Below are 288,358 nucleotides of genomic sequence, written 5' to 3'. Positions count from 1 at the left end.
GGAAGAAAGCTTATATCAAACCCTTACATAAAGGCGGTAGTAATTCAGACATCTCAAATTTCCACCCTATAGCCATCCTATCTCCTAGTTCTAAAATAATGGAAAATGTATTCAAATTAATCTCATGGATTACCTATCCCAAAACCAACTACTTTCCACAACTCAGCATGGATTCTGCCCTGGCCATAGTACTACAACTGATCTCCTATCCTTCCTAGACACTGTTAACCACAGCTGCAATGATGGTAAACTTGTCTCCGCACTCTTTCTTCATCTCTTTAAAGCTTTAGACACCATCTCCCATCCTCTCCTCCTTTCTAAGCTCTCACGCCTTGGCTTGTCCACACCTATCCTTAACTGGTTCACCAGTTACCTCACAATAAGACTACAATCCATCAAATGGTTGCACTCTTTCTCTCCTTTTCTCATTACTTCTACTGGAATTCCCCAAGGATCCATCTTAGGCCCCCTCCTGTTCAGTATTTTTATTAATGACTTTCGCTCCACTCTGACTCATGCATCTGTAGTTCAATACGCGAATGATTCTACTATTATCTGCTCTGGTAACTCTGAAACTGAACTTCTGACCATCACTCAGAATGCTTTCTCTATTACCGAAACCTGGATGACAAATAATCACCTCGCCCTCAACCCAAATAAAACAAAACTCTTGCACTTTACACTCAAAAAAAGTACCACAATTAATAAATCTGATTTCATCATTTTCTCCTCCAACAAGACTGCCTTAGAGGTAGTTTCTCATACTAAGTTACTTGGCATAACCTTAGATGACAACTTAACCTTTGACCAGCACATCCACAACACCATCAAAAAACACACCAAAAACTTGGTACCCTCTACCGACATATACACTTTTTAAACTTCTCAACTAGAAAAACACTTGCCCAAACTTTTCTCCTACCTTCTCTTCTCTATGGTGCCCCCATTCTGGCAAACATCCAATCGTCATTAAAAAATAAATGGAGAGCTGCTATAACAAAATTGCTGAATTCATTACTGGAGCAAAATATTCCTCCCACCACTGTCACTCATTGCAATCCCCAAACTGGCTAGAACTCCCACAACAACTAACTTACAACTAGCCACAGCACACAAATTCATCTATAATTCCTACAAATGCCCAGCCCTGGCTTCACTTCTGATTCTTTATCAACCAACCCATTTGCTAAGATCAGAAAATCAATCACTTATCCAAGTTAAGAGACCTAAACTCCCTGTAGGCCAATACCTTTACTCTTTCACTGTAGCTAAACTCTGGAATGCCCTTCCACCTTCTCTATGGACTATAAATAATGCCCTGTCATTCAAAAAAAATCATTTTACCAACATCTCTCCTCTCATTGGCTGTGCCTTTGCACCATCCCCAATTCCTCAGCCACCTGATTACTAACCTGACTCATCTCTCAGATACCCACACTCTTCTTCACTCTCCCTGTTGTACACTCACCCTTAATCACAGCACAGTGTGCCTCACCCTGCCTCACATGGTGTGTAAAAATTGTGTAAGTGCAGATTATCATTATCTGTCTGATCTGCTGAATACCTGCCAAGCACCCGAGTCTTCCACAAAATGTCGCTATACATTGTCTATGTTACGGTGTCACTTCTGACTGCTATATTATTCTATTGCATATTGTTAAATGCTGTTATTAACTCTCTAAATTATCTCTTAATTATGTACATTTTTTGGAGCTTTTCTCCCCGGGCCTCCACTGAAAATAGGCTCATTTCAGCCCAGTGGACTTTCCTGGTTAACAAAAGCAAATAAATAATAATAAATAAATAGTTTTAGTTGCATTGGTGGAAAAGTTTTTGGCTCTGTAAAGCATCCTGAGTTTTTGATGAGTTTTATTACACAGTTTTGTTATGAGAAGTAACTTCAATGGTTGTATAATCAAGGCGAGGACTTTAAATTTTGTCTTTTCATGACAGAGGGATCTGGGGAAAAAAAATTAGTTTTTTTTTTTTTTTTTTAGGGTTGAGTTTGAGTTGTGATTTACAAAACTGGTAAAACTGTCTGAGTAATTTTTTGGAGGTGTGCCATTTTGTCAGATGTACAAATGAGTGTGGAGTCCTCTGCATACTGTATTAGGGAGGCCCATTGTGTGGATATATAGAGGTTGTTGGTGAGAATGCTAAAGAGGAGGAGGCCAAGGATACAGCCCTGTGGTACACAGGTAGTGACTGGGAGGTATGGAGAGAGGGTGGAGTGCCACTTTACTGACTGATACCTATTGGACATTTAGCTTTTGAACCATAGAGGTGTGGGCTGAGAGAGATCAAAAGAGGAAAGTTGAAGTAAATGTTTGCTGTGACAAACTGTGTTGAAGACTTAGACAAATCTAGAAAAAGGAGACTAGCTTGCCATTATCTCTAGCTTTATTGACAATGTCTATATAGGTTAGAAGTACAGTATTCATACTATTGGAAGGATGGAAACCATGTTGTGTGAGGGGTAGGAGTTCTTCCTGCAGGAGATAGTTCAGCAATTGTTTGTGAATACACTTTTCAAGTATTTTGGAGTGGGAGGATAAAATTGCTATAGATCTACAGTCATGTTTGTTGACTTTCTTTTGTTTGTGCTGATGGATAATGTACAGCAGTTCAAGGAATTACTCAGGGCTCTAGCACTTCAAGAAGAGGAGGAAATAGATGGAGTTGAAGAGGAGTGGCAGTGCCTAAAAACAACATCTGTTAGGACTATAGAAAAGAGATGTGGCCGAGCCAGGTATGGGAATAAGGTACATAAGGAAAGCTGGTGGTGAAATGCAGAAGTCCAGGAAGTCATCAAAACAAAGAAAGAGTCCAGGAAGAAATGGGAGATAGAAAAGACTGACCAGGCTAGGAAGGACTACTGGTTGGCTAACAAAGAAGCTAAGAAAGAAGTTGCAATAGCAAATAATAGGGCATCAGAGGCACTCTACCAAGTTCTGGAAAGTGACTCAGTAAGGGGCACAAAGAAACTACATCAGGTTGCAAGGTGAAGACAGAAAGATAAAGAAGATAGTCAGACACCCTTCATAAGGGATGCCAGCAACAACCTGCTTACCAGTCCACAGCACATGAAAGGCAGATGTCAGGAGTATTTCCAGCAGCTTCTGAATGAAGAAAACCCCACAGAAGCTGTACTGCCCCAGAAACAGCCTACAATTAGAGAGGAAGAGGAGCCCACCCTAGAAGAAGTAAGAACAGCACTAAGAAAGGTGAAGTCAGGGAAAACAGCAGGCTCAGATGAGGTGACAGCAGATATGATAAAAATGCTGGGTGAGATAGAGGAGAAATTGCTCCTAAGGGTACTAATAGCAGTGTGGAGAGAAAGGCATATCCCAGAGGACTGGAGAATAAGCATACTTGTGCCAGTGTACAAGAACAATGGGGACATCCACAACTGTGGGCAGTACAGAGGGATCAAACTCCTACCACACTGCATGAAAGTTCTGGAGAGAGTGATTGATAAACGGATACACAGAGTAGTATAATGTAAGATGGGGGATAAACAGTTCAGATTCAGATCAGGATGCAGCACAATTGACCCAATGTTTGCATTGAGACAGATACCTGAGAAGAAGCTAGAAATGAGGACAGAGTCCAACTGGGTATTCCTAGACTTGGAGAAAGCATATGACAAGGTCCCAAGAAAGCTAATCTTGGCAGTCGTGTGGTGGTTTGAAGTCCGGGAAACATTGGTAGAGTTAGTGCTGGCTATGTACAAGGACCCAGTGACTCAAGTATGAACAGTGTTCGGCCTCACAGAGGGGTTCCCAGTGGGAGTGGGTGTACATCAGGGTTCAGCTCTGAGTCCACTGCTGTTCATACTGGTGATATACTACATTAGCAAACAGGTTGGAGGGGGCAGATCAGCAAAGCTGCTGTATACAGACAATGTGGCAGTACAGGTAGACTCTGAGCTAGAACTTCAGCAAAGGATAGGAGAATGGAATGCAAATATGAAGGCACATGGCATGAAACTAAGCACAGATAAGACGGTGGTAATGGCAGCAAATTGGAGAAATCAGAAGAAGCTGCAAATAGAGATAGAAGGGAAGATAGTGGAACAGGTAAGCAGCTTCAAGTATCTTGGAGGGTTGGTTGAGGAGAAGAGTAGCCTGAATGAACAGGTCAAAGCTAGAATCAGAGGTGCTGCAGCCAACTGGCATAGAGTATCAGGTGTAGTCTATGACAGAAGAGTGCCAAAGAAGCTGAAAAGCAAGGTGCACAAGACAGTGGTTTGACCAGTACTACTGTATGGTACAGATACCTGGGCAGTAAAAACAGAACAGTTGAAGAAGCTAGAGGTGATGGAAATGAAGTGCCTGAGAAAGGTGCTAGGATGCACACTGTGGGACAGATGAAGAAATGAGGACATAAGAGCAGAAGCCAAAGTAGCTCCAATTGCAGAAAAGATCAAAGAAAACAGCTCACGGTGGTTTGGGCACATGTGTAGAAAAGCAGAAGACAATCTGGTAAGGAAGAATTGAGACAGACAGGAAAAATGTAAGAGGAAGCGAAGACATCCATCAAAAAGGTGGATGGGTTGTGTGAAAGAACATCTGCAACAATTAGGCATGAGTGTTGAAGAAGGCAGGAGTGTGGCACTGAATCGAGAAAGTCGGCGACAGTTAACACGATACCCCAACCCCATGTAGAAAAAAATGGGAAAAAGGCGACTGATGATGATGATGGGATAATGTATAACTTTTTTCCAAAGAGAAGGAATGTGAGATTCCTGGTTTGACCAATTTGTTAGGACTGAGACAGGATGGACAATGTAATTGGCTACTTGAAGTACTTACTTGGAATGTCATCAGCTGAAGTATATCAAGGTTTGAGTTTGTTTAAGAGTAATTTAATATAGGACATGAGCACATGTTTGAAGGTGAAAGTGGATGTGGTGATACATGGCTGATGGGAAGGGTTAGGATTAAATGTTGTGAAATCCTTGGTTGGAGATACTATACTATTTATGAGATAAGAGTATAACTATGTTGCAGTTTTGACTGGTGAGTTATTGGGAGAGGGGTTAGGACTGAATTTTTGACTGGGATGTAAGATGTAAGATTTCTTTAAAGGCTGTCCAGAATTTTTAGGGTTTTTTCTATTACTCTTAAAGCATTATTATAATAGTTTTTCTCTTAATTTATTTGCTTTTTAGTACAACTGTGAAGCATTCTGAAATTTTCAAAATATTGTGGTTCTTTATATTTTTGCCATTCTTTCCATGTCTTCTCTGTGTACTCTTTGTGGATATCCAAATTGGATTATTTGTTTTTAGTCTCTTCATTCTAGGAAGTGCAAGGCTATTTAAGTTCATAGGTTCATAGGTGTTTACTAGGCTAATGACCACAGGGGCCTTTTTAAGCCTATAAGTAACTGAAAAAATGCCAGCACAAAACTCAGTATATATCAGCAACAAAACTACAGCAACACTAAGGTAAAACTTAAGTGTTTTAATACATATCGAACAATTCAATAATCCAGACTGGTTTCAGCCTAACATGGCTTTCCTCAGTGGAACAAGAAAAGTACAAACAGGAAATGATGCACAAATGCAGGTTACCCATTGTGTCTGGTATGGGGTCATTGATGGAACCACTGTCTGAGTTTTTGACTTCATACTTGAAACCACTAGTAAATTTGATTTGAGCAAGGATACAAGACACCATCCAATTCTTATCCATTATAGATGATAATCAATTAGAACCTGAGTGGTTACTTTGTACATTAGATGTCAAGGCTTTATACACCAATATACCACATTGGGCTGGACTTGAGGCCCTCAAGTTTTGGTTAGATAGAGCCAAATTATATCCAGTTGGTTTCAATACACTTTTGATTGGTATGGCAGAACATGTTTTGAATAAAAATGTTTTCTATTTTCAAGGTGAATGCTATTGTCAGTTGAAGGGTACTGCTATGGGAGCCTCTTTTGCTCCTATATATGCAAACTTATTCATGGGCTACATTGAGGAGCAACTCATTTATGATCAAACACATAGCATTCATCTTGAGGAGCTGGATATTTGGCAACGTTATCTTGATGATTGTTGGTTAGTTTGGCATTCCGATAAAGAATATTTGGCTGAATTTATGTCATACCTCAACCATAACAAATGGGGTATTGAATTTACTTCAACTTATCACCAAAATCAAATCAACTTTTTGGATGTAACAGTCATCAGGAACCCAGATGGTACTTTATGAAGCAAAACATTTCGTAAATACCCGCAATACAATACTTTATTACATGCAACTAGTATGCACCCTAGCCACATCATCCGGAATATACCCAAATCCCAGTTCCTCAGGATACGCAGGATTTGTTCAGCAGAAAATAACTTTGAAGAATCACAACAACATCTAACCAACAGATTTAGAACCAGGGGATACAAGGAGCCTGACATTCAGTTGTCACGTTACTTTGCAACCAATTCCACCAGAACTTCCCTTCTCAAATATTGTGACAGAAATAGGGATGCACAGGATGGAGGATTATGGTTTATTACTACCTATGGGCGTAACATCAATTTGATTAGAAATACCATGATGAAACATTGGAACATCCTCACTGCCAATGAGGATATTGCCTCCTTAGTCGGTAACACTTGTCAATTTGGTTACCGTAGAGGGAGAACACTAAGTTCATTTTTTTCTCATTATAAGAGGATAGGTTCAGGTGGCATTATACATCAACAACTTACGATGACTGGTGGCAAACTTTGGGGCACTTATCAATGCGGCCATTGTTCATCATGTCCATTTATATTCATATCCAAACAATTTTCCAGTAAAAACACTGACAGTATTTTTAACATGAAATTTTTTGGCAACTGTAATAGTGATTGGGTGGTATATCTTGCGACTTGCACATGTGGTGCATTGTATGTGGGTAAGACATCACGGGCATTAAGATTACGCATGTCGGAACATCGTAGTGACATTCGAACCAAAAGAGAAACCAACGCTCTGTTTAGGCACCACACACAACATCATACTGCTAGATTTCAATTTTGTATTGTAGATAGAATTTTGGGTGACAGATCCAACAAACATGGATGGCATTCCATTCTCAACCAAAAAGAGAAATACTGGATTATCAAGCTAGGGGCACTATTTTCTCCTGGTTTACATGATCATTTATAACCAATTAATATATCCAAAATTGAACGTATTATCATACTTATGTTTTATTACCATATTTGCTATTTGGATCATCTATTTTTTACTTGTTATTTCTTATTTTCTAGTTTGTATTTTTCTTTCCAGTTTTTCTTTCAGGCAGTATTATGGGCATGCCTAAAATCCTTTGGAAGCACATCATTGGTCTATGGACCTTATTTAAACCTGCATTTGTGCATCATTTCCTGTTTGTACTTTTCTTGTTCCACTGAGGAAAGCCATGTTAGGCTGAAACCGGTCTGGATTATTGAATTGTTCGATATGTATTAAAACACTTAAGTTTTACCTTAGTGTTGCTGTAGTTTTGTTGCTGATATATGCCGAGTTTTGTGCTGGCATTTTTTCAGTTACTTATAGTTTGTTTTGCCTTGCACTTGGATCCTACTTGCAGGGCTTTTCTTTTTTTGCCTTTTTAAGCCTAGCCATGCATCCCAAATCTCTGACGAACTCTGATACCCTTGATAAGTGTAAGCATGGACCTGGGAGATGAACCATTTGCAAGTTACCTGTGTCCATTAGAGACCTAGGTGCCAAACCAGGGATGAATTTCCGGTTTCTCATCCAATTTTCCAAGTTGCACTTGAATTGGATTAGAGAGGAACTCTGCTTCACATGGATGGGATAGTCTCTGTGATACATAGCCATCTCTCCAGAAGGTCCTATTTATATCACAGGCAAGGTTTAAGTCTTTAGAATGGGTAATTCTGGTATGGTTTGTTTTGTGGATATGAAGAAAGTCCATCAGAGTTTGGTCTGACAATGCCCTGTATGTCAGGCATAGATCTCCCCTCAAAAGCCTGTAGAAGACAGAATACAGGAATAGGGCCTTGAGGCAGTTTGCATAGGACATATTACTTATGCCCTCTATTCTTTTAGTGAGGAACCTCTATGGACATTCCAGTTGTTAGATATGCCTGGATAGGTGCATACCAAAGGGGGCATTGTCCTCAATGATAGGTCTGATGAATGCCGAATACAGTGGAACAATGACTTCCTTGGACTTAGATGACATACCTTTGTTTATAAGTTGCACAACACAAAATGATTTCCTCACCACTGTAGACACATGATGATCAAAGACTAGATTACTATATGCGTGTCCATAAGTCCCTGACTACTGGGTCAACTCTAAGGGTGTGTTGTCAATATGATAGTTACCAGGGATGGATGACTTCCCAAAGGATACAATTATGCATTTGTTCGCATTTAGTTTTAGTCCATGACTCTGACACAAGTTGTTTGTCTGTGTCAGCCCCTCCTGGAGAACATTTGTGTCAGTGTGAGATTCAGTGACAGCTTCTAATTTGCAATCATCTGCAAATTTAGTCAGCCAGAGACCACTGACATTGGCCTTCACTTCTGAGAAGTAAATGACAAAAAGAGCGGTCCAAAGACTGATCCCTGAGGGGCTCCACTTGTGAATGGCCTCTTTGTAGAGGTGGACACCCCAATTCTAATTTCCTGTTTCCTGTCTGTGAGCCAGTTGGCTATCCCCTGGGTGACATACGGGTTTGTACCTAACCTCTCTTACTCTATTTAGGATACCTCTATTTAGGATATTCAGGAAAGTTATATTGAATTCATTCATAGCATCATCATATTAGCATAATATGCACAACCCAGGTGAAATGCTGTTACTAGTAAGGGTGATTAATGATCCAAGATGGTCCTAGTAGACACACAAGCCTATTTTAAATATTACCATCTGTTTTTATGTAATAAAGTGACCTGAAGTTCCACTTTCCTGTTAGTTTTAAAGCACATCATCATCTGCATTTTTGTCTGAGTTGAGATATTCTCTGCTTTAGTATTATCATGGTTGCTTTGTTATCACAATAAACAAATTTCTCTGGTGTCATTTGAAAGGAAAAAACATTCAAGCAGACTGATTTTTAACAGGACAGCACAATGGCATAGCAGTTTGATTGGTATCTGACAGCTTTCCCAGTTGGGATGCCTTTTATGTAGCATCTTTATATTCTTCCTTTATGACAGTGTGTGTGTGTGTGTGTGTGTGTGTGTGTGTGTGTGTGTGTGTGTGTGTGTGTGTGTGTGTGTGTGTGTGTGTGTGTGTGTGTGTGTGTGTGTGTGTGTGTGTGTACCATGCCAAGTGGATGAGTGACTGGTTGTGTCTGAGATAAACCGACATCCTAGCTAGAATTTATTTTTTTGCCTTGCACTCACTGAGAGCTGAAATAGGTGGTGGCTCCTAGTAACCTTGGATTCAATAAAATGGGTATCATAGGAAGAATCCTGCTATTTAAAGGCCTGGCACTTTGACATGGCCGCATCAGCAGTGCCTAAGTCTCAGAACTCCTGGGCATGTATGCCTCACTGAGAAAAGCATGATGTGTACACACTAAGTGTATCACTATGTACTGCACAGCAGGATAAGATCAGCATGATACCTCCAAGCAGAGTGGCTTATGATGCATAGCCACATGCTCGCTGGCTTTGCACCTTGGCAGACATAGGTGTGTACATGATGCATTTGTGTTGATATGGATAGTGTGTATCTACCTGAGATTTCAATGACAGGAATATGGCCAATGCATCCACGTATTAAGGGTTAGCACTTAACAAGAAACCAACAGAGAAGGAACTAACAATGAAAACATTTTTTAAGGAACTCTGTATTTTCCAAATGGAAATGCAATAATGTGTCTTGTGCAAAATGTAGTGGTTAGCACTTTCTATACTCATGAAAGCCAACTGACAAGTCAAGAGCAAACTCTGGTGATTTCACTGAAGCATCTACCTTCAGTCATGCCACATAACTGCATTCAGAACACTAAAATGATTTACAGCCACAGGAAACACAGAAATGGAGATGAGTGACAGCTGAAAGGCTGAAGATAAAAGAAGAGTTCTAGTGCGTTATGAATGGATAGGGTGGCACACTACTAGAGAAATGGGGGGGGGTTGTATTTGAGAGAACGAATGATTAGATAGAAATTGTACAGATGGCTAAAAAGTGGGCCCCAGCAAGACTGGACATTTATTATTTTCTTCATTGAAGACAGATACTGATAAAACAGAAATAAAAAAAATTAAAACTTCTTTACTAAGTGAGGCTCTGACATGGGCATGTGAAGGTTTGATATGGCATATGACGTATCAGATGTACAGACAGCATACTTTGGAGGAAATTAAGGAAGTAGCTCAGGGAGAAAGTTTATCTGAACCATAGAGCTAGATATTTACATTCTACAGTAGAGGATTTAAGTGGGAGTATGTGTATCTGTTTAGAACAGTCAAAGACATGTTTCTCAGTGAGCTGGAGAGCCACAATATACTGCTCAGATAAATGCAGTACATGTGAATAGCCCCAGGAATGGGATGATAAGGTACCAAATGTAAGGCCTTGGATAAGTTATGGCACAGAGACTCCATGATATAACTTTCTTTCTTTCATATTCCTGTAGCTGTAAGAATTAAACAAAAGTGAACCTGTGTTTCCCTAATAAATCTGAATACTTTTTAAGTTCTTTTTCAGTTGCGTGTTTTTTGATGGATTCTTGCAGTGGGGATAAAGAAGAAGAAACTAAAATGGGGCAATAGTTGTCAAAACACAGGAGATTGCCTAATGAGGGTGTTATGGAGCAAAAGTAATGGATCATCCTTCTACAGTTCAAGAAATGTGAATCTGAAACAGTTTTAAAGAAAACTCCAACAAAATATATATTTGTATATGTATATGTGTACAGCATTGTTAAGCTGGATAAAGACAAACCTCTGAGCTCATTGTCAGAGTATTGCTGAATACAACTTTAGGGATGTACGCACTGCACATGTCAGTAGCCAAAATATTTGTAAGAATGATAGGAGCAGTCTTGTCTTCTTAGTCCTTTGTAATTTAGCGATTGCTTTGTGGAGAACATGTGCTCATTAAAACAATAGCCCTGACCTTACTTAAAGATGGTGGGACCGTATATATTACTATCAGCATCTAAACCAGCCTGATATATGGACAAAGGGGATACTGCAAGCATTAGGGTTTGTAAGGGCCATACGGGAACAAGGCTGTTAATGCTGCTGTTTAAATAACAACCAATTTAATGGTGAAAAACAGGCAAAAGCGCAGTAATATATTTGCTAGAACATCTTTAACACAGGAGGCCATGTTCTTTAATTCTGAGATGGAGATGCTTCTCCAGGCCTCCCACCTCCATGGCCAGTGGCTCATTGGCTTGCATGCAGCTGACCATCCCTACTGTGACTCTACTTGTAACAAATGTTAATGTAGTTCATGGGCAGGACTGCAGTTATGATATGCTGTGCAGCAGGGCCACTAATATGATGAGAAGTACCCAACAAAGGGAGGAACTCTTACCCATGAATGTAAGGCAACAGGTGAAGGGCATTAAGTGTACCATCTCTTAAAGAGACAGGAGAGTTCTTAGCCTCTTTGAAGGACATTGACAGCTACTCAGAGTCATACAGTACAGTGCTGGATTTTGGTGCAGAGCTGGACAGGCTCCAAGGACAATCCACTACAAATGCCCCAAGTACGTAGGCCAATTTCAGTGTATTAATACCTGCAAGCCCTCTCTACCCCTTAGTCATTATAGAATATATTAAACCTGTCTGACTTATGGTATACAGACACATCAGGGTTTCTACAGACACAGCCATTTGTCCAAGGCATACACATAAAGTATTACTTTTTATTGTGGTTTTATTTGTAAAACTCTCAGCTGCAAATACAGTTCTTGTGTTGCATCATACTTACACTGGATATTTTATGCTTTGCTATATTCATAGGTGATTCATCATCTGGCACCAACAATGTTGAACTGCCCCAACCTGATGTCAGAGGATCTGCAGCCTCTTATAATGATTGCAAGGATGAACTGGCATGGTCAGGGAATACAGAGTGTGTGTTGAAAACAGGCAATATAACCACTGCATCCCTACCCAGACCATGGACATAGTCTCTGTGCCTGCAGATACCTAGCGTACCTAGATATTACAGGAAGAACATGTTGATGGGGACACTCTCAGTTAGTGAAGTGTGCTAGCTTCCAGTAGATAGATGCCTGAATTTGCCCCTAGCACTCATGGGCAGAGATTTCCACATAGAAGGCTGCTTGTGTTGTGTCAGTGAATACTACCTAGCATTTGTGCAGGGCCATTGTGAAGCTATTGATGGTGATCTGGGATGTGTATGATGACATACGAGAGTAGAAGTCTAGTATGTGTGATCCTTTGGATAGACTGAATCACGCACTTGAAATGTACAATGTATTCTCTAGCTCACCTAACATGAGTGAGGGGCTGACTACAGAGCCAATCATCTGCTATATCTACAGATATCAGCCAACATGGCCATGGATGACAGCAACATCTGTTTTGGAGTGGTCACTTCCCAGGAAAGACCATCCCTGTGATTGTAGCCACTTTCATGGTGACACATCTCCTAGCAGATGTCTCTTAAGGACACGCAGCATGCCAGCATCTAGCCAGGGACATGGTATACCTAGTGCAACTCCTTGTAAAGCCAGTTCTCATGATCAGGAACATGCATAGGATACTGAACTCACTACCATGCATGCCCTGGAGCTGTCCAGTAGAGCAAGCCACAGTGCTGCAAGTACCTCTGTGGCTGTGTCCCTGTAGACCCACACTCACACTAACACAGCTCCCAGCATATCACACACCTCCACTGAGCCCAGCCATTCTCATCATTAAAGGCTCTCTCATACACCACTACTACTTCTCATTAAACCACGTTTACTTTCATACTCCTCAGCACTCATGTTGGCACGCTTCCCCATGAAAGATAGGCAATCCTGTACTCCCTTGCAAATTACCATAACTATGCCTTATCTTTTGTACATTGTTACTTGGGTTGCCTCTGTCTAATGCACAGTGTGGCAAATGTATGCATAAGTGAGCACAACCTGGTTTTGGTTTTACATGCATCATTTGTACTGTAATGTATCTGCTTAGGTCTTCTACAGTTATGTTTTAAAGCTATATGCAATTCACTGCCTCCATGCTAGCCTCACAGCATACTGTGCTTGCCTCCATCTGGCATGGTCATTCCCTGCTTCTGGCTTTTTCTCTGACTCATCATTTGACTCAACCTCCACTGCCTATTGTGCTGACAACTGCTGGCCCTGCAAGCGCCCACCCTGCTGTAGCTGCTTCTTAAGTATAATATTGTGTAACTTTGCATGCATGGACACTAAGTTTGCACATATTGCAAAGTCAGAATGCAGGCAACCAGTTAATGAATCCAGACAGCAAAAGGGTGCAATCAGCAGCCAAAACACATGGTTAGTAACATTTATTGTTCATGATTGTGAAAGGTTGCATCCATTGTTTGTTGGAGTTTGTGGATTTCTTATGTGTGTCATCAATCACTGATAAGATGCCCCTGTAGAAAGTCACTCCTCACAAGTCATTGGTATAGGTCATGGGTATGCCATATGTGGGGGTCATAATAACTGCATGAGTAGCCTGTACACATACACATTGTAGATGATACTCTGTGCATTACAGACCACCTGGCAGTTGGTAAAGTGATACTGTTTGTGATTCATTTTCCTCCATTCCAGTTTACCACTTGGGGTCTTTATTTCTATGTGGGTACAGTCTATAGCCCCAGTCCTTTAGAGAAATTGGGTATATCATATAAATCCTGCATGGTGTTGGCTCTGTCTCCCCCTGGGGTATGTATGTGCCACCAAATGCTGAAGCATGGCATACAGAAACTAATGAAGTATTCTCAAGGGAGATGCCTAAGATACCCTAATGTGTTCCCAGTAGGTCAATGAAAGGTTGCTGTAACTAATAAACGTAAAGCCACCCACACCTTGGTAGCCACTGGGATAGATACTCCATTACTCACATGAGCCTGCAGATGAAGCAATCCCATGTCCACAATTTCTTGAATGTTGTCCCTATCAACACTAAACTAGTCCACAATTTTAATGTCATGGAGTTCATGAAATAAAAAAGTGTGGTTGAATGATCCTGTGTCTCCAAGGGTGAAATTGCACACTGTTTTGCATGGCAGCAACAATAAGAGCCTCTTGTCGATACACATTTTCTAAAGCTGTGGCAACCCCTAACATTACTTCACAAGTTATTCAGTCTGGACATGAGCATTTGTCTGAATTTAAATAGACAGCATGTGCAGCTCTATTGCATGGCATTTATACTTTACTGAATCACTTATCCATTTTGCTTAGCCTCAGTATTTTACACTGTATCTCATTATAAGGTCTTTAGCATACATTGTGACCGAATGAGCTACTTGGGCTATCCACATCAGTCAACTAGTTCTTTTGAATTGCACACACACACACACACACACACACACACACACACACACACACACACATGCACGCGTGTGCACACACACACACACACACACACACACACACACACACACACACACACACACACACACACACACACACACACACACTCTGCGTTGTCTCTTGTTGCATGAATTCACTTAGGACAATGTGACAAAATATTCTGAATCCAATCCTATATCTTTTTCTACAAGTTAGTTCAAGTTTTTCAGTTTTGTTCTTATGTTGTACATCTGTCTGAGCTATGATTTGATAAGGACTTCAACCCAAATCATCTGTGTCACATCCTTTTCTTATAATAAATTAGGAAACAATGGTGATCCTTTATTTACAATAAATTAGGAAGAGAGGGTGATCTTTTATTTATAATAAATTAGGATGTGGTTATGATCCTTTATTTACAATAAATTAAGATATGGGGGTGATATTTTATTTATTACTAAGCTAGGATGTGGTAGTGATACTTTATTTACAGTAAATTAGGATGTGGTGGTGATCCTTTATTTTCAATAAATTAGAATGTAGCAGTGATACTTTTTTATGGTGCACATATTTTTTTTTAATCACTAGCACACTCCAAATTTACAGAATTTAAAAAACAAAAATCATGGCTGGTAAATATGTGAAACAATCTCTGGTAAAGTTGTACCATTAACTATTCACTTTCTATAACCATTCTGACTGTGCCATCTTTCTTCCAATCACATTTCTTTTACTTCATATAATCTCAGAAATGCAGACACGCACTCCAAAATCACTGAAGTTTGTGAAAATTAGTATTTGAGCAGTGTCTGTAAATATAATTTCAAAAGTGCCACTGAACAAATGATTTTCAAAACATACTTCTCGGCTTCCGAGCATTAAAAATTATATTACTGGCCTTCAAAACTCACAGTATAAGGTCAAAAAGAAGAGCACATCTTTATATTTTGCAGTAAAACTTGCTATTAAACTAGACTCCCTGTTGCCAGTGCTAAGGAATATTCATACTTTCTTTGTTCTTTTATTTACCCAAGTATGAACTCTTAAACAGGTCAGACTTTATCTAGATGTTTGGTAGGTCTATAAATCAAAGGGCAAAAACAGTAATGCTATGATCAGATCATAGCAATTGAAAAATATGGTCTACAGATTTTCTACATGTAGATGTGTTACTTTGGTGGCATTTGCAAAACTTTTGTCTTGAGGCTACACTATGCTAATGAAATCAGGCAGAAACTAGAGTGTGAAGAGATTTTAAAATGCGTATTGAACTGATTATTTGCCTTACATCTCTTTTAACTAAGTTATTTAAAAGCCATACAGAAAACCTGCTAACATCATTTCAAATCACCCACCCATTGCTGGTTGTCAGGCCAAGACATCTTGTGATTCTGATTTAAGACATATTTCAGCTTGAATTTCTTTTTGAATGCTTCAGTTACTTGATAAGATTATTTCTGTCTATGTGATCTTGTCACTCTAACTGGGATGTGTTTCAGTTCTACATCTGTCCCCAACCAATTTTCTCACTGACTGCTTCTTTCTTTATGTTGTCACTTTTACTGGTGGACACTGGCAGTGAGGCACCCTGACTAAATAACTTATGCAGATGTAACTGACAATATATACAGGTTGAACTGCACTCGGATTTGTAAGGGACATTATTTTTGAAGAAGCATTAAGTTTTAATTTGTGGGTCTCTGTACTGTAGCAATGCTTTTTTCTTTCATTTTTGCTTTATGGCTAGATACTGCTTAGCTTTGATTAATAACAGAAAAAGACAAATTATTCTGTAATTAAGATTTCATTAAAATCAATTGTTTAAATCAAATAAAACAACGTGCAGTAAAATGTTAGCGAGCCCCAATTATTTGATTGCAATTAAATCTAATTAATAAATGATTTTGTCCTTACAGGCGGAAGGACATACTGCTCAGTTTATTTGGTATTGTTGTTCACTAAGTCATCTGAAGAATTAGTGCTTATTAGTGTCTGGCAGCTGTTGCAACACAGATGTTGCAACGGTTTAGCAGTGGGTGCAGGTTCTAAGTGCAGAGACTATAGGCAGAGGATGACATAAGTGAAAGTGGGAACATTCTAGGAATTGGTCCTCACAGCCCAAAACTGCTAAACGTAGAAGTCTGAAATTATCAGGTTGTTGAAAAATGGACTAATTTTTAGTGACAGCAGATCTAAACTTGGGCAGCAAAGGTTGCTTTCTACATTAAGTTCATGCAAGACTGGCATATAATTATTATGAATTTGTCCTGCCAGTCTTCATGGAGATCGTTATAGGACACATTTGACACCAGTAATCCTTCAAACTTGACAGGTAATAACAAGGCTAATAGCAAAATGGTTGCAGAGTAATTAATCACAGCAGTAGAAACACAATAAATGATTAAAATGATCAAAACAACAGCCAAGTGTTTTAGCAAGTGTCAAAAATAAGAAGAAATGTGCTCAAAGAGTTAATGTAACTTAGCAATATTAAACATTAAGTCTTAACCCCAGCCCAATGTACAAACTCAGACTAGCTTAATTCAGCATTTTAGCCATTTGTATTACTGGATGGTGCTGTTTAACAGAGGAATTCAATTTAGTTTGAAGCATTAGCCTCTATACATACTGCATCATGCCTGCAGAGTCAAAAATATACATGTGCATTTAAATTTGGATTACAATAAGCAAAAGTAGCAATATTCCATTATCTATAGTATATTGGGAAATCAGTCAACATTTCTTAGTAGGCTTCAATGTGAAAAACACAACACGGTTTTGAACCATTCATTCATAAATAGTTTATTTTATGTTGTTCAGAAAATGGCCACATTTGTTTATACTTAGCAACATCCATTTTATAGAATTCTGTCATTTTGAAATAATTTCCCAGTGCTCTGCAACTACTTGTATACCAGTCTAGAACTAAGTATACAACTTTGCAGAATTTAACTCGTAGCAAACATATCACTCAGATGACCTGAAATTCGAGAAATATCACAAAGTATATGATATATTACATCTTCAAAACATAAGTATAATTTACACCTTTTTCTTGCACTTGTGTACTGTTTTTCACTGTACTGTTGCTTCATTTTATACTGTTTTTGCTGCTGTGACAGTTTTATTCTGCACTTGTTTCTTTTATTTTGTTTTTTGATTCATCTGCCTTAAATGGCACAGACTTGCTGAATCTAGACTGATATCACTTGAGCACTAAAATCAGCTATCTTACATTAAAAGAGCCCCCTATACCCTTGTGGCAGAAGTGTGTAGCTCAGGACCCATCTGAGTTGGAGATTGCTAGAATAAGGGTTCCATGAAGGGCTTTTCTATTGGGAGACTGTGTTAGAGTTGTTTAAATGCGCTTGTATTTAAGCACCACATTTATGCAGGACTGGGCTCATTTTTTTTCACTGAACTGTTGCTTTATTTTATACTGTTTTTGCTGCAGTGACTGTTTTATTCTGCACTTGTTTTTTTTATTCATCTGGATTAAATAGCATAGGAACACTGTTTGATAAGACTTGAGCACTAAAACCAGCCAGCTTACATTAAGAGGGTCCCCTGAACCCTCATGACAGAAGTGTGTAGCTCAGAACCCATCTGAGTTGGAGATTGCTAGAATAAAAGCTCTATGAGGGGCTTTTATATTGGTGGACTGTGTTAGAACTGTTTAAATTTGCTTGTATTTAAGCACTGCGTTTATGCGGGTTTGTGCTCAGTTTGGTGACGCTGCTCAGTATTTGAAGATTAAGCAAGAAATTTGAAGTGCATCTAAGAGCATTCAAAGCATCCACTGAAATCTTCAAAACATAAGTAGAATTTAAGCCTTTTTCTTGCACTTATGTACTATTTTTCAATGCACTGTTGCTTTGTTTTATACTGCTTTTGCTGCTGTGACTGTTTTATTCTGCACTTGTTTTTATTTATTCATTTGCCTAAAATAGCATAGGCTAGATTCAGACTTGCTGAATCTAGACTGTTTGATATCATATCTTATATTAAGAGGGCCTCCTACACCTTGTGGCAGAAGTGTGTAGCTCAGAACTCATCTAAATTGAAGGTTGCCAGAATAAAGGCTCTGTGAGCGTTTTTTCTATTGATTATGCTAGAGCTGTTTAAATTCACTTGCACCATAGAATCTTTATGTGATAAAAGCATTTAACAGGGAAAGAAAAAAGACAAATCATATACAATTTCAAACAGAGATAGAAAGAGAGACTTTGAAAGGACATTTGAAAACTTTATTTAAAGAAGTAAAGGACATTACAAAAGTTTTTGGCAAAAGGGGTTTATGGACTGGTGGCTTGGATTGTATTATAATATTGTGTGAAAAATAGAATGAGAAAAAGTTATATGTCTAACCACAGAGTATTTGGGAACACAGCACACCAACAATTGAACAAATAACAAAACAGCAGTGTGCAAGGCAGTCATGACCAAATATAACCACTGCAAGATAATAAGTAAATCATCACTATTTATTAAAACTAGTCAAGCACTTTCATCCTAAATGCAATGGACTTCATCAGTCTATTATATTTAGGACAAAGCGCTTAACTAGTTTTAATAAATTGTGATGTTTTACTTATTATAGGTTCATAGGTAGGTACTAGGCTATTGGCCCAAGGGCATAAGTAAGCCTAGCTAACAACTTACGCTACTCAAGAAAGTTAATTTCCTGTGCCCCTGTCGAGCAAAGCCACAGAAGTTATCCCTGGGGTGTATTTCCTATTTCCCATCCACTCATCAAGATTTTTCTTGAAGAGTGCTAATGAGGAACTTTGCTTGACATAGATGAGTAGCTTGTTCCAGAGTATAGGAAGTCTCTGGGACAGGAATCTATCCCTCCAGCATGTCCTGTTTATTGTGGTGACAAGGTTTAGGTCCTTAGAGCGTGTAGCTCGGAGGGATTCATAGGTTCATAGGTTGGTCTATACAAGCCTAGCCATAACAATTCCCTGGCTATTTCTTCCCACACTATTTACTTCCCTGGACCCCTGTCTAGCAGGGCGACTGACATGATCCCCGGGGGGAATTTCCTTTCTCCCATTCAATCGTCACGGTTCCTTTTGAAGAGGGCCAAAGAGGCACTCTGCTTGACATGTATGGGCAGTCTATCCCAAAGTCTGGGGAGTCTCTGGGTCAGAAACCTATCCCTCCAGCATGTTTTGTTTATTGTGATGACAAGGTTTAGATCCCTGGAGCATGTGGCTCAGAGGGATTGGGATTTCTTTAAGTGTAGCATGTCCAACAGCTCTGGGTTTGACATGGCCTTGTATGTTAAGCAAAGATCGCCTCTGAGTAGACGATATGAGACAGAGTATAGCTGGAGTTTTTAAGGCGGTCAGCGTAGGGCATCTGCTTTAGGCCTGTGATACTTTTAGTGAGGTATTTCTGCGGCCTTTCCAGTTGTTGCAGATGTCTTGAGAGGTACGTACCAAATGGGGCGTTGTATTCTATAATGGGTCTAATGAGGGATGAGTACAGTGGGACAATGACCTCCTTTTTCTGGATGAAAAGCCCTTAGTGATGAGGTGTGCCACATAAAAGGATTTCCTGACTGTTGTGGCGATGTGGTTATTGAAGGTGAGACCACTGTCCTCCTGTGTCCCTAAGTCTCTTATCACACTTTCAGTGTTTATTGTACTGCCACCTATGTGGTAATTCACGGGTACATGTTTTTTTCCCAAAGGGGATAACTATACATTTCTTGACATTGAGCTTGAGCCCATGGCTCTGGCACAAAGCATCTGTTTTTGTAAAGCCCTTTTGTAGAATATCCACATAATTTGGGGATTTAATAATGGCTCCCAGTTTGCAGTCATCTGCGAACTTTGTTAGCCAGAGTCCCTTAGTGTTGGCCTGTACTTCAGAGAAGTAGATTGGGATTTCTTTAGGTGTAGCATGTCCAACAGCTCTGGGTTTAACATAGCTTTAGATGTTAGGCAGAGATCTTCTCAGAGTAGGCAATATGCTACAGAGTAAAGCTGGAGTTTTTTGAGACGGTCAGTGTAGGGTATCTGTCTGAGGCCAGTAATCCTCTTTGTGAGGTACTTCTGTGGCCTTTCCAGCTGCTGCAGATGTCTTATGGGGTACATTTCAAAAGGGGCTTTGTACTCTATAATGGGTCTAATGAGTGCCGAGTAGAGGGGGAACAATGACCTTTTTTTTCCTGGATGAGAACACTTTCTTGATGAGGTGTGCCACATAGAAGGATTTCCTGACTACTGTGGCGATGTGATTATTAAAGGAGAGACTACTGTCCACCTGGGTCCCAAGGTCTCTTATCACACATTCAGCATTAAGTAGACTGCCATTTATGTGGTAGTTCATGGCTACAGAGTTTTTACCAAAGGGAATGACAGTGCACTTTTTGGCATTGAGCTTGAAGCCATGCCTCTGACACCAGGCATCTGTCTCAGTGAGGTCCTTCTGTAGGATGTCATCATCATTTGAGGACTCAACTATGGCTCCTAGTTTGCAGTCATCTGCAAACTTCATTAGCTAGAGGCCTTCTGTGTTAGCCTGTACTTCAGAGAAGTAGATACCAAACAGGAGTGGTCCCAGGACTGAACCCTGTGGTATTCCACTTGTCACTGGTTTGAAGTCAGATTTGGAGTCTGAAACTTTTACAGTGTGGGTTCTGTCAGTGAGCCAGTTAGCAAATTATCTTGTGATGTAGATATTTATAACTAGCTTAGTGAGTTTAGCTATAATTCCAGAATGGGGGATGGTGTTGAAAGCCTTGACGAGGTCAAGATGGGCTGTGTGAACCACCTTACCCTCGTCTACGGCTTTGGTGACTACCTCAAAGAAGTCGATCAGGTTCAGAAGGCATGATCTGCCTTTCACAACCCGTAGTAGGTGTGGTCCAGAGTTTGGAGTTTGCCAATGTCTTTGTTTATGAGTTCCATGATGATACATTCCATGGGCTTACAGACCAGGCTCGTCAGGCTAAAAGGGCAATAGTTCCTAGGATCAGTGGTGGCTCCCCCTTTGTGGAGTGGGATAACTGTTGCTGTGCGCCATTCAGTGGGCACAAAGCCTGACATGAGACTATGATTGAACATGGTACTTAGGTGGGGAGCCAGTTCGTTCTGAAGTTCATGTAAAATGCAGCCTGGGATGTTGTCCGGTCCCATGGATACTGTGTTTTTGGTTGCAGCTTTTACCTGCATTGATGTGATTACAGGGACTCTGCATTCTTCCTGTATAGATATGGGCCCTTTAGGGCGTGAGAGGGGGATAAAGTTAGCACTGAACCTGTCTGCCAGGATGTTGGCAATATCAATTGGTTGTGTAATTTTTGTGTCTTTGTACTGTAACTCAGAGGTGATCTGGGTGTCGCCATAGAGATTATTGACATGGCTATAGAATGCTTTGTGGTTGCCCATAGAATCAGTGGCGATTTTGTTTTCGTAGCTAGCTTTGGAGGATCTTTAAAAGGGATCTCAGCTTCTTACAGAGGCTGACCAAGGAGCTCCTCCACTTATGTGATTTTACTCTCTTTTGCAACAGTTTCTTTCAGGGGCAGCTCGTGCTACCAGACTGCCGGTCTGCAGCCCTCCCACCTACATAAAAAACAAAAAAAAATCTGTGAAGCACAAAATCCATTCAGACTGCCTTTATCAGCAGTCCGAATGCAGAGACATAGGTACCCAGCAACCCCTGTGCCACAGGTCATGCGGTTGATGACCGCACAGAACAGAAGGGCTCTGGACTGCTTCCCTTGCAGTAAGGGCCAATGAGGAGTGAGCTGAAAGCTATCTGTCAGCTCTCACACCAATGAGGAGTGAGCTATCTCTCGCGGGCATCATGTAAATCAATCAGTTCAGCTGGGCTTCCCTGGCTTTGGAAATGTGTTTGCAGGTCGGCTGGATTATGGCTTTTACAGGTAGGTGCTCGCTAATGTGTTTGCAGGTCAGATTATATGGCTTCCCTGGCTTTTACAGGTAGGTGCTCGCAGGTCGCTGGCTGGAAATGCAGGTTGGTTGGGTCGCTGGCTGGAAATGCAGGTCGGTCGGGTCGCTGGCTGGAAATGCAGGTCAGTCGGGTCACTGGCTAGAAATGCAGGTCGGTCGGGTCGCTGGCTGGAAATGCAGGTCGGTCGGGTCACTGGCTGGAAATGCAGGTCAGTCGGGTCGCTCTGTGTGTGTGTGTGTGTGTGTGTGTGTGTGTGTGTGTGTGTGTGTATGTGTGTGTGTGTGTTTCAAATTCATGTCTGGATTTGCAGATATAAAGTTTGAAAGATAATGTTGGATCAATTCAGCAGACTAGATATATTTATTTGGAATATATATTCTAATGGGATGTCCCTACTGTGTTAGTAGACTGTGTCAAAGGCTTTGGCAAGTTTACGGAAAGTATAACTTGCACTTTCCAGCATGTCTGATGTTCTAGTATGAGAAACGGAATAGAACTGTAGTAGTATTATATCCTTTTTGTTAAGACTGGTCAGTTTGTCTGCTGTAGTTGTTTCAGTGTAGGTGTGGTTTTTCTGCATTGGTACAGCTTTTTCTAGGATTAATGACAGGCTAGGTTTAGCAATATGGGTCAAGACAGGTCACGTTATATTGGGTTGGGGATGGGGACTTTAATAGGTATAAAGAATGCTTTTTTTATAATTCAGAAAAAATAATGCTTTGTGCTGTTTATGATTTGTTGAAGGCCTATTGCCATGAAAGTACTGCAAGCATGTAGAAATTTAGGACAGATCCCAAAAGGGCACAGAAGGCTGTGAGGCTTGATGCATTTCATCCATCTGTTAATATTTCTTAGTATTAGCTGGAATTAGAAATGGGTATTAGTTGAATGAATGTGTTTAGAGGAAAGTTGGTGCTCCAAGGTCTATAGGTTTGTTGAGGAAGCTGAAGGCCTATTGAGCATTGAAAAGTTTAATACCCTGCATCACATGTTGGAACTTGTGGTTATCCATGTGATCCTTTTAACTTATTTTACTTATTACTTACCAAAACCATACGTGATTAGGTCACAGAGAAAATGTTTTTCCATGATGATCCTTTCCACCACCTTCCCCAAGGAGTCTGCAGGCCTTGCCAGACTGTATTTATTAGTGTCGGTAGAAGGGATTCCTTCATGGGCTGGGACCAGAATGGACTGCATTCAAATGTCACAAAAGTAGTCCATTTTTAATGATCTTATTACAATATGTATAAGTGGGTACAGTGGGTTATTTTTATCGCACAAATCTCACTTTCGGCTATCTTATCTGGTCCTATGGGCTAGTGCTTCTGGCATTAATGACAACATTGCTAACCATTGCAGATGTAATTCCAGGTGGGATCACATTACAAGGAGAAATGGAGGATGGAGCTGCTCTCTATGACCAGACATTTGGGACAAATCTACATGTTAGTGTGGTAGCTATATCTGCTGGTTTTGTAATGCTAATACTATTTTGTTCTATCACAGTACAGTCTTTCTACTTCCTTTTCATATTTTGAATGTATTTTTACAGGTTTTAGAATTGTCACCCAACTTAATGGAAAGTTTTACCTTGAGGTTTTTCTTATTTTGAATGTTTTGGTATGTCCCTTTTGGATCAGATTTACGTTAACCTTGCTACATAGCACTGAGAAAAATTTGAAGGCTTTGCATGTTGTTTCTTTTGTCTGAATAAACTGATTTTCTGATTTCACCATTTAGGTTTACTATAGAATATTCCAGTAAATGTATGCTTAATACAGATTGCTCAAATCTGTAGGTCTCAGGGATATTGATCTCTCTATATAACAAATATGTTTGTTTGTTGTTTAGTGTGCATTTTTGTTTCTTGTTTGCATTGCTGTTGAGTGAATGATTTCTCTCACTGGTGCTGAGTCTAAAAATGGTCAAAACTGATCAGTGTACTACACCTGTTAACAAAAGGAGAACACACGAAAAAAATGCCTCACAAGAATGATTTATCAATGCACTTATTTAAAGAGTTGTGGGGGGTTGTTAATGATTCACCAATAGGTTTCTGGAGGGAGCTAATATATAGTTTTAGCTGATTGATGTAAGGTGATTTTTTTCAGGAAACCATACTGAGTGCTTGAAAAAATCCTCAGAGATAGTGTCACAGTTTAGTAGGTTTGGTTTAGTATACATAAGGAATGTTGCAACATTGTATTCCAAGCTGAAAGGGGAAGGAGCAATGTTTAACTTAGTATAGCTGGCAAGGATGTTTGTCAAAATAAAATTCAGTACATTGTCCCTTTGATGATACTTTTCAGTTATTTCAAGATTGTTAAAGTTAGTAAAGTCTAATGTTTTTTGTGTCATTATTAGTTGAAGGCATAGTTATCTCTCTCAACGGAGGGCTAATTTAGGCCCCTGAATGGAAACATATTTTTTTGAATATAGCTAAACTATACCTCCCAACTGTCCAGATTTTCAAAGAATGAATAGATTTTTGCTTCTTATTTTTGGTTTGTTCCTCATAAAATTTGTGGTTTTCTGGCAAATCATTTAGGAATTAAGTCACTAAACAATGACACACTGAGTTTCAGACTTCATAACCTTCAGAAAAATGCATGCTAAAGTAAGACCTGTTCTATCAACTGTCTCAGTTTATACAAGAGCAATTTTTAGTACTGTTTATATGTTCCCCCAATATATTTGGCCTTGTCCAAATGTATTGCATTAACAGGTTGAGAGGTACATGCAAATAAATTGCTTTATAGAATTAGGCATAGCCAAACCTCTCAACTGTCCCTGATTTTGGCTCAAAATGTTGCTCTTCCCCTAATAATCCCTCCGCAAAATAGCAATTTTGGAAGAAAACATGGAGGGTTTACAATTAAGAAATAACTGTAATAATTAGAGTTATAGATTACTTTTATTTCAGAAATGCATGTAGATTCTTTTATTTTGTCAGCTGCTCAAGTTAGCAGTACTAATATTAAAGTGTCCCTTCTTTTATAGGGGTCCCAGCTGTATTGTGTGGCTATTTTATATTTTTACATCACATTTTTGGTCCATTTTTCATAAAATTGTGTTTTTTTTGGCAAATTAGTGACAAATCATTAAAGACTGAAGTTAGAAAATAATGACAGACATTTGAGTTTCAGATTTCATACCATTCAGAAAATTCATACTAACGCAAGACCTATTATCTTTCTAAGTTTATAAGAGCAATATTTTAAAAACTGTCCTTATTTTTGGGCCTTTGTCCCACTTCTTTGTATGGCTTTGTCCAGATTTCTTGCTCTGAGGTTGAGAGGTATGACAAATGTCAGGGTCATCACAGTCAGCCAGAGACATTTCAAATTGTGACATACTTGTTGCACCCCACTCCCCCATGTAGTGACACTGGATGTGTCGAAGCAAGGCAAGGAGTAGTTATGCAGTGTAAATGTTTAGAGTACCCCCCCCCCCATCCAAGGTAGACACAAGTACTACAGTGGCTTTTCATCTGTCCTTGATTTTTGCAGAATGGTCTGGTTTCTGTCATTTTTTGTACTGTTGATTTATGCTTATTACTCAAAGTGCCTGTTGCTCTTTGTTTAAGTAGCAATACTTTAATGGCCATCAGGTAAGCTTGGCTGAGATTAAGATGCAAGTAAGCTTTAATAAGCATACTGTTAAAGAATTGTCAACATTGAAAGCCTTTCTTTTGTTGCCATGTAGAGAATACTTAACTAGATAATGTATAAGCCTTGGGTATTGAAATGCATATGACAGTATTTGTAATAAGGGACAGGATTACATTATTTTAAGAAGCTCATTACACTTAGAGACTTCAGTCATCTCTGCAGGCTTTACCCGTAAACTAAACAAAATGCCAATCGTGTGGTCCATAACCTGTACAGTAATCCTTTTAAGCAATGTATCTTGAGCTTATTCCTTGTTTGCTTTTCATTTTTTACTTTGATCATGTTTTCCCTATGAAACAAGTAGATAGTTGTCAGGCAGCAGGTCTTTTTTTGGATAAGGAACATTTTTACAAGTGGGGGAATCAGAGATTTCTACTTTCAGCATGTTACTTGGTACTTTAATAAAGCTGAATATAAATTAGAACTGCAGTGCAAGAAGTGGTTTGAGTTTGAGTGCTGCTTGTTTTTCTTATACTTGATTTTGACTGGCATTCCAATGATTAATGTATTTAAAAAAGTAATTTATTTTTTCATGCCTCACAACCTTTTTGTTTCCATCTAGATATTAAGTAAGCTGTCATGCAGCCAATGCATTGAAATATTTTTATTCTTCTACACTTCATTTTGTCTTGATTGGACTCCTCATAATGATGGTTTGGCACCCACGGCAGTGTATTTAGTTAGTTTTTGTGGTTTTGAGCATAGCTCCTCCCCTTTCTAGTTGGCCACACCCCTTCCCATTGACCACACCCATTCAGCTGTCTCCTGCAGCCCCCCTTTGATTTGAAGTCACCAGCCGCCACTGCTTCTGTTGTAGAGTTTGTTTATGGCAGGGGACTTTGGACGATAGCATCTTGGTTCTGTTTGGGATAGAATGATCCTTGCCCTCGTGCAAGTGCTTATAGAGTGCATTTGTGTAGGATTCAGCAGTTGTAACTGTATTCTCCATCTGCATGGGTGTCATGAAGTTGGCTTTGGAGAAATTTTTTACCATGGTTTCCTTAATGGAGTGTGGGGTGAGATGCGGATATCTAGGGTGATTAGCTTATGGTCGGATCAGACCAACGAGGAGTTGATTTCGGGTGTGGAACACCAGTCACTTATGTTGGTAATGACTAGGTCTAGGATATTGTTGCCCCTGGTGGGGGTGTGGATACGTTGATCCAGGGCATTGGAATTTATGAATTCCAGAAAGCATTGAGCGAAGGAGGTGGTACATGAGTAGTTTTCTCAGTTAATGGTGGAGTAGTTGAAATCGCCCATTATTAGGGTGTTTGGTTGAACCCTAATATTTTCCAGTATATTGGCTTGCAGTGGTTATAAATCTGGTCTTGTTGACTGCCTTGGACACTGCTCTTTTGTTAAAAAGTTATACATACACCAATCGTGATAAATGTGGAAGGGAAAAGGGGTGTTGTAAAATACTGGGGACAACACACTAAATAAAAAAAAATGTGTATATATATATATATATATATATATATATATATATATATGTGTGTGTGTGTGTGTGTGTATGTATATATATATATATATATATATATATATATATATGTGTGTGTGTGTGTGTATATATATATATGTATATATATATATATATATATATATATATATATATACACACATATATATATATTTACACACACACACACACACACACACACACACACACACACACACATTTTTTTGGAAAAGAAGGGCATTTGTTAAGCTACTGTGACAAAAGAAAATATATTTGTGGGGAAATGGGACATGATGACAAAACATGTGAATTGATATGTTATAAATGTAACATAATTGGACATTTTTGAATGGACTGCAAAAATGAAAATAAGAATGAAGAAAAAGAAAAAAGCAAGAGAAGAAAATGAACAAAGAAAGAAATTTTAGAAGCAGTAGAAATAGAAAAAAATAGATGAGAAAAAAGAATAAACAGGACATAGGAGAATGATCTGAAATAAGTGATGAAGAAGACATAAATTTAGAGGTAGTAAAAGAAAAAAAAAGAATTCTATTCATAAAAGGATAAACCACGAAAAAATGAAATTTAGAGGGATAAGTACAAAAGAAAGAAAGAAAATGGATAAATAAAAACTGATATGGCTAATGATTGGGGGTTGGTATAAAGGTTTACTTGACTCACAAACACAAGGTGCAGTATTTGATTTTCTCCTTTAGGAATACAACTGGCTGTACTTAGAATGGCCTATTAAGAAATCTGGCCTAGTAATTAGCTATAAAAAACATGAATCTAAGGGAAATGTAAATTGTAAGTGTTTTCTGTAAATGTGAATAGTATTAAGAATATAGTAAGAAGAATGGGGAATTTGGAGTGGCATAATATATGTGATGTAGATGTAATTATATTAAAAGACACAAGATATTTAACAAATGAAGAAAGATTACAATTAGAGAAACTATAGGGAGGAAAGATCATCTGGAATTTGGGAAATGAGAGATGCTCAGGAATAGCTGTATTCTGTAGAAATATTGTAAAGATATAAGATGTAAGTTTAACAAAAATGGGAAGATTAACCATTGTAGATGTAAAATGGAAAGAACAAGTATATAGAATTAAAACATTATATACATACATTTTAATTCTGTACATCATGGAAATATTGAGAATATAAAAGTGTCTGTTTTGGAACATGTTCCATTATATTATAATGATGTTGATAGGCAAAAAAATATGTTAAGACAAAAGGAATGCATTCTGATTATGAAATTTGGGACTTTACAACCATATGGAATGAACAGAGAATGTAACTGGCAATGTCTTGTTTAAGACTATGACTTTAAATATATTTAGTGTATGTGATTTGATTGTTTAATTATATAATTGATTAATTACTTGTTTTTTGTATATATTGCAAGTGTTTTATGAGTTTTACTGTTTTACTCTGTAAAGGCTGTTGGCCGAGGCGCTAGAGAAAGGACTTGTTCAAGAAATAAATTTTATTGGAAGGTAGAGCTGCGACTCACTGTTGGTCTTTGTTGTTTATATATATACATCCTGTCTGTTGTTGTTTGATTATGACAAGTGAGTCCATGTGCTCCTTTCCCAGAATATTTAGAGAGACTGGTATGGAGATGTTTAATCGGAATGGAGAAAATAGTAACCGTTCCAGTAATTTGCCTAATGACACTGGTACATCAATTGTAAAGAATGTAGCACCAGAAGCCACAGGAGATTCAGGCTTTGGTATCATAAAGAAATGGGAAAATTCAAGAAAAAGAACGACTACAAATCCTTTTGCTATGGTAGGCAAAAAGAATATTATTTCTGATAATCCAGATGTACAGGACTTGTGTTCTAAACTTGAAAGATTGATTTTTAAAGAAACATCTACTTTCTACAATATTGGTAGCCTTGAAAGATATATTGAATTGGATATAACACCTAGAGGGTTAAGGTCTATTAAGAATCCATCTACACCATTTGACCTTACCAATGAAGTAGAAGTTAAATTTCATGAACGATGGATAGCAGCTGCACATCGGTGTAGTTTAGAATGGGTGTCAATTTTGATTGAAAGAGACAATATGAAAAAAGACAAACTTGTAGTGGAAACTAAACAAGTTTGTGAACAGCTGGTAAATATTACATCGAATTCTACATTGGAAAATTTTCTTTCAGGTATCAATACTAAATTAAGCAGCTATGAAAAAGATCTAGTAGAAAGAAAAAAATCTAAATTAACCAGAGACATTCGAGACTATGAACACAAGAGGGCGTTCGTGTTTCCTAGTTTTCAGAGAAATAGGAGAAAGAGTGTCTCTTTTCAAAAAGGAAATCCGGCCTCAGAAAAACATGCCAGTAAGAACTTCCTGTCTGGCGAGAGTGGGGCGTCTTCGTGGGAAGAAGATGATAGAGAAATCTTTCCTAGACTACCAGTTGCAGCAAACCCAGAAGCACTCCACAAAACTTATTCATAATCGAATGGATATCATGCCAATACCAGGAAAAGGGGTTGGAACAACACAGAACGCCAGAGAGACTCGGGCGATGGACAACATAAGAAAGGTAGATGGACATAATTTACATAGTAATTATGTTGTTAACTTGTCGAGTTACAAACTAGACAAGATAGAACTATCTGTTTTAGAGAAGGGTTTAAAATTTGTACCCACATGTATACCTAAAAAATATGAGGTTAAAACTGAATTATTTCAACTATGCCGAAAAATGCATTTAAAGGAACATTTCTTTAGATTAAATAAAACGACTGAGTCAGATGTTAACTATGATACTTTATTTTCCTTAGATAGTGAAATGGAAAGTGAAGAAAGCTTTTATTCATGTGCATCGGGTAGTGAAGAGGAAAATAATGCTTATGATTTATTAAGTACACATATGCTTAAAGATAACAACTATTTTTTACCTCCATGTAAAAATTCTAACATATTACGATTTGAATCATTGCTGAATGTAATGCTGGAAAAGGAAATAGAGGATTTTGTGAATAAAAAGCATATTTATAATCTGACAAAATTGGAATGGGAAAAATTGCAACAATTGAGTAGAAATCATATATATCAAATAATATAGTTTTTAAACAAGCAGATAAGGGGGGAAAACTTGTGATACTAAATTCTTGTGACTATTATGGTATGTGCATGCAACATTTAGATAATAACACTGTATATTGCAAAACTAATATTAGTCAGTTACACAAGGCAGAAAAGGATTTTGAGATATTATTACAGAAAGGTGTGAGATTACACTATCTGAGTCAAATGGATATAAATAGAAAAATAAATATTAAGAACAGAAAAATTGCAAAATTCTTTTGCCTACCCAAAATTCATAAAGATCTAAACCGACCACCTGGTCGGCCTATTGTGTCAGCTTTTGGCTACTTCACTTATAATCTTTGTATCATGTTACATGAAATACTGATAAAGAAAGTTCTGTTATTACCTTCCTATATACAGGACTCATATGATTTTTTAGGGAAGATAAAAGATATACACTGGGGCGAAAACATGTATTTTATTACGGTGGATGTAGTGAGTCTCTACACCAATATTTCACATACTTTGGGCTTAGAAGCTATAAAATTCTTTTTGAATGATAGCCCTAAAACATATTATATTTTGGAATTGGTGGAATTTTGCTTAAAAAATAATTTTTTTGAATTTAATGGCACCGTTTATAGACAAGTTACAGGTACTGCTATGGGGGCGGCGTTTGCGCCAGCCTATGCTAACCTGTTTATGGGGTTATTTGAAAATGAACATCTTTATAGGTTGCCTTTTTTTCAAAAGAATGTTCTAAAGTATTTTAGATTTATTGATGACTTAATTTTCATCTGTCATGGTGACTGGGATACATCAGATAATTTCATTGATGAATTAAATAACAACAGATTTGGTATAAAATTCAGTGATATACAGCAGGGAAATCAGGTTAATTTTTTAGATATCTCGCTTAAGGGTAATAATGGCTTTCCCATATATATACCAGCATTCATAGAAAATTTGATGAAATAAGCTGGAAAATGTGGGGAGATAGCTGCCACCCCCCCCCCCCATACATTGTCAGCTATACCTTATGGGGAATTTTTGAGAATAAAAAGACTTAATTCTGATATCAATATGGCTTATAGTGAGGCTTATAAAGTGGCCAAGACATTTAAAGCTAGAGGGTATAACTCAGATAACGTAGAAAATAGTTTATATAGAGCCTTTAAACATAGTAAAGGCACTATTAGACAAAATAACTATAAAGGTAATAATAAATATAAGACTGACCAGGAGAGAATGTTTTTTGTTACAAAGTACACTAACTTCTCTACAATTGGTAATAAAATGATTATGGAATATTGGAACTTTATTAAGAAAGATGTAGCATCATTAAAAAATATAAAATTAATGACATCATATAAAAAAGGGAAAAGTATACAGGATTTTTTGATACACAGCATTTATAAAAAGCCCTGTATTAATGGATTAAATGTTGTGCAGAATTTGGGAACATTCCCTTGTGGAAAGTGTTCTATATGCAAATATGTTGTAAATGAGGTGAATAAAATAAATGGTAAAATCTTCACTACAAAAGCTAAATATACATGTATGAGTAAAGGTGTTGTTTATGTTATATTTTGTGATTGTAATAAATATTACATTGGAGAAACAAAAAGAATGTTAGCAGATAGGATTAAAGAACATATCAGAGATGTTAAAAATAATAAAATTACTAGTCCTATTGCTGAACATTTTAATTCTGTACATCATGGAAATATTGAGAATATAAAAGTGTCTGTTTTGGAACATGTTCCATTATATTATAATGATGTTGATAGGCAAAAAAATATGTTAAGACAAAAGGAATGCATTCTGATTATGAAATTTGGGACTTTACAACCATATGGAATGAACAGAGAATGTAACTGGCAATGTCTTGTTTAAGACTATGACTTTAAATATATTTAGTGTATGTGATTTGATTGTTTAATTATATAATTGATTAATTACTTGTTTTTTGTATATATTGCAAGTGTTTTATGAGTTTTACTGTTTTACTCTGTAAAGGCTGTTGGCCGAGGCGCTAGAGAAAGGACTTGTTCAACGAAATAAATTTTTATTGGAAGGTAGAGCTGGGACTCACTGTTGGTCTTTGTTGTTTATATATATACATCCTGTCTGTTGTTGTTTGATTAAAACATTATATGTTTATACTAATTTTAAAGAAAAAAGTTTATTTCATCAGATTTTAGACTACGTAGTGATAAATATGAATATTATACTAATGTGAGACTTTGTGATTTAAGAGACAAGTATAAAAAGAAAGGAAATGATATAAGAAAATTTTACAAGTTATAAGATGTGGTAAGTTAAACCTTTGGGAGAAAAATTCATGGACTTACAAAAGGGGTATGTATGGAACCAATGACAGATCCAGAAAATTACAGAAGGGGGGGGGGTGCAGTCTGAAAGGTGGGCCAGATAGAAAGGGTTGGAAAGTAAAACACTGCAGATCAGGGGGCTCTTGAAAGACCACTTTGAAATGCTCTGACAGTATGAAAAGGGCATCTGTGTATTTTTTACTCTTTGGGTCAGGTTGCATTGACAAAGACTTGTGTGCACTTTCTTGCTATTACTTCACCCCTGGTTGACAGTGCCAGGATTCAAACCACATTGGTACCAGCCATTTTAGCATCATAGCTGGTGGCATCCTTCCATATATATGTCACGCTGGAGGCAGTGGTGTCATCCTAGTGGCAGTTATGACATTCCTTTTCCACACCAAACGTGCACTAAAACTGTTCACTAAAGCATGTCCCTGGAGAAGTTGCCTAGATTATTGGCCTTTTGGTGCAGTTGCATATGTCAGAATTATTGTGAGAGACACCATCCAGGTATATAAAACATCAACTGCTGTTCATTTTTTTTTCTGCCACACTGCTGGTGTCCAGAGAGTTAAATGAACCTGGATCATGGTACTGCAGGTAATACTGTAGAAACTCTACTGCTGCTCCATCTGTCTGCAAGCTCCCCACCCCACACATACCTACATAGACACAAGTTTGGAACTCCTGATGTCCTGGAATTAGCCCCCAAATGTGTAATAATCAGAAATGTTGAAATGGCAAAAATAAAAAAATGTTTCTGAGCTTGACTTGTGTGTTAACTAAAGAAGTTTTTTTTTCCATTTTTTCAAGCATTTCCGTTTGACCAAGGACTCTGCTTCCCACTGGTGTATGTTTGGTGATGACTGTTGAATTTTACACCATTTATTTCCTCCTTTTTGCTGCTTGGTTTTGGAAAAAGAAATTTAACCAGAGAATTTTGCTTCATAATGTTGGAACAATTTATGGCTAACAATTAGTCCAAGGTACACATCACTGATTTGGCAGAATCTATTGCAGACTAAGCCTTTTGATTAATATTACATATCTATATTACTACATTTTACTGACCTGGAGAGAATGCATTAAACAATATTTACAGAATATACTGATTTTTTTTGGAATGGGATACCAGTCACATTTACATCACTGAGTATACTGAAGCAAGCCTGACATGTGTTTCTATAAATAAATTAAAGTATATCTCTTGTTCTGGAGGATTCTCACAGGGAAAGCAGGGAAACAATTGCAGGAATTGCATTTTGCTCAGTTACAGATGTGCTGCGATGCTGTTTGGTGAGAAACATCTGCTCTTTTCATTCTGTGCATGCATGCATGTGTGCATGTTACTTGCACAAACACTTGTGTTTGCACAGGTTTTAAATGCCTTTGAAAAGTAGATGGAATATATTGATACTGTCTCTTAGTTTTGCTCTTCAAGAAATTCACTTCCATAAGAGTTGTATTTCACAGGACCTCAGAAAATGCAGTTCTATTATTTCTGCGATATTGTGGAGATTTCTTGAAAAAAAAATCAGGATTTTCTTTAGGCTTGTCTCCCTCTGTCTGAATTTCCTCACCACTGCTGGTGACTTGTGAATGTAATGCATACTAGTAAAACCCCATTTTGTTTTGCTCTGGCTGCAACACCACTAGTGAAATTTAAACAACTCACAACAGGGACCGAAGTGTGAGCAGAGAATGAAATGTCATTAAATGAAAACTCAAATGTTATAGTGCATGTATCTTCCTTGTCATTTTATAAATATGTTTGGCTCCTAATACAAATTTTGTTAATTAAATGTTGTTGCTCATTCATTGTTATTTTATTAGGATTCTTATAAATAAATGTTTCATGTGAACCATAGGTGACTTCACCAAACAAAAGGCATGACCACACTTGCTGCAAATAACTGCAAGATGAAAATGGCTAGCGCTACCAAAAGAGCCACTCAGGATCTTTAGGATGATCAGATCACCTGACTTCCTCCTCCAATTGGGTCTTCCACTGGGACTTGTGACACAAACGGCAAACATAAGTGAATGACATACAATAAAATAAAATATCTGTCAGTTGAAATGGGAAAACAAACTGCAAAAAGTGGTATGCTCTCAACTGTGCACTGCTTTGGCAGTACGTTTTCCAATTTTAATCGAGGCACTTACAAACCTTTTTTTTTTTTTTACTCAAGGTTGTGCAACAGGTTCTCAAAAATAAAAAAAAGGGAGGGTGTGTGTCCCTGTGCCTAGGCCGAAATCTAACACTGAGAACTGAAATAGATTATTTTATGATATCAGAAGGTTTAGTTATAGTAGTAGGGGAGGTAGTTGAAACAGGATTTTCTGTCCATCTTGCAATATGGCTAGAAATAAAGAAAAACAAGGATTATATAAAAATAGGCAAAGGACTAAAATGTATTAATGAGAAACCATGGAATGAAGAAGGAAAGAGATTAGCAAATGCAATTACAGAATGATCATGTTACTATGAGAACATTTTTATAAAAAATTGTCTAAATAGTGGATGATATTTAAGGAAATATAAAAAAAACTTGTTTATAGTGGCAGTATGATGTGAGAAAAGTAGAGAAAGAAAATATAAAAGAACATATATTGATGCATTTGGAAGATTTAGAACATAATGACAGAAAGTATTTTGACAAAGAAAATACCTTAATCTACTTCCTGTCCTTAACTCACTCTTCTCAATAGCTCTCTCTAATCTTCATTGACTACTCTTTCTACTGTCTTCTAAAATCTGTTAAGCAAATTGCCTCAGAGAAACATTATATTGTAATTGTCTTGCCTTCATGCAACTACATCATGATAAAACTGGATTTTTTTAACCACTTGCCCCAAAAACTATACTCATCTTAATGACATATTTCTTTTTATACATCTTGAAATAGTTATGCTATACCCCTGATTATTGACACTGTATAACATTGTATTGCTACTTAATGCCTTGTAATAATCCTGTAACATTGCTGCTTAATGCTAATTTATAATGAAAATTGTATAATGTGTTGAAGCTTTTCTCCCCAGGTCTCCACTGAAAAAGGCCTCTTCAGCTGATTCAGACAATCCCAATCAACAAATGTAAAATAAATAAATAAATAAAAATAATTATATGGAAGAAATCAGGAAAAATACAAGAATTGTTATATAAGAAAATATATTTTTACAAGGAAAAAGAGAAGTAGTATCTCATTACCTGAGCAGATTATGGTAGAGTAATGTGAGAAATAAAAAAATGGAAAGAACTCAGGAAAATATTATGAACAATATAGTAAACTATTTACAAGAACTGTTAAAAAAGGTAGTGAAAAAACACAGGAAGTGAAAAAGTTAACAGAAAAACAGAATAAAGATTTGGAAAAGAAGATTTCTTTAAATGAGCTAGATAAAGTATTAGGACAGTAAATATAAATTTGGTTGCAGGATCAGATGGAATAGGGTATGAAATGTATAAAAAATTTAAGGGATTGGCAAAAATTATTTTTTAAAGATTTTGACTGGTTAAATGTAGGTTTTCTGTATAAAGAATTATGTAGTAGAATACTTAAATGCATATGAAAGAAGGAAGATAGAAGACAATTAAAAAACTGAAGAATGACATTATAGAATAATAATGATTATAAGATTGTTATGAAAATAATACAAAGATTTGAAAGTAAAATAAAAATCGTATGGAAGATAGTATATATAGTATGAAGAGGATGGGTTGTCAAGAATTACTAATGATATTTTGAGAAATTGTGGATGATATTATGAACCAAAAAGAAGTGAAAATCATGATAGAAGACCTTTAATAAGGCATTTAACACAACTGGACATGAAATCCTATGGGTAGTAATGAATGAACATAAGTGAGAAAATTAGGACATTACATGTGTCAGTGTATAGTAATAATAAAGTAAAGATACTTGCAAGTGGCTGGTTAAGCCAAGAGGTACATATGAAGAGAGTGGTGTAAGACGGGGGACTCCAATATGTTATATACTCTTTGCATTAGTTATGAATGTAATAGTATGTGAAATAAATTGCAAACTTCTCTTAACATATCCAGGTGACACAATAATAATTGCAAAAAACCTCAAAATTTGGATAAAACAAGTAATGATTTACACAAATAAGTGTCTAGAGGTGATAGTAATGGCTTTAAATAAAGGCGAAAGCAAAGGTTAGGTGAGATAGTAAAGACGGGGTTTATACTTTCCAATAAATGAAATGTCTGTGGTAGGTATAAAATTTGGGAATAAAGATGTAAGTAGAATTCAACTGAAAAAAAATAACAACAATAGAAGAAATAAAACAAGCTTACCTTTTCTGGAGAACATATAAATTATCATACAGAAAAAAAGGCTTATTTGATAAATTCAGTACTGATTAGTAAAATAACATACTTAGCAAGTGTATTTATTTTGCCAACTGTATTCGAAAAGGAATTATTAGAGATATTTTTTCTTGTATATGGGGTTCTAGATTAAACCCAGTAAAAAGAGGAGTTTTGTATGTAAATGAAGAAGGAGGAGGTTTAGGGTTAATTAATCTAGTGGGGGTCTATATTAAAATAGCAAAACCTCACTTATGAGAATACCTAAACGCCGACACATAAATAGCGAACCGCAAAAACACTGAACATCCTGAGGAGCAAAATTTGAAATATCGAATTGTCATAGTTGGCCCTTATCGGATATAGCTCCCTAACGTAAATGTGCAATAGTTATGGACCTTAGGGTTAGGGTGTGGGTTAAGGTAAGTGCATACATAGTAATACATGCCACCTTTACTTTAGGGTTAGAAGTAGGGTTATGTTAAGTGTATGTATAGTAATATAGTTGTGTAGCTGAATGTATACATAAATTATACTTTTCCCATAGTTGGGTGTTCTTTGTTTATAGTTAGATACATTTGTGTGTAATGAATGTTTGATTAGGATATGGGATATATGGGTGAAGTGTAGATATGGGAAAGTGTGTATTATGTATTTTGTTTGGGTAGGTAGTACGTAGTGGGCGGTGGGATTGGCCAACTATGGCAATTCGATATTTCGAATTCCACGCTTCAGGACGTTCGGTGTTTTCACGGTTCGCTATTTATGTGTCAGCGTTTAGGTATTCGTGTAAGTGAGGTTTCTGTATTTTAATATAGACCCATCTAGTGGTATATGCTGCTTCATTAAGCTTATTTATTTATTTTATTTTACATTTGTTTACTGGGGATGTCCGACTGGGCCAGTGGCCCTTTTCAGTGGAGACCTGGGGAGAAAAGCTCCATTGCCAAAACATATTAAAAATAATACAAGAAATTGATAATAATCAAGAATACATAACTCTGGTAAATATAGGTGGTAAATTGTTTATAAATAAACAATCAAAATTGAGAGAGTAATATAAAGTGGAAAAGAAAAAGAAACAAGTAAACTAGCATGAAATAGCTTGTACCATCATAGAGACATGACTGATCAGTAGATCAATATCATTGCTTTTGTGTAAATATTCATGAGATATGTGTATGGTATATAAACAATGATATGGCTAATTGTTGTTATGCTAGTGTTACCTGTTCTAAACAGTGATAGCTAAGGCAATATTGAGGTGTAGTACAAGAAGGGGGGAATATGATGAAACTGTAGGAAGCTCGAGATAGGTAGATAAAAATAGGAGCAGTAGTGAGCCTGAGATAGGTAGAGAGAAGTTGGAATTCTGTGACAGAAGGGATAGTTTAGATGCTATAATTTAGTAAAAGAAGAGATATTTTGGTTGTAAGATCAAGGAAGGACAGAATGGTCAGTTTGGATTAGTGCAGGAGTAGAGCTAGTTTTTGGTTAGGTGCTCCTTAAACAGTAGTTTAAATTTGGATGTGTAGCTAGACATTAGTATTGTCTGAGGCATGGAATTCCAGGACTTAAATATTTGGTGGGAGAATACAGAGTTGCCTTAACAATTATTAGATTTAGTTACTTTGAGTAGTAGTTTGTTGGTGGATGTTAGTGGCCTACCATTTGAGTAGGCCTGCACTAAGCTCTTGAGTGCTGGACAGTTGTCTTAATGGTGGAAGATGTAATGAATGAAAGTTGGTTGAGGGATAGGAGATTGGGTAGTTCAATCCAATTTAGTTTATAAAGTGCTTTGCAGTATTGTTATCTGTAAGGGAGGTTAGTAGAGAATCTTGTGATTTTGTTATAGCAGGACTCCAGGTTATTTAAATCTGATTTTCTGAGATTAGTGAATATTGTTGAGGCATACAGAATGGTACAGAGTAGATGAGTCCTAGCTATGGAATGTCTACTAGCCTTGGTTAGGTATAGCTTGACTCTGTATAGTGAGCCTAGCTTAATGTGGACCTTTTTGATAGTCAGAGTGAGGTATTTCTCAAATTTTAGGTTGTTGTCAATTATGACTCCAAGGAGTTTGGTGTGGTGGACATGTTCAGTTTTAGTATTACTGGCTAAGTAAATGGTGAAGGGGGGAGAATTATAAGGAACTTTTACTATTAGTGAAGAGCATAAACTTTGGTTTATTTGGAATGAGTAGGAGTCCAGAGTCCGAGAGATATTTTTCAATGTCTTGGAAAGATTGTTGGGTTGTTTGTAGGAGTTCTGGTATGGAGGGGAGCTGAACATATGAGGGAGGAGTCATCTGTGTATTGAATGATGGTTACATGCTGCGTGGCTGTGCTGAGCCTGTTGGTGACTATAGTGAAGAGAAATGGACTGAAATTGAGTCTTGGGGTACTCCTACTAATAACGGTAATAGGGTGGAGAGTTCATTTTACCACTTAAATGTCTGTTGGCAGTCAGTTAAGTAGCTGAGAAACCAGAAGAGGGCTGGGTGGGTTAGGTTTAAGGAAGCTAGCTCATTTAGAAACTTTTGGTGGAATACTGTATTAAAGGTCTTAGACATATCAAGAAAGATAGGCAAGATGAGCTGGTTGTCATTTCTAAACTGGTTGACTGAGTTTGTAAAACTAACAAGGACAGTGGTTGTACTGTGTTTAGGTCTGAAGCCATGTTGAGATGCAGATAAAAGATTATTGCTTAGTAGATAGTCAAGGAGTTGTCTGTCTATGCATTTTTCAAGAATCTTGGGTACAGGAGGGAGGAGGGCAATTGGCCTGTAGTTTGAGAACTCTTGAGGAGCCATGTTTGTGAAGAGGGATGATATAAGAGACTTTCCCGAGTTTGGGGATGTATTCCACAGCAATGGAATGGTTCATTAGGAGAGATATAGGGTAGGAGATGGCATCTGCTGCTAGCTTTAGAAATTCATTGGGGAGATGGTCAGCTGCGAGGGAGGAGAGCTTAAGATTGGAAAGATGTATTTGATGGTATAGGTTCATAGGTGTTTACTAGGCTAATGACCACAATGGCATTTTTAAGCCTAGCCATGCATCCCAGATCTCTGACAAGTTCTGATAGCCTTGATAAGTATAAGCATGGGCCTGGGAGATGAACCATTTACAGGCTACCCATGTCTATTTGAGATATAGGGGCCAAACCAGGGATGAATTTCCAGTTTCTCATCCAATTGTCTAAGTTGTACTTGAACTGAGTTAGGGAGGAACTCTGCTTCGCATGGATGGGGAGCCTGTTCCATAGACATGGTAGTCTCTGGGACACATACCTATCTCTCCAGCAGGACCTATTTATTCACAGGCAAGGTTTAAGTCTTTAGAAGAGGTAATTCTGGTGCGGTTTATTTTGTGGATATGCAGGAGGTCCATCAGAGTTGGGTCTAACAATGCTCTGTATGCCAGGCATAGATCTTCCCTCAAAAACCTGTAGGAGACAGAATACAGAGACAGAGCCTTTAGGTGGTCTACTCTGCACAGGACAATTTACTTTTGCCCTGTATTCTTTTAGTGAGGAACCTCTGTGGATGTCCCAGTTGCTGGATAGGCTTGGTTAAGTACATACCAAAGGGAGCACTGTACTCAATGATAGGTGTGATAAATGCCAAATACAGTGGAACAAGGACTTCCTTGAACTTAGACGGAATACTTTTGTTTATAAGTTGTGCAACATAGAATGATTTCCTCACCACTGTAGGCATGTGATTGTCAAAGGCTAGATTACTATATATGTGTATCCCTAAGTCCCTGACTACTGGGTCAGCTCTAAGGGGTGTGTTGTCAATATGATAGTTACCAAGGGTGGATGACCTCCCAAAGCATAGTATTTTGCATTTCTTGGCATTTAGTTTTAATCTATGGCTCTGACACCAGCTGTTTGTCTGTGTCAGCCCCTCTGAAATATAATTTCTGTATAGTCCAGCCCAGCTATTGTACATTGGGGAATAATATGTAAATTCTCTCCGAGTTCCTACTATTAAATTTATGTCTTCCATATCAAATATTTTTATAAATTTCTTCAGAAATTTTCTCTCTTTTGTTATATTTTCCCTTCTAGGCACCCCAGATACACCATCACTGTTGCAAATTAAATTCCAGTCTCCACCTATTAGAAATATTCCCTACTGAAAGCTGATTATGTCTCCCAAAATTTTCTTAAGCTCCATAATAGCAGTTTTAGGTGGAATATAAATGCATGCCAACACAGTCCTCTTCCTTTGGCAGTAGTCCCTTACTATCACAAATCTACCATTACCATCTTTTTTCCCTCTTCCAGATGGCATCTCCTCTAGTAATTAATATAAGTACTCCTGTTTTCCTTTGTTCCTGATATTCTGTTGAATATCCACACTGAAATTCTTTCTTTATCAAATGTGCATGCTCATTTCTTTCAAAATGTGTGTCCTGCAGCATTATTTGTACTATGCATTTCTTCAGTGCTCTTTCCTTTTGTCTATATATGATAATATGGAAAGTGCTGCCATTATGATAAAGTGCTATCATTCCCACCTATTACATATGACAGCTTCTATAAATGCCTTTTCCCAGTTTTTGTGATGCACGCACCCACTCGTGTTGGGCAGATTGAACTTTTATACAGTCTGAATTTTGTAGTTGTATCAGTTCATCTGAGTAGCTCTTTAAAGTTTCTTCTATTTTCCCAGCCTTTTGTTTTCTGAGTTGATATATTCCTTCAACATTTCATTTATTTTAGTCATATCTGAGCACATTTAACTTATTCTTTCCTCTAAATTACTGTAAGCCATGTCTTGCACCAAAGCTGAAGCTTGAGCTGCTTTTTGCTGAACAGCCACTGGATTCCTCTCAGTCACTGTTTCCATTTTGCCTTTCTAGTTGATTTTCTTTCAGGCTCTCTTCTTTGCTGGTATCCAGGCAGTGTAGTTACTAACAAGATTTATATATAAAAAGAACTGTTATTTACAAAATATTTACATATTTACAAATATTTACAAATGTACAAATATATAGCTGTACAAATCTACCACTGCTGAGTGTGTCATTCTTTGGATAAGATGTTAAACCAAGACTATCTGCCTGAGTTAATGATAGCTCCCATGGCACCTATCAAAAAGATTTATATATAAAAAGAACTGTTATTTACAAAATATTTACATATTTACAAATATTTACAAATGTACAAATATATAGCTGTACAAATCTATTTACACATATTCAGAATTTCCTTTACAATCACTGTAAATAGACCCCCACATTTTTTCCATACCCACCCTCTGATTTTCCTTAATATTGTTGTAAATATCCATTTACCATTAAACATAATTTTGTTTAACCAAAAGCAAAAGCCAATAAACTAGTAAAACAAATGAAGGCAAAGCAGTAGACCCGCTGAACGAAGTTTATTGATAAAACAAAACAAGCCACTGTTGTACAAAACTAAAAACAAGCAGCTGGAGCTGAAAACCAAAAATCCAAAACTACTAAGCGCTTTCGCCCATGTGGTTGATGGGCATCTTCAGAGTACTTGAAACTTCATACAGGTGTAATATATATATATGCATCCATTTAATTACACAACGCCCCTGATTGATTAATTAAAATAATTAATGAATGATACATTCATTTATAAAAAAGAATGCTTCCATTGTAATGTTCTGCAATGAACATAGAATATCAATATCATGTAGAATAAGTTGATAAAAAAATATGTATATTGTATATTGTATGTATTGTCTCAACCTAAAATGACTTAAAAACATGTTTAAAAGTCCAAATATGTGAATATATAACTATATAAATATAATTTATAAATGTGTGTAAAAACACATAGATAATCAAAATGAAATAAATTACAGTAAAAATAACCTTAGAGATTGATGTAGAAACCAGATAACAAAGCAAACTAAGAAAATATATAAAAGCGATATAAAATCAATATACGTGTATGCCCTTCATAGACAGATATGGTACATGGTCCAAAAATATTAAATATTAAATAAAATAAGATTTCTGTTTCAGAATACTTGTGATAGAAATGTGTTCATTTGTTTTACTAGTTTATTGGCTTTCGCTTTTGGTCACACTCGTTTCCGAAGGCTTTTCGGTAGCTTGTTTGGACTTTGTATACCTAGCAGCTTACATGGAGCGACTATTACAGCAACACTTGAAAATTACACAATGCCTCATTTCCCTTTTACAGGAACAAGGATCTAAATCATCTAGTGGTACCAATGTTTCGCTTACTGAAACACAAGAACAACTATTTACCTTACACTCTACACCAGGCACTAGCCCTAATCCTCCGTCAGCTAGGAATAGTTCGGCGGGTATCCTAGGAGGAAGAGTGAATTCTGCAAATACAGGAAGTACAGGAAGCACCAGGCTTGTTTCCCTGCCTCCGAACACCGCTACGGACACTAGGGATGGTAACAAGGTAGATTCTATGAAGCAAAACAATTTCAACATCAAGGACATTTTGTTGGCACCTAGTTTTTCTACTGTAGTTAAGACAAACAATACTGACATGGGGAATTTAAACAAGCAATTTTCGGATTTTGAAAAAGCCCTTAAGTCCTTCAAATTGTTACAGATGGACGTGTTTTTGGAAAGATCCTTGGAATTGGGGCAAGTGCCAAAGGGGTTGCGAGTATTCAAACTTTCTTTTGGTTTTGAACAAGGTACTGAACTGTTTGATGATTTATTGCAACTGTTCGACAGAACAGGTATGGACCTTATGAGACTGATTATACGAAATAATAATATTAAATTAAACCATTTGAACACAACACTTACTAACTTAGATAAAAGTATACGCAACGATTTATTGTTTGAACTGAATAAACACCATTTAGAGAATATTATTAAAGATATGGACAGGTTTATTAATAAAGGTTTAGAAATCAAAAATAAAAAACTGTCTAGGGATAGTAATGACTATTCCAACAAAAGGGTATATACACATTTCAAGGAGTTTATATACAATAAGCATGTTGCTGAGTCTCACAAGGAAATCTTTGGTGAGGGTCAGAACATCTCAGATGGATATAATAGACACAATCTTTATAGGGGAAACGTTCAAACAACTAGACATGACAATGATGATAGAGTTTTTTTAGAGGAACCAGGGTTGAGGAGGTCAGAACGGTTACGCGACTGTTACCAGGGTCAGCAACACCAGCAAACCCATCACAAGAATGTTCCAACATACAGGACAAATTCACATTATTAAGAGATAACATTTTTAATTGTGAGCATTTATGTGAAGGTTTTTGCACTGTATTGTCCTTTTCATCAATAGATAGCTGTGTTACCAAACAAACTGAGCAAATATGTGATTTTGATTTTTTTAAATGACATTGTAATAAGCAATGATGCATATTTTAGTACTAGTACAATACATGAAGGTGAAAGCCTATATATTCATATTGAACAGAGTAACAGTTGTTCTATCATAACGGATGGTGGATTTACTCTATACAATTTCACTGATATGAATTTTGGGTCTAATTATGTGATGTTTTTCAGAAAAGGTTTTACATATGTTCCAAATTTCAAGTATGATATTGGAAAGATTTTGATTAACTTAAAGCTATATACAAGGCAATTGAATTTAAATATATTTTTTGCCAACAATACCAAGAAAGTTAATAGAGACTCTAATAGTTTAACATTAAAAAGATCTAGTACTTTCATACCCCCCCAAAATCCTATGGTTCATTTATTTGAAACATTATGTGAGGTTCAAATTCATAGAGCCCTTAAGAAATCAATTTTATTAGAAGACAACCTCACCACAGCTGAAAGATTCTGTTTGAAAGAGTTAACAACTAATGATAATTACAGAGTCATGAAACCAGATAAAGGAGGCAGTGTAGTTGTGATGACCAAAACAGATTATGTAACTAAGATGACTATCATGTTGAGTGATGGTGACACATATGAAAAGGTGTCTAAATATGAGATGTGTAGGGCTTACACAAAGGTAGATTGGCATTTATATGAACTTTTGGTTGATGATATGATCGACAAGGAAGAATATGATTATTTTATGGTGGAGTTCCCCATTACTCCATCCATTTTTGGCATTCGTAAAATTCACAAAAATATTAACAACCCACCGTTTAGACCGATTGTTTCAGCTAGAGGTTAAAAAATGGAAGCAGTAGCACATTACATAGATTTTAATTGTAAGGACATTTTTAAAAAGTCACTGCATATACTTAGAGATTCTTGGCACTGTCTGGAGGTTGTTCGAGAACATACAGCAGATATATGTCAAAACACCACCATGGTGACTATAGACATTGTCAATTTATTCTCAGTTATACCACACCAATTGGGATTGGAAATGTTTGAGGCCAGTTTGTCTAACTTTGGTCACATGCGCACAGTGAAACGAAAGTTAATGTTTGATTTAATTGAAATGGTTTTAGAGAATAATTATATGTTTATGGATGGTGAATATTTTAGACAGAGTATAGGAGTAGCTATGGGTGCCAGGTGTGCACCCATATATGCTAATTTAGTACTGGCTCAATGGGAGACCCAGAGTATTTTTACTTCTAGATTTTGGCCAAACATAGTGCTTTATTGCAGATACCTGGATGATATACTTATTTTCTGGAAAGGTAGCAAAGAGGAAATATCAGAGTTCATTTTATTCCTTGACACAACAACTTCTTTCCTGACCTTTACAAGTAAAATACACAATAATGATTGTGAATATTTAGATATTATATTTCATTTAAACGAAGATGGCATAGAATCTAACATCTTTAGGAAAAAAACCTATTCTAATTCCTTCTTACATTTTGATAGTTGCCATCCTCATTTTCAAAAGAAAAATTTGTTCAAGGGGCAGATGGTCAGGTTACCTAGGATTATAAGTGATGATAAAAAAATTTCTATTGAGATGGACAAGCTTGCCACTGTGTTTAAAGACAGAGGTTATCCACTACAATTACTCAACAAAGTAATGAATGAGGTACAGGCTAAAAGAAATACACTCTATAAACCTATTATTAAGTTCGGGTTAAATAGTACTTTAACAACTACTACAAGTACTAAAAACAAGACTAGAAAGGATGCATTTATATTGCCTTACAACCCTAGTTCTTGCTTAATAGTTAACATACTACATGAGAAGTGGAGTAGTGTGTTCACCAACAAGATAGAACTTATTGATATTTTAGGCAGCTTTCCAATGATTACATACAGTAGGGGGGTTAATCTAAAGGAATTAATGGAGAGTAACAACAATAATCAATCATATAAAATGTCCAAAATGAGCAAATGTGGTTGCTGTAGGACATGTAAATACATAAATGATGGCCCCTATGTAATGGTTCAAAATTTTGGTAGGTCCATCAAGTGTCCAGGATTCTGCAATTGTAACACCAAAATGGTGGTATATTTGGCTACTTGCATATCATGTTCGGCTTATTATGTGGGCAAAACTACCAGGAAGCTCAGGGAACATATAATGGAACATAACAGAGATATAAAAAACAAAAAAATGGTAAACTCTTTATATGTACATAGTTATAAATGCAAGGATTTCAAAAGATTTATATTTTTTGTTATCGACAGGATACCTCACAATGTTGCTAAAGGAGGGGATGACAAGAACTTACTTGAAGTTAAGGAATGCCTGTGGCAGTTGAGGCTCAATGCCAACATTGCACCAGGCATTAATGAACACATTTCTATCACAAGTATTCTGAAACAGAAATCTTATTTTATTTAATATTTTTGGACCATGTACCATATCTGTCTATGAAGGGCATACACATATATTGCTTTTATATTGCTTTTATATATTTTCTTAGTTTGCTTTGTTATCTGGTTTCTACATCAATCTCTAAGGTTATTTTTACTGTAATTTATTTCATTTTGATTATCTATGTGTTTTTACACACATTTATAAATTATATTTATATATTTATATATTTACATATTTGAACTTTTAAACATGTTTTTAAGTCATTTTAGGTTGAGACAATACATACAATATACAATATACATATTTTTTATAAACTTATTCTACATGATATTGCTATTCTATGTTCATTGCAGAACATTACAATGGAAGCATTCTTTTTTATAAATTAATGTATAATTCATTAATTATTTTAATTAATCAATCAATCAGGGGCATTGTGTAATTAAATGGATGCATATATATATATATATATATATATATATATTACACCTGTATGAAGTTTCAAGTACTCTGAAGATGCCCATCAACCACATGGGCGAAAGCGCTTAGTAGTTTTGGATTTTTGGTTTTCAGCTCCAGCTGCTTGTTTTTAGTTTTGTACAACAGTGGCTTGTTTTGTTTTATCAATAAACTTCGTTCAGCGGGTCTACTGCTTTGCCTTCGTTTGTTTTACTAGTTTATTGGCTTTTGCTTTTGGTTAAACAAAATTATGTTTAATGGTAAATGGATATTTACAACAATATTAAGGAAAATCAGAGGGTGGGTATGGAAAAAATGTGGGGGTCTATTTACAGTGATTGTAAAGGAAATTCTGAATATGTGTAAATAGATTTGTACAGCTATATATTTGTACATTTGTAAATATTTGTAAATATGTAAATATTTTGTAAATAACAGTTCTTTTTATATATAAATCTTTTTGATAGGTGCCATGGGAGCTATCATTAACTCAGGCAGATAGTCTTGGTTTAACATCTTATCCAAAGAATGACACACTCAGCAGTGGTAGATTTGTACAGCTATATATTTGTACATTTGTAAATATTTGTAAATATGTAAATATTTTGTAAATAACAGTTCTTTTTATATATAAATCTTTTTGATAGGTGCCATGAGAGCTATCATTAACTCAGGCAGATAGTCTTGGTTTAACATCTTATCCAAAGAATGATACACTCAGCAGTGGTGTTATTTCGACTTTCTCTTCCATGAAGTATATAACTATGGATAGAAGGAACTTAACATTAAAATTAAAGAACAACTAGAAACACTACTTGGGATTCTTTTATGTAGAGAGGCAGTGTGTGTGTGTCTGTGTGTGTGTGTGTGTGTGTGTGTGTGTGTGTGTGTGTGTGTGTGTGTGTGTGTGTGTGTGTGTGTGTGTGTGTGTGCGCGCGCATATGTGTGAGTATGAGTGAGAGAAAGAGAATGTTAATTTTAGTTTATGTCTTCCTTCTAAAATATTTGCAAAATGGACCACCTTGCTGGCAGAGTTTATGCTTGAAATCGCGTTACCTTTGAAAATGTGCAACTTCTGTTTGGAGTTACACATTAGAAGTAGATAGAAAATAAAGAATATCATTAGCCACTCAGTCTCTTAGTGATAGGTCCAGATAAACTGTTATTTAGCATTCTTTAATGTGCCATCTCTCTGCTTGAACACATTTATTTTGGATTTTCTTTGTGCACATTTATATTTGTTTGTGTACTTGACCTTATAAAATGCATTGCTTAATTTTATTTATTTTAGGTATAAGCTTTTATTGCTTAGTTTTAAATGTTTGTGGTTAATGGATTATGTAATAGCTGAAGTATACTGTACATTACTGAACTGGTGTAAAATCAACTTTTGACTTCTACCTTTTGCACAGTTACTACTAAACCTTACTGCAAGCATACCATATATAACAGCTCTTATTTTCAGAGTAAACAGTCAATGTGCTAGAGTGGACCGATTGTTGAGAACATGACAGAAAAAAAGAACAGGAGGGTGGTAGAGTTATTGGAAACTCATTAACCCCTCATAAAAGAAATTGTCTATATGTATACTTATGTGTAGGAATAATCATGGGCAAGTTTTCATTTACTATTAGCAAGACAGCACTGGAAGGTATTGGGTTTGTAGCAAGGTGGATGATATTTTAGGGATTCTACTGTTATTATACTGCTCTGCAGCTTCTTGGAAAATGGCAGGAATTTGGTATTAGTACCTTTGGTAGCAGTATACATTTACTGTACACTTTTAATAACAATAGGCCTTCACTTATTAAATTGGTACCTTCACTTATTAAATTGGTAGCTAACACTGCAGATGATGACACTGTAACCCATTAAACTGGTGGCAGTGAAGCAGTTTGTGAGACTATAGCTCTGCCCATGACAATGAATATTATATGTGGCAGGAATTACAATAAGAAATTTTGCTTTGATGAACTGAACTTGGTTAAACTCCAGTTAAGACCATAGTTAATGTATATTATAGACAAGCTAAACTTAACACTTGTTAAAAAAGAACATAACCAAAAAAGATGGAAAACTGGAAAAAGAATAAACTAGTAATCCAAAACGATCTCCAGCCACAGCAGGTGCCCAATAAAGGCAGTCTCACGGTATAGTTTCCCTTGGCTTATTAGGATTGAGCACTTTCATTTCCCTCAAGGAAACTTCATCAGAATCATAATACCAATGGTAATTGCAGTTTAAATAACAATCAAGGTCCTCCCATTGGTCAACCTTTAATATGTTTATGTTTCAGTGCAACAGAAACACGGCTAATTTGGGTGCAACTATGATTGATATTCCAGGTACTTGTGTTGGGAAGCTAAATACAAATTTGGCGGTCACAGAAGTAACTGGTCTTTTCAGTCCTGTTATTGTAATAATCAGTTTTTATATCAATAAGATGCCAAATCTGTGCTTAATAATGGAAGAAAAAATTAACTGCTGGTGTTATTCGATGAAAGGATGTAGTGTACAGTGTGAAAATAAATTGTAATTTCCAAAATTACTATAAACTTCTACATCTGGATGTGAAGATGTCTATTTTTATAACTTCTTTACTGAATCATCACCTGTGACAGAGGCAAACATACATTTATGTAAAAGAAAACAAACAATATTTACTTGTTCATAGCCATAGACATTATACATCACATATATTCTTTTATACAATATAATCCACCCAACATTACATACATTTGTCAATTCCTGGCTTTCCTTAAAACTCATTCCTCCTCAAAAACATTTCTGCATGTATTGCTCCTACCCTTTTCTAAAGTCTCCACTTCCAGTCCTTTCATCTCTGTTACAATATTTACTACTTAGACTTTGATTTCCATTTTGTAGTAATTGCTTTTTTTTTGGCAGCCACCAGAATTTAATGTAACAAAGACTTCGAATTTTGAGGCAATTCAGATCCTGTATCCCAACACCAAAAATATTTTCCTTAGCTACACCCATTTGCTCACCCAGTAATTCTGCCAGAGTACTCTACATGGGATTTTTAAAGTCTTGCAACTCATTACACTTCCAGAACATATGTTCCCAGTTACCTCTTTCTTCCCCATAACTTTTCCAACAATTGCCATCTACCTGAGGAAAAACTCTTTGGAGTCTGCTTGGGGTATAAAAATACCTATGCAACCACTTCCAAGCAAACATTCTAAATCTTCTAGACTTTGTTGCATATTTGGAAGCCACGCAAATGTCCTTTCATTGTTTCTTTGTGAATTGCTTAGCTATCCAATTCCTCTTCCTAATCATTTGTAATCTCCTCTGATTGATTCCTGTAGTTATCGTGCAATGTTTTATATAGCCTACAAATTATCCCTTTTTAACAGCAACTTCTTGATTCAACTAAAAATTGTGTTTGTAAAGGCCTTTCACCTAGGATTCTCCTGTCCCTTTTTCTTTACCTATACTTGGATATCAATCCCTGATAGGGAAGACAGTCTCTATGCAGCAGTCCAAATATGTTCTTGGTCTCTTCTCATTCATTTATCTTACCCTCTCTATTTGTTCCCAATATCTTGGTTTCTTTGTCAGTTTCCTCCATTAAATTCCAGCACCCTCTCATCTATTCTCTGTACCCCTACTTGCAGTCATCCCTATTGGCTAAATCTTCTTTCTCTATTCCATGTTGGCTTAGTTCTTAGAATACTTTCTACAATTTTATGAATATAATATTCTGTATGGCTGCTATTATTATCCTTAAGGAACTGCATCCAAAATACCACTATCCCTTTATTTCTTGAATTTTCCCCCTGCTTCATCATTGTATATCTCTTCTTTGAATTGCAGCTTTCTGCTTGAGTTATATATGACAGCCTTAACTGTGTAGCTGTAAAATATTTCTTCAAATCAAGTAGTCCTAAACCACTGGGTACTTTGTTCTACTGAAAGTGTCAACTTATTCTATTTGACTCTTGCCTTCTTCCCCTCCCAGATAAAATAATTCAACTCTTTAATAATTACTATCCACAACTTCTGCTTATGGTTGATAAAAATATGCCTGATCTGTGTATAAAACTAAAGAGACTAAAAACATTTTACTGCATGTATCTTCAATATCCTTAGACAAAAGCTTCCAGTTTATTATTTTGTGTATTACCTTTCATTTAGACTCCTCTTACATATCCTTAGCTGCTGTAACAGCATCCATTTTAACCCATACTCCTAAATACTTCATTTTATCATATCCCCATAAATATGGGCATTGCTGAACCAATTCATGCATGGGTACACAAACTACAGCTATAGCCTTTATTTTATCTTCATTAATTTTATTTCCATAAAAAAAAAAAACTTGAAACTGTCTCAGAATGTTCCACTACACTGAAATGTCCTTCCCTGGTTTATCAGGTACAAAATAATATCATCTGCAAATAAAGCCAGCTTTTTTTATTACCATACCAATTATATCCTAGAATCTCTGAGTCTTTTTTTTTTGCCACTGATTCTAAATATATCACAAATAACAGAGTGGAAAGAGGACACCCCTGCCTGGTCTCTCTGTTCAGGCACAACTTATCAAACAGGAACCCTCCCACATTAATTTTTGCCTCTGCTTCCTCATATATCCTACTAATTAACCTTATTGTGTCAGGAAATGCAAATGCTTGCATCACCCTATTCATAAAAGTATCAATACCCACCAACAACAGTGGTGTTTTTTTTTATATTCTGCTTCCTTCTTGATCATCATTGTTCTGATAATGTTATCAAATGTTTGCCTCCCCTCCACAAAGGCACAGTGGCACACTGATCCATATCTATACATTTTGGCAACCCTTTACAATTCTTTTAGCCATTATAGACATAATTTATAATCATGGTTTAAAATTGAAATGGGCCTTTATAAAGGTAGAGCTGATGGGTATTACCATCTTAAGGCATTACAGCCACCGCAGTTTTTTTCCCTGGATGCTGGCGCTTCCCCTCCTTTTAAAATACTGTTAAACAAAACCTTCCATATTGTTATCACTTCTTCTCTTGTGGCTTCCAAACTTCCACTGGAATACTATCTATTCCTGGAGAATTTCCTGCAGATTGATCATAAGTCACCATTTTTCCCTCCTCTTACCTTAACTGTTAATTGTTTACCCTCATCTAGCAGTAACCTTGGTATATTTAAGTCTTCCACAAATACTTTAATTGTTTTTTTTTTCCTGATTTCTACGTTGCTCTGCTTTATACAAATTTTCCTAAAACTTCCAAAATATTTCTAACACCTATGCAAGATCCCTGGTTATTTTTTTTTTGTTATAGACTCCCTAAGTTTGGCAACAAACCATTGTACTTTTTGTTGCCTAAGTTATTGTGCTAAAAGTGTTTGTGCTCTGGAGTTATTGCCAAAAACAGTTGCGTAACGGAAATCTTTTCTGAATTCATGCACATTATCTACGTTCTCCCATACTTTCTCTTTAGCACTCTACAGTTGTGCCTCTTCTTGTTCTGTGAAATTCCCCTTATTCTGCAGTACTTTAATCTTTGTTGGCACCTCTAAATATTTCTTGTTACTTCTTAACCATACCAACTTTTCTTTTATTTCTACCCTGTTTTTAAACACTTTCACTTTATCCCACTCACTAGCTATAACTTCTGAAGTACTTTGTATCCTTAATAACTCCTAAATAATTTCCATTACCCATGCCTTAAAATTACTCTCTTTTTAACAAGTAGATGGGGACATGCCAGTTTCTCATTTTTACTTCATTACCCTGCATTTTTATTTTAGTTATTATTGGTGCATGGTCTGAAATAGTTATTTGATGTTTGTCAAAGCTTTCAATTAAATGCATGTGTTCCTCTGAAATATAATTTCTGTATAGTCCAGCCCAGCTATTGTACATTGGGGAATAATATGTAAATTCTCTCCGAGTTCCTACTATTAAATTTATGTCTTCCATATCAAATATTTTTATAAATTTCTTCAGAAATTTTCTCTCTTTTGTTATATTTTCCCTTCTAGGCACCCCAGATACACCATCACTGTTGCAAATTAAATTCCAGTCTCCACCTATTAGAAATATTCCCTACTGAAAGCTGATTATGTCTCCCAAAATTTTCTTAAGCTCCATAATAGCAGTTTTAGGTGGAATATAAATGCATGCCAACACAGTCCTCTTCCTTTGGCAGTAGTCCCTTACTATCACAAATCTACCATTATCATCTTTTTTCCCTCTTCCATCTCTATTGCATCTCCTCTAGTAATTAATATAAGTACTCCTGTTTTCCTTTGTTCCTGATATTCTGTTGAATATCCACACTGAAATTCTTTCTTTATCAAATGTGCATGCTCATTTCTTTCAAAATGTGTGTCCTGCAGCATTATTTGTACTATGCATTTCTTCAGTGCTCTTTCCTTTTGTCTATATATGATAATATGGAAAGTGCTGCCATTATGATAAAGTGCTATCATTCCCACCTATTACATAAGACAGCTTCTATAAATGCCTATTCCCAGTTTTTGTGATGCACACACCCACTCGTGTTGGGCAGATTGAACTTTTATACAGTCTGAATTTTGTAGTTGTATCAGTTCATCTGAGTAGCTCTTTAAAGTTTCTTCTATTTTCCCAGCCTTTTGTTATCTGAGTTGATATATTCCTTCAACATTTCATTTATTTTAGTCATATCTGAGCACATTTAAATTATTCTTTCCTCTAAATTACTGTAAGCCATGTCTTGCACCAAAGCTGAAGCTTGAGCTGCTTTTTGCTGAACAGCCACTGGATTCCTCTCAGTTACTGTTTCCATTTTGCCTTTCTAGTTGATTTTCTTTCAGGCTCTCTTCTTTGCTGGTATCCAGGCAGTGTAGTTACTAACAAGTGACTGAATTTACTAAAATTGACAGAGTTCCTTTCCCTTATCTGTCAGTTTCTTTTTTCACAATGGGAGAGCTGAAGTTAAACTGTTGATCAGTCACTGCCCATGTGAAGATGATTGCTAATAGTAATTTGAATGCTTTCGAACATCTCTTTCAGAGTTTTAAAGGAACAGAGGGAATGGATGTTGTTACCGAGCTAAAGCACAGTTATATAGTATTTGGAGTATGCTTCATCTTAGAACACCCATAGTAATAGCATATTTAAGCATGTTTAGAAGTATGTTTTAATTTTACTAGCTCTCAGCCTCTTACTTCCATACTCAGGAACAAATCCATAAATAGGGAGAATACAGACTCTTGAAAATAGTGTTATTAATATTAAACGTTGGCAGAATAAGAAAATGTGAACTAAAGTGCATTTTCTGTACTAAAAAAGTCCATAATTCCAATTATTATTGTCACTATATTGTATTCCAAACTATAGTTCCTCCCAAAATTAACAGCTTTATGTGAGATTAAGAGGTTTCACAGTAAGAACAACATTTTGAACCCAAATTAGGGATGTCCCTGAAAATCAAGGACAGCTGCAAGGTAGAATAAAACTCAATTTCAACAATGTCTAACAAATAATAACTATTGGACTTCTATCATTTGGATCTCAGACTATAGTATCTGTTCTCAATTTTTTTTTCTTTTTTCTTTTTTGTAACAATGTATATGTGCCTTCTTCAGAATATTCTCATGGTCTTGCTAACAGTTTTTGATGAGAATCAGGGTTATGTCAATAAGAAGCACAATGAATTTAACACTGGCAGAATAAATCCATTTTTTCTAACTGCCCAGCATGTTCAATAGCATTCTGTCTTTAATAATTATATGGGACATGGGAATAATTATGTTAAGCAATTTGTGTAGCATGTCCAGCTGGGAGTTAGAATTTACCGTGGTTTCAATTATGATCATCAAACACTGTATCTATAATGACTAATGAGTGAGAGAGATGATGAATTGAAGAATCATTGTCTCTGAAGCTGCTGGCATTTCTCTGATCTTTTTTCTTTTATGTTCCTCTACTTTTTTTTCAGAGTTTCTCATCTCCAAAAACAATAAAAATATATTCATCTAACTAATATTAAACTCAGATTAAAAACTAAGAAAGAGGTAGATCATTAAACATTCTCATGACAGAAAAGAACATTTACATTTTGCCAACTATTATAACATTTTTATTTTTTCATTAAACAAAAATACATATTTTTCTACTTAGTTAAAATTATTAGCACTAAGGTCAAAGCTTGTATTATAAAATGTACATGATATAGCTAGTGATAAAATAGATTATAAATGCTTAGAGCAAATGCAATATGACAGTGATATTGAATGTGGTGACAAAGTAAGGTAACTATGTACTGATCTGACATTCTGAGATCAAGACTGGATTACTGGAAATCAAGGAAGTAGTGTCAGCATTCTACCATTGGGAGCATGGAAGAGGAAATGCCTTGGCCCTGCTGATAGATTCCTGTGAGATGGTAATCAGCAGTGAAGCTGCACTAACATGTCAGAAAGGTATCAGATATTGCCTTATATATGTAACTGGAGTAATGGACATCGATGAACCCACATTTTTCTATTTTATTTACTTGTTAACCAGTTAAACTCACTGGGCATAGGTATCCATTTTCAGTGGTGACCAGTGAGCAATGTCTCATTAAACATGCTTGCAGTATGCAATTAGAGGTTGAGGGAATCAAACCCAGGACTACAGAAAGCAACTCATAGCCTTATTCCTCTCTGCCAACAGCCTATCTGCAACTTCCAGATGAGTTTTAGGAAGGAACTGGTGTTTTCTTAATCGGTGTGATGAAAGCAATTAACTCTTAATTACTCTAACTTTAAAGAAATAACTGAGTCGTAACCTCATAAGAAAGGCGTAGCATTCTGGAAAAGGAAGTATAGAATGACGTTGTTAAGTCTCAGTGAGCACCAAGGGATTGACAAGCAAGAAAGTATGAGGAATTTAATGTACCAAAGTATGGTATTCTCATTGCTGGCATGGCAGAGATAGTGTTTAACTTATAATGTTTTGGCAAAAACTAATTATATTAGCAAATACCTTGGTCAAGTAGTAGAGGCCTTCTTGGTAGACTTTAGTGCAATTGTATTTTATGATGTATTATCAGAATAGTATAATAATTTGTCACTTTTTAATAAAATAACTTAAATGCTGTACATGAACACGGACCTGGCTGTCTTTGGCAGCTGGTTTTACCCTTCTACATGAGACAGACTCATCAGTAAGGGTACTGAGATAATAGTAAATGTTCCTAAATCAAGTTTGCAATTATCCAATCTTCAGATGCAGTGAGATTTTACCTCTGTTGTGCCTACTCTGACATGTCACTTATTTCACCAGCTTATAGACTATCCGTCAATTGTAAGGTTTCAGTTATTATCTTGATGCAAAAATGCACAGATCATTGCTAAACAATATAGTCACTTTTGATGTGGCTATATGGCACAAAGCATGTTCAGAGGCTATAGCTGAAGTGACTCTTCATATAGACCAGGGGAGTATGCTTCAGGTCATTAACATCCACACAGAGTATGATAGAATCATACTAGTACATGTGGTGTAGTGGCTTGAGTGTGTACGTAATTTGGCCAAAATCCACAAATTTTATGAATAACAGTTCAAAAATATCAGGCAAAAATCTGGACATTCTGTGAAAATATAGACACCTAAGAGGTATGCTGACAGTGTACACAGTACTGAGGTGTCTGTCCAGTTTGGAAATTATGTAGTTAGTTAAGTAAAGGATACAGTAGGAGCTAAACACACCCAAGTGACCTGAAATAAATGAATCTTTCAATACAGTTGTGTCATGAGGAAAAAATGTGCTGTGGTAGCTTTACTGTTACATTCAGCAGAAGCTCATTAACAACTTATTTGTATGTCTCTAAATCAAGTATGTAACATTGTTGGAATGAGTGTGCTGTGTTTCACTAAGGCAGGTTATGTTTTCTATTATTTAGCAGCAGATGCTGAGATGACACAATGTACGCTATATTCTGTAAGTCAACATGGCATCCATAGTAGATATTAAGAGAAGTAGATGGCAAATATGAGCAATTCCAGCACAGAGCACTAAGGTATACCACTGGTAAGCAGTCCATAAGAGTAGGTGGTGTAACCAATCCTGACCTCCTGGACCCTGTCTGTGAGCCAGCTGGCAATCCAGCGAGTTATGTAGGGGTCTATGCCCAGTTTGGTGAGTTTGCCAATTATATCTGAGTAGGGTATAGTATTGTAGGAAACACCACAGCCAGGTCCAGGTAGGCAGTATGCGCAGTTTTCCCCTCATCCATTGACTTGGTGACCTTCTCAAAGAAGTCCACCAGGTTTAGTAGGCATGATCTTCCTTTGACAGAGCTGAACTGGGTTGAGTCCAGTGTCTGAAGGTTGCCTATGTCTTTGTCAATCATTTCCACAATAATTTGTTCCATGGCTTTGCATATTAGACTAGTCAGACTATAATTTGCTTCATGGCTTTGCATATTAGACTAGTCAGACTAATAGGTCTGTAGATTCCGGGGTTAGTTGATGGTCCACCCTTGTGAGGTGGGATAACCATTGCAGTCCTACAGTCTCATGGCACAAAGCCTGCTCTGAGGACAGAGTTGAAAAGTGACTCAAGTGGTCCTGACAGGTCATGTTTCAAGTTATTTAGGAGGCATCCTGGGATATTGTCAGGGCCCATTGAGGCTATGTCTTTGGCCTTGGCAAGCACTACCAAGACCTGCTCCCTGTTAATAGCTGGAGGGGGTATGCTAGAAGGTATTTCATGGAGGGAGGTGGGGAGAGTAGGAGGGTGATGTTTGAGTTGAATTTGTCAGCCATTAAATTTGCTATGTCAGTCTACTTATTGAAGATGGCACCATTGACAACCAGTTCATAACACTGATGTGTGCTCCCTTTGAGGTCTTGGACATAGCAGTAGAAAGACTTGTAGTTGTCTCTACCTGTGAGTGTATCTTGACCTTGTAATTGGTCTTGTTGGACTTAATTAGGCCTTTTAGTTTCCTGTTTAGTTTAATTAGAATGCCCTATCATTATGGGAGTTGCTCTTCCTGATTTTAGTTGTTACTTTTTTCCATTTGTTATATACCTTATTAAAGTTAGGATTCCACCAGAGTGCTTTGTTTTAGAGTTTGTGTTGGGCTTATTTCTAGTATGTACATCTATTTACGTGATTGTACAGGGTATCTCTGAACAATTCTGCATAAATTGCTGTGAACTTGGAGTTGGGAGGGGCATCGGATTTTTACAAACTACCCCTTAATAGGAAGTGTGCTTCGGAATAGTTCCTAACTGTTACAGAGTTTGCTGGGGTTACTGAGTTGATTTTTATTTCAAAGGAGACAACTTTGTGGTCCAAACTCTCCAGTGAGGATGTGACACTGGTGGGGGCAGGGGAGTTACAGCACTCCTCCCATATTAGTGAGTACTAGGTACAGTATCTTTGAATGTCTAATCAGTGTGTGTACTCTCTGGTCAAGGGTAGTTGTGTTAATAAAGTCCAGGAATAATTGTGCTTATGTGTATGAGGCAGTGTATGTTTCCTAGTCTATAGAAGGGCAGTTAAAGTCTTCCATGAGTGTTGTATTTAGTTTAATGGGGATAGCAGGTATAGGTCATCCTCTGTGTCCTGAGAATTCCATACCTCATACCTAGACCTACTGGAGACACTCCCCATCAAACAAAAAACAATATTCATGGAAGACTTTACCTGCCCTTCTATAGATTGGGAAACATACACTGCCTCATACACATACACACAACAATTCCTGGACTTTATTAACACAAATGCCCTGGACCAGAGAGTACACAATGAGAATGGGACTTTGTCTATGTTGATTTGCATGTAGATAAATTCCAGGGCATCATCCTGTTTAATGAAGGTAGAGTTATGCTTGTTGCTAATAGAGATTGAGACTCCAACAACTTTTGTCTGTGTCTGTGCAGATGATCATCTAAATGTGTAGAAGGCACTGAAGCCTTTTACTGCTGGAGTACTTTCTGTGGGTTTAAACCATGTCTCGGTTATGGCACAGATGTCTATATTCTCCAGACTGAGGAGAGCTTGTAGGATGTGGAGCTTCCTGTTTAGGCTCTTAGCACTGAGCAGTAGCACCTTTAGATTTATTTGGGTTTTAATTGCTATGTCAGTAGGTCTGTCAAATTGCATTGCCCAAAAAAAGGCTCCAAGGGGGTGGATAAAGCTTTACCCAATATTCAGAAGCCTAGAGGGGACAGGGACAGGGACAGAACATCCTTTGCAAAGAAATGTGGTTTGTTAACTGTATCCTCCTATGCTGACAAATATTGAATCCCCCAGGAAAGACACCAGAAACTCAGCCAATTATTGAAGTCAGTCATCTTTTGTTCATACTGTGGCATCATCCTTGGTGAAGGTAGAATGCTGCTCAAGGCAAGGCACATATCTGCCCGAGACACATATTTAGAGAGAGATTAACAAAGTTTGTCTAAAGATAGTCCAGGGAAGTATGTCTCAGGACATTAATGCCCACATAGACTATGGAGGAATCATATGGGTACCTGTGGTGTAGTGACTTGAATGAGTAGGTAACTTGGTGGAAACCCACAAATTTTATTAAAAACAATTCAAAAATATCAGGCAAAAATCTGGACATTCTCTGGAAAATTAGACACTTAAGTGGTATGCTGACAGTGTACTCAGTACTGAAGTGTTTGTCCAGTTTAGAAATTATTTAGTTTGTGTAAGTGAAATGATAAAGTGATGATAGAGCTAGCCACACCCAATTGACTTGAATAAATGACTGTTTCAATACACTTGCGTCACGAGAAAAAGAAGTGCTGTGATGACTTTACTGTTAGAAATTTTATGTGCTAAAAACATTGATTATGTTTTCATTTACTTTAGCATCAGATACTGAGATGACACAATGGACACTATATTCCATAAGGCAACATGGCATCCATTGCAGATATTAAGAGAATCTTGGATCATAAAATGACAACATATTCTGTAAGAAATACTGCATTTTGATTTAAATTGCTGAAGGTATAGCGGTGGATGAAAAGGGAAAAGTGAAGATGACCCATGGCAGAGTAAGTCACCAATGAGTTTTCCACGATGAAGAATTTGTAACTTTGATTACATTTGTGCTTTTACATGTCCTGCCATATGCCTATACTCCAGTGTTTTGAACAGAAGGCACCAGTATGTCCCTTCTGCCTTTTGTGTCCAGCCACTAGTGAATGACACTGCTCTACAAGTCATCACTGATGTAGCTTAGCCCACGAGGCATATTCGTAACCATCCACCACTGAATAATACTACCCTACTAGTTGCCACTGCTATATTGGTAGGTGTCAAGTCTACCAATGTAGCATCTCCAAAAAGATCATCAGCAGCCAACTTTAGTTACAGCTAATGGATACTCGCATGCAAGCCAGCACTGTCGTAGCATAGCCTTGTGATGACATGGTTTCTCCACCTACATAATATTTGGGCCAGTCATCACCTGACTGCCTTTAGGTAGTGCATCTGTGCTCTACTGTATCATTATTTTTATTCGTATACTTTTGAATCCTTGCAATACTATGTATTAGTTGGAATAGGAGGTCCACATTTACAATTCCTGCAATAAGTGGTGCTAGCAGGAGTAACTAACTCTTTTCTTATATTTGGGTTTAACTGACAACCTTTCCAGATGGCTTTGTTTATTAGTTTTCTTTTGGGGATTGTGGAGCACCTGCTTTGTAGTTCAGCTGACTAAGAGAGTTATTTGTTTTGTCAGCATTTACCCTTTTCACATGGTATGCTTTTCAGTACTCTATGTATGTTTAAAACAATAGGATGGGCCTACATTCTCATCTAACTTCTGTGTTTACCTATATGTCTGAGTTCATCTCTATGCTGCTCATCCTCCCTTGGTGCAGATGCTAGCAATGTTTGCTTTAAGGGCTGCCTTGCTCATTATGTTCTCTTCTTCATACCCTTCTTTTTGTGACTACAGAGGCTATAATTTAAATGCCTGATCTTAACCTGATTAAATAAATATGCTTCCAATCTGACAATACTACTGTACTGACCATACACTGTTGCAGTCACATGTGGGCACTGATTGACAGCCACAGCTTCTGATTGGCATCAGCTGCTGGCAGCAGCCTCCTTTGTTTTTTATCCTTTTAATCAGGATGGTTTTACATGTAGTTAAAATAGGATGTGACAATCAAAATGCATGCCATCTGCATATTATATGAGTCCTTACACAATAATTTTCAATTGCCATTGTGAAAATAAATTTAACATTTACTGCAATGGCATGATCATAATACAGAATACTTCATACCACTGTAAGGGATGTGGCAGTTGAATATAAGCTGATGCAGAGATAATTTTCTTGTAAAACAAAACTATCTGTTCAACCTAAGTGGCAATACTAACAAAATACCATCTATTAATGTAAAAAAGCTTGTAAAATATGGTGAAATGTGTCAGTCAACCACTTTGCAGATAATCATTTTATATTCACCCATACTATGTCAACTATAGTTGTACTACATTGTAATTAGTTTATTAAGTATGTGTCAAGTGTGTGTGTGTGTGTGTGTGTGTGTGTGTGTGTGTGTGTGTGTGTGTGTGTGTGTGTGTGTGTGTGTGTGTGTGTGTGTGTGTATATATATATATATATATATATATATATTGTAAATGTAGTGCTATTTAAGAATGTTTCCTCCCTCTGTGCTATAGATACTCAAAATATGTGCATTGTGATGTACTATATAGTCTATTTGTTTTTTATGGAGCTTTTCTCCCTGGGTCTCCACTAAAAATGGGCTCTGCTTGGCCCAGTGGACTTTCCTGATAAACAAATGCCAATAAATAAATAACCCATATATACAGTGCACTGGACCACATAACAGAGCATTCTTGTGACAATGGCATGTGATGTTAATCCAGTGTAAACATCCTTATACACTCATATACTATACATTACCTCACAGACTGGCTCTGAACATGAAAATCTCTAGACCTGTTACATGCTAGCATGGAATAAATTGGGAACTACTATGGCTCATGTAGTAAAAGCAAAAATGTGTTCGGTAGTTCATGTAAGAATCTTGGCTGGAGAAGATGAAAATAAACCATTGAAACTTAGTCACTCTAGAGCTCTAAATCTATACTGCTGCATTAAGAATGCCAGCTGGTGTAACATATATCCAATCCAAAACATTCCCATGGATAGATTACACAAAAGTATTTGACAACATCCAACATTCATGGAGAAAGGAGTGCTTGCAGATGTATAAGATATACAAATGCCAATACAAGCTTTTTTACATTAATAGATGGTATTTTGTTAGTATTGCCACTTAGGTTGAACAGATAGTTTTGTTTTACAAGAAAATTATCTCTGCATCAGCTTATATCAATTACATCACATTAACCATGAAACATTAGCAAACCACTTTGCAGATAAGCCATGATAAAGGACAAATTATTATCACAGAGATAAAAATGAATATGAATATTTCAGGATGATGCTTTGTCATCCATGGTCTTTTGTCTTGCCCTTAACCCATTAAAGCTGCCTACTTAACAGATTATGTCATGGTTACAATTTGGATCCCAGAAAATGACCAAGTGTAAAGACATCTTATTTTCTTTAAGTGGGTGATTTAAAATGTTATAGTTCATCAGATGAGCAGCTGAAAGCACAACTGCAAGTGATTAAAACTTCCTCAGATGATATAAGAATGTAATTTGGTCTTGATAAATCTGCAAAAGCAACATTTAAATAGGAAAACTTCAGCACCAAGAAAATATCAGTCTGGGACAGGAATGTGATATAAAGCAGCTTGAGCAGGATGGAGTGTATAAATATTTGGGGACTGATGAAGGGTTGACAATAAAACATGAACAAATCCGAACAGAACTCAGTAAATAATATTTTAGAAGGCTTAAATTAATACTGAAAACAGCTCTGGAGCAAAGTCCGAGCTATAAACCAATTTGCTCTTCCTGTTCTAACTTACAGTTTTGGGGTGACAGATTTTACCCAAATGATATTGCATCAGTTGGACAGGAAAACAAGAAAAATGCTTCACACTTATCAAATGATATACAAAAATCACTGTATACCCAGATTATATATTCCTCATTCTAAAGAAGTTATGGGCTTGCTCAAAACTGACTATATGTATCCATCTGCAATTATAGGACTGCATACATATTTGCTGACTTCATCAGACCAAAACATAGTGAAAGTGTTAAAACATGAGGAAAACAAGTCTAAGATGACTTCCTTACTTAGTTTAGCAAAAACATCTTGTTGCTGGTTGTGGTACATTCAATGCAGAGGGCCTGCATGCTGAAAGGCACAATTATGTGGCAAGACTGTTGCACTGGACATTGTGCAAACACTACAATGTAGAAGTGTCTGAGAAACAATGGAAACATGAACCATAAAACATTTTAGAGAACAATGGCATTTATATCACATGGAATGACCCATTACCAAAAGTTCAAAAAAATAAATACAGGAAAATCAGATATAGTTGTCCATGAAAAAAAAAACAAAGTAGCATTGATCGTTGAAATTGCTACACCCAGTAATTCAAGTTTCTTAAATACAGAGACACAAAGTTATAAAATAACAGGATATGCAAGGAGAAACAAGAGCAATGTGGAAGAAAGATGCCCAGACATTTCCAATATTGTACTTAGATATGCTACTAATATATGTAACCCCATATGAATTACAGAAACAAGCAATTCTGGGTACACTGTGGATGCTGAGAAGAGTACTCATGGGTAGCATCAAAGAATGAAATAACACTAATTACATGAACTCTGGATGTATCCTGGCTTTAGAATAGGGTCCATTCCCATCATGATACTCGAAACCCAAAACACTTGGAGAAATTAATCCGAGTAAAATCATAAACTTAGTAAAAGGCAATGATGCTATGTTGTTTACAGTTGATTAATATAGCAATAACCCACGCCTGGGTGTGGGTAATGCTAAATTTACCCACGGTTGGCGTGGTTTGGTCCCGAGGGCGAAGCCCGAGGAACCAAACAAAGCCAACCGTGGGTAAATTTAGAATTACCCACACCCAGAAGTGGGTTATTGCTATTATACCATGACATTATTTAAGAAAAGAAACTGTTACTTTTCTTAAATAATGGCATAGTATAATGCCTGTTTGCTGCCCTTCCGCAGATGTCTGGCATCCGCGGCAGTTCTGATGTACTGCGCCTGCGCGGTACATCAGAGTTGGCAAAAGCAACGGAGAAAGCAAGATCTCCATTGCTTTTTAGTGTCTCGCTATGTTAAATGAGTTTAACATGGCGAGACAGTTTTAAAATAAGCAACGGACATCTCCGTTGCTTATTTTAAAACTGTCTCGCTATCTTAAACTCATTTAACATAGCGAGATTCAAGCAACGGAGATCTTGCTTTCTCCGTTAAACACTGTCTCGCTATGTTAAATGGGTTTAACATGGCGAGACAGCTTTAAAATAAGCAACGGAGATCTCCGTTGCTTATTTTAAAGCTGTCTCGCTATGTTAAACCCTTTTAACATAGCGAGACAGTGTTTTTAAAAACCGAGTTATACTAATGGAAAAAAGTCCGGGCAACCGGACCTTTTTCCATTAGTATATCTCGATTTACAACGTCACGCTGGCCAATCAGCGTGCACGTTTTGGGGGGATCATGGTATAATATGGCTTACTTTCTAGACTGAAAGTGGGGTCACCTTGGCAGATCCTTTGTCTGCCTACAAAATGAATTATGGAATTAAGATTTCCTCACTTGGATGCAAGGGTGGATGGGCGAGGGAGGTTGCTCATCACCTATGAGGGTGGCAGGTCAGTGACTGCACTTATGTCAGGTTTAAGAGCTTGAGGGAGGATATTTAAGAGCTACAAATTAAAATAAAGGACCAAGCTGATTATCTGATATGCAAGAATATAATGCTTGAAAAGCCTTAAACAGAGTGGCTTTGGTGATGGACTTAGACAGCATGGCATCCAGCTAATGGGATTATCTTAAAATAACTACACAGGCAAAGCATGTTTGTGAACCTGGGTACACATCATATGCTTTGCTTGAAATGAGGACATATTTGATGGAAAATAGATTATCTAAATTACATGGAATGTAAACTGATGAACCAATTCAAATAAGGAAAACAGGATCTTTACATTTTTGAGAAAGACTGACTATAGTTAGCGGCATTGCAGAAAACACATCTGGAAGGAAAGGAACATTACACATTAAAAAGAAAAACAATTGATGTTTTGTAGTGGTAAAGGGCTCCTTGGGTGCAGTGGTATTGACATTATGGGGAACTAGAATGTATTAAATAGGACTGCATGGGCAAGGGAAGATTCCTAGATGAGATATTTATTTTATTTTTATTTTATTTTATTTTATTTTACATTTGTTAACCGGGATGATCCGACAGGGCACAGGTTCATTTTCAGTGGAGGCCCAGGGAGAAAAGCTCCACAGTAAGTAAAATTTTACACAATATGTTAAAATACAGTATACAGAGAATTTTCAAACAATATGTTAAAATAGAATATACAGCAGAAGACATAACATGACCTATATATACAGGAAAAATAGTTACACATGGTAATAACAGAAAAAGTATACAAATTCAATCAGCATTAGGAGAAGACCTAGACTGTTATGTATATTACAGTAGGTATATTAGGAATTGAGGTATAGAAGTGGAATAATTTGAGGACTTGTGTAATACATGGGCATAGCCACTTATTCTTTAAGTGTGTTCTAAGTGAGTTTTTAATGTGAGAAGAGGTAGAAATGATATGGTCCAGTGATATGAAATGATATGTTCCAAACATGGGGAGGAATGTGTCAACGTACATGAAGACAATGACATTCAAGTCTGAAAGTGACACTAAATAATATAAGGTGCAGTGTATGTATTATTTGAGTAGATAGCAGACAGTTTGTATCGACACAGCCTAGATGATTCGAAACTGCAAGGAAAAGATGTAACAGCTGAAAGAGAAACTTGAGAACTTGTCAGTAGGCTTTGACGTGGTGATGGCTGTCTTACTGAGGGTATGGAAAGGGCAGCTATGAGTTCCCTTGATAGTTTTTTAGAGATAAGTTTTCATTATAACTCTCCTGATTATCAGAGGCATTGATGGCTACATGTAGGCAGACAGGGCACAAAAGGTAGTAGTAGGTAGGAGGAATGAAGATGAAGAGACTGCTAGTAGTGACACAGTGCTAATGAAATATCAATATTACGACATATTGTAAGAAGTTAAAAGTATGTCATGGAAACGCAACTTAAAATATTGATTTTCTTTTCAAAATTTAGAGTTAGCAAGGCTTGGGGTGGGGTGGCAGACAGTTTTATGTAGTTGCTTACACTGAAAATTAATCAAAGTGTTTGAGGGAAAGACTCAGAGGAACACTCCAGTAGTGATGGTTTTCTGATTAACTTTTAGCATTTGCTATCAGAAAAATAGAAGTCTCAATTGATATTGTTATGTAATTTGGTAAAAGAGAGTAAGTAATTACTATAATGTTGGGGTGATATTACAGTTATAGTGATCTTTAAAGAAGGGAGAATATGAGCCTTCTTCATTGTATAGACCAATATTTGCATTAAATCATGTTTATACACCCTTTATTGTCATACTGGCAAAAGATTTCTGAATTTTTTACTGAGGATCGCTTACCTGTGACAAATAAATAAAGGCTTTTTGCTTTGGAACACTACCTGGGTTTCATGATTTTTGGAAATTATTGTGACTGAGCTCCTCAATGAAGTTTCAAGACCACTAGTTTCTCAGTTTTATATTGTGGTCTTAGCTGCTGCAAAATAAATAACTAGAAATGGAAGTATGGAGAAAAACCATAAAGAAGTAAGGTGATTTTTTTTTTTTATGGAAGAAATAGATTTATGAAGAAGTAGAGTGGCAAAGACAATATCATGGGAAAATATTTTATGTGGCTACCCCAAAAATGTGTAGGGATTCAATTAATTGAAAAATATATTTTACGGCCACATTTGAACCATGCAAGAGTCAGTATTAAACAAGTATAACTGATATTCAAAGCACAGTTAGTCTATATGCTAGTATTTAGCAATACTCTGTGACTGTGTGTGGGTATATCAGGATTTACCCACACTTGGTGTGGCTTGATAATAAGGCGAGAAGCCTGAGTGATTAAACAAAGACAACTGTGGGTAAATCCTGATATACCTACACACAGTCATGGATTATTGCTATTATACAATGATATTATTTAAAAAAGAAATTGTTAATATTTTTAATAATGCCATTGTATTAATGGACTTTAATGTTCTTCTGTGAATTCTTACTTATATCAGATAGTGAAGCATGCACTGTGTACTGTGCATGCATTCACCACATACATGCTGACGGTTATACAGTGCATGTTTCTTGTAGCTGTTAATTAAAATAAAATAAGATATAAGGGGAAGAAGTTAATAGCTTTCATTCTTCTTATTCACAAAGACTTCCTAAGAATGAAAGTTATTAATTCAAAAGTTTCCCAGTGTTCATCATTTTCCCCTTATCTTGTCAATTCCTGGTGCTGTTTCATCCCAGTATAGGTTTATTTTGTTGTAACACGAGAACAATGTTTTGCAGCCTGGACTTTTGTTTGGCAGCTAGCAGTTGCTGGGGCATGCAAAGATAGTAAATGAGCATCTGCAATCTGCAACTTCAGTAGCCATGCCAAAAAATATCCCTGTTTCACAGGTACCAAACTTTTTTTTCTTAGTTAAACTGGATTTAAAATATGCACAATGACTAGACTATCCATTCAGTGTGCACCTTTTTCAATAACAAAAACATCTATTGTATAATTAGAAATATAAAATGAAATGAATATCTAGCCTGCAACTTCGGTCTTTGCAAGATTTTTTCCCACTTCTGTTTGAATATTTATTTGTTATTAAAATATTTGTATGTGATTAACAGTCTGTTTTATAAACATTACTTATTAATGATATATGCGACACTCTCATGAAAGATGGATTAAATCAGAGAAGCTTATGAGCGTTTGAAAAATATATTGGAAATGAGCACCACAGTAATTTAGTTTCTAATGACATAAAATGTGTCGGTATGATGACATAATATGAATTGGTAGAATTGAAAAACTTGCAAATAGTTACTGTTTGTAGTTGAATTCTGCTATGTTTATTGGACTAAATAAAGCTTTCGCAGTGTAAAGATAATTTGTTTCACAGTGTAAAAACTCAATGAACAATAATTGATGCTATATCCCCTCATCAGCGACAAATCTTTGGTGCTTGAAGTGGATTGTATCGTATATAGTACTGTTTCACACAGTGATGAACATGCCATGTAAGCACTGAAGTATGACACAGACATGAAAAAGAACAAAAAGGCAAGGAGGCTAGATCCAATCCACAACGATTTATTCACGAATTAATGTAAGCGCTTTCGGTTGACAAAATATACAACCTTCCTCAGGCATATCCATTTTATGGAGTCTCATGTATGACAGTGACTCAAAATGTTAAGTACAAATCCCGGTACACAATAATACTGTTGTTAAGGTATATGTGCAGTGTACAAAACATCACTGGCATCTTCTCTTGAAATTGTGTGCAGTAACAGAAAGCAGATAATAACACTGACCATGTCAAGGTAACCTTACTGCTCAGTGGCTTTATCTGCATGCTTGACAATATAGCATACTTTGCCCACTGTGAGAAAAGTAATCTTTGAAAATTTACAATGAAATTAGCTTTGTACAGAACTGTCACATTCTGCCATTCACTGGTTACCTATCAAAACAAAAACATCTACTCTTCATAACATCTAAACTCAAAACATCAAGACCATAACATCTAAACTACAAAACATCTAAAAGTCATAACATCAAATTTCAAAATATTGAAAACTACAAAGCAACTATAAACATCCCACACACTGTTTACTACGTTTCTGCAGGGGGCAATCCCCCCTGCATCCCCCACCCCCCCCCATAAATTAAATATACCAACTCCAAGATCGCACTACAGTGGGAGAAAAAGCTTATTTCCTAACCCCACTGTAATGCGATCTCGAAGTTGGTATATTTAATTTACGGGGGGTGTGGGGGTGCAGAGGGGCTTATCGCCCTGCAGAAACATAGTAAACAGTGTGTGGGATGTTATTTAATGAGATGTTATTTAATTTGTTAATGAGATCCATGATGATGCGCTCCATAGTCTTGCAGACCAAGCTAGTCAGGCATATAGGGTGATAGTTCCCGTGGTCTGTTGTGGCTCCACCTTTGTGGAGCAGAATAACCATTGCTGTGCTCCACTCTATGGGCACGTAGCCTGTGTAGAGGCCGAGTTTGAACAGTGTGTTTAGGTGAGGAGGTTAGTTCATCTTTGAGCTCATGTAGGACACAGCCTGGGACACCATCCGGTCCCATTGATGCTGTGTTTTTGGCTTTGGAGAGGGCTGTTTTAATCTGAGTGTCTGATTTCAAGGGCACTACATTCTTCTGGTATAGTTATGGGCCCTTTTGAGGGTGAGAGGGTGGTGAAGTTTGCACTGAACCTGTCTGCCAGGATGTTGGCTATATCAGTTCAATGTATTTTGTGCCATTCTGCACTAACTCTGAGGAGATCTGAGAATTGCCACTTAGATTCTTAACATAGCTAAAGAATGCCTTGTGGTTATCTTTGGAGTCCTTGGCAATTTTTTTTTTTGAAGCTAGCCTTGGATGATTTTATGAGGGATCGTAGTTTCTTGCTGATACTGATCAGGGATGTCTTCCCTTCTTGGGATTTTGCTCTTTTCTGTACTAGTTTTCTCCTTCTATTGTATAGCTTGTTTATGGCAGGGGTCCACCAGACTGATTTCCTTTTCTTGGAGGAGTGAGTCTTGGTTTTATTTGGGATAGCATGAGCCATGCATTCTTATAGGTGCCCACAGAGTGCATTAGTAAAGGATTTTGCAGCTTGGACAGCGTTATCCTTTAGCATGGGGGGCTTTGAAACTTTCCACCTCGCTCTTTAGTAATGTGAAGTTTGCTTTTGAAAAGTTTTTCATGGTGATTTATTTGACCGGGGGTGGGGGCGAATGTGGATATCCAGAGTGATTAGTTTATGGTCAGATCTAACCAGCGAGGGGTTGACCTCTGGTGTAGAACACCAGTCACCCATGTTGGTGATGACCAGGTCCAATATGTTGTCTCCTCTGGTGGGGGTGCTGACCAGTTGATCCATGGCATTTGAGTTTATAAATTTTAGGAAATGTTGGGCAAGGGAGTTAGTACATGAGTAGTTATCCCAGTTAATGTTTGTGTAATTGAAATCACCCAACATCAGGGTGTTTGGTAGGACCTTTATGTTTCCCAATGTTTCCAGAAATGTGGAATGGGCATCCTGGGACATGGTGGGTGATCTGTAGCAAGCTACTATTTGAATTTCAGTTTTGCCAATTGTTAGTTGCATGTGGATGATCTCTGAAGCATCATGCTGTGCCACTAACCTGGAGGTGTGGGTATCCTTGATGAATATGGATACGCCCCCGCCTTTTGTATTTCAATGCAGGTTTTATGGCCAACATGTATGGTATGAGTTGTAGTCTGGTAGTGCTGGGGTGCTCTCTGGAGCCTTAAACCAGGTGTTATTTATATGTGCCAGGGTAATCCTATGGGCTAGGCTTGTAAAGGCTCCAGGACCATTAGACTAGTACACACCTATGAACCAATAAATAGTGTTCTTTACACTAATAATAGTGCATTCATAATCTTTCCATAAATACCATAATATGTTATAATCCAAATAAACCCAAACTTATGTTTTTGCTAAAGTTTTACAAAGTATCAAATCTTGGAAACTGTACAATATAGGCATATATTATTAGAATATTTTTGTTAACCAGACATAGGCCTTCACATGGCAACAATAAATTCCTCTAGGAGTGCGTGTTTAATGAGATATTTACAGAAATATAACAAAATATGTTTAATTGCATAAACAATATAAATAACACCAGAGTTGTCTTGAGATATGAAACTTAGAATGTAAATATCAAATACATTTTTTTTCAACATCTTCTAAGGTTTTACCAGATACCATGCAACAGTTTGGAAGTCAAGTTTTTATAACATTACATATATACATATGGAAATATTCTTTATGTTCATAATTACCAATAAACAACCAGAACTATCTCAGGTAGAATGTTACATAAACAGACATTGACAATGAATTTTCCTGTTTCCCACCACAGCATAACACACCACAGCACTCAATAACACGTAGGGCCCTCAGTTATGAAAATATGAACATAAATATGAAAATATGAACAATTATTGACAAAAAGTTATTAATTTCTTGCTGCAGGGCATCTTAGATTAACAATCTTAGTGTCATTTTGTTAACAAATCCTTGAACTTTCTAATACTTTCTATTCTTAGCTGGTAAGTTACTAAGTTACAGAAACGAGATACAAAAAAGTCTGAACGCCATAAGGAGCTATGGGTGTGAACTGGAAATATATAAAAAGGCACCACAGGCTTGACTGAGTTAAAACAGACACTAGAAGAGCTGTTGGGTGATGAATTTAAGGTATTTCCAGAGATGAATCATCTGTCCTTGTTGGGGGAAAAAACAACAAGACTTCAAAAGATAGACTAAGAGTGAACTAGAGATGTAGCTCCTAAGCAATATACTGTACTAAATCATGCTGAAGAGTACATCTTCAGGCAATGCATTAATGGTTCTAAATGCATTTATTTTTCAGACACTGACATTTCAGAGAATGGCCCTCAGTTCAGGAGCCAAGAATTTCACATTTTCATGGCTGATTGGGAAATGCAATGAGCCTAAAATTCCTGCAAGCAAAGAGACACAAGGAGTGGACCAAACAAACATTTAAAAGTATCATCAAAAGTTATATCCCATATGAAAAGGAAGTGTACTATCTAGCTCTCATAGAGAGTTGTAGCCCACCACTACAAACTATGTGATTGCCAACTCTCAGATACTCATGGGCAGAAGACTGAGGATACAGTTGCTATCCTGATCAGGGCTCTGTGTTAGATCAAAAGGAGAAAGTGGAACTAGCAGAATGATACCAGAAGTACTGTAACAAAGGCTCCAAAAGGCCAATTTGAGGCAATGGTGCTTTGTAACACAAGTACTACCAGGTCCCACCTTGTACATATAACTGCTGGGCATGTCCTCAGTAAAAATAGGAAGCAACTATATAAAACCAACTTAGCCAACTTTCATGACAGACTTCTTGTCAATCCAATCAAAGTGGAAGAGAGGGACACCAGAAAATTATCCAAATCTTTGCTGCACTTAAAAAATGTCTGCTTAAAACCAGGTAAATAACTTACAGTCAGAGATACAGATTATATCATCTCATGAAATCAAGATCAGCACACAATCCAGAAGCTTCCATATAGCTCAAGCCCTGTTTTAAGGTCCAGATATGGATGGCCGTTCGATTACCTCAGAGGTGGATTCACACTTAAATGCTATTTACTGATGCTTTGAAATGCTGTGAATTTATATTTATTTGCATATGCCTTTGCATAAAATAGCGGAGTCATAGTATACTAACACAATGTATAAAATATTGTTTTGTAAGTACACTTACCATAGCAGTAGATGTTTGAATGATCAGTGCTGCAATAACTCCAATTATATGGAGCACATTCCACGTGTCCAAACCATTATCAGCTTGAGCAGAGCTGAAGAAGTCACCAGTTTGGGTGTCAAACTCTTCAGAACTTTCTTACCAACTGAGAAAGGGAGGCTAAAGCCCTGAAGGAGCTCAAAGCTCTGAGAAAAAGAAAAATGAAAATCTTCACCCTAGCAAGAAAAGCATACAAAAATAAGGGGGATGGAGGGAAGGAATGGCTACTGCAGCAGGATTCATTTGAACACCTACTGTTATGATAAATGTATTTAAGTAACTCTACAATGTTCATTATTTGATCATTGCTGCAGTAGCCTTAGCTATATGGGTGAACTAGCAGGACTCAGAGAATGGTACAAGAAAAGCCTGCTCTAGACTTGGAGAAGGAATCTAGTTTTTGTGCTTTGTAAAAGTATGTTCAGAAGGTCAAGTTGATACTTTTCATACTTCTAAAATCCTCCCCTTTCCAAAAAGCCAAACATGAAGCAAAGGCCCTTGTTGAGTCAGCCTTTGCCATATCTAGAATTGCCTTATTGTGATGGTTATAACAGAAGATAATAGCATGCAACAACTCTTTGGAGATAGTCTGCATTGACACAGGTTGTCCTTTTTTCTGCCTTCATAAGAAATTAATAACTGATCAGAGTTTCTGAAAGTTTTACTTCTGTCAAGATAATATCTCAGGTGTCTGTGGACATCTGGACTATGAAGAAACATTCCACCCACATTTTTACATTCTGGAAAGAATACAGGGATAAGGATGGTGTGCCTGAAAGTAAACTCAGATATGACATTAGGCGTAAAGAAGGATTAGTTTGTGGAAAATGAGATAAGGTTGCGCTATAGTAAGAGCTTGCAACTCAGACTCCCTTCCTGAACAATTCAGAACAGTAAAAAAAAAAAGTTTTCCATGTTAAGAACCCCAAATAAGCCTAATGAGCTGTTCACATGGAGAAAGAATTTTCCAAAATTAAGTTAAAATACCAAGGAGGAACTATTGGTTTTCTAGGAGACCTGGTAAGTAACACCCCTTTCAAAAACATTTTAACAATGGGAATGCATTGAAAGTGAGGATCCACTGGCAGACATACTGAAATGTCTGACAAATGAACAGTGATAGAGGAATAAGAATGGCCAGAGGAGAGTAACTCACAAAATACTGTAAAACCAGGCAAATACTAGCCTTAAAAGGGTTATGGCTCTTCTCTTGGCACCAACTAAAAAATCTTTTCCATTTGCTAATATATAATTTTCTAGCAGCAGGTTTCTTTGACACCTTTAATAACTGCTGCACATCCTGAAAAAACAGGTGCCTAAAAGGCTTTAAAATGCTATCATCCAGCCTGTTAGTTGAATCTGTTTCAAGCTGGGTTGTATCAAACACCCTCTTTCTATTGTGAGTAGGCCCAGTCTGTGAAGAAGCATGTGATTACCCTTGGCTACTTCCAAAATAATGGAGAACCACAGTTGCCTGTGCCAAAATGGGGTCACTAAATTAATATCTGGAGAGTCCTTATGAATTTTCATAAAGAACTTGGATATCAGTGGAAAGGGTGGAAAAGTATACAGGAACATTTATGTCCAAGGAAATGAAACATTGTCTGTTTTCCAGGCCTTCTTGATAGGAGTCCCAGAGCAGCATATGCCAGTTTTTTGTTGTGAATAGTGAAAAATAGATCTATATGAGGTTTTCCTCAAAGATGGATCAATTCCTTGAAGGACGCCAATTCAATTTCCATCCATGAGGTTCTCTTCTGGTCCTGTTCTGCTTGTCTGCCACAAATGTTTGTTCTGACATTTGATGCTTATTTAGTGAGATTGTGCTAAAAAGCTATATACCAGGCTACAATGGCTTGCCTACACAGAGGGTAAGATCTGGATCTCCCCTCTTTATGTAAGACATCAACATTGTAATGTCTGTAACCACTTTTAATGGTTCTGGGGACCACAAATGATTGACAGAGTTGAGAGCATTTATTATTGCCAACATCTCATTTATGTTTACGTATTTAGTGTCTCCTTTTTGTTCCAAAGACCATGCACTTTTACTCCCATAGATACTGTTCCCCAAGCAAGGTCTGAGGCGTCTATAATTAATGACTGTGCTGTGGTTGGATTAGAAAATTGGATACCTGAAATAAGATAGGGATGGATGACATTCCCTTTTACAAATCTCAACAGTGGAATCTGAAATGTCAGGGGATGTTATTAGGAAGATACTGAATTTAGGTATCACTGAATTGTTCTCAAGTAAAGGAATCATGAATGTCATGGATGCACCAAATCCTCATATCCTGAGAAATTTCCTTGCTGAGGCCTTGGACTGAGTGGAAAACCTGTCAGAGAAGGAGGGACAGCATCTATCACCCCCTGAGTCAGCAGATGCTGAATATGAGGATGGGAAAAACTTTGATCTGTTGGATGAGGAGGACTCTCCTGAAAAGGAGGAGGGGATTTTCTGCCATCTGTATCCTTGATGAATCACTCTCAAAACCCATGTATCTGAGATTATCTGTTGCCTAAGAAAGAAACAGAGAGCCAGATTTTGAGGACAATTTAAAGGCTTGCCACAATGAGAAGTTAGGGGGGGGGGGCATTCTGTAAATAGTCATTTAGACTAGTTGGACTGCCCTTGTTTCTTGGGGTCTCCTCCTTTCTTTTTGGAGCTCCCTTGCCATAATTTTTAAAAGTCTACTTGCTCTGTCTCTTTTTACTTTGATTTTTATAAAATGGTGTAGAGTTAGCTGTAAAACTCTTGACTAACATAGAGAAGGAAGGCTGAAAAGTCTTGAGAAACTCCCTGAATCAGTTTCCCTCTCATCATACTTTTTCAGGACCTCAGCAACAGATGGTCCAAAAACAACATCTGCATGTAAAGGGAAATAAAAAATTCTACTTTAACATCTTCAAGTAGATTTTCCATTCTCAACCAATCACACTTCATAACAGTTCCAGTAGCAGCAGCTCCGGAGGTGGTATCTGCTGAATAAGTATATTTCAAAGAGTCTTTAGTCACTTGAGACCTAGAAGCAATAGGCTTGCCCAAAGAGGAGGTTTCTTCAGAAAAGGGAAAGGAAACCCTAATGTTCCTTATATTCTCAAAAGTAGCAAACATAAACTTTAACTTGTGAGGTTGACAGTTAAAAATTCTAAACATAAATGTAACACAAGAATACACATTTCTTCCCAAATCTTTCAAAGGCTTTCACATCCTTATCAAAGACACACACACAAACATACACACACACGCACACACGCATGCACACACACACACACACACACACACACACACACACACACACACACACACACACACACACACATCACACACACACACACACACACACACACACACACACACACACACACACACACACACACACACACATTTACCTAGGTTAATTTGATCTATAGGAGATTAACTTAGTGTGAGAGAAGAATGGATATTTTTAGAAGGAGGCAGAGTTTAAGTAATATGGCCAGAGGTGTTGCCTTTGTCTTGCTGTGACAGAAATACATTAGCAGACAATCAGTCTAAGTTTATTTAGAGTCAACAATACTGCCAAGCTGCGTCCCAGATAAGTTTTTGTCTGATAAATGCATACAGAACCAGAGGCTGCACTAATTAGCAGGTATTAGCTTTTGAATTACTACAATTATCAAAATAATGGTGGAGTGATCAAAGAAGGCATAACTGATTTAATTAGCTATTCATGGTTTCACTGTACATCTGTTTGCACTGAAACTTGCATGATTTAGTCTTTAAGACAATAATTTCCTTTCCAAACTCTACTGGTGGAGATACTAAGGACAGAATGGGAGAATAGTGTTCATGGCCCATAATGTGGTCTGTACACAGAAACTGCATCTGATTTGACTGATATGTTGATCCTTGTATTATGTACAGAAGTGACTTGCAGAATGTATGCCTAGTTAAGAACTATCCATAGCCAAAGGATGTTACATCTAAGAATTTGATATTGGATGCTCCTGTTTCTAAAGATGTTTTTGTCCTGTCAGTGCATAACATCTGAATAGGTTTAGAAAAGAAAGGCAAAAGAAGGACTCTTTATTAACAAATTGCATGCACCTACCAATTAATATTCCAGGAAATGTTCCCTGTCCAGAAAATGCTTGGATCCTTCTTTGACTAGCAGTAATTCAAAAAGAGAGGAAGTAGCACTCTTCCATACCCAAGGGTGTACTACAAGCATCTATATTCCCAGCACTTGAAATCTCACATCAAAGGTCACCTCACCATAACACAGTAGCTAAGTTCCAGAAAGAGAAGTATGGCAGCTGTGGGGGGAGAGTGAGGGGGTGGGTGTATATCTAAGTTCTTCAAACAACAGTCATGAATGGAATTTAGGTTTAGGGAGCAGGAGGAGTTTTAGGGTGACTGAGTGATCTTTGACTTTAGGTTTAGGGACTAGGAGGAGAGTTTTGGGGGTGTTGACCAGCAGGGGAACTCTAGGTTTAGGAAATGACTAGGGACATTAGGTTTAAAGAGGGTATGTGTGCAGTTTTAGGTTTAGGGAGTAATCAGTGACTTTTGATTTAGAGAGGTAGGAGTGGAGTTTTAGGTTTAGGGAGTGATTGTGGACTTTAGGTTTATGGATTGGGAGGGGAGTGTTGTGGTTAAGGTTAGGAAATGGGTAAGAGTTTTAAGTTAAAAACTCTGCTTTAGTAGGGCTATGCAGTTCAATATAGATTGGTGATGGAATGGCTAGGTAAATAAGTAGGATTAAGCTAGTGGACGTTTGGCCATTCAGATCAAGTGGCAACAAGGATGCATGTAACTTGATCTGAATGGCCAAACTAGGCTTTAATAGGGCTATGTAGTCCAATATGGATTGGTGGTGGAATGGCTAGGTAAATAAGTAGGATTAAGCTAGTGGAAGCTTGGCCATTCAGATCAAGTGGCAACAAGGATGCATGTCACAAGTTACTAGCAAGCAAGTACTTGTAATTGAGTCAACCCAAAGATCTCATATCACTTTCAAGAAAATACAAGTGACCCACAAATTATTCTCCCCTTCAACTCTGTTCCAATTTTTTATCATTTGGAGGGATGTCAGCATTTTCAGAGGCTTCAATTCCAATTACTACAGACAAAGCATGTTAACAGCAATGTCATGAGAATTCAGCAAGCAATTCACATACTACAAAATGCTCTTCAAACACCTTTCAGGCATGAGACACTGCCTTATAAAATGCCTTGTCAATGTTGCACAGCAGGAAACCATCATCAAAGTGGACAGATTTGTATTCCTAATTCTTTATAATCCCAAAGAAAAACAGCAGATGAAGGCTGGTTTTCAATCTCTCTTTTTGTCAAATAATGACTGATCAAAGCCAACCAAGATAAGATAAGTGGAATTTACAAATTATGCAGAGAACTCATAGGTAAGTACAAGGCTATCTACCCAAGGGCATCTATAAGCCTAGCCAGAATGTGTTGGCTTTCGCCACCCCCTTAGATTAGTTCCCTGTGTCTCGGTCCAGCAGAGACATTAGTTCCCTGTGCCTCTGTCCAACAGAGCCACTGCAGTGATTCCCGGGGTAAATTTTCTGTTTCCCATCCACTCGTCAAGGTTTCTCTTGAAGAGTGTTAGTGAGGGTCTCTGCCTAATGTAGATTGGAATCCTGTTCCAAAGCATGAGGAGTCTCTGGGACAGGAATCTATCCATCCAGCACATCCTATTTATTGTTGTGGTGAGGTTTAGATCCCTAGAGCATGTGGGTCTTGGGGATTTGTTTTTTTTTAGGTGGAACATGTCCATCAATTCTGGGTTGGACATGGCCTTGTATATCAGGCAGAGATCACCTCTGAGTAAGTGGTATGCAACCGAGTACAGCTGGAGTTTCTTCAGTCGGGCTGCATAGGGCATATGTTTGAAGCCAGTAATCCTCTTGGTGAGATACTTCTATGGTCTTTCCAGCTGTTGCAGGTGTCTTGTAAGGTACATTCCAAACGGGGTGTTCTACACTATGATGGGTCTGATGAGTGATGAATAGAGGGACACAATAACTTCTTTTGTTCTAGATGTGAACCCTTTTGTGATTAGGTGGGCCACATAGAAGGATTTTCTAACCACCCTGACAATATGATTATCAAAGGAGAGATTACTATCTACTTGGGTCCCCAGATCCCTTATTACATGTTCTGTATTTAGGGGACTACCACGTATGTGATAGTTCATGGGTACTTTGTTTTTTCCAAAAGGGATGACTATGCACTTTTTGGCATTTAGCTTGAGGTCATGATTTTGACACTAGGTATCCATCTCAGTGAGACCCTTCTGGCAGATGACTGTATCAGCTGGACAGTCAATTATGGCCCCCAGTTTGCAGTCGTCTGCGAACTTGGTCAGCCATAGTCCTCCTGTGCTTGCCTTTACCTCTGAGAAGTATATACCAAACAGGAGGGGTCCCAGGACTGAGCCCTGGGGGATGCCACTTGTAACTGGTTTAGAGTTAGAAATAGAGCCTGCAACTCTCACCATGTGGGTTCTATCCATGAGCCAAATGGCAACCCATCTCATGACGTAGGGGTTTATGTTCAGGCTGGTGAGCATTTCTATAATACCAGAATGGGGAATGGTGTCAAAAGCCTTTGAGAGGTCTAGGTAGGCTGTGTAAACCTCCTTTCCCTTGTCTAAGGTCTAAAACCTTGGTAATTGTCTCAAAGAAGTCCACCAGGTTTAGGAGGCATGATCTGCCCTTAACAAAGCCAAACTGAGTAGGGTCCAATATTTGAAGGTTCCCAATGTCTCTGTTAATGAATTCCATGATGATGTGCTCCATAGCCTTGCAGACCAGGCTAGTCAGGCTTATAGAGCAGTAGTCCCCAGGGTCTGTTGTGGCTCCACCTTTGTGGAGTGGGATAATGTTGCTGTGCACCACTCTATGGGTATGTAGCCTGTAGAGAGGCTAAGTTTGAACAGAGTGTTTAGGTGAGGGGTTAGTTCATTTTGGAGCTTGTGTAAGACACAGCCTGGGACACCGTCCGGTCCCAAAAAGCTGTATTTTTGGCATTGGATAAGGCTGTTTTAACCTGTGTGTCAGTGATTGCCAGGGCACTACATTCTTCTGGTATGGTTATGGGCCCTTTAGAGGGTGAGAGGGGGGTGAAGTTTGCACTAAACCTGTCTGCCAGAATGTTGGCAATATCAGTTGGTTCAGTGTATTTTGTGCCATTCTGCACTAACTCAGAGCAGATCTGAGGGTTTCCACTTAGGTTCTTGACATAGCTAAAGAACACTTTGTGGTTATCTTTGGAGTCCTTGGCAATTTTTCTTTTGAAGCTAGCCTTGGATGATGTTATGAGGGATAGTAGTTTCTTGCTGATACTGATCAGGGATGTCTTTTCTTCTTGGGATTTTACTCTTTTCTGTACTAGTTTCCTCCTTCTGTTATATAGCTTGTTTATGGCAGGAGTCCACCAGACTGGTTTCCTTTTTTTGGAGGAGTGAGTCTTGGTTTTGCTTGGGATAGCACAATCCATGCATTCTTGCAGGTGCTCATAGAATGCCTTTGTAAGGGATTCAGCAGCTTGGACAGCGTTGTCCTTTAGAATGGGGGCTGTGAACCTTTCCACCTCGGTCTTGAGTAACATGAAGTTTGCTTTTGTAAAGTTTTCCACTGTGGTTTCCTAGATTGGGGGTGGGGGCAGAATGTTGATATCCAGAGTGATTAGTCTATGGTCTGATCTAAACAGTGAGGGTTTGACCTCTGGTATAGAACACCGGTCGCCCATGTTGGTGATGACCAGGTCCAATATGTTGTCACCTCTGGTGAAGGTGTTGACCAGTTGATCCAGGGTGTTCTAGTTTATAAATTCTAGGAAGCATTGGGCAAGGGAGTTAGTACTTGAGTAGTTCTCCCAATTAATGCTTGGGTAATTGAAATCAGTCAATATTAGGGCATTTGGTAGGACCTTCATATTTTACAGTGTTTCCAGAAAAGTGGAATGGGGGTCCTGGGTCATGGTGTGTGATCTTTAGCAAGCTACAATTTGAAATGCAGTTTTGCCCACTGTTAGTTGCACATGGATGATCTCTGAGGCATTGTGCTGTGTCACTAACCTGGAGGTGTGGGTATTCTTGATGAATATGGATACACCCCCACCTTTTGTGTTTCGGTCCGGGTTCTGTGGTCAAAAAGTATGGTATGAGTTATAGCCTGGTAGTGTTGGGGTGCTCTCTGGAGCCTTAAACCAGGTTTGTGTTACTGCACAGATATCAATGTTCTCCATACTGAGGAGTGCCTCGAGTGCATTCATTTTGAGGTTTAGACTTCTGTCGTTGAGTAGCATTACCCTCAGTTTTTGGTTACTTGTGCTGTTTATGGTGGTGGGTTTGTCTTTTGAGCCTTGCCTAAAAAATGCACTATAGGGCGGCAAAAGCCTTAGCTAGTATTCAAAAGCCTATGGGTGGCAGGTGCAAGTCATCTCTTGCAAAGCAACGTGGTTTGTTGAGTGTGTCAGCCAAGGTGGACAGATACTGGATCCCCTTTGAATGACACCGGACACTTAGCCAATTGTTGCAATTGATCACTTTTTTCTTTATACTGTGGCATCATTCTTGGTGAGGGCAGGATGCTACTTAGGGTCAGGGTCATACCGGCCTGGACTACATGATCATAGAGCACTTCCATGTCTCTTTTCATGTAGTCCAGGGAGGTACGTCTCAGTCATTCACACCAACATGGACAATGACAGAGTCGTATTTGTACTTGTTCTGGAGTGACCTGAGTGTTTGTGTTATGTGGCAGATCCTGGTGCCTGACAGGCAGCTAACTGTAACCTTCTCCTTGTCCAGCCTAGTTAGTGGGACATCAGTGTGCCTGACTATAGAGTCGCCTATTACTAGTGTGTTGGGTATGCTATTTTGCCTTAAGGGCTGTGATTGTGTGGCACAATGATTATGTGAAGTATGTGTTTCATGGTTTGTGAAGGGGTGTGGAGATTGCTTGGGTGTCTGCTTTGGTGGTCTCTGTTGCTTTTACAGATTTTTATTTAAAGCCTCTGAGTATGTTTTCGTGTATTTATGTGTGTCATTTGCCGGTGTTGGTTTAGTAGGTCTATGTGAGACTGGTGGTGTGTTGCAAGTATTTTCCTTCTCCTCTTGACTGTCAGTTCCAGTCTTGGGTTGAGAGAGCTTTGCTTCCAGTTTGGCTGTATAATTGCATCTTTCTCATATATTAGTGTTTGGTGGTAGGAGGAGAGGGTTGTCTGTGTACATGAGGCAGTTGTAACATTGCCTCAAAATGCCCAGATTCACCAGTTGGACTGGAGAGTACACCTGAAACTGCCCTTTGGACATGCCTGTATAGGTAAAGTGAGCTGTTTTACTGATTAGCTGGTAGGGACGAATAGAGAGCTTTGTCCTTCTAGACAGTATAGGGGGTCTAGTGCTAGGGTTAATTAGTGCTTGCTATGAGTTTTGAGCAAATGCAGGGTTTGTGAAATGAATGGTTTGTGTGCTTAAGTTGAAAGTTTGTCTAGTTCCAAGGGAAAAATTGAAGATCAGACTTCATGGAGCCGGGAATAGTTTAACCCTAGCTGACCGGCACTGCCCGGCGTGCAAAATCGCACAAATGCATTTTTTATAGCAGGGAAATGAAAGAGATAGAAATTAGCCCAAAATGTACAATAAATGACTAACTTCTGGACTACATCAAACAAGGCGCACAAATTTCAGAAATAAATAGATCAAATAAGCAGGCACAATAAGCCTTTAACCAGAAATTCCCAGCCCAGAAGGGCAGAATCTAGCTTCTCCTCCCACCAGAGTGCAAACTACAAACCTTCTTAATGTAAAATAACTGGCCTGAAGCCCAAGTGCTAAAACCAGAACTAATGCACTTTTAGAATAACAGACACTGAGCCTTCAATCAGCAATTCCCAACTTAGAAGAATGTAAGCTACCTGTCCTGCCACAACAATGCAGTCCACAAAGCTTCTGAATTTAAAGCAACTGGTTTGAAGCCCAAGAGATTAAACCAAAAGGCTTAACATAACAGTTACAATTTAATCAGGCTACTACCAAGCAGTAATAACTGCAGCAGAATAATACAATTGAGTACTTTTAAGAAGAAGCACAAGCTTCGCTAGGGACGGCTTGCACCTGTCACCCCTGGGCTTTCGGATATTGGCAAAGGCTCTTGCTACCCCCATAGTGCCTTTTTTAGGTAAGGCTCAAAAGACAAACCCACCTCCATAGGTATCACAAGGGATAAGAAACTAAGAGTAATGCTACTCAATGCCAGGAGTCTAAACCTCAAGATGCACGCACTCAAAACTCTCCTTAGCATGGAGAACATTGATATCTGTGCAGTAACAGAAACCTGGTTCAAGGCTCCCGAGAGCACCCCAACACTACCAAGTTATACCTCATACCATGCTTTTCGGCCCCAAAACTTGGACCAAACCACAAAAGGAGGGGGAGTATCAATATTCGTCAAAGATACCCACACCTCCAGGTTGCTGGCACAGCACGAAGCATCAGAGACTATCCATGTGCAACTAACAGTGGGTAAAACTGCCTTCCAGTTTATAGCCTGCTACAGACCACCCTCCCAAACCCAGGAACCCCACTCGGCCTTCCTGAGAACACTGGAAAATATGAAGGTCTCTCCAAACACCATTATATTGGGCGACTTCAACTACCCAAACATAGACTGGGAGCATTACTCTAGCTCCAACACCCTAGCCCAAAGGTTCCTAGAATTTATAAACTCAAATGCTATGGAACAACTTGTTACCACTCCCACAAGAGGGAAAACATACTGGACCTGATCATCACCAACACGGGGACTCTATGCTCCAGACCAGAAGTGTATCCCTCACTGGTAAGATCAGACCATAAACTAATCTCACTGGATATTCACATCCCGACCCCACCCCCTGCCCAGAAAACCACAGTGAAAAACTTCTCTAAAGCAAATTTCACACTCCTCAAAACTGCGGTGGAATCCTTCAAAGCCCCTGGGCCTGTGGAAAATACGGCCCAGATCGCAGAATCCTTTATAAACGCATTCTATGAACACCTTCAGGTATGCATGGATCATGCAATCTCAAATAAAACCAAGACCCAATCCTCCAAAGGCAGACATCCTGTCTGGTGGACCCCAGCCATAAACAAACTATACAATAGAAGGAGGAAGCTACTACATGATAGAGCAAAATCCCAAAAAGGGAAGGCATCTCTGATCAGTATTAGCAAAAGACTACGGGCACTCATAAAATCGTCTAAGGCCAGCTTCAAGAGAAAAATTGCACAGGACACTAAGGATAATCACAAGGCTTTCTTTAGTTATGTTAGGAACCTGGGTGGGAATTCCCAGATATGCTCAGAATTAGTCCAAAATGACAAAAATACACGAACCCACAGACATTGCCAACATCCTAGCTGACAGGTTCAGCGCAAACTTCTCCCCTCCCACAAAAGGGCAAATATCTATCCCAGCAGAGTGCTGCCCCCCTGACATCTCAGATGCTCAGGTAAGAGCCGCCCTCTCCAAAGCAAAAAACACAGCATCAATGGGACCAGACGGTGTCCCGGGCTGCATCCTACATGAACTCCAACAAGAGCTAAACCCAAACATAAAACTACTATTCAATCTCAGCCTTACTACAGGATATGTACCCAAAGAGTGGCGTACAGCAACAGTGGTCCCTTTCCCCAAAGGTGATGCCTCAACGGATCCTGGAAACTATGGCCCCATAAGCCTGACTAGCTTGGTCTGCAAAGCTATGGAAAGGATCATCATGGACCTCATAAATAAAGATATTGGGGACCTACAGACACTGGATCCTACCCAGTTTGGCTTTGTTAAGGGCAGATCCTGCCTCTTAAACCTGGTCAATTTCTTTGAAACCGTCACCAAGGCCATTGACCAGTGGAAGGTGGTCCACACGGCCTACTTGGACCTCGCAAAAGCCTTCGATACAATACCCCACTCGGGCATTATAGATAAGCTCACCAGCTTAAATATAAACCCCTATGTCACTAGATGGGTTGCAAACTGGCTCAAGGACAGAACCCACATGGTTAGAATTGCTGGAGCCATGTCAGACTCCAAACCAGTTACAAGTGGCATCCCACAAGGCTCAGTCCTGGGACCTCTCTTGTTCGGTATATATTTCTCAGAGGTACAGGCCAACACAGAAGGACTGTGGCTGACCAAGTTCGCAGATGACTGCAAACTGGGCGCCATAATCGACTCTCCAGCCAACACAAGCATCCTCCAAAAGGGCCTCATAGAAACAGACAACTGGTGCCAGAGCCATGGCCTCAAGCTAAATGCCAAAAAGTGTATAGTCATCCCCTTTGGCAAAAACAAAGTGCCCACAAATTACCACATAGGTGGTAATCCATTAAGTACAGAAGAAGTAATTAGAGACCTGGGGACCAAAGTTGATAGCAATCTCTCATTTGACAACCACGTGGCCAAAGTGGTTAGAAAAACATTTTATATAGCCCACCTAATCATGAAGGGATTCACATCTAGATCAGGGGAGGTCATTGTGCCTCTTTACTCATCCCTCATCAGGCCCATAATTGAGTACAATGCCCCTTTTGGGATGTACCTTACCAGACACCTGCAGCAACTGGAAAGACCCCAAAAGTACCTCACCAAGAGGATCAAAGGGCTCAAACAGATGCCATATGCTGCCCAGTTAAAGAAACTCCAGCTCTACTCAGTGGCATACCACCTGCTCAGAGGCGATCTGTGCCTGACGTATAAAGCAATGTCCAACCCGGAATTAATGGACATGCTGCACCTCAGAAAATTCAAAGCCCATCGAGTCACACGCTCTAGAGACTTGAACCTCAGCACTGAAGTAAATAGGACATGCTGGAGGGACAGATTCATAACCCAGAGGCTCCCTTCACTCTGGAATAAAATCCCAGTCCAGGTTAGGCAGAGTCCCTCACTGACTCTCTTCAAGAGGAATCTTGATCAGTGGATGGGAGATCGTAGGTTTACCCCGGGTATCACTTCTGTGTCACTGCTAGACAAAGGCACAGTATACTAACCTCGAAAAGGGGCATAGCAAAATTAATTTAAAATGGGTGGCGAAAGCCAAACACACTCTGGCTAGGCTTATAAATGCCCTATGAACCTATAATCTGTGTCAGTGTGAGATTCAGTGACAGCTCCTAATTTGCAATCATCTGCAAAATTAGTCAGCCAGAAACCATTGGCATTGGTCTTGACTGCAGAGAAGTAAATGCCAAAAAGTAGCATCCCAAGGACCGATCCCTGAGGGACTCCACTTGTGATTGGCCTCTTTGTAGAGGTGGACTCCCCAGTTCTAAATTCCTGGGTCCTATCTGTGAGCCAGTTGGCTATCTATTGTGTGACATGCTGGTTTGTACCTAACTCTTGAGTTTGTCAATAATGCCTGAGTAGGGTATTGTGTCAAATGTCCTGACCAGGTCAAGGTAGGCAGTGTTAAGCATTTTGCCCTCATCCATTGCTGTGCTGACCTTCTCAAAGAAGTCCACCAGGCTGAGTATGCATGAGTCGTCCTTATTGAAAACAAACTGGGTTGGGTCCAGTGTCTGGAGGTTTACTATATCATTATTGATCATTTACATGATAATTCTTTCCATGGCTTTGCATATAAGACTAGTGAGACTTATGGATCTGTAGTTTCCAGGGTCTGTAGGTGACCCACCTTTGTGCAGAGGGATGACTGTTGTTGTTCTCCATTCATGAGGCATGAAGCCTGTTTGAAGGCTACAGTTAAACAGCAATTTCTGAGGGCCTGATAGCTCATGCTTCATGCTATTTAAAAGACATCCTGGGATATTTCCTGGGCCCACTGATGCAGTGTTCTTCGCCTTAGATCGAGCATTAAGGGCCTGTTCCCTGGTGATAGTAAGGGGAGTTATATTTGATGGTATTTCCTGAGGGAAGGTTGAGGGAGAGAGAGGAGTAAAGGAGTTAAATTTGTCAGCCAATAAGTATTCTATATGTTCTGCCTCAGTATAGGTGGCTCCATTTACAATGAGCTCTGCACACAATTGTATACTGCCTTTGAAGTTGTGCACATAGCTAAAGAATGCCTCGTGATTGTCCTTGGCCTGGAAGGACAAATTTACTTCACGTTTGGCTTTGGTAGACTTTATTTGTCCTCTGAGTTGTTTGCTTAGCTTGATGAGAGTGCTTTTATCCTGCAGGGTGCTGCACCTCCTAATTTTTGCCACAATTTTCTTCCTTCTGTTATACAGTCTATTTATTTTGTGAGTCCAGCAGGGTAGCTTGTTTTTTTTTTTTTATTAATTAATTGACATTTGTTAACCAGGTTAGTTCAATTGAGCCAGGGGCCCATTTTCAGTGGAGACCCGAGACGAAAAGCTCCAGAAGTATTACATAATTTTACAATAAAAATCAAATAAAAAATAAAAATAAGAGTCAAAAATTAAAACCACGATGAAACATAATAAGAAAAGCAACAGTTAGAGAATATCTGTACATAGACTAGGTTAAATAACAATTGGCAGGTCTGGAGAATATCACAAATGAACTACATACAAATAGATAAACCTTTCAATCACATTTTTTAAATATATATATATATATATATATATATATATATATATATATGTGAATATACATGCTATGGAAGTGAAGGGAGAGGGAGGTATAAAGGTATAAGAGGCAAGCATAAGGAAGTAAAGAGTAAAACAGGGAAAAGGAGTTAAAGTTGAGAAGAGAAGAGGCTAGACCAAGTGGGGGTTAGACAAGGGCAGGACCATGTACTGTGAAGAAAAAATGTAAGTTCTTTTTTGAACAGGTGTTTTTGATGAATGCTTCTTATGTTTTGAGAGAGTGAATTCCAAGCATGTGCAACAGAGTATTTGCAGAGGGACTTTCCTATATTTTTATTGGGTTTATATATGTCAAGGATGTGTTTGCTGGAAGTACGAAGGTGACGATGGGGGTTGTAGTAAGACACTAGGTTAGAGATGGAAGGGCAGGAAGAGGGGTCATTCATAATAGAGTGTGTAATGTGAAGATGGGGTAGAAGTAGCTGCTTAGAGAATTCTGGCCATTGGAGTGATTTAAGGGTGAAACAGTGGTAGGATTTATAGGGGAGATTAGAGGCAAACCTGGCTATTTTGTGATAAGTTTGCTCTAGTTTAGTGATAAGTGAAGTTTGGCCATTAGTAAGGACAGGGGCAGCCTAGAGAAGGCAGGGTAGAAGTAGGGACTGAGCGAGGGAAGGTTTGAAAGAAGGTGACAGAAATTTCTAGTTGCGATAGAGAAGTCCAAGTTTCTCGAGGGTCTTTTTTATACATTGTTGGATATGAGTAAGAATTTTAGTTCATCATCAATAATTACTCCAAGTAGTTTGGTATGGGGTTTGGGTTTGATGATGGTGTTATTAAGAGAGGTGATAGAGAAAGAGGGTTTGTGTTGGGTGAGTGTTTTAGGGAAGAAGAGAAGGAGTTTAGTTTTTTTTGGGGATTTAGTATTAACTGGTTATTAGAGACCCAGGTTTTGACAGAGGTGAAGGTTTATTGAGTGAGAGCTATGAGTTCAGGGATGTTGTGGGCAGTGGTGATAAGAGTGAAGTCATCAGCATATTGTAGATGTGTAGAGAGGTTAGTAGCAGAGTTAACTTTGTTAGTGAATGTGTTGAACTGAAATGGGGCCTAGAATCGATCCTTGGGGAACTCCAGTATTTACAGTGAGGAATGGAGAGAGGACAGTTTACCAGCGGACCGAGTGCTGCCTGCCAGAGAGGTAGCTAGAGAACTAGTTGATGTAGGAGGAAGAGAGATGTAGATCAGGAAGTTTAGTAAAGAGTTTAGACTGCTTTTGAGGTTTTTGAGTTAGTTCTGCATTTCATCCTGGTGGGTACAGCTGCCTCTAAGCAGCTATTAGCATGCTTGTATAGAGTTTCTGTGAACAGTTCTAGATAAGCACCAGTGTTCTCAGGGTTATTGCCAGGTTATCACTTAATACCAGAAAGTTAGCCCTAGAGTAGTTCCTGAATATTCCAGGGTGGGGGGGGGCAGGTTTTATTTTTACTTCAAAGGAGACCATTTTGTGGTCTGACCTTACCAGGGAAGACATTACACTAGGGGGAGTACAGCAGTCTGTCATTTTAGAGGACCATTTTCAGTATGGTTGCATCCCTGGTTAGTGCAGGGACAATTTGGTCCAGGAAGTCTGTGTTTACAAAATCCAGAAATCTCGGTGCCTGTACATTTAGTGTCATATAGGATTCCCAATTAATAGTGGGATAATTCAAGTCACCCATGAATATGGTATTGGGTTGGATGGTGAGTGTTTCCAGTAACTTTAAATACATGATATGGGTTTCCTGGTTCATAGAGGGGGACCTATAGCTTGCAAGGAAGTAGTATTGGATTTTGCCTATGATGATTTGAGCATAGAGTAGGTCAAGTGCAGTTCTATTTAACCAGCCTTGAGGTATATTTATTTTTTATGTATATTGAGTCACATCCACCTTTAGTCCCTGTCTGTGTAGTAGCTGGTCTAAATGTGTGGAAGGCATTATAAGCTTGCACTGTCGGTGTACTCTCCATGGCTTTAAACCATGTCTCAGTGACTGTGTCAGCATTCTCTAGGGTGAAGAGCTTCTAGGGAGTGGAATTTTTTGTTTAGCCTCCTAGCATTGAGCAGTAATACCTTTCCTAAAAAGTTCATAAAGTAACCAATAAAATAATTTTATGAATCAGTCTTCAAATAACTTAAAGCTGCAGGACTAAAAGCATACTTAAAATCTTTATTTACGGACTAAAAACATACCTCTCAACCTGGAAACATCAAAAATCTGGACAGGGCCCATGAAAAATAGGTACAAATCTGTACGCTTTTTAACATAAAATTTGCATACATAATTATGTAACCTGCCCACTCCAATGGATATATAGGATACCAACTTTCAAACGCAAACTGAAGAACAGACAACGATAATATGGCACCAGAGTCCTCCTGCAGCCATTCCAATGTCCCATTACCTGGCTATTTCGCCCCATTTACCATAAACACTAATGTCTGCATACTGCAAGCAATACTGTCTCACAATGAAAATAGACTTGGCATTAAAACTGCTCTGCCCTTGAAACTCTCATTCATTAAAACAGCATTGAGACCCACACCACATCCAAAGAAAATGCATCTGGCCAGTGGTGGATAATGATTATCTTTGGGCTGTTTTCAAATCATTAGCCCCTTGCACACAAAACAAGAAACATACAGCGCATTTTAAATTTATTGTTTGAACATTTTTCCAGTAGACAATGAAACAAAATGCATGAACCAATAATGAAAAAAACTGCCCAATTCAGAAATTCAGAACATTTCCATCATAAAAGTCTACTTACATACACACACACACAATATATATATATATATATATATATATATATATATATATATATATATATATATGTGTATGTATTAAAATAGAATGACAGTAGTGACTGTGTAAGCCATCGGCATCTTGCACTTATTTTCAATGTATGTTTTTTTTTGGGGGGGGGACACAAAAGGCCAAAAACCAGGGACACATTTTAAACATTGCTTGTGTAATTTTTGAAAGTTGTTAGGATAAATGTCATGTTACCACCATGCATTTCACTGGCAAGTATTGAAGCCAGGACCCTGTGCACTACAGTCAGAGCAATATACCACTATGTCAAATCTGCAGTTTGTTTCCTGAAAGATAGGAAGATTGAAACTTCTTAAATGACTATCATTTAGTGACTTGAGTTCTCACTTCTCACCATAGGTGTGAACTCTTAGCACAAAAAACGTGGGCAAAGCCAATAAGGGGAATATAGCCCCAAAATAGGGACACATTTCAAATACTGATCTTTTTAAGTTAGAAAATTGCTGGAATAAAAGGTTTTGTTGCCATTTATTTTCTGAAGAATATGAAGTTTGAAATTCAAATGCCTGTCACTCATCCTTCAGTGATTTGTCACAAACATCCTGAAAACCACAGATCTTATGAGGAACAGATGAAAAATATGGCCGAAATTCACAAGTGGTGGTGGCTAGGGACATTAGGCTCTTTTTACTCTATACCCAAGTGATACTGGCTTCAAGAAGTACACTGAGATCAGTGCAGGTCTTTGAGTCAGACTTGTGTGAAGCACCATACTTTTTCAATCTTTATCTACCAACAGGATTGAAGGTCTAGACTTTTCATTGGTCTCATCAGCCGTATCAACAAAATTTCAAAGCATGCAATACCTGTGTGCAAAACATCTGCACTAATATGTTACATGATGTTAAAATCAATGCATAACTAGTACTGGCCTTTTGTAATGCAATACCATCTTTTCACAAAGAAACACCTCCACTCAAAAGATTTTACACAAAGTATCTCATGGCACTACATCATGAATTAATACTGCATACACATTTGTTTGCAGAGTCAGATAAATCACTAAAAGAAATATTATGCAATAGTTTTATGTGGTACAAAACCTGAAGGCAAAGATTACACTGTACAATAATTGGTGTGATATCTTGGGTGTGCAATATAATACTATCACAGAGAGCTGCAATCCTATAGTTGTTAAATTTCAAACAATTGCAAAGGACTTGTGTTTTAGTTATGGAAAGTGTTTTACTTCACCTCAGGAAATGGCTATTATCAGCTAGCCATTATGATCACCAAGTAATGAAGTATAGCATGTACAAAAAAACAGATTTTAGGTGTGGTATATGAACACAGGAAAATGTGCATGTAGTCAAGATGATAGACTATAGAGCCACTAGACATAATGAACATTCAATAAGAGCTTTCACTGAACCAGTACTGGCAAACTCCCTTTAAGGATAAGCTGCAACATCAGCACTATATGTACTACATATGTTCATATATGTTACATATGTATACTATATATGTTCATATATGTTTCATGTCCCTTACTCTAAAAGCAAGATGCAATAGATTTATATAAACTATAGTTATGTATATTACACACACACACACACACACACATATATATATATATATATATATATATATATATATATATATATATATATATATATATATATATATACAGCAGTACTACATTTGTGCTGTATATCCCATGTGATAGAAAAGAATAAAGTGAGCATTGAACTTTTTGGAAGAATCATTTCAAAGTGCCAAAGAGTTTATAAATAATATGTCCACACATTACATCTTATTGACTTATTCCGTATCTTAAACATTGATGAAAAGTGAGTTAGTCAAGAGTTACAGCACTATTTGGAGAAACAGCTGGCTGAAGAGCAGTACTAGCTTCAGGATCACTTTAAACAACTTTCAGATGTTATGCCTTGACCTTGAAAAGCAGTCTGGGAAACATTTTAACAGTGAGGTGGTGTTAGTGCTTTGACTAGTAAAAACGTTATAATTCTGAAAAGCTGAACAGCTCTACTTCTTCAGGACCACATTATTAAAACAAATGCTTTCTATTTCTTTTGTATATCTGCATATCTGAACGTTACACAAAATATAGTATTGGCTGTTCTACTTGACCAGTTTATCTATGAAGTCTTCTTTAAATTCCTGCATGCATTTTGAGCATGTCAGCCATATAACTCAATTTACCTTGTTTGTATTGAACTTAAAGATTATACTTTTGTAAATTCAGTAACATTCTTTGACATCTAGCTAGTGACTTATGTAAAGACTACTTGAATATATTGTCTAGAAGTCTGTATTCTGACTACACAGTCTGACTGATTTGTCATAGATGCAGTCATGAGACTTGATAGCCAAAAATTATGGCTGGTACTTCTTTCTCTCTGTTTGAGCATTATATGTTTAATCATCCTTGACATGTAGGTTACTGGCCAGCCTTCCTGTATTAATTCTACTCCAGGACATTGCTGGCAAGCATCCATTTGAAGCTGATCTGGTTGTGACACATCATAGAACACACACACACACACACACATACACACACACACACACACACACACACACACACACACACACACACACACACACACACACACACACACACTCCTTACTTACCATTCTGCTCTGCCACCTGTGTATTTCCAAAACCATAAATGCCGTTAAACAACCAGATGCTAACTGTTCCTGCCATAATCTCCAAAACCAAAACTAAGTTCTTCATTGCGACCATAATCGGATGCAATCTCCAAAATGAAATTCTTCATTGCGACCGGAATCGGATCCTAACTGCTCCTGCCATAATCTCCAAAATGAAGCTCTTCATTGTGAATTTGTGACCGGAATCGGATCCTAACTGTTCCTACTTACAGCATTTGAACAGCTCTTAAGCACCAGCTGCAAATGTATGCAGAGCTGAATTCCAATAGGCTGGTAGCACCGACGATGCTGACGTCATCGCGCACGTGATGACGTCAGCTGAAATAGTGCAAAATTCAAAAAGACAGTGGAAATAAATCGGAACTGAACAGGTGCCACTCGGGAATCATGGTACCCCATCATTTGGACCCCAAAACTCGGTAAAAACCAAGTAATTTGGGACGGTTTGGAGGTCTGACTAAAAATAAGGAACAAAAAATGAAAAAAAATGCATTATAATACTGTAGTGAGTGAGGATAGCTAATTTTAGAATAAAGAAGGGTTGTATTTTTCCAGGGGCAGCATTTTGAAAAAAAATATATTTGTTACATAGCACACTGTCCAACTACAAGCCTAGGAAACTTGACTCCATGTTTTTTATTTAGTACTGTGTCTAAAAATATATGTTGGAGCTCTTGCTCATAGTCTATAAACTCTCATCCTGGAATATGTAAGAAATTTTGCTTCCACTATGAAACATTGAACACCATAACTCAGAGTATCAGAAACACTGAAACCTAATGAAGGGAGTACAGAAGGGCAAAACACTTAACTGGGAATGTTTTGTGCAATGGCTTCCCTGCACTCATTGATGTGGGGGCAAGCCCCCTTGAACTTATGTACATCAACTCTATGTTTGCACTAATGCAAAGATGAAGAGACAAATCTTCCAGAAAGGGAATCCCTGCCAGGACATACTGCGAAATCACACCAGCAATGATTTCTTATGGAAAACAGTGATCAGGGTTTTGCTGCTCAGCGTCATGTGACTCGGGCAATTAAATTACACATTGTCCACATGTAGAACATCCAAAATATTTCCACTGAGGGACTAACACACCCAAGAAATGATTAATTTTGTTTTCATTCTTTGAAACGTATCGACACTAATTTTCTTGTATGTATTTATGCTTCTGAATATGAGTTGTACTTTTTTTGCACTAAACCGTCTCAGCCTATCTGACCAAATGAAACATTTTCCTTGAAATCTTTTGATGTTATTATTTAAATATACCAAATAAACCTACTTTATTGTCTCCTCCAATATCATGTTAAACTATAAAGAATTTTTCACATGCATTGCAAAAATGAGTATTCTGAATGATGTCATTTTGATTAATCTGCAGGTTAACATATTGTTCAATAGCTGTTGTTTTCATTTTCAGTTACATGTGTTAAGTCTGCTCAGCCAGGTCTGAATGTTTTAAACATCTGTCATTCTCTGCAGTTTGATTCCTTGAAGGAAGCAAGTTCAGAAGCAAAAACGTTTTGTTTTGTTTGTCATGATATGTGTGCTTTAATGAAAGAAATGCATTTGTTTGTTGGTCGTAATGATTCCTTTTTTCATCTATTTTGGGTAGCAGCTTGCAATCCAGTAAGAAATAAATGCTTCTGTACCTTTTGTATTTACAAAAGTTTAATAACATGATATGAAAATGCATGTTTTATGAAACATTAACTGGCAGTCATTTACACAAATATACTGAGGACTGACAAGTTGTTCTCAAACTGGACGGGAAGCTATCTGATCCAAAATATAAGTAGATGTTTATGAGCCTTCAGTGGTGCACTAAATACAAAGGCTGGTATTCATAGCCCTGGCCTGCAGTTGTGAGTAGCAGTAATCTGCAAATAGCAGGGCTATGCCGATATGCAGCATATCTGATTCACGTTAACTGAAGAAATATTGAGGCGTATTGATAAACATGCCTACTTAAAGGAAAAGCATAAAATACTTGAGTATAAGCATTAAGGAGAGATGTGTAAAGTGGATAAGGCACCTTAGGTGCTGTTGTATTACTGTGATTCATAGCGATAAATGTAAAATGGCCTAATTTTTGCATATAAAATGTGTAGAGGACCCTGAATTTATAGGAATATGTTTATCAGCAAACACAGCACAAACAACCTCGCACGCAGGACAAGTGCAACGGCCAAGAAAATGTAGTAAATTGCATAAATGAGCCAGCACTAGTAGAACACCATTTATTGTTCCATAAAGTGTGAAAACGGAATCATACCGGTTTCGGCACTTAGCCTTCTTCAGTGATAACAAATCATTCTGTTCATTGACTATATATAAAGAGTCAAAAAGCCAATAATTAGCATACAAATTGATGAGAGTCCATTTAAAGTAACATAATACAAATTCATTTTGAAAAAAATATATTTGTGACATAGCACACTGTCCAACTACAAGCCTAGGAAACTTGACTCCATGTTTTTTATTTAGTACTGTGTCTAAAAATATATGTTGGAGCTCTTGCTCATAGTCTATAAACTCTCATCATATATCCCAAGTTTTAAACATTTTCAATATCATTTTAACAGTTATTTAGACAAACCAATCCACAAATATATATAACAACAAATGTATATAGCAATAAACTATTGCTATACACTTTGCATAAAATGCATTATAAATGTTCATTTAGACCTGGATAGAACAATCCACCTAATCTGATGAGCCATGCTTTTTCTTTTTGGTTTAATAAGTCATGACAACCATGTTTATCACTAAATTCCACCTTAACAACATCAATAATCTGAAAATAAAATTTAGCATTGGTATGAGTCAATGTATGTTTATATTAAGCACTAGTACAGGATTTATTTCTGACATTACTCAAATGTTCTGATATTTTAATTCTAAAAGGCCTAGATGTTTGGCCTATATAAAAAGCCAAACAAGTCACCAAATAAATGACCCAAGTGGTTCCACAAGTACCAAAACATCTAATGTCAAAAATTTTTGTAACATTTTAACTGGAAAATTCTTTGGATTTTTGAACATGAACACAGAGGGAACAATGACTACAAGGGAAACAGCCCCTCAGTTCAACTCCTGACAGTGTATGTTGTATCAATCCCACTTTGAAATTTGTACCTCTCTTATAGCAATTAAAATGGTAACCCAATGTACGGCCTCTCTTATATGAAAAAAGACATTCTTGAGGCAGAATATCTGCCAGTCTTGAATTGGTCATTAAAATATTCCAATTGTTATTAATCACATTTTTAATGACATTAATATTTCTACCAAATGTGGTGATAAATCTGATAGGAGTCTCCTTGGGAATATTCTTGTCCTTATATTTCAATAAGTGATCATGATCAAACTGTTGCACCCATCTGGAAGCTGATACTACATCCCCATATTTATATCATATTTATATTTCTATACTAAATAGAAACAATTTTTATATATCCATTCCAACAATATATTAGTGTGTAATTGGCTTTGATATTCAAAGTCCAGGCAGCACTGTGTCCCCAACTGTTACTTATATATTTTTATACATATCATTTTCATGTATATTTCATATAGAGAACTGATTTTTTACAACATCTGTGGTTGAGAGGACCATATGTTTAATTGTTTTTGAGCCCAGAAGCAATTGATATCTAATTTTATATAATATCTGACGACAGTGGGACGTTTATGGTCAGATATTTATACTTTTGTGGCTGGCACATGATAAGCTATATGGATATCTATTGCCAAGTTTAGTGTTGTGACGCTGGGTGTTTATTGCATTTATCGAACAATTGCAGTATGTTCATGGTAGGGTCCATGTTTTATGGCTTCTAAACTAAAGGAGATTAATGTGGTAAGTTTTCTCAATCATCTTATGTGGTAAGCCTTCTCAACCATTGGATGTTGCATTTATATGCTGATGGGTATGGATATATTGATTTATGTGGGAGTATTTGGTATATAGTGACAGTTCGGGCTTTGATGCAGATAAGTTGTTGTTGATTTAAATATTTTTCACTATATTACATGGAAATGGATTTGACAACTATTTTGAAGGTTTTGTCCCAAGATAAGGATGATGTTCAAATCTTTGATATCCTTGGGGAGGATATTTCATCTGATAATGATAGGATAAAAGATCCAGGGGATCACTGTAAAGATGGCTTTCCTCCTCTTTTGCCACTTGTTTTCCTATTATTCCTTGCTTATAGACTGGCTTCTAGCTCTCTTTGCTTGCTAACTATCTTACTTGCTGTCCTTCCCTCAACCTGCCTCTTCTTATTACTCATATTCTTAGCTCTCTTTCTCACACTTACTTTCCTATTATTATCTCTCAAAGTACTTTATAACTTAATATGATGTCATTGAGTTTAACTGTGTGAAGTAGTATTTAATTATTTTTTTTAGTTATCTTTATCAGTCTTAGTATAGTATAATTTATTTAAGTATTTTTTTTGTTACTGTCACTTTGTGAGTCAGTATTAAGCTCACTAGTAATAATGAGTAACTGTAGAGTTGTTAGTTTCTGTCTCTTAAAACTTTTCTTAAACTCTAGTATGCTTGCCTTAAGTGTATTCTCTGTGGAGCTTTTCTCCCCGGGCCTCTACTGAAAATGGAAATATCTCCAGTTAGACTAGCTCGGTCAACAAATGTAAAATAAAATAAAATAAATAAATCTATTTTTTTAAAATAACCAAAAGTATGAGGCAACTTAGAAGTAATGTGTGGAACCTTAGGTTATTTAAAGCCTACAAAGGTAGGAACATCACCCCCAGGGGACATAGAATAAAACTTCAACCGTTTGTGAGTGGTCCGGATGATAAGCTTAATGAGGAGTGGGTTGAAGCTCAACATCTAGCAACCATGTCATTTGTGGAGATTCTCATTTCTTTTTATGAGAGAAGTATTGATGCCAATATTGTGGAGGTTAACATCTTATGCGACAATATTAAACCCTTTGAAGGACAAACTTTATATAAATCCTGTCTAACTAAACTTTCTAAGGATTTATTGGTATTAGAACAAAATTTGAAAGATAAAAAGATACAGAAATTTCAAAGGGATGTCATAGACTATGCAGAAGGTAAGCCCTTCGGCATCAAAAAATCTGTTAGGTTTAGGGATAGGGAGTTTCAACCCACAACATTTAGAAAAAAGAGACTGAGGTCCTTATTAAAAAGATCTAAAACAGACCTTAGTAGTACTTCAGGTGAAGAATCGTCAAATACTGAGCATGAACCTGTCTCCAGTTAGGAGTCTCCAGCACATAAGAGAATCAAAAATATGGTCCAGCCTTTAGGATTAAGAGACACGGGGGGGGGGTAGAAAACACAAACATAGACACGGTAAAGAACTTGGAAATGTTATTGGATGTTCTAACTTAGAAATAGATGTTTATGTAAATGCTCATAATATCTCATCTGTGTCTCTGAATGAAACGCAATTAAAAATATTGAATAAAGGGTTATCATTTGTTCCCGGTTTTTTTTGTCAACGAATATAGTTTTGTACAGGATGTTTTGAGATTTTGTAGATCACTAAATTTAAAATTGTTTTTTGGACACACAGATAATTTACAAAGATCTACTGGTTTTCGATTTCATAAATCTACCTTTCATCCACCGATGGATAAATATGTGGCTATTTTTCAGGAAAAGGTGATCAAAGATTTACATTTTAAACAGGAAGAGCCACTTATGTTAAGTAATTTATCTGACTTGGAAATTCAGGTCATTGAGTGTTTAAGGACTAACCCAAACATTGTCATTACTTCAGCAGACAAAGGGGCTGCTGTGGTCATAATGGATATGGAACAATATATGGTTGAGGCTTATACCCAACTTAATAACAAACAACATTACATGTTAATACCTTTAGACTACTGATTTGTTTAAGAAACAAATTGATGAATTTTTGGAGGAAGCAGTTGAAGTAGGAATTATTGATAACAATACTAAGATGCAATTAATGGTAATGAATCCAAAGAAACAAATTTTCTATTTACTGCCAAAGATTCATAAGGATTTATTAAAACCTCCGGGCAGACCTATAGTTTCAGGTCGAGGGTCTTTAACAGAACCACTTTCAGAATTTTTGACTTTACATCTCAAGCCGCTATTGACATTAGTTAGATCTAGATTAAATGATACTACAGAGTTTTTACAAATTATTAGGGATTCTCAATTAGAGCCCAATTGGTTGATGTGTATGCTTGACGTTAAGTCATTATATACTAATATCCCACACTGGGCTGGATTACAAGCAATAGAATACTGGTTAAATAGAAGCAATATTTATCCACCAGGTTTAAATACCTTAATTATTTGTATGGTTGAGCATGTGCTAACTAAAAATGTGTTTTATTTTCATTAACAATGTTATTTACAGGTCCAGGGTACAGACATGGGGGCCTTCTTTGCCCCTATATATGCTGACCTCTTTATGGAATACATAGAGGAATGTCTTATCTAGGATAGATCTCATAATATATATATATATATAGAGGAACTTGATATATGGCGAAGGTACCTAGACGACTGTTGGTTTATTTGGAGATGTGATTTAGAATATCTCTCAGAATTCGTACAATATCTTAATGACAATGTTTGGAGGATCGAATTTACTCTCAATGTACAATATCAACAAATTCAATATTTGGATGTATGTGTAAGTAGAAACAATGACCACACTTTGGATTCGAAAATTCATAGAAAATATCCACAATATAATATGTTGCTGGATGCCAGTAGCTTACATCCCCAACATATTTTTAAAAATATCCCTAAGTCTCAGTTTTTAAGAATTAAAAGAATATGTTCAAATCAGGATACCTATGAACTGTTTCAGCAGGACCTAAGGAAGAGATTCCTAGCCAGGGGATATAAATATGGGGATGTAGTATCAGCTTCCAGGTGGGTGCAACAGTTTGATCGTGATCACTTATTGAAATATAAGGACAAAAATATTCCCAAGGAGACTCCTATCAGATTTATCACCACATTTGGTAGAAATATTAATGTTATTAAAATTGTGATTAATAACAATTGGAATATTTTAATGACCAATTCAAGACTGGCAGATATTCTGCCTCAAGAATGTCTTTTTTCATATAGGACAGTCCGTACATTGGGTTCCCATTTTAATTGGTATAAGAGAGGTACAAATTTCAAAGTGGGATTGATACAACATACACTGTCAGGAGTTGAACCCAGGGGTTGTTTCCCTTGTGGTCATTGTTCCCTCTGTGTTCATGTTCAAAAATCCAAAGAATTTTCCAGTTAAAATGTTACAAAAATTTTTGACATTAGATGTTTTGGTACTTGTGGAACCAGTTGGGTCATTTATTTGGAGACTTGTTCTTGTCTGGCTTTTTATATAGGCCAAACATAGGCCTTTTAGAATTAGAATATCAGAACATTTGAGTAATGTCAGAAATAAATCCTGTACTAGTGCTTTATATAAGCATACGTTGACTCGTGCCAATGCTAAATTTTATTTTCAGATTATTGATGTTGTTAAGGTGGAATTTAGTGATAAACATGGTTGTCATGACTTATTAAACCAAAAAGAAAAAGCATGGATCATCAGATTAGGTGGATTGTTCTATCCAGGTCTAAATGAACATTTATAATGCATTTTGTGCAAAGTGTATAGCAATAGTTTATTGCTATATACATTTGTTGTTATATATATTTGTGGATTGGTTTGTCTAAATAACTGTTAAAATGATATTGAAAATGTTTAAAACTTGGGATATATATTAGGTTTATCTGAATTTGTATTATGTTACTTTAAATGGACTCTCATCAATTTGTATGTTAATTATTGGCTTTTTGACTCTTTATATATAGTCAATGAACAGAATGATTTGTTATCACTGAAGAAGGCTAAGTGCCGAAACTGGTATGATTCTGTTTTCACACTTTATGGAACAATAAATGGTGTTCTACTAGTGCTGGCTCATTTATGCAATTTAATAATATGTTTATCAGCACCATATTAACTTGGCATAAGTGGAGTTATGTGACAAACCACAGGCTTTGTAATGCTAGAAAATAATAGAAATATGGGAAATTGTTATGAAATATTTTAAAATGAGGTAAGATGATTACGTTCACTTGAAGAAATGTTTGTTTTATTTGTATGATGGGCATATTAAAATGACTTTGTTGAATAAGCTGTCGTGTGTAAATGAGAAGTCATTACAGGAGCAGTGGAAATGATTAGTGATAACTAAGAAGAATGTACTTTGGCATCTTTTAATGATTGCACACATGACATAGGCATCAAAGTGCCAACGATGTTTTGTTGGCTTTACTGGGAGATTCTTGAATGTCACTGACAGTATTATTTGATTATAAGAATGTGGTAAGGGCAAATGAAAGGACAGATGTGCATTCATGATTGTGAGAACATTATGTTAGCACAACTTTACTTGGTGGGACTCTGCTTGTGTATGTAATTAGATGAGTTGTGTCAGATAACTTTTTTCTGAGGATGGCAGGTGTTGTGTAACTGATGATTATATGAAACATTTTTGTTATTGTGTATATCTGTGCAGTAATGGCACAGAACAAGAGATCAAGGAAGAGAAAGGAGAACTTAAACACGTTACATGGCCAGGAAGCATCTATGAGAATTGCAAAGTAGATATAATAGCTGCAGCAATGCTTTTTACAGTGGATGTGTGTACCACACATATATTTAACTATGAATCACAAGTGGGCCAAAGAACACTTCGTTAGCATACACCCCTTTACGTAGTTTATCATTTACATTTCATTATAGTTAATTGCTTAGCTTGATTCATGGCCATCATATGTTAAAGTAAATTGCCTCTATGAATCATGGCTTAGTTATTCTTATTCGTGGACAGTGTGGATATATGTAACAAGTTTGTGCACTGACTATAAATACCATCCAAAGTTTTATAAAATGTTCAGAACTAGATTTGTCTTGCAGCTTGTTCCCATCTCATAGTAAGTAGAACAAGATAATAAACAAACTGAGTCTGTGTGTGTTTTACTTGTCCTAAACAGACTGAAAAAAGAACATATTTGAACACAATGTTTTACTCCTTTGTCTGCATTTGATCAGTAACCAGATGACAATTTATGTATCCTATTGTAGAATGACCAGCACAGGAGTGCATTTGTTTTGATGGATTGACCTCATCAACAGACTACTGGTCCGTAGTAAAGTGCAGTGGCTATAAAACATTATGGATAGTCATTCCAGAGATTTTGCCATGGCAGTTTCCGTTGAATCACAAATGTTGTTTGACAGAAACAAACTGGACATGCTTTTACTGCACCACTGAGAAAAAAATGATAGATAGAAACATAAAACTTGAAATATAAGTTTGCCAGGAACCAGTCTAGTATTAGTGAAGCACATTCCAATCATTTATTGTCCTCATAGGGTTTGAAACAAGATGTCACTTTTCACTGCTTGCGTATGTCCTGTAGAAGCATGTAATAATTCTTTGTATGAGTCTGGCATCAGAGTTTGAAGGATTGTAAGATATTTTAAAGCAAACCTGGGAATCACATTGTCTCTCACTCCTATAAATATCTATGTCCAGTCTTACTGATACAATTCATATGCAGTGTACTACGTGAAGCCATAAAATTAATTGTTATAAACTGTAGATAAAGAATCTAAAGGAAAATTTGAGGGGATTTTTTTTCCTTTTTATGTTGATTTTTTTTTGTTACTACAAATATACTTTTTTTCTGGAGATATTAATAGTCTTTGTCAAAAGCAGCAGCGAAGCTAATGATTCCAATAGCAACTGTGGGAACTTTTGCAGCTACTTTGATTGTCAGAGTTGTTATTTTCACTGTGATGAGCAGATGTATGTGACAAACAGATATATAGATGGGATGCTGGAGTTAGGGACTGGTAGCATTTAGTGCTCTTCAGGTCCATAGCAACACCTCAATATGTACACTCTGCAGCTTTCTGAAATAGTACATAAATTGTTTCTTGCACTTCTTCAGAAATACAGCAATTTGTCCCTGATAATCCATTTCACAGAGAGGGAGCTCACATAGGCTGTGTCACTGTCAGTAAAATGTCTCACGGTAGATGATTGGGTGACATAACATGGCTAGGCATTCCTGTAGCCATTTTATGCCTCAAGTCTATTCTGCCACTGTAAAGTAATGCAGTGCATATGACCATGTTCTAACTAATGTAGCACAGAGGAGTGTGATAAAACAAACACACTGACAAGAATAATGTAACTCGCCTAACTGACCTGACTTATATACTGAAGTCTGATACACAGGGCATTGTTTTCTTTCTTTTCCTCAGTAGATAATGATATGTATTGTTGCAGATTGTGAAAAATATCCATTGTTTTACTGTGTGCATAAATCCTGATACAAGAATAATGTCACTCGGAATGAAGAAATAATGTATCAGAAAGGAAAAGAAATGAGAAAATGGATATTTAAGCTGTTATAATACATCTAATGTTATTCATAAAATATATACAGCTTGTAATCCAAGGTGATGCAAAGAAATGTAAGCAGAGGCACCGGAAGCTGTTGAAGACTGGGGGGGGGGTGAGGGTGAGAGGGGCACTTAGTGATCTAAAAAGGGTCATTTTTTAAAACTATTTACTATCATAACATAGGTTCACTTAGAGGATATTTTATGCTTAGCCAATTTCCCTTTTGTTGCGTGAATTAACATTTCCTGATTGGTCTTACGTATCCCATGGCTGCTGATTGTATATTAGCCCTAGTGAGAATAAATGTGATCATACTATAGATAATTTGAGGGGACCCATGTAAGGGATGCAGCATTTAGGAACTGCCTCTATCCATTAGTGACATGAGGGGCAATCCTGTAGTACATTTTCCATTACCCATCCTTAGATCCAAATTGCAACTGAATATGGACAGGGATGAGCTTTGTTTTACTTGAATGAATAGTCTGTTCTGGAACAGTGATATCCTCTGTGATAGATATCCATCTCTCCACAACATTCAGTTTAGAAACCTGCACTGAGTATTTCTGATGCCATTTGACTTGCGGATGTTCAATAGGTCCATCTGTATTATGTCGGAGGATGCCTTGTATGCTAGACATGTCACCTCTAAGCACTCTGTAGGATACTGAGTATAATGATAAATCTTTGAGGTGGTCCATGCAAGACCTATTGTTCATGCCTTGTATCCTTTTAGTAAGGTATCTCTGTGGGTATTCCAATTGTTGCATGGGTCGGGACAGATACATGCCAAAATGGGCATTATACAAAATGATTGACCTAATGAGGGCTTTGTAAAGGGGGACAATAACATCTCTAGATCTAGTCACAATCAATTTGTTTATAAGCTGTGCAATATAGAAAGACTTTCTTATGACTCTGGGCACATGTTGGTCATAAGGTCACTGTACACGCAAGTTCCCAAATGCCAAACAACTAGGTCAGTTCTCAGGGGGTACTGTCAATTTGGCAGTTCCCTGGAGTAGATGACTTCCCAAAGGATATGATAATGTATTTCTTGGAGTTTAGTTTCAATTCATGATTCTGGCACCAGTTATTGTTTGGGACAAACCTTCCTGCATGATGGTTAAGTTATTTGGGGATTCAATAACTGCTCTTAGCTTGCAGTCATCTCAAACTTAGTCAGCCAAAAGCCTTTGGTATTTCCTTTTAATTTTGAGATTTATATGGCAAACAAAAAAAAGTCTCAGCACCGAACCCTGGGGGACTCCATTGGTGACTGGTCTCTTCCCCTATTTTGATCTCCTGCATCCTGTGAGCAAGCATACATGTATGAGTTCTTTGTTTCACCTTTCCGATTATATTAAACTGATTGTATCAAATTATATTCATTGTATAATACAGCACCATTTGTTAGAATGTGTTTTACATTTGTAGTTTGGAACAGTCTTCTAGTAAGCAATGGAACAAAATGTATGAACCAATAATGACAAAACTACCCATTTCCGAAAACTTCAACTGTAAAAGGCCACTCAAAAATCTCTCATTACAATCCACCAATATCAGTAAATATGCAAAATCTCTGCAGAAGTAAGTCATCTAAATAATTCCACATTAAAGGGATCTGTAACTAATGAAGAGGTTGCTGCTAGCAAACAACTTTATATTTCATTGTTTTGTCTACAAATAAACTGCGTGTTGCCCTGGAAGAATAAATTGCCTATGCTACATTAAAAAAAAAAAAAATAAGCTAGTAATTTTGCAATGGGAAATGGATGGCAAACTAACTCCAAAGAAGGACATTCATAGGACTGCATCCACTCCCTTTAAAATACAACACAGTACAGTAGCAGCGATCCATCTGCATACCGTGGGAGTAGAACCCACAGCCTTCTGCATCAAAAGTAAGTATACTACCTGTTGTGCTACTAACAATGCATATGAGTTAGCATCAGTAGTACTAAAGTTCTCTTCCCCTGAAGCTTTCAGCTCCTTGTAAAATCCACTTGACACTAAACTAAATCTCTCAACTTCGCAGCACAAAAAATCTGGAAAAGCCAACATTTATTTGGGGGAGGTAAAGGCCCAAAACCAGGGACACATTGTAAATATTGCTTGTATATTCTTAGAAAGTTGCTAAAATAAAGTGTTTTCTGTTACCATGTGTTTCCTGAAAGACAGGAAGACTGAAACTTAAAGGGCTATCATTATTTAGTGAATTCAGTTCTCACTGATTTGCCAGAAAACCTTAAATTCTAAGAGGAACAGACCAAAAGTATTTGCCAAATGTTATGTGAAAATCTGGACAGTTGAGAGCTATGGACTCAACTCCTTAAATCCCAAGTGGTGGTATGGGTAGAGAATTCAGCCACTTGTTTGAGCCTGAGTAACACTAACCACCAGTTACCTAACTGGGGCATTTTACACACACACACACACACACACACACACACACACACACATGCACTTGCACACACACATGCACACACACGCACACACGCACACACACACGCAAACACACACACACACACACACACACACACACACACACACAAACACACACACACACACACACACACACACACACACACACATAACACCTGCAAATAAAATAATAAAACTCTCCTTACCAGCATGACTCTGGCTCTGGCAGCACCAACAGAACACTGGCGGCATAACTTATGTAACACAGAGAAATAAGACAAGAATAGCTAGTTTAACTTCTGCGTATGAATACATGTTAGTGTGAAAACTCCACTTCATTACTTTTTCCCAACAGGTCTTGCAGCTATAGAAGTGGGGGGGGGGCTCCCCTGGCTCTATGGTTCCAGTGCCCATGAATATAAGTTTTATTAGTAAAAGCATTGTTATGCTTTTATATGACATGACACTAAGTTGACACTGATCGTGAGGCCAATAGTATGTCTGTTGGTAGCTGAAATATTTGGATTTTATAAGTGAAGTCATTCTTGATGTTAGATTTAAGGTTTGTTGTCATATCCTCCAAAAATGGAAAACAGACTGGATTCTCTCAAACTGAAATGAAGGGAGGATCTCATATGTAGAAGGATACACAAGCTAGGAAGAATAGATCATTGAAACAGTATGATTCAGAATTAAAATATTTAAAGACTAAAGTTTTTCAATATATAGGCAATGGTCATTGGATTTTCATGTTTTACAAGTATGGACCTTCCCTGCTTCTGACCCATAATCATTATTATTGTCGGTGATTACTCCTGACAGCTAATTGATATCAATGTATACTTTTAATATGACACACCATCTTATAAAGTAAAGGAATACAGCACACTCTTAATAACTGGCACTGCTTGTTTTGCTGAATAATTGTAAATATGGGCTGTATAAATGACAAGCTTGGTATTCCTATTTGTACCTGGGTCTGAGCATGTAAATGTCCTAGCAGTGCCAATGCTGTGTCATGGAGGACAGATTTAAATAAATAAATACATAAATAATGTGGTTAGTGATCTTAAGCTAATGAACATATGCCAAAACCTATTAGGAAGAAGAAAACACCTTTGACAGGTACATTGCAGAGGAAAGAAATCTTAAAATTGCACATGAAGAATTGAAAAACGAAATGGAAGATGGTAAGATATAATGACAAGGTACAGATTATGCATAGGGTTCTCTTTTCAGTATTTACAAAACAATATGAGGTGATGAAAGTTAACAAGTAAAGTATTGTTGATGGATTTGATATGTGATTATTCATACAAGAAGGGGCTCTGAATTGGCACTTAAAGTTGGGGGTAATGAAATTAATATTGCCTAATCACACTTACCACATCATGTTGAAAGAACTTACACACAGTTATTCGCAACTCTGACCACTATCCAAAACAAAGAGTAGGATGAACTAGTAGCCATGAAAAAGACATATGTCATTTTGTGTCACAGCATTTAGTAAAAGGGAGATGCAGAAAACTGTTCACTGGTTAATGCAGTCTGCATGCTTGTAGAAACCATTTACAAAGAAATGAACTATATGTCATATTACATGATGTGCAGCATGGGATTCAAAACAGCATAGGCTGAGAACAAGGAAGGTCATCTTAAATAAATTAGTTCATTTCTTTGGTTACGTCACTAAAGAAATTAATAATGAGGAGGTATTAGTCAATAAATATTGCTCACCAATGTGACTGGAAGAAAATCAACCATGAACTACATATTTTTTCTCAAAAATGCTATTTCTTTAAAAGGAAACACTGTCAGATAGAAATTATGTTTTTATGAGGAGATAGTTCTTCTGCATCGCATGATAAGGTGCCTCATCCACATCTTTCTCTAACATGGTCATGTCCAAGTTAACTGCAACTCAGAGAAAGATATATGCCTGACTTTGTAGCATCCACAGAGTTCTTGTCTTATTCAGACAACTGCTGTTCTCATCTGCATTTGATCATTTGGGTTTGGCCAATTCTGCTTTGGAACAAGTGATTCCAAATAGCAGCTTACATTAGATTAGGGATAGTCCAACACAAAAGATTATTTTTCAAGTTTATCAGTTGTAAGTGGGTCTAAAAATGGGCTGGGTAACAGAAAACAGAGAATAATTGTAATGGAGTTGACAGCGAAGATAGCAGATTTACAGTTTGTATTCAGAAGTATTCAGTTCTGTATGTAATCCACAGCAATGTGGATGCCAGCTATCTATTGAAATGTTGGCACTCATAATGTTGGGTGCTGACACATCCCAAAAAATTGCAAATCCAGGAGAAGAGAGAAAGTCAAACATTGCTCCTTGTAATTTAAGTACAAATAACCTACAGCTGGGTATAACATTTACAAGTTACGCATATCCATAAGGATAAAGGTGCTAAACCAGGAATGAATTTTTGGCTTCCCATCCATTTATCCAAATTTTGTTTGAATAGTTTAGGAGCAGTAGTTTCCTTTATGTGGTGAGGAATACAGTTCCAAAGAAGTGGTATCCTCCTTGATATGTATCTATCTCTCCATCGTGTTTTATTTTTGCTGCAGAAGAGATTAAGAGCTCTTGAATGGGTGTTTATTCCACCCCTGGACTTGTGGAAGTGCAGTAGACCAGAGAAGATAGAGTCTGATGAAGCTCCTCAGTAGCCTGTAGGATACTGACAAGAGCAACAAGATTATGAGATGGTTAATGTAGTTTTTATGATTTAGGCCTTTGATTTTCTTGGTGAGAAAGTATTGCAGTAATTCAAGTTGTGTTAAGTGTTTGGATAGGTAAATACCAAAGGGGGCATTATACTTTATGATTGGCGTAATGAATGTTGAATACAGTAGAATAATCATATCCCTGAACCTTTATAACCAAATTCTTGCTAACAAGCTGCACAATGAAAATGGACTTTCTTACAATAGTGGATGCATGGTGATCGAAGGACAGTTTCTTGCCGAGATAGTTTCTCAGGTCACTAATAACCAAATCAATTTTCGGGGGTGTGCTGTCTGATAGCAAGAAGGGATGTCATGGTCTCCAAAGGAGACTATTATACATTTTTTTGGCATTTAGTTTTGGTTCACAGTTATGGCTCCAGCTATTTCTTTGAAAAAGGCCCTTTTGGAAGATCTTGGTTTCTTCTGAAGAATTTATGATGCCACCAAGTTTACAGTCATCTGCAAACTTGGTCAGCCACATACTCATTACATTAGCTTTGATTTGGATCTGATGAAGGAAGAGCATTGACTATTCCGAAAGTACTCATTTTATTAAATTCCGTTTGCACTGTCTCTGTCTTGTTTTCGCCTTTTTTGTTTTTATATAAGTTTTGAGTTATTAATTTTGTTCAGTACATTAGCTTTGACCTCTGAGAAGAAAATGCTAGACAGGAGTACTGTTATAGTAAATTTGGTTAAACAACTGTACTGTGTTCATTATTAGGTCAATGGGGCAGCAGCCTAAGTTATATGGGATGACTACCACAGCTTAGAGAGAAAGGGAGGAGAAAGAAGGATCAGAGTCCAGGATCCCCTGAAGAATACTCAAAGCAAAGGCTGTTCTAGACCTAGAGAATGAGTCTAGTTTGTATTGCTTTGTAAAGATGTGTACAAATGACCAAGTTGTTTCAAATAAGTATACTTTTAGAGTCCAGCCTTTTTCAAAAAGGCAGAAAGTGAACCAGAGCAATGATAAAGTGGGCCCTGACTTTGCCTGTAAGTGTCTTGTTATGGTGAGAACAATAAAAAGCAATAGCATGAGACTACCATTTAGACATGCCCCAGGATTCAGTAAACTCAGTGTAGACTTCTCGTAGAGCCTACATGGAGTTTACATGTTTGTGCAGTGGTGTGCGGTGACTGGTAGCACGTAATGCATACTAATGATATGCAGCATGCCTAAGTTAGGTTTTGTCACTGGCAACAATGGTGCCAGCCAGGAAACTGTGTAAATGAACCTGGATACAATTCTGTTTAAAGCAGAGCACCTACTGTCTGCAGATTTGCACAGAATTCCACAATGACCACCAGGGCTTCACAGATAGCTATGAATCTCCACAAAGGCCAACATAATGCAGGGACATTCAACCAGAAATAAGGAGATATTTGCCATAGATGTCACATAGACATATGGTATAATGAAACTCAAACATACCTGTCATCCTCTTTGAGCAAGATATGTGGATAAAGGCATATGTAATGGGGAGGGCAATGGCCAAAAATAGGGACAGATTTGTAATAGTGCACTTCCAAACTTAGAAAGTTAATAGAATAATAGGTTGTACATTAGCATGAACATTCTGAAGAGTTTGAAGTTTGAAACTCAAATGTCAGTCATCAGTTTCTTACTTCACTTCGCATTGACATGCCAGTGATTTGCCAGAAAACAAAAATGTTATGAGGAAAAGATCACAGATGTGAGACAAAAACTGGACATCCTGCACAAATCAGGACAGCTGAAAGGTATGCACTCAAACATATGTAATAGTGAGTTAGTGAGTCATATTCCACAGATCATCCCTGTGATATGGCAGAAAGCCACATATTTGATAAGGAAAACATCTGGACATCCTGGGAATAGCTGGACAGTTGAGAGATATGAATGTGAAGTACATGGTCCAAACACACTATAGGACAGTGTACCTACAGGACAGAGTATTGTGATATCCCATTCCTGGTTTTCTCTACTGAAGCCATGTTAATCTGTAATAGGGCATGGACTGCCATGTAAAATGATCACTCAGGGGAAGTGTGTGCATTGAACAGGAATGCACAGATGAATTTTAGGAATGAACACAAGGAAAGAGGACAGGTGAAACTCCCTCATGTACAGCAGAGGTGTGCATGTCAATGGATGATGGTTATAGCAACAACACCAAGGACATATCTATATGGTACAGTACAGACTGTACAGTGAAAAACTGTTGTCTGTGACTGTTACACAAGGTGACATAACAATGGGGAGGATGTCTGTGCAAGATAAGCATCCTTACATGAATAATGCAGAGGACATATATCGAGGATCTGACATACAAATGAGGTAGGGTGCATAACGTGAAGCTGTGCAAACTGATATGCCTGAATATGTGTACTCTCAGTAGGGGTCTCTATCATGGTGGCCACAGATTAAGTGTCATGAAAAACATTACAAGAACCAACCACAATCATGAACAATATCTGAATAATACCACCAGCAATCCCATGCCTCTGATATAACATGTGATGTGGAGTGATAAGAGATGAGGCTGCATACACACACACACACACACACACACACACACACACACACACACACACACACCACTTGAACAACTATTATAATACATCCACACTCTGTGAGGGTAACCATACACACTATCCTAGCACTGTAATATATGCAGGAGGTGTTAGGAGGGACATTGCTATACCTGTATGCAACAGTATGGACAATACAGGATAGTTGCTTTGCATGCATGATATATATGCATATATATATATATATATATATATATATATGTGTGTGTGTGTGTGGCACAATCCACACTGTCATGAATGATATACATGCCAATAATGTTTTCAAACACCTATGTATGTAGTGTGTGTATAACCAGAACAGGTAGCACACATAGATCTGGTGTAACACCTTGTTTGGTGTTCTGCACCATCAGACAGTCATATATATTCCACAGAAAAAATACCTAGGTATGGCCAATAAGCTGCATGACAGTGCACTCTGACAAAGGTGGTACACTTCAGTTACACATCACTGGAAGACATATAGGGAGGTACATGAAGAAGGGCACATTGTACACAGTTATTAGTGTGATGAAGGCTGGGAACCATGAATTTATTATGACTCCTGATGTGCATGTCCTTCACATACCCAGTACTTGCATTACATTCAAGGGAGGAGTCAGCACTGTGACCACACACTGGTGGATGTACAACTTACATCTACCCCAGGACACAGGTCTCATACTTATTGGTCTTATTATAGGGTGTGATGTCCACATTATACTTAGGTGATGTGTTTGTTTCCTAATTCAGCAAATCCCTCCATGTTTCTTGTCAATGCAGGAGTTGTCATGGCTATGGCAGCAGTTTTGGTATGTGTTGATACTGTCTATATTATACTAATATTACAGTTGGAGTCAATGATTGTCCACAATCTGTAGTCCTTCAGGCAGCTGTTTGAACACAGCATGTGTATATCATCTGTGATGTCTATCACTTAACTAATGGGCAGGAAAGGGCCTAGCAGACACCGTTGATGTACCGACCTTCTCCCTGGACCTGAGCTAAAGGTCACACCACACATTTCAGTATAGTGAGATGCCATGTAAGTCATACACTGGTCTACCCATTTGGTGATATAGCTATTTATAGCCACATATGACAGTGTTGATTGAATACATCAGTGTGGATTTGTGTCAAATGCCTTGACCTGATCAAGTTCCAAAAGATGATACTGTTGTCATCAGCATGCCCTGGATGACCTCTTTGATGTAACGAACTTGATGTAGCATTAACAACACACAGGTCTGTTGCACACACCTGGACTATTACTAGTCTACATGTAGAAGACTTCCATGATGACATGTTGGTCTACCTCACAGCTGAAGAGAGTCAGGATGTTTCTATACATGCATGCATCAGGTGCTGTTCCCCAACTCAGGTGGATGCATGTTGATGTACACCCTTGTCTGAGAACATAGGCCATGTGGAGGGTGTGTTGAACTGTGTATTAAACTGTATCAGGAAGGTGTATGTGCTTAGTCATGTCATATGTGTTCTGTGATGATGTCACAGCTCACTGATTCTGTGTGATAGGCCTTGATGAAGGTAAGAAAGTGCATACTGCTTATCGTGATCTGGCCTAGGGTGTTGACACAATCCCCAATGCAGGTATGATTATGAAAACCTCCAAGCTGGGGATTAACCCTTACATCAGTTTAACCAGTTGACTCACTGACAGAACACATCATATGAAAGTTGGTGAATCAACCCATACCAGTAGAGCTATCACCACTGGCCAACCACAGGATTCTGTGTTTGGCCCTTCACTGTTTGAACTCTATTTCTTGACAGCTCAGGCTAAAGTATATGACCTTTGGCTTGCCAAGTCTGTTGATTCTTGCATATTGTGTGTAATCATTGAGTTCACTAATGGTGATAACATAGTACAGGAGGGCTAACACACACAGCTGAATGGTGGCAAAGGCACACAATCTACAAATAAATGCCGTGTGTTTGTAATGTCTGCCTGAAAAGTGGAATTCCATGTTAATCACAGCATTGACAACACTTCTGCTATGCAGCAACCCAGTGATGCAAGCGCTGGGAACACATATAGATAGCAATCTGAACTTTGAGCACCAATTGTCCACACTGGTATTGAATGCCTATGTTGTGCACATCATAAGACATGCCATCATACTGTGATCTTAGGACTGTATGACAGCACTGTAATCAAACAACATCAGAACACTTCTTCTTTTTTTGGCTTTTCCCGGTTAGGGGTTGCCACAGCAGATCACCTGTCCGCTCATGATTGGCAGTGGAGTTTTACAGTGTCAAGTTGCCAGCCCAGCGCCCCAACCTTCCACGGAAGGCACACACATGCACACACACCCAGGGCCAATTTGGAGTGTCCAATCCACCTACAGCATGTCTTTGGGATGTGGGAGGAAACCGGAGCACCCGGAGGAAACCCACGCGACCACAGGGAGGACATGCAGACTCCACACATAAGGCACCCCAGCCGAGGATCGAACAGGAGAACCTCTTGCTGTGAAAACAACATCAGAACACTAATAGAGTATAATGCTCTCTTTTTCACGTACCTCACCAGACACATGTAGTGGCTGGAAAGACCACAGGGCTTTCTCAGCAAACTAAAGACATGCTTCTGGAGCATTTCTCCCCAGGCCTCCGCTGAAAACAGGATCTGTGGAACCTAGTTGGACTTTCCCGGTCAACAAATGTAAAATAAAATAAAATAAATAAATAACACAGGGCCTACAGACCATGTCATAATGTATGTGGATAGATTAAAAGTCATGTCACTATAATCTTTATTGTATAGGATGAGGTGACTTCTGCCTGGCCTCCAGGCCAGTTTCTGACCCTGCCCTGGTGAGAGTACTGCATATCCAAAAATCTGATATAGCTGCTGACAACAGCAGTTTCTGTTGAGGAAACTATAACTGTGTCCCACATGCTGGTGAAAAATGATCTTTGTAATGCCAAGTGGTGAAAATGCTCTCTGCAATGTCAACCAACCCCTCACAGACACACACACACACACACACACACACACACACACACACATGCATGCATACAGTTGACTGCAGTGAGAATAAATCCCCTACCTGTTTAATTACACATACTACAGAGCACAGTATTTTATGCAAGCACCACTGTACAAGTCTGACTTTGATAAGACTGCAGGTGAACTAATGGTATATGACATCAGCAGTCTGTGTGAGAGAGAACATGTTGGATGGGTTACATGAAATGGATGTGTAGGCATCTGCAAGTATCAAAAAACTGTCAATCCATGCCAATGGAGCAGCAATTATGGGATACATATTTCTGCATGCCTGTCTAGACAGCTACGCAACCAGTTCATTGCAGTGAGAACAGACCCCCTACCTAATTACATAGATGGCAGACTACAGTATTTTATGCAAGCACCATGGCAGAAGTCTGACTTTTACAAGACTGACGGTGAACTTACAGTAGATGACATCAGCAAGTCATGTGGGAGACAAGATGGGTGGGCTGCATGAAATGGATGTGTAAGAATCTGCAAGTATCAAAATACTATCATTCCATGGTATTGGAGCAGTAACCATGGGATACACACTTCTGCTCTTCTGTGTACGGAGATACACACACACATGCGCTCGCATGAGCATGCACACACACACACACACACACACACACACACACACACACACACACACACACACACACACTTGACTGGGGTCTGAACAAAACCCCTACCTAAGAACACAGAGTACAGAGCACAGTATGTTATGCCAAGTGCCATAACATAAGTCTGACTTCTACAAGAATGCAGGTGTACTTATAGTAGATGACATCAGCAGGCCGTGTGGAAAACAAAATGCTGGGACACCTACAGTGGCTCATAGCTTCATATGTTCATAGGAGCCTCTGCAGAGGCTCATAGCTTCATATGTTCATAGAAGGTTACTAGCTTAATGGCCCTACAGTGTTTAGAAGCCTACCCTAGCTGGGTAAAACACAAGTACCCTTACTGAGTATAGTTGGATGGTCATTGTTAGCAGAGCGATTTTGTGAGCAGCATCGACTGAACCTGTCCATTAAGGGCATAGGTGCCATGCCAGAGGTGACTTTATAATCACCCAACCGGTAGTCAAGGTTGCACTTGAAACTGATCATTGAGGAGCACTGATTCACATGCAGTGGGAGCCTATTATAGAGGAGTCTGAGTCTTGGGGGGACATATCTGTCTCCCCAGCATGTTCTGTTTATGTCACAGGCTAAGTTGAGAACCCCGTGCCAAGTTATTCTTGTCCCATTTGATTTCTAGCAGTTCCAGTAGGGAAGGATCTGAGGCTGCTCTGCAGGGCAGGCATAAGTCACCTCTCAGCAGCCTGCATGATACTGTCTACACTGACACATGCACAACCCTGTGTTTTTTCCAGTTGCTGCAGGTGTCTGTTGAGGTACATACAGAAGGGAGCAGTGTACTCATTTAGTGGTTTGATAAGGATGGAGTACAGCAAAGGTATGACCACCCTATTCTTGGATGTCATGACCATATGTATGATGTGCATAATGAAGAATGCCTGTGTCACCACTATGGACACATAGTGATGAAAGTGTAGATTGCTATCACCATGTGTTCTCAAGTCTCACAACACTGTGTTTGAGGTTAGAGGGGTGCTATGTATATCATAATTAGCAGGGGTACTCCATTGCCAAGGAGGACAATGAGCCATTGTATGATTTAAAGTTCAGTCCATGAGTTTGGCACCAATCATTTGTGTGTGGCAGCCCCTTCTGTAATATGTTACTATCATTAGGGGACTCTATATTAGTGTGTCCAGTTACCAGTCATCTGCAAACCTAGTAAACCACAGGCCGTCTACCATCACCTGTGCTTCAGGGAGTCATTTGCAAACATTTGAGGGCCCAGCACAGATCCTTGTGGTATTCTAATGGTAACTGGCTACTGGTGGAGGTGGAGTCCCCAACTTTCAGAGTATGTGTTATGTCAGTAAGACAGCTGCCTATCCCTGTACTACTGTATGGTTTAATTCCCACATGGGAGATCTTCACTATGACACATGAATGGGGGATACTGTCAAAGGCCTTGGATAAGTCAACATACATACAAATATTTCAAGCACGGGCATTAATGCCCTTCTAGCTTGCCAATATACCACCACACTTGTTCTCATAATAAGTATCCAGGCTGTTCTTAAAAATATCTAAACTAGTACTTGCTTTAATGAAATTTGGTAGTCTGTTGCATGCATCACCTACTCTGTCAGAGAACCAATTAGTACACTTCTCATTCCCAGAGATAGTTGTCACTAAATGCCCTATATACCTGAATAAGATCTCCTCTTAGATATCTGTAAGAGACACTGCACAAGTTCAAATATTTTAGTCTTTCATAACTTAAATTTTCACATCCATGGAAACCCTTGGTATATTTCTGTTGTACTCTTTCCAGTTTACTCATGCTTGTTTTCTTATAGGATTTCCATATTGTTATTCCTAACTGAAGTTTGGGTCTAATGTAACTAACAAACAATGACTTCATTATTTTTGATTTCCTGGACTTTATAAATCTTTTTATACAACCTATAGTTCTATGACTATCATTAACCAATTGGTTGATATGATTAGAAAAACTCATAGCCGAATCTACCCATATACACAGGTCCTTAAATGAGTCTACAATTTCAATCACTGTTTGCTGTATTACATATTCACCTTTCAATTTATGCCTACCAAATCTCATATGATTAGTTTTTGATGTATTTATCAGAATATTATTCTCCTGTGCCCAAATGTTCAATTTAGTCAAGTTACTTTGCAGATATGCCTTATCTGTAACACGTGTATTCAGTTTACCCAATTTCAGGTCATCTGGATATAGACTGTAGAATATCTCAGATGAAAAAGGTAGGTCTGAATGATATAATCTAAACAAGTAAGGGCCTAGGACAGAGTCCTGTGGGACACCCTGACTGTAACCAAGGATTTTGCCTGTCCAGTTGCTGTATAATACTTGCCATGTCTTATTTGTAAGCCATGCAGCTATTCATCTTATCAAGAGTACATCAATTCCTAGTTGTACTAATTTTTTGATCAGTGTTATGTGTATGACCCTGTCAAATGCTGAAGTTAAATCTATATAAATTACATCACAGCACAATGTTTCATTCATAGCTGTTATTATATTGTTATAGAACATCATGTTACAGGTGGTAATAGATATGTTTTCAACATAGGCAGCATGTCCTGTTATCCCTCATCCAGGTCTTTGGGGTCAGTATCAAAGAAGTCCAGGAGGTTCAATAAGCAAGTTCTATCCTTGACAAAAACAAAATGGGTAGGGTCCAGTGTGTTGAAGGTCACCTATGTCCCTGTGTATATGGTCCATGCTGATTCCTTCCCTAGCCTTGTAGATACATCTTTTTAGGCATATGGGTTAAAAGTTGTAGTTCTGCATGTTACCAGATTTATGTGCATTGCATAGCACACAATATTTGATATTACATTTTGTACTGAAGTTGATATATGTGTGGAAAATGTATGAGAAACCAGGGTTGCAGTACCAGGGAGGGTGGCAACAGATAGATGTATTATAAATATGTGACATACTGTTAGGCCCTCAGTTTATCGTGTTTACACATGGAATTTCATGTCATACAGAGGGAGTGGACAGTAAACAGCAGTAATACAGCACAATATGTACATTTCCATAGCGAGGCAAGCAGCGGGTTTGTGCAACTGTTAGCAAAGTGCATACGCATGTGAGATGCACATGTTTGCATGCATCTAAGCAGTGCACAAACATGAGCCACATAGCTGACAAACAGTACTGAGTCTGTGAAATACACCTGCTGCTTAACTGACTCTGTGGCAGCACATGTTAATGTATTGATATATCCCTTCTTGGGGCCAAATGGTACTGAGTTCAAATACAGGTGATTCTAAACATTGCCACCATATCTAATAGTTTTAAATACATATACATGTATTACTGCCATTCCCTTTTGCTGCTTATCGGTGCTGGATGTGCATCTTTATGCAAAAATGATTTAAAGAGGTGAAATGAGTATATAGGACAGTGGCAAAATGGGGAGCAAGCAGGGTAGGAATGTGCAGGAGGGAGATAGGAAAGAACCACTGCTATCCATTTAACAGTGTAAAGTGAACATTTGCGGAAATTATTAACTGAATTTGGACTGTCGCCTTCCTAGAGAGGGTTGACCACAACACAATTATGTTGCATAGCCAAGTGGACCAAATCAAGTGTGTCAAGAAGACACATGCAATTTTTTTTTTTTTTGGAGAGAGGGAGAGAGAGAGGAATGTTGGGGAATGGAGGTGGGAGTGTCTGGTTCACATAAATTGAGTAGGTAAGGAAACAATTACAGACAGACAAACAAGACAAGAGACAGGGATGGTGATGGGCACAAAAGGTTGGGGGACACCATGACTGGGGTGAGGGTGGGGACATCTAGGACCCATAGTCGTCAAGCTGGGTGACAGTGAGAATTGAGTCCTCACCCACTGGACTCTCATCACTGTCACATCACTCCGCCACTGACTGGAGTGCTTGACATTTCTATCTTCTCCTCCTGGTACTATGTAAAATGAGTGAGAGCAGCCTTTCCAGCTGGTGTAGTTGTCCTACAACAGTGCAGCTCACAACCCTATGTACTATCCCTGGCAACTCAGTGTGGCTAATAAAGTCACCACCTCTGTCACTGTTCCCAAAGAGAACCACTGGAGCAGGGTTACCTGAGGGAGCAGGTAGTGCAGGGGCAGCAGAGGCAGTGCTGCCAGGTTGGTTCCCAGACATGCTGGGCAATGGTGCTGGAACTGGTGGAGGGGGGGGGTATGTGAATCCTGTGGGGCAGGCCTCCTTCACTGTTCTGTAGAGCATTTAGTGATGTGGAGCACATGGATGTCATGGATGCATTTTCACTACACATAATAAAATCAAAAAAATAAAATAAAATAAAAAATAAAATAAAAAAAGAGAGATAAGAGTTGGGGTGAGAGAAAAGAAGAGACAAGATTAGTACCATCATATGTGACATACAATGCATTAATACAATTATTTGACTCAATTATCTTCACTTTTACTTGTAGGACTATCACCTCCTAACAGATAACTCTTAAGACTACCAGCTCCTAACAGATGCACACTATACTACAGATTCCAGCAAGTATTCCTGGACATGTGCATATATTGCACATATGCATGTTCCAATTATATAGATTACAGTTTTTAAATATAAATGGAGAATTAACAGTATTGAATAGTTGGGAAATGTGGTATTTGAACACACAACCTCTGACTAAATTTTAATATTGTACTCTTGTTTTGTACTACAGACTAATGCATACATAGGTTCATAGGTTCATAGATTAGTACTAAGCTAACTGCCCTTGCTAGCCATTTTAAGCCTAGCCAATTATCCCTTTAAGAGACTCAAACCCTGCATCTTGTGTTTGTAAGGCAAACACCTTAACCATTAGGCCACCCTTCCACACTTCTTGCTTTTACAGTTGAGATATGCATGCTCAATTTGATACAACTCTAGAAAATACCAAAAAAGCTATTTTGAACTTTTAGTGCTACAGTAATACTACTCATCATCCCCAATCTAGCCCCATGGGTTTGGACATTGACCTTTCAATCACTGGCAGCTGTGGAAAACACAGAGCAGAATGCCATTATGAATACCAGTATTGCCTATATTCAGCTTTTAAGTCTTACAAGTACTCTCTGTAGTTGATACTTACACAGGTGGGGGATGTCTGAAGTCCTAAATTCCTCAATCTAAGTATCAAGGGTATCCCTTTTCCTCCACCGTGGGTCATTGAAATGATACCTACATTGGTCACCAGTGAGCAGGATACTGGTGGCACTGGATACAGCCCAGGCTAAACTATCTCAAGCTTCTGACTTATACTGGGAGCCAAAACAGTCCATTTGCAGAAGTCTGGCACTATGATTCTTAACCAAAAGTTCAATAAAAATATTGGACTCCTGGACACCCCATCTCTGTGCCCTAAACCTGACACCTTCTCCACAAATGCCTGCCATCTCTACCATGGATCAAGTGCAATGGAGAGTGATGGTTTCCTACCAATTACAGTTGTCTCATTTACTGGGAGTGCATACACTGTTTGGAACTGCTGCACTCCACTTAACATCACAACAAATACAGTGCTTGGCAGTGATCACCTCCAAGTATGACATTTGTGCTATGGTAAGCAGAGCACAACAGTGTCAAGTAGTGAGACATTACATAATTACAGTTGCAATTTCAATTTATTGGATGCACAGACAGTTGTGTATGTGTGTTAGGCAAATGTGAAGGACATGCCAGCCTAGACAGCAGAAATATACTTACAGGAATATAGTACACAGTATATCCACAGTCATATATTTGATAACAAATGTGATAACACATAAATATATACATACAGAAATAACCGACACAATACTAGTGTCTCAACCTTCATACATGTAATTCATATCAGCTCCATTATATCAAGTGTTATAAGTGAGAGTGACTAAAATGGGAAGTGGAACAACAGTAAAAGTGCATGGAATGTGCTGTATTTGAACCTAGGACCATGTGCATGGTAGTCCTACACTTGCACCTGTTGCCACAAGAAGGCTGAGAAAGCACTTGCCTATGTTGCAGTTCATTGCTATAAACTGCAATGTTACATTAGTAAAATAAAGGTTGCACACCCTGTACTAGAACCCAGGATCAACTGTAATCCAGCCCTGCACTTACACCTGCAGCCACAGGACTAGGTACATGGCATTCCCTGTTTTACTAATCATTCTTAAGGTCTTGCTGTTAACCACAGTGCAACATTGCTTAGCATGTTTGCAAGGTGCCTGATAGTATTAATTGAATGTATCTGGTTACTATTTTTGGCTGTCTGGGCCCGGTCTGATTCCTGGGTGGGCCAATTGTCCAGTATGCACACTGATGCACTTTGTGCATACCAGGTAAGCATAGCCAAACCTGACATTCATTTTCCTTCATCTCCTGTCTTTGCACTAAGTGGTGCATCACGCAAACACTGGCCAATAAAAAAAAAAGAAAAGAAAAGGAGAGGTAGTCGAAATAAGAAAAATCAAGCTATAACATACACATTAGAAAATGTTAATACACATGAGATATTTCTAAATAGGTCTGGATTTGAACTATCATTCCAATGCACTTTCAGAATACAGAATAGGTGCCTTATCCCTCATTGCCACACAAATAGCTTTGCAGCAAACAACTTAACTGAATATGCACACAACCAACTGCAACAGTATCTACAGTGACATCAAACTATACAAGTGTTATTTGTACATGTATTAATTTTGGATGTAGTGCACCTAGTGATCACACAAACTGTTAAGATTATTGCTTGCAAATATACATCTCTGTCTTACATTTCTGTGTTTGTTGGCCATTCTTCATTTATCTGAGCAGTAATCTGATACATGCAGTGTGTAAGCCATTCTATATCATTGGCCTTAAAATGTCTGAGGATATTAAGTGGTAATAATATCATATACAGTTGCCAACAAATGAAGGGTGGGTTGGATGTTAAGGAACACAACCTGTGACATGTGTGCTGCTTACTTACATTTCCAGCCTTACATCTAATACTTTATAGATCTAACCTTACACACCCAGTGTAAGTAATGCAGCCTGCAGTGCTGTTGTGTTCACCTTCTCCCAACCACTAATCATTCACAGTTGTAATACATTAAAACCAAACACTGACAGAGTGCCGGCATTATGTTTACATCTCCTACATGGATCCACTTTTTTTGGTAGGAAGTTCGATTGCAGAATCCTACACTAAGGCACTGTACGAGCACATCCACTTGTGCATGAATCGTGCCATCCCAAATAGAACCAAGATGCTCTTCTCCAAAAAAGAAAGACAATCTGGTGGTCTCCTGCTATAAACAAACTATACAACAGAAGGAAGAAACTGTTGCAGAAAAAATGAAAATCCCACGATGCAAAAAAAACTCCCTCACCAGCCTCAGTAAAAAGCTGAGATCCCTCATAAAATCCTCAAAAGCTAGTTACAAAAATAAAATTGCCAAAGATTCCAAAGACAACCACAAGGCATTCTATAGTTATGTCAAGAATCTAAATGGCAATGCTCAGATCTGCTCTGAGCTACAACAGAATGGCATTAAATATACTAATCCCAAGGATATTGCCAATATTCTGGCAGATCGATTTAGTGCCAACTTCACCCCCTCTCACCCCCTAAAGGGCCCATCTCAATAACAAAAGATTGCAATATTCCATTAATTATGGCCACACAGGTAGAAACTGCACTCTCTAAAGCTAAGAATACAGCATCCATGGGGCCAGATGACATCCCATGTTGTGTACTACATGGACTACAAAATGAACTGGCACCTCACCTAAGTGTCATGTTTAATCATAGCCTCACTTCAGGCTTTGTGCCTACTGAGTGGTGCACAGCTACAGTTATCCCTCTCCACAAGGGAGGATCCACCTTGGATCATGGGAACTACCGTCTCATCAGTCTGACAAGCCTGATCTGCGAGGGCATGGAATGCATTATCATGAAACTTATAAACAAAGACATTGGCAACCTTCAAACACTGGACCCCACCCAGTTTGGGTTTGTGAAGGACCAATCTTGTCTTCTGAATCTGATTGACTTCTTCAAATCAGTCTCCAGAGCTGTGGACAAGGGTAAGGCAGTCCACACAGCCTATCTGGACCTTGCCAAGGCCTTCAACACCATCCCCCACTCCAGAATCATAGATAAATGTACTAAGCTGGGCACAAATACCTACATCACTCGATGGGTTGCCAACTGGCTTACTGACAGAACCCAGACTGTAAAAGTAGCCGACTCCAAATCCAGCTCCAGACAAGTGACAAGTGGAGTACCTCAGGGTTCAGTCCTGGGACCACTCTTGTTTGGCATCTACTTCTCTGAAGTACAGGCCAACACTAAGGGACTCTGGCTAACAAAGTTTGCAGATTACTGCAAAGTGGGAGCCATTATTGAATCCCCAAATGATGTGGATAATCTACAAAAGGGCCTTACAGAAACAGATGCTTGGTGCCAGAGCTATGGGCTCAAGCTCAATGCCAAGAAATGTATAGTTATCATCTTTGGGGAAAAAACATGTATCCGTGAATTACCACATAGGTGGCAGTACAGTAAACACCGAAAGTGTGATAAGAGACTTAGGCACACAGGTGGACAGTGGTCTCACCTTCAATAACCACATTGCCACAACAGTCAGGAAAACCTTCTATGTGGCACACCTCATCACTAAGGGATTTTCATCCAGAAAAAAGGAGGTCATTGTCCCACTGTACTCATCCCTTATTAGACCCATTATAGAATACAATGCCCCATTTGGTATGTACCTCTCAAGACATCTGCAACAACTGGAAAGGCCACAAAAATACCTCACTAAAAGAATCACAGGCCTAAATCAGATGTCCTACACTGACCACATTAAAAAAACTCCAGCCATACTCTGCTGAATATCGTCTACTCAGAGGCGATCTCTGCTTAACATACAAGGCCATGTCAAACCCAGAGCTGTTGGACATGCTACACTTAAAGAAATCCCAATCCTCAGAGCCACACGCTCCAGGGATCTAAACCTTGTCATCACAATAAACAAAACATGCTGGAGGGATAGGTTCCTGTTAGAAAAATGTGTATTTGAATATATGAGAAATGCTAGTTTAAAAGCAAAGTAGTATATAATGCATTTTATTCTATTAATCATATAACAAGTAGGGATTAATTCATGTGCAAATGTAAGTAGCTTTGAAACTGCAGTGTGGCTTGAAGCAAAGCTGATCTTTGACCCTGGCAGAATGCTAGCTTAGCAAGTTTTAATGTTTATGCTTTTCACAAGTGATTATCTGCTGGGTCAGGAAATTAAATGTGTGAAATAATGAAATCTTCTGCTTTTTCCTGTTGGAATGATTTGGCCTTGTATATGTATTACTGAGATAGCACGTAGCTGTGTGAGAAAGTGTAACAGAGAACAAAGACGTGTATTAAAAGACTGAATCTGCTATTGTATTCGAACTGATATGAAACCTTGAAGAAGTAACTTTACAGAAAGATGTCTGACCAGCTGGATAGCAAGGCCGTATTGTATCTAGAGGAAAAGTTTTTTTTAAATATACAGTATCAACAGCTTTATGAATAACAGACTGTAAGCTAAAAGTGATGTAGATGCCCTGTGACATATCACGTCAGTAAGGTGGGCATAGCTTAAATGTTAAACCTATATAAAATTGTGTGCTTCCTCTTTCATGTCAGACAAAATTCTGTACTTGTATGTTTTTTGCCTCCTGGTGTACACTAGTAAACTTTGTAACCTGAACCTCCTGTGTATTGATATCTTATTTTATTTAACAGTTTGGTCCTTCACAGATGGAATTCCCTTGGTAAGCCGCAGATCAGAGCGTATCTGTGGTCGAATACTGCGCAGGAGAAGTTACCGAAATGGTTCTTCTTGAGTGAAAAGACCTCCGACTGAATTGTTGTGTAAAGAGGCTAGCCACTTTCTGATCTGTGGCCGAAAAGTGGAACTTGGACTTTTTCAATACCGGAGGCTCAGGTAGGAAGAATTTGCCTTTTTTTCTCTTTTAGATCAGGGACTAGGTTACAGTATATTGTTGTCAAGATTTGTTTTGCAGATCAGGGACAAAAGGAAGTACTGTATATTTGGTCATAGATCAGGGTAACAGAATAAGGTAGGCAGTTATTCTAGATAAACTGTGAACAGGAACTGAGAACTTGATATCACGTGATAAAAAGGGTTACGTAACATTTTCTTTGACATGGGTAATCAGTGCACTAAAACATCGTGAGATCCACCCCTAACCGAAGACGCAAAATACATGCAATTACAACATTCTGATAACATTAGGTATTATACAAAATGGGTTAGTAAATATGAATTTGATGGTAAACTAGATAAAACTTCACTAGTGAAACTCCTTAAACAGCTTAAATCTGATGCTGGAGGTCAGGCAAAAAAGCAATGCCAATTAGGCATTCCTCAGGCACACAGGTGGATTGAGGAAGCGAATCGTAGAGAACAGAAGCTTAAATATTCAAAAACATTATTTTTAGACAAAGAGGATAATAACTTGGTAATAGCAACAGCTCCTCCTCCTCCTCCCTTGCCCCCTCCCTTACCCTTTTCAGGATATGAAGCGAGTGGACAGGCTGGTCCGCCTCCGCGTTATCCTGAAGTTTCAGCAAGACCACAACCATTTGTTAGAGATCCTATTGAAACTAGGTCCTGAACACGTAAAACACATAGGGACACAGAATTATATCAAATAGAGAGAAATCTACAGGATGAGAGTGAGGACGAAATATGCCCACTTATAGAAGTTCCAAATCCTCAGGCAGGACAGGAAGGGCAGGATCCAACACTCTTAGTATAAGGACCATGGACACCAGAAGATATCCGGAAGGCTACTGAGGGAATCCCCCATCTGAAAGTTAATTTTACGAAATTTTTAGAAGATTTACAAGGCATGAGGTTGAGTTACCACTTGAATGGGGAAGAAGTAGAAAAAGTAGTAAGACAAATTATAGGTCCAGATTGGCACATGATTTGTGGCACCTGGAATCCTCGTAATGCAGAGCTTAGACCACTCCTACATAGTGATGCAGAGTTAGACAACAGAGTGAAAGGTCTGACAGACCGAATCTCTGAGAAATGGAAACCTAGAGCAGACTGGACTTGCATTAATCAATGCATACAACAGGAAAATGAGACGATAGATGGATACTATGCTAGATTATTAGAATGTTTTAATAATCATAGCGGTATGACGGTTCCTGAGAACCAAACAAATGATTCCCCGTATGAACAACAATTAAAAAATGCATTTTTGAAAGGTTGCATTGCACCTATTAGTAGCTTCATTACAAAGCATATGATAGACCATCGAAGAGGGAGGCTACAAGCCTTACTTGAATACGGTAGACATGCTGAAAGACATTTTAATAGTAAAAAGAAAAAGAAGGCGCAAGTCTTCACTGCTGAAGATGGAGCTGAAGTATTTGTATTACAGTCAGGTAAAAAGGGCAAGAAGAATACCCAGGGAAACAAACAGTCTGACAAACGATCAGAAGATTTTGAAGAAAGAAAGAAGAGAGGTGAATGCTTCAAGTGCGGGAAAAAGGGACATCTAGCAAGGGATTGTAGGCAAAACAAAAAGGTAATCACAGAAGATAAGGGAGATGAAGACTGACTATATGATAGTGAAGATACATCATGTGAAAGTCAGAAATCATCAGGAAAAGTTAATAAACAAAAAACAAATGTAAATGTGATAGAGGAGTAGAGGAAGTGCGAGTAGATATGGAGGATGAAGAAAGTGAAATTTTGGACTTAGCATTATTGAGTTTAGAGCTCTACTTAGCAGATACGAAACCGGAAGTTACACTTCTGGTGGAGGGAAGGGAAGTCAAATTCCTGTGTGACTCAGGAGCATCACTGACTTTGATACACCCCTCCAAGTTACCAGAACATTCAGAATCACCTGATTATATTCTAGTAAAAGCCGCAAATGGACAGCTATACAGGGAACCACTTTCCCATGATATAGCAATAACTGACCCTGTTTCAGGTATGACCCAGAGAAGTAAAATTGTTGTTTCTGCAAAGTGTCCAGTAAACCTATTGGGCAGGGACCTTATGCAGATATTTGGCATAGCAGTAGTTCCAACTGTATAAGGTATGGAGGCACAGAGACAAATGGATACCTTTGTAGTGCGATCGAAGGGTGAAACTTTTTACTGGTACAGCCAGGACCTAGTCACGACTGGTCCAGGGGCAGTAACCGAGGAACTGATGAACATAGCCATCAGTAAAGCCCCCTCCCTCAACACTGATCGACAGCATTTGTTACACTGTACTCTATACTACTGTACAATACCAGGACCTGATAGAGAGTATGAGCAAGAATTGTTTAGAAACCTGCAACAAGATTGGTTTTGCGTACTTTGTACTGGGATACTAAGGGGAACAGTGTAGTTAGCTGTTCGTTACCTCAAGAATTCCTTGCATTGTATAGATCAAATCGGTTACCACATGTCAGCTTGACAAAGTACAAAAGTGTCAAATGGGAAGACTTAGGAGAAAAAGTAACAAGATGGGAAAAACAGACTGATTTAGAACTATCAGAACAAGGGATACCAAAACAAAAACTGAACTGGTTAACACAGACACATCCAGCTGTACACTTGCAATCTAGTGAGGACAGTTGATTAGCGTTCTTATTAGAAGAAGAGGAAAAGGCCTTATGTGAAATTCCAACAACTCTTTGGTCAGCAGGCAGGTCAGATGTAGGACTTATTCGAACAGCAGGACCAGTTACAATAACACCAAAGTCAGCTTTTAGACCACAGAAAAGACAATACCCTTTGAGAAAGGATGCAGAAATAGGAATTAAGCCTATAATAGCAGCATTACTCAAAGAAGGAGTACTGGTAGAATCTCCTGATTCACCATGTAATAGACCCCTATTTCCTGTTAAAAAAGCAAATGGGGAATGGCGGATGGTACAAGATTTACAAGCTGTAAATAATGCAGTAATACCTAGAGCACCTACGGTGCCAGACCCACATACTTTGTTAAACGATTTAGAACCACAACAGAAATATTTCTCTGTGGTAGATATTAGCAATGCTTTCTTTTCAATACCTATACATCCTGATAGTCAATATTGGTTTGCATTTACATTTTAGGGTAAAAGGTATACATATACTCGACTACCACAGGGATATTGTGAGAGTCCAACAATATTTGCACAAGAAATGGCTAGCAACCTGGCAGGGTTTACCCCACCGGGAGGTAGTCAAATTCTACTTTACGTAGATGACATCTTGCTAGCAGCTCCCACCCAGCAACAGTGCAGGGAGGATACTGTAGCATTATTGAAATTTTTAGCAACACAAGGACACAAAGTAAACAAAAGTAAGTTACAACTTTGGAGAAAACAAGTTAGATACTTGGAATATATAATATCCAATGAAGGTAGAATACTAGATGAGGAAAGAAAAACAGCAATTTTGCAAGCACCTAAACCAGCAACCAAGAAGGAAATTATGTCTTTCTTGGGTACAACTAATTTTTGTCGGAGCTGGATACCAAATTATGCTTTGGAATCTGCTCCACTGACTGACTTGATATATAAGACACCAATGGCAGCACAAGATATCTTACAATGGACACCCGAAGCAGAAACGGCTTTCTGCATGTTGAAGCAGTTGATAGCTTCTTCATTAGTTTTAGGACTTCCAAATTATCACAAACGATTCTTTCAGACTGTAGATTGTAAGCAAGGATATATGACGTCAGTATTAACGCAACAACATGGGGATAAGCAACTCCCCATAGCCTATTATTCATCACAGTTAGATCCAGTGGTGCGATCTTTGCCTCACTGTGTACAAGCAGTAGTTGCAGCTGCAATGGCAGTACAGGCTTCGGCCTCAGTGGTGTTATTCCACCCTCTCACATTGAGAGTGCCTCATGCAGTTGCAATAATTTTACTGCAAGAAAAAGTGGCATACCTTTCCCCTGCTAGACATCTTTCATGTATGACTATACTGCTGAGCCAACCTCATATGACAATTGAACGATGTACGACATTAAATCCATCAACATTACTCCCAACTCCTGCGGATGGCACACCACACAGCTGCCTGCAGGAAATTGAACAGTTAGCCTTACCTAGACAGGATCTCACAGATATGCCCTTGGATAATGCCGAGGTGACATATTACGTGGACGGCTCATGCAGAAGGGGTCCTACAGGGAAGAATCTGGTAGAGTATGCAGTAGTTACAGACACTGAAATTTTAGAAGCTCAATCCTTACCACACAACTTATCTGCACAAGCAGCAGAATTGATAGCTTTGATGAGTGCATGTACTTTAGCAAAAAACGAGTGTGTAAACATATATACTGATAGTCAGTATGCTTTTTCTACAGTACATGTATTTGCACAACAATGGAAAAATAGAGGAATGATAACATCTAGTGGAAAACCTATTAATCATGCGCAATTTATTTTGGAGTTATTAGAATCTATTCAGTTACCTACCAAAGTAGCTATTTGTAAATGTGTAGCTCATACAAAACAGCAGGATAAGATTTCAAAAGGCAATGCATGAGCTGATGCAGCTGCAAAGCAAGCAGCCTCAGACTCAGAAACTTTACTTTTAAATGAGGAATTACAACCCTCTGAGATTTTAGATTTAGCCATGTTAAAAACAATGCAGATGCTTACTACAAAAGCAGAAAAACAAAAATGGGTAAAACGAGGTGCAATTCTTGAGAATGGACTGTACATTTCCAAAGAAAGAAAACCGATATTGCCGTCTAATTTATTTAGATATGCAGCTTTGTTGAGCCATGGGCAGTGCCATGTCTCAACAGAGGGGATGGTACAGTTAGTAAACTGAATATTCCAAACATATGGATACACAAACAACACAAAATTTTTTTGTGCAGCTTGTCATACTTGTAACAAGCACCATGCACAAGGAGCATTTAAAACCAAGCAAGGACGTTTTCCTATACCACCATACCCGTTCCATACTATCTGTATGGATTTCATAGAATTGAATAAATGTGAAGGGAAAAAGTTTTGTTTAGTTATTGTAGACATGTTTTCTAAATGGGTAGAAGCTTTTCCAACCAAAAACCCGGATGCAGCAACAGTGGCGAAAGCCCTGATAAAAGAAGTAATCCCTAGATTTGGCATTCCTGAAAGGATTTATAGTGACAACGGCACACATTTTGTGAACCAGACAATCCACCAGCTTGGGAGATTTTTTGGTATCTCCTTAAAGAACCATTGTGCCTACCACCCACAGTCAGCAGGACTGGTGGAAAGGTACAATGGTACCCTAAAGAGCAAACTTAGGAAGCTTGTAGAGGAGACCCAAAAGAATTGGATATACTGTCTGCCTTTAGCACTGCTGAGTATGAGAACGGTTCCAAATGTAAAGGGTTTGACTCCCTTTGCAATGGTTTTTGGGAGAGCATATTATGTGCCTCAGTGGAAAGCTCTCATGCCTGCAGAGCAAGAGGCTGACAGTTCATTAGCTAGTTATATGAGGAAACTGTTAACAAATAAATCTGTTTTGCAGTTTAACTCTTTTTCAGATAAGGAACAGACCAGACCGGTGGAAGCAGTCTTGGCCCCAGGGTCATGGGTTTGAAAGTGACGAAAAGGAAGAACTGGGCGAGTCCAAAGTGGGAGGGACCGTACCAGGTTCTGTTGGCAATGCCTACTGCAGTTAGAGTGGCCGAGAGGACGTCCTGGGTTCATTTGACGCATTGTAAACCGGTAAAGAACTTTCAACTTGATAAAAACTTTGTGACTGATACACAACCAGACCGAGATGGCCAAAAACAAAGTGAATAGAAATTTAGATCAACCCCAGAGATGTTGCATAATCATTTTGTTGAGTGTACATTTATTAACTGTAATTGTGACAATTTTCCTCTTGTTGTAGTTTATCCTACACACAATCGCACAAGTGAAAGTGGGAAGGTGTGATGAAACGTCTATAGACTGGCATCCAAATTTTAACACATACCTAGCCATGAAACGTGTATATGCAGAGACTATGAACATTTCAAATTGCTGGGTTTGTACAGCTATACCAACAGCATATGGAGGACTGATAATGTCCACTGTCCCTTTGGGGATAAATGAAACTTGGGAGAATTTACTTTTCGATACAGGAACTGTGAGATCACAGGACAAAATAGCTTTATTTTTACCTGTCACACAAAAAGGAGTTGTATGTTTCTATAAAAATGACACCCTCCAGGTGGGCTGGAGCAATTGTAATATAACCATATCTTACCGATGTTATATTAAGAATGGTAATGGCAATACTTTTTGCAATACTAATTATGACTCGTATTTGAACTCATTGAAAACAACTATGAATGACATTCATAAAAATCCAGTTTTGTTTAAACAATTGTCAGTTATAGATCAGAAAATGTTTCATGCAGGGCTGATGCGTATTAGTACTAAAGTAGAAAACTGTTATTTTATTTGTGGGAAAAAGGCATATAAATGGTTACCTGAGAATTGGTCCGGCAGTTGTTTTTTGGGTTATTTGTTTCCGGCAATAAGACATACTGCAGAATTACCTTTGGGTAAGATACAAAACATGACAGAAGCAGCCCGAAAGCCCGAAGGTCCAGTTGAAAAACCTGTGAATCCAGTTGGAAAGATCGAAGCTGGCTGGAAAGACCACAATTCAGTAAAAGACAAAAGCGAATTGACTCATATGGACTTGAGTGACAGTGTTATATCCTGGGCAGGAATATTCCCAGCCTATGGAGCAGTCAAATCGATCTGGGAGCTGAGGAAGTTGTTGAAACTTCTCGAAGTAATGAGTAATGCAACTTTTTCCTCCCTAGAACTGGTGACTGATAAACTGAATGCAATGAGAACTGTTGTGCTACAAAATCGGATGGCTCTTGACTTCACCCTAGCGGTGAGGGGTGGTACGTCTTGGCGCTTATCAAAGAAGAATGCTGTGCTTATATTCCTGACAATCGTCATGAGATCAATAACCACCTAGAGGTAATTCAGCAAGTATCAGCCATGACTGAACCAGACCCAAACCCACTGACGGACTTTTTCCAGAATCTATTTGGGGGGTGGGGTTCCATCCTAATGAATATCCTGATTGCCATTTGTGTGGGTATACTCCTAATAGGAGCATGTGTTTGCTGTGGAATTCCCTGCATGAAAAGATTAATTAAAGATTTTATTGATGTATCTGTTATTGAAACTTTGCACCAAGATATTGAGATTGAAAGATTGATCTCAGATGACATTTTTTCTGAAGTATAGATTGAATGACTCACCTAGCTGAAAATCCTAAGTGGAAAAGGTTAGGAGATGAAATGACACTATGCATACTTCAAAATAGAATAAAAAGTATTAATAGGGGGGAAATGTTAGAAAAATGTGTATTTGAATATATGAGAAATGCTAGTTTAAAAGCAAAGTAGTATATAATGCATTTTATTCTATTAATCATATAACAAGTAGGGATTAATTCATGTGCAAATGTAAGTAGCTTTGAAACTGCAGTGTGGCTTGAAGCAAAGCTGATCTTTGACCCTGGCAGAATGCTAGCTTAGCAAGTTTTAATGTTTATGCTTTTCACAAGTGATTATCTGCTAGGTCAGGAAATTAAATGTGTGAAATAATGAAATCTTCTGCTCTTTCCTGTTGGAATGATTTGGCCTTGTATATGTATTACTGAGATAGCATGCAGCTGTGTGAGAAAGTGTAACAGAGAACAAAGACGTGTATTAAAAGACTGAATCTGCTATTGTATTCGAACTGATATGAAACCTTGAAGAAGTAACTTTGCAGAAAGACATTATGTCTGACCAGCTGGATACCAAGGCCGTATTGTATCTAGAGGAAAAGTTTTTTTTTAAATATACAGTATCAACAGCTTTATGAATAACAGACTGTAAAAGTGATGTAGATGCCCTGTGACATATCACGTCAGTAAGGTGGGCATAGATTAAATGTTAAACCTATATAAAATTGTGTGCTTCCTGTTTCATGTCAGACAAAATTCTGTACGTGTACGTTTTTTGCCTCCTGGTGTACACTAGTAAACTTTGTAACCTGAACCTCCTGTGTATTGATATCTTATTTTATTTAACAGTTCCTGACCCAGAGACTCCCCAGACTCTGGAAAAGACTGCCCATACATGTCAAGCAGAGTGCCTCTTTGGCCCTCTTCAAAAGGAACCTTGACGATTGGATGGGAGAAAGGAAATTCACCCCGGGGATCACGACAGTCGCCCTGCTAGACAGGGGTCCAGGGAAGTAAATAGTGTAGGAAGAAATAGCCAGGGAATTGTTATGGCTAGGCTTGTATAGGCCCCAGGGCTGATAGCCTAGTACCAACCTATGAACCTATGAAGTACAGCTGGTGCTGTAGACAAACCAAAGGGTAATGCAGAAAACTCCTTATGTAAAACAGACCAGAAAAGTGTAAAAAGCAACTAAAATATTTGAGAAATGCAATGTGATGATAAGCATCTTTTAAATCCAGATTTACTAGGAAACTGAGAGGTGGAATAAGAGGTGACACACACTTTAGAGGCAGGATTTTGAAATTTGGGATTTTAATGTGAATGATTACAAAAGAAATGTCTAAGAAACATCTCTGGGTTCCTTTTTTCTATCTTCCTTTTTCTTGGCACCAGAAAGATTCTTGAATAAAATTATTTTCCTCTTTCGTCTGGGAGAAGCATGCTACAACCTGTCTAGACAGCATTTGATCTCAGTAGTGTAGCTAGGGCAGAGCGACAGGGGCAACTGCACTGGGTACAAAGTCTTGGGGGTGTGGTGAGCCAATCCCTCATTTTTTAATGCAATACCAGCTTTTGATGCATATATGGTCAAACCTAAGTGCTGTATTGCTCAATGTGTGGTCTAAACTGTAGCAATTGCTTGTCACATTGTAGCAAACAGGTTCTTACAGTATAAAAGTTGGAAAAAATCATATTTTTTAACTAAAACATGAGCACTGTAGTGCTCTGTGCAGGCAGGGTATAAACTTTAGCAGTGCCAAACTGGTGCAGTGGTACTGTGGTTAATATTGTCACCTCACAGCAAGTGGTTCTCTGGTTCGATTTTTGGCTGGGTTGCCTTTTTTGTGGAGTTTGCATGTTCTCCCTGTGTTCGTGTAGGTTTCCTCTGGGTACTATGGTTTCCTCCCACAATCCAAAGATTGTGGTAATGAGGTTGAGGTTTCTGGAGCATGTGATGTGGAGGGATTTGGATTTCTTTAGATGTAGCATTTCTAACAGAGCTCGGTCAGACATGGCTTTGTAAGTCAAGCAGAGATCGCCTCTTACTAAACGATATGAGACAGAAAATAGCTGGAGTTTTTTTAGCCTGTCCATGTAGGACATGTGTTTAAGGCCTAGGATCCTCTTTGTGAGGTACTTTTGTGGCCTTTCCAGCTGTTGCATGTGTCTAGTGAGGTACATGCCAAATGGGGTATTATACTCGATGATTGGCCTAATGGGGGAAGAGTAGAGAGAGATGATAACCTCCTTCTTCCTGGTTGCAAAACTATTGGTAATGAGATGTGCCACATAGAATGACTTTATGACCACAGTGGCAATGTAGTGGTCAAAGAAGAGGTTGCTGTCAACCTGTGTCCCCAGATGTCTTATACACCTTCAGTGTTCAGTGGGCTCCCATCGATGTAGTAATTAGTGGGAACTGATTTTTTTCCCAAAGAGGATGATGACGCATTTTTTGGCATTAAACCTAAGGCCATGGTTTTGACACCAGTCATTGGTCTCAGTGAGGCCTTTCTGTAGGATGTCTACATCATTGGGGAGTTAATAATGGCTCCCACCTGGCAGTCTGCGAACTTGGTCAGTCAAAGTCCCGTCATGTTGGCCTCAACTTCTGAGAAGTAGATGCCAAACAGGAGAGGATCCAGGACCAATCCCTGTGGGACTCAACTAGTGACTGGTCAGCAGTCTGACTTGGAGTCCACTACTTTCACATTGTGGGGTCTATCTGTGAGCAAATTTGCAACCCACCTAGTGATATAGGATTGGTGAGTTTATCAATATTTCCTTAGTGGGGAATTGTATCAAAGGCCTTGGCCAGATTGAGTTAGGCTGTATGAACTGCCTTGCCATCATCCACATCTCTGGTGACTGACTCAAAGAATTCAACCAGGTTGAGTAGGCATGATCTACCTTTCAAAAAAACAAATTGCGTGGGATCTAGAGTTTGGAGATTCCCTATAGCCTTGTTAATTAAGTCCATGAAGATGTGCTCCATAACCTTACATATCAGATTCATCAGGCTAATGGGGAGATAATTCCCAGGGTCTGTAGTCACTCCCCCTTTATGGAGAGGAATGACTGTAGCAGTGCTCCATTTGGTAGGGACAAAGCCTGAGGTGAAGTTGTGATTGAACAGGGCACACAGATGTGGCGCCAGTTCACTTTGTAGTTAATGTAGAATACATCCAGGGATATTGTCGGTTTCTATGGAATCTCTATTCATGGCCTTGAACAATGCACCTTTAACCTGTGCTGCATTAATGCTGGATGCCTTGTATTGTGATTGTTCCTTTGGGGGAGAGGGGTAAAGTCTGCACTGATTCTGTCGGCCAGTATGTTGGTAATATCTGTTGGCTCAGTATAGGAGGTACCATTGTGCAATAACTCAGAGCAAACCTGGGTATTGCCATGGAAATTCTTGATATCATTATAGAAAGCTTTGCCGTTGTTTTTGGTGTCTGCCACAATTCTGCCTTCATAGCTGGCTTTAGAGGTTTTGATGAGGGATCTGAACTTTTTGTTGAGGCTAATAAGGGAGTTGTTCCAGTCTTTGGACTTCACCTTTTTCTGAAACAGTTTCTTCCTTCTGTTCTAGAGTTTATTAATGGTAGGGGACCACCAGATTGGCTTCCTTTTTTTGGAAAAGAATGTCTTGGTTCTGTTGGGTATGGCTAGTTCCATTCATTTATGTACATGTTCTTACAGTGCATTGGTGTATGATTCGGCAGTCATGCATCTATTTTTCATTGACATGGGTGCCATGAAGTTAGCCACCTCTGTTTTTAGGAGCCCAAAGTCAGCTTTGGAGAAGTTTTTCATGGTGGTTACCTTTGCAGGGGGTGTGGGTGAGATGTGGATTTCCATGGTGATTCGTTTGTGGTCGGATCGAACCAGGAACATATTTGTCTAACTACAGTTTTTACAGGCAATGAATACAATTCTGTAAGAAGCTGTTGTGTAAAAAGTAATGGTGGAATTAGCCAGACAACTGGGACAAAGTAAAGTACTCTTCCACTCTATGACCAGCTCATTTTTTGTGGGAGACCATGAACTAGTGTGACACCCATGCCCTGGCCCAGCAATGAAGAAGCCTCAATCCTCACCAATAACACCAGAGAGGGTGTGTTATATATGAGGAAAGGTTAACAAATACACACAGTAAAGTGCAATTTCCCATAAGAGCACACAGAGATCACAGTCAGTCTGGGGCTGCTCGCTCCCATGCTTCCCTGGTCCCCAATAAGACTCCCCACTGGCACAGCTATAGGATCTAGATCTCAGCCTAGTGGGCAAGCCAAAACCACCAGCACCCTCTCTGTCCAACCAGTGCTACGAGTCCCTGCCCAAGTAGCTGACACACACACACACACACCTTGAGATAAAAGTTTACACAACCACACAGACACTTCTGGGGAAGGCTGGCAAAGGTTCTCCAGCTGTGGCCCTTTTTCCCAGACTATACGGTAGTACCAGCTGCCACCACCCACTAATAATTATAAGCTACTCAAAGGCCCTTAAAAGGGTGTCCAGTTATTACTGTGCAATATTATTATACAATTGGTAAGTATAACTACAGATTGACTATGTACAGTTTTACCAAAGGCATACAAGTACTCTAAAAAGCTTAAATTATCTCTACACAAACCAGCCACAGTTAAAATGTTTTAAAATTTTTAATAAATAATTAAAACCACAAGACAGTACTTTCTACTATACAGTGCTAGTCAAAAGTTCAGAGATCACACAGAAATACTTAAAATAAATCAGTAGTACAGTTTGACACCACAGAAAAACACAGTCTAATCTTTTCTAATTCCTAGCTACTTCAAGGAGAAAACAAAGTTCTAACATACTACTTACATAAAGAGAGCATAAGGCAGTGCTGAATTGGATGTCCACAAAAAATGCTTAATAATCTCTGGTTCTCACTGTTTAAATTGAAACTGCAGTTCTGATAAACATTACATCATCTCTTTTACACTCTTCTGGAGTTCCCAGGCTGACAGAAACTGCATTTACATTATTTTATACTTAGAGCAATAAAGGACATTCCACATGTAAATTCTGGTCATTAACTTTAGCCTTAAAACAATAGGCAGGAAGCCTTCATCTAGCCGGACTGGAGCCGACTTGTAAAACATCAAAGGCAGTGATGAAATCATTTTAATTTCAAAGAACCAACAAGAAATGTTTGACTTAGCTTTCTTTACAGCAGATGGCAATGTTGCCACATTGTTTTAAGTTCAATATTCATATTTACAAATGATAGAATCATCTGCACAATTCTATCTGGCTAGGCTGGCAGCCTTCACCCTTCTCTACCAGTCATCAAATTTCTCCCTCCCCCGAACTCAAGCTAGTTTTTCAAGTGACCCTTGAGAAATGACACCTGAGAGGGTTAAGTCTATCTGAGTGTACCTTACCCCATTCCCTGTCTTGAGAGCCCATCTGCATTGGCATTGCTAACCCCACTGTGGTGCTGCACTGACATATCATATGCTTGCAACCCTAGGCTCCATCTTAGGAACTTGGCATTTTGCTGGCTGGCTCTGTTTAACCATATTAGGGGGTTGTGATCTGTCATAACAGTGAATTTCCTTCCATACAGATAAGGCTGAAGTTTCTGCAGTGCCCACACTATGGCTAGACATTCCTTTTCTACAGCTGCATAGCATTCCTCCCTGGGTTGGACCCTCTGACTGAGATAAACCACTGGGTGCTCTTCTACCTCTGACGAAATCTGGCTAAGTACAGCCCCAACCCCATAGTTTGAAGCATCCACCTGCACAACAAATTATTTGCTGTAATCTGAACTGGCTAACACAGGGGGTCCTCCTAAAGTTTCTTTAAGCTTCTCGAATGTCTGCTCACATGCTGGGGCCCACACTACCTGATATGGCCTGTTCTTCCTTGTCAGGTCTGTGAGGGGAGCAGCTATGGTACTATAATTGGGGATTAACTTTCTGTAGTACCCTGCTGCCCCTAAGAATGCCCTCACCTGCTTTTTGATAACAGGTGCAGGCCATGCCTGAATGGCTTCCACTTTGGCAGGTTCTGGCCTTATCTTACGACTTCCCACTCCATGTTCAAGGTAGGAGACCTCTGCCATACCCACCTGACATTTGTTTGGCTTAATGGTCAACCCTGCCCTCTGTAGTCTGCCCAGCACCTCTCTGACATGCTGAAGGTGCTTTTGCCAGGAATGGCTGTAGATGGCAATATCATCTAGGTAAGCAAGGGCAAACCCTCCTGCTCCTGCTTGGATATTATCTACCAGCCTCTGGAAAGTTGTTGGGGCATTCTTCATCCCAAAGGGCATCTTTGTGAACTCATACAAGACAAAAGGAGTCACAAAGCCTGACTTCTCTCTAGCACTGGGAGTCAAGGGCACCTGCCAGTAATCCTTGGTAAGATCAATGGTTGTAAGATACTTAGCCCTACCCAGCTGCTCTGGGGTTTCATCTGTCCTAGACATGGGGTAAGCATCTGACTCTGTATGGCTATTTAATTTCCTGTAGTCCACACAGAACCTTGTGCTGCCATCCTCCTTTGGCACCAGCATCACTGGGGCAGCCCAGGGACCGTTGGACTCTTAAATCAACCCTAGTTCCAACATCTCCTGTACCTCCTCCCTCAGGGTCTGTCTGACTCTCTCCGGCACCCTATAAGGGGCATGCCTAATAGACCTTTGGGGTCCTGTATCCACCTGGTGCTGCACTAGTTGGGTGCACCCTGGTTTCCCACTGAACATGTCCCCAAATGCCTACAACACTGCTTGGATTTCATGAACCAGGGTAGGAGATAACTGCTGGGACATTGCTACCCCTTCCTCTGTGGTGTCCGCCTGAGCCTCACTGAGGAGATCAGTCCCCAGATCTCCCTCAGACTCCTCCTGTGATCCACTGCAAATGCTCAGCACAAGGACCTCCCTATCATGGTAAGATTTCATCATGTTAACATGGTACAGTTTGTGCCCCTGCCATCTGCCTAGCAGTTCCACCATGCAGTTAACATCACTTACCTTTCTTACCATCTTGTAGAGACCCTCCCAAGCTGCTTGCAGCTTGTTGTGTCTGATAGGAATGAGAACCATTACCTGCTGCCCCACAGCATACTCTCTAGTTCAAGCATTCCTGTCATACCACACCTTTTTCTGTTGTTGGGCTTTTGCCAAGGTTTCCTGGGCCAAGCCCATGAGTTCCCTGAGCCTTGTCCCGAGGTTTAGGATGTACGCCACAACAGATTCCTTGTGAGACTTGCACTCACCTTCCCACTCATCTCAAATTAAATCTAGAGGTCCCCTCACCCTATGCCCATGCAGCAACTCAAAGGGTGAAAAACCTGTGGATTCCTGGGGAACCTCACTGTAAGCAAACAACAGATGGGGCAAATATTTGTCCCACTTCCTCTTAAACTGATCTGCAAATGCCCGTAGCATGGACTTGATTGTAGAGTTTAACCTCTCAACAAGATTATTAGTCTGGGGATGGTAGGGGTGGTCTTCATGTGCTTCTCCCCACAGGACTTCCACAGACAAGCCAGCAGGTCTGACATGAAATTGGCACCTCTGTCAGTCAGTATTTCTTTTGGGAAACCTACCCTGCTGAAAATCTCTAACAAAGCATTTGCCACATTCTCTGCCTCAATGGAGGACAAAGCCACTGCCTCAAGGTATCATATAGCATAATCCACTACCACTAGGATATACTTTTACCCTGTGGAACTTGGGGTACTCAGAGGCCCCACAATATCCATATCTACCCTCTGAAATGGCTCCTCAATCACAGGCAAAGGCATCAAAGGCACTCTCACCTTGTCTCTTGTCTTGCCTACCTTTTGGCACTGCTCACAGGTCCTGCAGTACCATGTTACATCTCTGGAAATTCCAGGCCAGTAGGAGTTCTGCATAATAAAACTCTTTCTACATTTTATGCCCATATGACCTGCAAAGGGAATATCATGGGCCATGGCTAGAAGCGCCAGACAGTAGGCTTTAGGCACTACCAACTGCTGTACTCTAACACCTTCTAGCCCTCCCTCAGGGGTCCACTCTCTGTATAGTAACCCTTTGTCCCAGTATACAGATCTTCCCTTCCCTTGAGAATCAGATAACTCCCTCAGGCCTTGCAATGTAGGGTCTGAGAACTGATCCTGTCTCAACTCTCTCCTTCTAATCCTTCCTGGCTCCCCTTCCACAGGAAGTCTGGCATTCTCGGACAGTGTTGCCTCACTGTCAGCCTGGGTACTACTACTCACCTCTTCCTTTGCAGTCACTCTGTCCAAGGGAACATCAGTGCTCACAAGCAGTTGTGGGTCACATTCAGTCTCACTGCTACTGCATAGCTTCCTCCCTGAAGTAACCACCTCACCAGTCCTGGCTGCAAGTATGCAGTCTGTCTGGGTCTCCCCCAGGCTACCAGACCCACATCCTTGTCTCCTAGCCTGACCGTGTGTAACTGCATAAGCACATGGTACTCCCTCATCCAAATCCTTCCCTCTCAGGACATCTGCAGGATGGTAGTGTAGTACTCCTGTTGTCTCAAGACAACCTACTATTGGCATTTTGTCTTCCCACTTACTGGCTCCCTCACCTTTTGTTCTCCACCTGGCCTCCATGGACACATGTATGCCACATGGCCCCACTGGTTGCATTCAAAACATTTAACCCTAGCTTCTGGACGTGTACCTGGACTAGTGGCTTCCCCTACTACTGGCAGATTCTGTTGGGGCAGTTTGTGCTGCCCACCATGGGTTCCTTTAGACCCATGAGCAGTACTGGGGTCCCTTTCCTGTGTAGGGCTGCCCTGCTTGCTAGGTATAGGTCTCCCTTCTTCCCCAACTCATCTGAAGTAGTACACTGTCTATCAGCTAACCAGATCCTCATGTCCTCATGCAAAGTGCAAAGGGCTTGTTCCCTTACCAAAAGTTCTGACAGCCCTTCAAAAGTGGTTACCTGACATCCACTCACCCAGCTATGAAAATAAGTGCTCAGTTCAGCAACATATTCTCACACACTTTCATCTGCCTTGCGTCTATGCTCACAAAACTATTTCCTAAATGTTTCAGGTGTTAGCTTAAACAGCTCTAAAAGACATTTCTTAACAGCAGTATAATCAAAACATGCAACATCAGACATTTTAGTTAATGCAGTTACAGCTTTACCATGGAGTAAGGGTGTCAGGAACCATACACAGTGCCTTTGGTCAACTTCATACTGTTTACATACCATCTCAAACATATGAATGAAACTATCAAAAGTTTCCCCCTCTATAATCTGCAGAAGAAATTTACTGACCTTTTGTGATTCTGGGGTCCAGTTACTCCCTTCCCCATTACCTCCATGACTCTGGCGAAGAGTCAGCATCTCCTTCTCATGCTGCCTCTATCTTTCCTTTTCCTCAGCTTCCAGATGGAACAGTTTCTCATTCTCCTCAGCCTGTAGACTCCTCAGTCTCTCAGCTGCTTCTACTTCCAAATGCCTGGCTTCCAACTCATGTCTCTTTAGCTCCAGCTGGACTTTTAAGTCCACTGCAGAAAGGTTGAGCTGTCCATTCTTCGAGGGAATTATATCTCCGCTGCCAGTCTGATTGTCCTCCTGATTGCTGTTTTCTGATGCAGCTGTAATCAAGGCAAAAAACAGTAAATACAATGACAAAAAGCTGAAAAACACCAAAAAATGATGGAGTCAAGCAGTAGGATGAAAGAAATAATCCATTTAATACATCCGTCCGTCCTGGTACCTTGGCAATTCGCCTTCAGTGGAACAAATAACTATTCTAACACATCCTATTTTATATACTCATCAAGGAATTCATTAAGTAGCTGGATCATTTCATCATTAACCCTTATGATACCAGCACTTCAAATAAATACAATCAGCAAATCATTTTACAAATATAAACATTAAATATTCATTACATACTTTTGTTAAATACTAAATGCAGAAATGTATGAAAAACATGTATATATAATATATTTAACTATACATAAATTCAAAAGGTAATTTAACCCAAATACTTAACCAGATACTACATAAACCTTCATAATATGATGCCACTGTCTAAATTCATTCCCCTGGGGTGCAATGTATGATACCCTAAAATCATTCTATGTTCTACCCTGCTAAGTTCAACCTTAAAGTTGCCTACACAAAAATGTGGTCTGGCCAATACACTGAAAGAAAACCCATCAGTGTTGCCATTGTGTATATTAACAAAATGAGAGGCCACAGAACTATCCATGTTGCCCCTCCTAATGTCCCCTAAATGCTCCAAAATGGGAACCTTAACCTTCCTGGTAGTTTGTCCGATGTACCATAAAGGTGTGATACAATCACACCCTAAAATGTTATTTGTTCCACTGAAGGTGAATTGCCGAGGTACCAGGACGGACAGATGTAGTAAATGGATTATTTATCTCATCCTACTGCTTGACTCCTTCATCATGTTTTGGTGTTTTGCAGCTGTAACCAAGGCTGCAATCAGGTCTGCTTTATTCAGGTTTCCATGCACCAGTCCCCTAGCCTGGCACATCTCCACCAGCTGATTCCTTGTCAGCTGCCCATACTCTTCTGTTGACATGCTGCCTGCTCACCCTGACTAACTAAGCTAACAAAAAAAAAATAAAACAATTGTGATCTGAACTCTGAGTATTCACTGCGTGGCTGTTTTACAGTAAAAACACCTTCAAAGCACACTGTACATAAGCTACAGGATTCACTCTACCCACACCACTACAAGCCAATTAGTATTTGCCAACTAATTAATATGTGATGTGGATATCCCACCTCTGCCAAACAATTAGTATGTGAGGATATCCAAACCACTGCCACCAATTAATATGTGATGTCTGTACCCTGGCCCAGCAATCAAGGGTCCACAGTCCTCACCACTAACACCAGAGAGGGCATCTGATATATGAGGATAGGATAACAAATACACACAGTAAAGTGCAATTTCCCTTAAGAGCACACAGAGATCACAGTTATTCCAGGGCTGGTCGCTCCCTTGCTCCCCAGGTCCCCAGTAAGGCTCCCCAGCTATAGGGTCCAGATTTCAGCCTAGTGGACAAGTTAAAATCTCCAGCACACTCTCTGTCCAACCAGTGCTTCATGTCCATGCCCAAGTAGGTGACACACACACACACACACACACACACACACACTTTGAGATAAGAGTTTACACAACCACACAGACACTTCTGGGGAAGGCTGGCACAGGTTCTCCAGCTGTGGCCCTTTTTCCCAGACTATACAGTAGTACCAGCTGCCACCACCCACTAATAATTATCAGCTACTCAAAGGCCCTTAAAAGGGTGTCCAATTATTACTGTGCAATATTATTATACAATTGGTAAGTGTGACTACAGTCAAGGCTTATTAGAGTGGATATGAATAGTTTTACCAAAGGCATACAAGTACTCTAAAGAGCTTAAATTATCTCTGCACAAACCAGCCACAGTTAAAAGGTTTTAAAATATTTAATAATAAATAACTAAAACCACAAGACAATACTTTCTACTATACAGTGCTAGTCAAAAGTTCAGAGGTCACACAGAAATACTTAAGATAAATCAGTAGTACAGTTCTGACATCACAAAAAAACACTTAGTCTAATCTTTTCTAATTTCTAGCTACTTTAAGGAGAAAACACAATTCTAACATACTACTTACATAAAGAGAACATAAGGCAGTGCTGAACTGGATGTCTAGACAAAAATGCTTAATAATCTCTGGTTCTCATTGTTTAAATTGAAACTGCAGTTCTGATAAACATTACATCATCTCTTTTACACTTTCCTGGAGTTCCCAGGCTGACAGAAACTGCATTTACATTCTTTTACACTTAGAGCAATAAAGGGCATTCCACATGTAAATTCTGGTCATTAACTTTAGCCTTAAAACAATAGGCAGGAAGCCTTCATCTAGCTGGAATGGAGCTGATTTGTAAAACACAAAGGAAGTGATGAAATAATTTTAATTTCAAAGGACCAACAAAAAATGCTTGACTTAGCTTTCCTTACAGCAGATGGCAATGTTGCCACATTGTTTTAAGTTCAACATTCATATTTACAAATGATAGAATTGTCGCCTCACAGCAAGTGGTTCTCTGGTTCGAGTCTCCGCTGAGGTGCCTTTTGTGTGGAGTTTGCATGTTCTCCCTGTGTTCGTGTGGGTTTCCTCTGGGCACTATGGTTTAGGTTTATAGGTTCACAGATAAGTACTAGGCTATCGGCCCTAGGGCCTGTACAAGCCCAGCCAAAAAGGTACCCTGGCTTTTGCCAGCCAAGAAAATTATTTTCCTGTGCCACTGTCGAGCAGAGACACAGAAGTGATTCCCAGGGTAAATTTCCTATTTCCCATCCAATCATCAATATTTTTCTTGAAGAGTGCTAATGAGGAGCTTTGTTTGATATAGATAGATAGCTTATTCCAGAGTATGGGAAGTCTCTGGGACAGGAATCTATCCCTCCGGCATGTTCTGTTTATTGTGGTGACAAGGTTTAGGTCCCTAGAGCGTGTAGCTCGGAGGGATTGGGATTTCTTTAAGTGGAGCATGTCCAACAGCTCTGGGTTTGACATAGCTTTGTATGTTAGGCAGAGATCACCTCTGAGTAGGCGATATGTGACGGAGTAAAGCTGGAGTTTTTTGAGACAGTCTGCGTAGGGCATCTGCTTGAGGCTGGTAATCCTCTTTGTGAGGTATTTCTGCGGCCTTTCCAGTTGTTGTAGATGTCTTGTGAGGTACATACCAAAAGGGGCGTTGTACTCTATAATGGGTCTAATGAGTGATGAGTAGAGGGGAACAATGACCTATTTTTTTCTGGATGAGAAACCTTTTGTGATGAGGTGTGCCATATAGAAGGATTTCCTGACTACTGTGGTGATGTGATTATCAAAGGAGAGACTACTGTCCACCTGTGTCCCAAGGTCTCTTATCACACTTTCGGTGTTAAGTATACTACCACCTATGTTGTAGTTCATGGGTACAGAGTTTTTACCAAAGGGGATGACAATGCAGTTTTTGGCATTGAGCTTGAGGCCATGGCTTTGACAGCAGGCATCTGTCTCAGTGAGGCCCTTTTGTAGGATGTCCACATCATTACGAGTTTCAATTATGGCTCCTAGTTTGCAGTCATCTGTGAACTTCATTATCCAAAGACCTTCTGTGTTAGCCTGTACTTCAGAGACGTAGATACCAAAAAGGAGAGGACCCAGGACTGAACCCTGTGGTACTCTACTTGTCACTGGTCTGAAGTTGGATTTGGAGTCTGCTACTTTCACAGTGTGGGTTCTGTCAGTGAGCCAGTTGGCAACCCATCTTGTGACATAGGGATTTATACCTAGTTTAGTGAGTTTATCTATAATTCCAGAGTGGGGGATGATGTTGAAAGCCTTGGCAAGATCTAGATAGGCTGTGTGAACCACCTTACCCTCGTCTACAGCTTTTGATAACTCAAAGAAGTCTATCAGGTTTAGGAGACATGATCTGCCTTTTACAAACCCGAACTGGGTGGGGTCCAGAGTTTGGAAATTACCAGTGTCTTTGTTTATAAGTTCCATGATGATACGTTCCATGGCCTTGCAGACCAGGCTTGTCAGGCTAATAGGGCGGTAGTTCCCAGGGTCCGTGGTGGATCCCCCCTTGTGGAGTGGGATAACCATCATTGTGCACCATTCATCAGGCACAAAGCCTGAGGTGAGGCTATGATTGAACATGGTACTTAGGTGGGGTGTCAGTTCATTTTGTAGTTCATGTAGAACACAGCCTGGGATGTTGTCTGGTCCATGGATGCTGTGTTCTTGTTCTTCATCTGTTTCCTCCCACAATCCAAAGATTGTGGTAATGAGGTAGAGGTCTTTGGACCATGTGGTGTGGAGGGATTTGGATTTCTTTAGATGTAGCATTTCTAACAGAGCTGAGTCAGACAAGGCTTTGTAAGTCAAACAGAGATCTCCTCTTAGTAGATGATATGAGACAGAGAATCGCTGTAGTTTTTTTAGTCTGTCCATGTAGGACATGTGTTTAAGGCCTAGGATCCTCTTCATGAGGTACATTTGTGGCCTTTCCAGCTGTTGCATGTGTCTACTGAGGTACATGCCAAATGGGGTATTAAACACGATGATTGGTCTAATGAGGGAAGAGTAGAGAGAGATGATGACCTCCTTCTTCCTGGATGCAAAACCATTGGTAATGAGATGTGCCACATAGAAGGACTTTCTGACCACAGTGGCAATGTGGTGGTCAAAGGAGAGGTTACTGTCAACCTGTGTCCCCAGATCTCTTATAACGCCTTCAGTGTTCAGTGGGCTTCAATCGATGTGGTAATTAGTGGGAACTGATTTTTCCCAAAGGGGATGATGATGCATTTTTTGGCATTAAACTTAAGGCCATGGTTTTGACACCAGTCATTGGTCTCAGTGAGGCCTTTCTGTAGGATGTCTACATCACTTGGGAAGTTAATAATGGCTTCCACATTGAAGTCTCTGAACTTGGTCAGCCGAAGTCCCTCTGTGTTGGCCTCGACTTCTGAGAAGCCGATGCCAAACAGGAGATGACCCAGGACCAATCCCTGTGGAACTCCACTCATGACTGGTCAGCAGTCTGACTTGAAGTCCGCTACTTTCACACTGTGGGTTCTATCTGTGAGCCAGTTTGCAACCCACCTAGTGATATAGGATTGGTGAGTTTATCAATAATTCCTGAGTGGGGAATGGTATCAAAGGCCTTTGCCAGGTCGCGGTAGACTGTATGAACTGCCTTGCCCTCATCCACAACTCTGGTGACTGACTCAAAGAATTCAACCAGGTTGAGCAGGTATGATCTACCTTTCACAAAACCAAATTGCATGGGATCTAGAGTTTGGAGTTTCTCTATGTCCTTGTTAATTAAGTCCATGATGATGTGCTCCATAACCTTACATATAAGACTCATCAGGCTAATGGAGAGATAATTCCCAGGGTCTGTAGTTACTCCCCCTTTATGGACAGAGATGACTGTAGCAGTGTGCCATTTGGTAGGGACAAAGCCTGAAGTGAGGCTGTGACTGAACAGGGCACACAGATGTGGTGCCAGTTCACTTTGTAGTTCATGTAGAATACATCCAGGGATATTGTCAGGTTCCATGGAATCTGTATTCATGGCTTGATCAATACACCTTTAACCTGTGCTGCAGTAATGCTGGGTGCCTGGCATTCCTCTGGTATTGTGATTGGTCCTTTAGCGGGGGAGAGAGAGGTAAAGTTGGCACAGAATCTGTTGGCCAGTATGTTGGCAATATCTGTTAGCTCAGCATAGGAGGTACCATTGTGCAGTAACTCAGAGCAAACCTGGGTATTACCATGGAGATTCCTGATATAACTATAGAAGGCTTTGTGGTCATTTTTAGTGTCTGCCACAATTCTACCTTCATAGCTGGCTTTAGAGGTTTTGATGAGGGATCTCAACTTTTTGTTGAGGCTAATAAGGGAGTTTTTCCAGTCTTAGGACTTCACCTTTTTCTGCAACAGTTTCTTCCCTCTGTTGTAGAGTTTATTAATAGCAGGGGACCACCAGATTGGCTTTCTTTTTTGGAGGAGAGTGCCTTGGTTCTATTCGGTATGGCTAGTTCCATGCATTTATGTACATGTTCGTACAGTGCAATGGTGTATGATTCGGCAGTCATGCATCTATTTTTATTGACATGGGTGCCATGAAGTTAGCCACCTCTGTTTTTAGTCAGCTTTGGAGAAGTTTTTCATGGTGGTTACCTTTGCAGGGGGTGTGGGTGAGATGTGGATTTCCATGGTGATTAGTTTGTGGTCGGATCGAACCAGGAACATATTTGTCTAACTAGAGTTTTGCAGGCAATGAATACAATTCTGTAAGAAGCTGTTGTGTAAAAAGCAATGGTGGAATTAGCCAGACAACTTGGACAAAGCAAAGTACTCTTCTACTCTATGACCAGCTTATTTTTTGTATGAGACCATGGACTAGCATAAAAGCTAGCTAAAAATAATAGGACAGAAATTCATTACTCTACCAATTTGGTGGGAAGTTTAGACAACATGTGCTAAAGATATGAAATCTTTTATTACACACAGATCACAACCTTTAGTTTGACCAATCTTCTGTTCTGATTGCAGTTGCCTCTGTTGTCCTTTAGAATGATCAAACTTTAGCCTGTCAACTCATGTTCCAAAAGAGTCAGGGATGTATCCACTGAAAGATTATTGATCAGAACACTTTAGAAAGGAGTAAAAGACATTCACTAGTTATTGGAGTGTCTGAAGACTATAAAATATGATGGTCTGCAGAGGTTGAGGAGGATTTATGTAGAATAAAAAGCAGAGTTGGAATTCAAGAAAAGTGCTGTGTTTCAATGAGGAAAACAGCAGTCAAAGCTTCGGTTGGATGAAACAAACTAGTGAAAGTTTTTACCAGATTGCAGGGACCAACACGTGAGGATGTTTACCCCATATCCCATTAGTTAAGTATAGTAATTCCACAGTCACACAATCTCACAGAAAAAGTAAGACCTAAAATACTTTAAATCCCTGCTGGCTAACAAAATGGAGCCATTGCTGACAGTAATTGACTATGGAAATCAGCAACTGATGAGCAGTTGAGCAGAAAAGTGTACTCATCCAGTTTGTACTCAACAAAGGAATGGGATTACACCAAGGTCCAATGCAAGTATTGTGGGATGTACTAATACTCTGTATAATAAGGAACTACAGTTTAAGCAGATTAATTGTAGTTACATATCCTATTATGTTATTATCTGCAAACCATTTTAGCATCTGTGTTTTTGTGATTTCTTCTTTATGAGTTTGTTTAGTATGAGATTTGTGCATATTTTTTATACTTATTCTCCCTGGCAAAAAATAAATGGGATTATTATTTTCCCTACATCTTTAGCAGCTGAGATAAAATATGTACATGAACACTGTATGTCATCGATTGCATACTTTTTGAGGATAGGAAGGCATGATAAAGTCTTTTCCATTTGTAACAGTAAGCAGTACTTAATATGGCTCTGATTTTTCCTTGTGTGTACACAATAAAGTATGGTGTAGCTCAAGAAAGCAAATATCATCATTCATATGTAATGTAGGTGTTTAAATGAAATCACTAAATACATTATTTTATGAAAAATAAAACAACATGATGAGGTAAAGGCAGCCCCCGACTAGTTCCTTTCTAGCAGAACAGTAATGGAAGTATATCATGCAAAAGACTTAATAATTATAAACTATTGCTGACAGCAAGCATATGTTTCCTTATTAGTGCCATATGGATATATAATTTTGATGAATGTTCTAGTCAGAATAAACATAAAAAAAATTATCAAAAGAACAGCAGGACAATCCTACCAACTACACTGTGATGAAATTAAACTGTACATTTTGCATTTTGGAGAAACACACCAGCCAGATGAATAAGTGACATTTTTTGTGTCAGAGCATATTTGGTAAAATATAAGATGCAAAAATAGTGTCTAAAGATATTGTTATAACTCCTCTAACAATAACTATGTATTAAACTAACAATGTTTAAAACTGCTAACCAAAAGTTGTGTCATTCAGTAATTAATTAATTAATTCATTCATTCATTCTCATTTGGATTTTGGTCAACATTATATATGGCTAATGATAATACTTTCTACATTGGTAGGAATTTAAGGTAGTGCTTCTACAAGCTGAAGTAGCTTTGCCCTGGAGAAGTTCCTAAAGATGCTCTCATCTGGTAGTGAGATGGTACTACTAAGCCTGGCAAAGAACTTACCTGATTTGTGGTCAGATTTAACCAGGGATGAGGAAATATAGGGTGTGGTAAAGGCAAGTTGTAGGTTGTTAAGGACCAGTTCAGGGATATTAGAGCCTCTAGTCAGTCATTTTACAATTTGATTCAGTGTACTGAAATTATCAAAGTTTAAGAAGTGCTCATCCTATTTATTTTTAGAGGTGTAAATAAGCCAATCAATGCTTGGGTAATTGAAGTACCCCAACAAGAAGGTATTTGGTTTGATATTTAACCTCTCAATTGTGTTGTCATTTCTATAATCTTTGGGAGATGCTGATGGGGATCTGTAGTTAGCAATGAAGTAACTGTGACTTGGATCTTCAAGAAAAGAAGAGGAAGTATTTGTTAGCATTTGTTACAGATATGTTAGGTGGATTGATGGAAAAACACTTTAAAGAGTTGTCCAGGGCATATAAGGCATAGAGATTAAGTAATAACATTATTGCTAGATAACAGTTTCTCATTTACCCATCAGAAACTTTATCATTTGCTGTTATGCTGGTTGGTAATGTTAACTACAGCTGCCTGCTATATTTGCATTTGAACCCAGTTCATAGGTTCATAAGTTTATACTAGGCTAACAACCACCAGGGTCTTTACAAGCCTAGCTGTGCAACCCAACCCAGTTTTGGCCCCAAGTTCCTTGGACACTTACATGGTGGGGTATGTTAGTAAGAAGGTAGTTAAGACTTATGTGGTAGAAGCTATATTAGCTGGGGATTACTTTACTTATTATCAATTTCTATCTATCAGAAATATGGGGGCCAGACCAGAGTGAATTTGCAATTTCACATCCAATGATCAAAATTTTGTTTTAATAAGGTCAGGGATGAATTCTGCTTCATGTAGTTGGGGAGCTTATTTTTTTGAGTCACATATTAGTTTCCTTTCAGCATGTTCTATTTATGTCGCAGGAAAAGTCCAGGCCCTTGGATCTAGTGTTTCTGCTGTTGATTGTTTTGCCAATGTGCTAGAAATGCATCAGAACTGGATTTGAGGATGCCTCATATGCAAGGCATAGACTGCCTTTCAGTAACCTGTAGGAGACTTAGTACATAGATAGGGCCTTATGGCAGTTTGTGTAGGACAGGATATTCATACCCTGAATTCTCCTGGTGAGGAACCTCTGAGGGTGTTCCAGCTATTGCAAGTGCTTAGTCAGGTACATGGCAAGGGAACATTGATGATGGGTCTGATAAGGGCTGAGTAGAGTGGTACTTTAACTTGCTTGGAACTGGATGCCATACCTTGTTTATGAGTAGGGTGATGTAGAATTATTTTCTTACTCTCTTACCTATGTGTTGGTTGAAGGCCAGATTACTATCTACATAAGTTCCCAGATCCCTAACTATCAGGTCAAGTGTTAGGGGAGTTTTATCAATGGAGTAATTAGCTTGGGTGGATGATTTTCCAAAGACTGCTACGTTGTATTTCCTTGAACTAAGTTTTAGTCCATGGCTTTAACACCAGTCATTTTTTTGTGCTAGACCCTCTTGTAGGATGTTGGTGTCATGGAGGGGATCTAAGATAGCTCCCAATTTACAGTCATCTAAAAACTTGGTAAGCCAGAGGCCTTTGACATCAGCCTTGACTTCTGAGAAGTAGATGCCAGACAGAAGCAGGCCCAACATGGAGGCCTGGGGTACCCTACTGATGACCAGTCTCCTGGTGGAGGTCTCACCAATCCTGACTTCTTGAGTCCTATCTGTTAGCCAGCCAGCAATCCAGTGAGTTATGTAGGGATTTACACCTATTTCTGAGAGTTTGTCAACAATACCTGAGTGAGGTATTGTATCAAATGCCTTGGCCAGATCAAGGTCAGCAGTATGTCTAGAAGTCGATCAGGGTGAGTAGGCAAGACCTTCCCTTAACAAAACCAGGATAGGTCTCGTGTCTGTAGGTTGCCAATGTCCATGTCGGTCATTTCCATGATAATTCATTCCATGGCTTTGAATATTAGACATGTCAGACTGAAGGGTCTGTAATTCTTGTGGTTATTTGATGGTCCACAAAAACAGCTCTGTTCAGGATGAAATGCAAAAAGAACTCAGTCCAAACATGAAATGGTCCACCCTTATGAAAAGGGATGACCTTTGCAGCCCTCCATATTTACCTGACATGTAACCTGTTTTAAGTCTGTAGTTGAAGACTGCCTCAAGAGGTCCAGCTAGGTCATGTTTTAGGCTATTTGGATATAAGATAAGATATGTTAATAGAAATAAAAATTCTTATTATACTCAGCTACAAGATATACAAGCCATAAAAACAACTCTAAAAATTCTGGTTCTCCATATTCTCTCTCATCAGTAAAGATACAAAAAAGGGTCCCAGGCATTCCACCTCTTCAAACAGCTAACTATTTCAATACATGCTTCATAGAATGCATAGCTAACTTAACCTCAAACTCACCTAGCACACCCCCTTCCACACAGCCAACTTCTCCAACCTTAGACCCTAGCACATTTCCTTCACAAAATTCACCTATCTGCAACCTCTCCAATTCACATACAGACAGCTCCACCCACTTTACCTTTCAACCAATTTCTATAAATCTCATAAAAAAAGCTAATACATAAACTAAAACTTTATTGCTCCTCAGCCGAAAGCCTTCCCCCAGAATACCTATATCTAGCTGCAGATGCAATAGCACAAACAATCAGCATTCTTATTAATAGATCAATAACAGAATCCTGAATCCCTAACTTGTGGAAAATGGCACATATTGCCCCCTTATACAAAGGAGGTAATTCCACTGACATTACATATTAACATGCCATAGCCATTGTGTATCACTTCTCTAAAATATGTGAAAGATGTACAGCAACAATTTCTCCACTATCTCCTACAAAATAAGCTAATTACCAATATACAACATAGATTTTGGCCATATCACAGTACCTCTATTGCATTACTATAATTTACAGACATCATCAATAAAGCTCATAACTCTAATAAAATTGTATCTGCATGCAGTATTTCTAGATCTATCAAAAGCCTTTGGCATGGTCTCTCACAATAAGCTCCTCAATCAATGTTCCAGGCTGAATCTAGCATGTCCATCTATTCACTCGATCTCTAGCCAACTTGTCAACAGGCAACAAGATGTAAAATGGCAAGGATCCATCTGTGCATACCATCCCACTTCCACAGGAATCCCACAATGATCCATCCTTAGTCCTCTACTATTTAATATTTTTATCAATCAGATGCATTCATCTTCTTGTGAAGGCACCTTGATTCAATATATAGATGACTCTACTATCATCTGCTCTTCAAACACCTTAACTCACCTCCAAGCAATCCTCCACAAGTTGTCATCTCTTTTGAAATCTGGCCTACAACAGCATAACTCCTACCAACCCCCCAAAAAACAAACTCCTCTTTACCCCCCAAAACTCATACCTCTAACAAAGCATCTTTCAAAATATTTTTAGCAAGTAGCACTGAAAATGAATTAGTCCACCATACCAAACTATTAGGAGTCATAGTAGACAATAATATTTCATTTGTCCCCTGCATCCAAAGCAGTATGAATAAAACCCATCAAAAACTAGGCATGCCATACAGAAATAAAAATTTTCTGAGCACACCCACAAAAAATATTATAGCTAAAACCTACCTTCTGCCCTTTCTGTTCTATGGAGCACCAATTCTAACCAATTTATAGTCCTCCATAAAAAGCAAACTTGAAAGCTACTACAACAAAATTGCCAAGTTTGCTACTAATGCATCCTCTGTTACCCTTCACTGTAAAGCTCTGCATATCCTTAGCTGGCTGGAACTCCCCTTCCACCACGCCTACATTCAGCTTATAACAATATATAAAATCATATACAAACCATTAGTCTCCCCAGCTCTTACCCCTTTAATCAACATATATTTTCCAAAAAGAACTCTTAGATCAGAAGACAAACAACTTCTCACCATAAATAAACAGAATAAATCCCCTGGACAAAGGCAATAATTGTACTCAGTAGAAAAAAAAATGGAACTCTGTACCTCTAACCACCAGAACTATTTATAACCTAACCACCTTTAGATGCTCCCTAAAAGAATACCTTACAAAATCTTGGACCTGCTCCTGTGCCTGTCCTGGCTGAACTTACTCACTGTAGTTCACCCACCCCCTTCAACCTAGATCACATTTCACAACCCTCTCCAACCTCCTACTCCACTCCTTCTTGTTTTCCCTGCTATCGTACCTTATTTAATTCATCTCTGCAGAACTTTCCTATACCTCTTTCCTCCCTACTCACCTAAGCTACATGAAGACGCCCTACCCTGCACTCTTCTTATAATCTCCTTCTCCCCATCCTTCTTCTGTCTATAACCATACTATGAGCATCTCTCTCATACTAAGACATCCTTCAATTGTACCTCAGTGCCTCAAATCATGTAATCTATAATATCTCTTTAAATATCTTATTAGAATAGTCTCGGGTCTCATTTATCACATACTAATCTATGTAACAAGTAATATGACTACTGAGTTTTTCCTCACATATTTTCTCCAATTCATGTTATTGTTTTTCAGTGCACTCTACTATGTAACATATGTTCTATGATTTTCTCTTACAACAGTTTTTTTTCACTCATGTTTTGTAGTGTAACATGATAATTTGTGATTTAAAATATTTGTATGTGTTGTTTTGTAATTTTACATGATATTTTCTGATTTAAAATATCTGTTATTGATTTCTGATTTATTATGATTGTGGACCGTTTCTCCCAGGGCCTCCACTAAAAGTGGGAACTTTCTGGCCCAGTTAGACTTTCCCAGTAAACAAATGTCAAATAAATAAAATTGATGAGGTCCACTAACGCAGCATTTTTGGCCTTAGCGAGTGTTACCAGGCCCTGCTCCCTGTTGATAGTTTGGGGGAGGGGAGGGTGGGATATGCTAGAAAGGATTTCAAAGGGGATAGTGTGGGGGGAGTGGGGGGTTAAGTTAGAGCTAAATTTATCAGCCAATAAATTCACTATGTCATCCTGCTCATTGAAGGTTGGCCATTTACCACCAGTTGTCCACATTGCTGAATGTTAGCTTTAAGGTTTCTGACATAGCTGAAAAGGCCTTGTGATTGTCCTTAGCCTGGAAGGCTGTCCTGAACTTGTAATTGACTTTGTTGGACTTTATTAGACCTCTTAGTTTCTTGTTTAGTTGAATCAGAGAGCTCTTCTCTATGTGAGAGTTCTTCTTTCTGATTTTGGCCATAACTTTTGTTATATACACTATTGAGGTAAGGATTCCACCAGTTGGGTTTGTTTTTGGTGTTAGGTATGGGCTTACTTCTAGTAGATATGGCAGCCTCAATGCACCACGATGCAGTGATGTTTCAATATATTTTATTTTCTATCTTCAATATCATCATTCTAGTAATTTTGCATTTGCTGAGTTTCATTCAGTCTAACATGAAACAGACATCATTCAGTCCTACAAATGTAGCTGCTCCTGTTTATAGCTTGACTTTGAACCCATTGTCAGGAAATGTTGCCATGCATTTTGAATTTTACTGGCATAACCATGCAGATTTTTGGATAGGATTGCACCCTTCCTGCTTTCTTTAAAAAATAGGTACATGTAGAATTTATAAAGAATCCCCATCTCACGGCATAAAGACTGTGGTTAAAGTGCCCTGTTTCTACAATGCAGTATTTTGAGATTCATAGATATATTAGCTGCAATGAGGAAAAACTTCATTATTGGCTAATTTGCATGTCAGTGAATAGTACTTAACTATCATGGAGTGCAGATCAGCACTTCCTGCGGTAGTTAACAGTGGATGCCATATTTTGTTAGCAATGGCACCCTTCCCCCCTCATTCATACTCTCATATGCAAGGACATAATAAAACACTCATATAGACGCACATACTACATACCCCATGTGTTCTTGTTGTCAGAACACCCATGACATCTCGCTTTCCCCAGTAATTGATGCATGATTACAGTCAGTCCTTAATGCCAGACATTCAAGTTTCACACTTCATTTCCTTCAGTAAATGCATGTCAGGGCAAAAGCTGTTCTCCTATAAGGCTGAGAGGCTAACATTTCCTGTCCCTCTACCTTGTACATCACAAAATACTGTAGGCATTGCAAAATGTCCAAGATCCTCAATCTTCTTCTTCTTTTGGCTTTTCCTGGTTAGGGGTCGCCACAGTGGATCACCTGTCCACTCATGATTGGCAGTGGAGTTTTACGGTATCGAGTTGCCAGCCCAGTGGCCAACCTTCCACAGAAGGCACACACATGCACGCACTCATGCCTAAAATCATGTATGGCAAAAAAGTACTACAGAAGGCTACTGTAGGGGTTTCTTGTGTTGAGAATGCACAGTTCAATTGGGCCACAGTACTTTGTTTTTAAGTCTAATAACCTCAGTGGGAGGGCATGGGATTTGAATTCTGTTAGTGCCTTTTTAAAACATGCTGTTTATCCCTGGTGTCTAGTGTTTCCTCCCACCCCCATCCTCATTCTGTGTATCTGCTGCTCAGGCGCTGCTTTAATCTGTTATCCCTGGTGGCTATTGGTCCCTTCCCCACCCAATATTGAAGACTCTGCTTGTAAGTCTGTAGGTGTGTGGAAGTATGCAAGCCACTCCTACATACACACACACACACACACACACACACACACACACACACACACACACACACACCACACACCACATACTCCATGTGTTCCTGTTGTCAGAACACCCATGACATCTCCCTTTCCCCATTAATTCACACATGACTACAGTCAGCCCTTAATGCCAGACATTCAAGTGTAACACTTCGTATTCTTCAGTAAATGCATGCCAGGGCAAAAGCTGCTATTCTATGAGGTTGAGAGGTATACCTAATCTTTCCTTCCCCTCAAGAGGTGGCCTAATGGTTAAGGTGTTTGCCTTACAAACACAAAGTACAGCGTTTGAGTCTCACAAGGGATAATTGGCTAGGCTTAAAATGGCTCACAAGAGCAGTTAGCTTAGTATGAAACTATGAACATTGTACATCACAAAATGTTACAGACATTGCATATTCTAAATATGTGTTAAACAAATTATTCTGCAATAGCTTATCAGTTAGTGCAGTGGTGACTGGTTCAACTCTCTTCTCCATCTTGGTATATGTTTTTTGTTTCATTTATTAATTGATTTTTGAAGTCTATTCCTCATGTCTAGTAGTAAAGCAGAGAACTACTATTGTCTGTGCAAGATGGCAGGGTATAGCATTTGAATTCTGTTTAGTGCCTTCTAAGTAATGTTACTTGTGCCTGGTGTTTAGTGTTTCCCTGTACCTTTATTTTTAAATATGTGCCTTTAAGACAACCATAAGAGTATCCCTGGTGTTTGGTGTGCCCCCTTCTCCCCATCCCCATTTTGCTTATGTGCTACTCAAACACTCCTTTAAAGATGCAGCCCTGGTGGCTTGTGATTCCACCTCCTAATGTTGCAGACTCTGCTTGTAAGTCTAGGGATGTATGGAAGTGCTACAGGCACTTCATCCCATACACGGTCACACACATGCACACACACACACATACACACACACACACACACACATGCACACACACACACACACACACACACACACACACACACACACACACATGCATTCACACACAGACACACAAAACAACCCCCTCCCGATCGCACCTACAAGTACTCATCTATTCACCTGTAGCTATATATATGCATCTACTTTAAAAAACGAAGATCAGAACACCAACGTTCATATTCGCAAGACTGAAAATACCGAAACCTGACATACCCAAACACTTGCCCAAACCTAAACTAAATACACACCAAAAAATAATTAAAACCCACACAAGGGGTGGGGGGCAACAACCTCCTAACTATATATACCAACTCCAGGATTGCACTACAGTGGAGGAAAAGGACATGTTGGGGAAGTGTTTACTTACCTTGGGAAAGCTTCAGCATTCAGTTATGTCAGGTTTCGGTATTTTCAGTTTTATGAATAGGAACATCTGTGATCTGATCTTCATTTTTTAAAGTGGATCCATATATATATATATCTATCTATATATATATATATATATATATATATATATATATATATATATATATAAAATATGGTTTACTATCAAAATGTGTTCGAACACTTCATAATTTGGCAGGTTAAGTGAGCAAACGTTATCATTGCGAATGGACTGTGCATTCGCAATTATAACGTTTGCTCATGTAAGGGGATCGCTGTACAGTGTGGTTAGGGAATTACATCCCTTTCCTCACTGGAGTTGGAATATTAAGTTGGGGGGTGTAGGGGTGCAGGGGGGTGCAGCCCCCCTGCATAGATGTGAGTTTAGGTTAGTTAGGTAGGGAGTTAAGGAAGGGTGGGAGTGTTGTTAATTGTCGAAAATGTCACGAGCGACATTTTTGAGAATTAACAGCTGTTTTCGACATTAGGGACATACGGAAATGTTCATTTCCGATGTTAAAATTCAAACATTCGTACACTTTTTTTTTTATTTTCGATTTTATGATAGTAAACTATATAATATATGTATATATAAATATATATATATATATATATATATATATATATATGCATCATACATACACACACACACACACACACACACACACACACACACACACAGACTCATAAGCTTCCTAATGAAATACTGACACCATGTGCCACACACTGAAAAAATATGAATGACTGAAAATGCAAGAGAAGAGTGAATGTTGAACATCACTCTTTCCTTTAAACTTGCTTTTTTTTTTTTTTTGCAGAGGGACAACCTCCCTGCACTCCCCCACACCGCTTACACTTATATATACCAATTGTGAGATTTTCATACGTCAGAGAAAAGTGAATATTCAGATAAATATCCATCTCAGACTTGGAATATGCAACTACAGGTTTTTGGTCATTCATTACTTTTCAAATGGTTGCCCTCATGTACAAACCTCCTAACCCTACCATACCCATAAGCTCCCCAGCACTTACCTCTGCCATAAAGAATGAACATGGCCTTTTAGCTGAATAACTACCATGAGGTGCAAAGAATGGCCATGTCAGTCTACACTGCCAAATGATGCCTTTCTGGAGACAGTCCTATGGGGAGAGCACATAGCTTATTAGCATATGTCTGTTCCCCAGACTGCTTCATTAGCATCTAGCATGGCCTCAGAGATAGTCCACCATAGTAATGTCAGTGTATTCAAAAAGGTTACCTTGAATTGTTCACATTGTGTGCACCTCACAATAACCTTTATGAATTCTTCCCTATTTATTTTTGTTTCTGTGATGTCAAATAAATGGGTGTGGATTGTAGAAGTAAGTATAATATATAATACAACTCTTCATTGCTCATTTTGCTACATTAACTAGAGCTACATATACGATATTATAAACAGCATATATAACTGTTCAAAGTTTACTTTTTTGATACCTGTTTATTTGTGTTTTTTTCCATTGCTTCACCACCATTCAGCCTCAGGCACCCTGATCACTTATCTATCATTGCTACTATTTGTACCCCCCCCATATCCACTTACTTTACCAGCCTGAGTAGCTAGGGAAGATATCAAACTACCTGGGAATGGAAGCCATCATGTATGTTTAGCAGCAAAACTGTGTGCAATTAAATGTTTCAGATGACCTGCTGGTATACTTGGTACTAAAATGTGTACACTTATGCCTTGTGGGTATTACACTGATGTTTCTCTGTGCATATTCCCATGCCATAGATCAGCATATCAAGTCTACCATCAGCTATCACCAACAGGTACCATTATTGCATCAAAATGAACACTTTCAGCTTAGCTTGAGGAATCTGGTCTTTGGCTGCTCAAGTGCATTCCTTGATGGCTGATACTTGGTGTGACGCCTGTGTCCTGGCCCAGCAATCAAGGACCCTCAATCCTCACCACTAAAACCAGTGAGGGGCATCTCATATAGGATGAAAGGATAGTGTGATGCCCATGTCCTGGCCCAGCAATCAAGGGCCCTCAATCCTCTCCAATAAAACCAGTGAGGGGCATCTCATATAGGATGAAAGGATAACAAATACACACAGTAAAGTGCAATTTCCCTTAAGAGCACACAGAGATCAAAGTCAGTCCAGGGCTGGTCACTCCCTTGCTCTTCAGGTAACCAATAAGACTCTCCACTGGCACAGCTATAGTGTCCAGATATCAACATAGTGGGCAAGCTAAAACCTCCAGCACCCTCTCTGTCCAACCAGTGCTTCATGTCCCTGCCCAAGTAGGTGACACACATACACATACACACACACACACACACACACACACACACACACACACACACACACACACACACACACACACACACACACACAAAACCACACACTTTGAGAAGAGTCTATACAACCACACAGACACTCCTGGGGAAGGCTGGCACAGGTTCTCCAGCTGTGCCCCATTTTCCCAGACTATACAGTAGTACCAGCTGCCACCACCCACTAATATTTATCAGCTACTCAAAGGCCCTTAAAAGGGTGTCCAATTATTACTGTGCAATATTATTATCCAATTGGTAGTATAACTAAACAGTCAAGGCTTATTAGAGTGACTTGGTACAGGATCACTATATACATGCAATGTACTCTTAGAGCTTAACTTATCTCTACACAAAGCAGCCAAAGTTGAAAGGTTGTAAAATATTTAATAATAAATAATAAAAACGCAAGACAATACTTTTTACTACACAGTGCTAGTCAAGAGTTCAGAGATCACAGAGAAATACTTAAAATAATTCAGTAGTACAGTTCTGAAATCACAGAAAAACACTTAGTCTAATCTTTCTAGTTTCTAGCTATTTCTAAGAGAAAACACAAAGTCTAAGATAAACTTACATATAGAGCAAGACAGTGCTGATGAGTTGGATGGTCAAGACAAAAAATGCTTAATGCCCTCTGATTCTCTCTGTTTCTAAAATCACATTCCTGGTTCACATTACATCATTCTTCACACTTCCCTGGGTTCCCAAGCTAACAGAAATGACATTTACATTCTTTAGTAAGCTCACACCAGGTCAGGAAGCAAAGTCATAAAGGACATTTATGCATGCAAATTCTGGCCATTAACTTGGGCCTTAAAACAATAGCAAGAATTCCTTCACCTAGACCGGCCGGAGCAAACTTTAAAGATCAAAGGCAGTCATAAAATGCTTGACTTAGCTTCCTTACAGCAGAGTGCACTGTTGTTACTTTATTTTCCAGTTCCACATGTAACACTATTTTTACCATTTAAGACAAGCCTGTGGTTTACATTAATATTTACAGATGACAGAATTATCTATAAAATTCTATCGGGCTAGGCTGGCAGCTTTCACATCCACCCCCCCCCCGCCCCAGAGAACTCAAACTAGTTTTTCGGGTGACCCTTGAGAAACGCTGCTTGAGAGGGTTAGGTCTATCTGAGTATACCTTACCCAATTCCTTGTCTTGAGAGCCCATCTGCATTGGCATTACTAATCCCACTGTGATGCTGCACTGACATATCATATACTTGCAACCCTAGGCTCCATCTTAGCAACTTGGCCTTTTGCTGACTGGCTCTATTCTTCCTTGTCAGGTCTGTGAGGGGGGCAGCTATGGTACTATAACTGAGGACAAACTTACTGTAGTACCCTGATGTCCCTAAAAATGCCCTCACCTGCTTTTTAGTAACAGGTGCAGGCCATGCCTGAATGGCTTCCACTTTGGCAGGTTCTGGCCTTATCTTACCAGTCCCTACTCTATGTCTTAGGTAGGAGACCTCTGTCATACCCACTTGACATTTGCTCGGCTTAATGGTCAACCCTGCCGTCTGTAGTCTACTCAGCACCTCCATGACATGCTGAAGGTGCTCTGGACAGGAATGGCTGTAGATGCCAATATCATCTAGGTAAGCAAAAGCAAACCCTCCTGCTCCTGCTATGATATGAGCTACCAGCCTCTGGAAAGTTGCTGGAGCATTCTTCATCCCAAAGGGCATCTTTGTGAACTCATACAAGCCAAAAGGAGTCACAAAGGCTGACTTCTCTCTCGCATTGAGAGTCAAGGGCACCTGCCAGTAACCGTTGGTAAGATCAATGGCTGTAAGATACTTAGCCCCACCCAGCTGCTGTAGGACCTAATCTGTCCTAGACATGGAGTAAACATCTAACTCTGTGTGACTATTTAATTTCCTGTAGTCCATGCAGAACCTTGTGCTGCCATCCTTCTTTGGCACCAGCATGACTGGGGAGGAACAGGGACTGTTGGACTCTTGAATCATCCCTAGTTCCAACATCTCCTGTACCTCCTCCCTCAAAGTCCATTTGAATCTCTCAGGCACTCTAGAAGGGGCCTGACTAATAGGCCTTTGGGGTCCTGTATCCACCTGGTGCTGTCCCAGGTGGGTGCTCCCTGGTTTCCTAGTGAGCATGTCCCCAGATTCTTGCAACACTGCTCGGATTTCTCGAACCTGGGTAGGAGAAAGGTACTGGGACATTGCTACCCCTTCCACTGAAGTGTCAGCCCGAGCCTCACTGAGAAGATCAGTCCACAGATCTCCCTCAGATTCCTCCTGCAATCCACTAAAAATGTTCAGCACAAGGGTCTCCCTATCATGGTAAGGTTTCATCATATTAACATGGTACAGTTTGTACCCCTGCCTTCTGCCTAGCAGTTCCACCATGTAGTTAACATCATTTACCTTTCTTACCACCTCGTAGGGACCAAGCTGCTTGCAGCTTGTTGTGTCTGACAAGAATGAGAACCATTACCTGCTGCCCCACAGCATACTCTCTAGCTCAAGCATTCCTGTCATACCACACCTTTTTATGTTGTTGGGCTTTGGCCAGGTTCTCCTGGGCGAAGCCCATGAGTTCCCTGAGCCTTGTCCTGAGGTTTAGGATGTATGCCACAACAGACTCCTTGTAAGACTCGCAGTGACCTTCCCATTCATCTCGAATTAAATATAGAGGTCCCCTCACCCTATGCCCATACAGCAACTCAAAGGGTGAAAAATCTGTGGATTCCTGGGGAATGTCTCTATAAGCAAACAACAGATGGGGCAAATATTTGTCCCACTCCATCTTAAACTGATCTGAAAATGCCCGTAGCATGGACTTGATTGTAGAATTTAACCTCTCAGCAAGACCATTAGTCTGGGGATGGTAGGGGGTGGTCTTTATGTGCTTCACCCCACAGGACTTCCACAGACAAGCCAGCAGGTCTGACATGAAATTGGCACCTCTGTCAGTCAGTATTTCTTTTGGGAAACCAACCCTGCTGAAAATCTCTAACAAGGCATTTACCACCTTCTCTGCCTCAATGGAGGACATAGCCACTGCCTCAAGATATTGTGTATCATAATCCACTACCACTAGGATATACCTTTTCCCTGTGGAACTTGGGATACTCAGAGGACACACAATATCCATAGCTACCCTCCCAAATGGATCCTCAATCACAGGCAAAGGTATCAAAGGAGCTCTCACCTTGTCTCTTGCCTTGCCTACCTTTTGGCACTGCTCACAGGTCCTGCAGTACCCTGTTACCTCTCTGGAAATTCCAGGCCAATAGACATTCTGCATAATACGTCTCTTTGTACGTTTTATGCCCATATGACCTGCAAAGGGAATATCATGGGCTATGGCTAGAAGCACCAGACAGTAGGCTCTAGGCACTACCAACTGCTGTACTCTGTCACCTTCTAGCCCTCCCTCAAGGGTCCACTCTCTGTATAGTAACCCTTTGTCACAGTATACAGATTCCTCCTTTCCTTGAGAATCAGGTGCCTCCCTAGCTACCTGCCTCAGGCCTTGTAATGTAGGGTCTCAGAGCTGAGCCTGTCTCAACTCTCTCATTGTAACCCTTCCCAGATCCCCTGCTACAGGAAGTCTGGCATCCTCGGACAGTGGTGCGTCACTGTCAGACTGGGTACTACTACTCACCTCTACCTTTGCAGTCACTCTGTCCAAGGGACGATCAGTATCCCCAAGCAGCTGTGGTTCACCTTCAGTCTCACTGCTACAGAGTAGCTCCCTCCCTGAATTAACCACCTCACCAGTCCTGGCTGTAGATATGCAGTCTGTCTGGGTCTCCCCCAGGCTATCAGACCCACATGCTTGTCTCCTAGCCTGACTGTGTGTAAATGCATAAGCATATGGTACTGCCTCATCCAAATCCTTCCCTATCAGGACATCTGCAGGATAGTAGTTCAGTACCTCTGTTGTCTCAAGACAACCTACTATTGGCATTTTGTCTTTCCCACTTACTGGCTCCCTCACCTTTTGTTCCCCACCTTGCCTATGCCACATGGTCCCACTGGTTGCATTCAAAACATTTAACCCTAGCTCCTGGATGTGTACCTGGACTAGTGGTTTCCCCTGCTACTGGCAGATTCTGTTGGGGCAGTATGTGCTGCCCACCATGGGTTCCTTTAGACCCATGAGCAGTACTGGGGGTCCCTTTCCTGTGCAGGACTGCCCTGTTTGCCATGTATAGGTCTCCCTTCTTCCTGAACTCATCTGAAGGAGCACATTGTCTATCAGCTAACCAGATCCTCATGTCCTCAGGCAAAGTGCTAAGAGCTTGTTCTCTCACCAAAAGGTCTGCCAGCACTTCAAAAGTGGTGACCTGACATCCACTCACCCACCTATGGAAATAAGTGCTCTGTTCAGCAACATATTCACACACACACTTTCATCTGCCTTGTGTCTATGCTCATGAAACTTTTTCCTATACATTTCAGGTGTTAGCTTAAACAATTCTAACAAGTGATTTTTAACAGCAGTATAATAAAATCATGCAATGCCAGACATTTTTGACAAAACAGTTGCAGCTTTACCATGGAGTAATGAGTTCAGGAACTGTACACAGAGCCCTTGGTCAACACTATACTGTTTACATACCCTCTCAAACATATGAATGAAACTATCAAAAGTATCCCCCTCTTTAAATTGCAGAAGAAATTTACTGACCTTTTGTGTTTCTGGGGTCCAGTTACTCCCATTCCCCATTACCTCCATGACTCTGATGAAGAATCAGCATTTCTCTCTCATGCCTCCTAAGCTGCTCCTTTTCCTCAGCTTCTGTCTCCAAACGCCTGGCCTGCAACTCAAGTCTTTTTACCTCCAGATGGATTTTTAAGTCCACTGCAGAAAGGCTGAGCTGTCCATACTCCGAGAGTATTATATCTCCACTCCCAGTCTAATTGTCCTCCTGGCTGCTGTTTTCTGATGCAGCTGTAATCAAGGCTGCAATCAGGTCTGCCTTAGCCAGGTTTCCATGCACCAGTCCCCTAGTCTGCCACATCTCCGCCAGCTGGCTCATTGTCAGCTTTCCATATTCCTCTGCTGACATGCTGCCTGCTCAGTATAACAAAACTGACCAGCACCACGAAGGTAAAGACGTTTTATTGGATCCCAAGAACACACAGAAAAATACACTTAGCGCGTTCACCCATTGCTAATATTGGGCATCATCAGAGCGTAATAAAAGAAGACAAAATCCTCCATATATATATATATATATATATATATATATATATATATATATATATATATATATATATATATATATATACAAATGTAGCTAAAACACCCCCTACCTCATAACTCAATCAAGAATGCCAATAAATTAAATATGCAAATGTTAAAAACACATAATACTTATTTCTAACACACAAAAACTAATAAAATTTGAAAAATGTGTATTCAATAAATGGTATAAATATTGTATATAAAAAATATATAAATAATTCTTTGTAATACAATATACTCAAATACAGTGAGATTTATATTTTAAAATACTAGAAATTGAAATGTGTTCGTTTATGCCAGGTGACCTGGATGCATCCAGTCTAAGCTACCATAGACACTCTTTTGCTTCCAAAGGAGTCTTGTTGTCCCCACCTTTCTCATTATAAGGGACTCGATCAATAACAAAAAATACAAACTTTTTAAAATCACTACATTTCTGACTATGTATAAAAAGGGCACTGACTGTTTTCTTATTTCTGATGTCCCTGACGTGCTCTAAAATTCTTGTCCATAATTTCCTAATAGTCTTTCCAACATAGAATATAGGACAACTTAAGCAGGTGGCAATATATACAACCATCTTAGTGTTGCAGTTACAAAAACCTGGGCATCTAATAGTTCTTCCATAATTTTGTACTGCAACATAACGTTCATCATTGATATACTTGCATGTACTATAACCACCACATTTACTCATTCTAGACATTTAAGTATGTTCAGATCTGCATCAGTCTCCAAAAGCTCTTTCAAATTCTTGCCCCTGCTGTAAATAAAATCAGGTCCATTGCCTATAATGACCTTTAATTCAGTGGTAAAAACACTGTGCCTTGTTTCCTGCATCATGGTCTTAACCATTACAGCAGCATCATTAAACGGCAGTACCATGGCCCTTGTTTTATCTGATCCTATACCTTCAATACTGTTGGTTCTAGCCTTCTGAAGACCCCCCTTTAATATGGGTTTAAACGCACTGTTTATTTTCGCCTCCACTTCCTTACTTATTTTAAACAGAATATCACGGGGATAACCTCTTTCCATTAACATGTCTATCAATTTCCATATTTCTGCCTGATAGTGTTGGTCGTCACTCACCAATCTCGATAGCCTCACCATCTGTTCCTTCATAATGTTTTTCTTTTGAAAATATGGATGTCAGCTACTAAAATGTAAAAAGGAATTGGAAAATGTCTTTTTTCGATGAATATTGGACTGCAAAATGCCATTTTCTTTGTATAATAAAATGTCCAAATATTCACATTTTTCTTCATGAATTTTACTTGTAAATTTCAAAAATGATGTTAACCCAATATAGTTGACAAATTCATGGACCTCATCCATTGTCCCATTCCAAAAAAATCAAAATGTCATCCAAAAAACACAACTATAAGGCTATTTTAGACATGTACTGACAATTAAACACCCACTGTGTTTCCCATTCTGCCAACACTAAGTTGGCATAAATGTGAGCACATCTGGCACCCATAGCCACTCCAGTGTTCTGCTTAAAAAACTCACCTTCAAATATGATAAAATTATTCAGTAAGACCATTTCCATCAACTCAACCATTGATTTACGTCTTACTATATGCAAGTCACTATGCTTCATAAAACAATTATCGAACATTTCCAATCTCTCTTGATGTGGAATGATAGAAAATAGATTTATAACATCCACTGTGACCATCAATAATTGCTCATCTAATGATATTTCCCTAATCACATCAAGACAGTTCCAAGAGTCCCTCACAGTATGTGGTAATTGATTTAATGTGTGTTTACAATGGAAATCCACAAAGGATGCCATAGCTTCTGTTTTTGAGCCCTTTGCAGATACAATCGGCCGAAAGGGTGGATCATTCATATTTTTATGAATTTTTGGTATCCCAAAAATGGAGGGAATGGTTGGTAACTCAACCAATAAGTAGTCGTACTCATCCTTGTCAACCACACCCTCCATTAACAACTCGTGCAGTTGCAAATCAATTTTTGTATAGGCTCTATAGGCCTCATATTTAGAGACCCTTGCGTAGGATGTACTGTCATTCAACAAATCACACATCCTAGTAGAATACTCTGTGTTAGCCATTATCACCACCCCATCACCTTTGTCAGGTTTTTAAATGTATGTATTTGTGAAAGTTAACTTCTTTAAACAAAATCTTTCAGCTGCCATCAAATTATCATTAAAAACCCTCCTGGGACTCACAAAGTTGTTCAAATATACATACCATAGGGTTATTAGGAGGAATGAAGGTGCTTGATCTTTTTAGTGTAAACCTATTGCTAGACCAGGGACTGGGGTTGTTGGCAAAAAATATTTTTAAATTCAATTGCCTAGTATACAATTTCAGATTAGTTAACATCTTCCCAGTCTCATAATTAAAACTAGGAACAAAAGAAAAACCTTTTTTTAATAACACACAGTGGTCATTTGATAATTGTAATGTAGTGAAATTATAAATAGAAGTACTGCCTTCTCTAATCAAGTTACACTTAAGCTCAGTGTTGTGAATGTCTTTTTGAAAATCAGCACAGTTGTTTAATCTACAATGTACAAGATCAGTCTCTAAATTCCTATTGTCAACATCCAAGTCACTATCAGAACACAAAGTGCTTGGTGCTTTTTCCAAATCATGAAAGACAAATGTGTTAAATAAAACATTGTTGTCAATCAATTGGCTATCAATATCTAATAATTCGACAGAAAATAGGGAGCCATGTCCATGAAAATCCACACCAGTACTGTCCAAAAAGTTAATTAATGAAATCTGTTCTGCCCCTGTGGCCATCTCTGATTCGAATAGTACATATGCCCTCTTCCCCTCCCCTCGTAATTGCCTTGCTTTACTTGGGCTTGGTGTCTCTCCCGAATCTGGTCTGAGCATCTCAAGGGTTGCTGTTCTAAAAAACGCTCATTGTTTTCAGTAACAAAAGCCGACTCAGTGTTACTCCCTCTATCTTGGTTGACAAATATCATATGAGAATTATCAGTGTTGAACCCCTGTCTGATGCTAACTTTTCTAGAGTTACTCCTTCTAAAAGCTTTAAAGTGGGCATATTCTTTGTTTTCAGCATATTCGTTGCTGTCCCTGATTACTTTGTTCTGTTTATTTTCAAGACCACTTTTAACAAATAAATCTATGTCCTTCAAAATTCTTTCGTAAAGTACCTTATTGAATTCTAATAATAAATCTTTCATTATACTATTATTCAATTTAGTTGTGTTATTTCTGAAAATAATGCGAGTTAGGTCCATACCTGTACGGTTGAACAATGCTGTTAAATCACTGAAGGCCTCAGTGCCTTCCTCAATGCCCATTGGAAGCTTGAACACCTGTAAACCTTTTGGAACTTGATTACATTCTAACAATCTCTCCAAAAATACATTATCCATTTGAAGCGATTTGAAACGTTTAAGCATTTTCTCAAAGTCCTGTAACTGTGTACTGAGAGAGCTTGTACCTGCGCTGTTCACAGGGGATGGTCTGCTACTCAAAATGGGTGGAGCCAACAACAAATCAAAATTTCCATGCCTTTGATTAGATAATCCTACTTTATTGATGTCCCCAGCATTTGTGGCAACACCAGTATTCGAACTATTGCTGGCTAACATCCCTTCGTTGCTGGTTCCAGGGGGTGTGTGTAAAGTTAATAATTCGGCCTGCAAGCTGGTTAAAGATTCACTGTCTGTACCAGCATTGGAAAATCTCTCCTGCATACAATGCAAAAGTCATTGAGTTAAATCCATATATTGTACTATTAGCTGCTCCATGCTCCTTGGCCAAAATGTACATGTCTAAAATAGCCTTATATTTGCATTTTTTGGATGACATTTTGATTTTTTGGAATGGGACAATAGATGAGGTCCATGAATTTGTCAACTATATTGGGTTAACAACATCATTTTTGAAATTTACAAATAAAATTCATGAAGAAAAATGTGAATATTTGGACATTTTATTATACAAAGAAAATGGCATTTTGCAGTCCAATATTCATCGAAAAAAGATATTTTCCAATTCTTTTGAGGCTATCGAGATTGGTGAGTGACGACCAACACTATCAGGCAGAAATATTGAAATTGATAGACATGTTAATGGAAAGAGGTTATCCCGTGATATTCTTTTTAAAATAAGTAAGGAAGTGGAGGCAAAAAGAAACACTGTGTTTAAACCCATATTAAAGGGGGGGGGTCTTCAGAAGGCTAGAACCAACAGTATTCAAGGTATAGGATCAGATAAAGCAAGGGCTTTATTGATCAAGTCCCTTATAATGAGGAAGGTGGGGACGACAAGACTCTTTTGGAAGCAAAAGAGTGTCTATGGCAACTTAGATTGGATGCATCCAGGTCACCTGGCATAAACAAACACATTTCAATTTCTAGTATTTTAAAATATAAATCTCACTGTATTTGAGTATATTGTATTACAAAGAATTATTTATATTTTTTATATACAATATTTATACCATTTATTGAATATACATTTTCAGAATTTTATTAGGTTTTTTGTGTTAGAAATAAGTATTATGTGTTTTTATAATTTGCATATTTAATTTATTGGCATTCTTGACTGGGTTGTGAGGTGGGGGGGGTGTTTTAGCTACATTTGTATATATATGGATGATTTTGTCTTGTTTTATTACACTCTGATGATGCCCAATATTAGCAATGGGTGAAAGCGCTAAGTGTATTTTTTCTGTGTGTTCTTGGGATCCAACAAAATGTCTTTACCTTCATGGTGCTGGTTGGTTTTGTTTTACTATTTTTTCGTTCTTATTATTTTTAATGCTGCCTGCTCACCCTGACTAACTAAGCTTACAAAAAAAATACAACAATTGTGATCTGAACTCTGAGCATTCACTGCGTGGCTGATTTAGAGTGCAAAACACCTTCAAAGCTCACTGCACACAAGCTACAGGAATTCACTCTACCCACACCACTACAAGCCAATTAGTATTTGCCAACCAATTAATATGTGGTGTGGATATCCCACCACTGCAAAACAATTAATATGTGACACCCGTGCCCTGGCCCAGCAATCAAGGAGCCTCAGTCCTCATGACTAACACCAGTGAGGGGGCGTCTCGTATAGGAGGAAAGGATAACAAATACACACAGTAAAGTGCAATTTCCCTTAAGAGCACACAGAGATCACAGTCAGTCCAGGGCTGGTTGCTCCCTTGCTCTCCAGAAATCCAATAAAACTCCCCACTGGCACAGCTATAGGGTCCAGATATCAGCATAGTGGGCAAGCTAAAACTTCCAGCACCCTCTCTGTCCAACCAGTGATTCGTGTCCCTGCCCAAGTAGGTCACACACACACACACACACACACACACACACACACACACACACACACACACACACACACACACATAAACACACACTTTGAGAAGAGTTTATACAACCACACAGACACTCCTGGGGAAGGCTGGCACAGGTTCTCCAGCTGTGCCCCTTATTCCCAGACAATACGGTAGTACCATCTGCCACCACCCACTAATATTTATCAGCTACTCAAAGGCCCTTAAAACGGTGTCCAATTATTACTGTGCAATATTATTATCCAATTGGTAATATAACTAAACAGTCAAGGCTTATTAGAGTGACTTAGTACAGGATCACTATATACATGCAATGTACTCTTAGAGCTTACCTTATCTCTACACAAAGCAGCCAAAGTTGAAAGGTTTTAAAAGATTTAATAATAAATAATAAAAACACAAGACAATACTTTTTACTACACAGTGCTAATCAAGAGTTCAGAGATCACAGAGAAATACTTAAAATAATTCAGTAGTACAGTTCTGACATGACAGAAAAACAGTCTAACCGTTCTAGTTTCTAGCTATTTCTAAGAGAAAACACAAGTCTAAGATACACTTACATATAGAGCAAGACAGTGCTGATGAGTTGGATGGTCAAGGCAAAAATGCTTAATGCTCTCTGATTCTCTCTGTTTTTAAAATCACATCCCTGGTTCACATTACATCATTATTCACACTTCCCTGGGTTTCCATGCTAACAGAAACTACATTTCCATTCTTCAGTAAGCTCACACCAGGTCAGGAAGCAAAGACATAAAGGACATTTATGCATGCAAATTCTGGCCATTAACTTGGGCCTTAAAACAATAGCAATAATTCTTTCACCTAGACAGGCTTTAAAGATCAAAGACAGGCATAAAATGTTTGACTTAGCTTCCTTACAGCAGAGTGCACTGTTGTTACATTATTTTACAGTTCCACGTGTAACACTATTTTTACTATTTAAAACCACAAGCCTGTGGTTTACATTAAAATTTACAGATGACAAAATGATCTATAAAATTCTATCTGGCTAGGCTGTCAGCCTTCACACTTGGCTTTAAACATCAGTTATTAAACCAATGCTAACAACAGTACTGTGATTAACAAGCCCTTATTTCCAGAGCAATGGCCTTAACAATCATTTCATAAATGGATTATGCATAAAATATGAAGAATCAGACCTGCCCCACTTAGTTTTGTAAATGAATCTTCTCAAAAATGTGAACAAAAATAGGAATAGGTTCATAGGTGTTTATTAGGTTAATGACCACATGGACCTTTTTAAGACTAGCCACACATCTCAAATCTTTGACAAGTTCTGGTACCCTTGATAAGTGTAGGCAGGAGTCTGGGTAATGAACCATTTATAGATTGCCTGTGTCCATTAGGGACATAAGTGACAAACCAGGAATGAATTTCCTGTTCCCCATCCAATTGTCCAAGTTACACTTGAATTGAGTCAGGGAGGAACTATGCTTCACATGGATGGGAAGCCTGTTGCAGAGATGGGGTAGTGTCTGGGATGCATACCTGTCTTTCCAGCATGTCCTATTTATATCACAGGCAAGGTTTAAGCATTTGGAATGAGTAATTCTGGTGCTGTTCATTTTATAGATATACAGGAGACCCATCAGAGTGGGGTCTGAAAATGCCCTTTATGCCTGGCATAGATCTCCCCTTATCAGCCTGTAGGAGACAGAATACAGGGATAGGGCCTTGAGCTGGTCTGCATAGGACATTTTACTTATGCCCTGTATTCATTTAGTGAGGAATCTCTGTGGACTTTCCAATTATTGGATATGCCTGGTTAGGTACATAACAAAGGGGCCATTGTACTCTCTGATAGATCTGTTGAATGCTGAATACAGTGGAACAATGACTTCCTTAGACCTAGATGCCATACCTTTGTTTATATATTGCGCAACATAGAATGAATTCCTCACTACTGTAGAGGTGTGATGGTCAAAGGCTAGATTACTGCCTATGTGTGTCACTAAGTCCCCTGACTACTGGGTCAACTCTAAGGGGTGTGTTGTCAATATGATAGTTACCAGGGGTGGATGACTTCCTGAAGGATACTATTATGCCTTTCGTGGAATAAGAAAAAGATGCAGCTGGGCTGGATACAAATGAATATAGGTTATACAAAGTCGCTGGTTCCCCTATACTACCACTTAATTGCCAGTCATAAGCAGTCAATACTTGAACTGATAAAAAAAACTGAGCTCTGTTTGGAATGTGAGATTGGAGAGGCTGGGTATTTCGGAGGTACTTTCAGTTTTTGCGTTTCATAGATTGCAACAAGATGCGCATTCTGCTGTAATACTTTATACGTGAAGCTTGATTAGAAAATAAAATAAAGGTGAAAAGCATAGGAACAAAGAGAAAGAGAGAGAAGATAGAAGGAAGTAGAAAGCAAAATTATGTAAATCTGAGTTGGACAGCAATTAGAGAGGAGAGAAGTAAAACCTTAACATGTGACTTGCAATTTTACTCTTCAATCTGTTACTTCCAAAGTACTGCGATAGTTGTCATTTTCAAGAGCATGAAAATGTGATTTTATGTTTGGTTCACAAAAAAAAAAAAAAAAAATCAGCTGCTTAATTATCACTGAAAGGAAGATGAGAAAGAAGTTGCAGTTGTTGGCACCATGTACTGCTGATAAGGGTCAGCCAACAACTGTCAGCTGGGGAAGGGTAGGAATAATAAGGGTGGGGTAAATGGAAAGTAGAGGCCAGAAGGGGGATGAGAATAAACTGTGACAGCATACCTGTCCAGGCACACGTTTAGGACTGGAGCAAACACGTTTTAACTGACAGGTGAACAAGGGAACGCAAGAGAGAGAGATAGAGAGAGATTAACTTCATAAATTTGTAGACTGCAATAACACAAAATGTTATTAAGGAGATATCCTACACTGACTAACAATAAATGGAACAATGAGTTCTCCTTTTTTCACTGCCAGCATTTGAAGGCAACTGAAAAAAAAATGTGGTCTCAGAAAACATTAACTTGATCCAAAGAAAGGCCTAAGGGTACCAAAGAGGTCTGTTTACTGAAGAAGTCTTTAAGTATAACGACAACAGTTTCTGGACAGAGAAGAAGAACTCTTTGTCTAATGGGAATATACAACAGCGCTAAAACAAATGTGGAAGATAAATAAATAATGTTTTAAAGTTATTTAGGAATGGAGAATTAAGTAAGGAATTTTAAATGGAATTTACTACTTTTTTCAATTTAGGTCATGTGCAGAGCATTACCCTGGCTGCTTCCACAGCAAGTGAACAGTTTAACAAAGTAATTCAACGCCTAATCAGTCATATACGATTTAGCATGAAAATAATACCACGCGATATTTAATGTTTGCCGTTGTTTTGATGCAGTTTAAATACAGATAAGTAGCTAAAATAATGTTTAAAAAGGTGACTGGACACTAGCTGAAGCTGTAAAATGAACAAAACTTATTACATTCATAGTTGGACCTATTTAAAGTTTTATAATACTGAAGGAGTATTATTGTAGCTGCTAATGGTGCAAAAATGAAAAAAGTCAGGAGTGGGGTTCTAAGCATGTGACCTACTTTAGGTTGAAGAAGAGATGGTCACTTATATGGAACAGACAACTGTAAAGCACAACATAAGTCACTTATCAGTGTTAACACCTGGACATTAGAGGCATTTTATGAAGTGCAAGTTAATTTCAAGTTGTCATACAAAGCAAGAACAGCAGAGACCAACACATTCCCCAGAACAGCATAATAAAGGGGAATATAGCTTGTGGTGACTTCTGTTGATACTAATAAGAACATCAGTGTCATACAAAATTGGCACATGCTCATTGAAGACAGCAGGCCATGCAATACTGACTTCTTACTGATCAGGCAATGTGTGCACCTAGTTGCTAATTATAATGGCTGAGTTACCTAAGCAGAAGATGCTCTTGAGGTAGACTTGTTCATGGAGGGTGACATGAGAACAACTTGCTTGTAGCAGACTGTTGAGTTTATGGGATGTAGTTTGGGAAGTAAAAGGGCTGAGTAAAATTATCAAGTGATTGCTGCATGATAAAGGTGTAGCAATCCATGGTAAATCAAAAAAAAAGATATGGCCATGTATCAATGGACATATTTTTTTTGGATAAACATATGGTTGTATTAATGAATAAACACCTGAATTAATGAACAAGTAAATGAGTAGATGTGTAATAACAAAAATCTTTCATGTAGGGATCCTTGAAGTTGTAAAGTTTTATAGCTCAGGGGCACAAAAGAGACTCCATTAATTACATAAGGGCATAAAGCCAGTTTAAAGAGGGACACTTGGTTTGGTGGTCAGTTCAAAAAGAAGTAAGTGTAAAATAAACAAATAAAATCTGAAAGTTCAAGTGTTCTTCTCATGAAGCATTGCATGCAGGTACACATGCTGCCAAATGCCTTAAAGTTGCTAAATACAGGAGGACAAGTAGAATATTACTAAATTGGGAGGAGGAGACAGACCTGGAGTCATCAACAAGAGGTGAGCAAGAAATGCTAGGGGTAAGGTAATATCTTAAATAAGTACTTGATTAGCCCACTCCCCCGGATTTACTAATCTTCCATGCAGTACTAGTCTAGTCCTGCATGGAAGCGGCCACTTAGGAGGAGGATGGCAGTGCGCCATGCATATTAATGAAGGTGCGCTGGCCGACCTCCTAGGCATACATGGAGCGTGTACGAGTGCAGGGGGTGTGTCTGAGAGCAGAGCTCACAGAATAAATATGCCCTTGCAAAGTAGAACAGCAGAAAGTGGAAATAAATGAGAGAGGTCGCTCATAGGTGTCCGCATATCCTCACCAACAGTCCCCCATGTGTACAACAGCAACAGTACATATAAATATACCGAAAAAAAAACATTATATTTTTTTTAAATCTGAGTACAGCTAACCGTAGGTGCGTGGGTGTGCCCATCGCTTAGCTATGGTTAAAGCAGCTTAAAAGGCTGAAGAGGATAACAAGGAAGATATATGCAAATGAAGCAGAACAGCAATAGTGTAGTGGGCAGAGCATCTGCCTAACAAGCAGGCATTCCCAGTTTAAGTCCCACTGCAACACATACCATTCTCCATGTGAAATCTGTATATGAACAATTTTTATTCATTTATTTGCTGTATAACCTACTAAATAACATTTAAATGTGAACTGGAGTACTGCATTAAATGCACATGTGAAGTGTCAGTGTCATAATGAATAAGGCACTAGTAAGCAAGTTTAAGCACAAATAAGCAGTAGTAAGCATATATAAGCACTAGCAAGCATGTATAAGTGAATTTGCGCAGGGGGTAAGCATTACCTACACAGATTAAGCAAAGTAGAAGCTGAGTGTTAGAAACTGTAACCAGAGGTTAGCAGTACTTACCTCCACCTAAACCTGCTTACATCTGCTTTAAAGTGCCTTAATCACTGTGTACGCAATGGCCCATGTTATGCCCAGCAACAAAATAAACAGCTGCCGCAAGGCTCAAACTCAGGAACCTGTACACTCTAGACACAGTAGTTAACCACTAAGGCATCACAGCAATACATATTAATGAGGTATCAGCAAACTAATCCTCACCACAAGAAAATCAAACCAAATGTGAACTGGATCTGTGTACAGTGTGATGTTGTATAACCTGCTACATAACATAAATATGTAAACTGGAGTATTGCAGTAAGCATAGATGTGAGGTGTTATTGTAATAAAGTGTAGAAGTGCCCAGGACCCCATACCGTGTATGTACACATGAATCATGGATACCTGACACATATATAACCTGTAACGAATAATAAATCACTGCCAAAAGTCAAATATAATACTAATTAACTATTAAGCAATGCTAACTGCTGCACAGCTCAATGTAGTAAGTGTAAGCAATGTGTAGGGCAACCAGTTGAATCTGCCTAGTGGTATACCTCTTTGAGCAGTGCCAACCTTAGCTAAGCAGGTGTGTCCATAGCCTAGCCTATTCAAAACTGGCCAATCACGGAAAAGTGTGGGAAACTGGCTGTATTTAAACCCCACAGGCAGGAATACTACCCATAACTGGTTGTAGTTTCCTACTGCAGGCAGAATGGCTGGAGTGGGTGAAGGCACTCGATTTAGAGCACAGCACTGGGGCATCCAGGAGTCAAAAATCATGGTATGGCTCCTGGTAAAACACCATGAGGAGAGACTACTGCAGGGCCAGTACCAGGGCTCGTAGTATAAAATGGAGGTCTAGGACAGATTCGCCTGTGACCTCACTGGTGCCACAGGTATCCTCCGGACTGGTGAGCAGGTCAGGCACCACCATGCTGACCTGAAGCAGTGGAAGGGGGATGTACTGGAACAGTGGATCCAGGAATCTTGGCAGATGCCTAATGCCCCAGTACTAAGTACTCATTCTACTAAGTAGGTAATAATTTCCTAGCTTGTGTATACTATGGATAGGTATGGCTAAATATCACTGTATTTCTCTGACAGCTGCAGATGAGCGATCTGCGAACCTGCAAGCCCATGATGCTAGGTTGCAAAGACTGTGTTGCGAGGCAGGTTAGCAATTATTCTGCATGTACTGTCATAACAAATAAATATAAGAGCCTGAGAAAGTGTCATACCAGTAGAAATAAAGGTGTAATATTCTGTGAATAAAGGTATAACCCCTGGAGTGCTTCTGTTTACTCTTCTTTCATATGTTATTGAACTGTTGCATACTATAAATAGTACTGTTGTATTAAGCAATGTTACCCATACAGTGGTATGCAGATAAAATGTGTACAAAGGTCTGTATAACAATGTTGGAAGTGCCAAGAGGTCAGTAATATTGTACAGCTGAGGGAGACTTAGACAGAAAACATTAAAAAGCTTCACATCAATTCTGTGATAGCACAGTGTACTGTGATGTTAACTGTAAGTTTTTTGGCACACACAGCAGGGGTTTGAATCCTGGGAGTGCTAGTAAGTCGTATGCATAATCATACACCACAACCGTACAGATTTTCTTACAATGCTCAGATAGAAAGCTGTATGAATAATTGCACCAAACAACTGTACAGAATTTGCTAGAATGTTCAAATAGAAAGTTGTATGCATATTCAAACCCCTCAACTGTTCCAGTCTGTCCAGCATGTCCAGATAAATGGCCCACATCACCAGTCTGGTACCCTGTTCCCCTGTAAAATCAGTGTGATGATCCGAGAAATGTAGGCAGCCGTTAATGACATATAACTGATAGTCAGACGTGTACATAGTCAAAGAATGCATATGAACACAAACCTGTCATTCCAGCATCTCACCCAAAGTGTATGAGCACCTGCATCTTGTCACACTTGTATGTAAGACACAGGACACGTATATAATAATCTGTAAACAAACCATTGTACAATATAAGGCCATTGGGTAGTGTAATAATACATGTAAGGGACAGATCACTGCAGTGACTAAGAATGTAGTGAAAACTACAAGGATATATTAGTTGTTAATTGAACTCTCTCTCTCACCCCTACCATATATGCAAATATAACCCAATGACACACCTCAATCGGTATGTGTACACTCCAAATTTTTGTTGGGACATATGTCCTATTGGTTTATAAATATTCACATTTGTTTCTATGCATGTGCCATGTTTAAATACCTCCATATTGGTGGCCTTTTGCTATCAATGAAACCTGCATGCTGTTGTAATGGCCACTGTTGTTCCATATATGCATGTGTTCTGCTTGCTCTGCAACTGTTTTAAATCTGGTGTTTTGGGTTAATGGGTATACCTATGCATGCTGTTATAACTAATCCTGAATGCTGTTGACTATTACTAACCTATATCAGTCTGTAAACTGCAACACCATAGCTCATATGGGAAGGCCGGTCCCAGAGGACCCACCTGTCCCACTTCAGCTGGCCATGGCACTGGGCAAAAGCACGTCTGGGGCCCAGCCTGGGACTTCCTCCTCCGTAGGCCCTGCACCACCTTCTGATGGAACGTCTGCAGGGGATGGGGCTCGGTCCCCCCCGGGGAGCGGGGTGGAGATGAACCAGTCACCTATTGTCAGGTCCGGGCCATGGTGCATAGGGTGATCGATAGTGCTTTTCGAGACCAGCTACGCCAGCTTGAGGGCCAAGTGGTACAATTAGAGGGTGAGCCTGCTCCTCCTACACAGGCCCCAGCATGGCCACCTTTGGGGCCATGAAGGTGCAGTGGAGACTGCCCATGGGTGGGGACCTCAGTCCCACTGTTTCCATTTGGGGGCTCATAGGCTTGCGACTTCCAAACACCACCCCGTCCAAGGTGCTTACTCCCCACATGTGTCATATACTGCCCCTGTATGCGTCTTGTTTGTCTTGTCTGTTAATCTACCCAACCTACCTCCCCAAATATACCTACTACCCCTCCCCAACATCCAACTCTCACCTGAAAAAAAAGGGCAAGCTGTTCCCACAAAAAAATCTCACCCCATACATAGCTATCCATTTCGCACACGTGTCCACTGGACACATGTAATCTGGTCTAATTGGCATCACACCGAGTTTATGTTGTCCTCACCCCTCTCCCAGGGGTTTGAGTGTCCATATCTACCTCCAAATTCAGTGTATATGCACAGCTGTTGCTGTAGAATAATGGGCAGCTATGGACCTTCCCTACACCTTTCCTGCCCATGCCTAGCTATTTTCCTCACTGTCTTTCTCTCTTTGTGCAACTTTTTCACCACTTTCTTATCAACCTTTTTTTCTTTTCTTTTAAAGAAATTAGCATGGGGCTAAGCGGCAGTACACACTTTTAAGCAGCAGTAAGTGGGTTTACTCCTGTTTGCACAGGGGTAAGCACTGCCTACACAGGTTAAGCAATATAGCAGCTAACTGAGTGTAAGACACTGTAACCAGAAGTTAGCAGTGCTTACCTCCACACAAACCCACTTACAACTGCTTTAAAGTGCCTTAATCACTCAGTATCCAACCACCGGTGTTCTGCGCAGCAACAAAACAAACAGCTCCTGCAAGGCTCAAACCAAGGACCCTGCACATTATAGTCAAAGTGATTTATGACTAAGCCATGACAGATACAAAGAAATTTGATGTTTTCAGAAACATATCATCCAGTCCAGTCATGCAACAGTACAGAGAATGTATACCAACATCTAGATGTATGTGTGTGTAGATATATTAATATCTAAACAGATACAACATCTCTATATATATGTAGATATATATATATATATATATATATATATATATATATATATATATATAGATATAGATATATATATATATATATATATATATATATATATATATACAACTATATACATATATATCAATATATATGCACATATATACATGCAAATACCTACATCAACACATATGTGTCTATACCTATATGTCTACATATACGCAGCACGTTACATATGTGTACGCAGATATATATGTATGTAGGTATATACGGACATAGTTATGTATATTTTAGCATATATATATATATATATATATATATATATATATATATATATATATATATATATATATATATATGTATATATATATATATATATATATATATATATATATAGGTATATATGGCCATATATCTGTAGATAGCAATGGCAGATTAACAAACACACATATGTCCACATGCACCGTTAATGGGGTTGTGAGGCCCCACAAACTATACGTCTCGTATGAATAGGCATCCCCCACAGCCAAAAACGTCCACCCTGCAATACACTACCAAGTGTTGCAGATCCCATAACCAGGACCTGACACAACATGGTCACAAGATGTTAACAGTTAGCCATCCCACCTGTATGATGTCAGGCTGGTATTGTTAACATATCATGCTGTACAGTCTGCCTCCCATAGGAAATATAATTTGTGGAAGCCATCAAATTCCCCAGGATACAGATCCACAGATATGCAGATACAGATATACATATATATATATATATATATATATATATATATATATATATACATGTGACTACACATACACACACAGATATATGTACAGTAAGATACATATGTAGAAGGTGCACACAATATGGAACAGCCACTGTGTCTACAGTTAACACCTGAACAATACATATGTCAATCGTTGCCTGCAACATATACTCATAGAGAGGTCATAGGGAAGACACCAAACACTAGTTTGCAGAAATGGAAAACCTTTAATTTTGTACTATTACAGTTCTATATGCCATTTCATATAGCTGTTCAGACACTGACAGCCATATAAACAGAGTACTGCAACTGTGAAACAGTTACACTAATACAGTAGTCTGTAAAGGTTCACAACTGTTGCTGTCCAGGCCAAGCCCTTCAAATTGTACAATAATGAAGACAGACTGGGCCACAAGATACCAAACAATTAGCAGTATGTAATGCAGGTGTATAGTTCAGCAGCCTCTATCTATACACTGTACAAACTCAGTAGGTGGCAAAGATGCTATGTGATCAAATGGGTTGTAATTGTTACATAACAAGGCATAACTGACACCTTTATGAGCACACCGACAAACAGAAGAGTCTGTACGGCAGGAGGCAGTAGGCTTGCATTACCCCAATCCATGTAAGTAATGTAAATATAGTTGAAGTATAAGGTACTGTACATCCAGATACATTACGGCAGCTAATCCCTGATACCCTCACACTTTGTAACAGCCTAGGTCATTTATGCTGCTCTATACATATATATATATATATATATATATATATATATATATATATATATATATATATGTATGTATATATATATATATATATATATATATATATATATATATATATATATATATAGAGAGAGAGAGAGAGTCCCTCTAGACTCAATAATACAGGGCCATATACCACTGTTACATATACTGGCCTCTGGAGTGCATAAGGGCACACATGTATTGTGTAGGTGACGCCCACACATATATGGCCCCAGCCCCACTGTATGTGTGGGGGATACAACAGCAGTGGACTTGTGGCAGCAATTGCAGTGTGATATATTCACAGCCCACTACAGAACAACCCCCGAAAGCATGACATATGTGCAAAGTTTGGTATGAAGGGGGAGGACACAGGCACATATGTGGAAAACTGTTGCCATACACTAAGTAAGTTGCTGGTGTTACAGGATAGTCTGCAACATACCCATAGTCAGGGAATTGAGGTTAGAAACAGAAATGGATGTAGCCATGTACTGATAGCTCTCAACACACACTGCCAGTGTAATATCTGACACAGGACCTGTGTGGTGGACAGACAAAACATGATAGGCATACCTCTGTCCAGCAAGAGGATAGGCCCATAGTTGTAAGCTATGCAGACAGACTGCATTCCAATGTAAACTAGTATGTACACACACACACCCTGTAATACAAGTACTATACAAAACATAACATGACTCTACTCACAGTCTGTTTGTTGTTCCTGATCCTCCTACAAATATGTGGCTGCCCTGAGTGTGCCAGTTCTCCTGTAAGAGGCATTGCTACCTGAGTCTGTAACACTGATGCGCACACACAGGAAGGATGTCCATCACACAGGAAATGTAAAGGGACCACACCCACATGATGTAGGGATTTATAGTGGGTGGTTGCCATGACAGGGGTAATTTGAAGTACTACACATGTGTAATTACAGATATATATATATATATATATTTATATATATATATATATATATATATACATATATATATATATATATATATATATATATATATATATATATATATATATATATATATATATATATATATATATATATATATATATATATATATATATATATATATGGCTATCTGGATAAGTATATGGTACATATATTTCCACCATATGCCCTGGACATGGAGTGTAGCCCTACCCCAGCCCCTATAGTCCCAAAGTCATAGTGCAAGGGGATGTCAGGTATGTATAGCAGGTATATTAGTAGACTATTGCTACTGTCATTGGGATTGTCTTCACAGACATTGTGTGTGTGGGAAGTCACATCTGCTTATAACATGTATGCCATTGGCTACTGACAGACATCTTAAGGACATCAGTGTAAATTACCGCTGCTAGCATGCAATGCCCCTGTGGACTGTGGCAGAGATATTGGCCAATATATGTGTAAATTCTGACACACTCTCTGCAGTCCAGAGGTATACACATAAGCCCTTATTGCACAACATGTGTACCATGCCTTACAATATGGATGTAGACAGCCATGTAGCTGGGTATAACACATAACGACTGGTATACATTTGCCACCATAGGTTATGCATTCACACACTCCTGTCTGGCCTGACATAATGACCGCTGGTACAGGTGTGCCATGGCCACACACTACCCAGTAGATATTGACATACATCTGTACAGCATCCCACTGCACTGTCTGACATACATGACTTGTAAGGGAGGCCCAGCAGCAGTACATCTGGCAAGTATTGCACATGACATCCCACTGGGTAAATACACTAAGCTGCTAGGCATGTAACAATGCACTGTGCAGGTACAGGCAGACTGGCTCAACACTGGCCAACATCTCATATGGGGGAATGCACATGTACCTGCATATATAGCAGGCTTAACAGGCATGTCACAGCACAGGGTAAGATACACCTGTGTGAAAGTGCATAACCACAACCAATGTGAACACAGCCACAGCCACATATGGTAAGCTAGCATAATATTGCAGTATATGGCCTATCTGTTCTACACCATCCTCATATGTGCCACTCACAGACTGGCCCTACATATACTGGGATGCTCCACAGTTTGGTCTGATGTCTGTCTGTGGTATGGGACATGTGTGTGTATGGCCCTACAAACATGTATGCCAATACAATACCATACAGTGGGGCAGCATGTAACATCAGATAGGAGGGGAAACTAGAACAATGACATCTACCACAGTCTGTACACAGGCTAAAGTACATATTAACAATACACACACTCTGTCGACATTCACCATAATTACACAGACCTCAGTACTGTACAAACTTCTACAGAATGTCCAGGTTATGTCATGAAATATAACCCTTACTGTACATAACATGTGTAGCAGTCTGATATATCACTGGCTTGTTATCAGATATTATGACACTAATTATGGTGTACAGCACATATGCACCACTTCCTGCACGACATCTGTACAAAGGTTGACAGAGGTGTGGCTGGGAGCACATACACAGGGCCACTATTGACATGTTGCTGTGATAACCACATACATTTACTGTTGTAACGGGGTTTGTTGCAACATATGTCCTATGAGGGATATGAAGTCAGTAATTGTCATGGCCTTCACCATCTACAGACTGCAATCCTCACACTACTGTCTGCTGTCCACAGATAGATGCTCCGTGAGTAACATATGAAACCAAAGGTACAACACTGCCCAGTCTGCAGATGACCCTGCAGATGGGGATTCCTCATAAACATGGAACTGACATAGCAGGTATTGAGACATGTGCGACAGCCATGTCCAGACAAACACTGTGAAACCAACATTACTCCAAATGCAGTATTGCAGCACTTACAGTCTGTAGTCTGGTCCGGCACTTCCCCCTCCTGTTTGTTGCCCTCTTTCCACAGTGTATGTTGTTAGAGGTAAATACCCAATCAATCTGAGATGCTGTTTGCCAAACAACAGATCTAGTTCCTGCTCACAGTGAATGAAAAGGGCCAACACCATCATGATGTTCCTAGATATTGGAGTGTGTTTCCATGCAATTGGCTATGGGAATGTTACCACAGCTGTTCCACATGCAATCAGCTAGGGGGGGGGCTGCAATTCATGCAGAGGCCATCAGCTGATCATGAGTATCACTTAAAATACACATGCTGCTGCCTAAGCAAAGCAGGTGTGGGTCTCCACATCCACCAGCTAGGTAGTGGGAGGGTCAGACATTGGCAAATATATTTGCAATCCAAATTTGAAAAAAACTTGTAAAAAGAAACTACTGGTGATGCAAAGGTAAAATCACCAAACAGCTTTAATAAAACAAAACAAGGTAAAATAAAATAAATTGACAGGTAGACTTGAACTGACTTAGCGCTTTCACCCAACTAGGGCATCTTCAGAGTCAATTAAAAAAAATCTTAACAGACCTTTATGAATGAAATTCAAATAACATTGTAACCAATGAGCATTAACATACAATAAAATTGTTATGAATTATCCTGAGAGTTAACTCTTGCTGGTGCAACAAAATTTCACTTGTCAAAAAATTCACCACACCTGCAATACAGAATTTAAACAATATGCAATGTGTCTCAAGAACTCCTTCCATAGAAAATCCATTGTATTTCCTTGTTACAAAATTACAACTTTTCTTTGTTACACATATATGTCAGGGAGGGGTGGAAGAGTAAAACTGAAGCATGTTTGTGTCACACACCTACCAGCATAGGGTACCAAACCCCCGACAACTATGTAGTGCTATCACAGTTCAATAGAGTTATTGGATGCGCCACATGGGTTATGTATTGTGGAGCACTCAGAACATATATGTGATGGTGAGTGACATCTGCAACGATGATATGGTAGCTATATGGTAGATGACGTACACGTGCCTGTCCGCATGAACAGGTTCCAGCGTCAGCACAGCCACACTCTCACAGGGACACACACACATTTACACACTTGGCAGGGCCAGGAGTACAACTCATCAGTAGTGGGATTGCCACAATACATCACTGTGCAGGTATCACATGCACCACACAGTTTATACGGAGGTTGTATGGGCAAAAATTATGAGTAGGTGTCAGACATCAGACAGCATGCTTCCGTATGCCCATGGGGGTTGTAGTGAGTGTGGATGTGGACATACATACCATACAACACACACACAAACACACAGGGTGCCAGTACTGACATGCATGGGTGTATGTCTGTATGGGTGTGTGGTGGTCGACTATGCCAGCAGGCTATAAAAGGGTAGGTGATGGGTGTACCTTAGCATCAGGTCACATGACAATGGTCTGCATTGTGGCTCAGGGCTGTAGTTTCTGCATTTGCCCACACAGGTGGGTATTGTATCCCTCATCCAGTCACCTGGGTGACTATTGTGTGTGGCCAATGCTGTGCATCACTTGCCATGTATGTGTTCCTTAGTCCATGACATGGACAGTGTCTAGGATGTGCACACCTCCCCCATGCATGTACAGTGACATTTGGAACTATACCTGGGGTGTTTGACCCATATTGTGAACACAGATTATCATCAGATGTGCCAGTCTTGCCCACCTGTGGCAGGGACTGGTACTGGGCAGCAGGTTTACCCTGCACCTACATTGATAGCATTCTAACAGCATTCCTGGTGTCAGTGGCATTTTTCCATACAGGGCATGTTGTCAGGCATGGTATGTCCTGTTGTGGGTCACATGTGAAGGCACCATAGGTGGTGCAGGGGTCCATTGGGGAACATGGGAGAGGTGCACTGTCTGCATGTACGTGCATATTGGACAGATGGGGAGGGTGACATGCCCTCTGTAGCCCAGTGATATCACTCCATAGTTACTACTGGCCACCTAGGCATGTGTGCGTGTGTGTGTGTGTGTGTGTGTGTGTGTGTGTGTGTATGAGACATGGGTGAGAGTGTGCTCTGGGTAATACTGGGGTTGCTAAATGTGATTGCCTGGCCTTGATGTCACATGTATGGGTATGGATATGCACTCCAGCCTATTGGCTATTATCCCTGTATAGTAGACATTGGGATATGTACTAGGGCCACCATATATGAATTTTGCAAAACCCACCCCACATTAAGCCCAGGTGTTATACATGCACATCCACCCAGGATATGAGTCATAAACACACACACTTGCCATGTCTGGGAGTAAAACCCCTACCTACCTAGTTTATTACACTATAGCACTACGTAGTTACAGTACGTACCACAGACATTACTGGAGTACTCCTTCCACAAAGGTGTATTTCATACTGAATGACATCAGCAGGATTGCCAAAATAGGCCATTTGAAATGTACTGCGAGTGACTAGCCTAAAATGCATTGCTCCCTACACAGACAGTGAGACAAACAAAACATCCACAACCAATATGTGTGGGTATAGAACCCCTGACAGAGATGTATATTGCACTACAGCATGGGGCTGTTATAGGATACACTATGAGGTTTACTAGAGAGCTCCTTCCCCAAAGGTGTATTTCACAAGGAATGACATCAGCAGGATTACCAAAGTAGGGCATTTGAAATGTATTGCAAGTGACTAGCCTGTAATGCATTGCCCCCTACACAGGCAGTGAGACACACACATAACATCCACAACCATCATGTGTAGGTATAGAACCCCTGACAGAGGTCTATATCACACTGCAGCATGGAGTTGTTATAGGACACATCACAGGGATTACTGGATTACTCTTTCCCCAAAGGTGCATTTCACAATGAATGACATCAGCAGGCTTACTAAAGTAGGGCATTTGAAATGTACTGCAAGTGACTAGCCTATGATGCATTGCTCCATACACAGACATTGAAACACACACAAAACATCCAGAACTGCCATGGGTGGAGATGGAACCCTACCACAGTTCTAAATCACACTCCAGCAGTATGCAGCTACCAAACACGCTGCAGAGATTACTGGGCTACAGCCTTCCCAGAGGTGTAGTTCTAGATGGCTGACATCAGCAGCCTTGCCAATGCTGAGTATATGAATTGTAATGTGTGTGAGTACCCTAAAAAGCACTGCTCTCTACACAATCAAAGACAGACATTCAGACACACAAACACACACAGTTGTCAAGTCTGGGGTTAGAACACCTACCTAACTAATTTATCACACTACAGTGGTATGCAGTTACAGGATACACTACAGAAATTAGTAGGCAACAGCCTTCCCAGAGGTGGATTTTTAGGTGGGTGACATAAGCAGCCTTGCTAAAGTTGAGAATATGAATTGTAAAGAGTGTGAGTACTCTAAAAAGCATTGCTCTCTATACAATCAGAGACAGACAGACATGTACACAAACACTCACACAGTTGCCAAGTCTGGGGTTAGAACACCTACCTAGCTACTTTATTACAGTATAGCAGTACACAGTTACAGGACGCGGTACAGAGATTACTAGGCAACAGTCTTCCCAGAGGTGTATTTCTAGGTGGTTGACATCAGCAGCTTTGCCAAAGTTGAGTATATGAATTGTAAAGTGTGTGGGTACCCTAAAAAGCATTGCTTTCTACACAATCAAACAAACTCACAACTGCCAAGTCTGTGTTTAGAACACCTACCTCACAAATTTATCACACTACAGCAGTATGCAGTTACAAGACACACTACATAGATTACTGGGCAATAGCCTTCCCAGAGGTGTAGTTCTAGGTGGGTGACATCAGCAGCCTTGCTAAAGTTGAGTATATGAATTGTGAGGAGTGTGAGTACCCTAAAAAGCATTGCCCTCTACACAGTCAGAAACACACGTGCACACACACACACACACACACACACACACACACACACACACACACACACACACACAAGCTATCAAGTCTGGGGTTAGAACTCCTACCTAACTAGTTTATCACATTACAGCAGTACACAGTTATGGGATGTGCCACAGAGATTACTGGACTACACCTCTCCCAAAGGTGTATTTCACATTGGATTACCTCAGCAAGCTTGTCATAGTAGGGCTATGGGGAGGGTGGTGTGTGCATGGGCCATAACCCATTCATATACGGGTTGACACTCTACATGCGGACACACATGGGGTCATATGTCACAGGTACGTGTATACAGCTGCTAGATGACTACTTCCTTGTACAGTCATGTTGCACAGCTGGCACATGCACCACATAATCTGTAATGCTGACAGATACTGGTGGCTAGTATCTGCAGTGAGTGACATCTGCACCTCATGTGTTTGTGGCCCTTTGGCTGTGTGCCAGGTGGGACAGGCCTGGATGGCTCCTTGTTACAGTGACTCTCTTCCACAAATCCATGTACGTCTACCTTTGGCTTATTATAGTGTGTTGTCCTGAAATATATGTCTGTATTCCTATCCACTGTGTGTACAAAACATGAGTAGTGCATACTGACGACTGTCTGCACTAACAACTGCAACTGCCAGATATGTCTGGTCCACTGGTGTTTGCAGTCATGGCCTTCATGTGTTTCAGTGTGTGAGCATGCCCAGTATGGCTGTCTGTATTGAATCTGTGGATCATGTCCAGGTAGTTTGTGCTGCAGTGCTGACCTTTGTGCTGTATGCCAACAGGTAGCATGCTGTCTCTGCAGGGTGTCCATCGATCATTTGGCTTTGACTGCTACTACATTTCTGCATAGCAGGGGGGCACACCTGACTGTTTCTACATTTCTACACAGGGGTGGGGGGGCACACCTGACTGTTATTACATTACTATGTAGGATGGGGGGCACACGTGACTATTTCTACATTTCTACACAGGAGTGGGGGACACACACATTACTATGTAGGATGGGAGGTACACCTGACTATTTCTACATTTATACACAGGGTTGGGGTGCACACCTGACTGTTATTACATTACTATGTAGGATGTGTGGGGCACATTCGCTATGACCATACTGGTATGTCAGGTACTCCATTTCATTCTGTATTGCTAACTATCATGCTGACTACAGGCATAACAGTGTACTGCAGATCATGGCTTTGGTTGCCCTACATATTATTGTCTGCCTTTCTACCCTTGAGAACTAACATCCCACTGCCTGCTGTGCTGTGGTCTGTCTGTGTAGGCCTGGTGGTGGGGGGTTAACCATAGCCATCATTTTGGGGCCATGCCACAGTCTCTGTTTGGGTTTGTCTACACCATTCCTGCTGGCTGAGACTGTTGTTGGGTATGTGAACTGTCCTGACTGGCATGTGTGGGTCATATGGACACACGTCGCACAGCATATTTCCTGCAGTGGGTTTTGTCACCCTGTGTAGTACTGGCTACTATGGTGACTCCAGTATGTGTTGCAGATGTCATGGTGCTACTATGGGTGTCTACTGTCTGCTGCCATAACATTCAGCCACCCAATTCCCTTGCATGCTCACATCCATACCATAGCTATAGGTAACAACACATTCTACTCCATTTGGAAATTGGTAGGTTGAATGACTTACCTTGAGGGTGTGCCAGACTTGCGGATGGTGCTGGAGGGCTGCCTATGTCAGATGCACATAGTACACTCCCTATACATGGTTGACCACAGGTAGTATCATAGTTGGCATCCCTTTTACTGTATGTGCGAGTCAGAGAGAGGTGTCATTCCCTGGGTCTCTACTGTGTCGGTGCATGTGCTATGCGTTGCCTCTTTGCCAAGGCCAGGAAATACTGGGCATGCCTCCTACTGCCTACTGGGGCAGGCTCAGGCTGTTCCTCCTCTAGGATGCTCTGTGCCTGTGCAGGCCTTGGCATTGGTGGGGGGCTGTGTGGCCCTGCCCCATGCTGTTCCTGCTGCAGCTGTTTCTGCAGGATCATATTGTGTAGCATAGCACATACCATAACAATTTGGATACATGTAGCTGGTGAATACAGCAAGGCTCCACTGGATGTGTCCAGACACCAGAACCGTGACCTGAGCATCCTAAACACATGCTCTATTATATGTCTGGCCTGTGCATGTCCCTCATTATGGCATTGTTGTTCAGGTGTGTGTGCATTTCTGGTGGGTGTCATCAGCCACAGCTCCAGTGAGTATGCAGCATCCCCCACTAGGTGACCGTAGGGGATGTCCACATTGGCAAATCTCTGGTACAGCTGCGTCAGATGCCATATGTGGGAATAGTCATAGCTTCCAGGTCAGCCAGCAGAAACATTCATTATAATGTCCTGGGCATCACAAACAACCTGGTAGTTGATGGAGGGGATGCCCCTGTGGTTGATGTAGGCCCCACACTGCTCACCAGGTGGTACTTTGATACATAAGTGCGTGCAGTCTATAGCACCCACTACCCCAGGGTATTCTGCTATTTGGTGGAAGAGATGCATATTGCTGGTCAACAACTCACAGGTGCTGAGGAAATATACATGCTCACTGGCATGTGCTGACATGGCATCCAGGAAATGGTGGAATACTCTGGAGGTGATGCCTGTGAGATCCCCATGATATCCCCAGTTGTGCTTTGGGAGGTACCTGTGGCAAGTATACCTAGGCCTACACATACCTTGGTGTCCACTGGGATGGGTTTCCCTCAGTCAGTTTGGTGTGTCAGGTGTGGCCAGCACAGCTCAACAATTTGCTGTAGGAGGTCTCTGTCCACCCTTTAGCGCTCCACTATATCCAGCTCATGTAGCCCCTGGTAGGTTACCCTGGGTCTGTACTCTCTTCTCCGTCTCCTCACTGTGGGTTGTTCGGCAGCATTCATATCCTCACCACCCTCAGCCTCTTGTACATGTTGCTCTATGTTGCCTGCTGCAGCCTTTCTCATTTTGTAGGTTTGTTTGTTAAAATTTCCCCACTTGTATACACTGGTGGTGTAGAGTGTGGGAAAAACCAGAGGGGAAGGTGTTTGCTTAGTTTATAGTACTGTTCTGGGCTGGGCTGGTCTGCTGCCTGTGTAATTGGCTGATTCGGATACATTTCACCTGCCAGTGAAGCTAGTTCTCCTTGAATACCTTCCTACTGCTGTTTTCCCTTCCCATTGCCTTCCTGTTTAAGCCCATGTGCGCGCCGCACAAACAAAATGCTCATATGTACACACTGCTGCTATTTCTTGGTTTAACTTCTTTTTTCTTCCCGTAAAACCCAGTGCACGGTGCGCACACCCGCTTACACTTTATAGAGAGTGCTAGGCAGGTTTAGACACACCCCCTAGCTTAGCTGTGCTATGCTAGGTGCAAACCCAAGCCACAGGGCTCCATTCCACCTACAGTATGCCTGACACACCCACCCATGATGTCACCTACCTCCTAGCCTTGCACTCAGCTATTCATACTCTTACACTGTTGGGACCTGCCTCACATGCCGAGGAAAACTGGCATTCACTATCCATCCCCTCATTTGCATAGGATTGTCTGCTAATGCATAGTTACATGTCTCACACTGAGCCTCCCCCCTTGGAAACCACTATTCACTGGCCAGGTTGTCTTCTGCCTGCCATTGACTTGCATGGCAGAATACTGATTTTAGTTAGAATGCTTATTTTTAGGTGTATTTTATTATTTACCCCCCGATCCTGTTTGCATGCCATTGCCCTATGCGTAAACAGCCGAGATCGGCTTAAAATAAAATCAAGGTTGATTTTTTTTATTTTTTGTATTGTTTGCAATGGCAATGGCCTTATACTTGGCCATTGGCATGCTTCCCCAATGATGTGCAGCCTTTATTTGGAGCTGTCATATCTCCGTTTTGGATTTTGCAGTACCGTACTCGGTTACTAACCCGAGTACATTTCTGCATATTATGCTAGTCCTGCATACCCTGATTCCTGCTTCCTGGATGGCAGATTTACCTCATTTGCATGGTTTTCACCTGAAAATGGGGTAATTTGCATATGGGGGCGAGGAACGTGCAACACTAGTGCTAGAGCACTCACGCACGTCAAAAGAGCATGTACATGGATCGCTCGGCCGCCATATTGGCAAAATTTCCTCTTACACTAATCATGCACGCCATGCAAGCTTTTGAGAATCCAGGGGACTGTCTCTTACAAATAAGATTAGGTTACTAAGCAGAAGAAAATTGGCATTGCTAGGAGCAGGGTTCCGTCAGGACATGGGAGTGGCAAAGAAACTGAGGGTGACCATGCAACATATCAAAGCAAGTAAAACATGCTTCCTAGAATGAGATAAAACACTTATGTGGGCATATCCCCTATACAAAGTGGTGTAGTGAGGGGTCTTATTAGACAAAGAGATAGATTTACGCTGTCTTAGGAAATCTAGGTTGCATACCAAGGATATACTGACATCTCTTAGGGTGAAAGGGAGGGTCAAGCTATAAACTTCAAATTGGGACATGTTATATGAGACAGTTGGCTATACATTGTCACACTGCAGGAAATGGCTCTACACTTGCCTTATATTTCACTGGATAGCATCTATACATGACAACTGTTTGTTATGTTCCATAGATGATTTCTTGATTTTCAATTTCTAGGTAAAACTAGGTAATATATTTTTTTAATTTATCCTTTGTTGACTAGGTTAGTTCCATGAGGCTAGCGGCCTCTTTTCAGAGGAAACCTGAGGTGATATTTATATTGCTAAGGGAAATTTAGCCAGGGTATCTGGGATCTTACCCTTCTCTTTTCAGTAGGTGACATGAAATATTTTATATCTACCACCAACTCAAGCAGATGGAGCCTTGGTTTTATATCTGATTTGAAAGACGACACATTCAGAAGTGTAGCACCTTTCCACTGCAGAATCAGAAATCCAACCACCTGCTGTGGGAATAGAACCCACAGCCTTCTGCACTAAAAAGTGAGCATGCTACCTAGTGCACCACTGATAATTTCCCGCCTTAGTCTTAGATACAAATATCTTTACATGCAGTCAGTTTGCTTTACTGTGTAGGGATCATTACAGCTATAAAATATAGGTGCTTCAGGTTACCAATGTTACCATTAAGAGTACATGTTTGTACAAGGGGCTTACTCAAAAGAAGGTCATGTCAGAGATTGCTGAGGGCTTTGATTATAATTACCTCATAACTAATGCCTAGTTATACTCAAATACATGTATGGCTTCCCTTCTCTTAGATAAGTCTAAAGTAGATGAGGTTTCAACTTTCTGAATTCACAATTTTTTATATATACATCTCCTTGACAGCCCTTCTCCAAAGGGAATTATTGTCAGAGTAACTTCTTGTAGACCAGTGGTGATAAAAGCTTTTTGTGTTTTTTTCTCTCCATTAGTGTAACTATGTAGTTAGTATTTTATATAAATATATATATATATATATATATATATATATATATATATATATATATATATATATATATGGATTCCCTTCACAAGCTATTTTATTGTCAGCCAAGAACCTTACTTCTCATGCACTTAATTGACAGGAGGAAAAACAGTCAAAGTATTAACCAAAAGAAGTAAACAAGTTTCAGACAGACAAAAGGAACAACAATAAATGTTTTTTTTTATTGTTGTTTTTTTGCAAGGGCACAAGCCTCCTCGCAACCACCATGATGGGGGACTTTGGACTTTGCCCCACATTCCCCTTACTTTTATATATATATATATATATATATATATATATATGTATATAGATTTACTTTACAAAGCTCGAAGTTTCATACCTTCAAACTGCAACTGGTCAAGAGCATAAGATCGAGGTTCTGAAACTTTGACCATTTTGAATAGAGATCGCCATACAGCATAGAATGGGAAATTTACCATTTTCATCACTGTGGTGTGATCTCGGAGTTGGTATATTTATTTAGTAGGGAGTGTGGGGGGTGCAGGGGGCTTGCGCCCTGCAAAAATATATAAGAACATTTTTATTTTTATTTTTTATACCAATTTTGAAGTTTCAAAATTTTGATCCTATGGTCTCGACCATTTGTAGTTCGAAGTTTTGAAACTTTGAGCTTATAAAGTAGATCCATATATAAATATATATATATATATATATATATATATATATATATATATATATATATATATATATATATATATCCACAAATATATATATATATATATATATATATATATATATATATATATATATATATATATATATATATATATATATATATATATATATTTGTACAAATACATACATACATGCATATATTTATATAAGTAAGGAAAGTGTGGGGCAAAGTCCAAAGTCTGGTGGTTGTGAGAAGGCTTGTGCCCTTGCAAAAAAAAAAAAACATTTATTACTGTTCCTTTTTTCTGCCTGAAACTTAACTTGTTTACTTCTTTTGGTTAATACCTTGACTGTTTTTCCTGTCAGTTAAGTGCATGAGAAGTAAGTTTCTTGGCTGACAATAATACAGCAGTGACTTTCTTTGCCAGGGGTAATGCCAAAAAGGTATCAGTATACAGATAGGTGTTTGAGTATCCCATTGACAAGTTTTATAATTATTGCATTTCACTGAACGGATTTTACTTTATTTGTGATACCTGCAGTTACTCAGTGGCTGTGTACTGTGCTTGTTTATAAACATCTAAGCCATTTTCTTGGATTTGTGTAACTTTCCATTAATTTATGATCTTTGGGTGTCCCTGATGTATGAATCTGTTAATGTTCCTTTCAGGATATTTCTATATTGTCTTTTAAGATGTTTCCTGGATACTCCAATGAAAATGTAACTTCCCAGATGTACTCCTGGGAAACAAATGAAATTAATAAATAAATAATAAATCAGACAGACCAACTGGTAGGATACTTGTTCTATGAGTGTCACTGCACAATGGATAAAAAAACAGGGCATCATGTACCTAGTGAAATGAATTGTTGATATATCCTTATGCTTTAATTCTCACATTTTTTCACAAACTAGTACCAGAGTCTAATTCAAAGGCAGAATAGGGTCTTCTCATTAATTAATTTGATTATCTTTGGTGTTTGGCAAACAGATGATATTTATGACAACAGACCAAAAAAAAATCTGTATAAGGTAACTATAATATAAAGGAAGAGTTAAAAGACTAGATGGGGTTTAGAATAGCAGGCTGGGGATCAGAATTAGAACAGACCAGATAAGCTAATGCCAGACTATAAGTTTGAGGAAAAGCAGCCTATAAGATGATGTTTGTGACCTACATATTAGCAAGTGGGGAAAAATTGTATGAATGCGGCAGGTTGAACACTACACTGTGAAAGTGAATTGACTGGCAGGATATGCAATTTACTGAGAAAGAGATAAACAGATTGGCCTTGGGATTAAGCTGTCAGAAGAAGAATGACATGGACAGTAAAGGCTGCTAAAGGGAGGCTAAGGATTACAGACTGTGGGTCTGGAGTGGGACTGACCAGAAAGATTAACACCCAATTAAATGAAATGAAATTTAGTTCTGTGGCTCAGAGGATAAAGTCACACCTGTGCCCCAAATGACCCAGTATCAATTAGTGGCTCAGGAAGCTGGTAGAGCCAGGTGGGATGGGCATGATGCATACAGTTTATGTCACTGCACTTAGATATTAGGGAGGGTTGTGGTAGCTCCTTCCCTTGTGTTGTGTTGGGCATTATACAGGCATATCAAAACATTGGGGAACAATCACCATTTCACATTTGCTATTTTGGATAACATTAAAATTGACCCGAAAGGGGGAAATTATAAAGGTGTGCTATCTTATAGAGAACTGTGGTGGCAATTGTTTACAGATGCATCTACCCCACCGGGTCTTAATGATTTTATTACTATAAAACCATTGTTAAATATGCTCAATTAGCATTTTTCATTCATGTTTATATTTATTTTTGGGTACCCAATATTTTAGACATTTATTTATAAATGTTTAGGTTGTTTTTATTGGTTAAAATTGTAGAACGTCTCAGATATGTATGTGGTTAATTTTTTAGGTTTGTAGCTTTAAATATGGTTATTTTTTTGCGCCAATGAAGTTATTTAAATTGCAACTGTTATTGAAGCATAACAGTTCTGATGAAGCCCGTGGTTGGAACGGGTGAAAGCGCTTAACTTTGTATGTCAGTTTGGTTTTCACATTAAATCTTGGATTTTATATAATATAAGTTGCAGACATCATTTTTTTTTTATATAAGAACTGGTTTGGAATCATCGGCATCTCAAGACCGCATAGCGTTTGGCGTGGTATCAAAAGTTTTTATTAGTTCAGTTGTGGTGATCTGATGGTTGGCAGGCTGTGTGATGCAAAAAATAAAAAAAATATTGTCAGACATGCCATACAGGAGGTTGCCTCAAAAATTACTGTACATTGGAAAACAATATATCACAGTTTAGAAGGTGGAATAGTGAAAAAAATTGCACTAAAAATGTTAACAGTTTAACAAGACATGAGATGTGTAGGTAAGTGGCTTGGGCATGGGACCAAGTAGGCCACAGTAGGCTACAGTAATTATGTGGGGTAGGAAATACCTCACCTTTTATTTTATAGTTATTATTCTTCTGTTGGACATACATTCAGTTATGTTAAAGACATTTTTTTTGCAGCTTAGAGGTACAGCTGTGGGGCAAAGATTGTCCCTAGTCACATTAACTTGTTGATTGGTTAGGTCAGGGAGTATTTTTTTGTACAATAATACTCACTTTCAGAATCATGGCATTGTATGCAATAGTGTACATACAATTTAATTATTTTGCGATTGGTTCAACTCAGGATTTTTTAATTTTCTTTAAAGCAAATCTCCACCTTGGAACTCCAAATGTGTTTTTTTTTTTCATTGTTATCTGCTATTTGAATCATTTTAATGCATCCACATAATGGTACATACTTCTCACAAAATTTTAATGTTTTTTTTTTTTTGCAAAATGGCCCCCTCATAGTAGTAACATATTAGTGTGATCTTGTTTCACTGCTTTCATGTCCCCTTCCCAGAATCCAGTTTAAGTCCCCTTTACATGAATCTTGCTAGACATAAGGAAGTGGTGTTGTTTTCCCATTATATTGACATATAGAGACAGTAATGTGAGTCACAGTCATCATTCATACCTTCTGTAGCAGGAATGTTTGCATTTTTTTTCCTGATTGACCATCATATACCCTTGTCTCTATGCTTGTTTTAAGCTAGTCACAGCAGTTATATAGGTCCAACCAAAGAAAGTTACTAAATTGCAGGCTTTTGTAATGATTGCCCATTTGTAGTCCATAGAGCATCATTGACAGATATTCCCCCATTGTCTTCCTAAAATGCCAAAACTATCAGTACAATCCAGGAGGTACTAGGTGACCCTTTGAAAAATTAGTTCTGCTATTCACCAGTTCCTGCAGTAGTAAGATGACATATTTTTATTATCCTGAGCAGTAGAGAAATATGCTTGCTGTATTTTGCTTAAAGGTATGGTACAAGCACCGTACAAAAAAGGTCCACCCATCTCTTCTTGAATTTGTGGTGCTCTGATGCTTTTTATATGCAGTCTCAGATGTCTACATACTTTACATTTTTTCACTTCTATTGCATTGCTACCCCTTGATTTGTTACTTTGCAGTACACTTCATCAAAACCATAGCTCTTGAACATGATAAACCAGTTGACTACTGTGTAGCTTGCAAGACTATAACACTACGTTCTATTAGACTGTTGCAATCGTAGAAAATAATGCCTCTTAAAAATGAATCAGTATACAAAAAATGTGGCTATCGGTTGTCACCTTTTATGGATGTCCAAAGTGGGACATTCTTACTGAAACTTGAGACCATTTTATCCATCCATCCATAACCCCCTTTTTCCAATTTTTGCACATGGCCATCATCTACAGCCTATGATCACATGGCCAGCTGAATGTTTTATAAAATATAGGCAGGTTCCAAGTAAGTAAACTATACTACAGCCATTTTACAGACATAAAAGAAAACTAAGGATCGAGTTAAACTGTAGGAGACGGTATAATATTCCTTTAACAGAAATAACTGCAGCTTTTACATTACTTCTTTCATATGTATGTCCACCTATAGTATTGACTACTTGGGTAGCAGACTTAATATTAAACAAGGACAAATTTTTAGCAGGTTATACAGAAGGCTTACTCGCACAAACACTTTTTTTTTAAGTTGGACTGCGTATACCAGCCATCTTGTTCAATTTTTGCTGTGCAGTGAATATTTGAGGACTTGACATCTGTGAACTTAATACACTGATTTTTTTTTTTTTTGATGTGGCCGGCGAAATTAAGACCAGTTAAGTAAAAGAGATTATACAAACAAATATCTGCATTATACTTTGCATTAGGGTCTGTCTTCTAACAGGGATAAACAATCTAGTTGTTTCCTACATGCCTTTTTCCTGATTTAGCAACCTTGGGATGAAAATACAATTTTTGTCAAACAGTGTTCCCCATTTCTGAAAATTATTTATAGGATTAATACAAACAGTGGTATATTGTTAAACATAACCTGGTTTAGAAATAATGTTACTTAAAAGTACTACTAAATCTTACAGCTCATTCATTTAACTTTTCTGTGTTAGAAGATATGATTATTACCATGCAAAGGTTGATGTATTTTTTGTTATGGAGATTATATTAAGGAATACAATATTAAAGGACACACGTTTGTAATTCATAACCTGCAATACTGCAACAGTTGTCTCTGTGTTATATCAATCAAACTTGTATTCTATTTACCAAACTTATTCTTTTAGATGAAGGATATTACAGCACATAAGAGATATTAAGAAGGGATATGTCCAATGCCTAGTGTCCCAGCATTTTTTTTCAGATGTACAGTGATTGCCAAGGTTTAAAATATTTTTTGTGTATTGTTGTTCACCATCATCAGGGGGAATTCAATAAAGCCTGCACAATAATTTTGACTATGTGTGTGCCGTGGGGCGATACGCACATGGCCATGAAAAGTTTTAGATTCAGTAAACTCCACATAGCGGCACGTACTCACATGCAAACATGGAAACCTTTGTGGCATGCAAATTACAGCATAAGTAGCTAAAGTTGATGCTCATGAAGCAAATCAACATGATGGAGTGATTCAACAACCTATAAAGCAATCATGTAGACTCTGTATTTGTGTTGGCCATGTATTCCACAACTTTCCAACTACAGCCATGGAAAGGAGTCTACACGAAACAAGAGCAAGTAAAAGCTCTTACATTTGTACAGAACTGACCTTAACATTTAACACCACACATATTCTGACCTAATTACATAGGGTGGATGCTAGAAAATCAGTGTAACAATCATAATAATTCTTTTTAAGTGCTATGATATAAATGCAGCTTCGGTCCCCACACCCAAATGAAGAATATACTTGGAAGTAATGCAGGCTGCCAAAATGTGTAAACCTCCATGAAACAAAGTATTATACTATAATGTAAGCATATGCAGGATGTAGCTGATGGATTACAGTAACATTCTATTAAACATGTATTTCTCTGTTACAACATTGGGCTTCTGTGCAGTTTCTCTGCCTACACGATTACTAAATATGTAGATTTCAGGTTGTCAGCACGGTGAAGATGCAAATGAGGTCAAAACACATTAGAATTGTTGAATCTCAAAAAAAGTAACCATGTAGGGATGTTCACTCCATGTAGGCACTTCCACAGTGCTCATGTCGAACTCATGGTAACAGTGAATGCTGACATCGGGGGAGAGTGTCAGGTTGCACTTGCAGAGGTGAACATGTAGGGTGAAAGTGCTTGTAAGAGGTGCACAGTTCCCAAGTTCTGTGTCATCCTCATTATTTAGTTGCTAAAATGTGTGGTCTCTGTCCAGCTTAATTTGTTTTTTACTTTGCCATTGTTTGTGTGATATGGCGCTTAGTGTAACCACAAGAAACAGAGGAATGAATGGCAGGTCTCTGTGGGTTATTATGTAACTATTCCTGTGGCAGCACATGTATGTGTTAGGGCTGGAGTATAGATGGTCCTGCATTCAACTACAGGGTGTGCACCCTGTCCTTCATTCTTGATGGTTCATGTTTGCACAATATCATGAGAACAAAAAAAAAATACCAGTTTTGCCTATGCTAACCTTATTTATGCCAAGGTGTGCATAGGTGCATGGAGATGCGCATAGTGTATTAATGAGTAATGAAATGGTGTATATAATGCATTAATAGAGGCTAATTATAGTATAAGCAGGTACATTGTATGTTAATCAACACAGCGGAGCTATTCAACAATGTTTAAAGCATCCATTTAGCCTCCATTCTATTTTTTCTTCAATCCTTCAATACCAGTGGAGTAGAGACAAGAAAATTTTAACTGACACAATGCTAGGGGCTGCTGCAGCTATTCTACATCTGTATGTGCTAGAGGCTGAAGCCAGTGCTGCTGGTGCTGCTGACAGTAGTCCTAGGCCAAAAAGAAGAAGAGTGTTCAGGCCCTGGATAACTTTCCAGGTGCTACATTGCCCTGGTGGTGCAGTGGTTAGCATTGTGGCCTCCCAGCAGGCGGTTCTCTGGTTCTATTCTTGGCTGGGGTATGTTCTGTGCAGAGTCTGCATGTCCTCCCTGTGGTCATGTAGGTTTCCTCCAGGTGCTCCGGTTTCCTTCCACAGTCCAAAGGCATGCAGTAGATGGATTGGACACTCTAAATAGGCTGTGAGAGCATATGTGCAAGTGAGTGGTGCAAATGAATTACCATGGCAGGGCTAGCCACCCCACTGTGTAAACCTTGGCTCAAGGTGATTATCCCTGCTGAAGTGACACCCTGACCCAATGTGCAAAATTGGAAAAGGGGTTGAAGATGGATGGACATGAGCTGGAGATTGTAGAACACTACAGGGTGGACTGTCACACATTACAAGAACTCTGTGAGCTCTTCCGCCCTCAACTCACAGCCAGAGTCAACCAAGGGGAACCCATCCCAGTGGAAGCTAAGGTAGGTGTAGCCCTTACAATATTAGCTACTGGTACTTTTCAAAGACCAACTGGGTACATGATGAGTGTGTCACAGGAATCAGCCTTCAGGATCCTGCACCAATTTCTGGATGCTATGCTCACACATGCCAGTGAGCACATATTTTTCCTCATAGTTCTGAAGAGATGGCCAGCAACATAGAACTGTTTTACTGTGTAGCGCACTACCCTGAAGTACTAGGTGCCACAGGTTGCACTCATGTACACATTAAGGCACCACCTGGTGAGCAGGGTAGAATCTACAATAACTGCAAGGGATACCACTCCATCAACTACCAAGTTGTGCATAATGCCCTCAGAATTATCTTGAATGTTTGTGTGTGCTGGCAACCCTGGCAATTATCATGATGCCCATATCTGGCACACATCACAGCTGTACCAAATGTTTACAAAACCAGTAAACACAGGATGAATCTGAACCAAAACCCACTAAACACTCCAAAAGGTCCGGTCACATGAAGCAATCAATAAAGGCAGCCACAAACAGGAAAAATATCTCCAGTAATCCACAGGACCCAAGATAATAAATAAACATTTATTCCAACAAACAGCTTGATTTAGCTCTTTCTTTTCCAAGCAGGAATCTTCATCAGAATCTATTGCATCACATCCCTTTCTCATTTAAATAATTCACCTCTTATTGTGATTGGATGAATATCATAAAACTCGAAAACTATGAATACTGAAATCTAAATCTAAACACATATGAATACTCTAAATGCATGTAAAATAGATGTAAAAATATTCATAAAAGGCATCCATAAAAATATATAAATAAATAAATAAACATGTATATAAAAAACATATATATAAAGAGCATGTATGTAAAAATATATATATATTAAAAAAAAAAAATATATATATATATATATATATATATATATATATATATATATATATATATATATATATATATATGAAAAAATGCATAAAATACTGAATACTAAACATAATAAATACTAAAAATACCTATGCAAAAATTACATGCAATAATACTTCATCATAAAATATAAATTGTTAGTTGATGGCTTTTAATTTCAATGCTGATGTTAAATTCACATGGTCATTCAGACCAGGAAAAACACATGGATCAAGCCTCAACTGCCACATTAATTCCTTGAACTCAAGCCTATTCTGCCAATCACCCCCTCTTTCTGAAATATGGACACTTTCCAATACCCAAAACTTAAAATCAGCATTGGCACATTCTAAAGCATGTCTATAAAGTGCATTACTTTCTTTTTTCTTACTAATTTCATACATGTGCTCATAAATACGTTGTTTTAAACTGCGTTCTGTCTTGCCTATATAAAATCCCCAACATACTAGACAGTAAGCAATGTAAACCACCCCTTTGGTCCGACAATTATACAATTCATTCACACGACATCTATATTGTGCAACAGGTATAACCAATTCTTCTTTGTTAGCTATAAAAATACGTTGGTTACAGTGACCACATCTAAAGGTACCTGTCTTGCCTATAATTTCACCCCGTACCTCATTCTCAAATAATTCTTTTAAATTGTCGTTTTTCTTATAACCAGATTTTAGGGAATGGTTAAAAACTTCCAACATGTTGGGCATTTTTCTAAACAGGTCCCAATATTTCATCAAAATATCACATATCTTCTTTGTGTCTTCATTAAATGTTAATACCATATAAAGTACATTCTCATAGGTTCATAGGTTCATAGGTTCGTACTAGGCTATCTGCCCTAGGGCATTTATAAGCCTAGCCAGAGTGTGTATGGCTTTCGCCACCCATTTTAAATTAATTTTGCTATGCCCTTTTTCGAGGTTAGTATACTGTGCCTCTGTCTAACAGTGACACAGAAGTGATACCCGGGGTAAACCTACGATCTCCCATCCACTCATCAAGATTCCTCTTGAAGAGAGTCAATGAGGGACTCTGCCTAACCTGGACTGGGATTTTATTCCAGAGTGAAGGGAGCCTCTGGGTTATGAATCTGTCCCTCCAGCATGTCCTATTTATTTCAGTGCTGAGGTTTGAGCGCGTAGCTCGATGGGATTTGGATTTTCTGAGGTGCAGCATGTCCATTAATTCCGGGTTGGACATGGCTTTATACGTCAGACACAGATCGCCTCTGAGCAGGCGGTATGCCACTGAGTAGAGCTGGAGTTTCTTTAACCAGGCAGCATACGGCATCTGTTTGAGCCCCTTGATCCTCTTGGTGAGGTACTTTTGGGGTCTTTCCAGTTGCTGCAGGTGTCTGGTAAGGTACATCCCAAAAGGGGCATTGTACTCAATTATGGGCCTAATGAGGGATGAGTAAAGAGGCACGATGACCTCTCCTGATCTAGATGTGAATCCCTTCATGATTGGGTGGGCTATATAAAATGTTTTTCTAACCACTTTGGCCACGTGGTTGTCAAATGAGAGATTGCTATCAACTTGGGTTCCCAGGTCCCTAATTACTTCTTCTGTACTTAATGGATTACCACCTATGTGGTAATTTGTGGGAACTTTGTTTTTGCCAAAGGGGATGACTATACACTTTTTGGCGTTTAGCTTGAGGCCATGGCTCTGGCACCAGTTGTCTGTTTCTATGAGGCCCTTTTGGAGGATACTTGTTTCGGCTGGAGAGTCTATTATGGCGCCCAGTTTGCAGTCATCTGCGAACTTGGTCAGCTACAGTCCTTCCATGTTGGCCTGTACCTCCGAGAAATATATACCGAACAAGAGAGGTTCCAAGACTGAGCCTTGTGGGACGCCACTTGTAACTGGTTTTGGAGTCTGACATGGCTCCAGCTATTCTAACCATGTGGGTTCTGTCCTTGAGCCAGTTTGCAACCCATCTAGTGACATAGGGGTTTATATTTAAGCTGGTGAGCTTATCTATAATGCCCGAGTGGGGTATTGTATCGAAGGCTTTTGCGAGGTCCAGGTAGGCTGTGTGGACCACCTTCCCCTTGTCAATGGCCTTGATGACTGTTTCAAAGAAATCGACCAGGTTTAAGAGGCAGGATCTGCACTTAACACAGCTGAACTGGGTAGGATCCAGTGTCTGTAGGTCCCCAATATCTTTATTTATAAGGTCCATGATGATCCTTTCCATAGCTTTGCAGACCAAGCTAGTGAGACTTATGGGGCAATAGTTTCCAGGATCCGTTGAGGCACCACCTTTGTGGAGAGGGACCACTGTTGCTGTATGCCACTCTTTGGGTACATATCCTGTAGTAAGGCTGAGATTGAACAGTAGTTTTAGGTTTGGGTTTAGCTCTTCTTGGAGTTCATGTAGGACGCAGCCCGGGACACCATCTGGTCCCATTGATGCTGTATTTCTTGCTTTGGAGAGGGCAGCTCTTACCTGAGCATCTGAGATGTCAGGGGGGCAGCACTCTGCTGGGATAGATATTAGCCCTTTTGGTGGGGAGGGGGGGGAGAAGTTTGCGCTGAACCTGTCAGCTAGGATGTTGGCAATGTCTGTGGGTTCGGTGTATTTTTTGTCATTTTGGACTAATTCTGAGCATATCTGGGAATTCCCACCCAGGTTCCTAACATAACTCATCACTCCTTACTAAGGTGATGTTGTTCAAAGTATCATCTCCATTATAAAAAAGTGGTTTCAATTTTGTCCCCCATCCTAATAAAATTTCTTTCTTGATACAATTGATCAACTCTAATGGATAGCCCCTATTATAGAACAACCCAACAATATATTCCAAGTCCTTCTCCAAATCCAGTCTTTCAGATGTCATATGGGCAGCTCTAACCATCTGCCCTTTTAAAATGTTTTTCTTCTGAATGTTGGGATGACTGCTCTTATAATGTAGGTAGGTATTGGAAAAACAATTCTTCCTATAAATACAGAATGTGTATCGTTTGTTGGGCAGGTCTTTTTTAATATTAACATCCAAGTAATGCACTTCCTGGTCCCTAACCTCATGTGTAAAATAAAGAAAATCAGTAGAAGAATTAATATAATTCATAAATTCTAAAATAGTTTCTATCGGACCTTCCAACACAACAAAAATATCATCTAGGTATCTATAATACTTTTTAATATATGTCATAAAATTACTATTGAAAGCAAAATGTTTCCAAATATAACATTACAATGTTTGCATATATGGGGGCACAAGATGCCCCCATAGCCACACCATCCACCTGGTGATAGTATTCTCCTTGGTGATATAGGTTCATAGGTAGGTACTAGGCTATCTGCCCGAGGGCAATTATAAGCCTAGCCAGAGTGTGTCGGCTTTCGCCGCCCCATTGATTAATTAACTGACCCTCTGTCAAGCAGAGCCAATGAAGTGATCCCAGGGGTGTATTTTCTGTTACCCATCCACTCGTCAAGGCTTCTCTTGAAGAGTGTTAGTGAGGGGCTCTGCCTGATGTAATTTGGAATTTTGTTCCAAAGCATGGGGAGTCTCTGTGACAGGAATCTATCCCACCAGCATGTTCTATTTATTGTTGTGGTGAGGTTTACCTCACTAGAGCACGTGGCTCGCAGTGACTTGGATTTCTTTAGGTGGAGCATGTCCATCAGTTTTAGTAAGTACTAATTCCACTAACATTTCCTCAAACCAAGATAAAACCAGTGTTTGTGGGATCACAGAGAACAAGTCATTGACATCTATTGTCACAAATTTATATTCATAATTGAAATCCAACATATTCATTTAGGTTAGGAAATCCCAGGAATCTATCAATATATGTAAATATTGAGCACAAAAAGGTTTTAATTTTTTGTCCAAAAAAATACCAAGGGGTTGTGTCTTAGAACCCATGGAACTAACCACTGGTCTCAAAGAGGGATTGTCCACATCCTTATGAATTTTTGGTATACCAAACATACCGGATATATAAGGTTTGTCAACTTTGAAAAAATGAAACAGTTGTTTATTAATTCTACCCTGCAGTAGGTTGTCTTCCAAAATTAAATCTATCCTACAGTATGCAATTTGAACTTCTTCATGTGATACCTGTATATATTTTTCTCCTGTATTCAAAATTTCAAACATTTTAGCAGCATAGTCCCACTGGTACAGTAATACTACCCCCCCACCCTTATCGGTTTTCATCACTCTCAGTGAAGCATCACCTCTCAATTGATCAAAAATATTTTGATCTTCTGTTGTTACATTTTTAAGGAAGAAATTCTTTGTTCTATAAACTTCCCTTATCTCATTTGTAACCATAATTTCATAATTAATTAGCTCAGGGTGGAGGGGAGGGTTATAAATACTTCTTTTTTTAAATGTATTAACCCCTGTATGAACATTGCCACCAAATTCTACCTGCAGATTTCATTTTCTCATAAAAAGCTTCACTTCCAACATAGTCTTCCCTATATTGCCCCTTGTATTGGGTATAAATTAAGTGACTGGCCACTAGGTGGCACCTTACCATAAGCTTTCTGCATATCAATTCCTACACCTATTTTCTTTACTATACCTCCTCAGCCCTGTTTTCAGCTTTTACTCTTCACAGAGTTACTCTTTTACCTTTCTCACCCTTGTTCTAGGGTACCTTTAACCTTATTCTACGTCTCTGACATCCGTACTTTCCTCTTACTAGCCTCTTAACTTACTCCTACATTCTCTCACTTTCAAACCTACCTGCAGAATTCTCCCACTTTACAGATTGTCATCCTCGATAGTCCACTCTCTTGGCTCTGCCTGCTCTGTTCGCCCTTTGGGCTCACTCCACTCTCCTACCCTGCCCCCAATTTCCACCTGCCCCCAGTGGTCCTACATTTATTCCTCTATAGACACACCCCCTGTACACCTACTCCAATCACACTAATCTCATCTTTACCACACCCAGCCTCAATCTCTTAAACACAACCCTTGATACTTTATCTCTCATCCCCTTTGGTAACATACACCACCTACTGGCACACATCCTAATCTACCTATAAAACCTATCTCAACTTTAAATTCCCACCTCACCATCTATATTAAGTTCTTCTCAATCATGCCATACCAATCACAACTATTAATATTGGTCTCACTCCTACCTGCTCTAACCACAACCTACCTCTTAACCTCCTATGAACAACCCCTCTACTCTACCCTCCTCTTCCCTTCCAAACACACTTTAACGTCAACACTAGCCATAGCTCCAAACTTTCTAAATTTCACTTGCAAACCCAGCTACTTACTAGCTAAATATCATCGACTAGTTCACATCAAATATAGCAACCTAAAAACTAAAAAATTGTTCGACTACTATTGTAAGCCTCTCCAACCTAAGCACTTTACATTCCTCCACTCATTAATAGACGTGGACATTCATCCTAACCCTGGCCCAAACTCTACCTATACCACTACAAACTGTAGCCCCCAACCACCGACCAAACCTTCCAATTCACTCTCTATTGATCATCTTAATATACGCAGTATCTGCAATAAAATAGCTCAAGTTCATGCCCTTCTAGATTTCCACCAGTTTGACATCCTCTGTTTATCAGAAACATGGCTAAAACCCACAATAAAAGACAATGAAATCACACACCCCCCGGGATATAGCATCATTCGACTAGACTGCACAATCAAAAAAGGTGGAGGAGTAGCAATTCTCTACAAAGCACAACTACAAGTTAGCACTGTAAATCTTAAACTACCTTTAGACAATAATGCCGAAATTCTTATCTCTAAATTCCAGCTTAACATACACAAAGCCTTAAACATCATCTGCGCCTGTCTTCCCGCAGGAAATAACAATAGTATACTCGAATACATCCTAAATTGGCTTTCTTCTAACCTCACTCAAAAAACCATAGTACTAGGAGACTTTAATATAGATTGGAATTCATGTAGCAGCACTAACCCCACCACCCTTATTAACCTTTATGGTTTCTCGCAAGCTATAAACTCCCCAACCAGAATAAATAGACTTAACAATAAAGAAAGTACCTTGGATTGGATACTCACTAATAGTCCTCATCAAACTTATACTACAGGAACCCTTCCAGATGACCTAAGTGACCATTCGCTAATATATATTATCAGATATAAAACCAGCCTAACTATCCCTAACACTATCAGAACAGTACGCTCCAAAAAACACTTTAACCTCAAGCTGTCCCAAACAGAACTTAAACAATGCAACTGGACACCTTTAAAATCTCTCCCTATAAATAAAGCAGTTTAATACTTTAACTCCACTTTCTTAATGATCCTAGACCACCACGCCCCAACACGCTCTATTAGAAATAAAACTAAACCAGTCCCTTGGCTCTCAAATAATACTAGGCAACTAATCCTTTGCAGAAACAAATCATGGGCAAAATGGCGTACTACTAAGAATCTTACAGATCACCAAACCTTTAGGCAACATAGAAATAATACAAAAAAAGCCATCCTACTAGACAAAAAGAACTAGTATCTCCAACTACAACAATCCTCCCTCAAGGAACCACAAAACTTTTGGACTAGTATTAACAAACTTCTATACCCAGGCGAAACCATCACCCCTAACCCTCTAGGCTCCAACCCTAAAAATCCAATACAAACAGCCAATGCCTTCAATTCTTTCTTCACTGATACTATCCAAACTCTTGCAAACCATCTATCCCCTGATACCTCTAATCTGCCTACTCCCACTACCATCCCACCCCCATTATTCCATTTAGAACCAGTACCCACAAGCTACATCTGCTCCCTACTTCAAAAGCTAAAACCGATCACCCCCTTAGCTGACAAACTCCCAGCAGAATTCCTGCAAAAAGGAGCTAAAGATATTGCTTATCCCATATCCATACTGATAAATAGAACCATAAAGGAAGGTACTATCCCATCTATCTGGAAAATTTCTCATATCATCCCACTGCATAAAGGTGGGAACTCCAATGACTTTTCCAACTTTCATCCCATAGCTCTACTCTCTCCACTTGCAAAAATAATGGAGAAGTGCATTCACAAACAACTACTTAACCACCTTCTCCATCACAACATACTAGCTAACTGTCAACATGGTTTCCGACCTTTCCACAGTACCACCACTGCCCTGCTATCCTTCACAAACTGCATCAACAACAACCGCAACAAAAATATTCTTTCCTCTGCAGTCTTTGTTGATTTATCTAAAGCTTTCAACATGGTTAATCGCCAACTCCTTCTACACATACTGAAGTCCCTTTCACTTGACCCTCTATCTATGAATTGGTTTACATTTTACCTTGAAAACAGACAACAGGCTGTAATCTGGCAAAATAAACTATCGAAACACCTTCCTATCTCACCAGGTGTTCCACAGGGCTCCATACTAGGCCCACTTCTGTTCTCCATTTATATCAACAACCTTCATTTAGCCATTCCACTCTCCACCTGCATTCAATATGCAGACGACTCTACTATAATCTGTTCAGCCACTTCCCAGGCTGAACTTCGGTCTCTTACACAAAAAGCTTTCAACACTGTAGAACAATGGTTCTCTAACCGCTGCCTCCTCCTCAACCCCAAATAATCTAAACTATTACTCTTCATACCAACCCAAAAGTCCACCCCTCTACATTTCACTCTCACATCCAATAATGGTACTCTTATTTCTCCTGACCCAACCACCAAACTCTTAGGAATTACAATTGACAATAACCTAAACTTTGATACTCACATAAATACCACTATAAAATTAGTTAACAGAAAACTAGGATCCCTCTACAGAATCAAACCCTTTCTTACACCAGAAGCTAGGACCGCTATAGCCAGAACTCACTTAATCTCAACCCTACTCTATGCTTCTCCCATATACACCAACCTCTCTAAAAACAACTTCAACAAACTAGCTATATCATATAATAATATTGCTAGATTTGCTACCGGCTCCTTTTTAGAACTTACCACTGTCTGAATCTAAAACAACTAGGCTGGTTAAAATTTCTTAACCAGCTTCAATTTCACCAAATTACAATAGCCCATAAAACCCTGTATCAACCCGGCAACACTCCTATACTCTCTAGCCTTATTTTACCATATAATAACCTCAAGAACCTACGCTCCTCAAACAAAATGTTGATTAATACTACCAAATCAAAAAATTTAGCAGGCGACTCCTTGTTCTCTAATTCTGTCGGAAAAGTATGGAATCAACTACCACCTGACCTTACATCTCAGACCTCACTACCACTTTTTAAAAGGAATTTAAAACTATTTCTCAATAACCACTGGTTATGCTCCTGTACCAACCCTGACTATCTTTTTTCCTTTACTCTTATTTTCAGCCTACATCCATTACAATCTTCCCTACAATACCTCTATATACTATGTTCTGCATACACATCTGTCTTTATATGTATATTATTGTTATTGTTTACTTTGAGTAGTATAACTATGTACAACTACTGAAAAAAAAATTGATTTAATTATTTTTGTTATTTTGTTATAATGTTTATGTAACAATGGTTGCTTCTTACTTTGTAAAGCTTATTCATTTTTGTATGTTTTCCTGGAGCTTGTCTCCCCGGGCCTCTACTGAAAATGGACATGTATCCAGTTAGACTAGCCCAGTTAACAAATGTAAAATAAAATAAAAATAAATAAAATAAATGTGAAGCCCTTACAAAATAAATCAAAATGTTGTTGATGTAAAACGATATCACTATAATTGTATATATGAAACTCATTTAATGTATGAACAACAGCATGGTGAGTGCCTTCTGTGTGGAGTCTGCATGTCCTCCCCACGGTTGGGTGGGCGTTCGAAAGTCATGCGTAAATGGGCGTGCCTTTATTGAGCTGGCACCTCGGCGTTTGTGAAAATCTACTGCCAATCATTAGCGGACCGGAGTTCCGCTGTGACGACAACTAACTGGGAAAAGCCGAAAGACAACAACAACAACAACCTTTTCAATAGAGATATCCATTTCTCCATTCACTTCATTATTTGCTATTTCATTATTTATTGAAATTAGATTTTGAGAACGTGCTGTACTCCCTAGGTTCCTAACTTCTGCCTGCCTATTGCTTGTGCATAGGTGGGAACTCCCCTGTTCTTCATTCGCTCTGACCTCCATGGTCCTTCCATCCCTAAAGGGATATTCCCATTGTTTTGTCTACCTTCTTCTCTATCCATACTATTTCCATTCTCCCAATAATTACCAGAATAATATCCTTCTTCCAGTCTATTCCTTCCTCTATTGAATCTATTTGTAATCCTATTTTTGTAAAATTGTGATCCTACAGAATAGGCTTTCTTTTCTTGATAATCCTTATCATCCCTTTCAAGCTTATTAACCTTCCTTTTGTAATTTTTATATGAAGCATTGTCAACATCTTTAAACACAATCAAATATTTACGTTTACTTTCTGTAACTGTAATTAATAAATCTTGTTTAATTTTATCATTCAAAACATCAGTTTCATCGTTCGATACATTTAATATGATTTCATTGTGTTTAACTACAGTTGTCATGACTGCTAACCCACATTCATTAAAAATGTTAACTAAATCGTTAAAACATATCAGTCCCCTCTATCGTATTTTAGGGAACTTGTTGATTCTTAACCCTTTAGGAACATGCTTCCATTTAATACTTTCTGTTAACAACCAGTTATCTAAGGACAAATTTTTGAATTTTAACATTTTTATTTTTAAAAGATTACACATACCTCCGTATGAGGCCATAACAGGTCTATTATTGTCCTTGTTAATGTTGCTATCTTGTATCCTTTCAGATAACCAGTCCATAATGTTCAAATGTCCATATCTATTAAGGTCTTCGTTTCAATTGTTAGCCTATCCGTTCGTTGGTATCTGTGTTGAAGCTGATACCGGTCATGCCAAATTGGCATTTTCACCTCTGCCGTTGACGTTTCCATCTCCTGAAATCATTCGCCCACCTCCTGGCATATTACGTTCATGTTGCGGTTGATAGCACGGAATGGATGCATCTAAACTGTCTTCCTGTTCATTGGGCGAGAAAACCTGAATGAGTCTAGTAAGCTCGCTGAGCAAGGTCCATACACCTCCAATTCCAGATGCGGCTCCTTGGTTACCTTGTGTAGCCATCCCAAAGAACACAAAACCAGTAAACAAAGGATGAAGCCAAACCAAAAACCACTAAACACTCCAAAAGGTCCGGTAACAAAGAAGAATTGGTTATACCTGTTCCACAATATAGATGTCGTGTGAATGAATTGTATAATTGTCGGACCAAAGGGGTGGTTTACATTGCTTACTGTCTAGTATGCTGGGGATTTTATATAGGCAAGACAGAATGCAGTTAAAAACAGCGTATTTATGAGCACATGTATGAAATTAGTAAGAAAAAAGAAAGTAATGCACTTTATAGTCATGCTTTTGAATGTGCCAATGCTGATTTTAAGTTTTGGGTATTGGAAAAGGTCCATATTTCAGAAAGAGGGGGTGATTGGCAGAATAGGCTTGAGTTCAAGGAATTAATGTGGCAGTTGAGGATCGATGCATGTGTTTTTCCTGGTCTGAATGACCATGTGAATTTAAATTCGGCATTGAAATTAAAAGCCATCAACTAACAATTTATATTTTATGATGAAGTATTATTGCATGTAATTTTTGCATAGGTATTTTTAGTATTTATTATTTTTAGTATTCAGTATTTTATGCATTTTTTCATGCATACACACACACACACACATATATATATATATATATATATATATATATATATATATTTTTTTATATATATATTTTTACATACAAGCTCTTTATATATATGTTTTTTTATATACAGGTATATTTATTTATTTATATATTTTTATGAATGCCTTTTATGAATATTTTTACATGTATTTTACATGCATTTAGAGTATTCATATGTATTTAGATTTATATATATCATAGTTTTCGAGTTTTATGGTATTCATCTAATCACAATAAGAGGTGAATTATTTAAATGAGAAAGGGATGTGATACAATAGATTCTTATAGGTTCATAGGTTCATACTAGGCTATTTGCCCTAGGGCATTTATAAGCCTAGCCAGAGTGTGTTTGGCTTTCGCCACCCATTTTAAATTAATTTTGCTATGCCCTTTTTCGAGGTTAGTATACTGTGCCTCTGTCTAACAGTGACACAGAAGTGATACCCGGGGTAAACCTACGATCTCCCATCCACTCATCAAGATTCCTCTTGAATAGAGTCAGTGAGGGACTCTGCCTAACCTGGACTGGGATTTTATTCCAGAGTGAAGGGAGTCTCTGGGTTATGAATCTGTCCCTCCAGCATGTCCTATTTATTTCAGTGCTGAGGTTCAAGTCTCTTGAGCACGTAGCTCGATGGGATTTGGATTTTCCGAGGTGCAGCATGTCCATTAATTCCGGGTTGGACATGGCTTTATACTTTGAGGTTTCCTGCTTGGAAAAGAAAGTGCTAAATCAAGGCGTTTGTTGGAATAAACAATTATTTATTATCTTGGGTCCTGTGGATTACTGGAGATATTTTTCCTGTTTGTGGCTGCCTTTATTGATTGCTTTGTGTGACCGGACCTTTTGGAGTGTACCAAATGATTGCTAGGGGAGATATCCCTCAGGGCCATTTACTGAGGGATGCTGGCTATGCCCTGGAACTGTGGTTGATGACACCCATCAGAAGTGCACACACACCCATGAAAGAATGCGATAATGAGGCACACACTCAAACTAGAAACATCATAGAGCATGTGTCTGGGCTTCTGAAGTCACAGTTCCATTGCCTAGATATATCCAGTGGAGCCTTGCAGTATAATCTACATACACGTACACAAATATTCACAGAATGTGCTATGCTTCACAATCTGATCCTACAGAAACAGCTGCAGCATGATCAGCAAGGAGAAGTGGCGCACATCCCTCCACCAATGCTTAGGTCACCACAGCCACAGTCAGAGGAGGATGCCGAGAAGGAACCCCCAGCTGTTGTCCCTGTAGGCAGACATAGGAGTGCACAGTATGCCCTTGCTTTTGCTAAGAGATCATGCATAGCACATTCACTGACCACCTAGGGACCTAATACCTTTCTCCTACTCACAGACACATACTAAAATTGATGCCAGGAAACTCACATAACCTTTACATCCCCATGTATTGGCTATGTACTGCTTGCATCAGACATAGTCAGCCCTGAACTAAAGGTGTGTCAACTGCTGCATTTGCAAGGTAAATCCTGAACCTAGAGTGTATTCTTTAATAATATTATGACATATCCTTATATTTCTTAACTTGGTACAGTAAACAAGTAAATAGTGGTGGATTTGTACAGAAAGTACCTTAACATGTGATACCAGACACTTATTTTACTTATATTTTTCCATTAGTAATTAGTAGCTCTCAGCCATGATTCACACAGCCATACCTCTGAAGAATACCGATGTTCCCTGCATGGCCTCAGTTTAGCACTATATCTTTGTACTAGTAAATCATTAAAGACAGAAGTTAGAAAGTGATGATACACATTGCAGTTTCAGACTTCAGACTTGTTTGTGTCATAACAGTAACTGAGCTTTGTCCTCCTTCCCAAAAGAGGAGTGTACTCGTGTTCCTGCCATAACAGTAACTTGGCTTTGCTACTCCAAAAAGAACAGTATATGCGTATTTGTGCCATCCATCCTGGACTGCAGATCATATTATTCCCAGTTAATATCCTCTCACATGTTAAAGCCAATGATATGAATTGACTTACACACTGCATGTGTTAGATAACTGATGAATGACCAAGAAACACAAAAAGGTAAGACAGAGGTGTATATTTGTAATCATAATTATAACAGGTTGTGGGATCACTAACTGCTCTATTTCCAAATATAGTCAAGGGAATTAACTGTACACATCACAGCTGATGGTTTGATAGCAGTGTACCAAATGCATTTGGTTGTGGGAAGAATTACTTCATTTCATTGATGCAAAGCCATTTGTGTGGCAAAGAGGACTAAGGCATTCCTCCTGTTTTCTGAAGCTGTGTTGGTGTGAACATTCAGATCCTGACATATGTACAAATTTGTGATATATTCTATCAGTTTGTACTGTGCTATTATAGATTTTGTGTATGTGTCCCTTACTTTTATTTTCTTTTCCTCTGTCTTCTTTTAGTTTCACTTTTGTGCGATGTGCCACATCCCAAAAAAACTGTTTGGCTAAGCTTATCTTGTTTGCACAAAATGCAACACTGTAGAAACAGGGGAAAAACAGATTGCCTAGAAAGCAGACCCCAAAAATAGAAAATGGATACATTCAATTAATGCTCTTAGCCATCATGAAAAGCTGGCCTGGAGTACAGATGGGACTAGGGTGTAGTAATAGTAGCAGGGATAAGCAATGCAGCTCGTATTTGCACGCTGCTTACCTACCCACAAAAAAGGCCTATCTGGCATCTGTGTACCCTTTTTTAACCATTGTGCAAATGCAATGTTCGTTGCACTATGGAATTGTATATATGATATTTTATCATTGGTGTTTATTGTTCAATTCCTTTGCATGACATAAAACTGTATGTGGGAACATTGCAAACTAAGGACACAATATGACAACATGTCATAGATTTATAATACATCCATTTGATTCCCCCAACCACCCAAAACAAGCACTACAATTCTGGGGTCTCACTACTTTTTCCACACATATGTCAACCACAATACAAAGTGTTATACATATAATGCGGTGCACTCACTCATGGAAAGGGCCACTTAGTGGTGCTCACAGCCTTACTCTGTAACACTCAAACAGCCAAGTATGCTTAATATGGGTACTTGTGTTTTGCACAGTTAGTCTTCCAAATAGCCTACTGCTATTGGGATACTAGCCTCAGATGACAGTATAAAGTAATGTACCTATACAGGCCTTCCAAAGTCTTATCTCCCACACAGTCTGCTGATGTCATCTACTATAAGTTCACCTGCAAACCTGTCAAAATCTGACTTCTGCCATGGCACATGCATTGAGTTCTGTGTTCTGTAGACTGTATTCTTAGGTAGAGGTTCTATTATCACTGCAGTACAATGTGTGTGTGTGTGTGTGTGTGTGTGTGTGTGTGTGTGTGTGTGTGTGTGTGTGTGTGTGTTTAGACAGAAGAGCAGAATTGTGTATCCCACAGTTATGGGGAACCTGGCAAAAACTTGGAACATTGAATGGCATGAGGCCTGAATCAAACCCTGCATCTGGTGTCTATAAGGTGTCATGATGCTTGCATTAATTCCTGTGTTCTGTAGTGTGTGTACTTAGATAGGTAGTGGTTCTATTCTCACTACATCCAAATGGGGGGTGGTTGGTGTGTGAGTGAGCTGTTGCTGGACTTTACAGTGAGTCTTTTACAGCAGCCTGCGGAACACTGTTATCTTGACCTCAACAAACACTGCTGATGTCGTCATCTATAAAGTGTTGTCTGACAAACTCCAAGTCAAACTTGAGCTATGGTGTTTGCGTAAAGTACCGAGTTCTATAGTCTGTATATTTAGGTAGAGGTGTTGTTCTCACTGTAGTTGTGTGTGTGTGTGTGTGTGTGTGTGTGTGTGTGTGTGTGTGTGTGTGTGTGTGTGTGTGTGTGTGTGTGTGTGTGTGTGTGTGTGTGCGTGTGTGTGCGTGTGTGTGCGTGTGTGTGTGTGTGTGTGTGTGTGTGTGTGTGTGTGTGTGTGTGTCTCTACTGAGAAGAGTAGATCTGCTATCCTAATCCTACAGCTATTTCTCCAATGGCATGGCTTGTTAGCCTTTTCATACTTGCAGAAGCCTACACATCCATTCCATGCAGCCCTCCCAACCTTTTGTGTCCCACATGGCCTGCTAATGTCATCCTGTATAAGTTGACCTGCAGACATGTTAAAATTAGATGTGCTATTGCACTTGCGTATAGTACTGTGTTCTGTAGTCTGTGTAATTAGATAAGTAGGGGTTCTGTTTTCACTGCAGTGAACTGTGTGTGTGACAGATGTTACTTGAAATTACAGAGATCCTTATACACCAGCATGCAGGACACTGTTATCACCATATGCTCAACAGACAATGTTTATGTAATTAGCTATATCAGACTATTGCATATACAACCATCCCACCAGGGCAGGATCAGATACTGGCCTGGAGTCCAGGCAAATGTCACCTTAGATTCATAGGAGGTTACTAGGTAGAGGACTTGTGACGGGTATGCTTTTGGGTATGTCTGGTGGGGGTGGGGTAAATGTTGCCTCAATCTGTCTGGTAGTAGGTTGATGATGTTCTCAAGGTTAGCATGAGTGGTACCATCTGCTACTAGTTTGGCACAAAGCTGAGTCTTCACTTTTAGATTTCTGACGTAGCTAAAGAATGCCTTCTGATTATCTTTAACTAGGGATGCTACTTTAGGTTTGTATGTGGCTTTAGAGGACTTTTCATGATAGCTAATTTCCTTGTTCAAGCTGTTGAGGGTGTCCTTCCTCTGTTGAGTTAGTTCCCTCTTGTTCTTAGACATTACTTTCTTCCACTTGTATAGTCTATGTATGCTTGATGCCCACCAGGTTAGCTTATTTTCTGTGAGGAACTTGTTTTAATCCATTCACATTCAGCCGGCTATATACATTTGTACAGCTGCTTATACCGGCCATTTGTGTACACCTCTATATAGCAGTCATTGCTGAGAGTTGTAGCAGGGAGCATCAGTTAGGAGATCATAGTTTGGTTTGGATAAATGTTTCATCCCTTCTACTCTTGACAATGTATTGGGCATGCTTGTGAATGTGAATGAGACTGAATTGTAATCTGACATGACCAGGGGACCAACACATAGTGCAGAGAACCAAAATGTTGGTCAGTGTTAAGTCTAGGGCATTCAAGACCCTTGTGGGGGTGCAGACCATCTGTTACACAGCACGTGTATTAACAAAGTTCAAGAACCTTAGGGTGAGTGTGTTTGTGTGCATATATGACTCCAGATCAATGGAGGGATAGTTGAAATCACACATGACCAGGGTGTTTGGCTGTCTAGTGAGTGACTCAATTAGGTCCAAATAGGCAGAGTGGTACTCATGGTTCATAGTGGGGGACCTGCAGCTAACAATGATATTGAAGGGGGTTTTACATACAGTTAGTTGGACTTGGAATAGTGCTACTGAGTCATACACTTTGACCAGTCTTGTGGTATATTTTTCTTTACTTAAGATTTGTATACCTCTGCCTTTGGTTCTTTCATGCTCGTGTTGATGTGTGAACATGTGGAAGGCATTGTACCCTTGCATGACCAGGGTGCTGTCAGCAGACTTCAACCATGTCCATGTCACTGCACAGACATGAGCATCTTCTAAGGTAAGGATTTCTTCCATTGAGTGCAGTTTCTGATTTACACTCCTTGCATTAAGCAGCATAACCTTCAGTACCTGTAGTGGATTCTTTTATGTTGGCATTTTAGTTGTTCTGAGATTGCCTTAAAAAGCCACTATGGGGGAGCCAAGCACCTTCATATAGTACAGTGAGGTACATCTCCAGTCATTTACTGCAACATGGACTATGACAGAGTCATAATGTTACTTGTTACTGAGAGACTTGAGTGTGTGCATGATCTGACAGACCCTGGCACTTGTCAGGCAGCTGACTGTGACCTTCTCCTTGTCCAGCCTGGTGAGGGGGACATCTGTGTGTCTCACTGGATCTAGGACTATTGAACGAAAGTTCAATAGTCCGAATCCACAAGACCCGAATGCACTTTAACGAAAGAGCTTTCATTAAAGTTCGTTCAAAAAAAAAACACTAAATCTTTTATAGCCAGGGGGCAAGCCTCCCACACCTCTCCTACTTTTATATTCTCACTCTGAGGTCGCACTACAGTGGGGAAAAGGGAATTCTCCCTTAACCACACCATAGTGCGACCGACACAATCCGCATACATAACTGAAAGTGCTGCTTTGGTGAACAGCACTTTCGGTTATGCATATTCAGTGATTTCTGCTTCAGCAGAATGTGCCGTCGGGGATCTGTACAGATCCCATCTCACTATGGAGTGGCTTATGAGCAAGACATGTAATTCTGAGGTGTTTTGTCTGAGGGGCTTATTGGCTGAGACACTGGTGTGTGTAATATTATGTGTAGTGGATTCTGTGGGTCTGTTCTGTGTTCAGTAGGTTTGCGCTTTGGAGATCTCTGATCTTTAGTTAGGTTTCTAATGAGTACCTCCTTGTATGTGGGTTTATGTGTTGTGAGCTTATGTGCAAGAGGTGAATTGTGTGTGCTGACAACATGATTGATATCTGGTTTCCTTGTTATGTGAGAGAATTTATTCCAAATTCACAGTATAGATACATCTCTCACATGTTGTATTAGTTTATTTTAGCAGTAACTGGTTGTTGGTATACATGAAGCAATTGCAATGTTGCCTCAGGATGCCCGGATGCCCATATATATCAAGTTGTCTGTAGAAATGGTGGGAAACTGTCCATCCATTATGGAAGGTATATACTGTAGTAACTAGTGTGGAGTGAGCTAGATGGCCCAGGTTTTGGTATAAGACTAACAAAATCCATCTATTCTATACAGGGCTTGGGTTACAAAAATGTGGCAATGTTTCACAATGCACAGCTGAGTTGCTCACAAGGCAGCAGTGCAAGCTCTGAGCAGCTATAGTAAACTGAGTACAGACACCCTAAAAACACAATGCTTGAATACAAGCAAAGTTGAACTATTTTAAACAAGTAAACAAAGGGAAGGGCCAACATTAAGCCTTGCTCCAGCAATCCCCAACTCAGATGGGTTCTTGGTGCACAGTTCTGCCACAAGGGTGCAGGGGAGACTTTCTTAATGTAAGGGGGCTGGTTCTAGTGCTCCAATGATACCAAACAGTTTAGATTCAGCAAGTCTGAACTGAGCCAATCTTATAAAATGTACAAGTACTAGAAATCCAAAGTGCAGAAAATTGAAATCACAACAGAACAAACAGTTTAAATAAAGCAGCAATTCAGTAGAATAATCCAAGAGTGTAGACAACAAACCTTCCTAGTGTGAAATAAGTGGTCTGGAACCCAAGTGCTGAAATCAGAACTAAGATACTTTCAGAATAACAGACCCAATAAGTCTTCAAATAGCAGTTCCCAGCTTAGAAGGGTATAGGCTATCCTCCCCTGCCACAAGACTCTACACCACAAACCTTTTAATGTAAAATAATGGGTTTGGAGGCCAAGTGCTTAAACCATAAAAAAGAGACTTAGAACAGCCACAATAAGCATATGGACAGCAATTCCCAGCTCAGAAGGGCAGAGGCTACCCCCTCCACCCAAAAGGGTGTAGACTACAAACCTTAATAATGTAAGACAACTGGCCTGAAGCCCAAGTGCTTAAACCAAAAGTAATAGGCTTTCAATTTGGTTGGTTTCACCAGAAGGCTGACCCATATCAATGACCTATTATGGCCCACTCTGTTGTAAGTTGTCCTGTTGCAGAAGATTCACCAGGAATTCCTCACTGAGGTGAGAGGTGGTTCTGCAGCAGGCCCACCCCTGGTTACCCTCTGGTCTTGGGCAACAGCAGCTGCAGCCTCCATGCAGACGTGAGTATGTCAGTGGCCCTGTGGTGCACCTGCTCATAAGTATGACCATGGCCACCACGGCATTTATATTAGCAATGATTTGATGCAATATTCTCAGCCTCTCTGGACAACCCCTTCTAAGAAGAAAAGCACCATGTTGACAGAGGGCATCCACTATGATTGTGTTTTTTGCCTCACTGAAGGGGGTCTGCACCTCAGTGACATTTTTGGTCCTAAAACACAACAGAATGAATATACAGATAACTATCACATAACTACAAAGTAACTGTTACCAGATAAAACAGTTAAGGTAGGCAGTCAGTAGTACCCACTGGAAAAACATAACATATACGACATATCAGACTGCCGACCAGTCACGAGTAAAGTCCCATGGGGTTTGGTCCTGGGTCCTCTCCTGTTTGGTATCTACTTCTCTGAAGTACAGGCCAACATGGCTGACAAAGTTTGCAGATGATTGCAAGTTGGGAACTATTATTAACTGCCCAAGTGATGTTGACATCCTACAGAAAGGCCTCACTGAGACCAACTGGTGACAGAACCATGGCTCAATGCCAAAAAATGTGTCATTATGCCCTTTGGGAAAAACCCACTTGCCATGAATTATCATATCCATGGTAGTCCACTGAACACAGAAAGCGTTATAAGAGATCTGGGAACACAGGTTGACAGGAACCTCTCTTTTGACCACCAAATTGCCACTGTGGTCAGAAAGTCCTTATATATATATATATATATATATATATATATATATATATATATATATATATATATATATAGTCCTTCTGGTAATCTACAAATTACTGCAGCACACAACTTTCCTCACTTGTTAGGAGGAAAACAGTTTTTAGTACTTAAATTAATAAGCACCTATCCAGGCATGTCTAAGGTATTTTCCTCTGTCCACATGATGAATCTGGGCATCTTGGATCAATGCAGCAATTGCCTCATGTACACTGACAACCCTCTCCTCCTACCATCCAACACTACAACCTATGAGAGATGCACTTATATAGCAAAACTGGAAGCCAAGTTTTCTCCAGCTTTGACTTTACTAGACAGTCAAGAAGAGAAGGTAAACACATGCATCACACCACACTCAACACATAGCCCATCAAAACCTACACCACCTAAACCCGCACATAATAACACAAAGCACACATCTACATTTGCAGAGACTCTCAATAAAAATCTTCCCTAACAATAGAGACCTCCAAAGGTGAAACGCAAGCGACCACCACCCCCCAACACTACTCAAATGACACATAGCCCACAAAATCAGTATGCCATTCAACCTCAGCCCATAATGCAAAACAACGTACCCAACACACTAGTCATAGGTGACTCTATAGTCAGGCACACTGATTTCCCACTCACCATGCTAAACAAGGAGAAAGTTACTGTCAGCTGCCTGTCAGGTGCCAGGATCTACCACATAACACAAGCACTCAGGTCACTCCACAACAAGTAGAAATATGACTCTGCCATTGTCCATGTTGGTGTGAACGACCTGAGACGTACCTCCCCGGACTACATGAAAAGAGATATGGAGGAGCTCTCAGATCATGTAGCCCAGGCAGGTATCACCCTAGCCCTGAGTAGAATCCTGCCATTGCCCAGAATGATACCACAATACAAGGACAAAATGATTGACTTCAAAAATTGGCTAAGCTACTGGTGTCATTCGAAGGGGATCCAGTGTCTGTCTGCCTGGGACGACATGATCGACAGACCATGATGCTTTGCCAGAGATGGCCTGCACCTGTTGACCCTGGGATTCCGGATACCAGCTAAGGCTCTTGCCACCCCTATAGTGCCTTTTTTAGGCAAGGTTCAAATGACAAACTCAACACTATAGCAGGTATAAGCAAGCAAAATCTGTGGGTAATGCTCCTCAATGCTAGAAGTCTAAACCTCAAAATGCACTCACTCAAGGCACTACTTAAAATGGAGCACATCGACATCTGTGCAGTGGCAGAGACCTGGTTTAAGGCTGCAGAGAGCACCCCTGCATTACCAGACTATAACTCATACCACACCTTTCAGCCACCAAACCTGGACTGAAACACTAAAGGAGGAGGCGTGTCCATATTCATTAAGGATATCCACACCTCCAGGATAGTTGCTCAACATAATGCATCCAAAATTATCCAACTGCAACTAACACTGGGCAAGACTGCAATCCAGATTGTAGCTTGTTACAGATCCCCCACCATGCCTCAGGATGCTCACTCCATGTTTCTTGATATACTGGGTAATATTAAGGTACAGCCCACTACCCTAATAATGGGCAATTTCAATTATCCCACCATCAACTGGGAAAACTACTCATGTACTAACTCATTTGCTCAATGCTTTCTGGAATTCATAAATTCCAATGCCCTGGATCAGCTTGTCCATACCCCTACTAGGGGCAGTAATATCCTGAACCTGGTCATTACCAATATGGGCAACCGATGTTCCATGCCAGAAGTCAACTCCTCGCTGGTCAGATCTGACCACAAGCTAATCACCCTAGACATCAATATCCTGCCCCCACCACCCAATAAGCAAACCACCGTAAAGAACTTCTCCAAAGCCAACTTCATGCTTCTTAAGACAGAAGTGGCAAGCTTCACGACACCCATACAGACAGAAAATAGAGGTACAACTGCTGAATCCTATACAAATGCACTATATAAGCACATACAAGAGTGCATGGATCATGCCATCCCCAACAGAACCATGATGCTATCCTCCAAAAAAAGGTAGCCAATCTGGTGGTCCCCTGCCATAAACAAACTCTACAACAGATGGAAGAAGCTGTTGCAAAAAAGAGTAAAATCCCCTGATTGCTGGAACTCCCTGGTCAGCCTCTGTAAGAAGCTGAGATCCCTCATAAAATCCTCCAAAGCTAGTTACAAAAATAAAATCACCCCTGATTCTAAAGACAACCACAAAGCATTCTACAGCTATGTCAAGAATTTCAATGACGACACTCAGATCTGCTCTGAGCTACAACACAATGGCACTAGATATACAGAACCAACTGATATGACCAACATCCTGGCAGATAGGTTCAGTGCAAACTTCACCCCACCCTCACCCCCCAAAGGGCCCATCACTATACTGGAAGAATGCAAAGCCCTTGTAATCATGGCTGAACAAGTAAAGACCGCACTCTCCAAAGCCAAAAACACAGCATCCATGGGACCTGACAACATCCCAGGCTGCATTCTGCGTGAACTACAGAATGAACTGGCACCCCATCTAAGTACAATGTTCAATCATAGCCTCACTTCAGGCTTTGTGCCTACTGAATAATGCACAGTGACAGTTATCCCACTCCACAAAGGGGGTGCCACCACAGATGCTGGGAATTACCGCCCCATTAGCCTGACAAGCCTGGTCTGCAAGGCCTTGGAATGTATCCTCTTGGAGCTTATAAACAAGGACATAGGTAACCTCCAGACTCTGGACCCCACTCAGTCTGGGTTTGTATAAGGTAGGTCATATCTTCTAAACCTGATTGACTTCTTTGAAGTAGTCACCAGAACTGTGGATGAGGGTAAGGAGGTGTGCACACAACCTACCTTGACCTCGCCAAGGCTTTTGACATCATCCCCCACTCTGAAATTATAGATAAACTTACTAGACTGGGCATACATCCCTATGTCACAAGATGGGTGGCCAACTGGCTCACTGACAGAACTCATACAGTGAAAGTAGCCAACTCCAAATTCAACTTCAGACCAGTGACAAGTCAAGTACCACAGGGCTCAGTCCTGGGTCCTCTCCCATTTGGCATCTACTTGTCAGAAGTCCAGGCTAATACAGCAGGTCTTTGGTAATGAAGTTTGCAGATGACTGCAATCTAGGAGCCATACTAGAATCGCCTAATGATGTGGATTTTCTACAAAGGGACCTCACTGAGACTGAGGCTTGACCTCAAGCTCAGTGCCAAGAAGTGCATTGTCATCCCCTTTGGGAAAAACACTGTACCCATGAACTACCACATAGGCGGTAGCCTACTAAACACTGAAAGTGTGATAAGAGACCTTAGGACACAGGTGGACAGTAGTCTCTCCTTTGACAATCACATCGCCACAGTAGTCCGGAAATCCTTCTATGTGGCACACCTCATCACAAAGGGGTTCACCTCCAGAAAAAAAGAGGTCATTGCTCCTCTCTACTCATCCCTCATCAGCCCCATTATAGAGTACAATGCTCCATTCAACATGTACCTTGCAAGACTCTACAACAACTAGAAAGGCCACAGAAATACCTCACTATGAGGATTACCAGCCTCAAACAGATGCCATATGCAGACTATCTCAAAAAACTCCAGCTCTACTCTATCATTTATCACCTACTCAGAGGCAACCTCTGCCTGACATACAAAGCCATGTCAAATCCAGATCTGTTGGACATGCTACACTTAAAGAAACCCCAGTCCCTCCAAGCCACATGCTCCAGGCACCTACACCTTGCCACCACAATAAACAGAACATGCTGGAGGGAAAGATTCCTGTCCCAGAGACTTCCCATGCTCTGGAACAGACTACCCATTCATGTCAAGCAAAGCTCCTCATTAGCTCTTTTTAAGAAAAATCTCGACAATTGGATGGGAAATTGGAAATTCACCCTGGGGATCACTTCTGTGGCTCTGCTAGAAAGGGGTGCATGAAAATAACTTTCTTGGGTGGCGAAAGCCAGGGAACCTTTTTGGCTTGGCTTATATAGGCACCAGGGCCGATAGCATAGTACCTACCTATGAACCTATGTGGCACATCTCATTACTAAGGGTTTTGCATCCAGGAAGAAAGAGGTCATTGTCTCCCTCTATTCTTCCCTCATTAGGCCAATCATCGAGTACAATGCCCCATTTGGCATGCACCTCACTAGACACCTGCAACAACTGGAGAGGCTGCAAAAGTACCTCACAAAGAGGATACTAAGCCTTAATCGCTTGTCCTATATGGACAGACTCAAAAAAACTCCAACTATTCTCTGTCTCATATCGCCTACTTAGAGGCAATTTCTGCTTGACTTACAAAGCATGTCTGACCCAGCTCTGTTAGGAATGCTACATCTAAAGAAATCCCAATCCTTCCACACCACATGCTCCAGAGACCTCAACCTCATTACCACAATCAACCAAACAAGCTGGAGAGACAGGTTCATACCCAGAGACTGCCCATGTTATGGAATAGACTTCCCATATATGTCAAACAGAGCACCTCACTGGCCCTCTTCAAGAGAAATTTTGATGAGTGGATGGGAAATAGAAAATTCACCCTGGGGATCACTCCAGTAGTGCTACTCGGCAGAGGCACTGGGAACTAAGGTTAGGTGGCACAATGCCATGGCAATCCTGTGGGCTAGGCTTGTAAAGGCTCCAGGGCCATTAGCCTAGTACACGCATATGAACCTATAAACCTATATGTGAAATGCTAACAATAGGCAGGATGCAAAACAAGGAGAGTAGCAAAGGCAACATATTCTTGTATGTGCCATAGCAGTAGCGCAACTGTGCTCCCCCAAAAGAACAGTCCATTCTAGTTTGTGACATGAGTAACTTCTCTTTGCTCCACTCACCCACTAAAGAACAGACACATGAACCATTTTGCTAATAAAACACACTTGAAATTCTAAATGTGCATTTAAAGTAACTGTCCCTGAAACGTGTACATATGTATCTTACAGCTTACTATTTTCATGTATTGTCCCCTCTCCTGTTTTGTGACAGTGCATTGCAGTGAGACTTGGGATCCAGACCTATGTAGTTATATCTCATGTGTACTAACAGTTTCTGCTCTGCATGTCATAGATTTTCCGCATTTTAACCAATTCTCTACATTTTATACTTTTTTCCTTTTTGTTTTTGGTGGGGGCCACTATTTGCAAGATGTACTGCTTAGCACTTTGGTTGGCCATAGCTTTGGCTACGGGCATTCTGTTTGCACGTAGAGCAGCACTGCACAAACTGGATAAATGGGCCACCCACATAGCAGACAAGACTTAGACAGCCATAAACATATACTGGATGCATTCAATTAATATTATTGGCCTTCAGGCAAACATATTTTCCGTCAGTGCGCACTCTCGTGCAATGTGTTTGAGTGACAAAAAGTGATGCACAACACTTTCAAATGCTGCAAATTCAGAAAGTGTGCACTTCCAGTAACTGCAATACCTGCAACTGGTGGGAAAACATCATTTTACATTGGTCTTGATCTGTGATAGGCATGGCTGGTGTTCCTGGAGAGTTTTTGAGATTTCATGCTCAAAGATGGGGTGTGTAGAAGTTTAAAGTGTTTCTTGGACTCCTAGTGAAAGGAACATGGACCCAGGCTGTTGCAGAGGGACTGTTGTGACTCGAATTACAAGGCAGAGGCATGGAATAGTCCGGTCTGGGCTCTGACCATTGCTACCTGTAGCCCCCACACTGGTGAACAATGTAGGAACCACTACAAGGACCTCAGGATGAGGAAGAAGGATACCTTGACCATTATATCAAGGAATGTAGGACTGGGATACCCCACAGATATGTAAGTATCACTTACAAAGACTACTTGACAGAGTCAAAAGCTAGATATAGTCAGGATTGGTATGCTCAACAGTATTCTGTTCTGTTTTTTCCACAGCTGTCAGACTGATGTGCTAACCCATGCTGCTAGATTGGCACAGATGCAAGACACATGCGGTATGTATGTAACCCAGCAGTGGGGTTATTTTACCATTAAAAGTTATGATGCATTTATTTGTTAATTATATAATTGTATCAAATTGAGCATTCATTTCTTAACTATAATATGGAAGTATGCATGCATTACTCTGGAGGGCAAAACAACAGTTCATTATTACAAAGTAGTCAGAGGTTGTGCTTTCAAAATCCACACTTCCCAAACATACAATACTGTTAAGGTTTCATCAATACTGAAATGTAACATCAGAGCTGTAAAGCAGTGTCTCCACTGGCTTGCTGTAAACTGTAATCAGTATATTTGAACCACACATATGTGCAATGTATGCACACATCAAGGATTGCTTACTATAGTCTATAGTATATTGTGGATCTGTTAGGAGCTGGTTGTCTTAGTAAGCAAAGGTATCTGTTAGAAGGTGATACTGTTAAAAGCAAGGGTAATAGTACAGAGTCAAATACTTATATCAATGCTTTGTATGTTACATATGAATTTACTAATGTTCTCTCTTTATTCCTCACCCAACCCTTTTCTCTCTTTTTTTATTTTATTATTTTTTTGTGTTTATTTTTTAATTTTGTTTTTCCCACAGCACAATGGGGAAGGATTGTCCCACAGGATCCATCTACCCCCACTCCACTGGCCACAGCACCACTGCCCAGCACAATTCTACACACCATCCCGTTCTGCCACTGTTCCTGGTGGGAGCCACAGGCCGATCCTCCAGGGCAGGACTACCTGAGAGGCTGGGTAGCGCAGGGGCAGCAGAAGGGCTGCTACCAGGTTCTGCACCAGACGTGCTGGGCAGTGGTGCTGTAGCTGGTGGAGTGGGGGCAGGTAGATCCTGTGGGACAGTACTACCCCGATGTGCTGTGGTAAAAACAGAAAAGAAAAAAGAAAAAAAAGAGAGAAGAAAGGGTTGGGGTGAGAGAAAAAAAGGGGGCACATTAGTAACTGCATATATGACATACAAAGCATTGATATAATTATTTGACTCAATTCTGTTACCTTTACTTTTAAAACTACAAAATCCTAGCAAGTTTCTTCCTTACTTACAAGACTACCTAGTTTATAATAGAGGTGCACTACAGTACAGACTGTAGCCACCAATCCTTGATGTCTGCATATATTGCACATATGCATGTTCCAATTATACTGATTACAGTTTACAGAAAGTCATTTGTTCACTGGTATAGAGGTATTAAGTTACATTGCAATAATGGTGAGAACCTAACAGTATTGTATATTTTTTAGGTATGTTTTTTGAACACACATCTGATGAATACACTAAAATACTGTACTGTTCTTCGTCCTACAGACTACTGCATGCATACTTTCCTTGTACAGTTTAGAGATGCATGCACAGTGTTATTTGAGAATATGGCACCACTGCTTTGTGCTACAGACTAAGGCATGCATAGTTTCCTTTGCAGTTGGGATATGCATGCTCAGTTTGACACAACTATATTAAATACCAACTAAGCACTCCTTAACATTTAATGCTATAAAATTACTATATAATTTTCTTTATTATTAAAATCCTATCTAGATAGTACTGTTCTGATGCATACATACCACATGCTTCTCGCATCCTTATTAGATGTGCTGCATGGGACTGAACATTTGAGACTCGCTCCTCAGCAGCTATGGAAAAAACAGAACTCCATTATGAATACCAATCTTGACTATATTCAGCTTTTAACTCTTACAATTACTCACTTAATTGATACTTACACATCTATGGTCTGTCCCCTGCCCGACATTCCCAGATCCAAAGATTGAGGGTATCCCACTTCCTCCTCTGGAGGTCATCAGAATGATGTCTGCATTGCTCACCTGTGCAGGGATACCTGTCACACGTTCTAAGGACCTGGCAACAGTATTCCAGGTTTCAGATTTATATTATGAGCTTGAATAGTCCCACCAACCAGGGTCTATGCTCCTTAACTAGGAGTCCAACAAAAATCTTGGACAGCAGGACACCCCAATGCTGTGCCCAAAAGTGCACACCATCTCTAACAACTCCAGTCATGCCTGCCATACTTCAAGCTCAATGTAATGAGCATTTCCCGCCAATTGCATTTTATATGCTGCTGTTTCCCACCTATTGCATGTCTTGCACTTACTGAGAGTGCTCACATGTTGGTTTTACAATAATTAAATTGTTGTGTATTCCTTACCATCATACAGACATGGTAGGCAAGGGCACACAATGCTGGGCATCATGTTTGCATGATATTAAGCTACATGCAACAGTGGCAAACATTGCTATTTCTAGATTATTAGGTATACAGATATTTGTGTAAATGGGCTAGTGAAATGTACTATATATATGGTTCTCCTACACTTACAGTTATTACAACAAGAAGGTTGAGAAAACAGTTGTGTATGTTGCACTTAACTGCTTTAATCTGCAATCTCACAAGAGTAAAACACAATTTGCACACCCTGTACTAGAACCACGGACCATCTGCACTCCACTCCTACACTTAACAATTGCTGCCACAGGATTAGTGAGATGATATCTGCTATTTTAGTAGTTATTATAAGGTTCTCACTGCTAACTGTAGTGAAACACCGCTTAGTGTATTTGCTTAATGCAAAATATTATTAATTGAATGCATCTGGTTCATATGTGTTGCTTTCTGGGTCCTGTCTACAACCTGGGTGGTCCATTCCTCCATTTTGTGTGCTACTGCCCTGCACTCAGACCAGGTGAACCCAGCTAAACATGTTTATGCCAAGCAGTGCATCACGCAAACACTGGCAGCAAAAAAAAAAAAAAAGAAATTGAAACACAAAAGGAAGACTGTCCACAGTTTTGCAGAATGTCCAGATATTTGCATCATATTTTGGGCCTGTTCATTGTAAAATGTGTGGTTTATTCTAAAATTATTATTTATTTATTTAGCATTTGTTTACTGGGGAAGTCCAACTTGGACCAAGTAAATTTTCAGCAGAAACCCAGAGAAAAATGCTCCAATCACGTCTTTGTAATTTTGAAATCACTGAAGATTACAGTCAATATATAATGACATACATTTCTGTTTCTTACTTCATATCCTTCAGAAAATGCATGCTTGCCCTTTGTCCCCTCATTAGCTTACTGTTTGACCCCATTACTGGCACTAATAGGTTGTGTGGAATGAGCCATAGTCAGTATATAGGTTTTACTGCCAGTAACACTGGGGCGAGCCATGAAACCTTGCTTACGTGTGGCACACATCATTAGTATTCACGGAGTGATAATGCGGAGTATCTCATATGTGAATACACTCCATGTTGGCTGTGCATGGAACCTATATGAAGTTTATTGAATCCCCCTGCAGATTTCCTTTTCAGTGTGTTGAAAGTTTTAATGCCGAAGGATGAAAAGTATATTTTTTTACCTTTGTTACTCTATGACAGCGATTTTCCACTGGTGTGCCATGAGAGGTCAACAGTTGTGCCACAAGATTTTTCAAAATATTGGTAAACCTTTTTCAGAACCCTGATACTCCATGAGCACTGCAGCTATGCCAACTTGGTCCTTGCAAACTGGGAAAATAGTCTGTTCTTGACTGGTAATGCATTTTCTTCCTCTATTGGATTTTAGAGGCATTTTGTGGAGGACATGTTTATTGTGTGGAAAGATAATGAACAATAGTTTAAGGCATTTGTTGACTTTCTACACAACGCAACTGATTTTTTGAGGTTTAACTATAAGGTTTCTAGAGAATCTTTGGAGTGCTTAGATATCTCTGTATGCAGACAATCTACAAGATATTTCAACACGTATATACGAGGAAACCCTGTAAAAAGAATACTCTGTTACCGAGAAGTAGTATGCGTCCATGTCATGTTAAACAGAATGTCTTGAAAGGCCAGTTTTTAAGAGTAATGAGGTTACACGACAAAGATGATGATCTACAGTTAGCCTTTGAACAATTAAAAAGAGATTTTGTGGAGAGGAGTTATAGTCAGTCTATTGTAGAAGAATGTGCCACTACAACCTTAGCCCTTAGAAGCAGTAAAGGTAAACCTTATTTTTCAAGGAGAGCTGAACATAGACGTGATAATTCTACACATTCACAACATTGTGTTACCAACAGACCTACGTTCACATACTCCAGTGATGTTGGGCTAGTTTGTGACGCGTTATGGAAGAATTGGCCTATTTTATTAGCAGATCCTGAGGTTAGACAGGTGATTGACTCTGAACCGAAGTTCTACTTTAGAAATAATTTGTCCCTAAAAAGACAATTATGTTATAGGAACTATAACACCTCTGTGATACCTGACACAGAAAGGAAGGGGACCTATAGATTCCATAACTGTAAGGCTGGTGATTACGTCTTTACATGTAGCTCATTTACACATAATATTTCTGGTGTCACCATCAATTTAGACTTTTGCACTAATTGTAAAAGCAAGGACCTAGTATATTTTGTCACTTGTTGCATATGCAGTGCCTTCTATATTGGGAAGACCAATAAGTTATTTAAGGATAGGATTTTGGAACACTTGAATGATATAGCCAGATGTAAAAACACTAGTGCTTTAGCCAAGCACATTATGTTGAAAGGAACTAGCCACTACTTCAAGTTTTTTGTGTTAGAGTTAATGAGTCACAATCCTAAGGAATTTGATAAAAATAACAGAACTGAAGAATGTGAACAGAGTTAGATTTTACTGCTGAAAGCATATGTTGAACCAAGTTTAAATGAGAGGGTCTCCCTTAAACCTGTTTTAAAGCAAACACCATTGTGACACTGACAGGTCTTGATACAAAAAAATGTTTTCTGTTTTCTTCCTTGTCCAAACTGATGTGTGGTGTTCTCTTTTTATTTGTTATACAAGAACTTTTATGCAGCTTTTGATTTTATCTTAGTTTTCCATTAGAATATTATTTTTTCTCCTTTGCTGCATGTATACAACTGCATATCTAGTTTTATTAGGTCTAAATGTTTGTGATGTTGCTTTTAGTGAGTGTGCAGAGTTTATGCATGACATTTATTACATTTATTAAGTTTTTCATTTTTGCTATACCTATACATTCAAGTAAGTTCCTGATACTCTTTCTGCTTCTACATTTGTGCATTTATCTATGTTTATGGTCAGGTCTGAAGCAACATACAGAGACTGCTCAATGTCTTTTATGATTTATTACTGTGTTTGGAATAAGCTTAACGCATCTTTATATTTGATGATGTGAATATTGTTTTATTGTTATGTCTTTAACAAACAGTAGGCTGCGTATATTATTTGGGAGGGTTTTTTTATTAATGTTATCACAAGATTGCTGAACTTTCTGTGATTGGTTGAGTGTTTATTTTAAATAGTACTTATATTTTGTGTTCTGTAATGGTCTGATGAAGCAGAAGTTACTCTGTGAAAGCACTTACCTTCTGTTTTAATAAAGTTACTTCTAAAGACAGTGATTTATAGGCGTGTTTGGGAGGAGTTTTTGTTGCTGTTTTGGATAATGAGGAGTATCTCATACACTCCATGTTGGCTCTGCATGGAACCTACATGAAGTTTATTGAATCCCCCTGCAGATTTATTTTTCAGTGTGTTGAAAGTTTTAATACAAAAGGATGAAAAATATATTTATTACTTTTGTTACTCTACAACAATGATTTTCAACTGGTGTGCCATGATAGGTCAACAGGCGTGCCACAAGATTTTTTAAAATATTGGTAAAACTTTTTCAGAACCCCAATACTCCGAGGGCTCACGATCCCCATCACAATTGCCTAGTGCTGTGATTGGCTGCTGCTTCTCACTAGCCCCCTATCTGAAACGCCATATAGATGCTGACACAGCTGGTAAGAGGCTGCAGATGTAACAGCAGTAGCACTAGCAGGTAAGAATGATGCTGTTTGTCAGTTTGCAATTCCAGTTTAGTTTTTATGTTTTAAGCATTAAAAATTACATTAAAAAAATTCTTAAAACCCAAAGTCACTCCATGCGTGCATTCACCAGGGGCGTGTCTGACTGGCTGCTGTAAAGTGTATGTGTATGTGTGCATGTATGTGTATGACTGTGTTTATGTTTCTGTCTGTGGGTGTGAGTGAATGCGTGCATGAAAGCAGAATGAATGTATGTGTGAAAATAGAAGACACTGTATGTGTGCATGAGAGAGAGTGAATAGTGAGATCGATGGAGACATTATTTTGCTCTCACTAAGCAGCGCTTTTGCTGTTTAACAAGTGTAAAATAAAAATAAATGAAACTGAACAAAAGTGTGTGTATGTGTTTGTGTGAGTGTGTGTGTGCATGTGCGTGTGCGTGTGCGTGTGCGTGTGTGTGTGTGTGTGTGTGTGTGTGTGTGTGTGTGTGTGTGTGTGTGTGTGTGTGTCTGTATGTGTGTATATGTGTGTGTATGTTTCTGTCTGCATGTGTGAATGAATGTGTGCATGAAAGCAGAAGAGACTGTGAGAGTGTGAGTGTGTGGATCTATATCATATTGTCGAACGTTTAATACTTGGAATCACTAAAAATCAAACTTTAGTGATTGAAGTATTAAAAGTTTGAATTGTTATAAAAATACTTCTAAAAGTAAAAAAGAAAAACCTAAAGGCTGTAAGCAGGGGGGCAAGCCCCCTGCACCCCCCACACATCCCGCTACTTAAATATACCAACTCTGGGATCGCACTTCAGTGCAATACAGTGCAGAAATGGAAGATTTCAGTTTCCTACACTGTAGCACGATCTTAGAGTTGGTATATTTAAAGAGCGAGGGGTGTGGGGGGGGGGTGCATGGGGGCTTGCCCCCCTGCTTACACCCTTTTGTTTTTCTTTTAGAAATGTTTTTATAGCAATTTGAACATTTAACACTTCATTCACTAGTGTTCAATCTTTAGTGATTCGAAGTATTAAAAGTTTGACAATATAATATAGACGTGTGTGTGTGTCTGTGTGTGTGTGTGTGTGTGTGTGTGTGTGTGTGTGTGTGTGTGTGTGTGTGTGTGTAGCAACCCCTGGAAGCAGCAGCATCAGTTAGAACAGGTTTGCTTATCTCATACCTCTCAACCTCTGGCACAAGAAATCTGGACAGAGCCACAAATAATGGGGTACAGATGATCAAAAATAAAGACAGATTTTAAATAGGTTTATAGTTTAGTACTAAGCTAACTGCCCTTGCAAGTCATTTTAAGCCTAGCCAATTATCCCTTGTGAGACTCAAACCCTGCACTTCATGTTTGTAAGGCAAGCACTTTAGCCATTAAGCCACCCACCCAATACTGCTCTTATAAACTTGACTAAGGGAAACAACAAAAACGCTTGCAAATGAAATCTCAAGATTAACTGAAAAAATCACTTCCCTGGTATTAAGAGCATGGATCCCTCTGTATCTTGGCATTTGATCTCTTCATTGATTAAAATGCCATACAAAGCATAAGCTTTCTTATTTGATAGGTATAACATCATAGCTTTTAACCTTGTATCATCTCTAATATTCAGGACAGGTGTGCAATTTTCAATGCTTGAACCTATTTATTTTACATTGGGTTCAAAAACACTGACCTGTGAGAATATCAAGGGAAGGTAATATTGGTTTTCATTCATGATTTATATAATTAATTTGAAGAAACATTTATGTTACTCTCTTTAAAAATTGTCAAGGCTGCCTGTGCTCTCCCTGCTGACTGTGTTTGAAACACTGTGCAGCCATTTCTTGAACTAAAATTGTTCTGTGCTGATTGACTCTGTCTTATGACTTGGTATTTATTACACTCTTTGACTAGACTCAAAAAGAAAGTTTCACGGTCGCTGACTTCTGTCTGAAAATAAAACAGAGATAGCGGGGCCTATTTATTCAAATAATTGGTTGCTGTAGATTTAAATGCATGTGTTAAAGGCAGCTGGGAAGACAGTATGAATGGTTATGGGTTCAATCCCATCACAAATGTCCTATCAAGGTAGCTCCAAAAAGTTTCTGATAGCCACAGTAATTGTATTAAGAGGAATACAGTTATGAGTACTTTGTATATTGTATATATTTTACAAGCTAGGCTGACTTATTTACTGGAATAGTCTGTTTACAAGGAGAATACCACTTTAATATTTTATCTGAAATAATTCAATTACATTGGTTCAAAAAAGGATCATATTTACTTGATTATTAGCATTTGTGTTAGCATACATTTTCTGAAATAGAGGTGCGCATGAGAGAGTGAATGAGTGCCACAATAAAGAGGTTTGCATACCTCTGGACCTTTCACCTGAAGAAATCTGGATAAACACTCAAAAACAGAAACCGATTTTAATTATTGCTCTTATAAAAATTACTAATTATTGATGTTTGGATTGCTTGATTTTTACCAATGAACCTTCAGTCATTTAAAAGGACAGACATAATGGAACACTATGTTATAGTTTTTGGAACTATTTATCATTTTAATGTCTATTAACTGTATAGCTTTCAATTGTTTTATTTTTATATCAGTGGATTTTGGGATATTAAGGAGAGATTGTAATTTACTATCATTTGCAGCTTTTGGGACTTGTCCTATATTTTGATGGCTGTTAATAAGCATATGGATAGTAGACAATGTCAAGCACAGATATCTCATTAAATATTAAATGCAAGTAAAAAAAAGAAAAAGATTTTTTAAATCATTCGAAATTATACCGATTTTTTTGTCAGATCAACAAAAAATATAAAATACTTTTTTGGGTGCCGCAAGATTTTTATAATTAGTTTATATGTGCCATGAGATGAAAAAGGTTGAAAAATCTCTGCTCCACAATCTAATGACTTGATTACTGTTTTACTTTTCTATATGACATCTGAATCCTGATTTTACTTAAGGGAATGATGTGTTACCTTCCCTTTTTAAATATCCTGATTTGACTGGTGAGGTAATTGAGGTCTTGTTATTTAATAATTTTCTCAAGGATGGTTTGTAACCATGAGAAATTGCTGACTCATTGTTATTTTAACTGGGCAAATACAATTTATGTTTTAATGTGTCATCAGATGCAGTATTTATTTGTGTTGACTCCACTATGACTGGATGAAACCAAATGCACCAAGGATTGGAATCCCTGAATTACATTGGCTGGAAAAATGGCTGAAAGAGCTAGTGCTTTTTTTGCAGGAGGGTAAGCCCTCCTGTATCTCCCAGTATAAGGTGCAAAGCTCCACACACCTTCTGAACTTATATATCCGCACTCCATGGTCACACCAACTCAAAGAAGGGGGAAATTCCCCCAAGAAGGGCATCACTGCTGGCACAACTCACCAAGAGTGATTTCCTGTGGAGATACTCAGATTGTTGGAGGGCTGAACCCCGGGCAACTGAAGCTCAGTCTACATCCACCAGTAGGGTAAAGATTTGTGTTATTGGTATATAAATTTGTATAGAGAAATAATTTCCTTTAGTATGATTAGCTGCTTCTCTGTATATTATTAAGCTAGGTTTCTTACAATAAGTACAATCAGTACTGATATGTGTTGGTCCCATATTTATATAAGGTGACATGCATGGGTTTGAAGCACTGCTAACAATTACATAGATGATAGAAAACGTGTGAATAGATGAAGAAACAACAAGTGTACTCTTCCAAACAATATCTTCATACCTGCTTTATCATATTATAATTGGAGATCTAGAGCAGTACTAATCAATGGCTGCAAGTAATAATAAAACAAAAAAAGTATCTGCAGTGCTATACCCCCCAAATATATTTTTTAGAGAGTGAGTAACCAAAACCTATACTTATCAAGGATAGTGACTCTGCTGGCTTGCCTATCTAAATGTGAACAAACATGCCTATCTAAATGTGAACAAACATGGGGGACTAAGCAAGTAAAGCTGGTAGGGCCAGTGGGATTCCCTTGGAAAATAACTTTTGCCCCAGTCAGTCTGGTTTGAAACAAATGACTTCTAATCATAGTATGGCAAATTTAGAGGCTTGACTGGAAAACCTGCAGAGTTGTAATGTACAGTGACAAGACAATAATCTTTAAGTCTGCATTTAAAAAAACTACATTAGGACACATTTGGACAGTAGAAGTTCAGGGCTGCTCAAAATTATTACCTTTGACATTAATTGGAATGAGACAAGAACAAAATGTGACAGTATTTAGGAGCACATCAATAAGAAAGTTTTCAAACTTAACCTTTTCACCAGTTACAGCATTATCATTTTTAAGCAAATGACAGCTTGCATTATTTGCTTTTGTTAAGGTATTTTTAATACTTTAGTGAGGGTAATGTTAAGATACATTAGAACAGTCTAACTGTTGGTTAACAAATCTAAAGAATAAAGAATGAAAACCTTGTGGCATTGTTTAGTTACATGACTTGCTCAAAGTAACATAGAAGGCAGAAGCTGGTTAGCAGCTCACAATTTTAATCCTCCAAAAAGAAAAGAAATACCAAGTGAAGAGAAATTAAACTAACAAGGATGTATAAGAGTTTATACAGTATACAGATTAAAAATGATAAATTATTTTTTTTAGAATCCACATCTTCTTGTATATAGAAACATGTAACAAAAAGCCACAGTATGATGACAATAAGTTTTCAAAAGAAATGAGACTCATTTCTAAGATGTGGGACACTGTCTTCCCATGCCCACAATTCTTTTGTTGTGACTATTTTGTTTTTCAGTAAACTGACCTAGCAATCCTTAAACAAGTAGATAGGAAACAATTGTTTGCTACACAATACATCACAGTGCTTATAGGTATGCCTTCTATCCCAGTTTGATTCCCTCCCCTGACCACTTTTATACCTAATCCTTCTCTGTGTCCTAGAAAATTAGGTTTCCGTAGAAAGAGGTTAAGCAATGCAACAGTTTATCATACTGCTTATTAAATCAATAAGCAAAATATTCTCATTTATTTTTGTCCTGATGAAGGATATTTTCCATTAAGTACAGCATATCTATGAGATATTTATTTATTTATGTATTAACTGACATGTGTTTAATGGAAAAGTCCACTTGGGAAGTCACCCTTTTCAGCAGAGGCCTGACGAAGGAAGTTCCTTCATACTGAGATATCTCACGTAAGTTACAAGATTACTTGAGATACAATCAGCTTCATAGATAAAAGCAGCTGAAGAGGTTATATGTGAAGAACATTTTTAGATATGAATATGAAGACGTAGGTATGGAATATATGTTTCTACACTGAAACATTGCTACTGAACAGATTTGTTGTAAGTCTGAGACATGAGAAAGAGCTAAAACAGTACCAAGGAAGGGGGAGGTGTGGAGGAAACACAAGGGAGATGCAGAAAATGGAAAGATGTTACTGTGATGGTAGCTGTGTTAAGTTTTACACAGGAGGAAGTAGTGCAACATTCTTAAAGGTATGCTAGTACCAGTTTAACAAGGAGAGGTACAGGTACAGAACCATTTATCCATCGGGTGTTGCTTCAAGCGATATTTAAAGTCTTTCCAGTTACAGAGTGTTCTTACACAGACTGGGATTGTATTCCAGCTATTAATGATGCAAGGTGAGCACAGGTTGTGCCCTACATTATTATTTGGTTTAGTTATTTACAATAAGGATTTATCAGCGAAACATAAACATCTCCTTGGAGTGTAAGGCTGAAAGACAGAATGGGCTGTGTAGTAGTTTGAAGGTTTTAACTAATGACTACAGTAGGGAATTTTTTAGATTAAGCCAATATAGCTATTTTAGTGAGAGGGAGTGATGAGATCAGCATTGCTGGTTGGTTGCTAATGTTGACAGTTTGTTACAGCATTGGTCTGGTTTGGCTGATAGGGAAGAGTTGACATTGGTTGGTATATGGAGAGATATACAGAAAAATTTATCATGGAAATGATCAATAATGACACAGGAAACCTCCAAACACTGCGCCCAACCCAATTTGACTTTGTGAAGGGCAGGCCATGCCTATTTAACCTGCTGGACTTCTTTGAGAAGGTCACCAAAACAATGGATGAGGGCAAAAGAGTTCACATTGCCTATCTTGACCTGGCCAAGGCATTTGACACAATAACCCACAAAGGCATTTTTGGAAAACACAAGAGGTTAGATATAAACTTTTAAGTTACCCAGTAGATAGCCAGTTGGCTCATAGACAGGACCCAGTAAGTTAGAACTACGGAGTCCACCTCTACAAAGAGACCAGTTATAAGTGGAGTCTCTCAAGGATCAGTCCAGGGACTGCTCCTTTTTGACATTTACATCTCTGAAGTCAAGGTCAATGTCAAAGGCCTCTAGCTGACTAAATTTGCAGATGATTGCAAATTAGGAGCAGTCAAAGAATCCCCTATTAACTTGTGTCAGAGCCATGGACTAAAACTAAGTGCAAAGAACGCATAATAGTATCCTTTAGGAAGTCACTCATCCTGGTAACTTTTATACTGACAACACACCACTAAGAGTCAACTCAGTAGTTAGGGACTTAGGGACACATAAAAGTAATCTAACCTTTAGCCATCACAAGACTACAGTAGTGTGCAAATCATTCTATGCTTTGCAACATATAAACAAAGGTATTACATCTAGGTCCAAGGATGTCATCTTTCCACTGTATTTAGCCTTCACTAGACCTATCATTGAATACAATACATCATTTGGTATGTACCTAACCAGGTGCATCCATCAATTGTAATATCCACAGAGTTTCCTCACTGAAAAAATACAGGGAGCAAGTAACATATCCTTTGCAGACCACCACAAAGCCCTATCCCTGTATTCTGTCTCTTACAGGCTGTTGAGGGGAAATCTATGCCTGACATGCAAGGCATTGTCAGACCTCTCCCTGATGGACCTCATGCATATCCACAAAACACACAGTACCAGAATTACCCATTCTAAAGACTTAAAACCTTGTCTGTGATATAAATAGGACCTGCTAGACAGCAGGTATGCATCCCAGAGACTACACCTTCTCTGGAACTGGCTCCCCCTCCATGTGAGTCAGAGCTCTTCTCTAATCCAGTTCAAGTGTAACTTGAACAATTGCATGGGGAACAGGAAAGTCATCCCTGGTTTGGCTCCTATGTCTCTAATGGACACAGGTTGCCTGAAAATGGTTCATCTCCCAAGCCCTGATTGCAAATGCTTCATCTCCCATGCCGCTGCTTATATTTATTAAGGGTACAAGAACGTATCAGAGATTTGTGATGCATGGCTGGGCTTAAAAAGGCCCTCGTGGCCATTATCCTTGTATACACCTATGAACCTATAGTAGTAAAAGTGATACTACTTTATGTAGGGATGTGTGGGAGCAGAAGTGATGTTGCTATATTGTGAATACCTGTGTCAGTGAGGTAGGGTTTTGCTCAATAAAGGCAGCCTAGCTTTTGCTGTGTCCTTCTTATGACTAGCTGAAGATGAAAGTCAAATTGCAGGTGGTCATCTATAACCACACCTAATAGTTTGGCAGGAGATAATTTTGTTCTTATTGGATGACAGTATGTTAAGGTAGCTTTCTGGGGAGAAAGAGATATACCTGGAAATCACAAAGAACATCGTCAATTATGTTTAGAGCTGTAGAGAAAATGTCCTTTTTCTGTAATGCAGAGATCTGCGATTCAGAGATTTGTTAGCTGCAATGAGGCAAGATTTCATAATTGACTAATTTACATGCCTCTGAAGCATTGTTAACTATAGCAAGTACAATTCAGCACTTTCCTGTAGTAAAAAGTGGCAGCTACAGCCTGTCAGCACAGACACCCCCAGTGACATTTTCTCACATAAACACAATAAAACACACACATGCACACACTCCATATATCCAATACCCACATCTGTTGTCATAACATTCATGTTGTCTGCTTTTTCCCTGTGCTGGTAATTCAAGGATGATTACAGTCAATCCTTAATGCCAGACATTTCAGTTTCAGTCTTCATGTCCTTCAGTAAATGCATGCTAGTGGAAAGACTGTTATCCTAGTGACTTTATGTGTTTGTAGAACGAATATTTCAAATTATCTATGATTTTGTCCCACAATTAATCTTGGCTTTTATCCTGATATCTTGTGGTACAAGGTTTAAAGGGGCAATTTTAAAGTCCCCTGTCCCACTCCCCCATATGTAATAACTTTTGCAGGCATTGAATAATGCCCAAAATCCTTAACAGATGTAATAAAAATAAATAACTAAATAAAGAAAAAAGAAAATCCTGCTGAATTAATTTAGCAGTTAGCATAGCAGGTTAATTCTGGGTTTTGTACTCCAAGGCTTCAGGGTTCTAGTCCCTTTGTATGATTCTGGATTTTGTACTCCAAGGGTTCAGGGTTCTAGTCCCTTTGTATGTGATGTTTTTTTCTCTTAAGTATATTCTTTTAACATGACATCTTTGGAATCTAGTGGTAGTGCAGAAGATTAATATCCTCTCCACAAGATGGAAGGGTACAGGTTTCGAACATCTTTTAGTGCCTTTTAAGGCTCGCTACTTATCCCTAGTGTTTAATGGTTCTCTGCAACAATTTTTTGGTTTTTTTTTAAATGTATGCTTTTAAAGCTTGCTATATAGATTATCCTTGGTGTCTAGTGTTTCCCCTGACCTATGTCTTCCAAGTTATACCTGATGTATGTTGTTTCTCTTTTGTGCTATCATGGCATGTGATGTAAAAATAGTTCTCCCTGGTGTCTAGCGTCCCCTCCCATGTTGTGTTCAAGTGTCACTCAGGCACATTATGCACAGTAATTCCTGGTGTCTAGTGTACCCATGATCCTGTGTGCCATTAAGGAAAATAGCTTAAGACTTATCCCTGGTGGTTAGAGGTTCCCTCCACCCTCTATTCCCTATTTTAAGTGTCACTCAGGCATGAGTTTAAAGAGGTATCCATGATGGCTAATGGTTCCTCCCATCCAATGTTGCAGGGTCTGATAATTAGTCTAGGGATGTGTGGATGAATGACAGTACCTCTAAACACACACACACGCACACACGCACACACACACACACACACACACACACACACACACACACACACACACACAAAACAACCCCCTCCTCACCTGATCTCACTCACAGACGGACTCATCCATTTACCCAGATGCATACACCTACCCAATATACAGCTTTACTAACACCCCTACTGCTACCTCCTAGACAGGCACATGCTCACAAATACCCTCACACACGCAGCCCCTCACATAGACTCATGCACTCCTCCATTCTACCTTACCACAAAACTTCCTTGCACATACCTGTACTGCATGTTCACTACTGTGAAGGCCCATACATGCCTTACTAGAGGCAGTTCTGGTGAGAGCATATGACTAATTAGCATATGCCTCTTCCCTGGACTGCCTTGTTAGGATATAGCATGGCCACTGAAACAAGCCACAGCACTGCTGCATGTGTTTGTGTAAAAGCACCTTGGTAGGGCTGTCTCTGAATTCTAAAAGGTTAGTTGTGTACACCTAGAGATACATTTTATGAATTCAGCCCAGTAATTTAAAATTTTCTACAAATGTTAAGCATTTCGTTGGATTTGTTTGCTCTGATTTCCTGCTAAGGAGTGTATCATATAACCTGTTTAAAGTTAAAAGCATTCTATAGAGTCTCCTTGATCCTTTATCTGTTTAAACATTTCAGCAGTTTTTTTTTCTACCTAAGTAGTGTGGGTAGTGTAGCATTGTCCATATTCAGGCTTCTGTTTTGGGCCTAGTTGTTTATTAGTAGAGACTGTGTGTCTGAGTACATGTTCCAGGCCATCGTAGTATAGCCAAAGCCAGTACAGCATTTCACTGAGAGTGAATGGTTTATGGTCATTGACTGATTGGGGTTGCCTGGACTATGGCTTGGAGTAAGCACCTCATTGGTTCTTTTAAGCTTTTTTTTAAAGTTGTTTCAGGTTTCAACTTTGTTAATTAAGAAGTTAACTTGTGAGTGTTTCTGCCATTTCACACTGAGCTAATCGGAGGAAGGGCTCTGAGCCAACTAATCTGTGATATATAACATTAAGTATCCTGTTTATTTGCTTATTTTTACGAGTTATTTAAAGCACTTTTATTGTCTGCATATACTTTTCTAGCTAGTTTCACTGTGTGTGAGGTATTAGCTAGAAATTTTCTACAATTGTTAAGCATCTGGTTAGATTTGTTTGTTCTGATTTCCTGCTAATGAGTGTATCATGTAACTTGTTTGCAGTTAAAAGCATTCTCTAAAGTCTCTTTGATCCTTTATCTGTTTAAATATTTCCTGCAGGTTTTTTCTACCTAAGTAGTGTGAGTAGTGCAGCATTTTCCATATCCAGGCTTGTGTTTTGAGTCTAGTTGTTTGTTAGTAGAGGCTGTGTGTCTGATTACATGTTCCAGGCCATCGTAGTATAGCCAAAGCCAATACAGCATTTCAGTGAGAGTGAATTGTTTATGGTCATTGGCTGATTGGTGTTGCCTGGACTACGGCTTGGTAGTCTGCATATACTTTTCTAGGTAGTTTCACTGTGTGTGAGGTTGTTGTTGTTGTTGTGTCTTTCAGCTTTTCCCGGTTAGGGGTCGCCACAGCGGAACTCCGGTCTGCTAATGATTGGCAGTAGATTTTTACTTGCCGAGTTGCCAGCCCTGATGCACAACCTTCAACGAAGGTACACCCATTCACGCATGTCTCCACACAGAAGACGCTCTAGCTGAGAATCGAACAGGACAATGTCTTACTATGAGGCGACAACACTACCGCAGCACCACCACTGCAGCATTAACTAGAAATTTTCTACAAATGGTGGCTTTGCAGTCGCCCACCCCTACTGTGAACTTGATCTGGGACACTCCTCCCAGTCTAGTGTCATTACCTCATTCTACCTGATTCAGGGAGAACATTTGAGAAGGCCAACCCAGTTAGCTTCTGCTTATCCTTTGCCCTTTCCACTTAAGAAAAAAATATATATATATATTTTCTAAGCTTGCTTCCTGCCTTTCCTGTAAGTCTTCTAGTCCAGATACAGATTTGCTGTATCCAGGACTGTTCGTAAGCTTCTGTGCCCCCAAACCTTTCTGTGTTGGAGGGAAGCCTTCTAGCTTAATTTTGTTTCTTAGAACTAGCCAGTTTTCTAGTTTCAGCACTCAAATCTGTTTCTTTGAGCTCAGCACTTGTTCAGAACTCATTGTAAGCACTAAATAAGCTACAAATTACTACAACACTCAACTTTCCTCACTTGTCTAGAGGAAAACACTTTTTAGTACTTAATAAATAAGCACCTATCCAGGCATGTCTAAGGGTCAGCTCCCGGTGTTTTCTCCTGTCTACCTGATGAATCTGGACATCTTGGGGCAATGCAGCAATTGCCTCATGTACACAAACAACCCTCTCCTCCTACCACCCAACACTACAACCTGTGAGAGATGCACTTGTATAGCTAAAATGGAAGCAAAGCTCTCTTCACCAAAGACTGTACTAGACAGTCAAGAGGAGAAGGTAAACACTTGCATAACACCACACTCATCACATAGTCCCTCAAAACCTACACCACCAAAACACACACATAGAAATACAAAACACACACCTACATTCACGGAGGCTCTCAATAAAAATCTACCCAAGCAACAGGGACCTCCAAAGCAGAAATGCAAGCAACCTCCACCCTCGCCAACACAACCCAAATGACACATAGCCCACAAACTCAGTGTGCCACTCAACCACAGCCCATAAGGCATAACAATGTGCCCAACACTCTAGTCATAGGTAACTCTATAGTCAGGCACACTGATGTTCCACTCACTATGTCAAGAATCTCAATGGCAACACTCAGATCTGCTCTGAGTTACAGCACAATGGCACTAAATATACAGACCCAACTGATATTGCCAACATCCTGGCAGATAGGTTCAGTGCTAACTTTACCACCCTCTCACCCCCTAAAGAGCCCATCTCTATACCGGAAGAATGCAAAGTTTGTGTAATCATGGCTGCACAGGTAAAAACCACACTCTCCAAAGCCAGGAACACAGCATCCATGGGACCAGACAACATCCCAAGCTGCGTTCTACATGAACTACAGAACGAACTGGCACCCCACCTAAGTACCATGTTCAATCATAGCCTCACCTCAGGCTTTGTGCCTGCTGAATTGCGCACAGCAACGGTTATCCCACTCCACAAGAGAGGAGCCACCACGGACCCCAGGAACTACCGCCCCATTAGCTTGACGAGCCTGGTCTGCAAGGCCATGGAATGTATCATCATGGAACTTATAAACAAAGACATTGGTAATCTCCAAACTCTGGATGCCACCCAGTTCGGGTTTGTAAAAGGCAGATCATGTCTCCTAAACCTGATAGACTTCTTTGAAGCAGTCACCAAAGCTGTAGATAAGGGTAAGGTGGTTCACACAGCCTATCTAGATCTTGCCAAGGCTTTCAACACCATTCCTCACTCTAGAATTATCGATAAACTCACTAAACCAGGTATAAATCCCTAGTCACAAGATGGGTTGCTAACTGGCTCACTGACAGAACCCACACTTTGAAAGTAGCAGACTCCAAATCCGACTTCAGACCAGTGACAAGTGGAGTACCACAGGGTTCAGTACTGGGTCCTCTCCTGTTTGGTATCTACTTCTCTGAAGTACAGGCTAACATAGAAGGTCTTTGGCTAACAAAGTTCGCAGATGACTGCAAACTAGGAGCCATAATCGAAACTCCTAACGATGTGGACATCCTTCAAAAGGGCCTCACTGAGACAGATGCCTGGTGTCAAAGCCATGGCCTCAAGCTCAATGCCAAAAAGTGCATTGTCATCCCCTTTGGTAAAAACTCTGTACCCATGAACTACAACATAGGCGGTAGTATACTTAACACCGAAGTTGTGATAAGAGACCTTGGGGCACAGGTGGACAGTAGTCTCTTTCTTTGATAATCACATCGCCACAGTAGTCAGGAAATCCTTCTACATGGCACACCTCATCACAAAAGGTTGCTCATCCAGAAAAAAAGAGGTCATTGTTCCCCACTACTCATCACTCATTATAGAGTACAACGCCCCTTTTGGTATATACCTCATAAGACATCTACAACAACTGGAAAGGCCGCAAAAATACCTCACAAAGAGGATTACTGGCCTCAAACAGATGCCCTACGCAGACCGTCTCAAAAAACTCCAGCTTTACTCTGTCACATATCGCCTACTCAGAGGCGATCTCTGCCTAACATACAAAAAGCTATGTCAAACCCAGAGCTGTTGGACATGCTTCACTTGAAGAAATCCCAGTCCTTCCAAGCTACACACTCTAAGGACCTAAACCTTGTCACCACAATAAACAGAATATGCTGGAGGGATAGATTAATGTCCCAGAGACTTACCATACTCTGGAACAAACTACCTGTCTGTATCAAACAAAGCTCCTCATTAGCACTCTTCAAGAAAAATCTTGATGATTGGATGGGAGATAGGAAATTCACCCCAAGGATCACTTCTGTGGCTCTGCTTGACAGGGGCACAGGAAAATAATTTTCTTGGGTGGCAAAAGCCAGGGTACTGTTTGGCTAGGCTTATATAGGCCCTAGGACCAATAGCCTAGTACCTACCTATGAACCTATGAACCTAATTTACTTTTTGTCAGTTGGTACTGTCTTTGTTTGTCTAGCTGATATCATTAACTATAAATGTCTCTCTCTCTTTCTCCAGGTACACTTAGGGACTTCATTATTAGATGTGGAGCAATTATTTTAAACACAAACAATATAGTTGTATTACTGGCATAGCTTCATTATTAGATGTGTAGCAATCATTTTAAACACAAACCTTATAGTTATATTAGTGGCATAAAAAGTATCAGACACTCGAACACACACAAACACACACAAACACACACACACACACACACACACACACACACACACACACACACACACACACACACACACACACACACACACATAACACATTTTGGATGGGGGCTGTATATGATTCTTATTTGTACTGTTGGAATAACTTACATCTAGTCTTACAAGTGACAAACTCCACACAGATGCACTAACTTATTTAATTCTGCTGGCATTGCCCCTTTGTAGAGAAGCTAGGATTCTTCTAGCTTTCCAGCTCTTTGTCATGCTGTTTATTTGTTTATTTATTTATCTGTCTATTAATTGCATTTTATTGCCATTTACTTATGTGTTTAGTTGCACTAAGCATACCGTATTAACAGGGGGACTTGAAGAAAAAATATTACTAGTATGCAGATTAAAAAGCAGTTACTGTACATCGATTACTTTTATTTCATAGCAGTTTAATGTTTACATACCTAGAAAAATTGCAATTACAATACAATACAGAAACAACTGGTATATTGCATAGATGCATTTTAGACAAATGATGCATTTCACAATACATTATGAGTCAACTGCATCCATAGATAAATGCATTAAATGAGTGCTGCAGGTTACCTATACATTTATGTGCCAGCATTATTCAGAGTTTTTTACTTTTAGGACAGGTGGCACTAAAGAACTGAGAGACTCTGCTCAGACATGTTGACTCGTTTCCTCTTCTGCTCGGGTAAATTTGGCTACTACTGGGTGAGTTGATTGGAATAAGAGTTAACCTGCAGTATGCCATGTGCTTAAACAGCAGCACATTATTTGGAATGACTTGTAGCCCATTGTAAGTGTTTATTACTTTATATGCCATATACACTTCTAGTGAAAAGTAGTTTTAGCTGGTTGTTGAAATTGTTAGGCACTATTCTAGGACACTGTACTATTTTTTTTTTCATTTTAAGTACAATCAATACTAAGGAACTGTGACTCTGCCCTCAGGGCCTAAGCTTGTTGTGAACCCATGTGTTAGGTAAACTAAGGCACATAATAATTGGGTGAGCAGAATGGGGCAGGTTTAATTTGCACTGTTCTGGTTTGTCTAACAATCATATAAACAAAAAGTATTGCTTTTGAGCCAGAGGCAAGAGATATTTCTTTTTATTGTGCGAAGACAGCTGTCTGTATGTACTATGTGTTAAAAACTAACTCAGAATCTTGGTTTGCATTATTTACTATTACACCATTTCTTTAGTTTTAAGAATGTCAATTGATTTATTTAGAGCTTTAAGGCATAATATAATCAAAATGTCTTATAAGTTTTGTCTGGATGTTTTAGTCCAGGATGAATTTTTGTCTTAGTGTACTTTTTTAGTGTTACATGTTTAATGTAGCAGGGAGTCTGATAATGGAAACAGGTGCAACCTTGTAACTTGTTGTCTGTGCTAGGGTCTTTCAGTGCCTGAAGCTGCTGTCTGAAACAAATGTGGATTATCTGTACTGTGATGGTTTTTGAATGCCAAAGCTGGCAAAAGCTAGCATTACACTTACAACCTGATGTATATGATTATAAAGTTTGTATTAATAAGGATGATGCACTCATTGTTGTACAGTCTTGTGAGCTGAATTTATTCAATGATTTACTATAGACTGTCCCTTCAAGAATGGTGATAGTCATCTAAGTGGGCTAAACAAGGCTGTGTCTCTGCTTGGTACTAACTGCAGTTTCATTACAGTAGAAATACAATTGCAATAAAATGTTCATACTGCTAGTCTAGTAAGTGGAGTCTGCATTAGTCCCCATGTTTCATCTGCCACTCAGACAGAAGTATTTTTTTCCCCTGTATGTAGGACACTGAAAAGGCAATTCCTGGAGGTGGCTATTCTCCGGTTTCTTACAGGACGTCTGAGAGGCAGTGGCACCATACATATATTTCAGCTACACTGGGAGTTCATGCATGTACTGAAGAAACAGGCTAAAGAGCTAAAAAGTTTTCATTAAGCAAATCCAACAACAAGATCAAAAAGTGTAGGGTCATAAAGGTAGCTACTGTTTTTCTTTATACTTATGGAAACAGTTCACCAAACCAGGAGGAAGACATTTCTTACTCACTCCACTTTGGTCTAAGTAAGACTTTAGAATCATTAAAATTATGCCACCTCCAGGCTTAAACAACTAACTTATAAATTGAACAGGTAGTTGTGGAGGTAGAATTTGCAACAGAGAATATCTGTGTTTATATTTGGGGAGGACGAGAAGGGGAAAAGTAAATATTTTTAAGGGATGGAAGTCATTTACTTCAAAACTACGAAACTTGCTGTGACCTATTTGCCTTTCTTTCTGGTTTGTTTCATTATCAGTCTGTTGCATGGGGCTAACTATTTTATATTTTGATCTTGTGATTCCATTCTGTGGGATTATAAGCCCATTTTGTCCAGTCCATCCTGTTTATTGCTTTGTGCTGTAGTTTGTTTATTTAGCTGCTCTTGCCATTTGCACCAGCTGTCCCTCCTATTCCTGCTGTTTTATTTATATTTATATATTGACATTTGAATACCGAAAAAGTCTGACTGGGTAGAAGACCATTTTCAGCAGAGGCCTGGGGAGAAATGCTACAAATTATTTCAAAACATTTTAAGAACAATAATTTTACAATTTTTGCTTCTGTTGTTTCCTCTTGGTGGATTTTGCCTTCTCTCTTCTGATTTTGTGACTCTCTGTTTTTTGCTCCTACCCTGCTGGCTTTATATTCTGTTTCCCTGGTTTTTTTTTTGGTCCTGTGATTTTGATGTTTTCCACTGTCTGCTTTCTCCTTGTGGGTCCTTCAGGACATTGTTTTCTTGGATTTTGCCAGTACTCTAGCTTCCCTTTGTTATGCTGTTGGCTGTTGTGCTTCCTCTGCCTGCATCCTTATTTTGGTCATAATCTGGGGTCTGCTCCTTACGCGGCTCCACTTGAGTAGTTGTTGAGTCTTCCATTTTGTCTTTTTTGTTGTGGGGAAGTGATGTCTTCTACTGAAGCATTGTTAGTCTTTCTATTGTATGGGGAATTGTTTCCCTCCATCTCTTCTGCGCCTGTCTCTAGTGCTTTCCATAACTTTGTGTCCATCTCTAGAAGATCCTAGGCCTTTTTTCAGGTTTTAGAACAGCTTTATGTCCTACGATATTTATCAGAAAATTTGCTGGAAGCTATAGTTTGGAGCTTACTCCTCTTCTTTTCAGTTCTTCTCTTATTATGTTATATTCTAGTCTTTGTGAATGTAAAAACACAATGGTTATACACGGCAGTACAATTGCATAAAAACTTTAATCTTCGATAACAGAGAAGTAAGCGCTTTAACAACCAATAACAGTTGCTTCATCAGACTACATATAAAATCAAACATACCCATTTTATATTTGTGATGCAATACAAACAGTCCAATCACTGAAATACTAATTAACACTTGAAAAAATTATTAAAAGGGTAAGTACATATTTATGAAAATGCCTGTAAAAATATATATCTATATACATATATACATCTAGGAAATATATATACACACATATATGACCAACCTACAAGTCAGAAATTAATAAGCACATGCATTATACTTATAAAGAATAACAAAACAAAATGTTATTATTTATATATAAAATTTATATTTAAAATATTCTAAATTCAATGTTTCAAACTCCTTGATTTGAGGGGTGGTTTAAGCGACATCCTGCTATTCAAACCAGGAGGTCTGTCAGCATTAAGCAGCAGTATCCACCTCTGCTCAGCCTTCTCGGTTTTATTTCTAGCATCACCTCCCCTCATACTCATCTTAACAATCTCTAAAACTAGAAACTTAAATATATGACTAACACATTCCTTTTTAACATGCATGGCTAAGGCATTACTCTCTTTACAATTTCTTATATCTCTGAGATGTTCTAGGACCCTTTCCTTAAATAAGCGATTAGTTTTACCTATATAAAAAGAATAACATTCTGTGCAATAACAAAAATAAACAACATTCTTCATTCTACAATCAGCGTAGAAGTTACAACTGATGTGAAAACCTAACATGGGGTGTACAAAGACTGCACCTCTGTGAATATAGGTACAGGCTGTGCACCTCCTGCAGCTATATGTCACTAGTATATCAGATGTAGTAGTTCCCTGGGTATCATTAGTCTTATAACATGAGTGACATAAATGTATTTTGTTTATAGTGCACTGTGCCTTTAAATACTTTGGATGTTTAACAGTTTTTTACAGCCTTTTCATTATTGGTTGTTTCTGGGGGGTGTAATGATGTAATTTCCTATAACTATGGTTCCTTTTCCTATATGACATAGCTTTGAAGAAGTCATAAAAACAAAAGCACTAAACTGTGTTGTTTTAACCTATTAAATAGTCCAGCAGATGACTCGTGGCTTCCTGGTTCTTTCCTTGCTTGGCTTTTTAAGTACCAGTTTCAGGGTTTGCATAGAATTTTTGGAACATTTAGGTTGCATAATCATGAAGGCTAATCCATACCCATCCTGCATACTGTGATAGACTGCATTACCTCAAAACACACTGTAGTTTGTGTCATAGCAAAGTGACACCAATGGGAAGATTTATTAATACAGTAAAGTGTAAAAAATTACTGATACAATACTTAGGCATGCATACAAAAATGAGTAATCCATAACCTTAAAGTCAACTGTACAAATAAAGATTACAGTATTACTGCACAGAAGCAAAAACACATATATGCAAATAAAGAAAGTATTGATTTAATAACTGACTTTCATTTGCCATAGCAAAACAAAATGAAAAACTATTCCTTTAAAAAACAAGAGCAGTCTGGTAAAACCAAACTTGCCAATAACAGCAGTTCCATACTTAATTTCTCTACATGGTAGTTGGGTTTGGTTGCAGTGATGACACACCCCAGAAGCTGTGGTTGCAACCATGTTAGCCATAGCCCTGCATTTACATTCTTCACTTTGGTGCTGACACTTTGGAAGATGGCAGCACCTGTGAAGGCACAAGGATGAGCTCCAAGCTGGTCTGATATGGAGATAAAGTCATGGTCTACCTCTTACAGGAATTAAACCTGGACCAGATATAAAGAGGAGTACCTTTCACAAACTGGAAAAAGGTTGACATCTGACAAGAGTTGGGTAAGCACATGTCATACCTGACAGGGTTCACCTGTTTTAGGCTCTAGCATCAGTACATGTAGGATGACCTGCACAGGAGCAGGCCTGACAATCTGGTTGTGTGGATAGACCAGGTAAGGTATTTTTACACTTTATTTTTTAAAGATTAACAACAATGGGTTTTGAAAACATGCTAAATAAATAAAAGAAGAAATGTATGCACAAGTGTAAATATGTATCTATATGAAATCCAAAGGTATGAGTATGTATAGACATATCTGTAATCAAAAATGCATCTGTATACATGTATGGCATGTTTATGTGCACACATCCTTTTTGTGCATAAACACACGTATATTTAAGAGTAACAAAGTATATGTCACTATACATATTTAAAGAGTAAATGTGCAGAAATATACATCTAAAAGCATATATATGTCTGCTTTTATACACAGCTAAAAACATATTTGTATTGTCATATAATTTTATATACTGTATGCATGAGTTTCTTAATGATTTGTATTACAGACAGACAGCTTTAAAAAATTCTTCAGATTGCATAAAGCACAAGCTATTTATTACTTTCTTCCAAAATATTAACTGCACATAAAAGACTGCTGACTTCAATTAAATATCACACCTTAGGCAGAGATAGGGTGGGAGTTAAAGTACCAACTGAATGACTTGATATCATTATATACTGATTTTTCACAGGTTTCCAATACCATTTCCAAACCATTTTTTTTCTCAATAAAGATTTAATAAAAGTAATAATTCAGTCTTAACTGAGATTGAACTGATGTATTTCATGAGTTAATTTATTGATTCAATTTCTTGTCTTTCTACCCACCCTTTACTTAGTCTTTTTTTAATTTGTGTCCCACATGTCATTTTTCCACAGGTCCAGAATCCCTAGAAGCAGACCAACCATGTTCCTCCCAGGTCAGGGAACGTTTACCCTCTGCCCATCCAAGGATGTCCTTACAGGGTCAGGGTGATGGCACTGGTCCTGTAGGCACCCTGGCATGGTGCAACCTGGCAGTCCATACAGAACATGGGCATTAGGACATGAGTGAGGATGTGGTGGAAGAGGTAGTGGAGAAACATTTTCAGCCAGTCCAGGATGCTCTTCCACAGGTTCAAGACACGCTACCCTAGTTAGTGTCAACCACCATGCCACAGCAGGCCTCCACTCTCTCAACATATGGGTCCTCCACTGCAACACAATCAGGCAGTGGAAACATTTGAGGTCCTGTACACTGGGTGTGCACCTATGATGAACTCTGCTTCACCTCCCTCTTTCCCTAATCCTCTCTCCTACAGCCTCTAAACTACTTCCTACCTAAACTATCCTGTTCCATAGGAGGGACAGTCTCTAGGTCACATATCTCTCTCTCTCTCTAGCATGTTGTTTGTATTTCTGATACTCTGTGATTTACAAATATGTAGGAGATTCATAACTATGGGGTTTGTAGATGCCTTATAAGCCAGGCATAGATCACCACTCCGCAATCTATAGGAGACTGAGTAAAGTGAAAGGGCTTTGAGGTGCTCTGCATAAGGCAGGTTTCTTATGCCTTCTAGTCTTTTTGTAAGGAACCTTTGAGGTCACTCTAGTTCCTGCAAATGCCTGGTCAGGTACATACCAAAAAGAGCACCGTACTCTATGATTGGTCTGATAAGGGAGAAGTACAGTAGGATAATGATCTCTTTGAATATAGATGCCGTGCCCTTACTTATAAGTTGCACAACATAAAAGGATTTCCTCACCGCTGTGGCCACATAGACACTGAAGGTAAGGCTACTGCCTACGTGTGTACCCAGATCCCTTACCATTGGGTTAACTCTTAGGGGATATTATCAACATGGTAATTAGACAGGATGGTTGACTTCCCAAAAGGTACAATTATGCACTTCTTAGCATTGAGTTTAAGATCTTGGCACCATTTGTTAGTCAGAGATAGACCCTCTTGAAGAATTCTAGTGTCTGCAGGGGAGTCAATAACCCGCAGCTTGCAATGATCTACAAACTTAGTTAGCCATAAACCTTCAACATTTACTTCCATTTCATAGAAATAGATGTCAAAAAAGAGCGGGCCCAGAACGGAGCCCTGGAGGAACCAATAGTGACTGACCTCTTGGTGGAGGTGGCCTCAACTATTTTGACCTCCTGGGTCCTATCAGTAAGCCAGTTCACTATCCAGTGGGTGATAAAAGGGTTTCTACCTAAATTAGTGAACTTGTCTATAATGCTTGAGTGAAGTATTTTATCAAAAGCCTTGTCCAGGTTGAGGTAAGCTGTGTGCACAGTATTACATTCATCCAGTGCAATGGTGACTCTCTCAAAAATGTCTACGTGATTTCATAGGCATGACCTTCCTTTAACAAAGCTGAACTGAGATGGGTCCAGTGTTTTCAGGTCACCAACGTGCTAATTTATCATGTTCATGAAGATTCTTTCCATAGCCTTACATATGAGGCTGGTAAAACTTATGGGACTGTAGTTACCTGGATCAGTGGTTGGACCTCCTTTGTGCAGAGGAATGACTATAGCCACTTTCCATTCCTTGGGCACAAAACCTGACTGAAGGCTCCAGTTGAGAAGTGATTCAAGTGGACCAGAAAAGTTATGTTTCCTGCTACTTATTAAACATCCAGGGATGTTATCAGAGCCCACTGATGCAGTGTTTTTGGCCTTGAAAAATGCATTGATGACCTGTTCCCTAGTAATGGTTGAGGGATTGTGTTATGTGGCATTTCCTTTGGACTATCAGTGGGAGAGTAGGAGAGAAATTTGAGCTGAATCTGTCAGCCAAAAAGTTGGCAATGGCCTCCAGTTCAGTGGGAATGATGCCATTTACAATAGGTTATGTGCATTGCTATGTATTTCCTCTGAGGTTACAGATATAGCTGTAGAATGTTTTGTGGTTGTCCTTTGCCTGAGAAGGTCTTTTTTCTTCAAATTTAGTCTTTGAAGTATTAATTAACCCTCTTAGCTGCCTGTTTAAATTGGTCAGGGGCTTTTAGTATGTATGGCTTTGTTCCTCCTATGCTTAGTTGAGATTTTTTTTGCATTTGTTGTATAACTAATTGATATTGTAATTCCACTAGGGTGGCTTGTCTTTTGAGTTTGTCTTATTCTTAATACAAGTGGGCACCGCTCACTATACAGCTATCAAATAGAAATTTTGTAAATAGCTCAGTGTATTCTATGCTGTTTACTGGGTTTGGGAGTGCTTGGGATTTATCCAAGATCTTGCTTAGTAGGGAGAGGTTAGCCTTGGAATAGGTCCTAAAGGTCTGTGGTCTCACTGGATCCCCAGATTTAATTTTTATTTCAAGTAATACTGCCTTATGGTCAGATCTGACAAGTGAAGATATTACATTGGGTAAGGAACATTGCCTCCCATATTCATGAGTACAAGGTCAAGGATGTTTGTACCCCTGGCAGAAGAATGGACCAACTGTTCCAGGATGTTGGTATTAACAAAGTTTAGGAATGCTTGTGCATTAGAAGAGTTGTAGGATTCACAATCTATATAGGGATATTTGAGATACCCCATGAATATTGTATTGGGTTGAATGGTGAGGGTCTCTAGTGTATTCAGTTAGGTAGTATGTGTTTCCTGGGACATGGAGAGGGACCTATATGCTGCAGGGATATGGCACAACACCCTTAATATGTTGAGTTGCATGTGTATGAGATCCAGTGGGATACACTTTAACAAGTCTGGATGTGAGAATGGTCTTAACCTTTATTTCCCTCCTGTGCAGTAGCTGGTCTAAAGGTATGAAAGGCGTTATAACCTTGCATTACTGGGTTCTCTCAGCAACTTTAAAGCATGTCCCCTTTACTACACAGATGTCTACACTCTCCAGGGAGAAGAAGGCTTGCAGGAAGTAGAGTTTCTAGCTAAGACTTCTAGCACTGAGCAGTACCACCTTCAGATAGTTCTTCATAGGTTCAGTTAAGTTGGTAGTTTTATCAGTTTGGCATTGCCTAAAATGGCACTATGGGAGTTGAAAAGGTATTTGCCAATATCTGAAAGTCTAGAGGGATTAAGTGCAGACCATCCCTGGCAAAACAGCATGGTCTATCAACCATGTCCTCCCAGGCCATCAAAATGATCCCCCATGGACTGACAACAGAAGCTAAGCCAGTTGTTAAAATCAATCATTTTCTGTTTGTAACATGGCATGATCCTTGGAGAAGGTGGTATGCTGCTCAGTGCTAGGCTCATACCTGCCTGAGACATATAATTAGTGAGCTTGATCATGTCTTGCTTCATATAGTCAAGGGGGGTACATCTCAGGTTTATACCAATATGGACAATGACAGAGTCATACTGGTGCCTGTGGGTCAATGACCTTGAGTGCATGAGTGACATGATGGATCCCAACACCAGAAAGGTAGCTCACCGTGACTCTCTCCTTATTCAGTCTGGTGAGGGGACATTGGTGTGCCTTACTATAGAATCACTAATAACCAGGAAATTTGGTTGTGTGGTGGTTTGCCTTAAGGGCTTAGCAGTAGAGGCATTGGATACAATGTTACAATGTGTAGCTGTGGGTGGTGTTTTAATAGAGTGTTTATGTGATGGCTGAGGACCCTTTCTTTGATTGTACTATGCATGAGGTCTTAGCGTTTTAGGAAGGTTACCTGTAAGTGCCTCAGCATAAGTAGTTTTATGCATGAGGGTCTTTACCCTCTGCAGTAGGCATGGTGCTGCAATGCCTCAAAATACCCATCTCAAGCAGATTGGCCACAGAGAGAGTTGGGAAGTGCATATACATGGCCACTGATCTACTAGGGAGGAATGAGGAAAACTTAAATATTGAACAATTCAGTAAGACAAGCAACCTGATGAGCAACACTCATCTATGAGTAAACCATGCTGTAGTAGTTAAAAAGGTGCTTATACCAGAACGAAGACACTTTTAAAATAACAGACACAATAAAGCCTTTAACAATCAATTCCCAGCTCAGAAGGGCATAGGCTATCCTCTCCTGCCACAAGAATGTGGACCACCAACCTTCCTAATGCAAAATAACTTGTTTGGAGCCTAAGTGCTTAAATCAGAACAAAGACACTTAGAATAACAGGTGCAATAAGCCTTCACCAGCAATTCCCAGCTCAGAAAGTGGAGGCTTACTACTGTCTCCTCCCACAGTAGTAGAGTGTAGACCCCAAACCTTCTTAATGTAAAATAACTGGCCTGAAGCCCAAGCATTCAAACCAGAACTAAGACACTTTTAGAATAACAGACAGAATAAGCATTCAACCAACAATTTCTAACTTAAAAAGGTGTAAGCTACCTCTCCTGCTATAATGGTGTAGACCACAAACTCTCCTTATGTAAGATAACTAGTTTGAATCCCAAGTGCTTAAATCAAAACTGAGGGGCTTAGAATAACAGTTACAACTTAATTGGGCTACTACCAAGCAGTAATACATGCAGCAGATTAAATGCAACTGAACACTTTAAGAACATGCAGTAAAAAGCTAAATAATAGCAGTAACCAAACCGTAAATGAATAACATCAATTCAAAATCAAATGCAAACAGAGGTCAGCAATAGTCAGGTAGAGAACATCAAGTCAAACAAGCGCTACAGCTCAATAAAGATGCCGCTAAAGATTTCTAGTTAAATGAGGAATGCCATTTCTCAGATATCAGCAATAGTCAGGCAGAGAACAGCAAATCAAACAAGCACTACAGCTAAATAAATATGCCTTTAAATATTTCTAGTTAAATGAAGAATGCTATTTCTCAACTTGTCCCACTAATTAGCTGGATATTATTCACTGTCTGCAAAGGAATTATTCCCAGCTCAGAAGGGCATAGGCTATCCTCTCCTGCCACAAGAATGTGGACCACCAACCTTCCTAATGCAAAATAACTTGTTTGGAGCCTAAGTGCTTAAATCAGAACAAAGACACTTAGAATAACAGGTGCAATAAGCCTTCACCAGCAATTCCCAGCTCAGAAAGTGGAGGCTTACTACTGTCTCCTCCCACAGTAGTAGAGTGTAGACCCCAAACCTTCTTAATGTAAAATAACTGGCCTGAAGCCCAAGCATTCAAACCAGAACTAAGACACTTTTAGAATAACAGACAGAATAAGCCTTCAACCAACAATTTCTAACTTAAAAGGGTGTAAGCTACCTCTCCTGCTATAATGGTGTAGACCACAAACTCTCCTTATGTAAGATAACTAGTTTGAATCCCAAGTGCTTAAATCAAAACTGAGGGGCTTAGAATAACAGTTACAACTTAATTGGGCTACTACCAAGCAGTAATACATGCAGAAGATTAAATGCAACTGAACACTTTAAGAACATGCAGTAAAAAGCTAAATAATAGCAGTAACCAAACCGTAAATGAATAACATCAATTCAAAATCAAATGCAAACAGAGGTCAGCAATAGTCAGGTAGAGAACATCAAGTCAAACAAGCGCTACAGCTCAATAAAGATGCCGCTAAAGATTTCTAGTTAAATGAGGAATGCCATTTCTCAGATATCAGCAATAGTCAGGCAGAGAACAGCAAATCAAACAAGCACTACAGCTAAATAAAGATGCCTTTAAATATTTCTAGTTAAATGAAGAATGCTATTTCTCAACTTGTCCCACTAATTAGCTGGATATTATTCACTGTCTGCAAAGGAATTATTTTCTAACTTTTCTAACTGACCCTAGCCAAGACCTCTTAAAACTCCAAAAGAACAAAAAACAAAACAAAATGTAATATAAGAGAAAGATAAAAAAATATCATAAACCAAACCATAAATGAGTAACATCAATTCAAAATCAAATGCAGACAGAGATCAGCAATAGTCAGGTAGAGAACATCAAGTCAAACAAGCATTACAGCTCAATAAAGATGCCTCTAAAGATTTCTAGTTAAATGAGGAATGCCATTTCTCAGCTCCTACCACTAATTAAATAGATGTTTTTCACTGTCTGCAAAGGAATTATTTTTTAACTTTTCCAACTGACCCTGACCAACACCTACCTCTTAAAACTCCAAAAGAACAAAAACATTAAAACAAAACAAAATGCAATATAAGAAAAATATAAAAAAATAGAAGTAACCACATTTTAAACGAATAACTTCAATGCAAAATAAAATGCAGAGATCAGCAATAGTCAGGCAGAGAACAGCTAGTCAAACAAGCACTACAGCTAAAGCTCCCTCTAAAGATTTCTAGTTAAATGAGGAATGCTACCTCTTAGCTCCTACCACTAATTAGCTGGATGTTATTCACTGTCTGCAAAGGAATTGGTTTCTAAGTGACCCTAGCCAAGACCTCTTAAAACTCCTAAAGAACAAAAAAACTTAAAACAAAACAAAATGCAATATAAGAAAAAGATAAAAAATAGAAGTAACCAAACCTTAAATGAATAACATCAATTCAAAATTAATTCCAGACAGAAATCAGCAATAGTCAGGCAGAGAACTGCAAGTCAGACAGTTAAAGAAATATACCTCTAAATATTTCTGGTTTAATGAGGAATCCTATTTCTCAACTCCATTTTTATTGTCAAATGTCAGCTTGTATTGGAACTCTACTTGAGCATTAATAAAGATGTGTTGTTAAACATTTTCCCAGGGAAAACAATATACAAAATTTTGCTATTACTAAAAGTGTATTGTTTTATAAATGCTGTCCCAAGCAGTAATGAAAAACTGGAATAGTTTCATATACTCGAAGAAAATATCAGGGAAGCAACATACAGAAATTTTCCACCTGTACATTAATGCATTGCTAAAGAATGTTCATTCTCCAATCAAAGTGATGATGTACAAGTCACCCATTCTCTAATATCTATTTATTATACGCATCTTAAAATAGTCCACAAATGGGGCTACTTGAGTGAGTAAGCAGAATAGTTTTACTAGTGGTAATCTACAAATGTCACTGCAGATAGCATATTCAGCAAATCAGCCCAAAGCATTTCAACTTGGAACCATTAAGACACCTGGTAGCAAGTCAGTAAAAAAAAAAAAATACAGTGTAAAAAAACTGTAACTTAAAGAATTCTCTCAGGATTAAAACTGTCAATTTACTATGTTTAATGCCTGTTAAACCTTATTTAAACATATATAGAAATATATATATATATATATATATATATATATATATATATAAAATATATAGATGTATAGACTTGTGTGTGTGTGTGTATGTATAAACATACATATATATATATATATATAGAGAGAGAGAGAGATAGATATAGTTCCACTTGATATGATTGAAAGCTCATAACATCTAAATTCAAAACAGCGAGACCAAATGATCGAAAATCCAAAACATCTAAAACTCATAACATCGAATCTCAAAACATTGAAAACTACAAAGTAACTATAAATAAAATCCCACACACTGTTTACTATGTTTATGCAGGGGGGCAAGCCCCCCCTGCACCCCCCAAGTAGGGGGCTCTGCCCCCCACACCCCCCATAAATTAAACATACCAACTCCGAGGTTGCACTACAGTGGGGTTAGGAAATTAACTTTTTCCCCCACTGTAGTGCGACCTTGGAGTTGGTATATTTAATTTACGGGGGGTGTGGGGGAGCAGGGAGGCTTGCCCCTCCTGCATAAATGTAGTAAAACCTCTGTGGGATGTTATTTATAGTTGCTTTGTAGTTTTCAATGTTTTGAGATTTGATGTTATGAGTTTTAGATGTTTTGGGTTTTAGATGTTGTGGTTTAGATGTTATGAATTTAGATGTTATGGGTTTTTGATGTTTTCAAGTGGAACTATACATATATATATATATATATATATATATATATATATATATATACACACACACACACACACACACACACACACACACACACAAATACATATCTATACATCTATATAGCTAGATATAAATATATATACAGAGAGAGAGATCAAATGTGTTTGTGTATTGAAAAACATGATTGCTTAATAACACAGTATCAGTGGTAAATTCATCATTGCCAAACGCACTGTGTGCAAGTCTATTATGAGTGCATGGTGAATACATAAAAACATGGTCACCAGTTAGGAATGAGTGCAGAAACATCACACAACCTAAGATATTCATTATACAATGAAATTATTTAAAACAATCTGAAAAATTTCTTTAAAACTAACAATGGTGTATAATAGTAATAATTGCTGCTCAGCCATAAGTGATGCAGAATTTACCCTATCTTGGTGAAATTTACCCACTTGGGCTTTGCTGTCATGAGTCAATCGCATTTGTTATGTGTGAATGCTATACCACCCATGGCCTGGCAGTGATTATTGGTAAGTAAGTTCTATAGCTTTGTTAAATTGTTTAGACAATTTTAAAATAATGTTCCATCCATTCTCTATATATTATTAGAAGAAGTAAGCTGTTCTCATTAGGTATAAACAATTTCTCTACTTTGGTCTTCACAACTTAGTGCAGGTGGATGTAGCTATCATAATCACTCTTTTGTGTTGTTAGTCTTAGAGGTCCTTCTGTCTCCATTTTTTAATTTATGGTCAATCAACAGTATCTCCTAGCTGAACTTAAAACTGGAAAACCACAATGTTACACGACTGAAAAAACCAGATATCACTTCAAATAATAAGAGCTCGCAGACATTCTGACAAACCAGATTACATCAGTTGAAGACTAACATTTGCAGCTATTTAAACTAATGTAGTCTAAAATCACAAATGTAAACATCAACAAATTGTTTTACTATTGTACAATAGTAATAATATACAGTAATGCTAGAAGTTAGGCTAGAATTTACTCATGACTACCTTGTGGATTTGGTCAAGAGAGCTAGCACAGGACACCGGAGTCAATTCCATTCTTACCAAAAAGCTTTTCTGTATATCACCTTCACAGTAATGCAGGTTCATGCATCACTGTATGTTGTGGGATGATCTTAGCCAATGTATTATGCTAAGTATTTTATCGCTGTGTTTTTGTGTTTAAGTTTAGCACTTTTTTGTAAGAGCAAAGGTGACACAGCAGCTGTGATACACTGCACACTGTTAAATGTACAAGTCAATGTCGAAAGCATGCCAAACGATTTCGCTAACAGACACACTGTAGTGTGTTTATATGTATATTCAAAAGATTAAAAAAATGTGTAACTGAGTGTGTTCCACTCTGCATAGCATGTTCATGTGCTACACATAACCCCAGTAGAAATTCCTTATGTTATGCTAGCAGAGAACAGGGCAGATCAATCAGTTTGCATGTGCAAACATGCTGTCTGATGCAGCTTAACAATATTGGGAACCAGAATATGTACAGACCATGGACTTTCTGCTGAGAATGTAGTCCAGTAGGTGTATAGTAGTACATATGATGACACCGGATGTATTAGGCTTAAAAACCGAAGTGCTACAATGGGCTGCTACTGGCTCCTTTAGTCCATGTATCATTAGCCTTGCTAGGAAGAGTGCTGATCTGTATTCTCCATCTTGAGGATTGCAAAGCACAATAATGCATTACACTTGGCCACAACCTACCATCTTCCCACCACAATGCAAACCAATAATGATGGTATATGTAACTATGTATATGTATAAGCACGCTGCTTAATGCGGCATGCATACCCTAGAAGAATGGGCTATGTAAATCTCTCCATTTTGGAAATAAACAAAATGCAATAACCACAGTGCTTTCATGTAACTGCATTAGAAATGTTAGGCTTGGAAGGCACAGTATTGTATTTGGTTTGGTTCTACTGCTCATACAGACATTTATGTCATTAGTTTTTCTAGAAACAAATGTAAATGATCATGACATATACAATCTGCCACTTGTAACAGCTTCATCTACCACACTGGAGGAATCTATAGGTCCATATTACAGTCCTATAGTGCAGCACCTAAATATATCTTTTGACCTGATCATATAACATAAGATGTATGCAGAATGTGACACTCACTTAGTCACATCCACACTGAAATAATAACAGATCAGAGAAACAGAAATATTTTCACCTGTGACTGCACATTTCTGCAAAAATATATGAGTGGAAGCAGGTACACAAACAAAACTTGCACTCAATTTTTTTTTTTTTTTGCTGAGGGCCATCTAGTCAGTGTAGTTACTGAATATAAAGCCACTGGAAGCTACAGTACAGCATGTTGGGATGTGTTCCCTTGTGAAAAAGGCACAGTGCTTAACTATATGCTGTCCCCTTTTAACTTGATTGTTTTCCATTAGCAAAGTGGGATGGTGCCCCCTTAAACCCCTTCCAACACTCTTTTTAAAAACTGAGCAGGAATGCAGGATAAGAAGGCACCAGCTGGTTACTAATGAGTGTTACAGGAAGTGCACAATGAAGTTTTCTAAAAATAATAAACCACACAGGCTGTCTGTAATGCAAGGTCCGCAGAGCAGGACTATACAAGACAGAATTTTCAGAAGAAATTTTAGGGACAATAGATAGTAAATGTTTGCTGCTGCATCTGACCTTTTGCACAAAATGGTTTCTTGCAGATGGAAATGAGCCACCATAATCTCTTCTTATTGACGTTCAAAGCTGGAGCTAATTTGGCTTCTGCTTTTGATACCCTCTTTAGGAAAGAATCTTATTTTTATCAATAAAAAAGGGAATGATATAGGAGAAAGTTTGGGATATCAACAGAAAGTTAACAAAGATGGTAAAGTTAGAAAGATTTTTATCTATAATTATATGTAGATTCATTTCTAGTAGTCCTTTTTATTGTCCCAATACTGGCAAATAATGCACCAACTAAGTATTTTAATTGTTTGTCAGTTTTTGTAGTTTATGCTTCAGAACATTTCTACTTGTGATTCACTTTATATAGCATGCATTTCTAGAAAACTAAGGTCTAGGATAAGATATTCAAATATAAATGCCATCACAAAGAAAAATGATAGAAATGTTTTTGTCAGACATAGCTTTTATTGCAGGAATTTTAAAAGATTTTTATTTTATGTAATTGATTGTGTTGAGCCTGATAGTAAGGGGAACTAGGAAGGTATTCTACAATATAAAGAATATACTGGGGGGGGGGGGCAATTCTGAATGCTTCTTTTCCCTCATCCAAGGGTTGAATGAGCATTCACATGCTCTTTGAAGTTGAGGAAGCTGGGGCAATGATTGCTCTTAATTTGTTAAATAGTTCTTTTTTTAACTGAGTCATTGATTTTTTTTTACTTCACTAAATTGATTCTGTTTTCACTTGTGCTTGTAGTATAAATTGAGGATGGTTTTCTATGTAAGTTAGTTTGATGAAGTTTCTATGATGAAAATGCTTGCCCTTTTTAATTAATATTTAAACAAAGTTTCAAGACTACTTCAGCATATCAGAGAAATTTAGCTGCCATGTTATTTGTCGTGGTATGTTGTTGGTCTGTTAACATCTGCATAGCACTACCCCTATCCACATAATGGTACTGGTGCATATCCAGGAGCATACCTCTCAACTGTCCCTGATTTTCAGGGACGTCCCTGATTTTGACTCAAATTTTAACTCTGTCCCTCTTAATCCCTCCTAAAACTAGTGACTTTTGGAGGAAAGGTGGTGAATTGCACTTAATGAATAATGACAATAATTAAAAGTTATAAACTTCTTTTACTTCAGAAAATGTGTATTAATTCATATGCTCTGATTCTGTCAAGGTTTCAAGTTAATAGCACTAATATTTCAAAAGTGTCCTTGATTGTCCCTGATTCTGTTGAAATTTGTCCCCAATTGGTTGAGAAGTCTGCCAGGAAGAGCAGATCACTTCAGACCAGGCTGCAGCTAGAATGAAATGCATTGCCAATATATAATGCTTGCAACCTGCCATCAACAGGAAGTACATACATGCTGCATTTCCAGGACAAAAGGATGCTTAAACATTCTGTCCTAATTGCAGATGACCTGTGCATTTGTCTCTGACACATCTGGTTATTTTATATGCTTTGTCTGTTGTATTCCAAAATCACTTGTTGAGTGGCACCTTCTTGTCATTAGAATGGATATTTTTAGGAAGTTGAAACATAACTACACTTGTATTTTTCATGTCCTCTATATACATATTCCAGGTACACACACACACACACATATATATATATATATATATATATATATATATATATATATATATATATATATATATATATATATGTATATATATATATATATATGTGTATATATATATATATATGTATGTATATATATATATATATATATATATATATATATATATATATATATATATATATATATATATGTATGTATATATATATATATATATATATATATATATATATATATATATATATATATATATATATTTAAAAACACAAAAAAAAAGGCAGAGGACTCCACGTAGAGCTGATCTAGTCGTTTATTCAATAAAATCCGAAATAAAACCTTGTATAAGCGCTTTCAGGCTAACATGCCCTTCATCAGATAACAAAGAACAATACAAAAAGCCATTTTTAAAATACAAATCAACCAATCAACTTTCAGTATTTTACCCTCCTTTTCTTAAGGATGGGTTTTAAAGGTACAACAGCATTAATGCCTGGTGGCTTATCCGCCCCAAGTCTTATAATCCATCTAGTTTCTGCACATTCCGTATCATTAAATAAATATCCTCCCAACATTCGGTGTAATCATCTGTATTGCCATAAACATAAATTTGTGCTCCAAATTCATTCTCACATGTTGAGCTAGTGCATTATGTTCACTAAAATGCTTAATATCCAACATGTGCTGAAATATCCTTGTTTAAACATTGCGTTGGTCTTACCTACATAATATGATTCACAATTCTGACACACTGCTATATAGACTAAATTCTTAGTTCTACAGTCTGCGTATCCCTTATATATATAGTGCGATCATTGAGTTCACCTATGATGATAACATACTACAGGAGGGGCTAACACAGAAGTATGATTGGTGACAAAGACACACTATCTACAAATAAATGCAAAAATTTGTCTTTATTTTGGCCTTCTGCAAAGTGGAATTCCCTACTAATTACACCATTGGCACACAGTCCCACTATGCTAAAACCCAGTGATGCAAGCACTGGGAACACACATAGATAGCAATCTGAACTTCTACCACCAAGTGTCTACACTGGTATTGAAAGCCTATGTTGTGCACATCATATGTCACACCATTGTATTCAGATCTGAGGATTGTATTACAGCACTGTACTCAAATCTCATCAGAACACTAATAGAGTACAATGCTCTCTTTTGCATGTACCTCACCAGACACATGCAGCAGCTGGAGAAACCACAGAGGTTTCTCACCAAGAAAATGCAGGGCCTACAAACCATGCCATAATGTATGTGCGTAGACTGAAAGCATTGTTACTGTAATCTGGATCGTATAGGATGAGATGACCTCTGCCTGGCTTCCATGCCAGTCTCTGACTCTGCCCTGTTGGGAATAATGCACATCCACAAATCAGATATAGCTAATGACATCAGCAGTGTCTGGTGAGGACAGTCATAACAGTGTCCCACATGCTAGTTAAAAGGCTCTGTGTAATGTCAAGCAAGAGCACAAGCACATCAGTTGACTGCAGTGAAAATCGAACCCCTACTATTTAACTACACCAAGTACAGAACTCTCACACTCAGTTCTTTTGGCTGAAACAATGGTCGCATTACTAACTTTGAAAGTCATCTCACTGAGACCAAAAAAATAAAGATTAAGAGAGACTCTTGCACCAATCAATGTTCACGCTCTGTCGTGCATGAGAAGGATACAGTATCCAGTCATAAGGAAATGTCATATGCTACAGCTGCACCACCATCAACTGAAATGGTCTGCTCTACTTCTGTGAATACTGAGGCACCTCATGAAACATCTACTCCACCTGTTGTAGTGGATTTAAACATCGTCTCTGCTTTAGACCCTTTGGACATTCCTCTACAGATGAACGAGCCTTATCCAATACGGAAAGACAAGACAAGTTTCAGTGTGAATCGGGGCTGCTCCAAAACATGATATACCAGTCACAGAATGACTACAAGAAGCCAGACGTGGACTTAAATGGTATCATTTTTAATCTAAGTACCGTTTAATGGAACAAGAATTTGCTGTCCTAAATAAAGGTTTGACTTTTATACCGAGACATATAACTGATATATCTGATGTTTTGATTATCTTCAAACTACTTGTTAGATCTTTATTCTTAGACTATTATATGGTGATAGTATTTTACATGAGAATGATACTGTTTCTTTAACTAGAAATAGTACTTTCATTCTTATTAGTAATCTGCTTATTGCTGCCTTTGAAGAAGCTGTTGTAAATGACATTTACCGGTTGAATTTAAACAGTAAAATGCATTTTTATAATCTTAATTCTGAACAACTGAATACAATTAATTCTTTACTTTCAAATACTGATATTGTCATAAAACAGCTGATAAAGGTGGGGGTGTTGTTATTCTTTATACTGAATATTACAACTTGAAAATGTATGAGATATTAAATATTAATGACTATAAGATGATTGATGTCCATCAAGTTAATTCCATTGTGTCTTATGTTAAAGTTTCTATTTATGGTATCCATCTCAATGGGCAAATACCATTGGATATTTTTAAATTCTTTCATGTTGCTCATCCACAGATCTCTTTCATTTATGGGATCCCTAAAATACATAACTCTATTGTTAACCCCCCCACTCAGACCCATTGTTTCATCTACTGGCTGGGTGACTGAACCCATTTCTGAATATCTTGGATCTCAACTTAAAAAGGCTTTAAAGCATTCCACTATGATAATTAGGGATGCTTCAGAATGTTTAGAATATTTCTACTCTTAGTCTATTACCAATAATATTACTGATTGTTATTTTGTGACTTTAGATGTTGATCCCTTATTCACGTTAATACCTAATGATGTAGGCATTTACTGCTAAAGAAAATATATTACTTCTTATTCAGTTTTCTCCCATACTGAGATTGAAGCTATTTGTGCCCTAACTAAGTTGGTTTCAAGTAATAACATACTTTTATTTCATAATGCAATATCCAAACAGTGTAAAGGCATAGCCATGGGTACATCCATGGCTAACAGTTATTCTAATTTAGACATTAACAATTAGGAGATGAAATATGTTTTTAATGAAATGTATAATATATTTTTAGAAAATATATTATTTTATAAACATTTTGTTGACAACATATTTTTGATTTGGAATGGCTCCTTGAGTGATTTTTATGGATTAATAGAATGTTTATACTCTACATCAGATTTTCTGTATTTTAAATGTACTATTCAGTTTACTCAAATTGACTTTTTAGATATTAGGCTATTTAACAACATTAATGGTACTACTGAGACTACACTCTTTAAGAAAAAAGTTAAGAAAAATATTTATTTGCATAAACATAGCATGTACCCCCTCATATTTTTTATTAATGTTGTTAAAAACCAGCTCACTTGAGTTGTTAAATTAAACACAAATATTGATAATATGCACCAACAAGTGGACAACATGGCTAAGGATTTTATAAATAAAGGATATGATAATGAATATTTAATGAAGTTGGTCACTGAAGTAAAAATGATATAGGATATAGAGTATATCTTAGTTTTTTTTCAGAACAACACATCTTAAATAAAAGTAAGAAGAATAACATTAAGAAAAATACTACTAGAAAATTTCGATGTATTTTGCCATTTGATGCTAATAGTTATAAAATAAAGAACATAATAAGGAAGCATTGGCCCATGCTAAAATATATTCCTGCCATTAAAGACATTACTATGGATAATTTAGCTTTTGGTTTTAAGAACTCTACTAACCTTAAATGTAGACTATGTTATAAAGAACAAGAAAAATGTATTAATAATATACTCACACGAAAGGTCGGCACTCAAAATGCATTAATTGTCAGTTTTGTAAATAAATCTGCAATGATACATCTATTGTGCATCCTGTAACACATAACGTTTTTACTTTGAAGAGCTGTGGCACGTGTAATACTAAAACTATTATTTATATGTCTAGATGTTCACACTATGATGCGTTTTACATAGGCAAAATAAAGAGGAGACTAAAGGATAGAATATGTGAACAGCTTTCTGACATTAGGAGAGAGCTTGAAACTAATGCTATGTATAGACATAGTAAAGAAACTGATACCTCACATGAGTTTAATTTTTTAATATTACAAAATATTTATGAAACCATCAGAGGGGATGATTTGATATATTATACTGAGATCTCTGAAAATAAATGGATAATGCATTTTCGAGCCCATGAGTAGCCAGAGCTCAATGATAATTTTACTTTAAAACCAACTTTGAGGGAGTTATGTGGGAAAATAAAATAATATAATAATAACATAATATATAACTAATAATATTCATAGTTTTCTTTGTTTTATAAGTCATTTCACATGCATGCGTATTTTTAAATATACATCTTTATACTTGTTTTATATTTATTGATTTTTCTTATTACCTATTTTTATTGATTATTAGTCATTGGGTAATTAGATGTCTTTGTCATGTGATTTGAGTTAATTATTTAACAACTTTATCATTGCTCATCCTTTCACCTGATAAAGACTGAATTGGTGAAAGTCTATTATCACTAGCAGTTATGTTAATAAAGTAATGTGAAATTTTAAATCCATTTGGTTTTTGAGCTTTGTGGAGCCAGTTTCACTTTGTTTTATTATTACAAGTCTGACTTTTACAAGGCTGCAGGCAACTGTTGACATCAGCAGTGCATGTAGAAGGAGGCCTGCATGAAACGGATGTGTAGGCATGTTCAAGTGTCAAAATACTGTCAATTCATGGGATTGGAGTGGTAATTATAGGATACACACTTATTTTCTTCTGGCTAGACACACAGACAGTTGACTGCAGTGAGATCAGAGCCCCTACCTATGTAGACAGACTACAGAAGCTCAATACTTTATGCAAGCACCACTGCACAAGTCTGACTTTTACAATGCTGAAGTACCATTGTTGAGTATTGTTAGATGTTCTTTGTTAGCAGAGTGATTTTGTGATCAGCACCAACTGCCCCTGTCCATACGGGACATAGGTGCCACACCTGGGGTGAATTTATGACTACCCATCCAGTTGTCAAGGTTGCATATGAATAGGGTCATTGAGGAGCACTGCTTCACATGTAGTGGGAGCCTATTCCAGAGGAGTGTAAATTGCTGGGAGATATATCTATCTCTCCAGCATGTTATGTTCATGTCATACACTAGGTTGAGATCCCTGGAGCAAGTTATTCTTGTCCCATTTGATTTGTAGATGTCCAGAATTGCCAGTAGGACAGAGTCTGAGACAGCTCTGTAGCCCAGGCACAGTTCGCCTCTTAGCACTCTGTATGATACAGTGACAGGGCTCAGTGTTTTTAGGTATGTCATGTTTTGGAGGCCATGGATTCTCCAGGTCAGAAACTTCTGTGATTTCTCCAGTTGCTGCAGGTGTCTGGTGACGTACATACAGAAGGGAGCATTGTACTCAATTAGTGGTCCGATAAGGGTCAAGTTCAGTGGAGCTATGACTTCTCTGGCTTGGATGCGATGCCCTCATTTATAAGGTGAGGAATGTAGAATCTGTGTCGTACCACTATGGACACATAGTGATCAAAGGTTAGATTGCCATCAACCTATATTCCCAAGTATCATACCACTGAGTTTGAGCTTAGAGGGGAGCTATGTATATCATAACTAGCAGGGGTGTTTCTTTCCCAAAAGGGACAGTAAAGTTAATTTTTTGTGTTAAGTTTCAGGCTGTGACTTTAGCACCAATCATTTGTCTGTGTCACCCCTTTCTGTAATATGTTAACATTGTTGGGGGGACTATATATGATTATGCCCAGTTGACAGTCATCTGCAAACTTGGTAAGCCACAGGCCATCTACCTTTGCCTGGACTTGAGAGCAATAGTTTGCAAAAGCAGAGGGCTCAGCACAAATCCTTGTGGTACTCCACTGGTAACTGGTCTACTGGTGGAGGTGGACTCTCCAACTTTGATAGTGTGAGTTCTGTCACTGATCCAGTTGGCTGCCCATTTAGTAATGTATGGGTTAATACCCAGATGGGAGATTTTCTCTATGATACATGAATGGGGGATTGTGTCAAAGGCCTTGGCTAAATAAACATAGGCAGAATGTCCTGTTTTCCCTCATCCAGGGCTTTGGGGACATTATCAAAGAAGTCCATTATGTTTCATAAGCAAGATCTACCCTTGACAAAACCAAAATGGATCAGATCAAGAGTGTTGAAGGTCACCTATGTCCCTGTGGATAGGATCCATGATGATTCTTTCAATAGCCTTGCAGATAAGGCTGGTTAGGATGGGTCAATAGTTCCCAGGGTCAGTTGATGGATGTGTAGGCATGTTCAGCTGTGAAGATAGTTCTAGTTCTGCATGTTACCAGAATGATGTACATTGCATATCACACATTTGATATTAATTTATGTAGTGTAGTTGATATATGTGTGAAAAAGTACTGAGACACCAGGTTTTCAGTGCATGGGAAGAGGCAACACATGTCTGCCTTGTAAATAATTCACATATTGTTAGATAGGACCTTCAGTTTGCTATGTTTCTACATGTAGTTTCATGGCATAAAGAGTAAATGGACAGTAAACAGCACTAATACATGATAATAGTGACTTTGTATAGCACAGGTGTAAGCAGCGGGTTTGACAATGGTATTTGTGCATGCAAGATACACATTTCCATTACTTTCCTTGTTTGTGCATAGTAAAGCAGTGCACAAATGTGAGCTGCATTGCTAAAAGTCTGAGAGTTACTACTGAGTCTATGAAACATACCTGCTGCTTAGCCAACTCTGTGGCAGTAGGTATAAATGCATTATCACATTTAATTTTGAGCCCAGATGATACATGGATTCAAATAAACAATGATAATTCAATGACATAAATTCTTTATAGTACATGTATTGCTGTGTGTTGGCATAGCACAGCAGGGTTAAGTGGCATTGTGCAGTGGTAATCGCAGTATTGTACAGCCGCTCACCATCATGGTGTTGGTTTGTGATGCCAAACTCCACACAAACATAGAGGCCAAAATGTGAAAGGATCCATTGCTTATTCAAGTATTTATGTATGTAGTGTGTGATTCTATTTTTTTACCAGATTATAGGTGTTAAAATGGGATATTTATTATTTATTATTTATTGACATTTGTTGACTGGGAAAGTCTATTGGGCTTGAGACCCATTTTCAGTGGATGCCTCAGGAGAAAAGCTCCAAGTTACATGAAAATCATTACATGAATTTGTAAGGAAACAATATTATAATTCTAAAGCAAGTGAAATAATACAGAAAACTATCTAAACAGCAAATATGTTGTAAAAAGGTGCAATATAGTAACAATGGAACATTAGCATCTAGGAAAATTATACAGTTAGAAATATTTAACAATACAGCTCAAAATTTATTTTGGGGGGTAGGAAAAGGGAAAAATAAAATTAGAGAGTTAAACTTAAAGGTAAGACAGATATAGTTAGAACTGTATAGCTAGGTAGTGGGAATAAGTAGATTATACGTGGCATATATTTAATGGTAGTATTAAAAGTAGAAAGTGACAGAGAAGAGAAAATGTGTTAAGATGGTTGTATTGATGTGTGGGCTATGATACTAAAGATTAAGGATAACTCGTATGGTGTAACAGCATAACATATACATAAGTATACTTGCTACGTGAAACAGTTTTGCTAGATTAAGGAGGCTGTGGATATGTGTTGCATGCGCAGCTGGGGTTATCAGTGAGATGTTGTTTTAGTTTTCTTTTAAAGGAGATTATGTTGTCTAATTCTGTAACTGATGATGGGAGGGTGTTCCACAGCTTAGTTATGGAATGGGAATAGAGGCAGCTACCTGCTCTTTTACTAGGTTTTGATACTTTAATTAGGTGTTTGTTGTTAGAGCGTAGATTTTTGGATGGGATGTAAAGTTCAATGATATTTTTCAGGGAAGGGCAACACTCGCTTTTATAAACAAGTTTATGGACAAAGGTAGGTTGTGTGTAATGTAGGTAATGTCCATATTCTAGCCAGTATAGTTCTTTAGTGGCCTGGCAATGGTGGGTCCAATTTGGTTGGGCTGATGCAAATTTTACAATCTTATAATAACAGGACGGTTTACTATTACAATGCATATGTAGCATTGTATGCGTATGAACTATTCGAACTACAGATGCTTGAATAGTTCATATGTGTGCAAGCTACATCACTTCGTTTGCTGTAGCATAGACTAGATCCAGGCCTGCTGAATCTAGCTTTGTTTGTATAACTTGAGCACTAATCCAGGCATTCTTTAAAGTATTCAGTTGTATTTATTACTGCTGGTAGTAACTTGATTAAAGTGTAGCTATCATTTCTAAGTCTTTTGGATTAAGCACTTGGGCTTCAGACCAGTTGTTTTACATTAGGAAGGTTTGTGGCCTGCACTGTGGTGGCAGGACAGGTAGCTTACATCCTTCTAAGTTGGGAACTGCTGATTGAGAGCTCAGTGTCTGTTATTCTAAAAGTGTATTAGTTCTGGTTTAAGCACTTGGGCTTCAGGCCAGTTATTTTACGTTAAGAAGGATTGCGGTCTGCACTCTTGTGGGAGGAGAGGCTGGACTCTGCCCTTCTGAGCAGGGAATTTCTGGTTAGAGGGTTATAGTGCCTGCATATTCTAACTGTTTCTTACTGAAATCGGTACACCTTGTCTGCTGTAGCATAGACTAGATCCAGGCCTGCTGAATCTAGCTTTATTTGTATGCTTGTTGTTTGTTTATTTCCCTGAAACGCTAATTGCACCTAAAACGCGGCCTTTTAGCACTTCTGTGGATCCCTAGTGATATCTGCATTGCTTACTGTACTTATTTCCTTGTTTCACTTGAAAGAAAGTTACTGTTTGTCGTTTTTGCATTTAAGTTACCTGGAACACATTGCATTTAAGTTACCTGGCACTTGCTCACTAAAGCAATTATATAAGTCAGCTCTAAAAAATTAAAAGCACTACACCCTCACAAACTCCCCTTGAGTACCTTGTTCCCCATTGGCCCTTTTTTCAATTATAAAGGAATTCCCAATACTATTCTAGCATGTCCAAAGGTCAGTTGTCAATCTCCTCTCCGGTCCAGCTGGTGAATCTGGGAATCTTGAGGCAATGTTACAACTGTCTCATGTACACAGACAACCCTCTCCTCCTCCCAACAAATTCCAACACATGTGAGAGATGCAACCATATAGCCAAACTGGAGGCTAAGCTCTCTCAACTCAGTACTGGCGTAACCAGTCAGGAGGAGAAGGAAACCACACTCACTACAATTCCAGTCTCACATAGACCTACCACGACAACAAACCAAACACATAAACACACAAAACATACTCGGAGGCTCTAAATAAAAATCTGCCTAAGCAGCAGAGACCTCCAAAGCAGACACCCAAGCAACCGCTACCCCAAAACAAAACACGTGCAACACATAGCTCACAAAGCCAGTGTGCCGAACAGTCACAGCCCTTAAGGCTAAACAACACACCTGATACACTTGTAATAGGTGACTCTATTGTCAGGCACACTGACGTCCCGCTCACCAGGCTGAACAAGGAGAAGGTCACGGTGAGCTGCCTGTCGGGTGCTAGGATCCGCCACATAACACAAGCACTCAGGTCACTCCAAGGCAAGTACAAATATGACTCAGTCATTATCCATGCTGATGTGAATGACCTGAGACGTACCTCCCTGGGCTACATGAAAAGAGACATAGAGGAGCTCTCTGAGCATGTAGCCCAGGCCGGTATGACCCTGACCTTGAGTAGCATCTTACCCTCACCAAGAATGATGCCACAATATGAAGACAAGATGATCAATTTCAACAATTGGCTTAAGTGTTGGTGTCATTCAAAGGGGATCCAATGCCTGTCAGCCTGGGATGACATGCTCGACAAGCCACGATGCTTCGCTAGGGACGGCTTGCACCTGTCACCCCTGGGCTTTCGGATATTGGCAAAGGCTCTTGCTACCCCATAGTGCCTTTTTAGGCAAGGCTCAAAGACAAACCCACCTCCATAGGTATCACAAGGGATAAGAAACTAAGAGTAATGCTACTCAACGCCAGAAGTCTAAACCTCAAGATGCATGCACTCGAAACTCTCCTTAGCATGGAGAACATCGATATCTGTGCAGTAACAGAAACCTGGTTCAAGGCTCCCGAGAGCACCCCAGCACTACCAGGTTATACCTCATACCATGCTTTTCGCCCCCAAAACTTGGACCGAACCACAAAAGGAGGGGGAGTATCAATATTTGTCAAAGATACCCACACCTCCAGGTTGGTGGCACAGCACGAAGCATCAGAGACTATCCATGTGCAACTAACTGTGGGTAAAACTGCCTTCCAGTTTATAGCCTGCTACAGACCACCCTCCCAAACACAGGAACCCCACTTGGCCTTCCTGAGAATACTGGAAAATATGAAGGTCTCTCCAAACACCATTATATTGGGCGACTTCAACTACCCAAACATAGACTGGGAGCATTACTCTAGCTCCAACACCCTAGCCCAAAGGTTCCTAGAATTTATAAACTCAAATGCTATGGAACAACTTGTTACCACTCCCACAAGAGGGGAAACATACTGGACCTGATCATCACCAACATGGGGACACTATGCTCCAGACCAGAAGTGTATCCCTCACTGGTAAGATCAGACCATAAACTAATCTCACTGGATATTCACATCCCGATCTCACCCCCTGCCCAGAAAACCACAGTGAAAAACTTCTCTAAAGCAAATTTCACACACCTCAAAACCGAGGCGAAATCCTTCAAAGCCCCCGGGCCTGTGGAAAATATGGCCCGGACCGCAGAATCCTTTATAAACGCATTCTATGAACACCTTCAGGAATGCATGGATCATGCAATCCCAAATAAAACCAAGACCCAATCCTCCAAAGGCAGACGTCCTGTCTGGTGGACCCCAGCCATAAACAAACTATACAATAGAAGGAGGAAGCTACTACATGATAGAGCAAAATCCCAAAAAGGGAAGGCATCTCTGATCAGTATTAGCAAAAAACTACGGGCACTCATAAAATCGTCTAAGGCCAGCTTCAAGAGAAAAATTGCACAGGACACCAAGGATAATCACAAGGCTTTCTTTAGTTATGTTAGGAACCTGGGTGGGAATTCCCAGATATGCTCAGAATTAGTCCAAAATGACAAAAAATACACTGAGCCCACAGACATTGCCAACATCCTAGCTGATAGGTTCAGTGCAAACTTCTCCCCCCTCTCCCCACCAAAAGGACAAATATCTATCCCAACAGAGTGCTGCCCCCCTGACATCTCAGATGCTCAGGTAAGAGCCGCCCTCTCCAAAGCAAAAACACAGCATCAATGGGACCAGATGGTGTCCCGGGCTGCATCCTACATGAACTCCAAGAAGAGCTAAACCCAAACATAAAACTACTGTTCAATCTTAGCCTTACTACAGGATATGTACCCAAAGAGTGGCGTACAGCAACAGTGGTCCCTCTCCACAAAGGTGGTGCCTCAACGGATCCTGGAAACTATCGCCCCATAAGCCTGACTAGCTTGGTCTGCAAAGCTATGGAAAGGATCATCATGGATCTCATAAATAAAGATATTGGGGACCTACAGACACTGGATCCTACCCAGTTTGGCTTTGTTAAGGGCAGATCCTGCCTCTTAAACCTGGTCTATTTCTTTGAAACAGTCACCAAGGCCATTGACGAGGGGAAGGTGGTCCACACAGCCTACCTGGACCTTGCAAAAGCCTTCGATACAATACCCCACTCGGGCATTATAGATAAGCTCACCAGCTTAAATATAAACCCCTATGTCACTAGATGGGTTGCAAACTGGCTCAAGGACAGAACCCACATGGTTAGAATTGCTGGAGCCATGTCAGACTCCAAACCAGTTACAAGTGGCGTCCCACAAGGCTCAGTCCTGGGACCACTCTTGTTCGGTATATATTTCTCGGCGGTACAGGCCAACACGGAAGGACTGTGGCTGACCAAGTTCGCAGATGACTGCAAACTGGGTGCCATAATCAACTCTCCAGCCAACACAAGCATCCTCCAAAAGGGCCTCATAGAAACAGACAACTGGTGCCAGAGCCATGGCCTCAAGCTAAACGCCAAAAAGTGTATAGTCATCCCCTTTGGCAAAAACAAAGTGCCCACAAATTACCACATAGGTGGTAATCCATTAAGTACAGAAGAAGTCATTAGGGACCTGGGGACCCAAGTTGATAGCAATCTCTCATTTGACAACCACGTGGCCAAAGTGGTTAGAAAAACATTTTATATAGCCCACCTAATCATGAAGGGATTCACATCTAGATCAGGGAGGTCATCGCCTCTTTACTCATCCCTCATCAGGCCCATAATTGAGTACAATGCCCTTTGGGATGTACCTTACCAGACACCTGCAGCAACTGGAAAGACCCCAAAAGTACCTCACCAAGAGGATCAAAGGGCTCAAACAGATGCCATATGCTGCCCGGTTAAGAAACTCCAGCTCTACTCAGTGGCATACCGCCTGCTCAGAGGCGATCTGTGCCTGACGTATAAAGCCATGTCCAACCCAGAATTAATGGACATGCTGCACCTCAGAAAATCCAAATCCCATCGAGCTACGCTCGAGAGACTTGAACCTCAGCACTGAAATAAATAGGACATGCTGGAGGGACAGATTCATAACCCAGAGGCTCCCTTCACTCTGGAATAAAATCCCAGTCCAGGTTAGGCAGAGTCCCACATTGACTCTCTTCAAGAGGAATTTTGATGAGTGGATGGGAGATCGTAGGTTTACCCCGGCTATCACTTCTGTGTCACTGTTAGACAGAGGCACAGTATACTAACCTCAAAAAAAGGCATAGCAAAATTAATTTAAAATGGGTGGCGAAAGCCAAACACACTCTGGCTAGGCTTATAAATGCCCTAGGGCAGATAGCCTAGTATGAACTTATGAACCTATGAACCTATATGCGCATGTACTGTGCATTCGCAAATATTTACGTTCGATTATGTACAGGGATCGCAGTACAGTGCGGTAAGGGAAATACATCCCTTTCCTCATTGTAGTGTGATCTCGGAGTTGTAATATATAGTTAGGGGGGTATGGGGCTGCAGGGGGGCTTCAATCCCTGCATACATGGGATGTTAGGTGTACTAGTTAGGGAGTTATGGCAAATGTGGAATTGCTGTTTACTGCCGTAAAATGTCATGTTTGACATTTTCGGCATTAACAGCTGATTTTCGACATTAGGGCCATTAGGTAATGTGTAGTTTTGATGACATAGTTCGCTGTTAAGTACCGTTTTTTTTTTTAACTTCGACATTTTAATAGTAAACCAACATGACTGAAGTTTGTGTTGCAAAGAGTTGTGGAGATTGGTGAAGATAGGAGACCCATATATTAAGGTTGGAATGAGAAGACTTTTTGAAAGTTTTATTCAGATGGATTTGTCTAACAATTGTTGGTTTCTGTAAAGTTTGCCTAACTTGAAATGAGTCTTTTTTATTGCGTTATTAATATGCAAGTCAAAGCTAAGTTTGCTGTCAATAGTAATTCCTAGCAGTTTGGCCTGATTTACTAACTCTATTGTGCTTAAATGTCTTTATCATCCAATGTGCACAGTAGAAGACATAGCTGCTCTCGTGCCAAATGCCACTGTTTTTTCAGTCTTAGATGCAAAAAGTTCTTTTTGGCAAATTTCACTGGATCACAAATATTCATTGTTAACCACTTTCAGTACACCATATGGTAGATATAGATTTCTGAGAATCTCATTTGGGATAAATTCTGTTAGTATTTCAATGTGAGATGAAACAAATGTTTTCAGGTTATCCATGTGCTATCATAGTAGACAGCATTATTGTAGGGGGCAATGGTGAAACTGAACATGATAGAAACCTCAAGAAAGTTCTAGACCATACTTGTGAAGTAAATCTTAAACTGAATCATCAGAAATGTAAAATCAGACTGAAAGAAGTTACTTATGTGGGTCTTTTGTTTACCAGTTCTAGCTTACAACCAGATCTGTCTAAGCAAGCAGCAATTCTTGAGATGCCAGTTCCAGAAAATATCACATCTTAACATTTTCTTGATATGGTCAACTATTTAGGAAAGTTCTTCCCAGCCTGAGTGAGCTTTCAGCACTGCTACATGAGTTGGCATGTAAACTAGTCCTGGTTGGAACAACACCAAAAAGCTTTTGACCTCCTGAAACAGAAAATTGCCAGTCCACCCACATTAAGATATTATGATGTTCACAAACCTGTAACTCTTTTGTGTAATGACTCAAAGTATGGTCTTGGTGCAGCATGCCTTCAAGAAGGTATACCAGTAGCCTATGTATCCAGATCTTTAACCCAGACTGAAATACATTATGTACAAATTGAAAAAGAGCTGCTGGCAGTAGTGTTCACTTGTTCAAAGTTCAATCATTATATTTATGGCAAAACTGTTCAGAGACTGATCACCATCCTGTAGTAACAATTCTGAAAAAGTCAATACATATAGCCCCAGCAAGTCTGCAACATATGATGTTAAAATTGCAAAAGTATATTTAATGGACAAATAAAGGGTGAAAAGTTTTACCCCCTGTGTTACTGTTAATTGTAATGATGTTGTCCTTAACTTTTTCTTAACTTCTTCCAGGACCATCCACCATAAGAAGCAGACTATCATCTGCACATGGTAAACCAAACATTTTTATGTCAGTATTGATAAGCTGTTCAAAGAAATATTTAGTGTGTGATGTTGGTGCCAGAACTGTTGTGTGTATTGTTATACTGTCTGTAATAGTGGCACCACAGTTAGTTTGTCATTGGACTATAATAGTCAGAGTATCAGCAGACTACAATGATGATGATGATGATGGCCAAACAGAGGCACAGTTGGGAGATGCAGACTTTGAGGTTTACATACAGCCATCCCATGTAATTCCATCAAACACAGCCAGTAGGCCTACACCTACTCATTCCAGTGAACCCTCAGATATTAGACAGGTGGAGGATAAGACAATTGATCAGAGAACTGTGGTTACTGCATCTATGATGGAACTTCTGCTGGGAGGGAGACAACATCCTCTTCAGCATAGGTCAGCCAAATCATCTGCTGTTAGCCAATGTAGCCATACCCGATCAGGCTCCCATAGTGGCAGTACTTCCACTGCTCCATCAGTGGGTGAGTTATCTACACCCAGACTTGGCAGGCCATAGTGTCATGGTCCTCGGCATCCTCATGAGGGGAGCTCATCTAGTAGATATCAGTCACATTCAGGTAGCAGGAGTGCATCTGACCATGGGCATGGGCATGACAGTGCAACACATGGCAGAGCCATTTCATGTGGTCAGGTATGACAACAATGAACTGCCATTTCTACCATGCATGGCTCACACCTGTCCAACATACCATGATGCAGAGCTAGCACAGAGCTTGTCTGTATTCATGCAGACTCTCACATACCATTTTCACCTGCAGTACCTATACAGACACAAATGCAACAGTTACATGGTTCATCCGTGGAGCTTAAAAATCATTTTGTCTCACTGGCCATTTGGTGCTTTATCTGAATGTCTGCCTGCTTCTCTTTCTTACTCACACACACTCAATGAACTTTTGTGTCAGCTTAGCCCCCCCCCCCCACACACACACACACACACACACGCGCACACAACCATACAAAACACCCTGTGCAAGTGATGATAACTGTGCCATATCCCGGTTTGCTATCTTTTTGATTGAGGGATACATAAGATTTGTGTCTGATGTTCAAGGTGCGTAGCTGACTTAGTGCTTATTATACCTGCATTTGTGATGTTGAATTGTTAGTTGAACCTTTGACTTAAATTGGTCTTAGAAAGTTAGATAGATAGCATCAAACGTTTTTCCATCAGTATTGTTCTTGATCATGTGTAGGTTGTGAAGTCTGAAACTGAAATGTGTCTCATTATTTTCTAACTTCTCTCTTTACTGATTTTGCAGTACAAACGCATGGCGCTAAACTAAGGGCATGCAAGTACCAGCAGTACTTTTGAGAGGTATAACTGTGTGAATCTTTGATGCCTGAGGCCTGCTACTTAATAATGGACACGTATAAGTCAAATAAGTCTCTGCTGTCACATGTTAAGGCCATTTCTGTACAAATCACCCACCTTTTATTTGCTTACATTACCAAATAACAACATGCAAGGATATGCCATTCATTTGTATTATTACACAATACACTCCAGGTTTAACACTTATCTTGTAAATCCAGCAGTTGCAACAGTTTTAGTTCAGGGATGACTCTGCCTGATGCTAGTAGTACACATCTATTACATGGGTAGGTAAAGGTTGTGAGCATTGCCTGACATCAATGTTACTATATGTATGTGCATAGGAAGATGGTTTTAGCCTTTGGGTAGTGAGTGAGTGTGCTATGTGTTGTTTTTTACCCAGTGCAAGGGCATATTGAGTACGCCCATAGCTCTCAACCTTCCATCTCCAAAATGAGGAACATTACCTCTCATAATGTGGAAATAATGGGCAAAATGTAGAACACCTACTAGCAGCTTACTAACAACTTCAACTAGGAAGCTCACAGTTGTTTAAAATGTGGTACTTTATACTTATAAAAAGTTATTTTGATGCATTAATATGACAGTGCTATTTACAATGGATATCAGCCAAAAAAACTCAAAATGAGGAACATTCCTCATAATGAGGTACATTTGATATAATGAGTATGCTTACATCTGCCTACACCCACGGCAGCTACTGTTCACTCCTCTGATTCTTCACTTGCATGTGGCTGTAGGGACTTGATTATTGGTGGTGGGATGTGTGCCCCTTCCCCTTATTTTTCCTGCTGAACCTGTTTTCTCAGGATGATGTTATGTAGCATGGCACATACAATTAATATTTCAGTACATGTACGTGGATTGTACTGCAGGAGTCCCCCAGATGTATCTAGGCACCGGAACTGTGACTTCAGCAGCCCAAACACACATTCTATGATATTTCTGGTTTGAGCATTTGCCTCCTTAAGGCATTCTTTAGCAGGTGTGTGTGGATTTCTGATGGGCATCATCAGTCACAGTTCCAGTGCATAACCTGCATCCCCCATAAATGACCCTGTGGGATATCCCCCCAGTGGACATCTGATACAGTTGGGAGGTGTGCCAGATATGTAAGTCGTGGTAACTGCCTGGGTTGCCAGCACATATGTTCAGGCTGATTCCCTTAGCATTACACATGACTTAGCAGTTAATAGAGTGGAAGTCCTTTCTGTTTATGTAGAGCCTTCCCTGTTCCCCAGCATGTGCCTTAATTTCAATGTGTGCAATCTAATGCGCCCAGAACGTCAGGGTAGTGTACTACAAGGTAGAACTCCTAAATATTTCTGGCTTTGTCCTCAGGAGTATGGGGAAAATATATGTAGTCACTGGCATGTTGGAGCATAGCATTCAAGAATTGATGAATGATCCTGAATGCTGATGCCTATGACATTCCCAGAATGTCCTCTGTTGATCTCTGAAAGGTACCTGAAGCTAACATTCTAAGTGCTACACATACCTTTGTCTCCACTGGGATGGGTTCCCCTCGGTTTGCCCTGGCTCTGAGTTAAGGACAACAGACATTGCAGAGTTCCTGTAGTGTGGCTCTATCCACCCTGTAGACATCTACAATTTTCACATCATTTATTTATTTTTATTTATTTTTATTTATTTAATATTTGTTGACCGGGAATGTCCGACTAGGTTCCATAGAGCCTGTTTTCAGCGGAGGCCCGGGACATGTCTGAAGAAGCGGATGTTTGCTCCGCAAAAGCGCTTACATTTTATATATTAAAGTCGTTTGTCTTACATTCTATGGGCTAATTTTTCATACCAACCAAGAAAAGATTATTTACTTTGCTGTGGTTCCTTCCAGTTGTTGGGTGTTCTTACATACATTTTGTGGACTGGGTGTGCCTTTTCCTAATATATATATATATATATATATATATATATATATATATATATATATATATATTTTTTTTTTTTTTTTTTTTTTTTATGGATTTCATGGGAGATCACATTCGCTTTTGAATGCAGGTTTCACCCTCACTCCCACCCCTTGCTTGAATGAACAATGATTTGCATTGAAACTCAGATGCCTGTGCTGATCATGTCAGTCTCATTTTTATGGAAAATGTCAGAGATTTGATTGATTGAATAATTAATTTATGCATGCTTGTATTTATTTAATTATTCATCTTTCTGTATATATAGTCAAATTGCCTGGTTTTAGGACTTCTAGTATTTTTCTGAATAAGTGTTTGTTTATACATATATATTGACCATTTTACTGTATGTATACCAGAATTTTTTTTTAAGTTTGAATGAGTGTGTCTCCTTAAAAAGGTTTCAGCTCTCTGAATCTTTTACTATTATTGTTGTTGCTATTATTGTTAGTTAGTTAGTTAGTTAGTTAGTTAGTTAGTTAGTTAGTTAGTTAGTTAGTTAGTTAGTTAGTTAGATAATTTTTGCTTCCTATACCTGCTGACCATAAAGCCTCCACTTTCCTGGCTCAGACACTACAGTGTCTGAGGGAAGATACCATCTAGGCAGCTAAGAGGGTGCTTTATTTTCTCACAGGCATCCTGACAGCAAAGCATTTTCCTTTTTTTGGTCCGACTGTGCTCCTGATGATGATGTAAGCACTTGCTTCACTACTAGGCATACCTAACACAATTAATCTGGACAAAGCCTAAAATAATAGGAGCAGAAATGTCCAAAAATAGGGGTAGATTTTAACCACTGCTTTTATAAACTTATAAAGTTGTTAGGATAACAGGATTTGTGTTAGCATGCATTTTTCTCAGGGATATGAAGCCAGAAACTCAAATCTATGTCATTATTTAGTGACTTCAATATTCAGCAATTTTCCAGAAAACCATAAATTTTGAGGAACAGACCAAAAATATGAGGAAATAATTTAGACATTCTACAAAATGCTGCTAGGGCCACCTATGCCTCTCTGTCTGAGCTTGCATGCTCCCTCACATGCATTGAAGGAGTGGCCATTACTTACTTTGATGGTCATGCCCACATTTCTCCAGCACTGGCTCCTTCTATCACAACAGGACTTTGCTCTCAGCTGAGGGTCTGGTATTAGATAAGCTGGGTAGGAAACACTATCTCTCCTCACAGGAAGAGCATGCCCATCCTGCCTGCATGCACTATCAAGTGCCCAAACCATGAGTCAAACTCAGGTCTCCTGGGCTGTAGTCAGGGCTTATCCCTGCATACCACTGACAGAAGCCATTCTTTCATTATTTAAACTTAAAAGAGCTGCTGTAATTTTGTTCTGATGAAGTCTCAGATTCTCTGTAGACAAAAGTACTTAAATGCAAGTTTTATACAATAAAGTCTGTTGATTTTCTATATAGTTGTATTTCTTTTGTATTACCATGTTATAGAAATGTCCTTATCTCTATAATTACCTGTTCACACTCCAACAGCATACATCTTTCTGATGAAAGGAATGATTGATGTAATTTCCCTAATAAAATGAACAGCAAAATAATGTTTCTTGATGATTGAAATGACTTCCCTAGACACACATGCATACACGCGTGCGCGAGCGCACACACACACACACACACACACACACACACACACACACACACACACACACACACACACACACACACACACACACACACACACACACACACACACACACACACACACACAGACACACATGCACGCATGTGCACGCACACACACACACACACACACACACACACACACACTTGTTTTAATATCTATATACATGCAAAAGAACTCTGCCTTGTTTCATTATTTCATATTATGGCATATTTATGTATCGTTCCAAAATTATTTGAAATACTTCTGGAGATTATTTGATGTCACCATGGCTATAAACCTGGTACTGCAATCTTAAAAAAATAAAGTGAAATTATGCAAATCCTTCTCTGAGAAATTGTAATAATAACATGTTGCTCCTTAAGTGAAACGTACATTCCAAAATAATACATTTCTGCTTCACTTTGGAATGGATTTATTTGATCTCAGATACTTCATTCAGCTTTGTTTCCAAGTCATTAGCTTACCCTGCTGAATTAAAATGTCTAGACATTTTGAATGATATTATTTTATTGTTCAGTAGTCAGTATGCTAACGATTATAAAATAAATTTTATACATTAATTAGCAGAACCTCCACCAAGCACAGTCTGTCATGGATCACCGGAAATAATTGGAATAATTAATTTTCAGATGAAGAATTCACTGTTGTTTTAATTAAACAACGCTGCTCAGAATTATTTTTCTTTTCAGAATGTCAATTTCAAAGGTATTTTGTTTGTGTTTTTCTTCCTCCCTTACAGCCTGATCCATTACTTTTCATTTCTAAAGATGCCAATGTTTCTGAAATGTTTACTAGACCACATTCTTCTCTGATGTTTTGTTTTTTGTAATTTATGGCACATTAGGGAATATTCATTACTGTCAGATGGTATAACTTTGAAAAATCCCATTTAACTACATTTCTCACACCATAGCATGTTAAAACATTAATACTTAAGTGTGAGATGGTCTTTGATGCAAATATACATTAAAAAGCATATCCTAGTGTCAGGAATTTTTTGTTTATGTTCATTATAGACCATAGCTTTATGTGTAGTTCACAAGGAAAAGGAACAAACTGCATGCTCTACAGCCTTGTAAATGAAGTTTACAAGTAACCACTCATGTAATTAATTAAATACGTGGGGCTATCTCAAGAAAAAATCTAATAAGCATATGATTTTGTTATTGTATTGTTTATTTGATGAATAAACTGCTTACATCCAGATAATTCTGAGTGAACCTTTGCACTAAATAACTGTAGGAGTATTAGGCAAGCAGGGGGTAATTTATTAGGCTTTTAGTTTTGTGCGACTGGAGTATATCATTGCTTATGCCATGACAATCTTGGAAACAAGTATTTTACTAAACATTAGCAACTACCAGCCATTTGATGGGTTAATTAAAAATATCAGAATATTCTGCCTCACAGAAACCTGGCTAAAATCAATAACCAAAGATAACAAAATAACCCCCCCACAGTACAACATCCTTAGACTGGACCAGATCTCCAGGAAAGGTGGCAGGGTAGCTGTACTATACAAGTCTACCCTAACAATAACAATTGACACCCAACAGCCACCCCAGTTTGGCAACGCAGAAATTCTCATCACCAAACTAACAATAAACAAAAATAAATGCAGATACATTGTCTGCATTTATATTCCACCCAGCAAGAATGATAATACTCCAGAAAATATCTTACATTGGCAAGTTTCTAACTATCCCCAGGAAACCATTGTCTTGGGAGACTTTAACATTGATTGGAACAGCTGTCCCTCTGAAACTCCCTCCACCCATTTAAACCTCCACGTTTATTCAGATCATTGCCACCCCCACCAGATTTAGCAAAAATAGAGTCAAAGATAGTATCCTCGATTGGATACTTATTAACAGCCACCCCCAAAACTACAAGTCAGGTACATTACCCGATGATCTAAGTGATCACTGCCTTACCTATATTATTAGGCTCAAAGTCGACATTCCCAACCAGCCCACCTACAAAATTATAAGAATCGTCAGGAACTTTAACCTTGACAACTTCCAAAAAGAACTCAAAGCATGTAATTGGAATGTCTTAAAACAACTCCCATTGCAAGAAGAAGTTGAGTACTTCAATACCAAATTTCTGGCTATCCTTAACCACCATGCTCCTACCCGTACCATCCATGTAAAAGCCACGGTTGCACCGTGGCTATCTAAAGAAACAAAAAAGCAAAATTAAACTAAGAAACAACACCTGGGCCAGGTGGCATGTTACCAAAATCCCTATGGACCAAGTAAGATACCGGCAGCTAAAGAACCAGACCAAAAAATCTGTCATTCTAGACAAAAAAAATCACTACACCCTCCTACAACAAAAATATCAGCTAAAACCTCAAAAGTTCTGGGGTGTTATTAACAATCTTCTCCACCCAGGCCATTCCGCCACTCCTACCCCATCAGCTGCCCTTGATAAATCCCCTGTTGAAATTGCAAACAGCTTCAACAACTTCTTTACTGAAACTATCCAGTCTCTAGCTACCCATCTCATACCATCGGACACAAACACCAGCTCTGGCACATCTAGCCCTGATCCACCCAGCACCCAACCCACCTTTACCTTTCAAACAGTACCTACCAACCTCATCTGGACCTTACTCAAAAAGCTAAAACCTACTACACTAGCTGCCGACCACCTCCCAGCTGAATATCTTCAAAAAGCAGCTGATGCCATAGCACTTCCCATTTCTATTCTGATCAACAAATCCATCTCAGAAGGATCCATTGCAGCAATACGGAAAATATCACATGTTATACCTCTCCATAAAGGAGGAAGTTCCACAGACATATCTATTTATTTTTATTTTTATTTTACATTTGTTGACTGGGAAAGTCCAACTGGATACATGTCCATTTTCAGTGGAGGCCCGGGGAGAAAGGCTCCAAGGTACAGACAATGACAAGTATTGGAAAAAACAAGTTGCAGGTTATACACAAATAAATCAATAGGATATATATTTTGCATAAAGGTTAAAGACACAAAATGCAAATTCAGTTAAATTACGAAAGACTTAATACACTAACATTGTAGGAGAGTTAGTCTGGCTTGGAACAAGGACATAGCCAGTGTGATTTAAAATATTGTTTAAGACTTTTTTGAATTGACTTAGGATGTGTTCAATGGTGATATCAGCTGGCAGCGAATCCCAGGTTTTACCAACATAGTTGGCAAACAGAGAGTCTCCAGCAGAATTATTGGATTTGACAGTTTGTACTAGTAACCTGTTCAAGGAGCGAAGTGGTTTGAGGTTACTGCTGGGTTTGATGAAATGTTTCAATGCAGGGATACTATCAGGCTGATAGAGAACTTTATGTGCTACTAACAGCTGGTTATACTGAAATAGATGTGGCAATTCTAACCATCCTAGGTAGTTCAGGTTTTTACAGTAGTGTATCTTATCGGGCATGCCGGTGGCAAATCGGGTGATATGATTATAACAGCTAGAGAGTTTATTAAGTTCAGTTTTATTTAAGTTGGTGAATAAAGGGGAAAAGTAAAGG

The sequence above is a fragment of the Protopterus annectens genome, chromosome 1.part1 (genome assembly GCF_019279795.1).
Source record: "Protopterus annectens isolate FY-2018-M chromosome 1.part1, PAN1.0, whole genome shotgun sequence".
Lineage (NCBI taxonomy): Eukaryota > Metazoa > Chordata > Ceratodontiformes > Protopteridae > Protopterus > Protopterus annectens.
This window is presented reverse-complemented; position numbering follows the sequence as displayed.